The sequence below is a fragment of the Myxocyprinus asiaticus genome, chromosome 10 (assembly GCF_019703515.2).
Source record: "Myxocyprinus asiaticus isolate MX2 ecotype Aquarium Trade chromosome 10, UBuf_Myxa_2, whole genome shotgun sequence".
NCBI lineage: Eukaryota > Metazoa > Chordata > Actinopteri > Cypriniformes > Catostomidae > Myxocyprinus > Myxocyprinus asiaticus.
Window position 1 is genome coordinate 20,765,246 of NC_059353.1, and position 288,358 is coordinate 21,053,603.

The 288,358-nt window shown below is 38.3% G+C and overlaps 5 protein-coding genes across 18 annotated transcripts; 2 read left to right on the plus strand and 3 right to left on the minus strand.

Annotated features, from left to right (window-relative positions):
• Positions 1 to 2,728: 2,728 nt before the first annotated feature.
• On the minus strand, positions 2,729 to 35,687 carry LOC127447527 (zinc finger MYM-type protein 2-like). 6 transcript variants are annotated; one of them, XM_051709466.1, is made up of 24 exons: positions 34,859 to 35,519; positions 33,698 to 34,074; positions 31,233 to 32,064; positions 30,356 to 30,644; positions 30,013 to 30,178; positions 25,781 to 25,993; positions 24,742 to 24,889; positions 23,305 to 23,420; positions 22,617 to 22,739; positions 22,368 to 22,518; positions 21,945 to 22,117; positions 20,253 to 20,418; positions 20,112 to 20,143; positions 19,853 to 19,991; positions 19,632 to 19,759; positions 18,591 to 18,753; positions 18,310 to 18,447; positions 17,726 to 17,835; positions 17,361 to 17,544; positions 16,880 to 17,022; positions 15,848 to 15,962; positions 8,332 to 8,574; positions 7,499 to 7,634; positions 2,729 to 3,543 (listed from the first exon to the last, which is right to left on the minus strand). In XM_051709466.1, the coding sequence occupies exons 3-24, from the start codon at positions 32,047 to 32,049 to the stop codon at positions 3,357 to 3,359; spliced, it is 4,080 nt and encodes a 1,359-aa protein (XP_051565426.1). In that variant the 5' UTR covers positions 32,050 to 32,064; positions 33,698 to 34,074; positions 34,859 to 35,519; the 3' UTR covers positions 2,729 to 3,356. The 6 variants fall into 6 exon arrangements, 5 of the variants coding, with proteins under 5 accessions (XP_051565426.1, XP_051565425.1, XP_051565427.1 ...); XM_051709465.1 differs by lacking the exons at positions 33,698 to 34,074; positions 34,859 to 35,519 and adding exons at positions 33,272 to 33,385; positions 33,427 to 33,670; XM_051709467.1 differs by lacking the exons at positions 33,698 to 34,074; positions 34,859 to 35,519 and adding an exon at positions 35,664 to 35,687.
• Positions 35,688 to 38,550: 2,863 nt separating this feature from the next.
• On the minus strand, positions 38,551 to 60,174 carry LOC127447531 (M-phase phosphoprotein 8-like). 2 transcript variants are annotated; one of them, XM_051709475.1, is made up of 14 exons: positions 59,966 to 60,174; positions 53,838 to 53,987; positions 50,712 to 51,716; positions 49,443 to 49,524; positions 48,870 to 49,343; positions 48,301 to 48,423; positions 48,097 to 48,185; positions 47,735 to 47,875; positions 47,442 to 47,528; positions 47,197 to 47,351; positions 46,914 to 47,071; positions 46,675 to 46,799; positions 46,473 to 46,556; positions 38,551 to 40,357 (listed from the first exon to the last, which is right to left on the minus strand). In XM_051709475.1, the coding sequence occupies exons 1-14, from the start codon at positions 60,062 to 60,064 to the stop codon at positions 40,316 to 40,318; spliced, it is 2,814 nt and encodes a 937-aa protein (XP_051565435.1). In that variant the 5' UTR covers positions 60,065 to 60,174; the 3' UTR covers positions 38,551 to 40,315. The 2 variants fall into 2 exon arrangements, with proteins under 2 accessions (XP_051565435.1, XP_051565434.1); XM_051709474.1 differs by having other exon boundaries at positions 50,712 to 51,719.
• Positions 60,175 to 63,147: 2,973 nt separating this feature from the next.
• Positions 63,148 to 90,840, minus strand: LOC127447529 (AF4/FMR2 family member 3-like). 4 transcript variants are annotated; one of them, XM_051709470.1, is made up of 18 exons: positions 90,646 to 90,840; positions 85,048 to 85,125; positions 84,850 to 84,883; positions 83,337 to 83,394; positions 82,757 to 82,808; positions 79,434 to 79,471; positions 78,870 to 79,059; positions 74,532 to 76,571; positions 72,800 to 72,915; positions 72,206 to 72,365; positions 71,497 to 71,633; positions 71,326 to 71,389; positions 69,816 to 69,952; positions 69,652 to 69,723; positions 69,438 to 69,531; positions 66,889 to 66,938; positions 66,596 to 66,789; positions 63,148 to 64,258 (listed from the first exon to the last, which is right to left on the minus strand). In XM_051709470.1, exons 1-18 carry the CDS (start codon positions 90,712 to 90,714, stop codon positions 64,137 to 64,139), a joined length of 3,705 nt encoding a protein of 1,234 aa, XP_051565430.1. In that variant the 5' UTR covers positions 90,715 to 90,840; the 3' UTR covers positions 63,148 to 64,136. The 4 variants fall into 4 exon arrangements, with proteins under 4 accessions (XP_051565430.1, XP_051565431.1, XP_051565432.1 ...); XM_051709471.1 differs by lacking the exon at positions 90,646 to 90,840 and adding an exon at positions 89,903 to 90,223 and having other exon boundaries at positions 63,149 to 64,258; XM_051709472.1 differs by lacking the exons at positions 84,850 to 84,883; positions 90,646 to 90,840 and adding an exon at positions 89,903 to 90,222 and having other exon boundaries at positions 63,149 to 64,258.
• A 4,859-nt stretch (positions 90,841 to 95,699) lies between these two features.
• arhgef7a (Rho guanine nucleotide exchange factor (GEF) 7a) lies at positions 95,700 to 141,061 on the plus strand. 5 transcript variants are annotated; one of them, XM_051709481.1, is made up of 22 exons: positions 95,700 to 96,184; positions 100,358 to 100,441; positions 109,053 to 109,137; positions 110,866 to 110,999; positions 111,262 to 111,463; positions 111,561 to 111,649; positions 111,776 to 111,870; positions 112,130 to 112,225; positions 112,601 to 112,723; positions 112,810 to 112,948; positions 120,179 to 120,238; positions 120,397 to 120,543; positions 122,405 to 122,491; positions 122,665 to 122,743; positions 122,854 to 122,993; positions 125,258 to 125,479; positions 133,053 to 133,146; positions 133,230 to 133,319; positions 136,568 to 136,761; positions 138,474 to 138,547; positions 138,698 to 138,752; positions 139,932 to 141,061. In XM_051709481.1, exons 1-22 carry the CDS (start codon positions 96,020 to 96,022, stop codon positions 140,052 to 140,054), a joined length of 2,577 nt encoding a protein of 858 aa, XP_051565441.1. In that variant the 5' UTR covers positions 95,700 to 96,019; the 3' UTR covers positions 140,055 to 141,061. The 5 variants fall into 5 exon arrangements, with proteins under 5 accessions (XP_051565441.1, XP_051565438.1, XP_051565440.1 ...); XM_051709480.1 differs by having other exon boundaries at positions 95,761 to 96,184; positions 136,568 to 136,738; positions 138,448 to 138,547; XM_051709476.1 differs by lacking the exon at positions 136,568 to 136,761 and having other exon boundaries at positions 95,768 to 96,184; positions 138,448 to 138,547.
• A 106,686-nt stretch (positions 141,062 to 247,747) lies between these two features.
• On the plus strand, positions 247,748 to 250,101 carry LOC127447533 (transcription factor Sox-1a). The gene has a single exon (XM_051709482.1). The coding sequence runs from the start codon at positions 248,374 to 248,376 to the stop codon at positions 249,394 to 249,396; it is 1,023 nt and encodes a 340-aa protein (XP_051565442.1). The 5' UTR covers positions 247,748 to 248,373; the 3' UTR covers positions 249,397 to 250,101.
• Positions 250,102 to 288,358: the final 38,257 nt, after the last annotated feature.

A 288,358-nucleotide genomic window follows, 5' to 3' on the forward strand; every position in this document is an offset into this window, starting at 1 on the left:
AGGATGTCTTCCTTGTAACACACAGCATTGCAATTCCCTGCAATGACAACAAGCTTAGTTTGATGATGCTGTGACACACCGCCCCAGACCATGATGGACCCTCCACCTCCAAATCAATCCTGCTCCAGAGTACAGGCCTCAGTGTAACACTCATTCCTTCAACAATAAACACGAGTTCGACCATCACCCTTGGTGAGACAAAACTGTGACTCGTCAGTGAAGAGCACTTTTTGCCAGTCCTGTCTGGTCCAGCTAAGGTGAGTTTGTGCCCATAGGTGACGTTGTTGCTGGTGATGTCTGGTAAGGACCTGCCTTACAACAGGCTTACAAGCCCTCATTCCAGCCTCTCTCAGCCTATTGCGGACAGTCTGAGCACTGATGGAGGGATTGTGTGTTCCTGGTGGAACTCAAGCAGTTGTTGTTGCCATCCTGTACCTGTCCCGCAGGTGTGATATTCGGATGTACCGATCCTGTGCAGGTGTTGTTACACGTGGTCTGCCACTGCAAGGACGATCAGCTGTCCTTCCTGTCTCCCTGTAGTGCTGTCTTAGGCGTCTCTCACAGTACAGACATTGCAATTTATTGCCCTGGCCACATCTGCAGTCCTCATGCCTCCATGCAGCATGCCTAAGACACGTTCACACAGATGAGCAGGGACCCTGGGCATCTTTTTTTTTTAGGTGTTTTTCAGAGTCAGTAGAAAGGTCTCTTTAGTGTCCTAAGTTTTTATAATTGTAACCTTAATTGCCTACCGTCTGTAAGCTGTTAGTTTCTTAACGACCGTTCCACAGGTGCATGTTCATAATTGTGGTTCATTGAACAAGCATGGAAAACATTACTGTAAAGGGTTTAAACAAAGATCTGTGAAGTTATTTGGATTTATACAAAATTATCTTTAAAATACAGTGTCCTAAAAAAGAGAGGTTTCTTTATTTGCTGAGTTATATATATTTACGTTTAGCAGGGAAATAAATTTACAGCACAAATTATGGTTACTCCAGGAATGCTTGTGCATCAGACACTGTAAATGTCCCACCCCTTACTGAAACGGGAAAAATGATTGGTTAGCAAATATTCAATCACATCTGTAATGAACATTCTGATTGGTGGATCAGATTAGTCAGACTGTCTGTCTTGCCAGTGCCATCAGGTGCCCTCCCGCAGCTCTGTGCACGTTTGAAGAGAATCTCTGTACAGTTTTAAAAATAATTTAAAAAACTTAACGGTGCTGCAGCATCATGATAGTAGATTGAAAAGTTCTGGGTCAAAAAACTACTTGTTGCATTGGCGGCCATACGTATCATCTTTTATTTCAGATGGGCATATGCAAAATCCTAAGAAAGATAGGTGGGCATACAGCGTATGCCTGCATATGACCTAGGTTACACTACTGCTTACAGCCCCAGGTCAACAGAGCCCAGCCTCAAGTCTCTAAAATATTTTGCCTTTTATATATATCCTTCAATGCATGTCTGTTTTTTTGTTGTTGTTTTATTCTCTGCTGGGAGAAAAACATAAAGCCAATGAATCATACCACACCTCTCCTAAACAAGCTACATGAAACAAGATATAATTCAGCCTGTAGCACAAATGGTGAAGGACGAGTTATGCGCCTATATTTAATATATATATATATATATATATATATATATATATATAAAAATAAAAAACTCAACCCCAAATACGAGTAATACTATTAATGCTTGCCTTAGCAAGCCTCTCTAATGAGAAATAATATCAAGGGAAAACAGCTTCACTCTGTTACCGAAAGCTTTTCATTTATACCTCTTCCAAGCCAAGATGACATGGGCTAAAAACAGAATAACAACTGGAAATTGCAATATTTATGTTCACATTTAATTTGTCTGTTAGCCTGCCTACACAGAAAATGGGAAAAAACTGGATCTTAAAAAGGTCTCAAGGTAAACCATTATGAGACCAAGAAATGTGCTTATAATTTATTGGTAGAAAAAAGAAAATAATTTTAAGAACCATGAAAACAAACTCCACTGTTTTCCACCTCATAAATAAATAAATTTTAGTCTTGCATTAGCCAAGTGTTTTGAACGTAATGTTTAATGATCAAAACACAGAATTTCCTTTGTGCACATGCACATCCTTAAAATGTCTCTTGACTCTAGGAAGAGTACAGAGCAAATCCTATGAAATTAAGACACTGACAATATGTCTCTGGTTATTGGTGTACTCAGTACAACGCTGACAATAAAATTCAAAGTAATATTTCATATAATTGATTGTTCAGAGGAATAGAGCTGTCAATCTGTAGGCGAACCTGGAAGTCTAAATCGCAAGGGGTTCCCTCTGGATTTTCAAACATGAAATTTGAAGCTACCGTTTTTTTGTTTTTTTTTTAAGTATGTAATTCAATACGGCTTCAAAATTCACGTTTGAGGTATGACTGTAATTTATTTTGTAGAACAAAACATCCACGAATCTTCAAGTAATGTTTACCACACACACCTTATTTTACACATTATAAAACTCCATTGTAAAAAAAACAGGAAAATGTAGAGGGAACCTATGGCAAATTCTCTTCCGGGTTTTTGGACTACAAGCTGAACAGCTCAATAGTTTCACACTTGTTCAATACCAGTTACATACTGGCTGTATAAGACCAGCTCCTATCCAATCCACTCCAAATCAACAAAAATAGGGGAGAAAGACACATACACATAATACATAAACACACATTCACACAAAGAAGAGGTCCAGAACTGCAGCAGGTTTTAATGCTCTTATGGGAGGCCAGAGAAATTGCACACATGGCACAGCGTCAAACATATCCCCTGATCTGCTGTAAGAAAATCTCAGACTCACTCTTTAACAGACGTCAACCAACAGTAATAAATAAATTTCATCTTTAGAAGGCTTTGCTGGGTCCAAGTTGGGGAAGAAGAAAAAAATCATCCTGAATTCCATGACTTTCCTTACAGGACCAATGGTCCTGTGCCTTTGCACCTGTCTGCTAACAGACTACAAATATTTACAGACCACAGCGGCCACACAAGTAATGCTACTTGAATAAAATTTTCCAAAAAATTTCAATGAACAAAATAAAAGACCAAAAAAAAAAGAAAAAAAAAAAGAAAGCAGCATTCTTTAGGTCGCGTTTCTGGTGATCCACCACTCCATTCAGTGTCAGGATCCTTTGGAAAGACTGACCTGAATCAGCATAATCCGACCAGTGTTCAGCCTTACAAGATCTTGTAGCTCACAGCTGTACTAGGATCAGTGTGTTTAAAGGGAGAGTGGCAGGGTGTGACTTGGAAAGCAGCTGGTTTGCAATGCACTGGGTGTAATGATAGCATAGTAAGAAGTCCTCAGTGCATCGGCCTCTACACACCCTCCTCCTCGAGCTGATTCTCTTTATAGATATCTCTGACCAGCAGCACTCGAGTTAGGAGCCTAGCCAGTGTGCTCTTCTCTAGAGGAGTCGAGCTGAACCATAGCGGACTGTCCGAGGAAGCAGAAACCTCTGGCGTCACGTAAAATAGGTCTGTCCTCTGCCTCACAGATTCTGGGCTGTGGAGAGAGGAAGAGAGAAGGGATGCCAGAGAACCAGCATAAAGGTCACACAGGGTTCATTTATAAGAACTGATGAGTTTGAGAATATTTGAAAATCAGAATACAAAATTTAAATGTAATAGCACTGTTGAGTAAAGAAATAAACCATTTGAGATTGTGATAAAATTGTAACACACACCCTCGATTGGCTTATTGCTTCTGTAATCAGCGGCAACAAGACACAAATAATTTATAAAATACCTAAGTTATACTGAAATCACAAACAATTCTTCTACCAAGAAATGTAGTTTATAAGTATAACTGTACACCATTTATGGTTTTCAAGCAGGCCAGCAGCAATGATAAAAGACACCAACGTTAAATAAAAAAAAAAAAGTAAAAAAAATTGATAATCAAAATAAAAATCTATTACGTCATGTAATATAGTTATACAGGGTTCCCACCCTTTTTGACCAAACAATTTCCATGATATTTCCAGGCATTTGTGATTACGGGATACAGATTTTTAAGAATCATTTCTGATTTGATAATGAATCATTTAGAATGAATTTTAAGGCAATTTATTTAAAAGAAATGACTTTTACTGAAAAATGTAACATCTCTACAGCTTGTGTGTAAATTTTACTCTACACAAGAGCAATATATCTAGCTCAGAGGTATTTAAAGTTCCAAGATGTCCGGTCTCAACATTTCCTAACCAGCAAAGGTCCGAACAATAACTTGCACAGCACCAGTAGTCAGTATGGCTATTAAAATGATACAAGAAATAAATGTATTTTTGGAATAGTTATTATTAACTTCAAAGTTAGTTCTAAAAAAGCAATAGTACCATGTAGAAGCAGCAAAAAAAACCACAAAAAAAACAAAACCTAAACCTGGAAATGTATATATGCCAATTTTAGCCACAGAAAGTGGGGGAAAAACATTAGTGAAGTTTCAGAAAGTGAACAAAATGGATACTGCATTGCATTACTAACTGCATTCATTTTAAACAGTCCATTATTAATCTGAGAAATTAATGCATTAAATTCCCCAGCCCTAATATATATATACACACACACACACACACAGAGTATATACATAAGACCTGTCAGATATAACATGTTAACGCATGCGATTAATTAAAAAAAGTTTAATGTGTTAATTTACCGTTAATACAGCATTCACACTGGTGTAAAGGGCGGAACCTTTGTAATATGTTCGCCCAGAGTCAGTACACTGAGGCACACACCACAGCGCCAGATCCCTTCTACCAAGGGAAGATTAGCATAAAACAGCATAACGTGGCGGTCCCATAGACATTCTATGGGCGGAACACACTCTTTACAAGCTAGTTGATCGTTACACTCTCTCCTATGTTACAGCAGCAGAGGTTATCATCTCAGTTAATAAAAGAATCTCTGTCAGTGCTAAAATGATGGAGAAAGGACCTCTTAACACTAGTTGATGTACAAATAAACCCAGATGGGACTTGTGATAGAAATCAAGTATTTTTCAGCCTATGTAAGGTGCATTTTAATTACCACAGAAGTACAACAAATCTCAACTATCACCAAAACGCAGAATGAGACGTGTTTGTTTGCTTGCAAGTGCTTTACATGGTGAGTTCGAAGCAGCGTTCGACGCTGGCGTTGACGCTCTAATGCTGCATTTCCACTGGCACTATAGAAATCCGTTCATAACGCTAGGAAACATCTTGCTCCACGCCGCTGTCAATCCCACTATCCACTTCGCGAGCATGGTGCTAGGCTTCCATGGGAATGCACTGAAAACACTCGCACACCTTCGCTCACAACGCTCTGGTGGAAATGTATGATAATGCGAATTATGAACGCAGCTTCACGATTGCTGTAGCAAAGAGGATAGCCACAGTCTACCGGCAGATTAATATTGAGGAGAATGAAAGTTTCAGGGATTTAATGCTCATTGCAATAAATATGCAACCTATGTGGGGACATGTTCTTTCAATTAATCAAACCCCAACTTAGACTTTGGGAAACGTTTAATGTTACTTGAATTGGTGAAATTTTAGTGCATTTCTATCTTTATACTGTGGAAGGCTTTGTTTGGAAAATGTTAATAAAGCATTATATTGCTACATATTGTTTTGTTTTCTTTCCTAAGATGTAAATAAATTAATTTTGACAAGAAAAGCTAGTATATATAGTGTAAAGTTTCAGGACTTTTGTACAAATAATTATGCGATTAAAAATGTTAATTGACTGACAGCACTAATATATATATATATATATATATATATATATATATATATATATATATATATATATATATACACACACACACACATAGATATATATATACACACATACACATATATACACACATATTTTATATATATATATATATATATATATATATATATATATATATATATATATATATACATATATATATATATATATATATACATATATATATATATATATATATATATATATATATATATATATACACACACACACACACACACACACACACACACACACACTTTTAGATACCAATGTATGTGGGCATATGAGACCTTGTGACTAAGGAAAGATACGTTGTGGGGGTTCAGGTGTATACACAGAGAAAATTTAGGAAATGTACAAGTCTGAATGAACCATTTTTATATTTGCCTTTAAGTGAGAATCTACCAACAATAAACAAAAAATGTGCATCACAACAGTGCAGCTTAAAAATACTGTTTGCTGTAGTTAAATATAAATAGGTAGACTATCAAATAATGGAAACCTTTTCATCGCAAGCAGAGAACTTGTAGTCAAAGTTTTGGTGTTCTTTCCTTGCCGTCAATGCCAGAGATCAGGGCCGTAGCAAGGAAACTGTGGCCCCTTACCAATTAAAAAACAGTTTAGAATCTGCTGTGAGCCCCTAGAATTATAAACACCATCCACCCCACTAGCTACAGCTCTGCCAGAGACTGACATTTGGTTAATTTTCACACACACAAAAAAAATTTTGTTCACTATGTAACATGCTGTTTAAAAAAAGCTTATTTTAAATGAAAAAAGGAACAATCATGGTTTAGCTGAACCATCTGAAGATTGTTTCACTTTGCTCCATTATTTTTTCATGCAATGCGTTTAAAGATGCCAGTATCCATCTATATCGATGCTCACTTTGTCTCCGCTACGGTCTACTGTCGTTTAAATAACCACGTCTGCAGCTCTACTATATGGCGCCTCACGTCTACTCACATTAATGCGAGGGGGGGGGGGGAGCTAGAGAATTCTCTAGCATGTTTGGTGCTAGAGAAAAATAATCAAGGATACGGCGCTGAAAGATCAGCATTATCTACGCCGCTGAGCGCCTGCGGTGTACAGCTCCATTTTTTGGTTGTTTAAAATTTAGAAACGGTAAGATGGGGCAAATGTTGTCATGTCTTTCGGCCCGGATGGAACAAATCTGGGGTCCAGACGTGGAGCATGGTCCACTAATTGGTGACCGCTGATCTAGCTCATAAATAATACATCTCATCCAATCACAATTTAGAGTCGAATCCATTTGTATGATGGCTATTTTACAATGTCTTTGTTGTAAGCACATGCAATCAGATTTCAGAGCCAGAACTATCCATTTTATTAAAGGTTTTCTACAATGCGTCACCCTTCATCACTCAAATGGCTTCATGTTGTACATTTAACTTTTTTCTTAAAGACAAATAATGTACTTTTTCCCTTTGAATAGAAGTCAAGCTTTATGCACTCTGATGTGCCCTCATAGTAAGAGCATCAACACCATGTTTCAGGATGTGAACAGCAAATGTTATAATCCCCAGACCCTTTTCAGATCAGTGGTGCTCAAATGGGGAGTTGTGAGCTGAAAATAGTTCCCAGGTAGGTACTGAAAGGGTCATGGACAGCAGGTGAAAAAACATTTATCCTTATCCTGTGGAGTCAATGCCTGACAGAACCTGTTAAATGCGACTCACCACTTTGAAAGGTAAAGCTCATACAGTCGGCACTCATGTTTCTTAACGGGACAGTGAGCAGCTGCTCCTGAACCACCATCCACCTCAAAGTTTGAGTCACAGTTGTCTTTACGCCTCCTCTTACTTCCTGATTGCTCTATTTAAAATGAGAGATGCATCAGCACTAGACACAATAAGACATAAGTTCACTTTTCACCAAACAGCTAAACTTTCATTAAGCATCCAACAGACGTACAATTAAAAATCTATTGCCATGAGTAATATATATATATATATATATATATATATATATATATAAAAAAAAAACGGAAAATACAAAATGTTGTAGAATAACACCAATACTGACAATAATATGCTATTATATATATATATATATATATATATATATATATTTTTTTTGTCAGTATTGCTGTACACACACACATTAAAAAGGTATAGTTCACAAAAATAAAATAAAATAAAATCTGACATCATTTACTCACCCCTATGCCCTATGTTGTTCCAAACCCATTTTACTTTCTTCCGTGGAACATGCAAGGAGACGTTAGTTAGAATGTTATTGAATGACAGCCCCAGTCACCATTCACTTTAATTCTATCATTTTTTCCAAACAATAAAAGTGATAGCGAGGCTTAAAATCGTCATACTGCCCATTGTCTCCTTTTGTTTTTCACGCAAGTCATACAGGGTTGGAAAAATATAAGGGTGAGTAAATGATGAAAATATAAATTTTTGGGTGTACTATACCTTTTTTATTTAAAATGTATCAATTATGCTACAGCATAATAAGGCCTTCAGTTCAGTTTTAATGATTCAGATTCTTTTAAACACACCATGCTGCTCCTGTGAGATGGAGGGAATGCGTATGCAAACGGTGGTCTCGTGGCTGTGCGGTTTGGAACTGTTGGGGCCATAGATATTTCCAAAGGAGAGGCGTAAGTGCTGTTCGATGGTGCGGAGACCAAAGTATTTGGTGTTGAGATAGAGAAGAGATCTCAGCAGGATGGAGGGCGTCTGCTCCCCAAGCTGCCCACTGCTCCATAGATACTGCTCCTCAACACGCCCCCACCGAGAACCTCAACACAAAAACCACACTCTTAACATTGTATCAACACTGATAATTACAGATTATGCAAGCTATACTACCAATAAAACTAGGGATGCACCGATCAATCGGCCACCGATTGGTGATCGGCTGATATTCGTCTTAACATCCGCTCACCCAATCCCTCATCAGTAATTCATCCCTGTGCTATTTAAATCAGAGATTTATGTTTTTCGCAATACCACTAATAACAGCAATAACACTTAACTGCACTGTCTTTACGCAGTTGCTTATTAATATGTGATTTGAGCTACAACAAAACGGCAAAGACGGTAAACAAATCATAGATACTGATTTCTCACTAGAGCAGTTTTGGAGCTTGTAATGGATATATCTTTCTTATTTTTGAATGTACCTCTGCTGTGTGTGATGCTCTTATGGCTTTTACTGGTTGCCAGTATGTCACAATCAGGGCTGACACCATCGATTATTTTGGTAATCAAGTAATCTAATGATTATTCTTACAGTTAATCAAGTAATCTGAAAAAATATTTAATACAGGGTTTCTGCAGGTTTTATGAAGCTAAATTTAAGACTTTTTTAAAGACCTTTTTAAGACCAACTAAAGTAAATTTAAGGATTCAGTTTAAGGGAACCTGGGTAGCTTAGCGAGTATTGACGCTTACTACCACCCCTGGAGTCACGAGTTCGAATCCAGGGTGTGCTGAGTGACTCCAGCCAGGTCTCCTAAGCAACCAAATTGGCCCGGTTGCTAGGGAGGGAACAGTCACATGCGGTAACCTCCTCGTGGTCGCAATTAGTGGTTCTCGCTCTCAATGGGGCACGTGGTAAATTGTGCGTGGATCGCGGAGAGTAGCATGAGCCTCCACATGCTGGGAGTTTCCGCGGTGTCATGCACAACGAGCCACGTGATAAGATGCGCGGATTGACTGTCTCAGAGGCGGAGGCAACTGAGACATGTCCTCCGCCACCCGGACTGAGGTGAGTAACCGCACCACCATGAGGACCTACTAAGTAGTGGGAACCTGGGCATGCCAAATTGGGGAGACTTTTTTTTTATTTTTTTATAAAAAAGGATTAAAAGAAACACAATGTCATCACATCACTCTCTAAATTTAAATGCCTAAGGAGCACAAGAACAGTTATACAGTATATAATGTATACAGTAGTAACTTAACAGATCTCCATTACTCTTTAATTCATTTTACAAAAAGTAACGCGATAAGGCTTTTTTGTTTTTTTGCTATCCAAGTCTCTTGCCCTACATTAGCAAAAAATATATTAATTTACAGAAATGTACACACTGTGCCACAAATGGCAAAAAGACATGCTAAGGTTGGTGTCAGCACACAAGTGTGGATTATCTTTTGATCTATAGGTAGCGCTCTCTCCAAACTGCTAAGGTACGTTCAGGACATGATGTCAATGATGCATACCAAATTTCTTATAAATCTGACAATGCATTCAAAATATATTTAACTTTTTGATAAAAATAAATGTGCCAAAAAGGCAGAATGGATGGGATATACTGACATATGGTTCAGAAGTTATGGGCAAAAATAGAAATTTTTCACATTTCTTGACCCATACCAAACTTTGAGCAAACTTTGCATGCATCCACAGATCATGGTCCTGATGAAGCAAATAATTCTTTAAAAACTAAAAAAAAAAAAAAAAATCAAGTACTAAAAGAATTACTGGAATCATTACTGGAACCGTTATGGAACCGTAATCGTTAAGAGGAATTGGAATCGGAACCATAAAATTCCTTACGATACCCAACCCTACCCAGAAATTACGCTTCACTTTAAAACAACTAAAACACAACAAGAAACCAATCCCTCATGCAACATTTAATAACATGACCTTATGAATTTAAGACTTCTTGTTCTGATTTAAGCCCTTTTCAAGGCCTCAATTTGTGAAAGGGCAATTTAAGACTTAAGACTCAGATTGCATAAAGTTGTTGAGGTGAAGTCACGTTCGGCTAAAATGCGTTGATTAGCCTAACTTTTGATGCATTCTATGACTGAAAAACAACAAAACAATTGTGCAAACAACATCTAATGCCAACAGACACCTAAAGCAGATATATTTTATAAAAATGTATGTAATTCAGGCAGACAGAAATTAGCTACTCCAGGTGTGCCCACCTTTTTTTTTCAAATGCAAGATCTAGTTCAAGAAGAACTAGACATTTCAGTTTAAAATTCAAATTTTAAAAATAAAATATTTTATCATTTCAAAAACAATATCTGCTTACTAGTCTTGTTTATTGATGACAAGTTATATTCATGTTAACATTATATGGAGATAAAAAAGCCATTTTATTTGTTTGTTTTTTTTAAACTCTCAATTATTGTACATGCAACACGGAATACAATATTAACAGTAATTGCGTCATTGAAAGATGACACTCATTTCTCCTTCAGGTAAGCCAAAGTTATATGTTGTTTCTGCGGGGCATGAGATGCACAGCTGTGTGGCTTTAAAGAGCCCCTATTATGCTTTTGGGGATTTTACCTTACCTTTAGTGTGTAATATATCTTGTGTATGTAAAAGGTCTGCAAAGTTTCAAAGCACAAATTCCACACAAAAGGAGGTTATTCTCTACCACAGAAAACACTGCTCCTGAGCTACAAGAAACGGCTGGATTGTAGTCAACATCACTATGTAACACATTTGCATAATGCCCACCTAAGGGCTACTTTTAAAGGCTCTTTTTTGGACTTCCAAAAGCAGACGAATTGAAGTATCGGTGGTTAATTTATTTTTACCACTATTCCTCAGCAGTACAATCACAACCAATGCCGGATTTTCAAGACGGTTACTCCTGAAAGATGGTGCAGTTCCCACTTTGTTGGGACAATCTGGCGCTTCAGTATCACAACCTGTAAGTATGCTTGATTATTTGTGGATTTATCTGCTACCCAGAGTTCAAATGCGGAGTTTTGTGTTGTAGCTACGGTGTACAACCAGTGCACAGATGTAGGCCTCTGCTAACCTGCTAGCTAATGTTATTGTGTTGAAATAGTTTTGCTAATCAGCTGCGGGCACTACATTTATCTACAATTGTGCAGAATTATGCAGATTGTTTGTTGTTCTTACTATCATGAATAGTGATCAAGTGTGGAGATTTATTTTTAGGAACGGTCATTTTACGTCTGCAATCCACGGTTGTGCTCGGTTAACTTGCCATGTCAAATCAAATCAAATCCCTCTATTGTCACTCAACCATATACACAAGTGTAACAGTGGGTGAAAGTCTTGGGTGCGGTTCCAAGCAACAGAGCAGTATGACAATTACAATAAACATCTGATTTGCACAACAAAGTTTTAACATCTGTTACACAACACAATATACACCTAATAATATACAATATACACAAAATAAGAAGACTGTATACAATAAAAATACACTGTACCCCCCAATGTAATCAGTGGAAATAAATATGAAGTTTTGTGTTGACATTCAGTTGTCGGTTGATAGTCAGTTGCCAGTGTATTATTAAGAGAAGTATAAAATGTGAGTCCAGTCTGAGGCTAATAAAGTGCGGTGCTGATATATGTATCGTGATCGATCAAGAGTTCAAAAGTCTGATTGCTTGGGGGAAGAAGCTGTCATGAAGTCGGCTGATGCGGGTCCTGATGCTGCGATACCGCCTGCCTGATGGTAGCAGTGAGAACAGCCCATGGCCCGGGTGGCTGGAGTCTCTGATGATCCTCCAAGCTTTTCTCACACACTGCCTGGTATAGATGTCCTGGAGGGAGGGAAGCTCACCTCCGATGATGTGTCTGGCAGTTCGCACCACCCTTTGCAGGGCTTTGCGGTTGTGGGCGGTTCTATTGCCGTACCAGGCAGAGATGCAGCCAGTCAGGATGCTCTCTACAGTGCAGGTGTAGAACTGTGAGGATGTGGTGGTTCATTCCAAACTTCCTCAGCCATCTCAGGAAGAAGAGGCGCTGATGAGCCTTCTTCACAACAGCTTCAGTGTGGACGGACCATGTGAGTTCCTCAGTGACGTGGACACCGAGGAACTTGAAGCTGCTGACTCTCTCCACCGGTGCTCCATTGATGGTGATGGGTCTGTGTTCTGTCTTTTCTCCTGAAGTCCACCACAAGCTCCTTGGTCTTGCTGACATTGAGGGAGAGGTTGTGCACCTTACACCTCCTCTCTGCAGGCTGTTTCATCATTGTCAGTGATCACACTGTCGTATCATCAGCAAACTTAATGATGGCATTGGAGCTAACATGTAATGTTATTGTTTTGGTAAGGGTTTAATATTCAGTTGTGGGCTGGCTTTTACCTAAAACTGTGTAACAAAATGGTCAATCTCAAGAGTCTTATAGAATTACAAGCTATAATGTTACAGATGCTATTGGTAGTCCATGGCTAACTTGCTTACTAACTCTCTAATACACCCAGTAATGTCCAACCGGGAGTAAACCTCTGTTCTCCGTTAATATCTCGGGCGAATAAAGTTCTGCTAAACCTATACCAATCACAACAGACTAGGCCAGCTGACCAATCAGAGCAGACTGGGCTTTTAGGAAAGGGGGGCTTTAAAGAGACAGGAGTTAAATCAGAGCGTTTCGGCCAGAGTATGAAGAGTGGGGAAAAGAAATGTACAGTATGAGAAATATTCTGTGTTTTTTGAACATTAAAGTATGTAAACCTATTCTAGTAGACCCCCAAAATAAAATTATAAACCTGTAAATTAGTATAATATGGGCTCTTTAATGGCTCACGTTGAGCTTTGACTGACAGTATACAGACCTGCAGCTTTATTCAGTAAATGCAGTTCTCTGGGTTCCCACATTGAGTTTTATCTGTGATAATGGCCGTAAACTATCAAATATTTATCAAAAGGGGGGCATTGCGAACTATTACAAAATTAATCATAATAAAATCTAATTTATGTGATGAAGATCGCATTTACATTTAAATGTTAATTACTGTACAGTGCTTCCCCTAGGATTTATTTCAGCAGCAGTGCTGTGCACATGTCCACGAGCCCGCAACACCAGACCCGTATTAACATGTATCGGTGGACGAATAGCTTAAAAGAGGGGGGTAATTTTAGCCTGGGCCACATCAGGGATTATTTGTGCCCTTAAAGGGCCTTTTGAAAATGTTATGTGCATTGAAATGCACATTTGACAGTACAGCATTGATTTTGAGGTTGGGATGCAGATGTAAATTATAATATTAATAACAATAACATCTGTGGAAAAAATGAACACCTAATTTTTATATGGCTAAATTGAAATATTCTTACAGGTACCATAGTTCTTACATAGTGTCCATATTTTTTAACAGTGCTATTTGTAATAGTTCATGGTAACCATAGGTAAAAACATGCATGGCTCCTCAATACCATGGTTAGTAACTATGGTTTCTATATAAATAACTATGCTGTTTTTTCCATTACAAAAATGCCAGTCTAAATACATTTAGAAACTTTTTCCTGACACAGTGCCATAGTTAATACAGTTAGTGTTATTACAGTAAATCCATGGTACATTGTTGTGATCTGAGAATTGAAAAGCCTTCTAATTTGTGTTTTCTCCTGTTTTCTTTGTGTCGTTTAGAATGTGGGGGCTGTTTGTTTTAAACTTGTTTCATCACTGAGACATAAAATTTTTGCAAGAGACAATTCTGTACTTCATTCAAATGGGTTTTGCGATCCCCGCCACACATCTCACTGGTTCACAGGCACATTTAAAATAGTCAGTTCAGTTGAGACTAGTCCGCAAATTACCACACCTGCGCTGCCCTATCCATTCTGCTGTGTTGATAAATGATCCGGAAAGCGCTGTTGATTATGACCTGCACGTGCGCGAATTACCGCACTTGCTCTATCCATTGAGCCGTGTTGATAAATGGTTTGTGTAGCGCCGTTTCATTCCGCTTTTGAAGAGATTACAGGGGAAGGCTCATTAATATTCACGAGGAAAGTGTTAACTAATTGGTCAGTGAGACTTTCTGATCCCCTGCCATCCTACATTTCAGAAACGAACTCGCAGGCCACATGAAATTAAGCGAGTTTGACACGTTATTATGCAGTGACGTCACTGAGTTAGTGCGTGTATATGCGTATGTGTGTGGTGGGGTCTCTTTCACAGTGTAGAAAGTGCAAAGCTGACTGGGGCTGGCAAGCATTATGTTGCGTCAAGAATATTAAATGAACCATGTGAAATCTCAACAGCAGCGCTCATAACTCAGCAGTGCCGCTGCAAAATGCATATAGGGGAACACTGATGTATACAGAATGAAACGATCTGCAGAAAATAACCTTAGATCGTCTGGATTCAGTCAGATTTACTGAAGTGTTTGTGCATCTGTCACAGCGCGTGTAGCTTTTTGTTATTACATTATTTTATAATGCTTCATAAAAGCCTATATTGCCAACGACTGTGTTGATAAATAGGTTTAGAGTGCATTCCAAAATATTTTTGCTGAGTTCAGAGTGTCCCGCACAGAAACGAATGGCTAACCTTCTCTTGCGCACCAGGACACATAGTAAATCGCATGCAGATGAGCATACTGCATGTGGCCAGCGAGTCTGTGGAAACTGGATATCATCTTTGAGTTCTTTTTGCATTTCTGAAGTGATGTTATGGTTTTTCGGTTCCTGCATTGTTTTTCAGATCTAAAGTGAAGTGCTGTCTGTCACACAGCTAACACCTCTTATCGTTATGTGTTTGTATCTCATCTGTGAACTGCATGATTTCTGCCATATTTTTGATTTGTCGATTCTGCAATTTTATAAATGGAGAATTTTTTTTAATTGAGTAATTGAATTAAATCAAGTAATCGTGAAAGCCCTAGTCACAATGACCCTTGATACTGACAACAGAACTATTCATAACGGTTTTCAAATTATTTAAATGTTAGCATTTTACAATTAATTTAAATTGAATGCTATTTTAAAGTGTGAGGCATTAACATATAACTGCAGCATATAACTTGTAAAAGTGTGGCAAGGGGCACTTTAAAAATAAATAATGGTGATCGGATTGGTATCAGCACCGGCTGATTTATTTTCTGTGTTAAAATATCGGTGATCGGTATTGGCCAAAATTTCCTGATCGGTGCACCACTAAATAAAACCGACCTCTCAACAATAAAAATCACTGATAACTATATATCAATCAAGTTGTGAAATGTCCTCATAGTTGGATTGAGTCAACACCACTTTTCAGGATGTGAACAGCAAGTTATAATCACTGGACATTACAATCATGCATCTATTCTCTTCAAAATTACTAGTGCTTTTACCATCAGGAAGAACAGTGGGTTGCCAGTCTTTGAGGAGCTTGTTCAGCTCTTCTCCAAACATGTCATATTGTGGATCACCGAAAAGGTCATCTGTCCTCCCCTTGTCCTGCAAATGCTACAAAACACCCACAAAATCTTATAGCACAAGCACAACAAACACGCAAAAATGTCTGGACTCTTAAGTCACTCTTAAAAATGTTTAAATGTCTTTGCATTACATAACAAAATATCAAACCAAGTGTCATTTATTAATTTCAAACATATAAAAAGTTTGTTTAAAGGTTTGAAATTTTAAAACTAAAAGCATCATGAAATTTTGTGTTGACGAATATTGGTGGAGCATGTCCATAGATAATCTGATGAACTGCAGTACACTGCTAGGTAACTCTGCTAGGACACCTGTGTGAACAGACTTCATACATCCACAAAAAAAATAAATAAAAAAAAATACAAAAAAAAAAAAAAAAAAACAGCAGTTAGTTCCTAGGAAAGCTCTATTATCATCATTTATTTGCAAATGACACTTGCTTGATATTCTGTTATATAGTGTAATAACATTCGTATATTTTTAAGTGACTAAAATGTCCAATTATACTACCAGGTCCATCTCTATTCTCTAATGAGCACTCTGAGGTGTCCTCATAGTAAAAGCATCATCACTGTGTTTCAGGATGTGAACAGCAAATGTTTATAATCATTGGACACTCTGTTTAGATTACGGATGCTCATTTTTGCGCCTCAACATTTAGTCTAATTAATTTAACTCTAATTAAACATACCTGAACCAACTAATTGTGGTCTTACATGAAAATACCCCCACCCCCATTTATTTTAAACACACTTCAAGGGGGTATATTGAAGTGAGGATATTAGAAACCAATAATAAAGAAAAATATCTGGTATCTTCTCTGGTTTTACTCAAAGGAAATTATTATTTCGCAAGAGTTTCTATAGTCTAAGAATCTTTATTAACCGCTTTAATAGGCAAATGCAACAGGCATGCACAGTCTTGTGTTGTGAGGGCAGTCTCACCTTCTGGATGCTGAGGCAAAGGTAGAGAATACTGTCTGGGGCATAGCACTCCCCACTGGGTCGACGCATCTCTCTGACGAAGCGAGATAAAGACTTATTCAGCTCTTCTGGGCTCAGCGACTGGAGACTGCCTTTTAAACAAACTGTAAATATATATAATGAATAAATTAAATAATTATTAAAAAATAATATCAAAAAGTACAAAATAAAAATACAATTTTAAAAATTATAAAAACAATTATAAAATTTTTTTTTTTTTACGTAGGAACAAATGCTCTCATAACTCAGAATGGTCAACAAAATAATTTCAGAATGTGAACAGCAGTGAAGTTATAATCATTGAGCACCTTTAAACCAAGCAGAAGCCTGTATAAAGCTTGTTCTACCTGGATCCATCTGGCATTACAATCTAAAAATGAAACATCAGAACTGAAACCCAAGTTAAAACGTGTGTTTGTGAAAAATAATTTATGATAAATACCTTCTATCTGACTCTCCTTTTCTTTGGACTCGCTAGACTGTGAGGCTGCAGATGTGGCCCACCTCTTCCATGCATTTAAGCCATACCTGGAGCTCAATGAGAAGGAGCAGTCTGCTGTTGGAGACTCTACTGCTGGTGATGAGGAGGAGGAAGACTCTTCCTCTGCTGCCCGCCTCTTCTGGCCCTACAATAACAGTAAGTAAAAAACATTAGCATTTCATGATCATCCTTCATTACAGGTAAAGACCCAATTAGCCTCATATAGAATCTTGGCAATCACTGCATATCAGCATGTGAACAGCAAATGCTTTTCTAATCACAGGAGAATATTGTATGTGCCGTTATTGGGTGGATCTGTACAGTACCCTCCTCCTAGTTCTGGTTCGAGGTGTCTTCTCTTTCTCCTCAGACAGGACTGGAGGCAATGAGCAGAGCATGTCTGCATCCAGGCGCTCAACCAGGATGGGCTCTGATGCTGGAACAGACCAGAATGATGGGTTTTTACTAGGTACAATCATATTATTTTGACACGATGAATATAGGTTTAGAGAGATAACCAGAAAGAAATACTTTATTATTGTTTTGTTTTTTTAAAGGGAGACATGAAAAAGAATGAACTACACCCAATATATTTATTAAGAATCAATAAGATAAAAATAAAATAGCAGGCTATGAACAAGTGCCCTCATAACTTAGAAAAGTCAACAAACTGTTTCAGAATGTGAACAGCAGTAAAATGATCACCACGGATCACTTTTAAACCAAATAAACACTGATTTGATGTAAATATGATCAAGATTGGGGAAAAGTAATATCAGCAAGGGTCAATCCAATAAGATAAAAGGAGGCTGTGAACAAGTTCCCTTATAACGGAGAATGGTCACAGTTACTTGGCAGAATATTATAACAGGTCAATAAAGAGCTTTGTGTTTATTTGGTGGTACTGTACTTAGTGGAAGGTCCTTCTCCAGGTCCAAATCTGGCTCATACTTGTCTTCTTCCTCCTCTTCTTCTGAACTGCTACTGACATTTTCATGTTTTACACATTCAGTCTTCACTTCCTCACAGCTTTTTTCACATTTTATTTCTAGAAAAAAAAACAAAAAATTGGTTTTAGGTTTTCTGACAATGGTGCTATTGGCAAAATACTACAGGAGAAATCCATAATATAGGTTTGTCATAATCTAGTATTCATTTGAACAAGAACAAATCTCAAGCAAAGGTTCATACCGCAGTCTGGTTTCTCATCCTCATCCCCTGCAATCAATTCAGCCATGGCTGCCAAATCAGCTTCCAGAGGGTCAGAGGGGACTTTGGTCTTGAGCTCATTGATGGCCTTCACAATCTGATCAGCGTTCTGCAGTGTGGTGGGCAGAAACACTGGCACAGGCACCTAAAAGCACAAAGATGAAGCACAGAGCAGTGAGGGAAATCTGTATGTGTTAAGGCATGCAATCTTTACTGTCTGTCAGGGGTCAGCAACCTTTTTGACATGAAGTGCCATTTTTAAAAAAAAAATTGTTGATCACAGTTTCTTTTGTTAAGGTGGTTTTCATTTAGAAAGAGTTAAATAACAGGCTGCAAACAAGTACCCACATTATTTAGAATGGTCAACAAAATTGTTTCAGAATGTGAACAGCAGTGAAGTTATAATCATTGAGCATGTTTAAACCAAGCAGAAGCCTGTAAAACAAGCTTGAAATTTTCCACCTGGATGCATATGGCATTACACTTTATAAATGGAAGAAATGAGAACCTAAGTTAAAGTACGTGTTGGTGAGGCATGGAAAACTGCCACGGAATACAACGAGCAAAGTTACGTAAACTCACCTAAAAGTGAAGCCTGACAATCATCCAAAAACTTTCTATTTCAAATAAAAACATTGGCTACATTCACAGCTAGTGTTTGGGACTGGCAACCAAATTTCCAAACAGGTGTGACTCTCGAACTGTCCTTTTCATTGGAGCTCACTATGTGTATGCAGAAGAGATTGGCTATCTCATTCTATGGTGTGACAACTAGTTCCCGTCCACTGTGGTTCCATTCACACAGCACAAGTTAACAAAACTAAAAATTTGGTCGCTGGTCCTGAAAAATTGAGGTAGTCACTTCGGTTGTAGAATGCAGTTGTCACTCAAACTCACACCAAACTGTGTGTGAACAAATGTATTAAGCTAAAGACTGACAACTGTATTCTGCTGTTGTGTGAATACAGGCAATTGGACTACTTTTTCATACTGTGAGATTGTGGTCTGTGAGAGATCTCTTACCGGTAAAGGTATTGCAACAGGAGTGGGCGTGGCCTGAGTGTAGAGGTTCATGGGTACTGGGACGTAAACAGGAACAGGGATTGGAACAGGAATATACTCCTTTTCTGAGCCTTCCCGGTCCACCTCGTCTAAGGAGATGCAGAGAAAGCAGCACGTCAACCTGCTCCTTTTCCAGAAAGAGTGTGAAATTATAACTTTGTCACAGGGTGGAAAGTGCTCACCTGTTTGCAGTGGTTTGCTCTGCATGTGGGGTTTGCAGTAGGTGGCCTTGGTCATGGTGAGGGGCTTACAAAGCACAGCTTTATTCTTCACATCCTTCAGAATCCCTCCTCCAGCATATGATACAGGCCCCTGTGTAAACTGCAATAGTCACAACAAGAAAATAATTAAAATTTATTCTGTTATGGCTGTTCTGCAAATTTTAGCTCCTTATCTCTGACTATTTTTCATTCACATAGTCAAAACTGACTGCACCCTTACCATCTTAGATGCTTGGTTTGGTCCTCCAAGCCCTGTAAATAAAGCACAGGATTTCATTTTAAAAAGTGGTAGTATTATAAAGTATGTCGAGTTACCAGATACATACAGTATAAATACAAAAGTGAGGTTTAATGATTTTACCAAAAGCTGTGTTTTCAGGGCCTCGCTGTGTGGCCATGTTAGGCTCGTTCTGTTGGCAGTAGAAACGCAGGAGACACTGCTGGTCGCAGAAGTGCTTCATCTCTGTACGCCACTGCACAGACTCCATCAGGTTCCCCTGCACCTTACAGCAGTCACAGCGTGCCGCCTAGTGGACACAGCAGAGAAACACAGGTATCTGACATTAGTGCAACAGAGGCTTTGCAGGTAATTTACTAGCGTTGTCATGGTACCAAAATTAAAGTGATACCAATTTTGATACCACAGCAGAAATAAGCTAATATGACAATGTGCTACTGAACACACTAAACAGTTTAGATATTTTTAGATAGTTTAGATATAATTATTTTCCAGAACTCGATGTTTAATTTAATTTAATCATCAAAATGGTCTCTAATCAATTAATTCTTAAAGCTTAAAGTGAAAGTAGAACTTTTCAACATGTCATTACTTTTTTTTTTTTTTTTGCCAAACCTTTATTTAATAGCAGTCTTGCTTGTAATATATTGCTTCATTATTATTACTACTACTACTACAGTGAATATTACATTTTACTATACAGTTGTAATATATTTCTGTCACAATTTCTTCAATTTCAGGCATCTAGCTTTTATTATGAATCGTGCTTTTATTATGACACGTGTTTTTTGCCGGAAGCTTCACTTATCCAGATAAACAGTTCGCCACATGGCCCAGTGTAATCATTGAAGACTTATAAGACATGTCTGAAATCTCATCTCTTTACACTGGCCTTTGAGTCTGACAAATTAAATGTGACCGTTTTGGAGTGTTTGTATTTTACATTACTGGTGTTTGTGTATGTGGTAATTTTGAAAATGTTTAAAACTGTATTACTTTGGAGCACTTTGGTCAACTCCGTTGTTTTAAGTGCTATATAAATAAAGTTTAGTTGGAATTAAAGCGCAAATGCTGTGATTTAATTCTATAAATATATAGTCTACATGTAATACACACTTTACAGTGGATTGGTGCTCTGCTCTGTCATCTGATACAATGTGAATGATTCTCAATGTCTGTGGAGTTTCCAGAGTTTGAGCAGAAGATTTCTACAGGACACAGCTCTTCCACACTTTCAAGATTTCAGCTTTCAGCAGTTTAATAAAATCACAGTAGGACATGTCATGATTTTAATTTATTAATTGTCAATTTTAGTGTAAAAGGAGTAACAGAGCACGTGTTCAAAATAAGCCTGTGAGCATTTTAAAGCAGTAGTATGTCAGTCATACTGTGTGCTGGTAACGGATAGAGCTCGGTACTACCGGTACTGCAGAAACACTGGTATCGTTACATCTTTTTTATTTTTGTATCAACTTGGTACCGAAGTACCAGTATTTTTGACACCATTTACAACATTATTTTTGAAATAATTTAAACTGTGAAGGATCTTAGACATGGTGCTTTAAATAGAATAAAATTATTTCCAGATGTTCACAGACATCTGGATGACAAATATGCTCACAGGGGTTTTTTGCACTGACCAGTACATTACTACCATCCTCTAGCAGTCTCAATAATGCAGCTTACTTACACATCCCAGAATACTTTTGAAACTATTTTACTGCTAAATTTTGTGCAGAACAATTTCTGATTTGAAACTTTTGTTCTCATTTTATTCTGAGTGAGCCAACTGAACCAGGCAGGAAAATCACATACCTTGTAGTACCACTCATGAAACTTCTTGGCGCATGTTTCGCTGCAGAAGTCCCTGCTGACACCATCTATCTGTTTGGTGACAGATTTCCTACACATTTGAGTGCAGTGGTTGCAGGTGACACACTTCAGGCCCAGACGTCTGGCAAAATCCTGCTTGAACAGTAATTTGCAGCCTGCAGAGGAAATGTGAGGGTGACACACAAACAGCTTAAACACAAGTGCATAAAATCTACCATACCATTGTCATAAACAATGCATTTCATTTTTATCCATGAAAATAAAATGTCTATGATTCAATGTCAAAATCAATGTCCTCATACCATAAAGATATAATCACAACACATCATGATGTGAACAGCAGTAGATTTAATCACAGGACAATGTGCTGGTGAATACAGAGAGACTAAGAGACAGAATAATGACCTTCACTACAGAAGGGTCTCTTCACCCCAGAGAACTTCACAGTCTCATGAAGAGTCTTCTCCTCCTGACAGAACTCACAGAACGTCACTATGCAGTGGAGCTTTTTGTAGTCCTCACAACAGGCCTTACTGCAGAACTGATATACTTTATCCTGGAGACATCAGAGATCATAATTCAAGCTTACACCACTCAAGACCTTAAAGGTTTACATCTTGATAGAATAATGGGATTGCTGGAAAGGTGTCTCACCTCCCACTCCAGTATCTCTGGCTTCAGGCTGAAGGAGCCACGGCAGTAGTTGCATTTAAGCTGGATGTTTTCAGAAGCTGAAGCAGGAGGTTGCCCATTAGTTGATGTTTGGATGGTGGCATTCTGAATGAAAGCACAAAATGTAAAAAAAAAATTTTTTTTTTAAATAAAACATGCAGGAGGTAGTTGGATGACAAAACACACTAATAGAACATTACCATTCTGTCCTTAAGACTTGAAAATAACTTGCATTTAATGAGGCATGTAACAACTTAAGTTCTTTGCTGATATTGAGAAGAAAGTGTAATATCTGTACCACTAGCAGCACCAAACAGAACGGCCAAATGAAATAAAACATTTCACCTATTTTAACCATGGATTCTGAATTAACGGTGGCATTTTTAATCATGGTTAATAGTGAAACCGTATAAATCAGGACATCCCCAAGTCCCACACCTAAACTTATGAAACTGGTTGATTCAATATTGCCATGTCAGGATGCTCAAAAAAAAACAACAATCCGGAAAAAGCCACAATGTTTTACCACGAGAAAATCAACCTACAAATGGCTTAATTGTAATTATCTATGCATATTAAACTGGGATAGAAGAAAAATATTTTATGTTGAAAAAGTTACATCATCTTTACCATATGCATGCACATAAAAACAAGCTTTAGTCTATAGTACCTGGAACTTCGTGACACATTGTGAACTGCAGAAGCTCAAAACCTTCCCTTCAGGCAGATTTGCCTGATATTGAGGTAATGCATTTCTCTTACAGAAATGACATGCTGGCTCAGTATCTACAAAAACAAACAAGGACAAACATGAGCTGACATGTATACTTATTTTCTCTGACCTCAAATCTCTGACTCAGTGTTTGAAACCATAAATAACTCATTTTTGGGTACACATTAGGGCTGCACGATTTGGACAAAAAGTAATAATGTGATTATTTTGAGAAATATTACGATTGCGATTTAAATTGCGATTATGATAGACAAAATATAAAATAATGGTAATGTTTTTAACATGTTCAGCTGCCAAAAGGCTACTGGAGTTTTCACACTTGAGTCCTCTTAAAAATAACTAAACTGAGACCTTTTATTTTTTTCAATTCACCCACAAACAAATAAATATATAAACAAAATTGTACCCATTCACCATGTATCTGTTTTTGTCCATTTTGTTATAGGGTCTCAGCCCACTAAATCATCATCATTAGTTTTTGAAACCCAGTCAATTTGAATATTAGGGATGCTCCAATCAAGATTAACACGATACACATCTTCAATTTTCTTTATATCATAGTTCCTTCCTTTTATTTTGTTGGATGTTGGTAACATTATTTCCGCTTTCACTTGTTTCTGCTGGGAGTGTAATAAGGATGACATGCTCTCTCGTGAGGCAAACAGAAGACAGTAGAATGGAGGAAGAGCGCATGTTTCTGGACTCTACATGTGCTACTGTTAATGCTGTTTGCGCAGCAATTATTTAATAAAGATGCTTGAATTATACCTTAAATCTTGTATTCCACATTATTTTTATGATACCTGTGCCTGGCGGAGACTGAGAATACAATAAACGCGCCGGTTTAGTGTAAATAAAGCGCTTAATGCACGTAAGCAAATGGAACTGAACTCTGAGCACATCTGTTACTCTAAGCATAAGATGGAGTAGTGGAATACAGAACCGCTTTGAAAACACTGTAATAATGCTTAATATAGACTGGACAGAGTAGTGCAAATAAACTTTGAAGCAAGCAGACTATTTATTTAACTAAATCGCAACCCTTTGCGATTTAATAAATCGCACAAGGTCATATCGCAATTTTTATTTTATTTAGATTAATTGTGCAGCCCTAGTACGCATCTTAAAAGTGGCAATCAAATGGGCTATTGAGCATGTGAATAAAGTACATGAGTTAAATGTGGTAAAACTATATGGCATTTATTATACATTAGAGTTAAAAAAAAAAAAGAGACGAGACATTATCTACATAAACAAAAGAAGTTATGAAAACCACATCAAACTTTGGGCAATAAAACAACACAAATGTGGGCTGTTTTGCACCAATAGAATGAGTGTGACAGCATCAGCTCTAGGTTGTCTATATCTACTTACTCTGTGCAGAAGTTGCAAATTTGCTCTTGGTCATACAGGCAGTAGAGCAGTAAGACTCCATGGCTCCATTTGACCCTATACATTGAGTGGCATCAAAAGATCTGCACATCACCTTACAGCCAATACACTGCACCATCTTCCCATGTGTCTGTGGGAAGACAATAAATCAGAGTCACTATTCACTTACACCGATCAGCCACAACATTAAAAGCTAATATTGTATAGGTCCCCCTTGTGCCGCCAAAACAGCGCCAACCCACATCTCAGCACAGCATTCTGAGATATTATTCTTCTCACCACAACTGTACAGAGTGGTTATCTGAGTTCCCGTAGACTTCGTGACCAGTCTGGCCATTCTCCATTGACCTCTCTCATTAACAAGGCATTTCAGCCACAGACCTGCCACTCACTGGATGTTTTTTGTTTTTGGCACCATTCCGAGTTAATTCTAGAGACTGTTGTGTGTGAAAATCCCAGGAGATCAGCAGCTACAGAAATACTCAAACCAGCCCATCTGGCACTAACAATCATCCATGCGATTAGATAATCAGCCAATCATGTGGCAGCAGTGCAGTGCATAAAATCAACCAGACATGGGTCAGGAGCTTCAGTTAATGTTCACATCAACCATCAGAATGGGGAAAAAAATGTGATCTCAGTGATTTGGAGTGTGGCATGATTGTTGGTGCCAGGTGGGCTGGTTTGAGTATTTCTGTAACTGCTGATTTTCACGCACAACAGTCTCTAGAATTTACTCAGAATGGTGCCAAAAACAAAAAACATCCAGTGAGTGGCAGGTCTGTGGACTGAAATGCCTTGTTAATGAGAGATGTCAACAGAGAATGGCCAGACTGGTTCGAACTGACAAAGTCTACGGTAACTCAGATAACCACTCTGTACAGTTGTGGAGAGAAGAATAAAATCTCAGAATGCTATTAAATACTGAGTATTTTCAATTCATTTAAGGGCAGTGATTTTTTTCAGGGAGTATATCCTATAACTGAAAGCCTTTTTAAGCAATTTAAACAAAATAACTGACCTGTTTATAGTCCCTGATGCAGTTTTGACAGCAAAAGCGTTTTTGCTGACCGTCGATGAGTAAAAAGTAGTTTGCTGTGGCACGGCTGGGCAGGTAGTTCCCGCACTGTTCGCAGCAGTTCATCACGAGCCCATTAGCCATACGGTAACGGTTAAAGCATGCGTCACTGCAGATCTTGTGGGTTACGTTCTTAAAGCTCACCTCATGACGAATCTGGAAAGAAAGGGTAGTAAGAAAAAACACATTAAATGATGCATTGTATATAATGTTCATTGAACAGTTAAAGATTAACATATTATAGATTATCAAAAATTGATAAACAATAACTTTCTGCGGTGATTGCCATTGTTACACCATATGTACAGTCAAGGAAATTAGTAACCATGGCTACAAGGCTGAAGTCCTATAGATAAAACTACTGCAATGATTAAAGTGCATGACAATTCTATTCTATACTGGACGATGATGAAAATATGGGTGAAAATGGCTTGGTTTTACATCTAGCTGTAAATTGAAGAACTAATTTTACAGATTGTGATGACCACATCAGCTGATCTTGACCATCTTTCCTCATTGACAGTACAATCAAAAGGCAGGATTCCAGGGCTCTGCAGTGCAAGCGTTTGCGAGTGAAAATTACTAGGTGTGAATGTGGAAAATTATTTGGCTGCATCAATGCGAGCAACATCTGACACCCGATCAAAACTCACAAACTTAAACAAATATAGGCTAACCAACAGAATAAAAATGCCCTTGTGTCAACCATGCATTGTGTAACAGCCTTGCTGATTATAATGGGAATGATCCAGTTCTACTACATCATGTTGCTCGCTTCCAGTGTAGATTTGTATAGTTTTACAACTGCAATTGGCTACTTTAAGCTTTTAGATCAAGTCGAAAGAGAAAGCATACAGAAGTTTGCTACTGTGTAATGCGATGCAAAATTAAGGCATAATGCATAAATATTAACCGAGTTATGCAGACGTTGCTTGGTAACCTTTCGGGAGCATCCAGTCATCCAGCTTAATATATTAACAGTATTGCCGTTTTCAAAAGTAGGATTTTGTAATTCACCCGTTTATTACAACCTGATTCATAATGTCTGCCTTTAAGCGGTCATCAATTCTGCTTTTATTAGTTAAGTCTACTGGGCGAACGCCTCAGAAGACAATTAATTATTCATAAGGAAAGCCTTCACCTTAGTAGGATTTGAAATATAGAGCACACAGACATATCGAATAAAAATATGAGGTAGTGTATGTGCACCTAATTATTTAAAAACATTACTAAATAACATTATGAACCATTACACAATGGTTTATACACATTACATCGATCAGCCACAACATTAAAACCACCCACCTAATATTGTGTAGGTCCCCCTTGTGCCACCAAAATAGCGCCAACCCACATCTCAGAATAGCATTTTGAGAAGATATTCTTCTCACCACCATTATACAGAGAGGTTATCTGAGTTACTGTAGACTTTGTCAGTTCAAACCAGACTGGCCATTCTCTGTTGACCTCTCTCATCAACAAAGCATTTCCGTCAACAGAACTGCTGCTCACTGGATGCTTTTTGTTTTTTGGCACAATTCAGAGTAAATTCTAGAGACGTGACTGTTGTGCATGAAAATCCCAGGAGATCAGCAGTTACAGAAATATTTTTTTCTCCTATTTGGAATGCCCAATTCCCATTGCACTCTAAGTCCTCGTGGTGGCGTAGTGACTCAATCCGGGTGGTGGAGGACTAATCTCAGTTGCCTCCGCGTCTGAGACAGTCAACCCGCTCATCTTATCACATGGCTTGTTGAGTGTGTTACCGTGCAGACAGCGCGTGTGGAGGCTTCACACCATCCGCCGCGGCATCCATGCACAACTCACCACATGCCCCACCAAGAGTGAACCACATTATAACGACATGAGGAGGTTACCCCATGTGACTCTACCCTCCCTAGCAACCGGGCCAATTTGGTTGCTTAGGAGACCTGGCTGGAGTCACTCAGTCTGAATGCTATTCTGAGATGAGGGTTGCCGCTATTTTGGCAGCATGAGGGGGACCTACACAATATTAGGCAGGTGGTTTAAATGTTGTGGCTGATCGGTGTAAATAATGCTTGACAATTTACAAAATACATAGAAGCAAAGTTATATAATGATATTTTGATTCATATATATTTCATTTTTGAATGTTCATGAACAACAGATCTATGCTAAGCATTATATAATGTTAGTTAATGACCAATGAAAATTACAATGACGTCAGCACCACACATTATCAGATGTTCATAAGGTTTCAGCCAGGGCTACTCAACAGAAAATAATTGAAAAGATCAGGGAATGTGTCTAAATGTACTTTGTCATATGTTAAGTACATCTTCTGACATGCTTCTGAATTTTGTAAAAACATGTGTCAATGTCTGCTTGTGCATGTTGTTTTGTAACACATTCATTGTCTTAAAAGAACTGATCTTGGCTGTGCCCCTACATTTTTTACTTACCCCTATGGGCAATACATAGGGGCATGAGTGCTATAAAAAAATCTGCAAGCACAGAGCCCCAGATTCCAACATGGTAAAGTTAAATCTACTGATAATTCTTGCCAATTCACATTTTGACGAGGACAAATTCAATCCAAAGGTGCAGTAGAATGCATAGGCGTTGCTAGACCCCATTTAGGGGGCTTTAGCATAAATTTTATAACAGCCCCCCTAAACATTTGTGACTCTGCAATCAACATGTAAATTTGTGATCGTCCATTTTAAGCTCTCTTAAACAGTTTAAACACTGGCAGCACTGCGCAAGCTTGGAGCACGAGACTGCCTTGTTTGCTTTTCTTGCCTATAAAAACGTACTACAGTGCTAGCCAATAGCATTGGAGTGTGGGCTGTGAAGGAGCATATCATTGGTTTAACCCGCTAAACGAATACTCTCCTTCACTGTTCCAGTCGGTCACTTAACCTGGGACAGAACGTATTCTTCATCTCATTCGTGAACGAGTGAGGAACAGCAGGATCTGATAACCAGCTGAACAAGAGGATGCATGTTGTTCGTTTAGTTCAGTAATCTCATTCAAGGAAAGGGGCTGGATGAATTATGAGTAAGTGACTGATGACATTACAATGACAAGACATAATTGAAACTTAGAATTATTTTTATGCCAACAATGTTGTCTTTTTTAGGCCAATATTGTTGTCTTTTTTATATATATAGCTTGATAGTCATTCACAGCAATTCACAAAACGATAGATATGCTTTGCTGTCATTTGGGGTTAAAAGCTTATGATGCTCAAACCCTCTGCTGAAGGTTATATGTAGATCAATAAACACGCACATTTGAATGAAGTATAATTAGACTTGTTTTTAGCCATGAATGACTCAATGCTTCATCAGTGGTTTACACTATTCCTTTAAACCACTGATGAAGCATTGAGTCATTCATGGCTAAAAACAAGTCAAATTATACTTCATTCAAATGTGCGTGTTTACTAATCTACATATAACCTTCAGCAGAGGGTTTAAGGATCATAATCTTTTAAACCCCAAATGACAACAAAGAATATTTATCGTTTTGTGAACTGCTGTGCATGACTGCCAAGCAATAAAAAAATTAAAAAAAGACAACAATACTGGCTTAAAAATAATTAGTTTCAATTATGTCCTGTCATTGTAATGGCATCAGTCACTTTCCTTGAATGAGATTACTGAACTAAACGAACAACATGCCTCCTTTCGTTCAATCGGTTATCAGATCCTGCTGTTCCTCGCTCGTTCACGAATGAGATGGATACGTCCCGTCCAAGGTCAAGTGACCGACTGGTAAAAAAAAAGAACTTAAATATTTATTGTTTCTCATCCACATCCATTATAATGGTTCTGAAGATATAAATTAAACCGATGGGAGACTGGAGTTGTGGCCATTTTGTGATTTTTGGAGCTTCAAAGGTCTGGTCACCATTCACTTTCATTGTGTGGACCTACAGAGCTGAGATATTCTTCTAAAAATATTAATTTGTGTTCAGCAGAAGAAATAAAGTCATACACATCTGGGATGGCATGAAGGTGAATAAATGAGAGAATTTACATTTTTGGGTGAACTATCCCTTTAATGACTCACTAAAAACATATAGAAGATGTTCATTTGGCGTAAAGGTGTGATTTACAGATATTGCCACTGAACAAATTAATGAACACATCTTTTTGTTGAATAGATTTTGGTGAACGTATCTTACCTCAGTGAGCTTTCCACAGACCGTGCACTTAGTTTGGAGTTGGTTCTTCTGGGGTTTCTGTTTGTTTTCATAAGCTGCCAGGCAGCCAGTGCTACAAAACTCCTGAAATGATTCACTGGAGTCCACCTGGGCCACAATGGTGCCTCCTTTCATATTTGTAATGTCTCTGATTTGAAGAAAACAAAGCACATATGATATGGTCTTATACATTTAGAGTACCATTCATTGTACTTCTATAAAAACCTGAACATGAGCTTAATCAATAGAGGTTAAGTGTTCATGACTTCATTACTTTCAGATATAAGACCAGACCACTCTTTTATAACTAATTTAAGCATCATACTTCTTGCACATGGTACAGCTCTTCTTGGGAGTGGGCTTGTGGGAGAAGGCAGATAGGCAGGAAGTCGAGCAAAACAGGTGGGATGAGCCCTTGCGCTGGTAAGCAGTCTGGCCTTTCTTCAAAGGCTTCTTACAGTTGGCGCATGTGACTTTCATAGTGCGCTGGGGCTGCTGGGATCCTGAGGAGGACTGGCAGGGTTGTTTGGGGAGAGGAGCTGCAGGAGACGGAGAGTCCACTCCAGGCTGCTTCTGGTTACGTGGAAAAGAGGCTGACTGGGAGATCCATGAATCTGAGGGGGAAAATGATTCAATCTCATATATGTTATGATTCTCCTTATTTCAAGACCTCTCCAAAATCCTTATTTTTCTAGCAACTATTTTTTTTTTTTTTTTAGAGCTGTGCACTGCATGCTTTATGAATAATAGATATCTGCTTAAGAAAGCTACTAAAACAATGATTGATGGGTAAGTTATGGCAGAGTAAAATGTGTTATTGTTTGTCCCACATAGAATTGGCAGACTTTTTCCACATTTTCTGCACTGATTTTGAGGGAAAATCTGCCTAACAGATATAAATATGGTAAAATGTGTTCAACTGAGCTGAGAGAACTACACTCTTATTGGTGGCAGAAAGCATAATCAAATTAGCCAAGATATTTAATAAACACACAAGGGGATGTATAGCACTATGAATGACAGTCATTCCAATTCTGTGGAAATCTGCAGAGCATTATGCAGAGTTCAGTTGGCACAGATTCTGTGTGGACCTAGTTACTGTCTTATTAGTATAGTATTATTAAAAGAGGTAAAAGCAAGATGTGCCTTGTGTATATGCTTTGTGAACAGGATGACACAGCAACTGTGTGTGGATAAATTACCAGATCTCTGGTGCGTCCCCGTTTCTCCATTCTGCACAGGCTGGCTGCCAGAGTTAACACGTCCTGGGTTGAACGTGGGTGAAGGTCTGCTGGCTGCACCCTGGTTCTGCTGGGCCTCTGGATTCAGGCTGAATGCACTACTGATCTGCAGTCTGTTCTCAGCTTCCTCTGAATTCTCCAACCCAGCCACTGCCACCACACCCTCACCCTTCAGCGACGTCACATTTGTGATCATGAGGTTTATATCCTCTTGAGCGCACAGTGGTGTTCCTGTTGATGTTGTCATGGTAACCGCCGAAGAGTCCGCTCCCAATGTTGTAACGCTAGCGATCTTGATTTCAGAGTCAGGTTCTGTGCTGCTTAACATGCCCTCGGCCTGAGGGGGCAGCAAGGAGGAAGAGGCAGCACCTGAATCCTCCTCATCATCTATAACGATTGGCTCGCTCTGGCTTTTGGATGTTGTAGATACGGCTGAGACGGCAGCTGCAGAGGAGGGAGGACTGGGAGTCATAGAGGCAGCTGTTGCCGTGGTAGCCGGCTCTGTACAGTCTTTGGCAAGAGTGAGGGTCTCTGCAGGTGTGTGAGAATCGGAGGAGCTGGCAGTCTGTACTCTCCCCTGAGAGAGAGCAGGAGGCTCTTCAACTAATACTACATCATCATCGTTGTCTTCCGAGGCTTTGGGCACATCTGCTGCAGTCTGCTGCTCTTCTACAGATGGAGTCTGTTCAATTGTGGGTGTGGTTTCCATAAGACCCTCCTCCCCAGTGACTGTACCTGCCACCTCAACATCTGTCCTGGCCTCCAAATCTCCATCCATAGCTTAGGCAACCACCTGTGGACAAAAACATAATGAGGGGAACAGTTAGGCTACCTCAGGAGGCCAAAAGCCAAGTGAATGAGTATTACATAAAATTAACATGCTGGTAAATAATACTTTCTAAATCCTTGCTGACATTTTAGAAATGTGCTAATTGGTGAATTATACTATTTATATTTAATATAATAAAAATAAAAAAAATAAAAAAATAAAATACTATTCTGTCTCTGGATTAATTCACTCTGTCTCACAAGCTAATAATGATCCCATTAAGAAATCCTTGATATTGACTCTTCAGTGTGATTGAAGTGGTTAAGAAACTATCAAGGGATTACATCAAGATCAAATTACAAGGATATGAACATGACGTCATGAAATGCATGAACAAAGAAATAAAAATTATTAAACAAAATTGGAACATGCTAACCAGCTATGCATGAAGCTATCATTACTAAACAATCAACATCCCTCACTCAAGCAAAAGGACAAATAAATGAACAGCAGAGAGGAAACTGAACAAGGTCCTGACACATTTAGGCTCTTGGAGGTCCAGACTCAGACTCTAACTGTGTTGTAGACCCATCAAAATTAAATCAATGCACATAGTATAGTTTTCAAAAATGAAACTTCTCTCATCATCATTTCCTCACCCTAATGCCATCCCAGATGTATGACTTTCTTCTGCTGAACACAAAGATTTTTAGAAGAATATCTCAGCTCTGTAAATCCCTACAATGCAAGTGAATGGTGACTAGAATTTTTTATTTCCAAAAATCACATATATCAGCATGAAAGTAATCCATAAGACTCCAGTGGTTTAATCCATATTTTCAGAAGTGATTTGACAATTGTTGGTGAGAAACAGATCAATACTGAAGTCGTTTTTTTTTTTTTTTCAATAAATCTCCCCTTTCACAATGTGAAAGAATGTGAAAGTGGAGATTTATAGTAAAAAATTAATTATTTATCTGTTTCTCAGCAACACTTATCACTTCAGAAGACATTAATTAAACCACTGGAGTCTTATGGATTACTTTCATGCTGATATATGTGATTTTTGGAAATAAAAAATTCTAGTCACCATTCACTTGCATTGTAGGGATTTACAGAGCTGAGATATTCTTCTAAAAATCTTTGTGTTCAGCAGAAGAAAGTCATACATCTGGGATGGCATTAGAGTGAGGAAAATTTTCATTTTTGGGTGAACTATTGCTTTAAATACCTCTGGACTGCAACGCAGAGCTATGAGTGCTGTGAACATCAATCCATTCCAGGCTATGACACTAAATGCCCCATATAAACAGAGATCTTAATTTTGACGCACCACCAGAAAAGACTCCTAATGGAGGTGACACCAAGTAGTAAATACAAGAAAACCTGCTCAGATGAGATATTACATTAACAAGTAAAGAACTTGAATCTTTGGGCTTTCCTTTCAGGGTGATGTCATGATCAGAGAGCCACTGAGACGTGATATAAATCACATGCATATGCGCCACGTGCTTGACAAATCTGCATTCTGAGCTAATGCATGCGTTCAAAACAACGCACATGTTCATTTCAATGCACCATCGTTGCATGGCCCTACAAAGCTTTGATTCCTCTAGCATCAACTATGTCAAGTGAGACTTCTGGGGTTGATTCCTACCATTCTCCGCCCGGGTTGGGGACCCCTGACTCTGGACCCTCTCCTGGACACACACGCACGCGCGCGCGCGCGCGACCACGATCCGCGCGCTGTCAAGGCAACCGGATGACGACGTCAACTCGCTCAGCTTCATTATATTCGGGAAACTCCAGGGCCACCGGGTGCGCAAACTTGCTACACAAGACAACCAGGCGGGGGGGACTCTCACAATTTTGCCCAACTGCTCCTTTGCGTAAGAAATGCGCTGCGGTTTTCACGCAAAACCCCCAGCCCATGTGTCAATCCTGTTCCCACCCCTGGCCTCTCTGGCGCATGCAGCCATTGGATTAGCGGCGAACTGGAGGGAGGAGAGCCACCGAGACTGCGCCATTGTTATTCTAGTGAAAAAAATTAGTCAGAAGTAGTTATTAACGAGTAATCACTCGCATCAGACTTGGAGTGAAACTGAATTTGAACCCCAATGTACCCCGATACACGCAAAACAATACACGTTGGAATAATATACACCACATTGCTGACAATTTCGACTCTTCCTATCAGACAGTGAACACACTGTTAGTTTTAGAAACATCTCCGTTTTCAGCTCTGCTTATGGGCCCCTTTTTAGATAACCAAGAGAATGAAGTTTTCCTGCTGGTATTACACTTAAGTGAACATTTAATTGAAGTTACCCCAGCGCGTTTACCTTAGGCAATCAAAAGGCAATACAAGCTGTGGCCTGTGGGGGCGCTGCACAGTTAAGAAACATCAACTATAACGTCTTTATCAACAAAAATTTAAACAAACATTCCAAGCTTACCTGTTTTGCAAGGAACGCGAAAATTAACCCTACAGCTAATAATTAGCACCAAAACAAGTAATATTTCCTAACTGATAAATTATTTTGCCCCCTTCAGTCCGAGGGTAGCACTGCCTCATGTCCGCCATTAAAGAGCGAAACAATGCGCGAGAGTATAGGCAACAGCACCCTGCCACGGCGGAGAGAGGGAAAAATCTCAGGCGGGGTAAAATTGCATGCCTCTCCCTTCGTTAAATTACCCTCATGCACTAACACAGGTGACCATGGCGATTTCCTCGGGTCGAACTCTGCGGCGAACATAGTTGTAAAAACTTTGGCCAATTGAGCACAGTTCAGCATCAAAACGCCAGAGAAATTCTTACCGGAGTACAGCTGGAGACGATAGAGCGCCACTTTTGTGCCTTGACATAAATCCTGTTGCGCATGCGTGAAAACGTACGGACGTTCCAAGCGCGTGGGGGTAGGATTCTGCCCAGAGAGCTCTTCTCTACTCACGCGGTGCGTCGTGCGCGCGCATGACTGGCACGCGCACAATATTTAAGCAACAATTATAATATACTTTTTTTTTTTTTTAGGATGGTTGTTTTGTGGTCGGAAGGTTCATGTTCTTGATAAAGTTACAATTATATGACCGTCCGATTAGGTCATGCAAGGTCACTTACGTGATCCATTCAGCTTTTAGCTTAAAGCTGTTTTGATAAAAACAAAAGTATACTGAATTCAACTATACTACCTTAGTGAATGATATATTAACGCTTTGACAAATAACGGCTTTTCGTGTTCTGTGTTATTAGCAATATTAATTACAGAATCAAAGTCTTTCTAGCAAATCAGTCCACTGGCGGCCATCTTTAGAACGCTCTCGGGAGTCCATTTCCAGTTATGATAGTGCAGCTCCAATCTACTTGAATGGTGAAAGGCCAAAATCTCCAAAACGGTTGGTCAAGATTACGATCAACTAATACATTTCTAATTAGCACTAAACTCTGACAACACTGAATTGTACTTCTTTACCTCAGATTACGCAAAAAAAAAAAAAAAAAAAACCCGAAAAAAAAAAAAAAACGATTTCCCTCCCCCTAACCTTGCATAGCTAATGCGCATGCGCGTTTTCCGAGTTGATTGACAGGCGATGTCTGTATCTAAAAAGGTGATTGGCTCTTTTACCTGTAAGGCGGGACTTCCTTTCTACATCAGTTGGACGTTCCAGTTTCTCCCATTCATTTTAACATAAGTGGCCCGTCTCGGCTAAATGGTCTCTGACAGAATACAGCAATGTGGAAAAAAAGAGTTGTTGAATGCCACCGAATTTCATCAGTTTAGTGGAGAACTATAACTTTTCCCTTATTCTTCCTAGAAAAGTCAATAAATCTTGTACTTCCTGATTAAGCAGTACAAGTCAAAGCCAATAAATCTAGTTATATACGCCGAAGAGATTACGCAACCCTATTAACAGTCTGTATTTAAATAATAAAGTGAGAGGTAAACACGAGGAAGCACGTCCACAGTACGGTGGATAAAATATGGCGACACAACTGCATTACGTAAAGGTCAAAGTTACATTTTAGGAATGCTTTCTGTAACAATTTCATACACGAGCCAATTATAAATAACTTTAAATGCCTCAAGTTTCTTAATGGAAAGGCTGCGCTATCCACCCCTTTTAGTAGATAAACTTGCTTTAGTGTCTATATAGCTAGTATATATAGCTAGAAGTTTTGATTCCAAATATCCTGAAGAGCACACTTATGGTATCGATAAGAAAAGTACCGATCCGGTTTGTGGTCGTTAACCATAAAAAATACGCTGTGCCATAAGGCCACACTATCTGAAACTGATTTACCTGTGTGCTTACGTAGAATAAAAGCGATAAGACCATTCGGGACTAGATTGCAGACTTTTATTTTGACAAAACAAAGCGATTATTTCAGTTGCAATTTCATATCTACTTGTTATAGGGAGTTACACAAGTAATTACACTTTGTATGATGGATACAAACAAAGTGAACTGACATCATCTCTTTAAGTCCAGCACTTGCATTCTTGTTTTCATACAATAGATGATGAACCAAGGTATAGCCGTTACTTATTTGGTGGGAAATGTTTGGAATTTTATTTAAATGTTTAAATCTGCAAAGAATGCTTACTGATGATGACATCAACAGTTACAACACACTTCACATGGTCTCTTCACATTTTTACATTGCTGCTAAAGCCAACCAAGCCCATTTTGTCCGTCCATCCTTCTGACCTAGTTTTTAGATTTATAGGCGGACTGTGATTAAGACCCACTTTTAAGCAATTTATTTTCTTCTAGGCCATCAATATGGGAAAATATACCCATGTGGCCACAGCAAAAATGTAAATGTACATGTCCAGGCTGATCTAAATACTGCTGTTTATCAGTAAGTTTGAGCCAAAGCATGGTCTTAACCACTACAGATATGTATGGGACAGAAATGAACACTAATGTATATTTATGTATTTATTGATTTGAATTATACAGGAATACCGCTGATTCTCTTAGTGTTATCAGAAATATTCCCCAGAGGATCTGAGATTACAAAATAACCTGATTACAATCTATTTTTTATTTATTTTTTTTGTTCAATGACTAACAGAAAACATTTTCACATTGACTTTATGACTGCCATCTCAATCAGTTTACATGGCCGATAAGGTTGAAAATATTTGTAATGGCATAGTATTAATATAATAATTTCAATTATTATGGATAGACGTTCATTCAAGGGATGACTTCTTCAAACACAATTTAAAGCCAATGATAGTCATGATAATCGTCATACATGACTGTATTTTGTTTATGATTAAGGTTTTTTGCTGGTTATCCAATGGTTTCCAGCTTGACTTATGTGATGCACCTAGTGATATGGAGAAAGATACTCCACCAGTGGAGAATGTCTCTGCAGTTAGTGTAACATTCTTTTGATTTAAAAAAAAGTCTTCGAGGTATCCTACATACACTCACTTTATTAGGAACACCTGTACACCTACTTATTAATGCGATTATATAATCAGCCAATCGTGTGGCAGCAGTGCAATGCATAAAATCATTCTGATACGGGTCAGGAGCTTCAGTTAATGTTCACATCAACCATCAGAATGGGGAAAAATGTGATCTCAGTGATTTTCGACCGTGGCATGATTGTTGGTGCCAGATGGGCTGGTTTGAGTATTTCTGTAACTGCTTATCTCCTGGGATTTTCACTAACAACAGTCTCTAGAGTTTACTCAGAATGGTGCCAGAAATAAAAAACAGTAAGCGGTAGTTCTGTGGATGAAAACACCTCGTTGATGAGAGAAGTCAAAGGAGAATGGCCAGACTGGTTCGAACTGACAGAAAGGTTACGGTGACTCAGATAACCGCTCTGTACAATTGTAGTGAGCAGAACATCATCTCAGAATGCACAACACGTCGAACCTTGAGGCGGATGTGCTACAACAGCAGAAGACCATAGTGTTCCTAACAAAAGTGCTCAGTGAGTGTTTATTTCATAAAGAAGAGCACTTTCAGGCTATTTACAAAAGATAAAGTAACGTTTTATAGTTGATTGTATAGTCTTGTTGTTGCTGCCATTTTACAGAATTTTACCTGAAGACAGTTGTGTCACAAATTACCATCTCTAGAGTGTATTTCGTGAGGGGCATCTTTCTCAGAACACATTTTAAAGATGCGTTAATTCTGAAATACTACATTGTTGCACTGAATGTAGCCAGAGAGGAACAGGCTCCCCCAGTTGTACCTGGTTTCTCCAAAGGTTTTTGTCTCCAATAACTAAACATCTTATGGAGTTTTCCCTCCATTAACTAACATCTAGCATCTTAGCATCTTACTGAGTGTTTGTTCCTTACTACAGTCACCTTTGGCTTGTTTTCACACTGTGAAAAATGTCTGTAATTTTAACTGTAAAATGCTGTAAAATGCTACAGTAAAAAAAAAAAAAAAAAAAAACATTAATTGGTTCACAAGTAGTTACCTTAAAATATACAGTAAAAATATAAATACAAATAAATGTAACAAGACTACATGTAATTTCAAAGTAAAATGTACATTTTTTATTATTATTTTTTAGATGTAAAAAGTATAATTTTCCAGACAACTAATGGTAAAAATGTGTATTATGTCTAACAAGAGAATACATGCTCTTTTTATGTTACATTACTGTTAAAATTATGGTAAAACCAATAATCTGGGGTTCCCAGAATTCCCTGCATGACACATCACATTTCATTATATTTTATGGGAGCAGTTATGTTTCTTCTTATTTTCATCAGTCATGTACTTTGGGGGTTCCGTATTTTCTGTCGTTTAGTCAATGTTTATTGCATTATTTAAATTTCACGTGTTACCCTGATGGTGTTTTGTGTTTGTGTGAGTCTCTACATGTTTATTGGTCATTGCTCATGGAAGGGCCGCTATTGATACATTTTATGTCATCATGTGCCTTTCTGCAATTACTACAGAGATTAACTTTTTACAGTGCAGTTAACAGAAGAGCTGCTTATTCCTTATGAAATGTATAGGCTTTAGTCCTCATATTTACAATAAAAGAGAGAACACAAAATTATTGATTAAGGAAATATATGTACAGTTTATTTACTGTAGTCAAAAGAGGAAGTGAATAAATGAGCAGTCTTTCTCTCACTTATTAATAGCACAATGAAGGGACAAAGAAAGGTAGGCCATGAAAAACAGAATAAAATAACTCTTCGTCGTGGTTCAAACGCATTGTCTTTCCAGAGAGAACAGCTGCACAATTCAAATCTCACTCTTCGTTCAGTCATAAATGATTTTATATTGTTTATGAAATCTACACTCATGTGACCTGTGTGATCAATATGACCTGAGCTTATTTGCTGGATATTGTATGGTTTTGTCAAAACTGAACTCTGTAATGTGAAATCTGATGAAAGAAATTTTACTGTGTACAACCTGCAGATACAAATAGTACACAAATATGATAAAAAGTCAGGTTCTTTACTATTCCAAAATCAGCATTAAAGAAACATACATCAGCCCTACTTGGATGGTTTTTTAGCTGTGTGACTCCTCCCAATGCAGACACTGACACACACTAGCCCTTAAAACTGCTCACAACCCAAACATTCATACATTCCTTCCATGGTAATGGCTTCACTTTGTCAAATTTAGGATTCAAACCATTAGTTTCTGCCTTCTAAAAATCAGAACATTCTCAGAAAAAATGATTGCATGTTTAGAGCGAACCTACTCTGGTATTAAAAGTCACACATGGGTCCAGTCTTGTCATGGTCCCACAAGCAAGAACTGTTCACTCACTCACTCAGTCTCACACTTACTCTCTCACTCTGCACAAGCAATGCAAACCGATGCACACCAGACAAGTCAGGTTAAGCACACAAAACATAAAACAGAACAGTGTGTTAATCTTGAGTGATACATTATTCTATTAAAAAAAATAAAAAATAAAAGGAACACTTTACAAACAAGATTTACAAATGGCCCTTAGATACAAGCCCAATTTGTCACATTTCAAACTGACCTCACATGTAATGCAGTCGCAATCTAAAATCAGAGAACACTTGCAACCTTTAACCAAGCATGCCTTTAAAGTCAAATGGGCATTTGTTGTTATTGACTTGTTAGTACAATATTCTTTCAGTCTTTTCTTTTTTGTATAGTAAAACATAAATGTTTCTAAACTTAAATTGTCTTCTGCTCTGCATGTGTCATGTTGCTCGGTTTACAAGTGTAGGAGAAGTCTCAGTTCTTGGAGAGGCGGAGCTTCTGCAGTAACCTTCGATTTGGAAGGGAGGCATCACTGTAGCTGGACTCTGTATGCAGAAATGAGGAGTTTAACCTGTGGAAATAGAGAAAACATATTCCCTGATAAAAAAGTTTTTATTATGGTAAAGATTGCTTAGCTACAAAGTGCTATTGTTTTGCAGAAAAGTAAAGTATTTAGGGTCAATCCCAAATATTCACACTAGCATTAGTGCATCACTAAACAATAATGGTGGGAACTATCTATACCAGGAGTTTTCAAACCTTTTAATGCAAAGAACCCGCAAAAGTAATCATACTCTTGCAAGGGACCCCTTACTAAAATATAAAGGCAGTCAATATATTTACATTTATAAAGACCCATTTATACTTTGTGTGAGAATATTGATCGAGATAAAAACAATGGGATTAATCAAATTTTTAAGGAAAAAAACACATTGAATTAATCTTATAATAAAGACCCATTCACATCTAGTATCAAGATGGGTTCGGGTGATCCGATCACATGGTCATCACTAAATACAGGTCCAAACAGGGTCTAAATCATTTTGTGACCGGATCACAAAACCCACATCCGAATGTGGTCAAAAAACAATGCGACCGGGGGCCTGGGTAGCTCAGTGAGTAAAGACTACCGTGACTACCACCCCTAGAGTCGTGGGTTCAAATCCAGGGTGTGCTGAGTGACTCCAGCCAGGTCTCCTAAGAAACCAAATTGGCCCAGTTGCTAGGGAGTGTAGAATCACATGGGGTAACCTCCACATGTTCGCTATATTGTGGTTCACTCTATGCTTGGTGAGCTGTGTGTGGATGCCGCGGAGAATATCGTGAAGCCTCCACATGTGCTATGTCTCCGCAGTAACACGCTGAACAAGCCACGTGATAAGATGCATGGGCTGACGGTCTCAGACGTGGAGGCAACTGGGATTCATCCTCCGCCAACCGGATTGAGGCGAGTCACTATGCCACCATAAGGACTTAGAGCGCATTGGGAATTGTGCATTCCAAATTGGAGAGAAAAAGGGGAGGGAAAAAACTGCATGTGACCAGATCGCATTTGAGGTGTAAACGCTAATCTGTCCTGTATGCGTCCCGGCAGCAGTGAAGCGCCACCCCCTCACCTGTCAATCAACTGCTGCGCTAAAACAAGAGTGTAAACTTTGCGTTTACGAGCGACTTTTAAAGTAAATAACCATCCAATTGGAAAATTTAAAAAAGCGGATTCATACACAATCACAAGAACTTCACAGATCTTCTTTAGTGTGTTTGATATCAACACAGATGACAATCACGAACACCTGAACAACAGGCAATCCACTAATATAATGGATAATTCTGCTTGACATGTTGCGTTTGTGCTTCCATTAAATTTCAACCTCATCTAGGAGAAACAGCGAGCCATTTTTTTCATGCCTTTTTTGTATTTTTTTACTTTGTTGCACTTTAGTATCACGCAGTAACACATTGACATAGTGATTGATGTATGTCATCATGAAACAGAGACCATCCCTTCCAAATCCGAACACAAGCGGTCACATGAGATGCATTGGCCAGCAGCCATATCACCCTGCAGCTCTTGCCTGGTTACCCATTCCTTGCTTGCTCTTTAGCAGATGACAGCGTGAAAAGTGCGGATTCACTTTGTAGCGAGAGGCACATATAGACTACATATTTATTTTATTTAATAATGCCTTTTACAGTTTAATAATCAATCTGAGTCACGTAGCGACCTGCTTTTCCAGAGGTGAGAAACTTCCATTAAGCACACAGAAATGGAAAGGGCTTTAAAATAAAGCTTAGCCAAAATAAGCTTAATTTAAATGGAAAAAAGTATGACAGAAATATATCACTACTATATAGTTATGAAATATTCACTGTAATATTACTACTACTACTAACAATAAATCAATAGTAATTGTATTATACTTTAGCAATCCCTTCATTTGCTAAAAATAATACAATATCATGTTGAAAATGAATTTTTCTATATTAATTGGATTTAAGTTTTATTTAGACACCATTTGGATGATACAACTGAAATAAACTGTTATTGTGATATAGAATTCAGGGAAAATATAGCAAAATAAATAAATAAATAAATATAAAAAAAAAAAAAACAGGTATCGTATCGGCGAGAACCAAAAGGAAGTATTTTTTTTGTCTCCACAAATTTTCACAAGGGGACGATATGGGTCGGTGGATCCCCGTTTGAAAAGCCTTGTTCAATACCGCGGGGTTCTCCGTGCACCGAGCGGACAGAGCGAAAGACCTCTCAGGTAAAAGCAGAGATGGTGGTGTATGTTTTATGATCAACAAATCCTGGTGTGATCAGAGGAACGTACATTCCATCAAGTTTTCTGTTCTCCTGATCTGGAATTTCTTATGCTTCTGTGTCGACCATTCTGGCTACCGAGGGAATTCACAGCGGTCATTATCACAGCTGTGTACATTCCCGCCACAAGCCGACACAGACCGGGCACTCAAAGGAACTGTATGGGAGTTTAAGTGAGCAGGAAACCGCACACCCCGAGGCCGCGTTCATTGTGACCGTGGACTTTAATAAAGCCAGTTTAAAATCAGTCGCACCAAAATATCACCAGCACATTAGTTTCAACACACGAGGGGACCGGGTTTTGGACCATTGCTACTCTCCGTTCCGGGATGGCTACAAATCCCTCCCCCGCCCACCATTTGGCAAATCGGACCATTCTTCCATTCTGCTTCTGCCCGCTTACAGGCAGAAACTGAAACAGGAAGCACCCACCCTCACAACGATCCAGTGCTGGTCGGACCAATCAGACTCTACGCTACAAGACTGTTTTGATCACACGGATTGGGAGATGTTCCGGTCCGCCTCTGATGACGACATCGAGCTTTACGCTGATAGCGTAATGTGTTTCATCAGAACGTGCGTAGAGGAAGTGATTCCGACCAGAACTGTACAAATCTATCCGAATCAGAAGCCATGGATCAATAGCGATGTTCGCGCGGCACTTAATGTGCGGACCTCCGCTTTTAATTCCAGGAACGCGGAGGAGCATAAACAAGCCAGTTATGCCCTCCGAAAAACTATCAGAACCGCAAAACGCCAGTACAGGAGTAAGATTGAAGGACAGTTTAACACCACCAACTCTAGAAGCATGTGGCAGGGAATTAACATCATCACGGACTTTAAAGGGAATAAAAACTCCGCCGTGAACACCGCTGCCTCTCTACCGGATGAGCTAAATACTTTTTATGCTCGTTTCGAGGGAAATAACACCGCCCTCGCGGAGAGAGCTCTCGCGGCTGAAGCTACAGAGGTTAGTTCACTCTCCGTCTCTGTAGCGGATGTAACCCGATCCTTCCGACGGGTGAATATCCGGAAAGCCGCGGGTCCAGACGGCATTCCGGGCCGCGTCAGAGCGTGCGCGAACCAGCTGGCTGGTGTTTTTACGGACATTTTCAACCTTTCTCTCTCTTTGTCTGTAGTCCCCACATGCTTTAAAACATCCACCATTGTGCCTGTACCAAAACAATCAAAAATAACTTGTTTAAATGACTGGCGTCCTGTTGCTCTGACCCCCATCATCAGCAAATGTTTTGAGAGACTAATCAGAGATTACATCTGCTCTGTATTGCCACTCTCTCTTGACCCGTTGCAGTTTGCTTACCGCAACAACCGCTCCACTGATGATGCCATTGCATCTACAATACACACTGCTCTCTCCCACCTGGAAAAAAAGAACACTTATGTGAGAATGCTGTTTGTGGACTACAGCTCAGCATTCAACACCATAGTGCCCTCCAAGCTAGATGAGAAACTCCGGGCTCTGGGCTTAAACAGCTCGCTGTGCAGCTAGATCCTGGACTTCCTGTCAAGCAGACGCCAGGTGGTTAGAATAGGCAGCAACATCTCCTCATCACTAACCCTCAACACTGGAGCCCCGCAGGGCTGTGTTCTCAGCCCACTACTGTATTCCCTGTACACACATGACTGTGTGGCAACACATAGCTCCAATGCCATCAAGTTTGCTGATGATACGACGGTGGTAGGTCTGATCACTGACAATGATGAAACAGCCTACAGAGAGGAGGTGCACACTCTGACACACTGGTGTCAGGAGCACAACCTCTCCCTCAACGTCAGTAAGACAAAGGAGCTTGTGGTGGACTTCAGAAGAAAAGACAGAGAACACAGTCCCATCACCATCAATGGAGCACCAGTGGAGAGAGTCAGCAGCTTCAAGTTCCTGGGTGTCCACATCACTGAGGAACTCACATGGTCCGTCCACACTGAAGTCGTTGTGAAGAAGGCTCATCAGCGCCTCTTCTTCCTGAGACGGCTGAGGAAGTTTGGAATGAACCGCCACATCCTCACACGGTTCTACACCTGCACTGTAGAGAGCGTCCTGACTGGCTGTATCTCCGCTTGGTACGGCAATAGCACCGCCCACAACCGCAAAGCACTGCAAAGGGTGGTGCGAACTGCCAGACACATCATCGGAGGTGAGCTTCTCTCCCTCCAGGAAATATATACAAGGCGGTGTGTGAAAAAAGCTCGGAGGATCAACAGAGACTCCAGCCACCCGAGCCATGGGCTGTTCTCACTGCTACCATCAGGTAGGCGGTATCGCAGCATCAGGACACGCACCAGCTGACTCCATGATAGCTTCTTCCCCCAAGCAATCAGACTTCTGAACTCTTGATCTCCCACGATCAAATACATCAGCACTGCACTTTATTACTCTTACTCTTATATCTCACACCGGACTGTCATAAATTATATTATTATTATATTATGTTCTCTCTTAACAACTGACTATCAACTGACAGCCTGAATGTCAATACAGTACAATATTGTACATTCTATATATATATATATATATATATATATATATATATATATATATATATATATATACTTTTTTATATATATTTTTATTTTTAATTTTTATTGAATAATGTGTATCTATATAGTAAAAAAAAAAAAAAAAAAAAACAGCGTATTGTATACTGTACAGTGTATGTTATTATTTGTATATTGTTGTGTGTAATTATGTGTATAACAGATGTTTAAATTGTGTTGTGTTAATCTGATGTTATTGTAAATTGGTACTGTCTCATCACTGTCACGACTGCTATGTTGATCGGAACTGCACCCAAGAATTTCACACACCATTGCACTTGTGTATATGGCTGTGTGACAATAAAGTGATTTGATTTGATTTGATTTGATTTGATTGGGTATTCAACTAAAGTTCCAAGAGGTCCGGTCTCTATATTCCCAGCAAAGGTCCGGATAATAATATGTAGCTTATATGGTGTCAGTAGTTATATGGCTAGGAAATTATGTATCTTTTTTTTTAAATAGTTTTTTATAACTTGCCACATTGGCAGCAACAGTACTTTGTAAAAATATAAACATATATTCCTAAACAGTCAAAATAGTCTCTTCAAAACTGGGCAGGGATGAGGACATTGGGGGTCCAGAGAAAGCCAAAGTAGTGGGGTCTGAGAGATCTTTTCTACCAAAAGATTAAACTATTTCATGAAGTCTTCATCAGTCGAGGGCACTTGGATATGAATATTAAAAGATAAGAGCAACAGTTCATTTTTAGGCTGAATGACAGCAGTACAGTTTTTGAGTTTAAATATTTATATATACACGTATGGGACACAGATAAAAAAAAACACTGTATGGGGGTTCAAGGGGTTCCCTGAGAGAACATTTATAAAAATGTATAAGTCTGAATGGACCATTCTGATATTTTTCTTAAAGTGAGAATCTACTAACAACAAACAAACAACGTTATAGTCTAAAGGCGCCACGTTAAAGTTTTTGATGTTAAAATAACCACACCTGCAACTCATACATACAGTAAATTAAGCTTTATGCGGTGCCTCATGTCTATAGTGGGGAGCGAGGCAACGCACGTGAGCAGGAATAAAGTGCGTAGTGCTGAACACGCTTTATTTCCGCTCCAGAGAGAAAGATTTCTCTCCAGCGCTAAACACGCTTTATTCCCGCTCCGTGCGCGTATACACGTATGCTCACACAATCACTTAGCCAGGTGTCAGACAACTAGCACAAAGATTTAGAGCTCGGTCCGGACTGAAATGTCCTTCGGTCCGGATCTGGACCGAAGCCCACCTATTGAGTACCCCCGATCTATACTTTCAATTTAAGCATTGTGTGACAGTGTTCTTGCCTTAGCTGTGGGGGACTCTGCCAGACGGATGAACAGTTTATTGGCTCCTGGAACAGGACTGAAAGAGTAGATGAAATGGCTGTCCTGCAGAAGAAGCAGCACATTTTCAGTGTGAAAGGATGCAGATATTCTACATTCAAACAATCAACAGATCTACGAAATCAAACATTTGAAATAGTTTATTTCAAAATCAGTGTCTTACCAAGAAGATTGGCAGCTGAAACTTGTCATTCAGAACGACAGCATGAACACTACATGGTCCGCAGAGTCTAGCTGTGATCTCATTAAGGAAGTTTGCATGGAAGATAAACAGCAGAATGCCAGATCCTGAGGCAGAAAACACAAAAACGACACACTGATTCTGCAAATAAACTCTGAAAACAAGGAAAGCCATGAAGAAAATGTGCAGCTGGAATACATGTTTGCAAGCAAGTATCTCACCTTCTCCGGGTGTGTGTTGAGAGGGTTTGTAGCTGAACTCCAGTGAAAAGTCTGGCCCCTCACACAGTCTGTGGCAGGCCAGAGGAAATACAGGTTCCAGCAGGGCCAGTCGCGTTTCAAAGTAAGCTCTGATTGTCTCCTCTGCCACAGTTGATAACCTGAGAGAGATATTTGAAATATTTAAGAGTCTTTTTTTCATAGTGATATTTTTATTCTATCGGTTTTCTATATTTGTATTTATAACTAATGTTCTGGATGCTGGTTGATGCAATGGCGCACTCACGTTTGCATGTGGTCTTTGATGAGATCACGCACCATCAGGTTGTTGCTAAGTTTGGCATAGTAAAAGGCAGTGTTCTTGTGTTTAGACATGATGTTGCAGTCAGCCCCATTTTCCAGCAGGAGGCGCACTACATCTGCATTTCCCCTTTTACAAGCCTTAGAAAGAAAAATACAATGCTCAAAATAAATATCCATTACAATAACAAGGCAGATCCAAAAAAATCTTCAAATCGTTGCTCATCTCACCTTCATGAGAGCCGTCTCTCCAGCCAGAGTTTGGGCATTTAAGGAAGCTCCGGCCTCCAAAAGAATGGCTACTGTTGTCAAGAATTTCTGCATCAAACAGGACGAGTAATTAAAAAAAAACTTTTTCTGGGCTTGTGCACTCACCTACATAAATCACTTAGAAAATTAATGTATACAATACAAATATTGCAATATATGCTAATACTCTCTTATCTAAGTGGTTGAAATGAAAACTATGAATTAAAACAGCTATGATGGGAGTTCCTGGATAAGAGTGTTGTGTTGTTCAGTACCTTATCTGCAGCATGCATCAGGGCAGTGGTGCCGTTCTTCTGCCTGGCGTTGACCTTTACTCCTTTCTTAATGAGAAGCCTGAGGATATCATCCTGACCTCCTGCAGCAGCCAGCAGCGTTAAGGACATACCACTAGAATCCTGCAGGTGGCAGCACATACACAAAACATTCAAAGATGTTCACATGACATCCTGCCAAACACAGCTCAGTGAGTACATATGCCTAACTCAGGGATGAAACGAACTGCAACATGACCCGGTTTATCTGGGGTATTAATACAGAATTCACAGAGATGCACACACAGACATACTACGTGGAAAAGATAAGAGAGAGGATGAGAGAGAATAAATATGGATCATACCTCCTGGTCCAGATTGTAGTCCTCTTTGGAACTAAGTGCACGTTTCACCGCCAGATAATTCCCATTTTTCACTGCTTCTCGCAGTTCAGCTGAAAGCGAGAAGAGGAAAGTAGTAAAGAAAACTGAATGCTATAATAAATTATATAATAAGATGTAACTCAAATAAACCCTTCAGAAGAGAGTTGTGCTATTGTTTTTACTCACTGGGAGTTAAGGCTAGCGGAGAGAGATTCTCATCCTCTCCATTCAAGTGTTTCTGAAAGTCCTCCAGTGTCATCCAGTCAAGCTTCAGCTCCACCCCAAGATTAAGAGAAGGTGGTCCCCTGTCTGTTACACGGAGACACAGGGTTGTTACACAAAAGAGATGCAACAGCCAGTGTTTGACCAAGAGTCTACTGAGCTTGACACAATGTTGTAATAACCTCAAACTGATTATTTTAATAGAACATGCGCCTGATCTGTGCTTAACTAAAACATCCAAGCTTAAAGCTGAAGGGTGTAATTTTTTTCATGTTAAAATACTTTCTCCTATCCCAGCTTAAAATGATCATTCTCAGAATGTTAAAATTCGTATGACATTCTTTATTCTTCGGAACACAAACAAAGATATTTTGATGGAGGTATGATGTGAATTCTATTCTATTCTGTTTGGTGTTGCTTGTAGCGCAGAAATTACACACTTCAGCTTCAATAAATCTGGGAGTGACACAAGAAATGGTGAACTGTGAATAAAAATACAATCATAACCCCCTCCTGAACTTATAGATACAAACCAGTTTTGTCTGAGCGCTCCATGGGCTCCTGAGAGTCCTGATTGTCATCGCAGGCAGTGAAGAGCCGTGATTCACTGTCCTCCCTCCTTCTCCTCCTCTTATCCTTCCATCTAGACTCTTCTGTGGAGTCAGGAGAAGCCATTGGCTCAGTCATGTTCTTCCTTTCCAGGCGTTCTTGCCTGGCTTCCTCTGCAAGTCTCTGTGCCTCCTCCATCCGTGCTTTTCTCTCCCGTTGGGCTTCTTCTATTCTTTCTTTCTTCTTTCTCTCCTCTTCTTCAATCCTTTCTTTCCTCTTCCTCTCTTCTTCTTCCAACTTTTCCTTCCTCTTCCTTTGCTCTTCCTCTCTCTGCTCCCGTAGTAATTCCTCCTTTGACTTGGGAGGTGGCTCATCAGATTTGTAACTTTTCTCTGTCTCGTATGCCCCCTGTTTCTCATCTGTCTCCATGGAGACGGGACTCTGACCGGGTCGTGGCACTGGGAGTGGAAGACAAGAATGTAGTCATTAACATTAGGCTATCTAACAAATAGAGCTAAAATGTTATTTTGCTACCAAAATAAGCAAATACATCTTACACTCTTTTGTCTTCTCCGGCTCAGGTTTTCGTGCAGGAGACTGCTTTGATAATTTTGATTTCTTGTCAGTTTTCCCTGCAGCCTGTAGAACAAGTTTAAACAAAACAGTCATAATATTAGATTTGTACATTTTCTGAAGAAAAGTGCTTGTCCGTGTTAAACTTGCCACCATGAAGCTAGATGTTCTGGGTAGGTTGCCTGGGCATTATTATAAGGTTGCTAAGGTTTTCTGAGTGGATGTTAGCATGTTGCTATGTGGTTACTAGAATGTTCTGGGTGGTTGCCAGGGAGATGCTAGGTAGCTGCTCACTGGTAGGCATGTCATAAAATATCGATATATCGATTACTGATCGGCACATTATTTTAGTGATTCATTTCTGAGGCATCGATATATTAACATTAGCCGTCATTTAAATTAGAAGCCTAATTTGTATGCTTTCTAATTCACTCAGTTGGCCCTCGGTTTAATGTAATCTGGTGTAATAGCATTGGGAGACCACAAGAAGGTGATATAACATTTACTGAAGCTGGTCGCAGATAGGAGGAGGCACAGTCCAAACACAGGTTTTTGTCCTTCTTCAAGAATAAACAAAGTGATGTTGGGTTGAATTTAATGGGGAACTACGCGAGTTGAGCTCCGTGGTGCTGCAGAATTTTGAGCAGCTTCCAGAGATGTGAGCGGCAGTGTGTGCGAACATTCGTAGTCCAGTGTGCGACCCCTTTAATTAACACTTTGAGAAATATGTTTGAAGAGACAAAGACTATTGTGCAACGAGTAGCCCTATTTACATCTGAAAAAAAAATGCTACTATATATCGATAATCATCAGGAAAATGTTTATTAAATGTATCGATGCGTGAAAAAGGCATCGATCCCAAGACTACTTAATGGACCTGTCTCTGTGATATTTTGGTACCTACATATGGCTTAGGTTGCTCCTTGAAAGTAAATCTATGGGATTTTTTTCATCCGTTTTAAATCTGTTTTATCACCCGCAAGGCAAAAATCATCAGCCTGACAGTTTAGAAAAGTAATACAAGGTATCATTAACTTGATTTGAGGTATCATATCCGTAGCAACAATGTTGCAGGACGAGTTATCATAAAAATGTTAATACTTAGGGTCAGGGGTTTTGAAAAATCCTTAATCCCAAGAATAAGCAATAGTAATAATGATTGTCTTAGCATAATAATCAGCGACCAATGATATCAGTCTTTGTGCAGTGTACTATCTTAGAATTAAAGTGCCAAGCTTTAAAGATATTTTTACCTTTGGAGTTGCATTCTTGTTCTGTTCTGCTTGTCTCCTTGGTGCACGATCTTTCGCCTCACAGTTCAGCAGGAACTTTTCAAACAGGTTAGTGGAGGAACCCCCCTTCTCCCCACCCTCTTCCTTTGGCTCTTCCTCTTTGGGCTTGGTTAGGGCCATTGATGCTATAGAGGAAGAGGAGGAAGATGCAGATGAGAGCCTCTGAGAAGGTGGGGCTGTTTCCTGCCCTTTGCTCTTGACCTTTGTCTTTGGTGTGGATGTCGCTGCACCTGTGTCACTGGAGTCGGGCTCCTCCTCACTGCGAGAAGACTTGCTGGTACTCTTGCCACTCGTAAGGCTCTTGAGCTTGTTTAAACCACCCTCTTTGAGTGTGGCCATTGAGACCTCTTTTTTAGGCTTCTTCTCATGAGCCAGGTCTTTGAAACCTTGCAGCTTCATATCAGACTTCCCCTTTTTTGGCTTGGCCTGCTTGGGATCCACCCCACTCTCACTTCGTGCAGATTTGTCCATGGCTTTGTTTTTCGAGGAATAATTAGGGGGTTCCGTGTTTGTCGAATCATCCGTGAGGGTCTCATCACTCTTATCACCCTCTTCATCCGAGGATTCAATCTCTTTTCTGGACTTGACTTTCTTTTTCTTTCGGTCCTCCACAATCTCTTTCTTTTGCTTTATTCCATCTTTATCCTTTTCGCCCTTCTTTTGTTTCTTAGGAGTAACTGGGGCATCTTCTTCATCAGATTCAATAAGCCTCTTCTTTGTTTCTTTTTTTGGAGGTACAGAGAAAGGATCCCTGCTGTCCTCCTCTTCATCTGATTCAGGTGCTGGCAGAGGTTTGTCATCCTTCCATTTCTCCTTTTTCTTTTTCTTCTTTTCCTTCACAGCCATCTCATCTTCTGAATCCTCCACTATCTTCTTTTTCTTCTTCTTAATAGGCAAATCTTTGGGTTTATCCTTATCACTGTCACTCTCCGAGTCAGCATCAAACAAATCACTCTTCATGGGCAGCTTCTAGGTACAGAGGAGCACAAATCATCAAGTAAACCAGATATTGCATTCTTGACACTAATTCTGCTTACAGGGATAGTTCACCTAAAAATAACAATCCTGTTGTCAAATACTCAACTTCATGTTTTTTCAAACCTATTTAAATTACTTTCTTCCATGGAACATGAAAGGGAATGTTCAGCCACCATTTCCATACAATGAAAGTGAAAGGGGACTGGAGGCTTCTCAAAAAAGGAAGTAAAATGGATTTGGAACAACATGAGGGTGAGTAAATAATTACGGAATTTTAATTTTTTTGGATAACACAACCCTTTAAAGGTGCACTCAGTCATTTTTACCACATTAAGAAGTTTAACTCAACTCCACGGAGTGGGTCCCCTAATGGGGGTTGCCATGTTTGGATGCATGACCAGCCACACACTGCTTGCTAGGGATGTATCTACTTTCACGGTATACCACGGTTTTAAAAAGAGACGGTTATCAAACCGTTGACATTTGTAATTCAAGGTACTGCATTCATGGTATTACTTTGATTTTTATGTCTAAAATCCAAGTAAAGGAATAAAAGTTTCCATTGTAAATATCAGTTAGATTACGAGAGAATCGGCTTAGCATCATATAAACTTGATCAAATATATTTCTAACCTTCTACATCCTTCTGTTTCACTAAACCGTCACTTCATTTTAAAAGCCACACGCGTGAACTGCACGGCAGAGAGAAAAATGTCAAAGCCTGAACCTTTATTTTCCCCCGCCAAGCGACTAAATCCGAGGTGTGGGAATATTTAGGTTATTTAAGAGACCCACAAGGCACCATCAGTGATGGTTAGCCAATCAGTAAACTTTCAGAAAAAAAGTTGGCTCAGACAGGCAACACTTTAAACCTGAATAGCCACATCCGTGATCATCCCAAGGATTTTGCGGAGATGAATGCAAGTGAAAATACAGTCTCTAGTCTAATAAATTATAAACCCCTTTTCATAACACTCCCAGATATACAAGATTTCTATGACTACCAGTATTTTTCTGAATATAAGTCACGTTTTTTTCATCATCTGAAAGGTCCTGCGATTTATAGTCCAAAGCGACTTATATACATAATTTATACGCAATTAATGTCGGCCGTTCAAACGCACGCACACCAAAGCACATATGCTTACACTCAAACAGATGAAAACATCAGTCATAGAGATGGTAGAAGTTTTTTTAAAGTGGCCAATTCAGAATATTTTGCCTTTACAAAAGTACTTTATGCAACCAGTTTAAATATTCTGTCCATCATAACATTATTTTTCTAACAAACTTTACGTTTCATCACACTCGTAGGAAAAACATTCAGTCAGTGAACCGGATAAGTAATGTGCAGCATAGAGGGTTCAGTTATCAGAAATATCCACAGATAGACAGTCTCTAATGATAATGAATGAATAGAATACAACAGGCATACTGTTTTAGTCATAGGCTAAAAGCTGTTTATTTGTAGAGTTACAAAGCATAGAGATCTGTATTTCCAGTCTTCATAATGGAGCGCGTCTGACTTTTGAGCGGATGAAGGGAAGTTGGGAATGTTGTGGCTGCTCCCGGGTCCTTGTGCCTGCCGAATACATTCTCTGTCAGTGCGACTTATACAGAGACATGACTTATCTCTGTGTGTTTTTTTTCTCTCTTGGAGCAACGTGATTTTGACCAGGTGCGACTTTATTTCCGGAAAAACAGCATATCATAAATAAATATTAAACTGCTAAAAATATTAGCAATGCACTTCAATACCGTGATACCGTAATACTGCAGTATTTTTTGTGAAGGTTATCGTAACGTGAACATTTCATACCGATACACCCCTACTAATCGCTTAATCTCAGTTTAATTGCACTTTCCCTCGTGGATTACATTAATCTTGGCTGAATGTGAATATTTAATTTCTACAATGGCAAAACAACTGCATAAGAATGATGCTGCATCCACATTGTTAGGTGTCAGTATAAGTCCAAGAACACTTCCATACTGACCAGCACAACATACACCTTTAAGCCTTTAGTCTGAGAAAACTACAATCTAAAGGATTCTAAATGGTAATGTGCTAGTAATGCATGAGTTAAAAACACATCTTAAGAGTCTCACCATGACAGTGTCTTTTTTTGGCTTGATCTCAGCCAGGGCCTTCTTGTAAGCCAGCAACACCTCCCTGCAGTCGTCTAGGTGCGCCTCGGGCTCCCAGGTGTCATCATCTGATGAATAGTTCTTCCATCGCACCCGGTACAGCACCTCTCCCTAAAAACAAGAAGAGGTCATCAGTCATGACCTGCCATTGGTCCATCTACTGTACATTCTCCAAAAGCTGTGACAATAATGTATGTTAAAGGGATAGTTCAATCAAATATTTAAATGTTTGGCAGAATGTTTACTCAGGCACCACTCACCACCATTGTATGGAAAAAAGATGCAAAGAAAGTGAATGGTGACTAAGGCTAACATTCTGCCTAACATCTTTTGTGTTCCACGGAAGAAAGTCATATGGGGTTGGAATGACATGAGGGTGAGTACATGACAGATTTAGAATTTTTGGGTGAACTATTCTCAAACAAACTAAAACATACAAGTTTATTCATTCATTGAGGTTGCAATCTTCTACAGCTGCCTGTAATAAGATGGCAGGTAAGGCATCTACCTAGTAACCAATACTATTTTTTGTATTTTTGATCATGTCGTGCTACTTTAAAAACATGTTCTTTGATTTAGTGGAAGATACAAAATATAACAGTACATTTTCTTGGAAAACCCTTTCTGTTTGCAGCCTGTAGTGTCAGAAGTCTACCTCGCATTATCACAAGTGCTATGCTGTACACGTGAATATGAGGAAGGCGATGTCTATAGGAGGCATTAAGGCAGTTATTAATGCTTGGCCGACACATCCCAAGTGTCACAGGTTGGTTTCAAAGGGGAAGTTCATTATCCACTGCGTTGCTAAGTAACGAATACAGCTGATTCCATGCTCCTCTTATTTCCTGTGATTCTCACAGGAGGATTAATAATAGCTGAAGATCAAAGCCAAAACAATTTTTATTATAATCTGAAATGACAGAGTGGATGAGTTCTCTTTCCTCTTTCCATCTGCTGGTTTCACAAGACCGACAAACAAAACTCAAGCGACTTTAAAAGTTGTTGTATGTAAACCTTATTTGCCTCTAAGTAAGAGACATCACAAAAGAAGATTCCCATTGCTTAGATCAGAGAGCTAATTTCCTGTACAACTACCTTTGTGCAAGAAAAAGCAGCACTGAGAACCAGTTAATAACTGTATTTATGTAAACAAGGGAGTTAAAGACATGATTGTCTATGTGTGTGTGTGTATCTTCCAAAGCTCAGTTCACTAGTAGTTACCACAGCACAGAATGATAGTTGATCTCATGATGATTGTTTCTGGCTCAAAGCCATCACTAACTGTCACACGTTGTATTCAGTATGAATGGAAATCACTTGGACATTGTAAAAGACACACAGTTACAAATCTTTTTTTCATTCACAAGGCAAATTGTATTAATTTTTTTGTAGATTTTTCCCCTTTTTCACGCAATTTGGAATGCCCAATTCCCAATGCGCTTTTAAGTCCTCGTGGTCGCGTAGTGATTCGCCTCAATCCAGGTGGCGGAGGACGAATCCCAGCTGCCTCTGCGTCTGAGACCGTCAACCAACGCATCTTATCACGTCGCTTGTTGAGCGCGTCACCATGGAGACATAGTGCGTGTGGAGGCTTCACGCCATCCACCGCGGCATCCACACTCAACTCACCACGCGCCCCACCGAGAACGAACCACATTATAGCGACCACGAGGAGGTTACCCCATGTGACTCTACCCTCCCTAGCAACCAGGCCAATTTGGTTGCTTAGGAGACCTGGCTGGAGTCACTCAGCACACCCTGGGATTCGAAATAGCGAACTCCAGGGGTGGTAGCCAGCGTCTTTTACCACTGAGCTACCCAGGCCCCCCATTCACAAGGCATATTAAAGGGATAGTGGACCCAAAAAATTTAAATTGTGCCAACACCCTCATGTTTTTCCAACACTGTATGACTTTCTTCCATGGAACACAAAAGTAGATGTTAGGCAGAATGTTAGCCTCAGTCACCATTCACCTTTTTTTTTTTTTCTCCATACAATGAAAATGAATAGTGACTGAGGCTAACATTTTGCCTAACATCTCCTTTGTGTTCCACAGAAGACAGAAAGTCATACAGGTTTGGAACAATATAAGGGTGAGAACATGATGACAGAATTTAAATTTTTGAGTGAACTGTCCCTTTAATACAATGTTTCTTCTGGTGGGTCGCGACGTGTTCGGACTGGGTCTTGGTCAGCGTTCTTCCTCCATTGAAATTTTTTTGCAGCCCAAGCCAAATTTCAGGCCGCCAAGGCAAATTTTATGAAATACATATCGGTGCTTCATACGCACTAAATATGCTTCTCCTCTGAAAGTGTGTGGCATGAGCCACAGAACCAACTCGTGGCAATTATCTGCTCTAACCTACTGTATCTCTGGAATGCGTACATGTCAGTAGGACTTCCCTCGATTTTGCGGCACGGCCCACAAAACTGACGCAACCCATTTGAATACTAGAGAGAATTTTCTAGTTTAAAAAGCTATGGAGGTAGTCAAACCTCTCAAACAGCTAGACAGTCCTGACATTATAAACAACACGGATGAGGAAAAGAGACAACTCTGCATCTTTATAAAGAAAGTTTTTCAACGTACACATCATCACCCTTAGTAAATGTATTCAGGATTTTACAATAGTAACAGTAACTGTGGTATTTTAACAAAAATAATGTTGTAGTAAATAATATATTAGGTGGAATCTATTGGACCTCATTTTTATTACAACTTTGGTTGTATGTAGATAAAGTTCCTAAATGTGTAAATATCAAGTTATGTACATGAAGTCCGGACCTGGAATACTTATAGACAAATTATGGACAAAGTTTTCCTCCTGTGTAATATATGTTCTGTTTGAATAATATTTTATATAAGGAAATAAACTGGATAATAACTATAATAGGCTCATTATCATACAGAAAACTTCCTGTATCTTTTGTTGTCTGCATCAACAACAAACAATAATGTCACTTGATACATGCCGTTTTATTTGAAAACCATGAACAAAGCTTTGCAAGATAAAAGAAACAGTGCAACCCAGTCTACGTGAAATCTAGGTTATGTTTTTAATTGTGTTTAGGTCGCCATTTGATTTCCAATGTAAAATCTGGTCCTGAGGCAAAATCAGTCGAGAACCACTGCTTTAATGCACTAGTTTCTAACATTACTGTTTTTAACAGACAATAAAGAAAAAATAAAAGAAAGAAGATGCAGCTAAGAAAAAGCATTAATATCGGGCAATAATCTGACAGAGGTTGATGCAGGGCTCCAGACTGCAACTAAAATGGTCGCAAATGTGACCAAATATAATTGTGACAATAATTTAAAATCTAGTCGCCATTGGCGACAGTCAGGTTGTGTGCGTTCATATGTGGTTTCATCAGATAACATCTTTTGAGTTACTGAACACATCTACAGTGCACGCAATATCAGTGTGTCTCGCGCAGCTTTTCACCCAGTCTGTTGTGGTGATGAGCTCGCTGCACCTCTTGCAGCAACAACAAAAAACCCAGCGCGAGAGAGTCGTGAACAAATGACTCTTTTGAACCGGATCTTTTTCATAAATCACTTGAAAAGAACTGAGGGTTTGAACTCAGGAGTTCAGGTTAGCAGTTTGAATCAACCGTCAAGTGAGCTCAAAACTGGGAATGCAGACATTTCAAAATAAAGTCCCATGAGTATTTCGGGCTTCTTTACAATTAAAAGACCCTTATTGCGTACCACGTTTTTTCATCTGTTAATTATTGATTGGGATCCGAGTAGCACAATAAACTGCATCTGGGATTTCATTCAATTTGCACTCTTTTAGTCTCTGTGTCTGGGCCATCCGGTAACAGTAAAGAAAGACTAAGGCGATATTTAAAACAATCAAAATTATATATATAAAAATCAAGCTTTTTACACTTAGGACAATAGACCTTTTTCACAGACTGTGATGACACATTTGCGCCTTATTTAGCAGCATAAATCCAGCAAACTTTTTTATACGATACATTTTTAAAAATTGAGTTTAAGTTTATAACATTATGCTTTGTGTTATATTACCCTGGAATTAGTTTTAAAAAATGAATTACCACAGCTGTGAGAAGGTTTCGATAACAGCTGCTGAGAGAGTGACATTAAATTTGGCATCTTCTCCCATTTTACTGTCTTAATCCACCACTCTCTAGTTTTTTATCTTCTGGAAAGTCATTCAAATGTAATAGTGGATTTTTTCTTTTGGTCTTGGAGCAAATGGGTAAGTGAAAATAATATTTGTTGTGATCTCCCATTCACCGCTGTTGAAGTTTACCCTGCAAACTTTTACTAACGCGTTCCAAAAATCGGAGTGTTTAATGGGTTATCAGCTGTCTTCCTTTTCTTCAGCTTTCGAACAGCAATCTAAATCAAGCAATTCTGTGATTTGGCGACTAAAAACAGTCATTTTGCTCCTTAATGTTTCAGATTAGGGGCCAATGTCTCCCAAGTCATTTTTTTTTAGTCTGGAGCCCTGTTGATGGGAAGGTTCCTATTACTCTAAAATGTGAAAAATCGGATTTGTTACTCAAACTGACACAATTGCTGCATTCAGCTCAATGCACTGTTTCTATTTAAATGGCTCTTAGAGCAGCTCATTTTCACTTTGTTTTAGTATGTCAACAAATTGACAAGCTTGTTTTTTCAGCTGCCATGAATCCTCTTGCATTTTAAAACCAGAGTGAGGAAGATCCTTTCACACGCACACACAAACAACATCCTCAGTGACCTTGTGCATTACAGACACTGCATTGTCTGCCAGTCAAAGGGCACTGACTAGTATAAGATTGGATTTTACATGTGTGTTATCTGTCCTCTGATCTCAACCAACAGGGAGGGCTTTAGCTGCAAGAGTAGAGCTGTTATTTACAAAAATTACAAAATTCACATATATTCTTCCGTCACCATCGACAATCTCACTTTGCTCACTCCACACCTTTACCTGTCTAAGTACTTCAAGTTCTTTAATACCTCTCCTTGCCCGTCCAGTACTAATGACACACAGTTTTCACAAACACACTTGCGCCCTTGAGATATTTCTAGATTAGGCACTGCTGAATGTATTCTCACTAAAATAAACACAAGGATCCTGGCACTGACAGGGATCTGTCATTCTCCCACATAGCTGGAATACTGAATGCAGGAAAACAGCCCAGCTTTTTAAAGTAGGAAACAGACTCCTAGAATTAATTCAGTCAGCATTTCACAACTGCTCAGGCAACCCAGGATCCCAGGACATGATGGTGATGTGAGTGGACTGACTGTAATGTGATAGCTTTCTCTCTGTGTTAATGAAAGCCCAAGAGGCTTTTTGCATAATGCACCCAGACAGGAAGAGGGAAACACGGGCTCCCAAATAACCCTGTCATGGTTTTATGCTGATACGGACAAAAGATTTTTAACACCTTATCACTAAAACGCTGAATCACTGTTATGTGTTCCTGTCAGCACGATCATACATGAAGGACTAACAGCACATAAGCGATTATTCTGCCCCACAGTGAAAGTCTGTAATAGATGTATTTGTTTAAACAGCCTGTGCATATATTAAAAAAGCCCACAACTGAATGACTGTCACTACTGTGTTTCCCCCAATACAAAACACCACTTATCTAGACATTCGCTTGGGCGTGGGTGCATTTAGGCCGATGTTTAAAGAAATAGTTTAGCTGGATTGTATTTTGGTGTGATGTAAACAACAAGAGCACAACGCCTTTGAAAATCAATTTGTCTCCCGGACCAGCGGTGAGCTAACCGTCAGAAAGTTACAATGAGTGTTTTCAACCTCTCTGTGATGTTTTCGGGTTAAACAAGCCATGAAATATAATCGTCAATGATTTCTTAGGCTTTACTCTATTCTTTTAACACGCATTTACTAAGAAAGACGCTATCTAAATGCTACGTCGCTAACAAAATGGCATCCAAAGCGCGAGCCGCCCCCCCCCACACACACACACACACACACACACACACACACACACACACACACACACACACACACACACACACACACACTCACACACTCTCTCTCTCTCTCTCTCACTCTCTCACTCTCTCTCTCTCTCTCTCTCTCCCTCTCACCTCCAACACCCTCACGTCAATGATCCTCTCCACTTCATATACATCTTCTTCATCCTGTTCGCTGTCTCCAGGCTCCGCTCGCTCGGCTCCGGAGGCCATTTACGTTTTAAAATGGTAGATCTTTACGCTATAGACTGATATATGTGTGCAAACAGCGTGAAGGCCGCGCGGTTGCTGAACTACTCCACACACACGCAGCTACAGCACCAGCGCAATGTGGCCGATTGTAGTACTACAACAGGAGGAGGAGCCGTGTGTGTGTGTGTGTGTGTGTGTGTGTGTGTGTGTGTGTGTGTGTGTGTGTGTGTGTGTGTGTGTGTGTGTGTTTGAGTGTTTGTGTGTGATAATACTGAGGTTATCGTCTCCCACAGCTAAATATACAGTAGGTTTTTTTTAGGCAGAAGACAACTAGACAAATTCCTCTTAAGTTGAAGGGACATTTGTAAATCTGTTGTCGTGTCTGTGGTAAAAGGGACACCCAAAGGTGTTGTCATATTTGACCATTTATGTTGTACCAAACGCGAATTACTTTCGTTAGGCTGAACGTTAGAGACTGACAGCCTCAGTCACCATTTACTTTCATTGTCTGGACAAAAAGATACAATGAAAATGAATGGTGACTGAGGCTAACAATGGGTCATTATCAGAATATTGTGACAATGTCCCTTGACTGTTCCGTCATGAAAAACTAGTCAAGAAATCCAATTTAAAAGGCATCATTCTATAATCTAAATAATATGAAAGGATATGACTCTATAATGTTTTAATTTGTTTAGAAAATACACTACCAGTCAAAAGTTTTGAAACACTTACTCATTCTTTATTATATATATATATATATATATATATATATTTCTTTTCTTTTCTTTTTTCACATTTTAGAATAATAGTAAAGTCATCAAAACTATGGAATAACATAAATGGAACTATGGGAATTATGTTGTGACTAAACAAAATCCAAAATAAATCAAAACTGTGTTATATTTTAGCATCTTCAAAGTAGTCACCCTTTGCCTAGAATCTGCAGACATGTACTCTTGACATTTTCTCAACCAACTTCTTGAGGTATCACCCTGGGATGCTTTTTAAACAGTATTGAAGGAGTTCCCATCTATGTTGGGCACTTATTGGCTATTTTTCTTTATTATTTGGTCCAAGTCATCAATTTCAAAAACGTTTTTTTATTTTTATTACATTTTTAGTTTTATAATTAAATAAATTAATATGGTGGCACAAATATATTTTTGTCTACAAAACTAATTTCAAACATTTAAGCATACGGCTTCAGATCAAAAGATTTTTAAGATCATGAGAAACATTTCAGTCAAGTGTTTCAAAACTTTTGACCCGTAGTGTGTATTTGAATTTGTCAGTTGCCTAAAAAAAGAGATTGGTCTTCATCTGATACACCACTAATACACCACTTCTATAACATTAATAGCTATTTATGTGTTTATTTTTTACTCAGTTTGTTTTCTCAGGTCAAGGAGTAGTGTAAGGCCTAACAAGTGTGCAAAAAAGCAAAACAAAATAAGTAATTAATAATTTGAATAGGGATGCACTGATGAATCAGTTGGTGATATTTATATATCGGTCATTTATCAGCCAAATTAAAACCATCGGCATACCGGTTATTAGCATGAAAACGCTGATATTAAAAAAACACAATTTATTTATTTATAATTAATTAGTAACACGCTTTGTAAAAACTCTGTGAATTCAAATGCACAATTTAGAAATAATAATAGCCACACTATTGGCACTTGGCACTTCTAAGAACGTAATATTCCATTTTTATTCTTTCTCGTTCTCACGTTAATGTGGAAAAACCGCCATAAACAGCTCTTTTTAAAATTTTGTCCTGTCATGTGTTCAACAGATCCAGTATTCAATGAATATTATTTATTGTTAGAACAATAAATAAATCTTTTGTAAATTTTTAAAGCATAATTGTTCAATAAATCAGTGATCTGATGACAAAATAAGGTAAGCGGCAACATATCGGTATCAATATCGGTTTATGATTTTTTGTTAAAATCGGAATAGGTATCAGCCAAATATGTTCATATCAGTGCATCCCTAGTCACTGGTGTTATCGATGTTATAAACTTTTATTTTGAAAAAAAAAAAAAGGAAAAAAAGAAAAGAAGGTCAAAGTTCAGAGGAAGAAGAGGCTGCTCAAATGTGCATATGGTGATTTTCCCACCAAGTTGAAAAAGTTAATTTACATTTTAACTGTAATTATTTAACATGTTTCATTTAATAATGTCATTGTTTAATTTTTATGTGGAAGATTTTTATTGAAAAAAAATAAAATAATGGTATGAGTTATTAATTTTAGTGTGATCAGTGGTGTGTGTTTAGTGATGCTATTGACCCCATCTTAGAAAATTCATCTTTTAAGATTATTTGTCACTGGCGTTACAACCCTTCATTCAATAAAGAACCACAGTCAAGTTGTCCTTTATGAATTAAAATAATGTCAAGATGTCCAAAAATGTTTACCCTCAGTTTTATGGGCAAAAACTGAACTGGACTGAATTGAAAATTTAAATATTTTGTAAGTCAGAAAGTCAAAGTTTTTTGAGAATGACCCTTCCTTTTTGTTCCATGGAAGAAAGTCATACAGGTTTGGAGCAACATGAGGCTGAGTAAATGATGACAGGATTTTCCTTTTAGAGGGGATCTACCCCCTAGGATACATTTGTTTAGGAACCCAGATACGTTTCATTTCATCAATATGTTTAGGGATCCACATATATATTACTGTAAATAGCCACACTTAAGTACACACATTTTCTCCTCTAATTGGCATTCTTCAATATGTAACATTCCCTTACAAAAATGTACCATGGTAACCACAGTTTATAACAAAATTCCATAGTTATTGACATGATATTGATATCAATTATTTGTACTACTGTAAAATAATAATATCAATATGGGTAAGAAGCTTAATTATCAGTTCATGGTTTCCCCCCCTCAATAACAGTGGTGGCAAATAAGCTGCCACAGGTTTATTGTAATAACAGTAACTGTATGGTATTTTGGCAGAAATTATGGAATTACTATGGACATTTTCTGTAAGGGAGTTTTTAGAGATTCACACACCATTTAGGCAGTAAATAGTCACACTTAAATAAGTATTCTTTAAAAAATACTTTTTTAAAAGTTACTGTGTAAGGACAGTCCTGCTCTTGTCCTTCATTGTGAGAACTTGGTGTCCATAAAATCTAAGAGAATAGAAAGTGTGAGTTCTCAGTTCATTTGCAGGCTATAGTTGGGTTGCTTGCATGTTGTTTTAAAATATAATGGACACTAATGATAGACCATGCAATTCATGATCATCAACAACATCATTAACATCCCAACCACCACCACAATATTCTGTAAAAACACTTTAATTAAAAAAAGGCCCCATTTTTGTTATTTTCTTTCGTAAGGTTCAAACTTTACAACAACTTCAAAATGTCATAAATAGCCTTGCATAGTCTGAGTACATGACTTTATGATGGCTATTAAAAAACAGCACCAAACATCTACATGACACTCATGTGTAAAACAAATCTGACTTATTGCACAAAGAGCTTCATAAAAAAAAGTCAGTATAAACATTAATAACATCCACAGTGCTATAAAGAGACTTCATGCATGTACTGATTTTCAGGTAAGAAATTATGAAAGGCTCTTAAAAAAAAAAAAAGCTAATTTGATGCAACACCTTGTCATAGAAAATCATATAAATCCAGTAAAGAGGGCTTTAACGGCATTATAACTGTATACACTACTTCAAAAATGAATTCTTATTATTTCAAATATAAAATTGTGGCACATTTTGGAAAAGCAGCTTTTAAAAATTCCAGCAAGATACTGATTTTAAAAGAAGTGCTAAGAACTGCATGACCAAGAAAATTGTCCTTGAATATTACCACACTTAATGCTTTGTAGGGTAAATCATGGATGTCCACTCCTCAATACCAAGTCCTGGCATGATGCATGTCATGAATTTGAGGGGGACACTTTGCTTTAGCACTGTCTGGCCTTAACAATAGTCTTGACCCTAGATCAAACATCTGGGTCACAGAGTGCAGGAAACTGATTGTAGAATGTTTTGGTAATTTGGCTTTAGAATTTTGCTTCCACAAGTGATTTGTGAAGTTTGGATATGGTATTATGACAGATTAGCGCTGATCCGGATCCACTGGAGCCCTTGTCTGGTATACTGGATGATGTGGGCCATGCTGCTATGCAGAGTCAAGGGTCCCATCAGTGTGTTCAGATAGTTAAAAAATTCTGGTGAAAGAAAGAGAGAGAAATAATGCATTTGCCTGATGTACACAGAACTTGTCAGTTGTATACAGAAATAACCAATGACATAAAGTACAATATTCATTTTAAAACAAATTTGATAAATTGCTTATTGGTGGGGGGGGGGGGGGGTGAACCAACAACTGAGTGGAACTTCGGCTGACTGGTGCACTTCTGGTGCATGCATTAATGGTAGTATAGCATGGGAACTGACTGAAAAGGAGTGACTACTAACTACTTTGAGTCATTGCTTTCCTATTCTTGATAGAAAATAATGATCAAACTGATGTCTCCCTCAAACAATCAAAAGCTCAGGCATCAGCAAACTTCAAAAAGTGATGGGTACTTAAAAAATACGCTTCATAAAGCTTTGAAATCTTAACAAACAATTTGTTTTGATCCAATACTTCTAAACATACATCACACTAGTCAAGTAATTTCACCACTAAACATCACCAGTGTGTAGCAGTACAAACACTTTGCAATACAGTATCAATTGCATTGCTTGATTCACTCAATCATCATAAATGCAAACAGTATTACTCCTAACTCAAAGCAACCTTAATCTCACCCACAGTAAAAAAAAAAAAAAAAAATGTCATAACATAAAGCGACATAATAAACATTAAATGGAACTTAAAACATAACTATAACCCAAATAACTTTTAAATGTTAATAAATAACACTCCTAAACAGTCCCTAAAACCTGCACAGACGTACTTCATTAATTATGCAATGACAACAGCCAATAGCAAGTCCTCAAGCATAAACAACAACAGATGTTAAAGTATATTCCTGGTAAGGACTATAATTCAATGTAGTTTTAGCATCTGAAATTCATTTAAAAAGGAAAACATGCCATTTTGCCCTTTGCATTAAGAAAAGTGAAAATATGCAGATGTCTGATCGGTCCTTAGCCACTGTTCTACAAACGCCCCAGAACATGAATAAAACAAGCAAGAAATGAATGAGGGCATGCTGTCTAGTTGTCACTGAACTTTTGTGTTGTTTGAAGATGCATGTTGAACCATAAGGAGATGTACTGTTATACACAAGTCCAGATGTTTATGTAAGTAGTTATAACTTGTATGATATTACTTATATGATAGTCATAGAATGACCATTTACTGTTTGCACAATGTTATCAAGCTAAACTGTTTGTTTGCATAATGTTATCAAGCTTTTAAAGTAAAATAACTGTGCTTTAAAACCTGTGTCGGTTTTGTGTTATTCGTCTTTCAAGAGGGAAATTTGTCTTAATCCACACAGTAGGACAAGATTGATATCCAAGATGAGTCATAAAGTCAGCAGCATTAGACAAAGTAGGATAATTAACAAATATTGCTTTGTATCCTATTATTAGGGATGAGGAAATAATTTTAACCCTTACCTCTTCAAGTCACACAATGTCGAATGTAATATGCTGCTTTAAAAATGGTATAAAACACAGGGCATGTTGTGCTTATGTAACATTGTTGAACGTAGACACAAACAATAAAACGACTGTCAAACGATTTAATAGACACATAAAAAGAGGGACTGATACAAAAGAACATGCAGTTGAACCAATACAGTTTTCCAGTAGTATCCGAAACTGAAGACATCTGCCTCATCATAGGTATGTGTGAACTGTGAATATAATGACAAGTGTATGCCAGTCTCTCTCTGTGCCAGTGGTGCGAAAGCAGATTTGAATCTCTTTAGTTAAATTACATCAACATTTGAACTATGTATGTAGATTAAAAAACTAGTCAGTCACTGTGATTTTGACAATCCTGGAAGCCCCCACACACTTCAAAACTCGTTCCGGCACTGGTGGGTGACCAGGGCTCAAACTCCAATTACAAAAAATATGTTTTTTTTCTAGCAGTGCTTTCAAACACCTAGTTTTTCCTGGGCAATAATAATGGAAATGATCAATAAAGCTTTAACAAAGACTTCAAGGCCTGCACATAAATTGACTTTCAAAAATAAACCTACCCTGAGAAATATTCACTGGAGTAAAAAATTGTGACTACCATCCCCGGTCTCCCCTACAAATTTGAAAAAGAATGAAACCCTCCTGTGGTGGAACAGTGTCCAAATACTTTCTTAGGTTAAATGAGACATTAAAATTACATAATATCTGTCATACCAAAAGAAAGATGACTTTTCAGAACTATTAAGCGCTTTGAGAAGCAACTTTTAAAGGTGCTGTATAAAACTAAAATGTATATTATTATTATTATTATTATTATTATGGGGCCCTGAGGAGATGAAGGAGAGGCACACAGTTTCCCCACACAGCATTGCATCTCTTCCTCTGAAATCCTAAGCACTCACCCTTATTTTCTTTGGCCAGGGTATCAGCCACCTCCCAGTACTCATAACTGTACAGTACACTGTTGGTGATATTGAGGTGGTTTGCTGCCATCAGGTGGATACGATGGGGAATGCTGATGACATTGCTCGGTGAGCTGGCTGTGTGAGATCCCATTATATTGACTGAGCAAATAGAGGCTGGAGGAACAGCTCCCCTGTAGAAGCACAAATACAGATGTATTGACACTCAAACGCAACATAAAGGTCACTCACAGTGCCTGTGTGTTAAAGGTATACACATAATTAAACCTTACTTTCCAGCATCGTTCCAGGGAGGGGGTTTGTGGGGTGCTTTTGGAGAACTCTGTAAAAATAGAAGGTATATATAAATCTTTAACCAGGACAGATTTGTTCTTTTAACAAACTGTTTTGTCTTGGTATCAGTTGTCTTTTGTGCAGGGGTCATCAACGTGTCCATACATGGAGAAATGTGTCTCTGGCAAAACTTATTAGGACTGAGAGAAAAAGATTTTTCTGATTAAATGCTTTCTATCTTAATAGTCACTTTTAAGGTTATCTGCGAAACAATTTTAAGGTATTGCATGCAATCTCATGGTTCAGAGGGCAAGCTCCAATCAGATAAAATCAACTGAGATATACATTTCCAGCAAGTTGATCAACTGGCATGCAATGGAATTGTTGGCCAAAATGGCAAATAAACACACTTATAATCTATCCTGGGAAAAGGAGTTTATCGTTTTTGTGAGAGTTTACGGGTCAGTAGAGTGCATAAGCTGTGGTCAGACAATAAAGCAACTTAAAGGAATATTCTGTGTTCAATACAAGTTAAGCTCAATCGACAGCATTTGTGGTATAATATTGATTACCACAAACATTTATTTTGACTCTGCCCTCCTTTTCTTTAAAAAAAAAAGAAAAAAAGAAGCACAAATCTGGGTTCCAATGAGGCACTTACAATGGAAGTGAATGGGGCCAATCTGTAAACGTTAAAATACTCACTGTTTCAAAAGTATAGCCACAAGACATAAAAACAATATGCATGTTAACATTATTTTAGTCTGATAAAATTGCTTTTCCGTGTAAAGTTATAACCAATTTTGTAATGTCAACAAAGCCTAAATCCTTAAATAGACTGTTAAAATGATGATTTAAACAACTTTACAAATAATACACAAGTTTTTACAGAATTATTGTAAGTGTTTTTATAAAATTATAAGATTCACATTTGTGCATTTAAACCCTCCAAAAATTGGCCTCATTCACTTCCATTGTAAGTGCCTCACTGTAACCTCCATTTGTGCTTTTTTTAAAGAAAAGGAGGGACGAGTCGAAATAAATTTTTGTGTTAATCAACATTATACCACAAATGCTGTTGATTGAGCTTAACTTGTATTAAACTTGGAATATTCCTTTAAAGCAACAACAGTGGGGATCCATAGTGAGAAGTGGTTCAAGAGGAGAGCAAAAATAGTTGGAATGTCTGCTGAAAAATTTGCTAGCAAAGCAAAGGAGGCAGGAATGGAGCAAGTTAAGCTCATGTCTAGTTTTATCAGTTAAGACCTCACTGACCTCATATTAGCATTTAAACTTGCCAAAGCAAAACTACAATTTACCGCAGGCAATTCTTTAAAAGTTGCAAGTAAAATTTACCCAAAATCTTCTGCTTTCAAGAGACTGATTAAATAACACACTTTCAGTTCACACTTCCATTATGGTATCATTGTTGAAAACGTAAATTTGCATGTGTCTGTGATAAAAATTGCATTTGAACCAAACTGTCTGTTACATGCTGACATAGTGATAACCTATGCTTTTGTGTGTTGAAACTTGTTGATAATGTTAAAGGGATAGTTCACCCAGTAATTAAAATTCTCTCATTATTTACTCACCCACATGCCATCCTCATGTGTATAAATTTCTTTCTTCTGCTGAAAACAAAAGAAGATTTTTAGAAGAATATCTCAGCTCTGTAGGTCCATACAAAGCAAGTGAATGGTGGCCAGACCTGTGAAGCTCCAAAAATCACATAAAGGCCACATAAAAATAATCCATAAAAAACCAGTGGTTAAATCTGACTTCAGAAGTGATAAAAAGATCAATATTTAAGTCCCTTTTTACTATAGATCTCCACTTTCACATTCACATTCTGAAAGTAGAGATTTATAGTAAAAAAGGATTGAAATGTTCATCTATTTCTCACCCAAGGTGATTGCATCGCTTCTGAAGACATAGATTAAACCACTGGAGTTTTGTGGATTACATTTATGTTGCCTTTATGTGGTTTTTGGACCTTCAAAGTTCTGGCCACCATTCACTTACATTGTACAGAGCTGAGATATTCTTCTAAAAATCTTCATTTGTGTTCTGCAGAAGATAGAAAATCATACACATCTGGGATGGCATGAAAGTGAGTAAATGATGAGAAAAGTTTTATTTTTGGGTGAACTATCCCTTTTAAAACTAATACACATGCACAAACAAACACACACACACACACACACACACACACACACACACACACACACACACACACACACACACATATATGTTGGTGCAGCTATCATTATGAGGTCTCTCTATAGACATAATGATTATTATACTGAATGAACTACAGATTCTATCCCCTAACCCTACCCCTAAACCTAACCCTCACAAAAAACTTTCTGCATTTTTACATTTTCAATAAAACATCATTTAGTATGTTTTTTAAGCAATCTGAATTATGGGGACACTAGAAATGTCCTCATAAACCACATTTACAGCATAATACCCTTATAATTACCAGTTTGTAACCTAAAAGAATGTCCTCATAAACCACTTAAATCTGCCCACACACACACACCTTGAAGTAGTCTAGCAGGACTTTAGAGTATTTCAGAGCGTGGTCCTTTTTAAGTCGGAACATTTGCCAATAGAGGAGAGCAAGACAACGGAAACTGAAATCCAGAAACAAAATGTATTTGTCTTTTGTAAACAGACTTCAACTTCATCAAAATGTAACAAATATTCAAAATCACTGTACAGAGATTTACAGATTTTTGCAGAGTTGTATTTACCACAGTACAGCCAGCTGTTTGTCCATCTGACTGGCTCCAGGATCTGCATGACTCTTCAGTCTCATAGCATATCTAACCAACACAGAGAACGTTCAAATCAATACAGGGGGTCTCAGACAGACAGAGATTGAAAGGAGGAAAAAAGGGACAAAACTCTTACACACCTTATGAGCTCCACAGTTTCAGCATACATAGTGTAGGGGGACTTGGACTCCAGTGGTCCCTCTTCCATGGCTTTTCCACACTCCATAAAGGACAAAGCAGCATCCACATAATTCACAGCTTTCCCTAACTTATCCACCTGAGAACAGGCAGGGACAGAAAGGTAAAAGAGCATTGGATGCAACAGATAGAAGAAATATTCAGTATACATACAGTGCCCTCAAAAAGAATACTTTGGGACACTTAAGTCACTGTTAAAAATTTCTGAATGTCAATGCATTAGTTAGAAAATATATCAAACCAAGCTGCAACAAATCTGCAAACAAATGATGCTAGATGCTTTTCTCAGAACTAATTTTTCAAATTGTTTTTAACCAACTGATCTTAAAGGAATAGTTCACCCAAAAATGAAAATTCTCTCATAATTTACTCACCCTCATGCCATCCCAGATGTGAACGACTTTCTTTCTTCTGTAGACCACAAACAAAGATTTTTAGAAGAATATTTCAGTTCTGTAGGTCTATGCAATGCAAGTGAATAGACACCAAAACTTTGAAGCTCCAAAAAGCACATAAAGGCAGCATAAAAGTAATCCATAAGACTCCAGTGGTTAAATCCTTCAGAAGTGATATGATAGGTGTGGGAGAGAAACAGATCAATATTTAAGTCCATTTTTACCATATATTCTCCTCTCTGCCCAGTAGGTGGTGATATGCACGAAGAATGCATATCACTAAAAATAAAAGAAGAACGTGAAAGTGAAAGTGTAGATTGATGGCAAAAAAGACTTAAATATTGATCTGTTTCTCACTCACACCTATCATATCTCTTCTAAAGATATAGATTTAACAACTGGAGTCTTATGGATTACTTTTATGTTGCCTTTATGTCCTTTTGGAGCTTTTGGAGTTTTGGTACCCATTCACTTGCATTGTGTGGACCAACAGAGCTCAAATATTCTTCTAAAAATCTTTGTTTTTTTTTTCTGGGTGGCATGAGGGTGAGTAAATGATGAGAGAATTTTCATTTTTGGGTGAACTATCCCTTTAAGGTAATTGTGGTGGATGTATGAAATCAGTTCCCTTAAGGTTCATACATGTGGTATCCTAGCACAGAAACCACATGTGTAGTTCATCACAGTAAATATGGACATGTTCCAAAAGTTTGACAACCAGAAAGTGTCCAAATGTTATTGGTCTAAATTTTGAATAACATACTGTATCTATTGTTTTATAATTATAAAAATATATATTTTTGCCAAATGTTTTGCTAGGAAGGTGTGCTTGTACTATATTTCTTAAAATAAAATGCCACTAGGTTTGATATTTTGTTATATAATGCAAAGACTTTAAGTATGGCTTAAATATCAAATTTTGTGGGGCCACTGACCACTTGTTTGGCTATGAAAAGTAGTTGGATCTTGAAATCTAAAAACAAAACCGTCTCTCTGAAAGTCTTTGTCTAGTGGCACTATGAAGTGTGTAAAGTGTGTGTTCACAATGCTGTAATACCATAGCATCTGCTCGATGTTTTAACCTCTTGGCCTCATGTATGTAGTACTCAGCATGATGAGAGCTAATGTGAGGGGAAGAACAGAGAGATGTGAGTGAGTGAGACTACTGGAGAGGTATTGAATATTAAGATCTGAAGCATCATTAAATGAAACGGAGGCATTAACTCACACATCACTGATAGGTACAGTTCCTTTAGTGAAGTGAAGAGGAAGGTTTAGGGGAGGAACTCGGGATCCAGAAAGAGTTTGTGGGTGTCGTGATACCCCCACACCCTCCACCTCTATCTTGGGCTGTGTCTTTTGGACCTGTGATGGCAATGATAAATGAAAGCATTTAACAATAAAAGGATTTGGGTAAATATAAGTGTTAAAAAAGGCATTTGTAAAATGAAATCCCTTATGAACAAGCCCAAGACTTTCAAAGAGTGGAGTTATATATGAAAAAGCCAAGCACAATGGAACAGTGTAATGAATAAACAAGAGCCTTAGTAATAAACTAATACAAATAAATATATAAATAAAATTAAAGGTGCTGTAAGAGATGTTAGCCATTCTGGAACTTCTACCAGACTTACAGTAGTTAATGAATTAGACACACCCCTCTTTCTTAAACCCTGCCCTACAAAAAGACCATTATGCTGTCGAAACATCATTATCAGAGATGGAACAAGAGAGCAGTAGCGTGTCATCTTATTGTTATCAAAGTTGTCAAAAGCAATGGATGCAAAATAGCATTTCTGCATGACAAACTAACAACTGACAACTGCTTATGAAGCTTATGAACATGGCTTCCTGCTTCCTAGAAAAGAAAGAATGAATGGAAGAAAGAAAGAAAAACATTGCATATTTGTTTTTGTGTGCTGTGTTATTTTACATACCTGTGTTTTCTGTGCTGAAGAATCTCTGCCTTTTTCTGGAGGTGTGTGGTACTTCTCTGCATGCTGAGATTTCACTGAGGGCTTTGAGAGCTCAGGTATGTCAGATGGGGGAGACAATGGAGACACTGGCCTCTTGGTGTAAAAGCAATCTTCCTGATATCTGAATACATGGCAATAAAAAGAGCATCACCCACAGGGCTAAACAGTAAACATCAGTTTACGGCCCAGTGGACAAGAATAACAGCACTGAATTGACCTTTGCCATGTTGATATTTCGTCATTGTAACCAAAGGATTAACCCATGGTTCTCATCAATGTGTCAATGCAGCATTGTAGAATAGCAAGATTTAAATAGTGGTAATTGCTTGTGGATAACTCTTCTTAATAGGTTATTATATATTGATAGTACATGTTCTGAATTTCTGAATCAACAAAATCTTTCACACTGAAAAAATACTTTTCACACTAAAGATATTTTCAGAGCTAGATATAAGAAATAGCCATTTTTAATAAACTGTGTGCACAAAGAGAAAGCAATGAAGCACCAAAAAGTTCCTTGTGGCAAACAAATAACATGTTCATGTGTAAATATACCCATTTTGTTTGTTGTCAGAGCTGGTTTCCTCAGTCACTCTACTCACTGCCACAGGGAGCTTGTCTGTATGAGAGTGAGTTCTCTTATTCTCTCTTTGAGCCTCTCCATTCTCAGCCTGATACAGCAAACACACAAAAAACTTACATGCAACACACATATATACAGTATATACACTCACAAAGTACTTTATTAGGTACACCTGAACACCTATATTCATGCAATTACCTAATCCTCCAATCGTGTGGCAGCAGTGCAATGCATAAAATCATGCAAACACGGGTCAAGAGCTCGCATTCGCATCCATGTTCAAAAATGGTGTGTTGTGTTTGGTTACTACACACGTGAGAACCAATCAATTTGAGAAACCTGGCCATTATGAACTGTCGATGTAGGGCTGGGCGATATGACGATATATATCGTGGCGACGATATAAAATGTCAATCAACAGAGATTTTGCTATATCATTTATATCGCGATATGTAAATATCCATGTGCGCAGCGTGACCGTATCTATCAGTGGGCACGCTTGACGTGAAACTGAAACCAGGCTTGAGAGGGGAATTAATTTGCTGGTTATTTGCGCATGCTGGTTTAACGCCAGATTCACTAAAGGAATTATACAGTGGCTGATTCTTTGCAATTCTGATTTTGCAGGCCGGTTCTGAGCACTCTACAGTGGAGGATGCAGAAGTCCACCATGATCTGACTGACACACTCTGCCAGGACAGCGTCACTGTGATCCAGACACCTTTTAACACGCCTAGGTGCGCTTGACTACACCAAACATCTGTATGTCTCCATCATTTGATGAATTTTTGCTGATGTGATCAAAAGAAAAGTTTGGGGAAGGGGAGCTTGTTATTAAACAGGTGCTACATCTGGTACATAAAAGCTGACACAGATTAGAAATATTTAATCTGCAAATCACTTGTGGTAATACAAACAATCTGTTTTACCTCCTTAAAATGAAGCATGCTAAAGAATATTATGAAAGCCAAAAGATGCGCTCCGCAATAATTCAGTCTTTTTTTTCTTCTTTTTTTTGCAAGTGTTTATAAATAGATTTTACATTTATTTTCTGCAAGACATGTTATTTTCGTAGTGTATGTTTTACAAAAATAATACTAAAGTAATATTTTCTTTGTTACTTTGCTTTGAAACGATCTTCAGTTTCTTGAGGAAACTTTATAATAAAACTGGTCAACAATATATCAGACTGAAATGTGGCATAATGTGAAATTGAGTATTATGGTAAGTTTGATTTAAAACTGAGTGTTTATTTTATTTTTAAATTTGTTTGTCAAGATCTAAATAAAGAGAAAATTATATAAGAGGAAGTAGTTTTCATTTAAAAAGTATTTATTTCTCTGACTAGATTTTTCAAAAATAGGCATTACAATATGGTTATTTATTATGTTAACTGATTTTTATTGGTTTTCCAGAAAAAAAATTACTCTATTGCAATATACATAATTATCGTGATATAAAATTACTCATATTATGATATAATCAGTCATATCGCCCACCCCTATGTCGATGTATGGACAAGAGCATCATTATTCAAAAATTTCTACTTTTGTCTTCCTCTGAAAAAATTTAAGCATACAGGTTTTACATGATCTGAGGGTGAGTAAATAATGAAAGAATTTTCATTTTTAGGTGAACTATTCCTTTAAATATGATTTTAAAATTGTTGATTTGAATGTAAAGATGTTTCCTGTTTCTGCTCACTTTTCTTTTACTTCTACCATCCCCTGGTAGTTGCTCAGAGTGGTGCAGATGCCTCATCAACGTCTTTTCTTTCAACTTTCCTGATGACGAAGATGAAGACGAGGACCGTCTCTCTATAATCTCATTTGTAGTAGGAACTCTGGTAAGGAGCGAGAGGTCAATCCTCACTACTAGATTTCTCAGGCCTCGATGCGAGACTGTGGGGGAATTTTCAGAACGGCCGAAAGGAACAAGCGTGTAGAGTTTGTGCTTCTGCCGACCTTGTTCATCTGCCTCTGTGGAGTCTGAACTCGGCCTGTCTGGGTGAGCACCAGTACTTGTGCCCTGTTTGTTGTGCCCCCTCTTTTTTTGGTTTGATGTTGAATCTGCAGGGACTTTGGCAATGTTCCGGGGTGGACTGGACTCAGAGTCTGATTCAGAGGAAGATGAGGAGGAGGATGATGATGAAGAAGAGGATGGTTGTGTGGGCTGGATGACCGGAGTAGGAGAGGGTGGAGAAAGTGGAGGAGAAGGGCTACAGTCTATCACATGAGGACGGGAAGAGATGTCCTCGCTGCTTCGCCTTCTCTTCTTCCTCTTTTGCTCTTCAAGGTAGAGTTGGTTGCATTCCGCTTGAGGGTGATGCTCGCTGTTGGTATGAGGTCTTTGCTTGGGCTGCACTGCCTGCCATTGAGCTTCCTGCTCCCTCCTCCTTTTCCTTTTCCTCTCCCTTTCCCCTTCCTTGGTTCTTCTATCTTCCTTGTCTTCCTCTTCCTCAGAACCCTGAACCCAGTGGCGCCTTATGAGCTGCTCCTCCGCCAGTCTCCTTTGCCTCTGCTCCTTGCCGGTCGGCACCAGGGTAACTCCCTGGGCCTTACCTCGGCTGTCAACCCCCCGTTCTCTCTCACTGGGCTTTGGCTCTTTTTGTGAATACCCAGTTCTGGGCTCTGGGACTTCTCCTGGGAGTTTGACCTTGGGCTTTGGGCTAGCACTCGGTCGGGAGCTCGGTTTAGAGCTGGATTGCTTGGGATCAGGGAAAGATTTATACTTTGAGCTGGAGTTGTTACTGTGATTGGATCGACCGTTCACGTCACTTCGGAAAGAGTCCCTGGATTTTAATGTGGGACCATGTTCAGAGCTCTTTGAGGTACTGAAATGAGATGAATGCCCCGATTTGGAGGTTGAACTGTGGATTGATACTCCTGTAGGTTTACTGGTTCTGCAGTTATGTTCAATACTATGGTCAGTTGTAGATGAATGTCTGACTTGTGGTTTTGGGCTCAAACTTGGTCTAGAGTTCAGCTTAGACTGATGCTTTGGAATTGGGTTAGAAGCTGGTTTATACCTTTGCTTGCATGTGGACTCAGAGCTTTTGGCTTCAGGCTTGTGTGTGACATCTTTGTGTGACTTTTCTGTTGTGTTGTGTTTGGAATGATGCTGTTGGGGAGGACCAGGTCTAGAGTCTCTGGATCTTGAATCTCTGGATCTAGAGTCTTCGGGTCTAGACTCTTTTCTCTGGTCAGTGTTATGGTTTGGAGGCACCCATGGCCTGACTTTGGGACGATGTGCTGGATCAGAGACAACTGTTGGCCATGCAATATGCCTTGGACTTTCCTGTTGAGGAGGCTGAACCTGAGGATATGTACTGCTGGATTGGCTCTGTATTGCGGTGCATGAGAGATTTGGACTGGGGCTTCTGGGAGGATGCAGAGGTAAAGGACTGGGGCTTCGACTCCCTCTGAGGCTATCTCCTGGACTTGAGCACACACTTGGCACTGGGCTTGGCACAAAGCTAATTCCTGGACTGGGGCATAGACTATATTCAGGGCTGGGGTGAGGACTGTTCCTAGAGCTATAGTCAAATCTTGGACTAGGGATTGGACTTTCATACGGACTGTAATCCTGTCTTGACTCCCAGCATCTTCCCGGTGATGGTCCTCTGCCAGATTTTGCACCCAGGTGCTGTCCTCCTCCAGGATCGTGGTCAGTTGAAGGATGCTGTTTAGGGACTTTCTCAAGCCACTTGTCCAGCTGCCACTGTGTGGACTGTGGACTCTGGGCCTGGAAACAGACACAGAAATGACATTAGTATTTGACAGAGTAATTAACATTGAAATGAAAATGTCAAAATTGGCGGAAGAATTATCTGACATTACAATGACCCTGTTAAATAACATTGTAAATATCAGTGTAATTTGATAAAATAATGTGACAAAATAAATCCAGAGAGATCTAAATTATAAAACATTTTAGACTAGATTGTGATGATCAGTGAAGTTGTTCTTGACCTTTGAGTATGACAGTATTTAGTATAACAGTATAACAACTGTTACAAGTGTAATACCTATGTTATTACAAAACAGTAATTGGATTTCTTATAAACCTATTCCATAACACCTTTAGAAAAGAAAATGTATGTTTGTGGTTGACAATTTTAACAGTAATCGTCACTTTAAAAACAAAATTGTAGTTACAGCAAGGCAATTATAGATAATATTAAGCGTAAAATATAATATTAAGCAAATTGCAGAACTGCAAACCATCTCAATTCTTGGTCATCCTGGCGTAAACTAAACACGGTATGTGTGCAGATGAGTGGACAAACCCATATCTGCTTCTATTTACTCAAAACTGTAGTCATGAGAAAGCAATACATTTGGGAAAATCTGAAAAGATGAAATGATAGAATAAATTAATAAGAAACAAATGTAGTTATGTAATCAGGCCAGTGTGTCAGTGAGAGAGAAAGGAAAAAGAATAGAGGGGGTGAAGTAGAGAGCAAGATAGAGAGAGATTCCTTAAACCTTAACAAAGTTTAAGATATTTAACAACATAAATAATGTACATGATACAAAACATTTGAGGTTGTACTCACTTGATAGCACACTTAAGCTCCAGGGCAGACTGTGCTTTCACTGCTCGCCTCCGGTAGCTAACCAGAGCTTAATTTAATCTTTTACTCCTCCACTCAAACATTCCCCCTTCCCCTCTCTCTCTCTTTCTAGCAAAGACACTACATCTCTTGTGCCCTTTTCCCACAGTCCCCCCCCCCCCATCTTCTACCTGGAACCATGTGGCATTTCCAAGTCTTCCTCTTCAGAGACACTGCATGACTACATATAGATGAAAAACACACAGTGTTCCCTCCACCCTTCTCCACAGGTTCCAAATAGATGGTATGTTCAGTAACAGAGCCAGCAATGTCACACAGACACCTTCACTCATCCTGTATAGTGCTGGAGCTCTTTGCTACTGGAGCTTTAAATCCCTCCATCCGATTTGTACAAATTCCCTACACCCAAAAAATAAAGGCCTGTTTTACACTCCAAAAAAAAATAAAAAAATGTCTATTTTTAACATTTACAAATTTTTTAATTGCATGACAAATGTCCAACAAATCTGATTGAGTAGGCTAATCTTTAAATAGTGTACCGGTACATAGTATGAATTCAAAATTATTAAAAGTATTTTAATAATATAAACTTTATACGTTTGAAAAGTTTTGCTAAATGGCAAAGCTATTAAATTAACTAATTTTGTACTTAGTTTATGCTTAAATATATATTTTAAAAAATTAACCATTTGTTGAAATCTTACTTTTGCCACACTAAAAAAGAGGGTAACCTGCAATCAGGGGCAGAGCTAGGGGGTGGTCAGGGGTGGCCAGGCTTCGTCCATGGTGGCCACGGCCACCCCTGGCCACCCCCTAGCTCTGCCCCTGATTGCAGGTTACCCTCTTTTTTTAGTGTGGCAAAAGTAAGATTTCAACAAATGGTTAATTTTTTAAAATATATATTTAATTTGGCCACCCCACTCGCAATTGCCGTTTTGGTCATTTATTGTCTTGGGCACAATTTAGTTAGTCTTTCTACACCAAGAACCGATTAAATAAACAGGTGAATAACATGTTTGACTTGAATAAAACCTGTTTATTTAGATGTTACCAAATTAAGCGAATGTTTTAGTTTAACAATTTTTTTCAGTGAAAACACCAAAACAACACCACAGCATGAAATCCTTTAAGTATAGATATTTTCCTGTACAGTTACCAGATCATTAAGATTTTTTTCAGTGCTGTTTTATGTTCTGCTTTCTGCACCAAAATGAATGTGGACATGTAGTACTTCCTATCCAGTTATTCATCTGGGATGCCAAATGTTGACATGACACCCAGATTCTAAAGTCTCAATGGCCTACAGCCCTGTGGCCCCCCTCTACATTCCTCTCTCTCTACCCCCACCATCTCTCTTTACCTCATCCACTTAAAACAACTACTGAGAAAGAAAGAGAGAGAGGCAATAAAAAATAGTAGATTAGCAAGGCAAAATGAGATGTGAAAGCAAAAATGGTACAGTTTACCTCTGTACTGCAGTTTAGGGTCTGCTGTTGGGTCGGTGTCCCGCACTGGGCATGCGCTCCTGGGCTTGGGCTGCGTGATCGCTGGCTGTTGCTTTCCCACTCACTGGAGGAGTCTGATACTGAAGACCCTGAGCTAGAATGTCTCACCCTTCCGCCATGTGTGTGTGTGTGCCGCTGCGGACCTGACAAGCTGTCAGTCAATACACACGCACAAAAGATAGGAGTTATCTTCCGAACAAGTACACAGACAGCAAAACAAGCTCACCTATCATATTTAGAAAATTCCAAAAGACAAATAAGCAGGCAGACTAAACACTGATAAAATGCTTGGCCTATGAGTGGTGTAAGTACTGTATGTTTGTGTGTGTGTTTGGAGGTTGAACATGTTGAAAGGCCAAAAGAAACAGAGGCTGTTCTATCATCCAGCAGTTACATTCCACATATTCTGACCTCTTCGATATGTATTACGCACACTCACATGCATGGGGACAATACTGAGAGCTGGTATAGTTACAAACATACAGTACAAAGAAGACAATACAATACACATAAGCACACACCTACCGGTCATTGTCCACCCAGGAAGTTGTTTGCTCACTTCCCTGTGAGAGAGAATGAATAAATAAAAGAGCTTTTTAAATGTGAATCTTAAACTTCATGGTCATTTTTAGCATCTTCAGCAAAGTAAAAGAACTATTGATCCCAGGCCCTTTTCTGCAGTAAGCAAGAAATGTCACGAGTCTGGTGTCTTTTATGACTAAGCCTGTTATGACTCATAAATCTGGAGTTCTGGGTTGAGTGGGATATATGCATGAGCAGGGAGCTGGTGCTCTCGATTTAACAGTCTGAATATGTCAAAGTTCTCCATCTTAGCAAACCTCTCAGTGTCAAATTCAGAAGTACACACATAGTTATAAACACAGATATGGATTAACCACTGCACAGAGAAGAATGGCATGTATTACTAACTTTACTGTAAAACTAACAAGCTAAGTCAGATCTGAGAGGAGTCTTAATCAAAAACTAGACTTGCATATTCTAAAGAAAATGCCAGTGCTTTAAAGGCAGCAAAAGAATGGTGTTAAAATATTAAGTAAGCTTAGGTTTTGACTTTGGTTCTGTGTAAATGAAATGGCGCATCAAACTTTGTAATGGCACTCAGAACGCATCTTCTGTCGACTGTACATGTGAATCAACACATCATTTTTTAATTGTAAAGATGGCTACAGATAATGGTTAGATAGACGTAAAAACAATCCACAACCAATAACAACAAAAGCAAATGCAAGAAAAAAGGTAAAACTACAATTCAGTATGCAAAAAATACAAGAAAGAAGACCATTCATGATTCAATATTTATACTTTTTGGGATTTTACCTTTCCTTTAGTGTGTAATATAGCCCTTTGTGCATGTAAAAGGTCTTCAAAGTTACAAAGCACAAAGTCCACGCCAAAGGGAGTTATTCTCTCCCACAGAAAACACTGCTCCTGAACTACAAGAAACGGCTGGATTGTAGTCCAGCCATTACTTCCGTGACTTAGCTATGTCACTATGTAACACATTTGCATAATGCCTGCCTCAGGAATGCGCTGCTCAGGAAGTCTCGGGAGCTGAAACTGTTATGGTAAGGGGTGTTACATTTACTACAAGCTCTAAGCGGTTGACCAATCACAACAGACTGGGCCAGCTGACCAATCAGAGCAGACTGGGCTTTTCGGAAAGGGGGGCTTTAAAGAGACAGGAATTTTTGATTCCTTTGAATATTAAAGCATGTAAACCTATTCTAGTAAACCCCCAAAATAAAACTATGAACCTGTAAATAAGCATAATATGGGCTTTTTAAATATTACAATGCTTATTGTCATTCCTGATGGTTAGATTTTGGCAAACTGTTGACAAACTTTTAACAATGTTAGTCAATGGGAGATTTTCAAACTTAATCCTTAAATTTCATTGAAAAAACTTAAAGCTAATGATAACCAAGAGCTAAGGCTGATATTATCTACAAAGCAAAGTTTCAGTTGAGTCTCTACTTGCAGTAGTTGCACCTTTTTCCCATTTTCAAGTTTGGAATGCAGAAGTAAACTAAAGCAGTGTAAATGTCTATAGAGGTACATGATGGGAGACCACAGCAAATATTATTTTTTGCATTCCCATTTGCTCTAAAAAAAATTAGAGAGATGGATAATGGCAGTCAAAATAGAGAAAGATGCCAATTTCACAGGGTAATATAACAACAAGAAAAATGTTATTTAATTTACACTTAATCATTACAAAAAAATGTAAATATAAAAATTTTTCCCTAGATTTACACTGCTAAATTATGTCGGAAATTCAATGGCGGCAAAAAGTTTGGTAATAATGTACAAATTTTGCTCTTATGGAAAGAAATTGGTACTTTTATTCACCAAAGTGGCATCTAACTGATTGCCTAAAATGTAAAAAAAAAAAAAAAAACTACTTCAAAGAGTTCTCATAAAAAAAAATCCTCCACGTGCAGCAATGACAGCTTTGCAGATCCTTGGCATTCTAGCTGTCAGTTTGTCCAGATACTCAGGTGACATTTCACTCCACACTTCCTGTAGCACTTGCCATAGATGTGGCTGACTTGTTGGGCACTTCTCACGCACCTTACAGTCTAGCTGATCCCACAAAAGCTCAATGGGGTTAAGATCTATAACACTCTTTTCCAATTATCTGTTGTCCAATGCCTGTGATTCTTTGCCCACTCTAACCTTTTCTTTTTGATTTTCTGTTTCAAAAGTGGCTTTTTCTTTGCAATTCTTCCCATAAGGCCTGCACCCCTGAGTCTTCTCTTTACTGTTGTACATGAAACTGGTGTTGAGCGGGTAGAATTCAATGAGGACATTTAAAGTGTCTATTTCTCAAACTAGAGACTCTGATGTACTTATCCTCTTGTTTAGTTGTACATCTGGGCCTTCCACATCTCTTTCTGTCCTTGTTAGAGCCAGTTGTCCTTTGTCTTTGGAGACTGTAGTGTACACCTTTGTATGAAATCTTCAGTTTTTTGGCAATTTCAAGCATTGTATAGCCTTCATTCCTCAAAACAATGATTGACTGATGAGTTTCTAGAGAAAACTGTTTCTTTTTTTGCCATTTTTGACCTAATATTGACCTTAAGACATGCCAGTCTATTGCATACTGTGGCAAATCAAAAACAAACACAAAGACAATGTTAAGCTTCATTTAACGAACCAAATAGCTTTCAACTGTGTTTGATATAATGGCAAGTGATTTTCTAGTACCAGATTAGCAATTTAGCATGATTACTCAAGGATAAGGTGTTGGTGTGATGGCTTCTGGAAATGGGCCTGTCTAGATTTGATCAAAAATTACTTTTTTTCAAATAGCGATGGTGCTGTTTTTTTACATCAGTAATGTCCTGACTATACTTTGTGATCAGTTGAATGCCACTTTGGTGAATTAAAGTACCAATTTCCTTCTGAAACAGCAAAACTACATTATTCCAAACTTTTGGCCGCCTGTGTACATCATCACAGTTTTTGAAAAGGGTCCATTGCAGAAAGTTGTGGAGAAGAAGAAGAAAAGCAACAACAACAAAGATAGAGTGATTAAGAATTACATGTCAATATGTTTGAGAAATATCAATAAAGTACTGCCTTACAAGCACTGTAATGAGTTATGCAAACAGAACAGTCACACAGTGTGTGAGCGCATGTTGTCATGAAAGCAAATACAAGACAGATTGTCTTTGTGTGTTCGGGTGTGTGAGTGAGCAGAGAACAAAGTTAAAAGCTAAAATCGGATAAAAAAATATCCAGATGAGCCAGAACTACAACCAGATACAATAGATGATATTTGCTTTTTCTACCCATTCCTGGAATAATGTTAAGAGGAGTCCTACCTCGTCCCTGTCATCTTCATCACTGCTGAGCTTCAGGTCATCAGCGACCATGCTGGGAGGGCAAAGAGAGAGCGGTCAGCATGGACCCCTTGAACATGAGAGCATGTCACACTCACTTGACAGAATGATTTATTCAGTCTGTCAGTCTGCAGCACATCTGTGTGTGCGTTAAATGTGTGAGCTAGCCATATGAGATTGTATCACATTACAAGCTTCAAAGAAAAAACACCAATAAACACAAAGCTCTAATGTTAAACAGTGCTGTTATTTGTTGGTAGAGTGCTCCAGGGCTCTCCCTGACTGTGCTAACCTGCTCTGTAATTAGATACTAACTCAGTAAAGTTTATGAGGTCAGCAAGGTTTGTGTGGTGGTTGAAGAAAGCAGAGATATAACATCGGTCTAACCCTCCGTATGAAGCCGGTCTTAAACAGCAGTTGGCCCAAAAGCAGTAAAATTCCAGGAACCCCTTTCTAATTATACACACTTTTTATGGTGTAATAAAGCTCACAGAAGCAGCTGAGGCACAACCTGGTGCTTGGTTACAGTGGACAGATCAGGTGTGATGTGCGTTCCACTTACGATTTGTGAGGGGCCACGTATGGGCGTGAGGGCATTCTCACAGAGGCACCATTCCGCACTGAGAGAGACAAATAAATAAATATAAACAACATTAGGGAAACGATTGTACAAAACACTGCTATATAAAAGTACAACTTTATAAGTATATACATATATATATATATATATCGTTATGTTTGGAGGAAAAAGGGTGAGACTTGCAAGACGAAGAACAACTTCCCAACCGTGAAGCATGAGGATGGTAATGCAACCAAATACTAACAAAGTGTATGTAAACTTCTGATCCACTGGGAATGTGATGAAAGAAATAAAAGCTGAAATAAATAATTCTCTCTACTATTATTCTGACATTTCGCATTTTTAAAATAAAGTAGTGATCCTAACTGACCTAAGACAGGGAATGTTTTCTACAATTAAGTGTCAGGAATTGTGAAGAACTGAGTTTAAATGTATTTGGCTAAGGCACCATCTAGTGGTCTGATATTTCTGAGTAACAACTGCGCATCCGTGGATTGTGTGTCATATTTTCAACTTCTCGGATCATTTAATTATTTATTTGGTTAGTAGCCATTCACTTGCATTGTATGGACCTACAGAGCTGAGATAATCTTTTTAAAATCTTCTTTGGGTTCTGCAGAAGAAAGAAAGTCATACATATCTGGGATGGCATAAGGGTGAGTAAATGAAAAGAGAATTTTAATTTTTGGGTGAACTATCCATTTAAACAGAACACCTAAGAAGTTATCTGTTCATAATGTTAAACCAAATTTGTTAATTTTAATTTTTTTTATATGCTATTCAAATTTAATTAGAAGCCTCTCTTTAACAGTCTCACGTAATAGCGTTGGGAGACCACAAGAGGGCGATATAACATGTATCTCTCTCTCTCTCACACACACACACACACACACACACACACAGCATGAGCTGAAGCAGGGCAAGGGACGGCAGTTCAGAGATACAAAGTTTTTATACTTCTTTAAGAATGAACAAAGTGAAGTAACTTACAGGTTAGCTTATGAAACTGGTGAAACTGCACAAACTGAACGATTAGAAATGGCGACGTTTATTATGAAATTTCCCTGTATGTAGCACTGAATAGGTCTTTCATTCAAGGTGTAAAACCACAAAACGACATATTTGTAACTGAAAATACATTGTGTAGGCTCTATGAAAGATATATGTTCACAATATATCATCCAGTAATGGCTAGAGTAAATAATATTTGTCCTTTGATTTGGGTCGAATTTATTGAAAAACTTTGCGAGTTGTGCTCCATGGCGCTGCAGAATGTTGATGCTGAGTGTTGGTGGAGTGTGCGTAAATCTCGATAATCATCTGGAAAATCTTCCCATTGTGTGAAAAAGGCCTCAATCCCAAGCCTAGTGACCAATTCAATTCAAAATCCAACTGTGAAATTTAGGCTGAATTTGACCCAATCCTGATACAAACACACACACACTAGAACTCCAAACACAAGGTCCTGCTCTGTACAAGAGTGTTACATGATTACCATGTCTGTGTTGCAAGTTGACCTGTTTTCCCTCCTGTGACAGACACAGAATAAATCAAATCAGTCTCCATCGAAACACACAAACTGCATCTTGACACAAGACAGAGAGAGACGGGGCAGAGAGACAGAACAGAAGTTGTGATCTATTTGGGCAAATTTATCGTGCTTGCCTCAGTTTGTAATAAACCCTTTGGGTACCTTGGAGTGTGAGTACAGGAAGTGTTGAGTGCCGCCTTCCCCTGGGGGCTGCTGGTAAGGCCAGGACTGGGTCATGTCCTGAGGAGAGATGAGAAGACAAAGCCTTAAAGTCAAAGTGCTTTAAGAGTGAGTGACAGGAGGAGGATAATGCAACTGACAGAGATATCGGCTGACATTAGCTAGTGTGACCTACAATGTGTCTCTGCATCTAGTGACTCATATTATTATTCTGAGTTTTGGCATTTGCCAAGTTTTTTTTTTAAGGGATCTAGACATGAATATATATTCCTCAAAATGTAACTCTGTATAACAATGTCATAACAATTCAAACAAATGGAGTAACAGCTTGTAAAAAAATGTGGTACATATAATGTGGTAAAAATGTATACTGTTAAAATGCATACACTGAATATACTTGGATAAAAGCAAAATGCAAAAATTTAATATAAATGTTAAAAGCAGATGATAAGATATTTAGAGAGCTGCAATTATTAATCACAGGAAATGTACTGGTGCTGCCACAGATAAAATTCTCAGAGATTTCTGTGATAGGTCATCACCACAAATCAGCTCATATATGCTGTTTTTCATTTAGGCGATGAAGGCTTACATAACACTGAACATGTGTGTAATATTTATTTAAATACTTCAGCTTTGCGGGGGCCTGGGTAGCTCAACGAGTAAAGATGCTGACTACCACCCCTGGAGTCACAAGTTCGAATCCAGGGTGTGCTGAGTGACTCCAGCCAGGTCTCCCAAGCAACCAAATTTGCCCGGTTGCTAGGAAGGGTAGAATCACATGGGGTAACCTCCTCGTGGTCGCTATAATGTGGTTCTCGCTCTCGGTGGGGCGCATGGTGAGTTGTGCGTGGATGCTGCGGAGAATAGCGTGAAGCCTCCTCACACTATGTCTCCACGGTAACACACTCAACAAGCCACGTGATAAGATGTGCGGATTGACGGTCTCAGACGCAGAGGCAACTGAGATTTGTCCTCCGAGTCACTATGCCACCACAAGGACTTAGAGTGCATTGGGAATTGGGCATTCCAAATTGGGGAGAAAAGAAAAAAAAAAAAAAAACAATACTTCAGTTTTACTATCTATGTTCCCATAATGGAAGTAGAAGTTTTGCAGAAGTCTAGCAAGGTTTCATTTTGATTCTGTGTTACTAAAGAGGCATTGCTAATGCACTGAATGAGGTAACATTATGCAGAAGAGTTCATGACCTCCATGAAGAAGAACTTACAGTATCTGTGGGTTTTTGAGGTTCTGGTGTTTCTCATAATGTGTGTGATTAAGTTAATTACTCAGTAAAACAACTTTTGTATGATCTACCCCTTTGGCTGTTTGTGTGTGTGTGTGTGTGTGTGTGTGTGTGTGTGTGTGTGTGTGTGTGGGCAGGTTTAAGTGGTTTATGAGGACTTTTGTTTAGGTTACAGACTGGTAATTACAAGGGTATTATGCTATAAATGTGGTTTATGAGGACATTTCTAGTGTCCCCATAATTCAAACAGCTTAAAAAACATACTAAACGATGTTTTATTGAAAATGTAAAAATGCAGAGAGTTTTTTGTGAGGTTAGGTTTAGGGGTAGGGTTAGGGGATAGAATCTGTAGTTCATTCAGTATAATAATCATTATGTCTATGGAGAGACCTCATAATGATAGCTGCACCAACATGTGTGTGTGTGTGTGTGTGTGTGTGTGTGTGTGTGTGTGTTATGTGTGTGGCATTGAACAGGAAGCAACTAACACAGTTATAGAGATAATTACAGGCAAAATAAATAAATCAGAGGTTTCCTTGTTCACCTTTACAAACAGTACAAAATTAAATATGCACTGTACATACTAGGGATGTGCATTTTGAGTAATTTTGAAGCTGAGTACTCTAACACGTAACAAACGAGTAATCGATTACTTGAAATGTAGAACCGTTCAACCTTCAACTTTTGAAAATATTTTTCTTCTGAAAAAAAAAAAAAAGAGCATTATGCTTAAACAAAACAGAACACAAAGAAATAAAAAGTCTGCACTCACACAAAGAAACATACATTCCAAGTCTTCTGAAGCCATTCAATTACTTTAAGAATGGGAAAAATTGGCAGAATTTAGCTTTTGGGTGAACTAGCGCCATGATTTAGGTGAGAGAAGCAGTTTTAATGTTGCCCACAGCAGGCAAAGGCACAAAGGGAAATCAAATTGCAATATTCGAGTAGTGTTTTCCTAATCAAATATTCAAATCTGAATGAGTACTTGAATAATTGATTACTTGTGCATATCCCTAGTACATGCATGAACCAGATTTCTCAGAGATATGAGGGCAATGCATATTATATTGTACGTGTGCTTTGCAGACATTACCTCTATTACCAGACTTTGAAATCTTTGAAGCATAGCATAAAAAGTTAATTACATTTATACAAAAGGGTCAAGTACAACACATGTCAAGTCTCAATAAAAAACAGTGTTCTTGCACTTCAAAACTAGAACATATTCCACAATGAGCACCTACTATAGAACAATTTCATACTTTCAATCTTATACAAGCTGATGTTTATAGAAAATAAACATGTAGTATATTGGACAGAGACATTAGCTCAAAAATGGTAAAGAACTAATTTTCTCTGGCTATAATTCTCTTGCTTGTTCTTCCGACCCTGTAGCAATATCACTCTCAAACACACACTCCTCCCTCCAGAGCATAGATCTTCCTCATTTCCATTCATCCACCTGCTTCATTATCTCTCTCACCTCTTCAGTCACTAAGGACTCATCTCTCTCTTCCAACAACAAGGCTTCCCAGGTGAACCTGCTACTGCCTCTGCTGTCTCTATCATTCTCACTCTCCCTTTCTCTCTCTTCTCTGTCTGCAGACTCTTTAAATGGTTTGAGAAGACAAGAGCACAGTCTGCAACACATTATAACGCAATAACAACAACCATATTTACTCTTATATTAAATCTAAAAGGTGCCACAAACAGGACCAGTAATCTTTTCTGTGATGAGCTGATGCATCCAGCACAATGCCATTAATTGTTTAAATTTAAACGATCAGCCTCTCTTCCCATCAAAATATCTTGGAGTGCACACCCTGGTGAAAAGACAAGCACATGTTGTATTTTTTAAGGGAAATCCATGCTGGTCTAAGCTGGTCTTTTCAGCAGGGTTGAATGAAGATGCTAAATAACAGTTTTGAAAAAGCTCTCAGACATAGGGCCTACACATACATTCATGGTTGCAGAGACACTTGTGCTCTTTCTAAATATAACTAAGACCACAACACCAGCCATGGGAAGACTTGCACATCTATGCAAGTACTGGTAGACCTACACAGAGTTCAGACTCATAGATATGAAAAACGCAAGACCATACTGTACTGTGATGAGCCCACACATCATACAGCACAATGCACACGCACAAGGCTTCTTAAAACTTTGGCTTTCTCAAATACTGAAGACTTCAACTGGCAAAATGACTAAAACATTCAGCCCATGCGAACTGCTGACTAAACTGCAGATCATTGTGACTAATTGTTTTCCCTCCAAAAATACTACTGCTGCTGCATTTCACATAAGTTGTGTCTCAGTAACTGGGTCTGTTCTTAATGGACCTCAAACATGAATTGTTTTTCATTTGAATAGAAACTAAAATATTTGTCAGGGCTATATTTTTTCCACCTTATTCAGTAACTGATCAAGCAGTGTCTTTAATATACAAACCATAAGAGGTAAATTGCAAAATACCATTTGTAAACATTCCATATGTTCTAATCTATTCAGCTGAATTCCACAAATCCAACACATACCAAGAGAAATGCTAATACAGATGATCAGATTACCTTACAATATTAATGTGCAGTTTAAGTGTCAGGGTGTCTATTGTAGTATGAGGAGAGTCACTGGTGTTTTTAAAAAAAAAAACACTTAAGTGTAGTTAGGCATAAACATAGTGACTCCAAAAAAGAAAATTTGTCCACAGACTGATTAAGAGCTCCTTATTTTATTTATATATCCCATTAGCATACAAACTAAGTACTGATGTGAACTGATGTACAATCACCCTGATGTGGTTTATCTTGCAATAATTACTGGCTGACTGAACAGTATCCTGATTATTACACAGCTACCTACCATATAAAATAAATAAATGTACATGAAATATTGATTTTTTTTATTTTTTATTATTATGTTAAAAGAAAGAGAACACAGAGTAATATGGGAGACATGAAACTGGCACTGCTATGTAGGAAACTGATTACCTGGGACAACTGTCAGTTATACATTCTAGTGGTCAAATATGACCGGTAGACTCATCATCAGAATGATAAGAATCCGGATTCAGAGAGCTGTATAATAATTAAGAATTGTTTAGTATGCTGTATACTAAATAATTTATTTGATTTTATATGATTTCTTTGAAAGAATTATAAGAACAGTTTCATGTCATGTAAGGTTTTTAAAAAGTAATTAGTAATAAGTAATGCAATTACTTTTCAGACAGAGTAATTAGTACAGTAATCTAAATACACTGTAGAATATGTAATTAGTAGTTAGTAATTAATTACTTTTTTTAGAGTAACTTACCCAACACTGACTACAACACATAAAAAGCTCTTAAAACTCTCAGTGTAGGATCTGACTAACACGCAGGTGTGGAAAATGATCATGCATTCATTAATGAGTCCCTTGTTGTTTTACATCAAAACACTCTCCACACCTGTTCCACTATCCTCTGAATGACAGAGAATGCATCATCTGTCAAGCCAGTGTTTGCACGAGTGAAAGTGAGTGAGTGAATGTGTGTGTGTGAGAGAGAGAAATTCCCAAACTTAACTGAGCGAATTTAACCTACTTACTTAAAAATGGGCCCTTGTGCCCTCGACTGCTCCAGTCAATACTTTAGCGTGATCATATGATGATCTTCAGTTCGAGATCAGTCTTCACCCAGGTAGTTTGTTCCCCCCCTTTAATTATTACTATTCTCACATGTGAGTCCTCAATATTATAACAAGCAAGCCTTAAAGTCAGTCAAAGCGCAAAATCCCCATGATGCTATCGGGTCTCTGTGGAGAAGTCCAAACCAAGATACTAAGGCGCAGCGCTAAACACGATGTAACAACAGAAGAGGTACGTGATAATCGCCTTGATGTAGTGAGGAAGCTCTTCATTGTGACAGAAGAGGAAGTCTTATTTTGAAATTTTGAATTTGAATGTTTTGAACCACCTAATCAACGATGCGCGCGCGCCTGCAAAACCGAAAACACCAAAGTTGAGCTCAAAGGTACTCACACCGGAAACTGACAAAACCAGAAAGCGTTACACCTAGGAAAGTGCTAACAATGTGTACACACAGATAAATGACAGAGCATGATTTTTATAAATAAAGCTTTTCCCTCTAGTTGGATGTTTATATATATATATATATATATATATATATATATATATATATATATATATATATATATATATTACACTGGCACAATCACATTTTTCTTATTGATGTTATTAATAAACACTATCTATCTATCTGTCTGTCTGTCTGTCTGTCTATCTTTTTGCCTCTGCCTGTAAAACAAACAGACTTTCATATTTCACTAACCTGGGATGCGTGCTGAAGCATGAAACAAACACTTGCAAGTATTCCCTTAGTTCCATAAATGGTAGGCATGTTAAAGTCGATTGTTTAGTTGTCCATTTCAGCAGGTACAAAAACGCAGCGCCGCGAACCGCACGAGAAAGAGAGTCAACAGGTTACACATCAGAGGCACGGTCAGTGTTTCTGTGGATGCACGCGATGGGCGGAGGCTGAGGTACCGACGGGTCGGCGTTGTCACCTTAACGTGTCAGAGCACTATGACGTCGATAAACGATCATGCTAGTGGAAACAGTCGTGCGTAAGCAAGAAAGGAGGAGGGAAAAGAGTCATCGATAAGCTGAAGCATCTCATGGTGATCGAGCCAGTCCAGTTGAATTGTATTTATACATGGGCTATCTATCTATCTGTTTATCTGTCATCTTTTATATCACAATATACTCTGTACCATGTACCAATATTGTGTTGTTTTTTGTTATATCAACATTTTGTCTATTTCCCACTATATGCACAACACGTTTTGTATCTTGTTGACCTCACTAAACATAAATGATGATACTGTATATTCACAATGCCAACACTAAGCTAAGCTCAAATCTCTGAAGACAGAGGAGGGTGAAATATATCTAACACACCAACACAAGGGAGAGGCAAGAACTGATTTCCACTGAAATCGTAGGAGTTTCCAGACATGACTGAATGTGAGCAGAGTGAAATAACCTTGTGTTACTCAGCATATACTGTATGCTGCACGCTCCCTGGGCTGTATTTGAAAATCTCCCTGACTCAGTGCTTGAAACATTGCAGTGAAATGCAATAATGAAAAACACATGGACAAACAGAATACCTATGCTTTAAGCATTTAAACACATCATGAGAGCCAAAACACGATTTATGGTAATGCATAGGGAGACACACTTTCCCTGTCTGTGAATTGTTTTTTCATAAACTTATAGCCATGCCAAAGAGAGGACCATCAGTTCAATGTGGCATTTGTGTGTGCCTGGGATGTGTGGTGAGACTTGCTGTGACTCTTCCATAGCACCTGACTCCCCCGTCCAAAACTATGTTATTATGAAACTTTGAAATCTTGCTCCCTAAATCTCCCATTTTGTTTTGCTGTTACAAAAAAATGGTGTATCAGGTTTGCAGTGGATGTGTGGATCATAAGATGACTCATTGGTGTCCAGGCCTGTTTTTTTTATTTTTTTTATTTATCCCCTTTTCTCCCAATTTGTAATGCCCAATTCCCACTACTTAGTCGGTCCTCATGGTGGCACGGTTACTCACATCAATCCAGGTGGTGGAGGACAAGTCTCAATTGCCTCCGCTTCTGAGACAATCAATCCACACATCTTAACACGTGGCTCATTGTGCAGAGACTCCCAGCATGTGGAGGCTCATGCTACTCGCCGCGATCCACGCACAACTTACCACGTGCCCCATTGAGAGCGAGAACCACTAATCACGACCACGAGGAGGTTACCCCATGTGACTCTACCCTCCCTAGCAACCAGGCCAATTTGGTTGCTTAGGAGACCTGGCTGGAGTCACTCAGCACACTCTGGATTCGAACTCGCGACTCCAGGGGTTGTCGTCAGCATCAGTACTCACTGAGCTACCCAGGCCCCTCAGGCCTGTTTAAGTGCAGTGGAATTGAAGCAATCGCCATCATATTAAAACATATACATACAAAGATTATCTGTTAAAGCTTTATAGTGAGGTTCCATTTGTTAACAACATTAGTTAACATGAACTAACAATGAACAATACTTAAGCATTTATTAATCTTAGTTAATGTTAATTACAACATAGTAATACATTTTTTAAGTCCAAAGTTGTATTTGTTAACATTAGTTAAAGCACTATGAACTAACATCAATTAACAACGAACAATACTATTTTTATTAACTCACATTAAGATTAATAAATGATGTAAAAAATATTGGTAATTGTTTGTTCATTATACCTAATGCATTAACTAATGTTAATCAATGGATCCTTATTGTAAAGTGTAACCGATTATCTGTGCCCCCTTAAAGGCGCAAGCACAAAATAATTCAACAAAACAAAACCATAACCTACAAATATTAAATATAAAAGCTCCAGTCCTTAGCTTAAATGATAATGACAGCAATATGAGTGTGGATCTGCTGTGTTGTGTGGTTATGAAAACAGATGTTGTCTATATCTGCATCTTGGAATGAAAGGACTGTCCCAGATGTGCTACTGATCCATCTCTCTTACTGTCGTGGTTTCATTACTCAAAGTGAGCATGTGCTGCTTATGACCTCTCAGTCATTACTCACCCTCATAAAGGGACAGCCACACCTGGAGAAAGAAAATAATCAAAAATAGATTGAAACTGAGAAAGCAAGCAGCAAGTGAAGAAAAAAACCTCATAAAAAGGAGTATTAGAGCATGCAGTAGTGTACCAGAGAAAAGATAAAACCATACTAAAATGAATCAGTAAAGCTGATTTGAATCCAAAACTAGTTGTACAAATGACACTTGCAAGTAAGCAATTAGAAGACATGGCAAAAGGACATGTTTGTGTTTGAGGGTTTAATCAAGCATGAATGTCTGAGGTGGTTTTGTGCAATCAAAATATTATCTTGTGTTACATAGTTATTTCTCCTGCACAAAAGGGAGCAGACGAGTAACACATACTGCAGTGTCATAAATTAAGAGAAATCAGTCATAAAAGTCATTTGTAGCAATAAACATGTGCAGCCTTCTTTTTTCACCCTTGACACACACATACACACTTAATGTGGTGATGCATGTACCTTCAGTGCAGTATCGAGATGAGCAACAACATATACTCTCATTACAATTCTTATTAAGCCATGCTCAGTCCACAGATGGTGTTCCACCATAAAACACCATTTTACTCCACCATAAAGGTAAAGTATTTTAAAAGGCAGGCGTTTATGGTAATTTGTACAGAGGAAAAGACGAGCAGAAAGAACCTATAGATTTACATTAAAATGTATGCATTTAGCAAGTGCTTTTATCCAAAGTAACTTACAGTGCATTCATTGCATAGCCTAAATGTTATTAGTTTGTGTGTTCCCTGGGAATCGAACCCATGACTCGTTCATACATGCAACCAGGTAAATTACTGGAAAATCATTGGGTTGCCTTTACTAGTAAATGTACCAAATGTGCTGTTCACACATACCATCAATAAGGAAATGTATAGGTAATGATACAGCGTCACATTAAGGAAAGTTGCCAGAGCAAAATTTACCAGTATTTTCAAAAGGGTCGTGTTCACACATGACCTCTAAACTGGAAATTGTAGGTAATTTTCTGGAAAAGGCTGTATGTGTGAATGTGACTATTGTTAGCATCATGCTCAGTAGAGCTACAGGAACCCATAGATGACCAATGTCCATATTAGTCAATTAATCCAGAGACAGAAATACTGCAATAAGAAACTGAAACAAAAAGTATGGGTTTTAAGAAATTTTAAAAAGGGAAAAAGGAAATCATAGCAGGGGCATCCTTGGTTACAGCAAATAGGGATGATGGGTCTGGGGGATTGTGGGTGGTCCCATGGCAGGCCTGTTAAGACATGACATTCTGCCCTCCCAGCCACACTGGGGTTGGTTCTCGCCTCCATTCACTCTGGAGACAGGCCCTGAACCTCTACCGGTATCCATGGTGACCCACTGGGAACTCAGATTCCTCTAGGTAGCTTGGTAGATGATCCAGGAGGGAGAAGAAGTGAGAGGTAAACTGAAGGGAGGACAAGTGATGGTTTAGTCTTTTCATAATGATTACCCTGGAGATAGTACTGCTTCAATTCTATCACACTCTCTTATGTTGATCTCGATTATATTTTGTTACACTGACTGGGCCAGTTTACTGTTATGCATTACTCAGAGCTTGCTCATTTAACCCTTGTGCACTATTTGTTTGTGAGGCACACTTGTGATTTTTAAGCGGGTCAAAAATGAACATACATGTGTAATAACCCCCCCTTTATTTTTTTAAAGATATGTAATAAAACTCATTTTACTGAAGTAAAAACACAAAAGTTGTAAATTTTGTGGTATTTAGACCTTATGTAGCTCTAAATTATACCATTTTCATATAAAACAAGCACATTTTATGCTATCTTCACTTCAATAAAAAAACATTCATTTCTGTAAATTGAAAGAGTGTCAAAGCATCAAAATTTGTCATGGATTGGGGGTCTCTGGTGACATCTGCTGGAATAAAATAATAATAATAATAATTACATGAAATAACAACTGTGGCCAGTAAGATGACTTCAGTGATCTATGAATTGGCTGCTCTCTGTAAGCTCATGTTCTAACAAACTTAATTTCTAACTATTATCTCAAGTTATGCATTGGATATATATTTAGACATATATGTATATAGGTTTATAGTGCTTTAGGAGCTCCAAAATTTTGGTCACCATTCACTTGCATTGTATGGACCAACAGAGCTGAAATATTCTTTTAAAATCTTTGTTAGTTTTCAGCAGAAGAAAGAAAGTCACACATCTGGGTGGCATGAGGGTGAGTAAATGATGAGAGAATTTTCATTTTTGGGTGAACTAACCCTTTAAGAATCATAATATTCACACATCCAGTAGTTTACACATACATAGAAGTTATCTTTAGGCACAATGAAGAACAAACTACACATGCAATTTAAGTGATAAGAAATCAAAAGATAATAGACTACAGGAAACACTGAATAACTGTCTTGCACATTCCTATGACTAAGACTTACAGTTTCAAATCTAATGTCAAAGGATGCCACCATGCGTATCGCTAGAGAACTGCACCAATCTGAAACAAAACAAAAACAATATTGCCTATTTAAAAACGACAGGGACGAAATGATATTTCTTATCATTGTCCATTTTTTTTCGCAATCTCGCTTTGTGTGTACAACTACAGTATTTCACAATGTGTTTTCGTGATTTTAACCAAACGCTTTTTTCCATCCCCATTCCATTATTAACGTCTCGGAAATAAACCACATTTCTCTGTTATAACAAATGTGTCATGCAAAGATCAGGTGAATCTACTATTAAGTCCAAATGCAAAGCGGGATGCAAAGGCGACTGGTCACATAAGGCTCTCTGTGCTGTGATGTCATCTGCCGGAAGATGTGAAGTGGCAGACGATGCAGGTTTGACTTTCTTCCACTGAAAGGCGTTTGACAGCTTGTCGTAATAAAGGGAATGGGAGCGAAGCGATCGCATTATACTCATCTCCAAAATACCATATAATGCGCCATCCCTCAAATAACCGGTTATAGAGAAAATGGTGCTCAGTTCAACGACTGGTTCATAACATCCTAATTTTTTCCTTCCAAACATAACACTGGGAGCATCGACCGCGCTGGGTTGGCCATGAATCCGGCGGAACAAACAGTTACTTGGCTCATTACCCTCGGGGTTTTGGAATCGCCCAAAAAGACTATTTCGGATCCCGATGGATTTCTGCAATCCTCATTAAAGGATGGGGTCGTCTTGTGCAGGTTACTGGAACGGCTGCGTCCAGGCACTGCTGATAAAGTAAGCGCGCATCCTCCCTTTGGCGCACCGTACTTATTTTCCCTGCAATCCTCACACTACACAGAATTATGCGTTGATATCCCACTTTTCTTATACAAGTGGTCTATGCAGTGTATATATTTGTAGGTCACAACAGCGGTTTAATCCCTACATAGGCTGTATGCATTCAGTTCATACAGCAGCAGGTCAGTAGAGGGGTTCAGTGTGCGCTATTGCTGCTGTTGCTCAAGGTAAAAACAGTCAGTCTTCGACGAGATTTTATTGTGAGATTTGTTTTAATATGAATGTTTGTGTTTGGCTGTCATATACTTCGCGAGAGAAATAAGTATGTTATAACAAGCATGCATTCACCGACAAGTAGGTAAATGTAAATGATAATCTAGTTAATTTACGTTATGGAAGCATGAGGATAAGCGCATGCAAATCGCATTACAAGGCTGTGTATGTATGAACAGATAACATCTGTTAGGTATTATCAAGGTTAGTCAAGCATCCTTACTTATATTGCTTGCAATTGGGCATGGGCCGCCATTGACCGTAAATAGACAAAAAGAAGAGGGGCTCTCAGTTTCCCTGCCTCTCTTCTGTGCAATGCAATTGGCATACCAAATGCCTTAAAATTGCAGTTCTTTTTTGAGGAACTAAGAAACCTCAACTAACTAATTTAACAGATATGATAAAAATGTAAAAAAAAAAAAAAAAAAAAGGACCACACACTATCAAACCACACATGAAGTAAGAGTAAAAACAATTAAAGCTATAGTTAGTTCACCCTATAATGACAATTCTCTGATAATTTACTCACCCTCATGCCATCCCAGATGTGTACGACATTCTTTCTTCTGCTGAACTGAGACAAAGATTAGAATAACTCAGCTCTGTAGGTCAATATAATCCAAGTGAGTGGTGACCAGACCTTTCAAACACAAAAAAGCACATAAACACAGTATAAAAGTAATCCATAAGACTCCAGTGGTTGAATTTATATCTTCAGAAGCGATATGATAGGTGTGGGTGAGAAACAGATAAATATTTAGGTCCTTTTTTCTTCTATAAATCTCCACTTTCACGTTCTGAAATTGAAAGTGGAGATTTATTGTAAAAATGATTTACATTTTGTTCTGTTTCTCACCCTAAGTGATTGCATTGCTTCAGAAGACATATATTAAACCATTGGAGTTGTACAGATAACTTTTATGCTGCATTTATGTAATTTTTGGAGCTTGAAAGGTCTGGTCACCATTCACTTGCATTGTATGGACCTATAGAGCCGAAATATTCTTCTAAAAATCTTTGTTTGTGTTCAGCAGAAGAAAAAATGGCATGAGGGTAGGTAAATTATTAGAGAATTTAAATTTTGAGTGATCTATCCCTTTAATGATAATAAAGTAAAAACAAAAAATGTATATATACATTTTATATTCCTCAAATCCACGAAATGCATATTGATTTTAATATACCTGTAGGGCCTAACGAAAGAAAGAATAGTGCACTTGGCCTTTTTTTAGACAGTGTGGGCAGCAGCATCATGTTTCTGTCAGGACTGTCCATGTGACCAGTCAGAGTGCAACAGAACCAGCCTTTACAGCCTTTCCACATTAAAAAATGTTAGTCCTTAAGAAATAAACTGTAATTTTGAAACATGTGTATAAAATCATGAGCACTCACATGAGATGAAGACTCCAGGCAATAGTAACCTTATAAAAGCTGTTTTATTCTACATGGAGAGGGTCCATAATGGGGGCGGCCATATTAGGATCACATGAGCCGAATACTAATCGCTTAATCTCAGTAACCTCCCTGTTATTGGACAATTTCATTAATTGATTACATTTATCATGGCTGACTTTGAATAGTGAATTTCTTCAAAGGCATCATTAACTGAAAACTATTGTGTTCTAATGATGCTACATCCATGCTCCTAGGTGTCAGTGTAAAGCCCAAACTTCGGTTTTTACGGCTACATAAGCGTATGCGTACTTGGCGAGTAATGCAAATTTCTTCATCAGTAGGGTACGTGAGCACTGTACACGTGCAACCCTGATTTTTTAACTGTGTGTAAGCTGTACGCAAAGACTGCGCATGCGCTGGGAAATATTTGCACTAATTAGTGGCTGACAACACATAGTTGGGCTGTTGCTTTCTTTAAGACGAAGTTAATGTCGGTGCACAACAGGAGACAAAGGCTGAAATAACAACAGTATATTTGCACGTCAAGATGGCATGTGTGAGGTCAGGAGATATCTGAATTTGTATAACTCGAGCCTGAATGACAATAAAGACACCTTTAAAGGTCTAAACTCCTGAAGAGGTATTGTCCTGCTGTATCGCATTGCAGTCATAGAGCGCATGCGTCGACCGCCTGTTTATCTCACATGGTCAAATGGAGTATACATTGAAAGGCTAGAGTATTCAAATGTACGTACACGTAAAAACTGAAGTATACTTTGGGCTTAAGTCAAAGACAACAAAAAAAAATTACTCCTTAAAATGCAATAATTAAATTACAGTTACAATCATTTTTATGCCACATGAAATAAAATAGACTAATAGACAAAATTTGAAAAAGATCAAAATCACTCGTGTGGCATTCTGGGTCCCTTGACTGTATATTGGTCTGGGCCCATTACATTGACCCGTTTCATGTGATGCCACTGTATGACCGCGCCATCATGTTTGTGACCAAAATTCCATTTACCTTCATTGTGCTGCGCTGTAGGATTGGCAACATTTTTGTTTCTATTTATAAATCTTGAAAAGGTGATTTAATTACCAGAGCCAAATGTAATTTTTCGTTCAGTAAAGTTTTATCTTTTAAGTGACACGGCTTAATTTCGCCAAAGACAACCAGCGATGATGTGTGTTCACAGAAAACAGAAATCTCAGAGATGTTGCAGTGATGTACAGGTAGATGTGTGCACTCGCTGGGTCACACATTGGACTCGCAGCCATTCTGAGGTAAATTGTGGATAAAATATATATAAATGTCCATGAAAGTCTAATTTGGCAAAACATGTGCTGACCTCAGACTTGTATACACCTTTCCTGCAACTTTGCATGGATCAAAAGCAATTTTTGAGGTTTTGCTTGATATAGTTTTACAGGTGTTTTTCCATTCACCGCCATTGTTTACTCCCGCTGTTGGTCACAAATTTGGTGGCTGCGGGGAAACATTGACATCACTGAAACAGGTCAACATTAAAAAATACATTTTAAAATTTGTTGTGGGCCCATATGGACCTGTGGGCCCCTAGAATCGTTACCACCTTTCACCCCATTAGCTAAGGCCCTACTCATAATGCTGCCCTTATTAATTTAAGGTATATCATTGATTGATACATTGATTGTTTTGAGCCAAGTACCTGGATTAATTATCAATATCTTTACTATCAAAATCTGAAAATGAACAATAATTGAACAGAATTATCTTTTGGCCAGCAGTGACTGATGTTCCTAGATTAGTTACCAACATTTGTATCTCTAAAAGCAGAGAGAAGCCATATCTTTAAAGGAAATAATTTATTTCTAAAGTAGGCCTGCCAATGCGTTATCTCTAGTCATGTGTATGTTCAACTCACAACACAAACATGTGCCTTCATGCTGCAGCAATGTGGAACAAATTCAAAGGCAGATTTTTTTTATTTTATTTATGACACTGATTAAGGAAACTATTTTTTTTTCTTCACACAAGCGTTTCAAAGAACTTATTCATTTTGGCCAAATAATAATAGGCTAATAATACTAATAATGATAATCACTCCGAACCCAAAATGTGATATATTATAAGCTACTGCATCTAAAAATATTTGAACGGGTTGGGATTGTCTTAGTCTTCTCTTTTACCTCTCAAAATACCTGGTCTGATTCAAGAATCGCTTGATGACCCGTTTTATTTTTCCCGCCGCCAGCGCGTGGGTGTGTTGATCTTGTCCCTTTCGCCCCATTGTGTTCGGCGCTCGTCAGTGCAAACGTCATTTCCTCCTCCTGACGTCCACTTCCACAGAGCTGCTGTTTAGGTCCCAATGTGTGTGTGGGTGGATGTGGTTATAGTCAGTCTCAGCCAGGATTCTCATGCTAGATATTCAAGCTATTTCTCTTCTCGAAAAATTAAAAAGCTTTCAGCAAAGAGAAGGACAATCTTAGAGCTTTTCCAACTGCCCTTTTCCCCATCAGATCTTCCAAGACCCCAAGAACGACAGCGAGTGTTTGAGCAACATCACACAGTTTCTCAAGGGTTGCGCTGTGTTCCGCGTCGAGGTAAGTGAATACATTTGTTATCATTTGACTTTACAGTATGTTGCAGTGTTGTTGCACTGGCGCCACAATGAAAACAATAAAAAAAAAAAAAAAATTAAAAAAAAAAAAGAGGCGTGCAATATACGTAGGAGACAACTTTGAACCGATTTGAGTGAGATCACGCTCGGCAGATCGAAAATTCATTGTTGTACTATGGACAAAAGAATTGTGATGCTCTGAAAAATATGACTGGATTTTATTTAGGTAGTAGTTCATGCTCCTCTACATTTTGGTGACGAGTTTGTGACTGCATCCTCTTCAGCATGAATGGCGCGGCTTTGTTTACTCATGTACAGTTTGCCTTCTGTGTTTCATTTGGTTCTCCATAATTTGAAAGCTCGAATGTCAAGCCCTCTTTGGCCTCAGGTATTGGTATCTGCTTAAATTCGATTAAAATAAAAAACCGCGACTCCCCTCAAAATGTTAGTGTATTTAACTGTTAAATAATAGTCATTTCCTTATAGAGAGCCATCCCATCAGCCATCCGTCTATTCCTAACAAACAAATGTGAACTAATTTCACCTTTTATATGTGTTTAGCTGTCTTTACGTTTGGAAATCTGTTTAACTGAACCATTGTGAAAGTCATACCCATCAAAAATTGTTATGATGATGAAGCTAATTTCTTCATTTAATTTACACCTGTACTGCTGTGAGGATATGAAATAGATATACTGGAAATAATGATTTGTCCATTGCAAATTAAGAGAGGTTCTTAAAGGGATAGTTCACCCAAAAATGAAAATTCTCATCATTTACTCACTTTCATGCCATCCCAGATGTGTATGACTTTCTTTCTTCTGCTGAACACAAATTAAGATTTTTAGAAGAATATTTCAGCTCTGTAGGTCCATACAATGCAAGTGAATGGTGATCAGACCTCTGAAGGTCCAAAAAGGAGATAAAGTCAGCATAAAAGTAATCCATATGATTCCAGTTTTTTTAATCCATGTCTTATGAAGCGATCCAGTTGGTTTTGGGTGAGATCAGACCAAAGTATAACTCCTTTCACTGTACATATTGACAGCAGTCTCTAGGCTCGATTACACTTTCTAGTGCTTGACGCATGTGCAGAGCACTAGATGGCGCTATAGGAAGTGTAATCGATCTTGAAATCATGATCGCAAAGGAGACTGCTGTCAAGCTGTATAGTGAAAAAGGAGTTATATTTTGGTCTATTCTCAACCAAAACCAACTGGGTCACTTCAGGACACATTGATTAAACGACTGGACAAATGCAACAAATGGTCAACTTAATATTCATACACATGAAATTCTTACATGTTTTTAAACAAACCTGCATTTTCATCTGAATTACAGCATGTCTGAAAGTTTAAATTCGTGAATGCTTAGAATTGCCAACAACACCCCCCAGAGGCCACACTGTCAAGCTTCAGGGGCTGAGCAAGCGCTCATTTATTAGAGTAGCAGTGTGTATGTGATCCCCTGCATGCTGCAAAAAAAAAAAAAAAGATCGGCGTACCCCTAAATATAATATAAAAGCTATTCAGGTTGGCTGGATGTTTCAAATATAATTTTTAATATAATAGTTTTTAAAGCCTTAAAAGGAAATCATGTAAATGTTAAATATGAATAAATGACTTCTTTGTGTTTATAAAGTACACATACACCTATGACAAAAGCATGACAATTTGTATTTCGATTAATCGTCATAATCTTGAAAGCCCTAAAACTGACAATTACTCGTCATAATCGCTATTATTTATTTGACAATTATTCGTCAGCCAAATTTCATAAACGTGACAGTTCTAACGCACAGAATGGCATACAAAGGACTAGCAGGTCTATGAACTATGCGCATTTATTATGTAACAGATGGTTCAGGGTAATGCTCATGTATTGTCAAGTTTATCCAGAAGTGGTGGGGTTGAGACCCACGTCACAGATGGAGTTCTTAATAGATGAATAATGTCAACAAAAGAGTTATCTAAAAATTTACTATTTTGGTTAAAAGGCATCACACATTTTTTTTAATTTTTTATGTTTATCGTAGCACAGTTCAAATTGCAATCGCAATTTTTTCCAAAATAAACAATTCGATTTTTAATCCAAATCATTCAGCCCTATGACAATTTCTGTTTCGGTCTATCATTTGTGTGCTTTTTTTCTTTTTGATTTTGCCCCTGTAGATTTGCCTCAAGCCCTTCAAAAGGCGAACCATGACTGACAGCAAATGATCAAGGGTCAACCGCCCCCCCCCCCAAAAAAAAACATACAAGTGCCCCACCAAAGATCACATCCTAGTACATGCCCTGGCTTAACTTGTATTGAACCGAAACATTCCTTTTAATGTCCTTTATAAAATGAAAATCGGCACAATGATGACAGAATTAAAATCCCCGTAAAAGCCTAGGTTTTCTAGTTGCAAAAATAAGAAAGAAAAAAAAATTTTTTTAGGGAGATGGTGTAGTATCTTAACATCCTTTAGTTAGGATCACTACTTTATTTTAAGAAAGTGAAATGTCAGAATAATAGTAGAGAGAATTATTTATTTCAGCTTTTATTTCTTTCATCATATTCCCAGTGGGTCAGAAATTTACATACACTTTGTTAATATTTGGTAGCATTGCCTATAAATTGTTTGACTTGGGTCAAATGTTTTGGGTAGCCTTCCACAAGCTTCTCACAATAAGTTGCTGGAATTTTGGCCCATTCCTCCAGACAGAACTGGTGTAACTGAGTCAGGTTTGTCGGCCTCCTTGCTCGCACATGCTTTTTCAGTTCTGCCCACAAATTTTCTATCAGATTGAGATCAGGGCTTTGTGATGGCCACTCCAATACCTTGACTTTGTTGACCTTAAGCCATTTTGCCACAACTTTGGAGGTATGCTTGGGCTCATTTTCCATTTGGAAGACCCATTTGCAATCGAGCTTTAACTTCCTGGCTGATGTCTTGAGATGTTGCTTCAATATATCCACATAATTTACCTTCCTCATGATGCCATCTATTTTATGAAGTGCACCAGTCACTCCTGCAGCAAAGCACCCACACAACATGATGCTGCCACCCCCATGCTTCACGGTTGGTCATAGTGTTCTTCGGCTTGCAAGCCTCACCCTTTTTCCTCCAAACATAACGATGGTCATTATGGCCAAACAGTAAAATTTTTGTTTCATTAGACCAGAGGACATTTCTCCAGAAAGTAAGATCTTTGTCCCCATGTGCACTTGCAAACTGTTGTCAAGCTTTTAAATGGCAGTTTTGGAGCAGTGGCTTCTTCCTTGCTGAGCAGCCTTTTAGGTTACGTCGATATAGGACACGTTTTACTGTGGATATAGATACTTGTCTGCCTGTTTCCTCCAGCATCTTCACAAGGTCCTTTGCTGTTGTTCTGGGATTGATTTGCACTTTTCGCACCAAACTACACTATATTGCCAAAAGTATTCGCTCATCTGCCTTTAGACGCATATGAACTTAAGTGACATCCCATTCTTAATCCATAGGGTTTAATATGACGTCAGCCCACCCTTTGCAGCTATAACAGCTTCAACTCTTCTGGGAAGGCTTTCCACAAGGTTTAGGAGTGTGTTTATGGGAATTTTTGACCATTCTTCCAGAAGCGCATTTGTGAGGTCAGACACTGATGTTGGACGAGAAGGCCTGGCTCGCAGTCTTCGCTCTAATTCATCCCAAAGGTGCTCTATCGGGTTGAGGTCAGGACTCTGTGCAGGCCAGTCAAGTTCTTCCACACCAAACTCGCTCATCCATGTCTTTATGGACCTTGCTTTGTGCACTGGTGCGCAGTCATGTTGGAACAGGAAGGGGCCATCCCCAAACTGTTCCCACAAAGTTGGGAGCATGGAATTGTCCAAAATCTCTTGGTATGCTGAAACATTCAGAGTTCCTTTCACTGGAACTAAGGGGCCAAGCCCAGCTCCTGAAAAACAACCCCACACCATAATCCCCCTCCACCAAACTTCACAGTTGGCACAATGCAGTCAGACAAGTACCGTTCTCCTGGCAACCGCCAAACCCAGACTCGTCCATCAGATTGCCAGATGGAGAAGCGTGATTCGTCACTCCAGAGAACGCGTCTCCACTGCTCTAGAGTCCAGTGGCGGCATGCTTTACACCACTGCATCCGACGCTTTGCATTGCACTTGGTGATGTATGGCTTGGATGCAGCTGCTCGGCCATGGAAACCCATTCCATGAAGCTCTCTACGCACTGTTCTTGAGCTAATCTGAAGGCCACATGAACTTTGGAGGTCTGTAGCGATTGACTCTGCAGAAAGTTGGCGACCTCTGCGCACTATGCGCCTTAGCATCCGCTGACCCCGCTCTGTCATTTTACGTGGCCTACCACTTCGTGGCTGAGTTGCTGTCATTCCCAATTGCTTCCACTTTGTTATAATACCACTGACAGTTGACTGTGGAATATTTAGTAGCAAGGAAATTTCATGACTGGACTTGTTGCACAGGTGGCATCCTATCACAGTACCACGCTGGAATTCACTGAGCTCCTGAGAGCGGCCCATTCTTTCACAAATGTTTGTAGAAGCAGTCTGCATGCCTAGGTGCTTCATTTTATACACCTGTGGCCATGGAAGTGATTGGAACACCTGAATTCAATTATTTGGATGGGTGAGCGAATACTTTTGGCAATATAGTGTATGTTCATCTCTAGGAGACAGAATGTGTCTCCTCCCTGAGCGGTATGATGGCTGCGTGCTCCCATGGTGTTTATACTTGCGTACTATTGTTGTATGAACGTGGTACCTTCAGGCGTTTGGAAATTGCTCCCAAGGATGAACCAGACTTGTTGAGGTCCACAATTTGTTTTTTCTGAGGTCTTGGCTGATTTATTTTTATTTTCCCATGATGTCAAGCAAAGAGGCACTGAGTTTGAAGGTAGGCCTTAAAATACATCCACAGGTACACCTCCAATTCAGTACACCTCTTATCAGAAGCTAATTGTCTAAAGGCTTGACATAATTTTCTGGAATTTTCCAGCTGCTTAAAGGCACAGTTAACTTAGTGTAACTTCTGACCCACTGAAATTGTGATAGTTTCACTTTAAAGTGAAACTATCTGTCTGTAAACAATTGTTGGAAAAATTACTTATGTCATGCACAAAGTAGATGTCCTAAATGTCTTGCCAAAACTATAGTTTGCTAATATTAAATCTGTGGAGTGGTTAAAAAATGAGTTTTAAAGACTTCCACCTAACTGCATGTAAACTTCTGACTTCAACTGTACATCTGAGGGAGAGTCTTTTTGTTGGTGCAAGAAACAATAAAGAGGCAATGTGTACCTTATTAGCTGTAGAACTAGGGCATCATTTGCAAACAGACTTTATACAGTGCTGTGGTTATTGAAATGGAAGCGGTTTTTAACTCAAGGTAAATGCTAATAAGGACACATTGTCCACATACACGTTCAGAGTTTTCTTTTCTTCTAAAGGGCATAATCTGTAATCAGAACAAAGTAAAGCAGAAGCTGATATTTTACTCCCACTGAAGTTCACATGCACATGGCCATAGCAGCCACTATCCATTCACAGATCTACATAACTGTCAATCCAGTGGCCATAATACTGCCAAAAAGGGTAACACAGGACAGAAAATCTAGAGAGCTGAACTAATCAGATTTCTCACTTTATGACATCACTAACCTCTAGCTAACCACTTCACCTGCTCAGTGCTTTTTAGACACCAGAGCGTACAATTAATAGCTCAAGATATCATAGTATGCTTATACAACAAATGACCGACGATAAACCTCGCAGCACAATCCAGAATACAACATTGGAGTTATTTTTGTCAAATAAAGTGCTGCATAACAGAACATCACAGATATGAGATATTGCTTTAGTATAATACAATCACTATTGATTTATTATTAGTTGTAGTATGTAACAGTGAATATTACATAACTATACAGTAGTCATCTATTTCTGTCATACTTTTTTCACTTTAAATTGAGCTTTCATTTTGAAGTGTTTGTGTTGTTATGACCAAGGAGCTCTGACGCTGTGGTTGTAGCTTCCCACTCCGGAAAAGCTGGTTGCTACGTGACTTAAAGTCATTATTAAACTGCAAAAGGCTGCTATTCAATAAATAAATATGTAGTCTGTATGTGCATTGTGCTACAAAGTGAATTAGCACTCTGCCTGCTGTGATCTGCTACAAACAGCATGCAATGCTCATAATGGTGTTTTCCGTGTATGAGTCAAGGATCACTAAAAGGTAGCACTTTTGTGTGTTTATGTCAGCACAACACCGGCTCCACACATTCACAAGCACTCACATTTTAAACGCTGCACATGCAAACTATATATTTATCACATTTAATCACAGCTTTTACTGTTAAAATATCTTACTAGGATATGACGTGATTTTAATTTATGCGCTGGATGTTTATGTAATGAGTTTTTGGTATCTGAGCATTTTTACAAGCACAAATACATTAGTGCGGTATCTGACATGATTCTGAGACAAGTATCGGTATCAGGACATCCATAGTGTTAAGGATAATAATGTATAATTAGGCTTCATTATATTAACGTGACCCCGATCAGAGACCATATAGAGGGATGGATATATGGACGCTAAGTGCAGAACTTCAACATGGTGGCTAACGGATGTTCAACAAATAAATAGGCTAAATAACTATAACATCATATTGCAAAAAAACTATCAAAGTAAAAAAAAGAAAGAAATAAGAGAGGCTCAAATACAAAGCGGCATAAAACCGCTTATGCATATCCTGAACGGAGAATGACACGCTTCAGTGTAACCGGAGTGCTTCAGGGCGATCCTCGCTGCGCATTCAAAAGCACAGAACTGCAAGATAATTTTGCTGGAACACATCTAGTTCACAACATCAAGCAGTTTAAACATTTTTACTGAAACTATTTATTTAAGCAGTGTCAGACAAAATTAGTAAAAGACTTTAATCTCTCCAAAGCACCTCACAAATACATGAATATTACTCAGAGCAGAGGATTTCTTGTCTGACAGTTATCGTCTTGTAATGTATTGTTGATGCAGCACATTTCTGTAACAATGGTGCATAAAAAGACTAAACCTAAAGCAAAAAGACGATGGTCCTTGCAGAGTGTTTTACCATGCTAATATTAGTAGTCGACCCCACTAATCGATTAGTCAATTGTTGGGCGACTAGTCGATTTGTCGACCACCCTAGCAATATATATTTTTTTTTAAGAAGCGCCTTTATTTTGACACTAATGCCATCAATATCCGTACGCATTTTTGTCAGGCGATGCAGCAACTTTATTATATTCATCTAGCATTATAAGCACTAATTATGCTTCTCGTGAGACACGGATGTGCGCGGAGAAATTGAAGCCTGAAGTTGCGCTGTGCTCTCTCCATGTGCCCACGTCAACCGGGCTTTCCTTGAAATGCAAGCTCTGGTCACAGGATAGTGCAGAGCAGCTCACATGTGTGATTAAATTGCTTCCCTTGATATCATGGCCCATGCAACCCATTTGAATTCTACTTGAGAATTTTCTATTTTAAAGCACTATGGATCAATTCAACCATGTCAAACATCTAAACGGGCGTGATATTCTGAACAGCACTGATGAGTGAAAGAGAAAACACCTGCCCTGACCCAACATCAATTACAAGACTTTTCAAATCTACACATAAACATCCTTCCTTACTAACATTTATCACAGTAAACTGTAACAGAATTTTACAATACAACTGTGAAAGCCAAGAAATAAACACTGATAGCACATACTCTCCTGTCGTGGGTATGTAAATAATTTGGATTGAAAGACTTGCTTGATTGTTGTAGAGATGACAAATAGTCACTGTAGTGTTTACCTCATTCCACAAGGCAGTAAGCTGTCATCAAACAACTGATGATCACATGTATATGACTTTATTGTTTGTATTATCTAAAGTACCTTATTTTGTTTTGGAGGTCCCCATGTGGATACTGGATGCACTTTTCAGAGAGCTCAATAAAATATTAAAATTATATTTTGGTTGCATTTGTGAGATAATAAATGTAATTGATTGTGTAAAATAGGCATGTAATATTGTTATATTTATCGCAGGCCCCTGAATCACTGGCTAAGATAATCGATATAAAATATTGTATCGTAATGAAAATTGTGATTTACACCCCACAATTAACAGTGTTCCCATAGTCATGAAAAACCTAGAAATATCAAGGAATTTTAAAATCTTGATTTCTCAGGCCTGGAAAAGTTATGGAAACGAGTTAAATCTTAAAACATCATGGTGATTTCTGAAGTGAATATAAGTTGTTATACTGAACTGCTGAAATATTTCATTGGCTAGTAATTGCTCTTTGACAGTGCAATCTCTATAAAATTCTTATCCAGAAAATTCTTATTTAGGACAAAAGTTGTGGAAATTGTGTATTTAGTATTGCATAGGTTTTGTTACATATCTGTCATATCAAGTTTGTATGGTTTATGAAGCACTAACTAGAGTAATTTCTCTTTTAGAAATAGCCTAGGCATATATTGCTTTATGGTTCTGTGACTTGTCTTCAACTGACATGCTATTGGTCTATAAATGGTATTATATAATGTTTTTCTCTCTCTCTAGCCATTTGAGGCTGGTGACCTGCTTCAAGCCCACAACTTCAGCAGGGTCCTCAGTACACTGGTTGCCCTCAATAAAGTGACTGCAGGTAAGTGTCTTTCATTTATAATCAGAATTTAATGTTCATATGTTGTAACTAGGGCCGGGTATTGCCAGCCACCTCACGATACGATACGATACATATTGCGATATGCATGTCGTGCAATGCATCACGAGATCACAATATCATGATTCGATTCAAGTCAATAACGATTCACAAGCTTTCAATTCCAATTCATTTGGGTATATTTCAGTTATAATGTTGAATACAGTATGAAAGAAATTCTCTTTCAGCTAATGCTGTTATTAATTATACAGGGGACTTTCTAACTTGTTAAATTATGGAAATTTTAATTTAGAATTAGTTTTTCATCATTTTGTTCACATTTTAGCTTTTGAAAAACAAATCCTTAAAAATAAATATCTGTCTATAAATATCTGATGTCTTGAAATTGCATATATTATATTGCCTAATATAAAATATATATATATATATATATATATATATATATATATATATATATATATATATATTACTTTGTTATATGTTTGTTTTTTACATGCTTAATTTGTACTATTTACAAGTATTTACATTGATATGTAGAACAAGTGCTAAAATTTTACTGTCTCTTTAAGACCAGTAACGGGGATTTCAACAGTAGTGTTTTGGTCGAATGGCTTCTACACAGTATCTTTGCTATGTGTGTTTAGAATAAAATTTTTCTTTTGCTGTTTTTGATCAACAACTGACTGTAAAGAACAGAAAGGTTATTAAGAGATATTATTCATTGAAAAATGGATGCGTGGATCTCGTCTTTGGACACACATTACACGGAAGTAGTGAAACCAAACTGTTACTCGGCATGCAGTGAAAGGATTTCAGTGCTGAAGTTCTTCATCACTATACTACTCAGTCACTGGTGAGTGAAATCTGAAAAATTACCAGCCAGTGGTTAACCACAGACATTTTAAGTTGTGTATGCGAGTGATTTACTCGCATTGTGTAGGGTTGCCTATATAATAAAAGAGCTATCTTAGGAATTTAAGAATTGACATTGAAATCATTCAAATGAAGATCGCGATTAAGCAAAAAAATAAAATATTCCCCGGCCCTTGTGCCATACACATGAGAGATGCCATGCGTGTCCACTAGAGAAACAGGCTCTGAGTCAGTCTCACTCTCGCATCATAGAAGTGTCTCTGACAGCACTGAGTTTGCACTTATTTAGATGACCTGCTTCTTTTATTGAAATGCTCACGTGATTTGAAAGTACAAATAGTAGAATATGAATATCGATACATGGATCTAAAGTGTCGATACAATATTCTGGGAAAAAGTATCACAATATTTTGATATATGATTGTGTAGATGTATCCATTAAGAAAAACTATTATTTAATATGTTAAAACAAACAGTATAATGTGTTAAATTAATTGTTGGGAGTACTGGAATTTCTTACCAAAACACTTATTTATGAATTCGAAAGAATAATCAAAAAATACTTTTTACCAGAGAATGGCAAAAAAGTCTATGTATCAAGAAGCAACACTTCCCATAGAAAAGTCCTCAAATTGGGTAGCATCTACAACTATTTCATTGTGAAATCCACATTTTGTTATTCATCACATTATCTTTTCACTAAAATGTAAAATTCCAATAGCACAATCTTATCAAAGGATTCAAGTGTGTATGTTCATAATGTACTGTTCTTGTAATGCGGGACATTGTTACACCATTTGTTACAATCCTCTGTGTGTTCTGTTTGTGTTGATGTAGATATTGGCATTGGCAGTGACTCTGTATGTACGCGTCACTCCTCCGCCCACCGGATCAAGTCCTTTGAATCTTTGGCCTCCCAGTCCTCACTGGGCAGATCTTCTAAATTACTCCATAACCAGTTCCGCAGCCTGGTAAGATGCATTGGAGTGAGACCTCAATCTCAATAGGTTTAGATTCATGAAAATCTATATATCTATAATACAAAAATTGGAATACCTGTAATACAAGTCAGCCTGAGCACTTGTTTCTCTTTTGTAGGAACAGGTCTAATAAGCTTTTTATGATACAATTTAGTGTCTTCAACAAAAATTTATATAATTCATTACAGCACAAGTCTTAAACCTCACATACACTGGGCAATTTGTCACTTTCTTATGAACTCTTTTGTTGTAGGACATGACGGAGAACAGTAACACTCAGTTAGTGGTAAAAGCTCGCTTCAACTTCCAGCAGACCAATGAGGATGAGCTTTCTTTCAACAAGGGTGACATCATCAATGTCACTCGCACAGAAGAAGGAGGTTGGTGGGAAGGAACTCTCAGTGGCAGGACAGGCTGGTTTCCAAGCAATTATGTCAAAGAGATCAAAGGGTTTGGTACGTGTATGGGCATAGTTAGAATAAAAACATAAACACTGTCTCTTGATCCACAGTGCAACTTAATGCTATTAAAGCATACATTGTGTCCTTACAGATAAACCAGTGTCACCTAAATCTGGAACTCTTAAAAGCCCACCCAAAGGCTTTGACACCACTGCTATCAGTAAAACCTACTACAATTTGGTAAGCAACTTTTGGACATAAATGTTGATCAATTGATATGTGAATTAATGTGAACATGTTTAAATAATAAGATTGAGTAAAATCGAAAGTCTTTCCTGAAAATAACACCTGTTAGTTTATTTTCAGGTGCTACAAAACATTTTAGAAACTGAAACAGATTATTCAAAGGACCTCCAGAACCTATTGTTCAACTACCTGAGACCACTACAGATGGCAGAGAAGTAAAAAAGCCTTCCTTTTTCTAGCCAAAAACACACAACCAACAAATATTGATGGGAAATATGGACTTTAATTATTTTAAAATTTAAAATCATTTTCTTCCACATTATTGCATTGTATGTTCTATAACATAGCAAAGGGCAAATAGAGAACTCTTAGAGCAGTGAACAATTCTTTGTCAAATGTAATCCTGATTGTTGAACGTTGATTTACAGTTCCCAATGTGTCCTTCTTATAACTTCTTATCATTGTTCCTCATAGACTGAGCTCAACAGACGTCAATGTCATCCTCGGGAACCTGGAGGAAATCAGCACTTTCCAGCAGACTCTGGTCCAATCACTGGAGGACTGCACCAAGTGAGTTTCATTCTAGCTATGAACAGCCATGTGTTTCCTGGGCCCTCTCTTAATGGCCCCTGAGTAATTTATGAAGAGTGCCGAACCACTTAGCGAAACTGAGATGCTATCAAATGTATCGAATTTCGACTCCTAAACAATGAAAATAGACCAGGGCAGCAAAGTCAACATGAGGCCCATTACAAGGATTTGAGGATCACTAAAGGTTTCTAATGTCTGACCTCTAGTGGTAAATATTTTATCCCTATAAAGTTTGGAAAATAAAGCTTTGTTATAATGCTAGAATATGTTAGATGTAAGAAAGAAGATCGACTGAATCTCTGTATGTATATATTACTATGATTTCATTCTGATTGTTCCCGTTCTGTGATTAAGACTTCCAGAGCTGCAGCAGAAGATAGGAGGGTTTTTCATGAATCTCATGCCCCAGATGAGGTCTCTATATGTGTCGTACTGCTCCAACCACCCCTCAGCAGTCAGTATTCTCACTGAGCACAGGTATGCTACCTTACTGTGTCCTGATTTCGCAGTCAGCCCCTCCATTGGCTTGGTAGATGATAATTGGTCTTTTTCTGTACCGGCAGTGAGGAACTTGGGGAGTTTATGGAGGGGAGAGGTGCCACCGTTCCAGGTATTCTGACTCTGACCTCTGGCCTCAGCAAGCCCTTCATGAGACTGGACAAGTATCCCACATTGCTGAAAGAACTGGAGAGACACATGGAGGTTAGGGGTGTTCACACTGACTAGGCATACCACGGTATGAGTTTTTGACATTAAAGGGATAGCTCACCCAAAAATAAAAATTCTCTCATCATTTACTCACCCTAATGCCATCCCAGATGTGTATGACTTTCTTTGTTTTGCAGAACTCAAAGTTTTTGGAAGAATATTTCAACTCTGTAGGTCCATACAATCAAGTGGATAGTGATCAGCACTTTAAAGCAACAAAAAGCACAGCCAATCGGAATAAAGTAATCCATAAGACTCCAGTGGTTAAAATAATGTCTTCTAAAGCAAAACGATTGCTTTAGGTGAGGAACAGATCAATATTTAAGTCCTTTTCACTATAATTGTTTACTACCGGTTGCTCTTCAAAGCACGTCCATGAGGGGACTCGGTACACGCTGCCTCTCGCATGACGTAAGAGCAAAGGCATGAGATATTCTTCTAAAAATCTTTGTTTCTGCTGAAGAAAGTCATTCACATCTGGGATGGCATAAGGATGAGTAAAAGATGAGAGATTTTTTTTTATTTTTGGGTGAACTAACCCTTTAAAATTACCACCTGAGAAAAAAAGTATGGTTAACCAGTTTTACGATTATCTGCAAATTTTCTTATTATGCAACAGCACATAGACAAAAAAAAATAACCGGAGTGCTTGAAGTTGCAGCCGCATTCAGAAGTGTGTAACTAAAATTATTGTGGGTGTGCAGCTTGTAGTTCATGGCAACCAATGTTTTTTTTCTTCAGATAAAATGTATTAAAGCAATCCATTAATCTGTCCACAACACCTCAAAAATAAACCTGTGGACTGTGCGTATTGAAGTGAACATTGCTTATAGAAGATGATTTAAAGTCCAATAGTGACTGAAATTTAAATTTATTGTTGAATGCAGTACATCTTTACACAAGCAGTGCCTTTTATTTTAAAGAGAAAATATTGAGATACAACTTCTCAGTTTACTGCGCTGATAGTAACTACATGCAAAAGCACAGAACGCTGTCAGCTGTCAGGGGGTCATGACATGAGGAATCACATTTTCCTTGATCTTTAACATATAAGAGACATCCTACTATAAAAACATACATTAACTTTCAGAATTCAAAATTTCCTTGTCACTGCAAAAAGAGCAGTTGTTGAAACCAAGCTGCTGAAACAACTCATTTTCTACTTCCTCCAGAGAGCAGGTCAGTCAAGAGCAGAGAGCCAATCATAACAGTGGGCATTTACAGTCAATTCTTAAAGGACAAGCAGCACCAAAACTAAGTGTTTCTTACAGAGGGTCAGAATGAGAGTGGAAAATTATCATGTTTTACAAATATATGAATGTTTTTTATGCAAAATACTTTACAAATATTATAAGTGAACCTCAATGACCCCTTTAAGCGACTAGTGGAACATCCTGTCCTGTCATTTTTAGTAGAGTCTGACCAATATGGGATTTTTGATACCAATTTTGGAGGGGGAAATTCACAGATTACCGATATGGTGGCTGATATAGTTAATTTTTGAGCTGGAATGAATACAGACCTTTTCTATGTGGATTGTGCACCGATATGACTATGCAAGGTGCTCAGAATGCTGCTTTCTTAAATATTTTTATCAAAGAATATTTGACATTATTTTTATACATTGTCAACCAATTCTAGAAATGAACACTGAGAAAATAAAGAATAAATTAAAATACAATAAATAGCTAAATAAACATCAGTAGTGCTGTTTAGTATCAGTCAAATGCTGATTCTTTTAATACTGCCAGTCAATTAGGGTCAGGTTGTAAAACAAGAAGCATTTACACCTGTCGAGTCAAGAGATAAACAGCAGCAGCGGTGTTACTCCGTATTCTACTATACAAGTTCAGGGGAAACTTTCAACGGTGGAAAACCAGACTTTTGAATATTACATTTTGTAAATGCAATGACTAGAATTGTTCGGTTGAAGGGAGTACCAAACTGCGAATCCTGAATAAAACAGTTTGGTGAATACATGTTTACACATTGCTTGTCAGCTGAGTGGAAGCTAATGAAAGTAGCTACATGATAAGCTAGTTAGCTATAAGCTCGTTGCACGGAGAGTATAAGATGGACTCTATTTACTTTCCAGTAGTGCCCGACTGATATATCGCTCGGCCGATATTATCGGCCTATATACAGTGCTGTTGTTTATTTAGCTATTTGTTTTATTTTTATTTATTCTTTATTTAAACGGTCAGCATTTGACTGATACTAAACAGTACTGATGCTTATTTAGCCATTTATTATTATTTTTTTTATTCTTTATTTAAATGGTCAGCAATTGACTTATACTAAACATACAGTACTGATGTTTATTAAGCTATTTATTGTATTTTTATTCTTTATTTTCTCAGTGTTCATTTCTAGAATTTGGTGACAATGTACAGTTGTGCTCAAAAGTTTGCATACCCAGGCAGAAATTGTGAAATTTTGGCATTGATTTTGGAAATATGACTGATCATGCAAAAAAACTGTCTTTTATTTAAGGATAGTGATCATATTAAGCCATTTATTATCACATAGTTGTTTGGCTCCTTTTTAAATCATAATGATAGCAGAAATCACCCAAATGGCCCTGATCAAACGTTTACATACCCTTGAATGTTTGGACTTGTTACAGACACACAAGGTGACACACACAGGTTTAAATGGCAATTAAAGGTTAATTTCCCACACCTGTGGCTTTTTAAATTGCAATTAGTGTCTGTGTATAAATAGTCGATGAGTTTGTTAGCTCTCACGTGGATGCACTGAGCAGGCTAGATACTGAGCCATGGGGAGCAGAAAAGAACTGTCAAAAGACCTGCGTAACAAGGTAATGGAACTTTATAAAGATGGAAAAGGATATAAAAAGATATCCAAATCCTTGAAAATGCCAGTCAGTACTGTTCAATCACTTATTAAGAAGTGGAAAATTCAGGGATCTCTTGATACCAAGCCAAGGTCAGGTAGACCAAGAAAGATTTCAGCCACAACTGCCAGAAGAATTGTTCGGGATACAAAGGAAAAACCCACAGGTAACCTCAGGAGAAATACAGGCTGCTCTGGAAAAATACGGTGTGGTTGTTTCAAGGAGCACAATACGACGATACTTGAACAAAAATGAGCTGCATGGTCGAGTAGCCAGAAAGAAGCCTTTACTGCGCCAATGCCACAAAAAAGCCCGGTTACAATATGCCCGACAACACCTTGACACCCCTCACAGCTTCTGGCACATTGTAATTTGGAGTGACGAGACCAAAATAGAGCTTTATTGTCACAACCATAAGCGCTATGTTTGGAGAGGGGTCAACAAGGCCTATAGTGAAAAGAATACCATCCCCACTGTGAAGCATGGTGGTGGCTCACTGCTGTTTTGGGGGTGTGTGAGCTCTAAAGGCACGAGGAATCTTGTGAAAATTGATGGCAAGATGAATGCAGCATGTTATCAGAAAATACTGGCAGACAATTTGCATTCTTCTGCACGAAAGCTGCGCATGGGACGCTCTTGGACATTCCAGCATGACAATGACCCTAAGCACAAGGCCAAGTTGACCGTCCAGTGGTTACAGCAGAAAAAGGTGAAGGTTCTGGAGTGGCCATCACAGTCTCCTGACCTTAATATCATCGAGCTACTCTGGAGAGATCTCAAAAGTGCGGTTCATGCAAGACGACCGAAGACTTTGCATGACCTGGAGGCATTTTGCCAAGACGAATGGGCAGCTATACTGCCTACAAGAATTTGGGGCCTCATAGACAACTATTACAAACTGACTGCACACCGTCATTGATGCTAAAGGGGGCAATACACAGTATTAAAGACTAAGGGTATGCAGACTTTTGAACAGGGATCATTTCATTTTTTTCTTTATTGCCATGTTTTGTTTTATGATCGTGTCATTCTGTTATAATCTACAGTTGATTATGAATCCCATAAGAAATAAAAGGAATGTGTTTTGCCTGCTCACTCATGTTTTCTTTAAAAATGGTACATATATTACCAATTCTCCAAGGGTATGCAAACGTTTGAGCACAACTGTATTATAATAATAATAATGTCAAATATTCTTTGATAAAAATATTTGTTTAAGAAAGCAGTCTTCTGAGTAACTCTGCATAGTCATATCGGTGATAAATCCACATAGAAAAGGTCTGTTTTCATTCCAGCTCAAAAAGTAAATATATCGGCCACCATATCGGTAATCTGTGAATTTTCCCTCTCTAAAATCGGTATCGGTCTCAAAAATCCCATATCAGTCGGGCTCTATTTTCCAGCATTGTGTCTCACCAAATAGGTAACAATATGGTGTGAAATCAACACTCAACAGACACAATCCACCACTGCACCGTTGTCTGCTGAGCCGCAAAAAGATGCTCTGATGCTTACCTTTCAATCTGCTACGTTACTGACTGCACTGACGAACTACAGCTGGCTAACAGCAAACAGATGTGATAAACATGAGTGACATGGTTGTCAGGGACAGGGTTAACGTTATATTAGTTATATTGAAAAGGGAAAATGATGGGGTCATTGTTTAATAACTTTTCAGTATGTATTTCACATTAGTTAGCAACTTACTGAGAAGACACCGCTTAACTCCGCACCATCTGCAGAACCACCCTCAGCTCTGTAAACAATGGAGTCTGAGCGTGCTCTGCTGGACAAACTGTTATGACACCAACTCTAAATCTTAGTCATCTAAAATGTTTTCTGTATTATATGTTCTGAGTTTTTTTTTTTTTTTTTTTTTTTCATATCTGTGCATATCGGAAAACATACGGCGATACCGATATATTTCTGAAAGGCTAATATTGGCAGATAATATCTAATAAAAAAAACTAATTTGTAGTACTGTATGTGTTGTACCTTGATATGATTTATGTCTGCATGTTTTACATAGTGGATATTCATTACCTTCAACTACCTTCAGTTATTCAAATGCTCCTAAACAGCCAATTTAAGTTGCTTTTTTGGTGGATATGAGTCTGTTAGATTGATTTCCCCTGTCATATTTTCATGTTTGTGTAGCCTGTTTCACATGGAATGATAGCTGCACTAACCAGCCAGGCACAAGTACAAGAGATTTTCACATTTAGGCTTACACCGAAAACCTCTTCTATATCTAATAGGGATGTGCGCTACGACTAATTTGACTGTCGTTTAAATGGAAATTTTGTAACCGTCTAGTCGACTAGTCTAAAGAGAAACCAACCTTCAGAAAACAGTAAAAAAAAATATATTTTTTTTTATGGGACCCATTTAAAATACTTAATCTATTCCAAATCCGACACTAAATTCCACTGAAAAGGGGCATTTATCTGCGACGTGCTCACCTTGAATTATGATCATTGCACTTTAAATATAGAACATGATGCACATTCACTGAATCAACATTAGCGAATATTTAATAGACATATTTATTGAAAACAATTGAATGAATAGTGCAGGATCAGTGGAACAACCATAAAAGCCTTTCTAAACAGAAATCACCAAGTAAAAGTTACTTAACATTAAAACAGTCAGGACATTGTTGAAAATAATTAACAGGTAGACTAAGCCAAATCTATGCTACGCTGAAAAGTTGTGCGTATTTCACAACGTGCAGTCTTGCATTAACCATTGATCTAATATGACAGCTGTTCGGTAAAGAACGCTAACCAATAACAGTTACGATGTGTAAAAAAAAAAAAAAAAGCTATAGGATAGAAAAAATAGGGCTGTAATGTAGCCTAAAATAAACCTAATGTATTCTAAACATGACGTGCACACAGAATAAAAGATAGTTTAACACGTTAAGCAGTCGGCACCTTGCTGAAAATAGCCTTCTTAATCAGCAGATTAAAAAAATGTCATACCTAGCCTAAAACAGTTATTTTCTAGGCTACTTACTCAAAAGCATACATTTTTTTGATGAGCAAAATTAACCCATCGACATGGTCTGGTGAAAGACGGGACTTGACTCACCTGAAGCGTCTATCCTGCGCTTGAAAAAGCCCGCTCAGCGGGAAAATAATGTACAAGCATGCACAGATGTAAAGAAGACTCAAATGTGAAAACATCCTTAGGGACTTTCAAACATTTGGAAAGCCGATTCCCACAGCACCACCGAAGTGTTTTCATTACTACTTTGCTGAGTTTTCTTGTCTAGCGAGAGGAAGAAAAATGCGCTGCCTGAGGTGAAATTAAACTCTGTATCTGCTCCAGGTATCCTCTTTTTTTTTTAAATAATATTTGTATTATTAAATCTATTTAAAATATGTAACAGTAATATGACAGTAATTTAAGTGCAGCCTCTGTAAAAATATAAAGCCAAACGTAAATGTGTAAAAATTATTATCAGTTTAATGGGGGGAAATATGAACCGACTAGTAATTCCAGTGTCGACTAGCAGCATCAGAACCGTTTAGTCAACTAGTCTCGCACACCCCTTATATATATATATATATATATATATATATATATATATATATATATATAATATTTTTGCCACATGAAAAGACAACATTTCAAGTTTTTTTAGATTATAAATTCTTACTGTTAAATAAATCACAACATCCATACAGTGATTTGTAGCAACAAAATTAGTTGAAGTTATTAATTTTCAATGAGTTAGTGATTTCTGGTGACATGAGTATCAGTGACTGTTGGTGATGTGACCATGTGACAAAGTTGAGAAAAGTGTAACTTTATGCAAATGAGCAGCCACTCAATCTGGAGACTATCAGTAACAGCGAAGATTGTTGTGGATTGTAACTGTGCTGATACTGTGAGCAGTTTTACTATTTAATATGATTTGTTTCGCCCCACATTCAGGGGGTTATAATTCAAAAATTATGCGTGGAAAGCTGTGTCTGAAATTGACGGCACTCTAATCGAGTTAGATTCATGCGTTGAAAATTGGTCATCATCTTCATGATATGAAGCATTATGCACTACTGCAATTCATATGCAAACACTTTTCCCTCCTTAATGTTCACTTTTAGTAGCAAGAAATCTGATTGCTTGTCAAAATAGAAAGACATCTTATTTTTACCAGCAATAAATCTAATTTTTGGTCAGGTTTTCAAAAGCTATGGCCAGTAACACAGCCCATCAATAACGTTAGGGCATCCAACAGGAACGGCAACAATATGACCATTTGGCGACCTCCAGCGATCGCTGTCAGTGTGAACGAGGCATTCGAAAAGACTGGTATTTTAATGTGACATTCATTTTATTCTGCCTTCTTTTCGCTTCAGGAGGGTCATCCAGACAGAACAGAAATCCAGAAGTGTATGACAACATTCAAGAATCTCTCTGTGAGTCTTTGTCCTTTATTTTGAAGTGAGTGCTGTACTCTGCCTAGTTAACATGCTTAATTTGATGGACTGGTGTCCCGTGGCTTTGCTGCTGCAGTTAGGTGTGGATCATTCCCATGGCAACCAGCCTTGTTAACGTTTTGTTTCCATGGTTACAGGCACAATGTCAAGAGGTGCGGAAACGCAAGGAGCTCGAGCTCCAGGTCCTGACTGAGACAATTCGGCTCTGGGAGGGGGAGGACATCAAGACCCTGGGTTCTGTGTTGTATATGAGCCAGGCCATGGTCCAGAACCTCGGCTGTGAGGTGAGACAGCACCAGATCTCACCTGATGGAGCTTTAGAAGAGCCATATTTGGTGATAACACATAAAGCCTAGTGTGTACTACATGACTTGCAGTCGGCGCCTTGCGACTCACAGTTCTGTTTTCCATCGTGCTGGAACGCACACTACAGGACTGATCGCAGACTGGTTGTATCAACTACACGACCATTCTTCCCTGACTGAGTCCCTGTGTACACTGGTATTAAGATGCATTTTGGGTGATCTGATCAAAAGTCTACAAGTGAGACACATTACTGTTACACCTGGTCATCTCTTTTGACCACTTGTGTTTGAATTTCGAGGGGAGAGTCTCTGATTTTGTAAGGACATCAGTCATTATGTCTGTGTATTACTGAATAATAATAAAGCGCAAAAAAGTAAAAGAAGAGAAAGAAAGCGCTAAAAACCGGTGCACAGTTTGTCTTAATTATTAGCAAACATGATATTTCATGATAAATTCTGAGTTGTTTTAGTGCAGTACCGGTAACTGAGCTTCTAATGTTCGTACTTCTCATATCTGTGTCCCTGCATGTTGATATTGGACACACTAAAAGTTCTTGTATATGTACATGCATTAGCTTTTTAAAAATTTCAGATCGTGTGGTTATTTCGCTTTAAATCTGCACGTAACCGGCAAATTTTAAACTCTGGTTTTATAGGTGCCGCTCTGTTGCTGTGGCACTATGACCCCAATGTCTGAATGTGTTTGGAGTGGGCAAATCTTAAAACCGTTTGGACCCAGTTACAGCTGTCTTTATCGTAGTCCTGTTTTAAACGGATCACCCAAAACGCGTCTTTTACGATAACAAAATTAATTAACAAACTCAGTTTATTCGTGATAACATGTCAACAAACATGAAAGAACGGATCTCACTCGTTTTTGCGCTTATTGGCACCATTTGCAAAGAAAAAAAATACATAAAAACAGCGAGTAGGATGACGTTTTATTTTATTTTCTAATTATTTTTTGTCTCCTTTTGTCTCTGCATGTCGCAGGTATGCGTACACTACAAGACCTTTCGTCGTGAAATCTGAGACTTCCCGTCACAAACCAGATGTCGACTCTAAACATCAAAAGAGACGAGCTTGAGTCATGTAGTGTACACTAGGCTTAATTAAGCAATTAGGTACAAGAGGCTGTGCTGTATTGTGAATATAAGGGCATGCCTGCAACTCCTTTAGCCGTAACTATATTCACTGTATAGCATGGTCTCGGGTGCTTTATTGCTTTTATAAAACAATCACTACATAATAAAACTGTAAAGGACACACATTTTCAAGCACACAAAATTTTATTTTACTAAGCCAGTTCATTAAATGCCATCCTTCTGTTAGAAGATATGGTCCCTAACATAACTGTGTTATAAAAGCAAAAGCAATAATCTGCTGTGGGTGTTGTGCAGTGATATGGTGAACAGGTGTTTTGCTCCATGGCATACAGTATATTGTGCATTTTGGCACAGCTTGATTGCTGTATTGACCAATCAGCTTCCAGGACCAGAACTTTCCATTTTGTAATTGTTGATAAAATGTACTTAGAAAAACATGTTTGAGTATACAGTGAAGTTAGAGTACATCCAGATTTGCTTCATAGGGATTTTATTGCTCATAATAAAAAATAAAAAAAAAAATCTATTTTTACATTTCATGTTTATCAGTAGTTATTAAAAAGCTATGGACCTGTCTTCAGTTGTAGACACCAGCTACATCAACAGTATGAAAGAAAAATAAACAGTGTATTAATAAAAGAACTGTTATTAATATTAAGATAAATGGTCATAGTTTTATCTATGAGATTTCAGTGCTGGACTTATAATGGCTGTGGTGCATTTATTTTTTTCAGGAGAGGCACGAACGTTACCTTTTGCTGTTTCCTCATGTGCTGCTCATCCTGTCTGCCAGTCCAAGGATGAGTGGCTTTATCTACCAGGTCAGAAACCAACTGCAGTCAGAACCAATTACAACACGCCCAAATAAATCTTAATGTCGCACTCCACCACCCCCTAAAATCCACTCAAGCTTTGCTTTTCAACACACACATTAAAATGGCCCTTGTGGCTATAGCGCAAAGAGAAAATGTTTGGTTTGTTTCGTTTCTACCAGGGCAAACTACCTTTGAGTGGGATGACAGTGACCCCATTAGAAGACTGTGAAAGCCATGAAAATGCTTTTGAGCTCTCGGGTAAGGACAAACTGGCACACTTTTTTGGGACTGATAGACAAAAGTGCAGTTGATTGTTCAGTGACTTTGGCGAAGTCGTTCATTCACTGTGTGTTTGTTCATCCGTGCAGGCAACATGTTTGAGAGGCATCGGGTGATCTGCTATAACAAACAGGATCTACAGGACTGGATCGAGCACCTCAACCGACAGACCAAGCACACCACCATGGCGGCTCCCAGCATAAAACCACTAACTGTCCCCTGCCACACAGTGAGTGTCCTGGTTAACAATAACCTGGTTAGAAAACCACCTATCATACAGTATTTAATGGTGTCTTTTAAAAACCAAGAGATAATGTGTCCAGGTGAATCTCACAAAGCTTGTCAAAACAAGTCCAGGTCATATTTAACCTAAAATCATAAGAAAAAAGTTCTAAGAGATTATATGAAGTTGTTGGGCCTCATGTATTCAGATAGAAGACAAAGGCAGGCCTAACACAGTCGTAAAAACATAACTTAAGCCCCCACCTTTTAAGTCGTAAATCTTACTGATAAAAATCGCGCCAAAATCAAACAAAGGGAGTCCAAAACAGACTATGGATCCATGAAGCCTTGCCCTCTAAAGGATCGAGCTCTCAACTCCTATTGGATGAGGCACACAACAGAACGTCCCTCAAACATGACATCATCAGGACTTCAAATAATTCTGAAATGCTTCCAAAGTGGCTTCCGGCGACTTCGTTCACCGAATACGGACGTAGCTTTTTGCTGCTCTCCGGTGTAACCTCGTGGCATAAGGAAGTAATGTCCGACTTGAAACTGTAGCCATACAATCTCCATCTCGCTGGACGAGTTGAGATTACTCTGTGTTCAACCGAACACTCTAACGGATCCGAAGGAGACCGCCGAGCAATTCGCATCTTCATCCGTTGGCCTACAGAAGTGAAGAGATTAAAGATTTCTCTTCCATCTTCAATCAAGTCGACATTTCTGAGTTCTCCGCCAGCCCGCCGAGAATCAACAGCCGTACCGCCCTCTGAGAATCAACAGCCGTACCGGCCGCCGACAGCGCGAGGAAACGGCTCTCGTCATCACACGAGCCTCAAGAAACCGGGTCAGAGTTAAAGGACGGAGGAAAACACATTCTGCCTGTGTCCTCATGTGATTCAAGTAAGAGGTTACGTCTGGGCAGAGATAGAATATTATAGCGTGTTATTCTTGTGTTTCAAGGTTTTTGCTTGTACAGTTTACGGACCGCCATGTCCGCTAATTATTAATACTCAGGGTATTAATTATCACGAATTTGTTTTGCTGTATTGTAGTCCAACCAAATTGGACTGTTGTGCATTTTCGCCATCGCGGGTGAGACAGCAACTGAGTTCATCCATTAAAGAGTCAAATAACAAGGGACTTTTACGATCCCCGCTCGTAAAACCGCGTCTCTGAGTGATGAACACGGCTGCTTTATCTCCAGCTATCGCGAAATCAGCTTTCGGGCTGTCACTTAATCATCTCTCTCTCTCTCTCTCACTAACCACACTGACACACACACACACTGTCACACACACACCTTATGTGTTATAGGATTATTTTTATTTCCATATCTAATCATATCACTGTTTAGTTTGTAGTTGTAAGTCGGAAGTTTATTGACTGCATTGTATTAATTATTAATTGATCTTACTGCATAAATAAACTTTGTTTATATTACAAAGAGAAGTGTTCTGGTTTGTTTTGCATACACCTGTGTCATGCTGACGGGATGTCAGTGCTCGGATTCAAACCTTCATTCATTGTTTTTTTATTCGAAAATCGATATTCTTCGGATGTGGATTTTTCCTAAGAAAACAATCTAATATTGAGACTGTTTTAATATTCGGTTATTAGTCCCTGATTTCAGGGTGGTGCCCCGTCAATGTTAATCCTTATTAATATTCTATTGATTTTTGATAATTGACAATTATCTTTGATTGAATTAGAATGATCAATAAGCTAGTGTTAATTTTAATGTTTCATCGATGTTAACAATTGATAAGTGTTGATTTTAAAGGATTAAAAAAAAAGCTAACATTGATTCTCATCAATGTTCTATTGATTTTAATAATTAATAATTATCTTTGATAATTATTAATTATTGCTAATAACCAAACTTGCTCCTAAACGTAGCACACTACATATGAGGTTTTAATGAGTTAGATCCAATTAATTAATTTAAATATTGATTAATAACTACAGAAATAATTACCAATTATTTCTGATAGTAACACTGATCTAAACAACCAGTAAAGCCCTACATAGTATTTATAAATCATGTTAGTATTTGTTGTGCTGCCTTTATGATGATATTAATAATTTTCTTAATTGTCATGAAAATAATGTCATAATGCAAAAAAAATTTAATGGTACTAAAATATGCTTCATTTTCTTTTTACCAAATTTATTTTTTATTTTTTCCTTTGATATTGGGGTAAAATATGTCCTGGACGTATTTTCGTGAGATTCGTTTAAGATTCACATTTCTGTCTCTCTCTCTAGCTCCCGTCTCACCCTCTGACACCATCCAGACATGCAGAAAGCCGGGGCCTAACAGTCGCTCCTGCCTACCATACCCTCCCACACCCCACTTCTCATGGGGCCCCTCACAGCACCATGATGTGGGGCCCCCTGGAGCCCCCTAAAACCCATAAACCCTGGAGCCTGAGCTGCCTGCGTCCAGCCCCCCCACTCAGACCCTCAGCTGCTCTCTGCTATAAAGAGGTACACTGGGTTCAAATTACAAAAATAATTATGCTGCATATTGGACTTCCAATGACAAATGTAATGAAAGTGTAATATAATTAGAGCTGTCAGAATAAACGCGTTAACGCATGCGATTAATTACAAAAGTTTCATGTGTTAATTTTTCTTAATCGTGATTAAGACTGACGCACACGCCTCAAACAGACATGCGCACAACAGCGTCAGAGCCCTTCTACCAAGATGAGCCTACAAGTGTAGCATAAAATTGCATAATGCAGCCAGCCCATAGACATTCTAACACGCTAGTTGACCGTTATGCTGTCTCCTATGGTAGAGCCGTGGAGGTTGTAATCTCATTCAATAAAAAAACTCTGACAGTGCATCCCTGTCAGTGATAAAATGGAGAAAGGAGCTCTTAGCGCTATTTGATGTACAAAATAAGCCCAGATGGGACTTGTGATAGAAATGGAGTATTTTTCAGCCAATGTAAGGCACATTTTAATTACCACAGAAGCACACCAAATCTTAACTATCACCAAAACTGAGAATGAGACGTTTTTTTCAGCAAGTGCTTTTCATGGTGAGCTCAAAGCGGTACTCGACCCTGGCATTGATGCTCTGATGCAAATCATGAATGCAGTTTCACGATTGCTGTAGGAAAGCGGATAGTCACAGTCTACCAGCAGATTAATATTGTGGAGGAGGAGAGTTTAAGAGATTTGATGGCCATTGCAATTAGGGCTGCGAGCATCACCATGACAACTGCCCCACAGCGGTGGCAGAGTGCCACCTGCAGTAATGCACGTGACGTAAACATTAACTTGCATAAAAGACCTTATGAAAACTTGAAATCAATGCCTGAAATAATGTCATTTAATGAGTATAATGAAGTGTTAGATCTTTAGTATCTGTGTTGTGGATTCTTTATCACAGGGGCGTATTTATTTTCCGTTTTTTAGAGACTTCTTGATTTTGCGCTACAGAGCGCTGTAATGGCATATTCACAAGATACGCATTTAGCGCACAACTCAAGTCAAACACACACCACGACTGGCCCTGCATTCCAAATGGGATAAATCAGCCTCCCAAGGTCACTTCAGTGAGAACAATCATGAGTCATGCTGTAACATCATTTTGAAAATAATTTCCAATAAAAATGTCTTCAAAGGTGAGTTCCGAATTAAAGTAATTTTTGAGACCCACACCTTTCAGCCTTCCAAAGCTCTCACAGTGGTTGTTAAAGTCTTTGAAGAGATGATCATTTAGGGATGAGGGATAGGGATGATCACTTCAGAATGGAACGCACCCTGGGTGTAACAACTACACCTCCATTCATCCCCAGCTGAAGTTACAATCTCGAAATGCTTTCACAAACTTACTCAAAGGAGAGTTTATTCGTGATATCATGTCAACAAACAGCATGAAAAAAAGGGCTTGCGTCCATTTATGCGCTCTATCTAGAACTCAAGCTCTGTTGTGTATTCGCTGACTTCATTGATTCACAGATTTAAGTTATTATATTAATGTTGTTGATATAGCTGATTAGGCTCATATATATATATATATATATTAGACATGTAACGTTACAAATTTCACAATACGATACGATTAAAAAATATAAAACAGTGCCCACAAATTCTTTTAAATCATAAATGACACAACAGTGTCTGACATTGGCAACAAAAAGCAGAGCTCCATAATAAAGTAACTTAAACAATATTACTGCATTTATTCTGTTTGATTGTAATGAGAGAAAGTAATATGATCTCACAATTTTCATGTTTTTCTTGAGAAAAAATTGTCTACACTGAAGTCATTTATTTGTATACACATAGTTTCAAAGCAGCTTGATAGAAAATCATGCCTGAAAGCCCCCGGTGATCAAGCTGAAGTGAGTGTAGCAAGGAAAAACTCCTTTCAATGTTATATAGTGGTAAAAAAAAAAAAAAAGATCCAGGAACCTGACCTCTGGTTTTACGATATATGTTCATAATCCAATATTATTTAGCGGCTTGAGAAAAACCGATTGGCAAATGTAATTTTTTTTTGGCCTCTTCCCCGTTTCACTTAGCATGTAAACTTTACCCCCATTATTACCGGCTTATAACATGTGCGCAAGTGTTGTGCTCATACCCATTTATATTCCGACGTCAAAACCAGAGAATAATAAGTGTCATGTAATCGCAGGTTTCTGACGTTGTCAGATTCTTTTAATAAACATGTTTTTGTTACTTAAAGCGTCTTAATCAGTGTCATGCCTGTGGCCTCTGGAGAGGCTGGCTGTTAAATACAACTTTGCTGCTGCTGTTTCTGCACCGCAAATCCACCAATTTGTTCGTTGATGTCGGCATAAATAAAACGACATGTTTGATGTAATGTAGCGCTGGGACATGACACCATTGTTTGGCAAATTCGACAAGCTGTAACACAACAATCTACTGTAAGAGTGTTTTGCAGCTCTCAGTGTTGCGCTGCTTGGTTTTGATTACACTATAATGTGTTTATGTATCATACGATACATATGGTATTGTACAGTGAGCCTCGTATCGTATGATACAATATTTTTTTACACCCCTAATATATATATATATATATATATATATATATATATATATATATATATACACTATATTGCCAAAATTATTCGCTCACCCATCCAAATAATTGAATTCAGGTGTTCCAATCACTTCCATGGTCACAGGTGTATAAAATGAAGCACCTAGGCATGCAGACTGCTTCTACAAACATTTGTGAAAGAATGGGCCGCTCTCAGAAGCTCAGTGAATTGCAGCATGGTACTGTGATAGGATGCCACCTGTGCAACAAGTCCAGTCGTGAAATTTCCTCGCTACTAAATATTCCACAGTCAACTGTCAGTGGTATTATAACAAAGTGGAAGCGATTGGGAATGACAGCAACTCAGCCACGAAGTGGTAGGCCATGTAAAATGGTCAGCGGATGCTGAGGCACATAGTGCGCAGAGGTCGCCAACTTTCTGCAGAGTCAATCGCTACAGACCTCCAAAGTTCATGTGGCCTTCAGATTAGCTCAAGAACAGTGCGTAGAGAGCTTCATGGAATGAGTTTCCATGGCCGAGCAGCTGCATCCAAGCCATACATCACCAAGTGCAATGCAAAGCGTCGGATGCAGTGGTGTAAAGCATGCCGCCACTGGACTCTAGAGCAGTGGAGACGCGTTCTCTGGAGTGACGAATCACGCTTCTCCATCTGGCAATCTGATGGACGAGTCTGGGTTTGGCGGTTGCCAGGAGAACAATACTTGTCTGACTGCATTGTGCCAACTGTGAAGTTTGGTGGAGGGGGAATTATGGTGTGGGGTTGTTTTTCAGGAGCTGGGCTTGGTCCCTTAGTTCCAGTGAAAGGAACTCTGAATGCTTCAGCATAGCAAGAGATTTTGGACAATTCCATGCTCCCAACTTTGTGGGAACAGTTTGGGGATGGCCCCTTCCTGTTCCAACATGACTGCGTACCAGTGCACAAAGCAAGGTCCATAAAGACATGGATGAGCAAGTTTGGTGTGGAAGAACTTGACTGGCCTGCACAGAGTCCTGACGTTCAACCCGATAGAGCACCTTTGGGATGAATTAGAGCGAAGACTGTGAGCCAGGCCTTCTCGTCCAACATCAGTGTCTGACCTCACAAATGCGCTTCTGGAAGAATGGTCAAAAATTCCCATAAACACACTTCTAAACCTTGTGGAAAGCCTTCCCAGAAGAGTTGAAGCTGTTATAGCTGCAAAGGGTGGGCCGACATCATATTAAACCCTATGGATTAAGAATGGGATGTCACTTAAGTTCATATGCGTCTAAAGGCAGATGAGTGAATACTTTTGGCAATATAGTGTGTGTATATATATACATACAGGTGCATCTCAATAAATTAGAATGTCGTGGAAAAGTTCATTTATTTCAGTAATTCAACTCAAATTGTGAAACTCGTGTATTAAATAAATTCAGTGCACACAGACTGAAGTAGTTTAAGTCTTTGGTTCTTTTAATTGTGATGATTTTGGCTCACATTTAATAAAAACCCACCAATTCACTATCTCAACAAATTAGAATTAAAACACCTGCAAAGGTTTCCTGAGCCTTCAAAATGGTCTCTCAGTTTGGTTCACTAGGCTACACAATCATGGGGAAGACTGCTGATCTGACAGTTGTCCAGAAGACAATCATTGACACCCTTCACAAGGAGGGTAAGCCACAAACATTCATTGCCAAAGAAGCTGGCTGTTCACAGAGTGCTGTATCCAAGCATGTTAACAAAGTAGAGTGGAAGGAAAAAGTGTGGAAGAAAAAGATGCACAACCAACCGAGAGAACCGCAGCCTTATGAGGATTGTCGAGCAAAATCAATTCAAGAATTTGGGTGAACTTCACAAGGAATGGACTGAGGCTGGGTCAAGGCATCAAGAGCCACCACACACAGACGTGTCAAGGAATTTGGCTACAGTTGTCGTATTCCTCTTGTTAAGCCACTCCTGAACCACAGACAACGTCAGAGGCGTCTTACCTGTGCTAAGGAGAAGAAGAACTGGACTGTTGCCCAGTGGTCCAAAGTCCTCTTTTCAGATGAGAGCAAGTTTTGTATTTCATTTGGAAACCAAGGTCCTAGAGTCTGGAGGAAGGGTGGAGAAGCTCATAGCCCAAGTTGCTTGAAGTCCAGTGTTAAGTTTCCACAGTCTGTGATGATTTGGGGTGCAATGTCATCTGCTGGTGTTGATCCATTGTGTTTTTTGAAAACCAAAGTCACTGCACCCATTTACCAAGAAATTTTGGAGCACTTCATGCTTCCTTCTGCTGAACAGCTTTTTAAAGATGCTGATTTCATTTTCCAGCAGGATTTGGCACCTGCCCACACTGCCAAAAGCACCAAAATTTGGTTAAATGACCATGGTGTTGGTGTGCTTGACTGGCCAGCAAACTCACCAGACCTGTACCCCATAGAGAATCTATGGGGTATTGTCAAGAGGAAAATGAGAAACAAGAGACCAAAAAATGCAGATGAGCTGAAGGCCACTGTCAAAGAAACCTGGGCTTCCATACCACCTCAGCAGTGCCACAAACTGATCACCTCCATGCCACGCCGAATTGAGGCAGTAATTAAAGCAAAAGGAGCCCCTACCAAGTATTGAGTACATATACAGTAAATGAACATACTTTCCAGAAGGCCAACAATTCACTAAAAATGTTTTTTTTTTATTGGTCTTATGATGTATTCTAATTTTTTGAGATAGTGAATTGGTGGGTTTTTGTTAAATGTGAGCCAAAATCATCACAATTAAAAGAACCAAAGACTTAAACCACTTCAGTCTGTGTGCATTGAATTTATTTAATACACGAGTTTCACAATTTGAGTTGAATTACTGAAATAAATTAACTTTTCCACGACATTCTAATTTATTGAGATGCACCTGTATATATAAGATGCATTTGAAAATAAGTAATTAAAAGCACTTCAGTTTACCGGGGATCATGCACGGGGCAATCCTCACAATATTCTCTCTACAAGTTCAGCTGTATAAGCTCCATTTTGCATTTGCTGCTTTGCAGATGTAAGTTGTAATATTATATTTATGCTATTGATGGCTTGTTTATCTCATATATTTATATGATGTGTTTGAAAATAGGTGATTAAAAAAGTGTTTAAAGGTGCATATAAACCATGAATTATTATTATTATTATTAATATTTAATTTTTTTCTCATGGAATGGTATGCAAAAAAATATCTTAGTCCCTGAAAGACATCATATAAGTGTCATGAGATATCTCACCAGTCAGTGTCACAGCTCTAGACTTTGTAAACAGCAAACAAAAATGTGTCCACGGACCGCGTTCTCAGTGTTGACATTGCAGCGAATTACTGAGGCTTAATGCCATATTCTGATTTATAATTTGTCAGTTGAGGGCGCTATTTAGCTACTGTTGTGTTTGACAGCCGTGGGAACATGCTTTGTGTTTGTTTCAACGGTATCGGTGCAGTGTTTTGGAAAGAGGGGCTGTGGCTAAATCAACGGCTCAGTCTCGTGGAAGTTAGAACGGCTAAAATCGGGGGCCTGGGTAGCTCAGCGAGTATTGACGCTGACTCCCACCCCTGGAGTCGTGAGTTCGAATCCAGGGTGTGCTGAGTGATTCCAGTCAGGTCTCCTAAGCAACCAAATTGGCCCGGTTGCTAGGGAGGGTAGAGTCACATGGGGTAACCTCCTCGTGATCGCTATTAGTGGTTCTCGCTCTCAATGGGGCACGTGGTAAGTTGTGCGTGGATCACGGAGAGTAGCACGAGCCTCCAGTACTGTGAGTTTCCGCGGTGTCATGCACAACGAGCCACGTGATAAGATGCGCGGATTGACTGTCTCAGAAGCGGAGGCAACTAACCGTGCCACCACGAGGACGTACTAAGTAGTGGGAATTTGGCATTCCAAATTTGGAGAAAAGGGGATAAAATTATAAAAAACAAAAATAAATAAATTGCTTACAGCACCTTTAAGTTTACTAGGGATCGCGCTTTCATTTCTCAACACGCATCTTAGATGAAAAAAAAAATCCTTACAATACTAAGAGTGGATCATTTGAATAAACACTATTTTTCTTCTAAATCATGGTCATTGCATTGGTAATATCTTGCAGTTTTGTTTATTTCTCATCATATTTTCACCAACAATGTTTGAATTAAAATTGTTAGAATTATCCTCATAATCCACAGAATTAAATAACACCTCAAACATTTGTGTGTAATTTCATTGACGAGATCAACACCACGTTCTGGACGTGTATTTAGCGCAGCTGGAAACATAATAACTCGCAAAAAATTTAAAACATCTGACAATTGAAAAGCGTCCATCAAAGGTAGGACTGAACTATTTAATTATTGTCCAGCTGTTTAGTGACATTTAGTTGTGTCGAATATTGGAGTTTCACAGTATTAACAGTATCTGACATTTGGAATATAATCCTTAATTCTGACATATAAAATCAGTGGTATAGTCCAATAACAGACAGAAATGTTAAATCAATGCAAAAAGTTTTGTATATTTTATTTATTTATTTATTTTTATCTGGCGGTGATTGGCCCTTAACCACCGCAGTGGTAAAATATTGCCACTGCAACAGCCCTATGAATATGCAACCTATGGGGGACTAGTTTTTTTAATTAGACAAACTCCCACTTAGATTTTGGGAAATGTTTAATGTTACTTGAATTGGTGATATTTAGTGCATTTCTATCTTTATACTGTGAAAGGCTTTGTTTGGAAAATGTTACTAAAGCATTATATTGCTACATATTGTTTTGCTTTCTTTCCTAAGATGGAAATTAATTCATTTTGAGAAGTATGTATGGTATGTATGGTATGTATGTGTATATATATATATATATATATATATATATATATATATATATATATATATATATATATATATATATATATATATGTCAAATCACAAATGACTACAAATAAATTATGCAATTAATCGTGATTCAAAATTTTCATTGACCGACAGCACTAAATATAACACAACTCTGTCCACAACTTCGTCCCTATCGCATACTCTCTATACCTCCTCCTCTTTCAGGACCTCAGTAAAAGTCCCAAGACTATGAAAAAGCTGCTGCCTAAAAGAAAGCCAGAGAGGAAGCCGTCCGATGAGGAGTTTGCACTGAGGAAGAGTAAGTCAGCGTGTTTGATGTTGTTATTCATATTAGGAATTTTTGGAAGCTCATGTTTCTGATGTAACTTATAACCTGTGCAGGTACCGTAGCTCTGGAGGAGGATGCTCAGATACTGAAAGTGATCGAGGCCTACTGCACAAGTGCCAAAACCAGACAGACTCTGAACTCAAGTAAGCCTATGCAGAGCACAGTCCCTCCTCTTTTCCTCTAAGACAGTACCCATTCATATCTGCTTTTCTATGTATAACATAGTTCAGCAATTCTGAGGGTTGGGATTCTCAAAGAATTTGACTATTCTGGTTCTGATTCCACTTAAAGAGTTCTGTTCAGATAGGGTTTTTTTTTTTTTTTTTTTTTTAAGTACCAGTTATTAAAACAGATTTTATCTACATGCTGAAGAGTTATCTAGTGTGACAAGACAAAAGTAATGACTTACAGCTATTAGATTGATTCAAAGGTTTGAAACTCATTTGTGACCCTCTTTAAGGCCCCGATATACATCTGGAGAAGTTCTTCTTCATGCTTTGTTCAGGGGTAAAAAAGAAGTTCAAAACAGCCGAGCAACGATATACTGTTTGTGAACATTCAGACACCCGCCACACCGTTGCGGGAGGCGTTTAGAAGTACATTTAAATATGGGGACACGCAGTAAAACCTTAAAAATGTGTTATCAGTGACTTTGCCTCATTCTTTGAGTAGAATTGACATAAGGTCAGTAAAAGATGCTGTTTTAACCACTCTGATGATTTAAAGTAATATATATATGCAGTAGAATTTTTATTTTATTTTCTTGTTTATATTGTTAATTCATGATGCTAATGCGCTAGCATGCTATTCAGTGTCATAATATGCACCAATTACACTCTTTTATCGTAATTTATGATGACACTGATACTGCTGCAAAAATGTATGTATAAAAGAGTGTTAATGGTCATATTACAGACAAAAGAATGGTGAAAGAGGCATATTACTTTGGGCAGATGTGTTAATGGCTTTCGCTGCAGATGGCACATGATCGAATGGGCAATTGAGTATTTGAGTAGATTTGATTCCTTTTGTAGACTAATTAAACAAAAACAAAAAAATCGCATGCCATGGTCTTGCATGCCGGTGTGTTCATGTTGAATACTGACTGAAAAACAAAAACAAAGTAGTACAACCCCAATTCCGAAAAAGTTGGGACAGTATGAAAATTGCTAATAAAAACAAAAAAGAGTGATTTGTAAATTATATTCACCCTTTGCTATATTGAAAGCGCTACAACTACACATTATATGATGTTTTTCCTTGTGAATTTCATAACTTTTTGAAAATGTACAGTAATTTCAAATCCGATGATTGCAACGCGCTCCAAAAAAGTTGGGACAGTCGAGTGTTACCACTGTGAAACATCACCATTTCTTCTAATAACACTTATTAAGCATTTAGGCACTGAAGACACAAGTTTGTTAAGTTTAGAAAGTAGAATTTTCCCCCAATCATCCATTATGTAGGTCTTTAGCTGCACAATTGTACAGGATCTTTGTTGCTGGTTGGTGTGCTTAATAATGCGCCACACATTCTCAATTGGAGACAGATCAGGACTGCAGGCAGGCCAATCTAGCACCCACACTCTCTGCTTACACAGCCATGCACTTGTAATCTGGGCGGTATGTGGTTTGAAATTGTCCTGCTGGAAAATGCAGGGATGTCCCTGGAAAAGACAGTGCTGGGTGGCAGTATATGTTGCTCCAAAATTTGTACATATCTGTCTGCATTCATGATGCTCTCACAGATGTGCGAGTTACCCATGCCATGGGCACTGACACACCCCTGGCCCATACAGACACTGGCTTTTGGACCTGACGCTAATAACAGCTTGGATGTCCTTTTCTTCTTTGGCCCGAATAACACAACGGCTTTGTTTTTCAAAAACATTTTGAAATGTGGACTCATCGGACCAAAAAACACAGTTCCACTGTTCTACTTTCCATCTAAGATGAGACCGAGCCCAGAGAAGTCAGTAGCGCTTCTAGATAGTGTTGATGTTGGGCTTCTGCTTTTCATAGTAAAGTCTTAACTTGCATCTGTGGATGCTGCAGCGAATGGTGTTGACTAACAAAGGTGTACTAAAGTTATCCCAAGCCCATGTTCATGATATCCATTACAGATGAATGCAGTTTTTTAAGACAGTGATGACTGAGGGATCAGAGATCACATGCATTCAGGAATTGTTTTCGTCTTGCCTTTACGCACTGAGATTTTACCAGATTCCTTGAATCTTTTAAATATACTGCACTGTAGAGGGTGAAATGCCCAAAATCCTTCCAATTTGTCTTTGGGGAACATTTTTGGGAAGCATCTGTTGGCAAATTGACAAGTCTCGAATGATCCTTGCTCTTGAAGGACTAGGCTGTTTTTGGAGGCTTTCTATAAACAGGCCTCACCTGTTTCACATCGCCTTGTTATTTCAACAAATTGTTATTAGTCTTAAATTGCTCGTCTCAACTTTTTTGGAGCGTGTTGCAATTATCTGATTTTATATTACTGTACATTTAAAAAAAACAAAACAATGAAATTCACAAGGAAAAACATCATATAATGTGTAGCTGTAAAGCTTTCAATACAGCAAAGGGTGAGTATAATTTACAAATCACTCCTTTTTGTTTTTATTAGCATTTTTCATACTGTCCCAATTTTTTCAGAATTGGGGGGTGTAGTTGGAGCTCCAAGTCACACCTACCAATGACATGGTCCAATGGTAGTAAGGTGTTTAGCAGCCGGTTAGAAGTTTTCGTAAAAGGTGAACTGTTACAAACCAGCACCAATGCAAAAACACCTTCTTTTTGGCCAGATTTTGTTCTAAATGACGTCATACTTGTTAGTTTTCCGATTTCATATGAAGTATAACTGGGCCTTTACAATTCATATAAAAGCATCACATAGTCATTCATTCATGATATATGTTCTTTGTTGCATGCAACCAGTGAGAATAACGCAATAGAAAGACGTTTTGTGTATTTATTATCATATTGTAATATTACAGGTTCTTGATTCCCAACCCGAGCATTTCTATATAAACTCTATACTCTGTTTAACTTAACAACGTTATTCTTGGATCTCTTATAACAATATCCTCTTTCTTCCTCATCATACTTATTTATCTATCATGACCCCACCCCCCATTTTTGGTATTTCCATTTTTTACATCTTTTTACATTTGTTATTCACTCATTTTCTGTTGTTTAAACTCATTTTCACTGTCTTTGTTATTATTGGTATTTTTGCACTCCCATCTGTGTGGTTGAACCACCCATGCACATGTTTTGGTTGGCCCCATTGTTTTATTCCCTTCCCCATCCGCATGCCAAACCTCCCCCTCCATTAATTTAAATGATTTGACCTCCTCTCATCATCTGTGACTGGACACCCTCTTCAGCATGGCAAGGCACTGACCTCATGCATAACCACGTTTTGGATCAATCCAACATGGATTCTCTGGGCCACCGTAGCAGTATCTCAAGGCCAGAGGGCAACTCGGATCTCTCAGAGGACTCTGACTATGACAGTATATGGACGGCCCACAGTTACAGGATGGGCTCTGTATCCCGTAAGAGCTCCTACATCTCCCACCAAAACTAAGCCATCCCCTCACTCCTTTTATTTTAAATGACTATTTATTTATTTGAAACCTATTTATTTAATAATCTGTCACTCTAATGCATATTTAGTCTAGTCATTCATATTTTATATGTCAGTGTTTACACATGGCCTTGTATTAATCTGCACGTCATCATTTTTTGCAGATATATGCACTTTTCCAAAGCAGTTCCCTGTTGCCTTGACATCTTAAATCCCACTTGACACCCCCAACCTCCCTTTATCCTCTATTCTTTTTTTCTTGACTTGCATTTAGTATTTATTTAAATGTTCTTTAAAAATGGTGATCTCTATTTCTGCCCTCATTCCCAGATGTATTTAATTATTAATGCTTATGAAGGTACAATGCACTCTGAATGCAACAAGGACAGGCTGTAAATGAAAAAAAAAATGCTAAAATTTCTTAATGTGTCTGTAAATATTAGAATATTGTCGTTCATCTGAAATGTGTAGCATTTAAACTTGGACTGTGTTTACTGAATGTGAACATTAGATTGCCACTCTGTTGATATAAGGAGTTTGGTATTTTTATCAAAGAAGCTTTCATGAAATCTATGCTTATGGTACTCTGATGGCACTGCAGACAGTATCTTGTTCAACCTTGTGATATAAATGTATTTATTTTCAATTTGTATATGTATTTTAAATAATTTTTGACTTTGTATGATTGTATGTAACATGTAAGTTTATAGTGGTTTTGGCATTTATGGTGAAAAGTATGGAAAAAAAAAAAGAAGTAATTTAATGATGGTTCAAATTCTATTAGAATACATTTAAATCAGTTGTGTGGATGGCAACAGTTCTTCACCACTCATTTGAGACTCTGTAAAAGCCTCAGTGTTTGATGCTTTTTTCTTCTACTCTGTATGAAGTGTTTATGAGACAAATAAGAAAACCAACTTGCCAATTATTTCAGTGATGACAAAGAGTATGTGATTTCTTGTGACCAAGTTCTATTCTGTGGTTTAAAAAAAGGAAACATGAATATTTACTGCCTTTTTGTTGGTTGTATCATGCAGATATTCTTAACACCTGTTAAACTGAGATATGTCAGTGATACTTATGTGGTTTGAAATTAAGACATTATGTTTGATGTGTGTGTGTGTGTGTGTATATATATATATATATATATATATATATATGCGCAGTCAAATATTTGAAAAAATGCCACAAACGTTGTAATATACATTTTGAATAAATCTTGGGTTGTTTTGTACAGTATGTTTACTGTCCTTTTAAGGAATGTATCTCTCATTACACAATAAGTGTGAAGTTTTGCAAGTTTGTTTGTTTTTTATTTTCATGTATTAAATATGACTTTAATTTTTATTATTGAGTATTACTTTGTATAAACAAATCCATTTCTGCATTTAGAGTTTTCTTTTCTTTTTTGTGGTTGAGGACATTTTCAGCCTGCACACTTAAGAAAACCTTTGTTGGTCCTCATTTTAAAATGCTTTTATTTTATTTACTTTTATTATTTTTGTGGATGATCCCTCTCTGCATGAGTAACTCCCGTCTTACGCACAGTCTTGTGTAAGTTTGATCCAGTATAAAATCATCTTTTGAGGCACTATGGTGTATCTTGTATCTAACATAATGAGTCCAACTGATGTAAACATCCTGAAACCAATCTGTGTTGCTTTTCTCTTGAAACAGGGCAGTGGAAAGATGCCGGTCCAGCACTGATAGTTCCTGGAGAGGAGAAGTTCAGTGTCGACGAGTTGAAGAGTAATGGTCAGACTCTTCTGGAAGAGAAGTAAGACTGCATATTTGTCCATTCTCAGAAAAGGGTTAATTATAAGTGTAATAGGATGGTTTTTTGTCAAGAGATGGAGCACATAACAGAGCTTTAAGTTTCAACATGCATTTTTACACTATTTGGTGACATATTAAATGTGTTTCGAAGGAGCCTTGTGGATGTTGTTTATGCTCTGAGAGATGAGGTACAAGAACTTAAACAGGTGAGTTTGATCATGGGTCTGAGAAGGTTCTGAATGATGCTTACTGTCTTAAACAGAGGCAAGAAAAAGTATGTGAACTCTTTGGAATTAGCTGGTTTTCTGCATTAATTGGTCATAAAATGTGATCTCATCTTCATCAGTCACAAATATGTGCTTAAGCTAGCAACACACAAACATGTATAACCTTTTATTGTCTTTATTGAACACATCACATTAAACATTCACAGTTCTGTGGAAAAAGTAAGTGAACCCTTGGATTTAATAACTGGTCGGTCCTCCTTTGGCTGCAATAACCTCATACGTAGTGCTGCTTGTTCTTCCCAAACAATTAAATCTTAGTTTCATCAGTCCACAAAACATTTTCCCAGTAGCATTGTGTAGTGTCAAGGTGGTCTTTGGCAAACTTCAGACATGCAACAATGTTTTAGTTGGAAAGCAGCGTCTTCCAGGACACTAAGCCTGTTTTAAGTTTTTCTGTATAGAAGACTCATGAACTGAAATGTTAACCAGTTCCAATGATTCCTTCAAGTCTTTAGCTGTCACTCTAGGCTTCTTTTTTTTTTTTTTTTTAAACCACATTGAGTGTTCTGTGGCGTGCCCTTTGAGTCTCTTGGCTGAATGGCCACTTCTAGGGAGAGTAGCTACAGTACTAAATCGTCTCCATTTATAGACAGTTTGTCTAACTGTGAACAGATGAATATCTAAGCTCATCGTAGGTCTTCTGAGATCTCTTTTTTGCGAGGCATGGTCCATGTCAGCAGGTTCTTGTGAATATTAAACTCAACATGTTTGAGTGCTTTTTATTATTCAAAGTAGTTCTAACCCACACCTCCAATTTCGTTTAATTAATTGGATGCCAGGTTTGCCTACTCCTGACTCAAATTAGCTTTTGTTGATGTCATTAGTCTAGGGGTTCACATTTTTTCCGAACTACACTGTGAATGTTTGAATGATCATGTATTCAATATGTACAAGAACAATACAATAATTTGTGTGCTGTTAGTTTAAACAGATTGTGTTTTGTTCATTTTTGTAACTTAGTTGAAGAGCAAACCATATTTTAAGACAAATTTATACATAAATGCAGGTAAGTCAGAAGGGTTCACATACTTTTTCTTAATACTGTAGCTTCAGTTTAGTTTATTTTCAAGTGGTTTCTTGACTTTATCGTTCCAACAGGACAATAAAAAAATGAAGAGATCCCTGGAAGAAGAACAGAGAGCCCGGAAAGATCTGGAGAGGATAGTTCGAAGAATGCTAAAGAATATGAACGACCCATCTTGGGATGAGACAAACTTATGATATCAGTGTGGCCAGTTTACAAGTTTTTATTACACTAGTGGTTCAAAATGATTTCAACCAGTTTAACATTTCACAAATGTTTTTCTTTCCACATATGTTGTGGATTCAGTTGTAAATATGTGTCTGTAGTTACCTTAACTGGCTCATTTTAATGTTCATGTCCTAAAACATGCTCTTTCAATGCATTTACACCAAGCATGTGCTTTTAAGTTTACAAGTTTGAAATCTGACAAGCACTAATTTCGTCCATGACAGACTTTGCCATGAGTGTTACCTGTGTCTGTCTTGGAGGAATGGCATCACTTTTATGCTAGTTTGTCTTTTACGTGGTGTTATACAAGACAGGCAGTACGTCATTTTTCACATGCAACTGATGTAGAAATTGTGACCATCTAACTGCTTAACCTGTATTTCTACAAATTACCTTTGTAAAAAGGTTCAGTAGGTAATCTTAAATACTCTATTTTACCGTTACATTTTTTTTTGTTGTTTTTTGAGATTTTATTTAGATATACTCTGAATCAAGATGCTGAATCTGTGAATATTTCAATGATGTGAAGTTTTCATTCCATTTAATTGTTTACAAATGACTAAAATTGATACTTAATATTAAACTATAGGTACGTTCGGTAATAGCAAAGGTCATACTGTATGTTAAATTAGGAACACAACAATAAGATCATAGTATGTTGGTATGCTGGGTATATAACTTGTTTTAGGTGCCATTGTAACTCAAGCTGTGACAGGACTTCATTACTGTGATACCTTCTTCATCACTAACTGCCCTTTATACCTGTAAATTAACACTTTGTAACTGTGACCAAAGTAAATGCCAAACCCTTATTTATGTCAATTCTTACTGTAATGGAATGTTATTCTTATAGCTCTTACAAAACACTAGTAGAATAACATCGTCTGAACTCACAGGATATTTATTATGGAGTGTTCTTTACCTCAGATCCATGTTACTGTAAATTTATTCTGTAAATAAAGAGCTCTCTTTGTTAGTTTTGTCTCTACTGAGTGGCATCAGTTGGGCAATGCCAGTTATTCAAAATGTGTACAAGGAAGATATTATAATTACTATAAAATTATACATGATTATATTGTATATACTAAACCTTATATGCATAATTTTACTACAAAATGAAAGTGTAATGTTATTACTCAAAATACAGTTTTTACCACACTGTAAAATCAAATTAGTTGACCATACTTAGATTTTGAAGGCAATCAGTTTGCATGTTTTTTTTTTTTTTTTTAAGTAAACATGTTCAGCTCAAATAAAGTTAACTTAATTATTTATGTACTGTTAACTAGTTACAACAAAACTTCTATGTGATTAATGTATCATTTTTATTTATTTAAATGAGTTATAGCATGTCTTTATAAGGGAAATTATGACTGGACTCTAGCTTAGTCATTTGGCACATTGGATTAGGGTTAGGGTTGGGCTAATCCTAACCTAAACCTAATCCTAAAATCAGTACTGGTTAGTGCACTTAGGGTTAGGTGACTTCACACAAATCACAACTGTCAACCAGCTACAACAAAACAACACAAATAGCTTTAAGAATTAAAACTAAATACATTTTTAATAACAATTATTATATTTCAACATAAGTTCTCATCTTGACCAAATTTATGGGTATTGCACACAGCCAAAATTTGTACTTAATAATTTTAAGTTAGTAGTACTCAGCCAAAGTTTAAAGAACATATATATTTTAGTTGTGATTCCAAAATGTGACATTTCAAGACTTCTTTAATTTGGACCACTTACTGTAAGTGTTTTATTAATCACAACTTTAGGTTTTAGAGAGTAATGGTCACTTAATTAAAACTAGTAGGAATAGTAAAACATTAAGCTTGAGTAAACTATTTTATTATTTTTTTTTTACAATTTGAGATAACTTTTAGTATTTACAGTGCATGAACAATGTGATAACGTATATCGCATATATAAGCTTTAAGTTTCCATAATCTGTCAAGGGGAAGGGCACGATGACAAGGGTGACTTTATGCCCTTGTCTCCATTCAGCAGCTTTGGGTGAAGGTTGTGCATGCGCCAGGCCCTATTACAGTGACAAGGCAATCTAGTCCCTTTGTGGGCGATGATTCTACTTCATTGATTTACAATGGAAAGGATATAATTTTGCTGGTGTTGGCAAAAAGCTCAAATGTCAGGCTTTTCAGAATGCCAGCATTGCCTTGTTCGCAGATGAATAAGGAGAAAGTCACCTTTTGTCTCCTGTTAAATATTCCTGCATAAATACAAAGGCGCACAATGCTCTCCTGATAAAAGGAAGCCCTGATTTATCCTTTAGTGTATAGATAAAACCCATAGATAAATGCCAGGTTGGCCTTTTCATATTTGTTCCCTTCTGTTCTCCTCCCTTTTCACAGCTTATTGAGTTGAGATGATTGTCACTTTCAGTTGTGTTTTGGTATTATGGATGGGACACAACTCGCTCTACCTTACTATCATCACCAGTAGACTAAAATACTTCAAAATGGCATTTGTAACTGAAAGATACTTCCAATTATATATATATATATATAAATGCATTCATGGATATTTGTACTTACACATCCCTTTGGGATGCCCACCATATCCAAGTTTAACCTTGTTTGGACTAAACGGAAGTGCAGCAAACCAGGTGTTAATACCCTCTCTAACTAACAGTTGAAGCACACTGCTGTCTTTGAAATCCTATGCAAAAGGGACAGCAGGACTCAGTAGACATCGAATCAATTAGCTTCTGACCAGTCTATACACACACATGCACACTGGCTTGTCTAAGACCCTGTCCTTTCCTTTCTTTCTCTCCCTTGGTCTATTCATGAGCCTGTGATCATTTAGATTTGACATGCATTGTGGCTGAGCTGGTCTCTCTCATTTGCTACTGTCTGTCATTTATTTCCAGGCTTTACAATTTGCCAAAAAAGAAAAAGAAAAGAGTGAGTGAGTGAGTGGTGGAAGGATAAGAGCTCAGTGTCCTTTTGAAGGGGTTTGTTATTACACAAAAACAGCCGCCCAATAATTTTTCGTCAATGTTTAACTCTAAAAGCTTTCCCCCGTCAGCTTTTGAAAAGAAGAGCAATAAAGCCCTATTCATACGGACTGAATAAAAACAGTCCTCTGGGGGCTATGACCGAAGGGCTTCTTTTCTTCTGCCTCTAATCAAATAGGAACTGAAATGAATTAAAGTTTTCTTATGAAAATAACCTTTGTTGTCAGGCAGGCCAGTAATTCATAAACAATAAGCAATGTCATTGTGTGGATGGTAATATATTCATGCAGTGGAAAGGCTAGAAGGCAGTACAGGACTATATCTCTGTGAATGAGGGGGAGGGAAGAATTGGTCCTGGACTCATCATTTGCAGTCTGAACAGTGGGTTTCTGGTAACCACCAATTTCTCTCTCTCTCTCTCATGCTACTGACATAGTCGTCTAAGATCTTCTCATTTTCTTCATACCCTTCTTCAATAATTCTTCCATTCCCCTCTTACTTTTGCTTACAATTCCTGTGTCATTTTCAACCATTCTCAAAGGCCTCTCAGTTTTCTCCTATGTTTTGACCCGGCTGGATTTTTTTATTTGTTCGCTCTTTTTCACAAACCTCTTCATCTATTTTCTTCTCTCTGAGCGAAGCTTGTATTCTGTGCTTCTTGCAAACTTCTGGACAGTGTTGGATTCTACTCTAAAACTTTTCAACCAGCTCTCTTGGGTAAAGTATCAGATTACTCAAAAGTAGGAGGGTATTAAGAGTTGTGGTCAGAGGGCAGCTGCACTCCAGAGGATTACACTTGCGATCTGAGGAGCTTGAACCTCAGCACCAGATCGTGAACCATGACAGGATTTGTCATCTGCTTATGAAGGATTGGTATTGCTGTTTAGGGGTAAAAACATCTAGAGGAACCACCACTTCAGTGGACCTGAACGTCCGTCATGCCACTTGGATGTTCCATTTTTCACCAGCTACCTGAAAATTAATACATCAAAAAAGATTGTCATCACTGTAAAGAGTTCATCACTTGTTTCTTACTCTTCTACTTAGGAATTAATCGAAGAGATTGTACGTTTATGACCAATTTTGTCTATGCAGGCTTGCTGTTAAAATGACATTACCTGCAGATATTTGTTCCCTAGAAAAACTAAGGACTCAATACAATAAAAGCATTATCAAGCTCAGTTCTCAACTGTCATGCAACTGGTGCTATGAAGACTTACTGTAAATCTCAAAAGCTGGAATGTCAAATTTTTTTGTGTTCCTGGAGAACTAATGTGGGAATACAAGAAGTTTTGGTGATACTGCAACATGATGACACTCAAATAAATCACCAGCTATCAACAGTATACGTGAGTGTTCCTGCCTGTTTGAGTTTAGTACTTTGTGGTGTTGTCAAGTATTGTGCGTTTTGTTTCAAAAGCATTTCTGCCTTCAAAAAGCTAATAACTTGAGTTTTCAAAAGAGTCTGACAACTTTTTGAGAGCTACGGATTAACATTAAGAACATCTGTTAAATTATCTAATTAGGTTAATCAAGGTATCTTCATAATCAAAAGAACCAATGTTACACTGTCAATGTTTTTTTTTTTTTTTTTTTTTTTTTTTTTTAAAACAACCCTTCAAGCAGAAGATCAGTTTTTCAGCATCTAGTTTCGATTGAAACATATTTAACCGTTCAGAAACTGAGGCTAGTTATTTCAATTTTCAAAAAGATTTCTGACTGCATATAACCGATGGATACGAGCGAAACATCTGAACACTCAAAACAGTGGGAGGAAAGGCAGGAAACTCGTTTTTGTAGGTTATCGTCAAGTGTGTATGCTCATTGCACGGTTCCTCACTTGTAGTTTACACAGGTACACGTTATCATGTATAACAGACAGTGAAAGACGTACAATTAAAACGGTAGATGGCAGCGTTGCTTCATTAAATATTAAATGCTTAAAGAAATAGCCCGTAAAATTTACAAACACTTAACTTGCAGGGTTGGGAGGGTTACTTTTGAAATGTATTCCACTACAGATTACAGAATACATGCTGTAAAATGTAATTTGTAATGTATTCCATTAGATTACTCAAGATCAGTAACGTATTCTAAATACTTTGGATTACTTCTTCAGCACTGGTAGATTTTTTCACTTGTTTTGACTATAAAAACTCTCCAGTACAGTAAGACAAAATACACATGTTAAAAATACATTCTCTGAAAAACCTAAATATCTTATGCAGTGTTGTTTCTAAAACAAGATAAATCTAATTGATCTTGTTTTAAGGATTTTTAGATATTTTTACAGGAAAACAATATACAAATTATTACCAAGAATACGATTTTTGCCCTAATATCAAAGGTCTTACTAGAAAAAAAGAAATTATGATCTAACGTGAATTTTCTTGATAAAAAAATATGATCGTGCCTGGTAACATGTGCATGTAAAATGGCTAGAAATAGCATTTTAGCTTAGCGTAAAGCTGACAATTTACACAAGGTTTATTTCTATTTCTTCTGCTCCAAACTTACTTCAAACTTACTTCTCTGTCTGTTCGTATGAATGTAACATCATAAGAAAGTGTTTCACTGCTGTTCAAATCGCATCATTTATATGTATAAATGTTTCCCATCTGAAAGTACTAAATATTAAATGAAACAAATGACAATAAAATGCAAAGTAATCTCTTCAGTAATCAAAATACTTTTTGAATGTAACTGTATTCTAATTACCAATGATTTAAATTGTAATTGTAGTGGAATACAGTTACTTATATTTTGTATTTTAAATATGTATTCCCGTTACATGTATTCAGTTACTCCCCAACCCTGTTAACTTGGGACTTTAACTTTAACAACATTAAAGGCGCTGTAAGCGATTTTTTAAATGGAATTTTATGCAGAAAATGTTCCTACTCTCTAAAAGATATCACTGAAATAAGTGTCCTGAGATATATCTCACTGGTCTCTGTGACAGCACTAGACTAATAAACCGTAGTAAACTAGTAAACAGCAAACAAAAATTCTCTGATCAGCCAATCAGAAGACTTTGATGTGCTTTCTGCCTGTCAATCATTTTGCACCTTCTCATAGTGTAGTAGTTGAAGCGAATCATTCAAGGTTAATATCGTATTCAGATTTATAACAGTTGTCAGCTGAGGGCGCTATTTTGCTACTGTTGTGTGAGAAGACTTTGGAGGGCGGTGTTTTGGAAAGAGGGGGCGTGTCTAATTTAAAGAAATAGTTCACCAAAAAAATGAAAAGTCTCTCATTTACTCACCCTCTTGCCATCCTAGATTTGTATGACTTTCTTTCTTCAGCAGAACACAAATTAAAAAGATCTTTAATTAAAGATCTCTGCTCTATAGGTCCATGCAATGCAAGTGGATGGTCATCAGTACTTTAAAGCTCAAAAAAGCACAGACAGTTGTAATAAAAGTAATCCATACAACTCCAGTTGTTAAATTAGTGTCTTCTAAAGTGAAACGATCACTTTGGGTGAGAAAAATTTCAATATTTAAGTCCTTTTCACTATACTTCCGGTCGCTCTCCAATGCGTGTCCACAAGGGAACTCAATTCACCCTGCCTCTCGCGTGACATAAGCACGCTGGCATGTTAAAATGAAATCAAAACAAATTAAGCTTGTGAACAACGTTCTCTTGTAAACAAATCGAGCTGCACTTCCAGTTGTATCCTGTCATTTCTTGTGTGAACATGCCAACGCGCTTATGTCACGTGAGAGGCTGCTTCAACCGAGTCCCCTCGTGGACACGCATCAACCGTAAGTAAACAATTATAGTGAAAAGGACTTAAATATTGATCTGTTTCTCACCCAAAGCAATCGTTTCGCTTTAGAAGACCACTGGAGTTGTATGGATACTTTTACTACAATTGACTGTGCTTTTTGGAGCTTTAAAGTGCTGATCACCATCCACTTGCATTTATGAACCTACAGAGTGGAGATATTTTTCCAAAAATCTTCGTTTGTGTTCATCTGAAGAAAGAAAGTCATACACATCTGGAATGGAATGAGGGTGAGTAAATGATGAATTTTTGGGTGAACTAACGCTTTAACGGCACTTTCTTGTGGAAGTTCCAGAACAGCTAAAATCACTTACAGCACCTTTAAATATGCCAATATAATAGGAGGAATCTGAATATGACATTAAACCTGAATGATTCGCTTCAACTACTACACTATGAGAACGTGCAAAATGATTGACAGGCAGAAAGCACATCAAAGTCTTCTGATTGGCTGATCAGAGAATGGTGAGATTTCTCAGGACACTTATTTCAGTGATATCTTTCAGGGAGAAGGAACATTTTCTGCATACCATTCCATAAAATAAAAAAACAAACACTTACAGCACCTTTAAAAGTATTTTTTAAACTCACTGTTGTGTGATAAAAGTAGCCAAGCTCTTAAAGGAATCTTCCAAGTTTAATAAAAGTTAAGCTTAATCAACAGAATTTGTTGCTTAATGTTGATTACCACAAAAGTAATTTCTAATCGTTCCCACTGATATATCCACTCACTGAGCACTTTATTAGGCACACTTTGGTCCTACTATACAGTAGTGCTTCTAGTCTTCTGCTATTGTAGCCCATCCGCCTCAAGGTTCAATGTGTTGTACATTCTGCTCACTACAATTGTACAGAGTGGATATCTGAGTTACTGAAGCCTTTCTGTCAGCTTGAACCAGTCTAGCCATTCTCTGTTGACCTCTCTTATCAACAAGGCATTTCTGTCCACAGAACTGCAGCTCACTGGATGTTTTTTGTTTTTAGCACCATTCTGAGTAAACTCTAGAGATTGTTGTGTGTGAATCCCAGGAGATCAGCAGTTATAGAAATACTCAAACCAGCCTGTCTGGCTCCAACAATCATGCCACGGTAGAAATAACTGAGATCACATTTTTTCCCCTTTCTGATGGTTGATGTGAAAATTAACAGAAGCTCCTGACCTGTATCTGCATGATTGTATGCATTGCACTGCTGCCACATGATTGGTGGATTAGATAGCTGCATGAATAAATACAGTGCATTCAGAAAATATTCAGACCCTTTCATTTTTTTTCACATTTTGTTATGTTGCAGCCTTATGCTAAAATGCTTTAAATTCAGATTTCCTTAAACCCTGAACAGTCCCCCAGTCCCTGCCGCTAAAAAACACCCCCACAGCATGATGCTACCACCACCATGCTTAACTGTTGGGATGAAATTGCGCAGGTGATGAGCGGTGCCTGGTTTCCTCCAGACATGATGCTTGGAATTGAAAAAAATCTTTGTTTCATCACAGTCTGAGAGTTCTTTAGGTGCTTTTTTGCTAATTCTAAGCTGGCTTTCATGTGTATTGCATTGAGGAGAGGCTTATGTCTGGCCACTCTGCCATGAAGCCCAGATTGGTGGAGTGTTGCAGTGGTGGTTGTCCTTCTGCAAGTTTCTCCCATCTCCACACAAGAGTGACCATTGGGTTCTTGGTCACCTTTCTTACCAAGGCCCTTCTCCTGCAATTGCTCAGTTTCTCTGGATGGCCAGCTCTAGGAAGAGTCATGGTTGTTCCAAACTTCTTCCATTTAAGAATTATGGAGGCCATTGTGCTTTTGTAGCCTTCCCCAGATCTGTACCTCAACACAATCCTGTCTCTGAGCTCTGCAGGCAGTTCCTTTGACCTCATGGCTTGGTTTTTGCTCTGATATGCATTTTCAGCTGTTGGACCTTATATAGACAGACGTGTGCCTTTCCAAATCATGCCCAATTTGCCATGGGTGGACTCCAGTCAAAGTTTAGAAACATTTCAAAGATGATCCAGAGAAATAGGATGCACCAGTGCTAAATTTCAAGTGTCATAGCAAAGGGTCTGAATACTTATGTCAATGTGATATTTCAGTTTTTTCTTTTTAATAAATTTGTAAAGTTATCACAAATCTGTTTTTTGGAGTCCACGGATGCCATGCGAGAAGCAGACGTGTGAGACACGAGCTCTGCAAACTTTGCTAGTTTTTTAATTATTTTAATGTGTAATCCGGTGAGATTCGATACACCCAGTTACATACTTGCTCTTTGAGGTAAACATGGCAAAGAAGTCAAAATCTTCAGACTCTGGAGACATTAAAAGACACTTATGTGTTCAAGCTGAGGCCTCTGACAGGCCTGTGGACCAGGGACTCGATTTGGACGGCATGTCGGTAGATGAAATTCAGCGTCAACTGTCCAGCATCTCGGTAATGCTGACGAAGGTTGTTGCTGACTTGGAGGATCTCGCTGTAATACGTCATTTGATTACGGCGATGGAAACAAAATTATCTGAGTTGGTTAAAAGAGTGACAGAAGTTGAAAGACGTATCGATTATCTTGAGTCATCAGAAAGGGAATTATCTGCTAATCCGCCCGCGTCCAAAACAGATTTGGAATTAATTTTGGAAAAACTGGAATATTTCGAAAATATGAGCCGAAGAAATAACAAACGAATTGTTGGAATTCCTGAGCATGAAGAGGGCAGAGATATGGTGAAATTCCTGGATGAGCTCTTCCCGAGTATGCTCGACATAACAGGTCATAAACTGGAAATCGAGCGAGCTCACAGAGTCCCGGCTTGCAGAGCTGCTTAGGGAGACAGGCCCCGATCGGTTCTGGCCAAATTTCTGAAATCATCAGATAAAGATCTCATGTTGCACCAGGCGAGGAGCAAAGGGAAGCTTTCTTGGAGGAATCACAATGTTTTCTTGTTCCCGGACTTTGCGAAATCGACAAGAGAGAAATGCGATCGGTTCAAGGAATGTAAGAAACTCTTACACCAACAGAAGATCACTTTTGCACTAATGTTCCCGTCCAAACTGAGAATAGAAATGAAGAATGGTCACAAAGTAATTACATGTCCAAAACAGGCACTCTCCTTCATAAATACATTGGAGTAAGCCATTTGATGTTTCTTATATTAGAGAACTGACTCATGGTTCAGGGACTCTATTATCTGAGGAAGCTGGGTGCCATTTTTGTTTCTTTTTGCGCTGGCTCCGCCTAGCGGCTGGAGTTTGTTTTGTGGCATGACTCCAAGAAACTTTTGCATTGACGTTTTTTACACTGACGTTCCCAGCCAGATCGAGAATGGACACTATGGATGACCGCAAAATATCTACATGCTCACATAAAGGACGTCTTTTATAACGTTGACGGGCTGAGTAAGTTATGGTTTTTTCTTTTCTTCTCTCTTTTTTTTTTTTTTTTTTTGTGCGGTCTCCGAGTTAGTTTGGCTCTTGATCATCCGAGGAACCGGGATGCCGGTTTTGTTTTTCATGCTGGCTTCGCCTAGCGGCTGGAGCTTGTTCTGTTGAATAACACTCCTTTGGAACAGCTGTGGATAAATCCGTTCGTTCTTTGTGCTTATGCCTCCTGTTGGCTGGAGTTTGTTTTTGTGGAGTATTTTTAAGGGACAGTAAAATGATTACGTCATCTGCTGAACTCATAACAGCCGGCTCAGTGAACAATTGTTTATCTGTCCGAGGAAACTGAACGGCTTTATATCAGCTGGAGTTTGTTTTGCGGAGGATCACACCTTCGAGAGGGTTCTGTGAATGAGTCTACATGTTTTTTCTGTTATTCTGCCTGCTGGCTGGGGTCTGTTTTACAAAGTATTTTCTGTTTTGTAATTTTGCCTCACAAAATTTGTATAGAAGCACTGAACTTGAGCAATCCAATGGCAAAGTTGTCGCGGGGGCTCTCGTAGGCGTACATGGACTCTTTGAGTTTAGAGGGATTGACGCCGTTTGGCGCTGTCGTGCGTGGGGTTAATGCGCACGTTTTTCTTTTTTCTGTTTGTTTTGTTCGGGGGGAAGTTCAGGGTTTGATTATTGCATTAATGTTGAAATGTGGTCTTCATCATTTTGTTTTTGGCACACAATTTATTTTTTCTATTATATCAAAATGTCAAATGTTAATATGAATAAGTTGTCTCTCTCCACATGGAATGTGAATGGGTTGGGGCACCCTATAAAAAGAAGGAAGGTTATTTATTTTCTTAAACGTAAGAAATATGATATAGTGTTTCTTCAAGAAAATTTGGTAAGATATGGGGTGGACATGTTTTCTTCAGTGCTGGCTCAAGTAAGAGTAGGGGAGTCATTTCATTAATAAGTAAACATCTACAATTCAAATGTCTCAAACAGATTAAAGATAAATTAGGAAGAGTAATTATTGTTTTAGCAGAAATTTAGGGGCAAAGGTTAATTTTGGCTAATATTTATGCGCCTAAAATTGATGATCAGGGCTTTTTTATAGATCTTGAAGGGATGCTGCAAGCCGCTGGCACCCCTCATGATATAATACTGGGAGGAGACTTTAATCTTTTGATGGACTCAGTTCTTGATCATAGTGAAGCAAAAGTGTGTAAGCCCCTTATAGCAACACTGACACGTCACAGGATGTATAAAAATCTTGGTCTTACAGATATTTGGAGACTTTTGAACCCATCTGGTAGAGACTATAAATTGTTTTCATCAGTCCATAAAATTTATTCTAGAATAGATTTTTTTTTTTTAAAAATTTCTTTTCTTTTTTATCTAAGTCCCTCATTTCATCTGTTGTTGATTGCTCAATTGGAAGCATCTTAGTCTCAGATCATGCCCTGGTGAGTTTAGAGATGTTGCCACATACGGAGAAAAATAAATCATATAGCTGGCGCTTTAATGTATCCCTTTTGCAAAATCCTGATTTCCAACAAATGTTAAAGACCGAAATCAATGTTTATATGGAGACCAACTGGTCCTCAGTATCCTCTGTGGGCGTGGCTTGGGAGACACTTAAGGCGGTTCTTAGGGGCCAGATCATACAGTATGCCTCATTCACCAAAAAATCCAAAGCACAAGAACTTGTGGAGTTGGAAGGAATATTAAAAGTGCAGAGGCAGAGCTGAAGCGCCGAATGTCGTCTGATGGCCTCAGAGAATTGACTTGATTGAAATACAGATATAATGTTATTTTGTCACGGAAAGTGGAGTTTTGGTTATTCAGGGCATGACAGTCATATTTTGAGTCGGGGGACAAAGCAGGGAAGCTTTTGGCTAGATATATAAAGCAGAGAGAGTCTTTTTCTACCATTCTCTCAGTGAAATCTGCTGGTGGTGAAATATTTACCTCAGCCATTGATATTAATAATGCTTTTAAAGAATTCTATCTTGATCTCTATAGTTTCACATCTTTGTCTACTGATGAAGATATTAGAAACTTTGTGGAACCATTAGAACTCCCTAAACTGACGACTGAGCAAAAAAATGATCTTGATTCTGAGATAACCTTGGAGGAACTTGACGAGGTAATTAAGGCCTTACCTACAGGCAAAGCTCCGGGCCAGATGGTTTTGCTGCTATATTTTTTAGATCTTATGCTACAGAACTGGCTCCACATTTGTTAGAAGTTTATACGGAATCATTAAAGAATGGAAAGCTTCCTCCAACTATGCACAAGCCCAGATCAGTCTGATTCTTAAAAAGGACAAAGATCCAAGTGTGTGTAAAAGTTACTGTCCAATTTCCCTGATCCAGCTAGATGTAAAAATGTTGTCCAAAATTTTGGCTAATCGTTTAAGTAAGGTTATGACATCTCTTATACATATAGATCAGGTGGGGTTTATTCGGGGCCGCAGCTCTTCTGATAACATCAGGCATCTCATCAATATCATGTGGTCAGTGGTGAATGATCAGACACCGGTCGCTGCCATCTCACTTGATGCCGAAAAGGCGTTTGATATGGTAGAATGGGATTATCTTTTCGGGAGTACATTCATTGGTTGTATTAAGTTACTTTATAGACACCCTGTAGCAGCGGTACAAACAAATGGATTAATTTCAGATTATTTTACTCTGGATAGGGGCACTTGGTAGGGTTGCCCTCTTTCCCCATTATTGTTCTGTCTTGCCCTGGAACCGTTAGCAGCTGTGATAAGAAAGGAGGATGATTTTCCAGGGGTGGTGGAAACTGAGGTGTGGTGCATAAGCTTCTGCTTTATGCAGATGATATTTTATTATTTGTCTCTGAACCTACTAGATCTATGCCTTGCCTCCACAGAATTATTGATTCCTTTTCCAAGTTCTCTGGATACAAAGTCAACTGGTCTAAATCCGAAGCTTTAGCTCTGACTGCGTACTGCCCAGTAACGTCTTTTCAACTGGGTGCCTTTCAGTGGCCCAAACAGGGCATTAAGTATTTGGGTATTTTATTCCCAGCAAATTTGTCTGATTTTGTTAGAGTTAATTTTGACCCTTTAATTAAAAAGTTTTCGAGCGATGTGGGCAAGTGGGCTTCATTACATTTATCAATGATTGGGAAGATTAATGTTATTAAAATGAACTGTATTCCAAAATTCAACTACCTGCTACAGTCACTCCATATAGATGTCCCCATCTCTTATTTTAAGCAATTTGATAGAATTGCGAAGTCCTTCATTTGGAATGGTAAACGTCCCAGACTACATTCCAACAAATTACATAGGCCAATTGACAAAGGTGGGTCAGGCTTACCCAAGATTTTGTTTATTATTATGCGTTTGGTCTCAGGCATTTGGCTCATTGGTCGCTTCCACCTGAGAGAGCCCCTCCCTGGTTTTGTATTGAACAGGAAGTCCTTGCTCCTATTTCACCATTGCAAAGTCTTTCTATTAAACTAACCGGAGAAGTTAAGTCACACCCCATTATTTCACATTTGCACATGATTTGGACAAGAGTGGCCAGAGTATTTAATTCGGACATTTATTTAAATGTTGCCTCAAGCATATGGCTGAACACAAAATTATTTATCAATAAGTCCCCTTTCTGTTGGTCAGAGTGGATTGTGAGAGGGGTTGTTACACTTGGCGACCTGTATGAGAGTGGAGTGTTGAGATCTTTTGAGAATTTGGGTCATCATTTTGTGATTCCCAGATCTCAGTTTTATAGGTATTTACAGCTGCGCCACATGCTCTGTACTATTTTTGGGAGTAGCACACACCCCCCTAAAGCGGCAGATGCTTTGGGAGAGGTGATTACTGCTTTTGGAAAAGGTCATGAGGCATCAGTGTATTACTCCCTGCTGGTTCGGAGTCTGGGGGATGGAGCTTCAACTTCTCTCAAGAGATTATGGGAAAAAGATTTGAATTTGGTATTGGAGGAGGGAGTGTGAGCTAGGATTCTAAAAAATGTCAAGTCTGCATCTAGAGATGCAAGGGTTCGCCTTATGCAATTTAAGATTTTACATATTTTACTGGACCCCCTCTAGATTATATAGGCTTGGTCTTAAAGACACACCCACATGCTGGCGTTGTCAATCAGAAGTTGGAGACACAACTCATGCCTTTTGGGGGTGTGTTAAGATTCAAGATTTTTGGATGAAGGTGCAGAGCTATTTGTTTGACGTTTTGGGCACTCAAGTTTTGCTTTGCCCCAACTTTGCATTTTGGGCGACGGAGCGGTCATAAATTTGAGGGACAAATTTATAAAAAATTTGGTTTTAACAAGTATTATGATTGGCAGACAGTCATTTTAAGGGGTTGGAAGTCCGACGGAGCGCCATCATTTCCAGAGTGGTGTACAGAGATGGGGAGGGTGGCAGCATTTGAAGAAGGGGTATCTAGAGGATTGGGTAATTTGGACTTGTTTATGGGAAAGTGGGGCAAATATTTGGCATTTTTGGAGGGCTCTCGGGGAGGGACAGTGGAGAGAGAGATGTAGAGTTTATGTGTGTGATTTATTATATTTAATTCATTATTTTTTTATATTTGTTTTTGTGTGTCTATAATTATGTGGGACCACTGGGATGTTCTTATGGGTAGGGTTGGGGGTTTGTATATGGGGGGGGGGGGGGGGGGGGGGGGGCGGGGATTCTGTTTGTATATGGTCTTGCTTTTATGTAATCAATAAAAAAAAATTAATGTAAAAAAAAAAAAAAACATCTGTTCCAGTAAGGCACTTAAAATGGAAGTAAACTGTGTCAGAGTTTGAAGGGTTTAAAGGCTGAAGTATTTTACTCGTATGTTTGTTATTAAAACACTTACATAAATAATTTAGTTAAAACGGGAATTATTTTACATGTAAAGTTGTCTTCTTACTATTGAACTACTGTTCTAGGTGGATGAACTTCTAGTAGTTATTCGTCACCAACGTAATTCCTGAGAGTGGCGCTAGTACATCAACGAAGCGTGTTGTCACGCACCTGGCGTCGTGTATTTGGACTGTTTTTCTTTGTTGGACATTATGAACGCATGAAGACAACAGGAAGGAGACACATTTAAATGTTCAACAGTCTCCCAAACTATCTAATCAGCTCAGTGTAAACAATAATATGTCACCTCCCTTCTTGGTATCCTTTTGCAGACATCATGCGAAAGTTACCAGGATTGTGGAGTGTAACAGGAAGTTGAAAAACAAGGTTAGTAAGAAATTTTGTCACAGACTGTTTACTGTTTTTTTTTTAAGAAAATTTTTATTTAAGTAGCCTAATACTACACGTTGTAACTATGTTATATTAGGGAATCTACCTTATCTTTATTAGCACCATGGCAGTTGTAGTTTCTAAATGTGTTGAGACCATGGTTACACTAATGATAAACCATGCATGCCTGTCGTTAGGCCTAATATGGTCCTACTACATATACCGCAGTGAAACTATGGTAACTATGAAAGAACAATGAGAAATGTTCATTAAGGAATGATAATTGCCATTATAGACGCGCATATAATTAAAAGCCACTTATCAGCAAACTACCATTCATAATATCAAATTGACGCTGACAATCACAAGATTTGTGAGGTTGCGTTCCTTGGTCATGGAGTAGCTGACTGGAGCCTCTAGAGGGCGCGCAAGACCGTTATAACAGGGATCTCCACATCCCTTCTGAACCACGCTGTGTGCGCTGGCGAAACTCGCTTGAAGACAGTTGCATTTTTTAAAAATTTTTATTTGGTCTTAAAATGGGGATGCACTTTGAAGACTAATATTTTTTTTATTATTATTACTTTATATATATATTGTAAAAAAAAAAAAAAAAAAGTAACATTCTTTTGATAACCTTAGCTCAATCACTGGATAGCCTTTTTTTCTCCACATGGTTTGTCCACCAAAAATAACAACTCATGACATCACTAAAATCGCAAATATCTTTATTGTGGTTAATTTTTATTAGATTTATTTCACATTTTGAATTAATGAGATTAAATTACACAGAAAACAATAATTACTTATTAAATAGACACAAATTAAACTGAGAGGGGATCGTTCTGTTGTCAAAATAAATGGGCAAACTATCAGAGAAATATTTTTTGTTTTTTTTGTTAATGAGCTGAATAATAATCTTAATACATGTTTAAATATGAAGCACTGATATTTATTGAAAGATAGCACAGAAAATTATCTCACCATTATTTATACGATTGTTCCCTGCCCACTTTCCTTTTCATCTCTGTCTGAGACTTGTCTTTCTCATCACACACTCGTAGATAAATTTAAAGGAGAACCCAGAGCACAGGAAGTGACATACAGACTCGGGTGAAAGGACAGAATCCTCTATTTCTTGCTACCTGGTTTTACATTTCACAAATAGATGGGCGTTGGCATGGGAACATGCCCCTGGCTGCTACCTGAATGAGGGCGCAGGGCCTCTGCAAACGCCACGGTCAAAGGAATGACCCAGCAGGCTGCACAGTTTTAACAACAGCCGTATCCATGACAACACACTTGTGGCATGCCCACTACTGAGATCTGCTATTGAATATTTGATTGACAGATGTCCAAATGTCAACCACTCCCTCTCAGGTAAACCGCACTGGCATTTTGAATTTTAATATTTTGAAGGTATCTTCTCCTTTGCTTCTGTCTTCAACAAAATACACAAGCATACACACACACACTGTGTTTGCAGCATTGCGGGGTCACAGGTCATCCACACTTTTTGGTTTGAGTGTTTGTATATAATTTTACTTCTTTTTAAATTGACATCAGCTCTGAATGCCGGCTCGCTTCTTTACTTAGCGAGTGTATTTTTATATGTGATGCACATTAGCAGAGACAGATCCACTATATAGAGCTGGAGCGTCTTTCTTAGCAAAGAGACTGTATTAATCCATCTCCTCTGCCTAAAAGAGGCAGTGTACTTAAAGTATAAGAGTCTCTTCCATATTAGAGCGTCAAAGTGGAGATTCAATCACAGTAATGGTCAGCGTCTCACGGCGCATCTCCATCGATCCAGGGGACAGTGTATTGGCTGCATTAGTGAAAAGGAAATTGAGTGCTATTTTCTAGTCGTCACAATCTATTTGTCATTCAGAATTGAGACATGCGGGTCTGTGGTATGAATGTGAATGTCAAAAATGGTCTGATTTGTTTGTGTGTGTTGTGTGCTTGCCTGTATTTATGCTGTGAAATTGATTCAAGAATATTTAGGCCAAATATATATATTTCTCTCTCTATACTGTATATATATATATATATATATATATATATATATATATATATATAATATATAGCCTACATATGTTCGTACTGCAAGTATGAGTTAATTCACTTTAAGAAATCTTGCATATTATAGGCCTATATTTAATAACAATTTACAATTAAGTTGTAATCATTCACATGAATGCACTAACAGTGAATACTTATTAAGAAATTATTCATTTTGGTTAATGTTAATTTAAACACATACTGATACATTAGAAATTGATGGACTAATATGAACTAACAATGAACAATTGCATTTTAATAAATTTACATTAACCAAGATTAATAATTGCCATAAAAATATATTGTTCATTGTTATTTCGTGACACCTAATGCACTTACTAATGTTAAAGGAATATTCCTGGTTCAGTACAAGTTGAGCTCAGTTGAAAGTGTTTGTGGCGTAATGTTGATTACCACCAAAAATTAATCTCGACTTGTCCCTCCTTTTCTTTAAAAAAAAAAAAAAAAGTAGAAATTGGAGGTTACAGTGAGGCACATACAATAGAAGTGAATGAGGCCAATTTTTGGAGGGTTTAAAGAGAGACATGTGAATCTTATAATTTTATAAAAGCACTTTCAATAATTCTGTAAAAACTTGTGTATTATTTAAGCTGTAAAGTTGTTTAAATGATCATTTTTACAGTCATTTTATGGTTTGTTGACACTACAGCATCATTACATTTACAACAAAGTTGTAAAATTGGCAATAACTTTACACAGAAAAGGTTAGTAAGTGATTTTATCACACTAAAATAATGTTTACATGCATATTGTTTATGTCTTATGGCTTTACTTTTGAAACAGTGATTATTTTAATGTTTATGGATTGGCCCCATTCACTTCCACTGTAAGTGCCTCATTGGAACCTAGATATTTCAAATTCAAAATGCATTTTTGTGGTAATCAATATTATACCACAAATGCTGTTGATTGAGCTCAACTTGTACTGAACCCGGAATATTCATTTAACAAATAGAACCTTGTTGTAAAATGTAACCACATATTCTAATATGCTTTTCAAAATGTATAAGGTCAAATTTGTATTTTGTTTTGCAATTTTTATGTCACAACGTAACATGCAGACTGCTTTGTTCTAAAGCATATTATGCACAATTTTATTTGGAAAAGTTTTAATTTTAATTTTATAAAGGCCTGTGAAGAATTGGGAGCAAAGGCAGCAACACAGCATTTACAAACCCTTTTGTTGTGAATCATGAGCACTGTAAATTCTCTTATCTCCAGCTCTGATAACCCATTCACAATCTGACCATAAAAAAATTGATAGGCTAATTGAATAGGGCTTTAATGCACACTTTTGTAATAGAGCGTTATAAATCTGGAAAGAAGGTGACGGGGGTACAAAAGGGCGAGACTCACTTCCTTTCAACCACTGACTTTACAATAAGTTTTGCAGCTTTAAATGTTGGGCTATAAAAGAGTGTTCTCTGCTTGAATCGACTGCCCCTACCTAACAAGTCCTCTGTCCTCCAACACTGAGAGAGCAAGCAATAGATTTGTTGAGGGCAGTGATACAGAGGCCTGACTGCTATCTTGATCCTTCATGTGCTGCAGGGCCATATGGACCATTAACCCTCACAGTTTTATCTATCATTGGTGATTAGCGTCAAGACCTTGCAGGTTCTATCGACAGTGTGTGTACGTAAAGGACATGATGTATGACCATTACCTCTTTAACATTTATCTCCTTTTGTCTGTCTTTTTGTATTTAGGGAGAGCATTAGTGAAGGTCTGCTGACTTTCCGATGTGATGTGATAGCATTATTGGCCAGTTTGTGGGAATTGCTTCCCTAATTTGTCTCTTCTGCTGTGGCTCAGTCAGTGTTGGATGAGGTGTAGTAGCACTTTTTCTTCTGACTTAAAGCACAATTGGTTAAAGATTTACCTATTTTAACCACACATTCCCACTTTTTCTTCTAGTGACTTCAGATTTTTGCGAAGCCTATAGCTTTTCTATTAATAAGATCATAATGCAATCAGTGATCAATCTACAATTGTATACAATGGCATAATTGTTGACACAATGTAAACTCTTTCAGATTAAATCATTTGTTCATTCAAATCAAGTAATATGGTCATATGCAAATGTGTTTTATGTAGATATACTGTGTTTGTGTTTATATATATATATATATATGTGTGTGTGTGTGTGTGTATATGTGTGGATATATGATTATGAGTGTATATATATATATATATATATATATATATATACATACACACGTGCATATGCGTGTGGAGATATATATATATATATATATGTACATATACACACACACATATATACACACACAAAGTATATATACTGTCTATATATATATATATATATATATATATATATATATATATATATATATATACACACATTTATAATATTTATATAATTACAAACATAAATCAATTATAGAGAGAGATAAATCATAGTGTTTTTTGACATGAAAGTGGAACAAGAGTGGCAAGAGTGTTTTTTTTTTAATGGCACTTGCCTTTTTTGGTGTTCTCAGAATTTTTTTAATAACTAATTTATTTTTCAAGGACAGTAATTTAAATAAGAGCTCACACAAAGGTGTTTCTACTGTATTAATCATGTTTTTCCCCACTGTCATTCATGCTGTTTCTGTCTAAAACCTGCTCTGCTTTGTTATTCAAGTTAGAAAACAGTACAGCAGTCTGACATCAGTGTAAGATTTTTTCTTACTAAAGTCTGTCTTCTGTGCATTCACATCATCCCTTACCCCCTATTCAAAGTACAATCAATCAATAATTTAGAAATCAATTCTTTTAATTGTTGTTTGTGACATATCCTTTATTATTCTGAATGTGCTTTTCCCTCTAATGCATAAGATGCATAAAATAATACCTTAAAAGATACCTTAACCAATGTTGTTTCATAATTATTATTATTTGATAATTAAATGCTCTTTGTAGGTGAGGTTAAAGGTTGCCCCTGAACTGCTTATGAAATTTAGTATCACAGTGTTCTGGGGATGTACTTGTGTGGGTCTTACAGTCTATATGTGTTTTGTTTTAGTTCAGTGCACTGGACACGCTACATATACTCACACACTTTGCACTAATATGTACGTATGTTTTATCTCTAATGGTGTTTAGTGTGCTCTTGAACGGCAAGGGCTGTTGACAGTGAGCGGGGAGGTGTGTACCGCCATCACTACCTGTCAGAGGGAATACACACATCCACGCACACAAATGCACACACACAAACCTGTCAGAGAGGACACTTTGAGTCAATGGTGCTACATGGAGAGGCCTGTAATGGCGTCTATTTCGACATAAGAGCTGTTCTCTTAAATTGAGTGACAGTTACGTATGTGCCATTTCTGTTAGCGGAGCACAGACAGTGCAATTTACAGGATTTGGTGACTTGCACTTCATTTATTTGTTTATCTCAACTGGTTAAGCACAGAGTTTAATTAATGTTTTGGACATTTTGCTCACTTGCAGCTAAAAGGCTTTATTAAAAGTAGAACTTTTGACTTTTGAATGAATCTTAAACCAAATACAGTGTCTCTTGCTAGGTGACTCAATGATCAGCTAGAAAAAATGTTCACATCTAGTTGGAGCATGAGCATTTTTATAAGTTGGAAGACAAAGATGTGAACATGAAAAACAGAGTGCAGTTCTCTTTTCTGTTTGTAGATGGTGCATTTGTGCTGGAACAGTATTTACAGTTCACTACATTATAGAATATAATAAAGGCAGAGGCTATTTGCACTAAGTGCAAATACTTGCAGCTAAAAGTGCAAATAGCTAATGGCGATAGATGCTATTTCAACCCCATCGCAAATAGTGTCAGATACTATTTAAACTCCTAATTAAATACTAACATACAGTATAGTGGCATCACTGCAGCATGTTTATTAAGAGTCTTACAGACATCCTACACCAACCCCTAACCCTAACCTTCCCTTATAAAAATTAACCATGGTTTTACTACAGTAACCATAGTATCACTGTGGTATTTTGTGGTAAAATCATAGTAACCACAAAATTAAAAATAGTTGCTATATTAACACCATATTACTGTAGTAATATCATGGTTAATTGCATTAAAACTATGGCTTCCACAAAAAAAACATGGTTACTACAATATTACTATAGTAAAAGCATGGTTACTACAATATTACTATAGTAAAAGCATGGTTAATTTTACTTGGATCAAACCTTTCAACTCTCCGAACTTCACCGTGACCAAATCACTGCGAGGAAATCAACATTTATATTTATTTTTATTTATTATAATAAGTAGTATTAAAGGAAATATTAATAGTGGAGACAGGAAACGGGATGGGGAAAAGTGGGAGAAAAGGCGGATTAGAACCCGGGATGTCCGCATGAAAATTACACATCTACACCGTCTTTACACACTAAACCATTGCAGCGACTATAGTGGACACAGTTTGTCTTCAATTTGTGTTTTTTCTACTAGAATATTGGAGCGCAATTCTTTTTTCACCTTACCTCAGATCATCTTTTCTTCTTATTGTTTGTACAAATGTTGCTATATCCACTTTTGTTTTTACATTAGTCAGTCATTACATTAAAGGAGCACTTAGTACATTTTTTTTTTTTTATATATGTTGTTGGACTTAAGGGTGTGGATGCAGCATCATTCATTCGCAATACTTTTGACATTGTAGAAATTCAGTATTAACAGTCAACCATGATTAATTTAATCAATGAGTGCAGGTGTCCAGTAACAGAATGGTTACTGAGATTAAGTGAGTAGCATTCGGCTGGTCATGTGATCCTAACATGGCAGCCCCCATTATGGACCCTCTCCATGTAGAATAAAACTGCTTTAATAAAGTTACTGATATGACTGGAGACTTCATTCTTATGATTTATATATATATATATATATATATATATATATATATATATATATAATGTTTTTATAAATTACAATTAATTTCTTTAGAAGTACAGCTTTTTAAATTAGGAAAAACTTACTCAGTGCACTCTGATCCCAGAAGTGCTCTCTCTGTCGGGCTCTCTTTAAGGTTGCACTATATATATCCTCTTGGTGCATGTAGATCCAGTCGATGTGTAAACGCATGTTTGTATTTTTACTGTTTAGTTGTGTGTGTGGGGTGTTGTCTGTATGTGAGCAAGAGATTGGAGTGATTTTGGCAATTTGCTGAAGTGGGATGCAAACTCATCTTATTTACCAGAGAATAGGCCAATTAAGGACGAGCCAGGAATTAGCAGTGGTTCAGGAAACCAAGTGAATGTTCCATTGATTAGCAGTGTTTTCTTATTCACAGTCTCTCATAAGCTCATGTGTTGCTGTCAGCTGGGGCTTGCTCTCCACTCCCTTTTCAAGGAGCAAAGGTTTGGGTGTCAGCGTGGAGGTGACACAGGCCAGTGATTACGTTTCCGTCTCCTCAAAGACATCAGGATGTCATCCAGAAAAATGAGCCATGATTAGCTCCAGCTACTTATCCTGCTGCATGAAAAAAAAAAAAAAAGAATTCCAAATTTACAGGAAATTGGAAGTTTTCATTGAAGGAAGGCTCTGAATGAGCACTAATGCTGGTGCGTTTCAGTTTAATTTGTCATATGTGTGTTTGCAGAGAGTAATGGATGGTGTAAAACATCATCTCATATTGATGCTCTTTTTCCTAAACCCCTGCTTCCCCTTTTTTTAAGCCTTGCCTAAATTTTTTGCAAATTGAAAAGCGATAAAGAAGCAGACTTGTCTTATAAGCATTACTTATCATATTAATTAAAAGAGGATGACACAATATGGCTGACATCTGTGGGTTTTGATTTGTTGTGTTGCTAATGTGACACTCATTATACAGGTCATGGTGAGACAAAGCCGCAGGGGTAGCCGTGGTAACATGCAGATGCGGAGACTGAGGCCTGCTACACAAACACAGGGGTCTTGCCTAAACAGCCCATAATTACCTCAACACACAGACAAACAGTAACCATGGAGAGGTGAATGGCAGTTATGACCTCAGAGCGGGACATGGATTAAATTCTGTAATTGTTTTTTTAATGGAATTAGTTTTCACCAGATTTTTCAAGAGGATCCGTCTTTCTGAGCGAAAGCTTGCATTCAAAGGCGGTAGCAGTAATGATGGGATGAATACTCAACTGGCAGTGCTCGGCCCTTTATCTTCCATCTCTCTTTCATTTTAGGAGGTTTGTTGAATATGTAGAACAGCACAGAAAACATATTAGCGTTCTGACCCCCGAGGTTACTGTATCTCCCCATATTGCACCTATCCCATTTTATTACCAGCCCACCATTCATTCAAATTATTAAAGGAAGGCATGTAAGTACAGAGGGAGCTTCTGGTTGGTTGAGTTTGTGTTGAGTTGTCCAGCTCTGCTGCTTGAAGGGGTCTACGATGCAACTGAGTGACAGGTACTTTTTTCAGTTTTGCAAATGGACCTCTTGATTTTGTTTACTACTGTAGAAATCGTTTGAAGCAGAGTGATTTTTTTAATATATATATATATATATATATATATATATATATATATATATATATATAAACCTGTATATATACTTACTAGGTTACAATCTTAAACTGTTTCCTTGCCCATGCAAATGTCGAAAATAAACCGCATTATGCAGAGCAAACTATCTTTTAAAGGCTTTTAAATATTCATAGCTCCATATGTGTGTGGTCTGATATGTTTGTAACTGAAATGTCTGACAAAACATTTCTGCTTGATACAACGAAGGACGACAGGTCTTCATGAAATATTAGGCAGCATGCTGATCGTAAAGTCTTCTCATGCACATTGATTGTTGCTCTGGCATGCAGATGAATTTGATGTTGTTGATTTCATGCTTACAGAAGGTGTGTGTGTTTGGATTAAAAACACACACACCTGACTTTTCTGTGTGTTTTAACCTATGTGGCCTTCCACACAAAGGACATTTTCTGCTTATTTGAGCATTTAGGAAGCTAGAGATGGTTCTTCAGCACTGCATGTATTTGTGTGTATTTGATAAACTCTGATGGGATCTTATGGAGATTTGTGCAAGAGAGGGAGTGAGTTGACATCAAGGGGTCAGGATTGGATGCCCTGAAAGCTCACCGTAACGGCAGAGGGCACAGAGAGCTGGGGGTCACTGTGGTTTGGGTCAGCTCAGAGGTGATTCAATTCCCCTCTAGTTTCAGCATTTCTAGATTGTGCTAGATTGTGTGCGGGTCCTTTTGAACTCACTCCAAACTGAGGTCAGCAGAAAGAGATGAAGAACCATAACGTATCATAACAACACTATGTGTTTGTATAGCTGTGGCAAATTTTAAATTGATTTCCCAGCAGTTGAGTGACTCTAACTTTAGAGTGTACATATAGAGTATACGTATATGTATGTGTGTTTGTATAAATGTATGGAACATTAGTGTTGGTGCCCGTGAATCTAAGTGACATTGACTGGGCCAGACTGTAATTAGGGGTTGGGTTGGATGGTCTGTGAAAGCAATGCATAATGGGATGTTTCCTCTGACACTGAGCATTTCTCAACAGCAGCCTGTCAGTCTGATCTCGGTCCCTTTAAGAGAGGACACTTTAATTAGTCACAATCCCTAGAGGAGCCTCTCATTTACAGTCATGCCTATTTTGATGAAAATCAGCTTTCACACTCTCCTCCTTTCACTCTCTCTTTTTTTTATCCAGTGTTTCCATCCATCAGTCCATGGCTCCATCATTATGTAATTTTATTCTCCCAAGCACACCTGTCTCTCTTTCTCTCCATGTCTGAAGTTCATTTTCTCTGCCCTCTTCGTCCCACCTATTCATCTCCACCCTTTCTCATGTCCCTCATCTCTGTTGCGACCTCCGAATGTTGCAATTTGCCACCTAGCAGCAGTTGAACTTTCAATTTTTTCATGATGTCACCTACAGATCTGTGATGTTTCTGTTGTTCTGCTAACAGCGTTCCAAGTGTGCTGATATTCAATACAACAGCACTGGGATGCTTCACTGTTTGTATCACTCTGCTTTTGATCACTGCGTTCCTCACTGCATCCTCGTTTAGAGATTACGCGCCCATTTGGAGATATCTGGCCTGCAGCTATACTTGGATACATTTGCTGATTCATTCACTGATTTGTTCATTGACCATTTCTGCATATATCTTTACACCTGCAGGTGGTGACATGATAATCTTTTATGTATTATCAGTGAGTTATCGAATCACTGACTCAAGCTGATTCATTAAAAAGCATTTGATTTCACGACCGAAACAGTGGAAGTTAACGAGAATGATTCACTCATTTACAAGATTTGTTCAAAAACAGTGATTCGTTCACAAACAAAACACCACTACAGAGAGCTTTATTTATAACCATCAATTCAACAAAAGTAGCAGGAATACATCACATCCAGATGGACAATCGCTTTCTGTCTAGTTGCACAAGTTGAAATACTTCAATGCATCTGAAGCTCAAATCAAATCCCAGAACTCCACGTAGCCCCTGTCTGACTCTCCATTGGACATGTGACAAATGACTTGCGATTTATAGACTGTTGTTTGTTTGTCAGCTCTGTCAACTGCTTCCTCATCCTCCACAAGATCCTTTTCTCAATTCTATATGCCTACTGTACATTTCCGTTTTCTCCTGTGTTCAACTTTCACTCCGTTTCTCCCATCCAACTCTCGTATTTTCAGTCAGACAACATGTTGGGCAGGCTGGTATATTTTTTGCTGACCCCAAGAGTGTTTTTGTGTGGGAGGTGACATTGTTTGCTGACCCTGGGGAGATCCTGTCACGGCGCACACTCACCTTGTCTCTGATTGCTTTCTCTTTCTCCTTGTTTTTCAGTAGCACACTATATCTCTCCCACCATCTCAACATGCTTTGCCTCATGAGAAAGGGTGTCACCTTGACTGGCTCAGAGTTTGAACCGAGCACCTTGTTGCTCCATTTTCAGAAATACAGGTCATTCGAGGGTCAGTGAACTACTAATGACTGTTATTTAAGGTTCTGCTTTTCCGCACATCTGCAACTGAACATATCTTGTCTAAAAACAGTATAATAAATATCAGCAGTAAGTAACCTCGTCGCAATGGGCAGTAACTCTCTTGTCTTTGATCTTGGTTTCTACCATGAACATTAAAGTTGTTCTCTTACAATTTTGTTCTTTTTCTTTCTTTCTTTGCTGTTTTTCTCTGTTGGTTTCATTCCATTGTTCACGTTCTATTGTGAGCTCAGTGAATAGAACAACATAGCTGCATGCTTCCTGTCAGTCACATTGGTTTTAAAGAAGAGGGTGAACTCATCGACTGTTAACTGTTGTTGTGCCGTCAGAGCTGTCCATCTCTCTGTGTCAGCCAGTGAAGTTGTCATTTCCAGTGTCATTCTGACATGGGAATAATCAAGCAGAGTCAAATACATTTCACCCTCCTCCTCCAGCAGCCTCTTTGGTAAATGTTTCTGTTCATATTCACTAACCTCATGTGGCTTTTAACTTGTTGATCCTCTTAATGAGGTTTTGCAACTTTGGCACTTGATCTTTTGAAAGGTTCATCTAATATGTTGGAGTCTGCCACTCTGTTCTGGCATATAATTAAATGTTTTAGTGTGTCTGGTTCTGTAAGCAAAAGAGTACATCAGCTTGTCCAGTGGCTTTTGACTGCAGGATGCTGAAGTCACAATCAAAATAAATATTTTCTGCACTTATAGAATTACAAGACTTTTAGAATTCAAAGAGCCATTGATGAGATTGTAAATTGAGTTAATTTTTGCTATATTTTAACATCATGTAATAAACCACCAATTATGACAAGAGTTAAGTGATAAAGAATGGAAAGCTGTTGTAATGTAATGATAATGTAGAGGATTTGAACTTCTGATCCAGAGTTTGCAGTCTCTGGTGTGACAGTCTGTGTCAGTTTCATTTAGAGAAGGCTGAGACAGATGCTTTGAGGCTTCGGAGTCAGAGGTTGTAGGTAATGTGTAGAGGCTTCTTGGATCTAATCCCTCTGAGGTAACGTAGACTCCTCATCTTCAAACAGATTAGGGCTGATCAAATATAGCTGCCAGAGGGATTACTGGCGGCCCTGTTTTTGTCATGCCCCTTTGATCCCTTTTTTGTTGGGAAGTGTCCCCCTGAGTCTCACGTCAGATGTCTGGGCTCACTGAGGCTATATTCACATTACAGGCCTTAATGCTGTGTTCCAGTTTTGTGCTGCCACTGCTCACACATTCACATGTGTAAGAGAACCATGTCTGTGGCCTGCGGTTCCCAGCCTTCTGCCCATCATTTCCTGTCCTCTTCAGTGTAGTATAAACAAATTGTGGGCAAAGATAAAACAAGCACTGCTGTCACCAAATGATGACATAAGACATAAGATATACAGTATATTTAAGCTTTTGCTTCTTTTTTAAATGGTATTAGATATATACTGGAGCAATGCAGGTAATTAAGGCAGAGAGAGAAAGAGGGGGAAGGGCATCAGGACATGTCACAGGCTGGATTCAAACCTGCATCACCCACATTAGCACCACAGCCTGATGTGTCAGGAGCACATGTATTAACCACTATAAGATGGCTCTGACATGAAAACGGAGATCTTCAGCTGAACAAAAGTGTGTGATGATGTTAAGGATGCATGAATCCTAATCTGATTGCTCAAACTTTGGTCACATAGATGTGGACTGGATATGTATTGGATCTAAAACTCAAATTGCCTAAAATGTAAAAATATCAGATTCTTCCTATTCAAACTGCTACGAAAAAATTGATTTTACATGTCACATGTAGAAGAAAAATATGGTATTCCACTTCCACCAGGTATGGACATAGCCTGAGTAAGCAAAACACAACCTTAGTGAATTCTAGATTGTAAAAAAATAATATCAATAGACATACACAGTTTATTAAATTTTTACACAAAAGGGATTTTTAAAAGTAAGTTTAAAGGAATATTCTGGGTTCAAGAGTGCAACAGTCTGGTCCCGGAAGTAAAAATCCCATTCATTTATCCCATAGACTAATTGGTTTTCAATAATAACTTATAAACCTTTAAAGACAGACCTACCGTGAGCTACGAGGTTGTTCACCGATGGTATATGCTTCTGTCGAAGCCATCCGTCTGTGTTATTTCAACTTCATTGTTTAAAAATCTTGTTTGATAGCAGAATTCATGGTACACAACTACATTACCCATGGTACAGCAGAGAAAGATCCACCAATCAGAGAACCGCGGTCAACAAAACCCGCAAAACGTGCCTCGGAGCGACCGCGCGCTCCTATGACACCCCTTCACCCTTAAAAGTGCATTCAGTAATTTGGGGCTAATTTAAAGTTTTACACATTAACAAATGAATTGTGTTTTTGTGAAGAGTGGTCTGAATGGTGTACACTCACATGAGATGAAGACTGTACTCATAGTTTTCTATAAAAAGTGTTTTTATTATACATGGTGCAGGTCACCCCCTTCAATGTGTTTCGCCATGTTGAAATGACATAGTCCACGGTGTTTCACTAAATGTCGAAGAAGAGAATCCTCATGCTCATTGGATGCCGCCTATGTAGATACGCTTGTCTATGCTTAGCGCAGTGTTGTTTGGTGATACGAAGAGCAAAAAGAATACAATGGAACATACTTATTATCAAGCTTTAGAAGCGGAGACAACAGGAGATTCAGTAGCTATACTGCCGAAGAAGTGAAAAAGGTCAGAAGCAAGAAGACCGAAAGACAAAAAACTAGAGTAAACATCGGTACGGCATACACATGGTGGAAAGATTTGATGATGGAGAAAAACATGAGTAGTGATGGCGATGTTGCTTCTTTTTTGTTGGACAGGAAAGAAATTATTAAATATTTAGACCACTCTCTAAAATAGTATCAGTGGAATTTACAGAAAACTCATACAAGTTTCCCTCGAACTTTTTAAAATTACATGTGTAGTCAACATATGTTAGTAATGGACAGTTTTAACGGTGTTTACAAACGCAACTGGAAAGCAACCTGTAATTTTCTTTTCTTTGCGGGGTTGGGGGGGGTGCATCTATCTCCGCCTCTATGAAATGGCATACGCATTCATTTAGTATCTTGGCACAGCAGTTTTTGTGGATTTTGTGTAAACCTTGACTCTGGTTGCTTGGAAAAAAAACAAGTTCACCAAATACAGTATTCACTGACATGCTAAATTTGATCATCAAAAAAAATTATAATCTTTCCTTTACCATGACATTCTGTATCACTAGATAATTTAGGTTTATTTTACGCAAAGCATTTATTTAATAAAGGTAATAACTGTCTTTAGAAATAATGTGAAACAGACAGTCTCCAACGATTATTGATATGAAGAACAATAATAATCTGTCCAACTGTAGAAGACTGTTCGTTTGATTTAGGCAAAGCAATTATATTATAGTAGTAATAATTAACTTTAGAAATGACCTCAAACTCAGACATTTTCCAGATTCAAATGATATTCCAAAGCAGGTGCAGCAGAGACGATCATGCTGATCCACATTGATAGATGGCAGTACAGCGTCTAACACCACTGTCATATTGGCACTTAAAGTACACAAAGAAGTACGCTAGCTAGAGAACTACTGAATGGCCCTTTAAACTACTTATATATTTGTACATATCGGAATATTTAGCAGTAAATGTAAAATATATTGTTTCTATACTTATAATCAATAACCTAAAATCAATAGTTTTATATATTCCCAACGTTTTTTATTCAATGACATAATTCGCAGTGCTCCATGGGATTGTAGCTTGTGCCCTCATAAAAGACGGTAAGTACACAGCCTTGTACCTTTGTCTTTATGTCCGATTTTCAAATACTTTTTTGCATCAAAACAAAGTTTGTGATGTTGTGATGTACCTCAGAGCTGGTTTGTTTGGTTCATGGCTTACAACTCTTTTATGAAGGATTTTATTCTATGGAAGTCTATGGAAGAAATTAATAGGGAAAATACTTCTGGAACCCAGACGGCTGAAAAAGTGGGTGGTCACTGTTGCGCTTTATACAAGTTAAGCTCAATCGACAGCATTTTTTGCAAATTATTGATTACCACAAAAATTTCATTTTGACTTGCCCCTCCTTTTCTTTAAAACAAACACAAATCTGGGTTACAGTGAACGTTAAACTCACTATTTCAAAAGTATAGCCACAAGACATAAATAATATGCGTGTTAACATGATTTCAGTGTGATAAAATCACTTGCTAACCTTTTCTGTGTAAAGTTACAGCTAATTTTACAACTTCATTGCCATGACGATGTAATGTTAACAAACCCTAAAAATCTCTCTCTAAATGACTAAAAATTACGATTTAAACAACTTTCCAGCTCAAATAATACACAAGTTTTAACAGAAGAATGAATGTAAGTGCTTTTATAAAATAAGCTTCATATTTTTGCCTTTAATCCCTCCAAACTAGCCCCATTCACTTCCATTGTAAATGTCTCTGTAAATTAGATAATTTTTTTTTTTTTTTTGTGGGAATCAATATTATGCCACAAATGCTGACTTAACTTGTATTGAACCTGGAATATTCCTCAAAATTCTAAAGCATCTGATTTTAAAGGGGTGTCTGTCTTGCTCTGAAGAAGGTTGTTGTTGAATGTTTGGGGGGTTCCATCATCTGTTAGTGATGGACTGAAGGATGTTTCTCCTGTCATCCCCTGCTGCATGGCTCCACCTCCACCTGTTTACGCCATCGCAGGCTGACACACTTGTCACAAAGCCAGAACACATCCGTTACCCGTCCTTGATGTAAATTAAAAAAAAAAAAGTAAGCTATTCAGTGCCTGTCAGTTAGTGCCTTTTTCATCTATTTTCACCTGTGATTGTTGAGTAAGAATAAGTGTAACCACATATCATTTTACTTTCATCGGATGTTATTTGTTTTAATATTGTAAAGTACCTCAGCACATCAGTGTACTGGTATTCTGTTTTAGCTCCTGTCCTTTTCTGCATATCGCTGCGCCGTTTTTAGGCTCTCTTCAGCCAGTAGCGTCCCTTTAGGCATAACGCACCGGCCCGTTTCAGCTTATCGCCGTCCGTTCAGTCCCGTTTCGCAGCTCCTATGGCCAGTCCGCCCCTGGCTATATCCAAATATAACAGAGTTCACTTCCCTGATTATCCTAATGTCAGGCAGTGAAATTTTGCTTCACTTGATGTTACTCATAAAAAAGCTAAAACAAGAAGGGGCTTCGATGATCGCGATACTAAAGACAAAAGCTGTTCCAGTACGGGCTGAATTTTTACTGTCATCTTTGGGCTTTGAATTGTCCGCATTCTTATGTAGTTTTGTTTTATGAGTAAAGTTTACATACAGTATGTGGCAACCAAATATATTTACACTTGGTTGTGTTGCGTCTTTTATGTATCTCAAACCACCTTCTGTGCCTCCAGTGATCGGATTGCTATCCATCTCGAATGCATCTTGAAGGGCATTTACACTTTGTCTTTTCATGATCTGATATAAATCCGATCAGTAAAAATGCATGAAGTGACCAAGTGTAAATACCTTTTAGAGAAAATAACAGAACGTTTAACTCTGAGTGCTGAAATCAACGTGACCGTCTGATAATTTCTTGAGGCATATGGCTGGGTAAAAATATTGATTTTCTGATGCATCGCGATCTTCGTTTGAATGTTTTCTATATCGATTCTTAAATCCCAAGATCTATTTTTTTACTCTATGCACAACCCTCTTCAATGTGAGTAAATCACTAGTATATGCGACCAAATTTCACGCTATGGGACGAAACGTCTGTGATTCGCCACTGGCTGGTAAATGTTCATATTTCACTCACCAGTGATTGAGTAGTATAGTGGCGAAAAAGTTCAACACCAAGAACCTTTCACAGCATGTTGAGATAAAAAGTTTTGTTTTGACACGTTGTTCAAAGACGAGATCCATGCAATCCATTTGCCATTGAATAATGTCTCTTTTAATATCCTTTCTGTTCATAACAGTCAATTGTTGATAAAATAAAAATAAAAAAAAGCATTTCATTCTAATCACGCATTGCATGGATGCACTAAAAAAAAAAAAACAAAAAAAAACAGTGCACGTCCTCTCTCATTAATATGCAATCACTGGCTGATGCTGGTAGTATTAAAGAGACAGTACCGATTTAGCACATGTTCTACATATCAATATAAATACTTGTAAATAGATCAAATTATGCATGTAAACAATAAACGTAACAAAAAATATAAATGCAGTATACTGTAATATATGCAATTTCAAGACATTTATTGATGGAATACACTGAATTTGAAAATTTTTCAAAAGCTAAAATGTAACTAATATAATGAAAATAATATAATTTGTACAATTTATATTTTTGAATTGTACCCAGAAGGTTAGAAGTTCCCTGTATAATTAACATCACTATCTGAGAGAGAATTTCTTTCATATGTAAGCAAAACAGACATTCTAACAGAAATATGCCCATATGAATCGATATTGAATTGAATCAAAATCGGAACTGATTCGAATCGAGAGCTTGCATATCGGAATCTAATAGAATTGGGAAATCTTCATCAATACCCAGCCCTATAGCACTGTGTTATTTGGGGCTGATCTCCCTTGAGTCTCCACGGAGCCGTCAAGCTGATGAGACGGCTTTCTTTTTCTGTTCTATTAAGTGGTTTTTAATCAACCCAAAGTTTGCAAGGGGATGGCCCAGGAGACTGAGCCAGAGGGGATGTGCTTTGGAACGGTGGGCCCAAGGGAGATGGGATTTAACTGTAGCATGTCTTGAGATGCGTTTGATGAGAGGTCCTATTGCAGTCGCAGTAATTAAATGGTTAAATCTCTAACATTAAATAACATTGGTAATAATCACATAGTTTTAAAAGGATTCTGATCATACTTGTGTGATATGTGTACTGAAGGTTTGTTGGATGGATGCTGTTATCACACACTGAGATGGACCATACATGGACATTGGCTCTGTTTCAGAGAGAACAACACACTCTCACGGCAAAATTGTCAGGATTCGTACAACTTTTCTAAATTTGGCTAATTCGTATGATATCGTGCGACTGCACTCGTTAGAATTCCTACGGCTTTCACTACAGCCAGTGATGTCGCTGGACATCGTTTCCATCTAATACACGACAGTTACTTGCTTCTGTCACACACAACAGCTTCTTATGTTTACACACTCTACTGATTGGTTAAGTTAAGATAAAGGATTTGGGTAAGGGCATAATATTAATAAGTATGTCCTTAACACTAAATGCGCGGAACTCGCGTTTCCGCATTAGACATCCGGGAATTTGCACGTGATGAAGTCGTACGAGTTTATGCGAACAACATCATGCGAGACCATACGAAATAGCCAACTTGTAAATTATGTACGACTTTTCATGAGATTGGGTTGGAGAGAAGGTTGCTGTATTTGCCAGAAGTTTATTTAATCTCTGTTTTGTAGCGAACACATACACACACGTACACAGGCCCTTTGAAAGTCTGTTTGTGTGTGAGAGAGACAGAAACTGAAAGAGATATGGGGGCCAGTGCTCTCCATCTTGCTTTGTGTTACAGCCTCAATACACTCAGCCAATTCCTCGTGTCCCTGTTAAGAGAAAAATGCATACAGGCTGCCATGGCCTCTGTGGAAGGTTGTACACAGAAGTGATGCTGTACTGAAGCTTTCTTTCGGACATTTATTGAGTGTAAGGACACTTCTGATTCTCTGTATACTGTAAACCAATTATTGTGTGTCAGCCTCAGCATCCAACAGTGGCTAGCATTTCAAGGTGGATATCAATAGACACACATAAGTACATAAAGTTTTGTGATGCATGCCTGAATATCTCCATTTATCCCCATTGCTCAAAGTTGCAAGCATGCGTCGTTTCACACAGCACGCCAGTGGCTGGTCTTCCCTGCATGCACGTGTGCGGGCGTGCACAAGCAGTCCAACAGACAGCAGTGAGAAGATAACTCCTAACTTTGTTTTGACACTTTTGATTAAGGACCATTGAAGGGACACCTGTACTGCGGAGATGAACAATAGTCGGGCCCCAGGAGAGATTGATTTTCTGCATGAGAAGAGGAGTCTTTGTCTAAAGCCACACGCTCCTTTCTTATGCTAACGAGCCGTGGAAGATTTCCAATTCAATTTCACCTGAGCGCTGGTCAGCTCTCCGCTCTTTTGTGTGCCGTCCCTCGAGCCCCCCGACACACTCGCACACACATTTGCACGCACGCCCAGCTGCAATTTGGCTTTGGTGGGTGGGGAGTCCACAGAGAGCTAGATGGAAGATTGACAGGTGGCTTGGAGCTGTGATATCGCTTAGTCCTGCTGCATCACAGGAGAGTGGTGTCAATCTTTCAGGCCTTCACCTTAAAAGGTGCATCATGGGAGTACTAGGTTTGATCTAAAATACTCTGATGCTTACAGTCTATACATGTTTTTACAAAGCAATTTGTGTCGATTCCAATTTATCCACTCTGGCTTGATATATGCTGCCGCTCTTGACCGTCTCATCCTGGACTGAACAGAGACATTTAGAGGAAATAATGACAGTCAATGGGTTTCACTTATTTTCATTGAATTCATGCTATTTATGTAATTTGCAATCAATTATTGGTGATGCAACAGTTCCCCTCAATCAATAACAATGTTGTAATCCTCTATGATGACTGTGCCTTCATCTTTACAAACCCACAACACTTCTCTAGAGCTCAAGTCACTCTTTTTTTTATTTTCTTATTTTTTGGCAATTATATGTAGTTCTTTTAATTCTTTAAAGGTATGTCCCAGGTTAAGTACAAATTTAGCTCATTAACAGCATTTGTGGCAAAATTTATATTACCTCTGAATAGTTTTGTCTTTACTTGTCATTAAAATACACAGTTTCAAAAGTATAGCTACAAGATGTAAACATTATATGTGTTAACATGATTTTAGTGTAACAGAATCTTTTACAGGGTTTAGATTTTGTTGTCATGGCAACAAAGTTATAAGTTTGGATATAACTTTACACAGATACACAGGTTTGTAAGTGATTTTACATTTTGTGGCTATACTTTTGAAAGATTGTTTATTTCAATGTTTATGGACTAGCCCAATTCACTACTATTGTAAGTGCCCTACTGTAACTGTGATTTAAAAAAAAAAAATTTTTTTTTTTAATCAATATTATGCCACAAATGCTGTCGAGTGAGCTCAACTGGTATTGAACAAGGAACATTCCTTTAACATTCACTTTACACTCTAATATGAAAGGTTTGTTTTTTACTGCATATAGCTCCAAGGTTTTTTTTTTTTTTTTTTTTTTTGTAGAAAGTTCATACACAAAATTTGAGATACTATTTCCATTACTGAATTTATCAGTGTAGATAAGAAATGAATTATCTGCTAACTTAATTGAAAGATTTCTCTCATAAAGATGACCTTAATTGAAGTGTCTGGAACAGTATACGCATTATGGGGGTAAATGGCACAATGAATGATTAAGATTTTGTAGCGACTGAATGCAGGAAAAATAATGGAAAGAAACGCTCATATTAACACAATGCTCTCCCTAAACCAGAAAATTGAGTAAATGTGAAATCTAACACTTGAATAGGTTTTTTTTTTAAATTCAATTTACTGTTTTATTGCTGCTATAGAAATTCACCAGACATTCATGCTGACTTGGTCAGAAAAGCAAGTGGTATTTAAATCATTTCATTTATAATGTTAATAGAAACACAAATATGGATGTAAATGATCCAAACAGTGCTTTGTTTTGGGTTAATGTGCTTTAAGTCGATTGATAAACTGAACCATTCTGTAGGACCTAACCACCAAGTCACTCAGTTAACCCGTGCGTTCTGCAAATAATTAATCACATTCCTTCAGATGTTGGTTTGTGGATGTGTTTTATTAAGGGTATACATATTGTAAGGTCTGATTTTGTTTTATCACAATTTATTTATTTTTTTAAAGTGTTGCCAAAACCTCAAATGGCTTATATGTGGTGTGCCAACAAAACAAGAAATGTATGATGCAATAATCCGCAATTATGTAGCGGTATCATGCAAGAGTGACTCAGCCATTAACGATTTTCTCCCCATCACACAGAAAACTCTTAATTAATTTGTTGCTTATTTGAGCGAATAAATAGCTGTTTTCGTTCTGTATCATACGTCTTTATTAGGTAATTCGATACTTCAGCTAAAGCAACATGTAATCTTTGCCTGAGGAAATGATATATTTAGTGACAGGGGTATTGTTGGGGCTGTTACTGTGAATATGAAAAATAATTAAGGGTGTTTGATCCTGAATAGATGCATGACTGTTCTTTGAGATGTGCTTTATTTGGACTTAGACTGTAAAATCGTTTGAGTGCTGTTTCTTGTGATTCTTTGCACCATCCTCTGAACAGAATCTGACACATGCTCACCTTCATAGCATGCATGAGGCCCTACAGGCCCTCTTACTGGAAAAGGGAAATGACTTAAAAGAATAAAGGGGAGAAAAAAAACTTTCCTCCTGGGTTTAGTATTTTGGTAAAATCCCAAATCCGCTTTTTTTTTTAGACTCAAATGCCGATTCTACGGTTGCCAATCTTAAGAACAGGATTTCCTTGGTCAGCTTCCCATATTCCTCTCTGTCAGTCTCCCTCCTCCTCTTAACAGTGCTGGAGGCATGATTTGGGGTGTATAGCTCCTGCCCCCGTATACTGGTTGCAAGATGCCCCCTTCTCCTCTTCAGCTCCCTCTAGTCTAACACATGCTCACAACCTACCTTTCTTACCTTTTAAAGTGCAGTGCTCACATGAGCACTCTCTTTATTTATTCAGATCTAATCAATTCTCGCCAAATGCAGATCTCAGCCTTATTTAGCATTTTAAGGTTGAGAGTCCTGGCTGCCCATCCAACATGATCACATGGGAAGTCTGCATGTTGTTTCCAAAAGTTCCAGTACCCTAAGATCAGCCACATTATGCATACTCTCAAGTGCCATCTCTTATAAGACATTTTTGCATCCGCTCCAGCGTGTTTACTTTTCATTGTGGTGCAGCTGGAAGTGCGCTGTGTCAGCAGCGTGGGAGAACCAGTTTTGTATCTTGTGTTGAAACTAGGAAGTAGTCGCGTTTGCATAATCAGTGATGAGTGCAATTCAGAAGTTGAATTTTTCCCTCTAACATTACATTTTTACTCCACTGATGGTAAGGTTTAGGTTTGGGGGTACAGTTTCTAAAATATGCATTCATATATCATACACATTTTTATGTAATTACATAAAAAAAATGTTTTTAACATTAAGGTCTGGCTGTAAATGAAGAACAAACATGATCCCACACCCTCAACTTACAAATAGGTTTTGATTAACTTTGAATATAAAAACATACAATGTCGGGTTATTGTTTATGAAAACTGAGGAAGTATATTTAGATCTGCTGAAGTCGGTATCTTTGAAAATATCAACCCACATAAGAGAACAATGGCAATCTAATGTAGAACTGTTTTTTTACACTAAATTAATGTAGCCTAAAACTGAAAAAAGAGCATTATGTCTGTTTTTCCTTTTTACATTTTTTATTATCCTCCCATTTAATGAGGGGACAATTAGCCTTTCCTTGTCTTGCACAGATGAATTTGCACACAGTAGCGGTTTTAACCACCACGCAAACCATGCAATTGCGTGGGGCCCCGTACATCAGTAGGAAAGCTCCGCAGGGGTGACACGATGTTCTGGGTACAAGCACGAATACGCTGTTGTCAGCGCTCTAACTGTTGTCACTTTAGAAGCCGCCGGGTTCGGGACAGCTGAGTTTTTTTAAGTAGGGTTCGGGTTTGAAATTTATGAAAAAATATATTGGCCATCCGGAATTGTTTCGCGCACGCTCTCTCACACACAGATACGCGCAAACGGATGAGTTAGGGGCTGTTCACACTGAACGTGTTTTTGCGTGCATCTGCTCTGTTTTTCCATTGTTTTCCTGTGTAAACACACACTGGACGAACGTTCATACATGCTGCACTGCCTCTCGCTGTTTCTTCTGTGTCTCACGGAGGACCGGCACATTTTTAGACACCGTGTCAAGTTAATAAGAGCTTCAGGTTTCAAAAATGCATGACGAGACACTTGTGTTCTGTATCAGTGGTTGAACTGTTTCTAGATTGTTTGTTTGTTTTTTTAGCACAGGTGTAACAAAGATTTAACATTCTGAACAAGTTCAGGTTGCAAAGAGGGGACTGTTACAATTATTCCAGATTGTTTTGCAACAAGCAAATTTCAGTGCTTGATAAACGGCAATGTTTTTTTCCCTTTTGCTCTAGTGTGCTGAGGGGCTGCCGTGCCTTGTATGTTTATTGTTAGTTACGAATGTTGCCTACAATGCTTACATAAAATACAGCCTCAGCATCAGAATATAAGCTCCAGGTGAAAGTAAAGAAAATAAGACAGGAATATATTACTATTGTATACAACAAATCCTCAAAGTAATAATGATACTCATATTATATTGACAAACTGGACAACAATAAATAATTATTGGGTTATAATAAATTAATAACAACTGAATTCCAAAATGTTACTGGGTGAAGTAATAGGTTTTGCACGCCCTGTTCAAAAAAATTGTTTTGTATAAATGTATGTAGGTAAATATTGCTTTTTTTTATTACTGTATTGTGGAAAAACTGGAAAACATTTCATTATTTCATTAAACTTTTTGAATGTACTTGGCTACAATGGTTGATAGGATGAATTTAAAATTATGATTTAAAATAAATGTTATGTAATTTTACGTAAACCTGCACCGGTTTGCACACAGGAGCCAGATACTTGTGCAGATAATAATCATGAAATGGTGAACAAACTGATTTGATGATGTTCAGGATTGTGAATGCTGACACACATCTGTATGTAGAACTAAACACTGACAGGATTTTTTGTGGAACACAATAGGAGAAGTTCTGCACGATGTTGACAGTCCTTTTTTTGAAAATGAATGGTGATCACTGGCTTTCAAGTTCCACAAATGACAAAAAGAACCATAAAAGTAGTCGATACAACTTCTACTCCAAGTCTTCTGACGCCATATGATAGCTTAGTGTGAGGAAAAGTCTGCAGTTTAAGTTATTCACTGATCCTTTCCAATCTCGAATCTCATTCACGTTGTTGCAGCAAGTTAAAAAAATTATTTATGAAATCACTTATGAAATCATATAATCATTTAAACTATTATTTTATCAGTGAGAAACTGTTAATCAGTTATTAGCATTTTGACTTGACTTTTGTCCAGTATATGCTGGAAATGAAGCACATGACCTGTCCCTTTCTCTTCCCGAGTCCAAGTCCCCTAATGACCATGAGCTGTCATTCACAGTCACTCTGGCCCCTTATGTTCATACATCAAAGTCATACACTTTCACCAGTCACTTTCCTTTCATCTATAGCAGATGAATGTAAAGCTATTATGTGATGCCTCTCAAGTTCATGTGTAAGGTCAACAGTTACCTAAGGCTCCATCTGAGAGAATTTAGCATGGAGCCAGGTAAAGTTACACCTGTTAGAAGTGACAGGTGCTGTGGTAGTGAAGGTTTAATGACTCCTCCTCCTATCCACCCACATTTCAGTCATCTATGTCTGCTTCTAGCCCATCTTTTAGAAAGCCTGCAACCTTTTTTTCACTTTTTAATCATCAATGCTATAAATGACTAGATTTTTGGTTTTAATGGCAAGTGCATGAACTTTATTTTTGTGATGGTATATTTAGTTGTAAGTAATTCAAAAGGGGACATGTATGATTATGTGATGGTTTATAGATGTCAAACATTATTAAAACTCTGTCACAATTTACTCACCTTGTTGTTCCAAACTCATATGACTGTCTCTCTGATGTGGAACACAAAAAGACATGTGATAGCCAGAATGTTAGCCTCAGTCACCATTAATTGCATTTGTTCCCCTATATAATGAAAATGAATGGTGACTGAGGCTAACATTCTGCCTAACATCTCCTTTGATGAGAGACGAGAGAAATAGAAAGTCATTAAGTAAACAAAGAGCAAGTAAATGATGACAATTTTCATTTTTGGGTTATCTTTCCCTTTTATTGGCTCTGTTTTAGGGGCAACTATTATTAGGGTTGTGAGAATGAAAAATATTTAAGGCTGTTTGATCCTGGATAGGATCACTGTTCAATCACAGTTTGCTTTCTTTGGACTCAACTGGACAATTTGTAATGGTTTAAGCACTGCTATGTGAACTCATTTGTATACCTAAAGTGTTATGTGTTATACTGTCAGGGTATTACCTGACCTTTTGTGTATACTTTATAAGCGTGCTGTAATTGTTGACTGGAGGGGTTGTTTATTGGAGAATAGGGTTAGTCCTAGAGTATTTATTGGCAGAAATGGCGGAGTATTGGCATGTAGAATGCTGTAATTGTGTAATGTGGTTGCTGTGGTTGTGTATTGGTCTGGCTGTTCATTGGCATGTAATGGGATCATCCTTCTGTGCTGCTGGATATCATAAAACACCATCAGTGGAGGGAGTGGATGATGCACTGGGAGATGAGAGGCCTAATCCTCTCCCTCTGCTTTCTGCTTGAGGGAGAACTCTCTCTCTCTCTCTCTCTCTCTCTCTCCCTGTATTATTATCCCATGCTTGGCATCCTTCCCCTGCTTCTCCCAGTGCCAGCCAGTGGGTAGAAGAGGCAGCAGGGGAATTTAGAGTCTAAATATACTCACCATGGGTAAATATGTCCGCTCACACTGAGAGAGAGAGAGAGAGAGTGAGCAGAATAATCCTACAGGCCTGAGACAGATTAGATATTTCCATGTTTAATCCACTCTACCCCTCCCCCAGGTTGGCTGTTAGCAAGTGGGTTCTTTCGGCTTGCCGTGTTTTTCATTTTTCTGGCAGATAATCGTTTTTTTTTTTTTTTTTTACGTTTGTCTCAACATTACATTTCTCTTTTTTTTTTTTTTTTTTATTAAATTTAAATTAAATTAAAATTTTTAAAAAAGAGAAAGGACAGGGGTTAAACTACATTTGATTTAGACACTGATATATATATATATATATATATATATATATATATGTGTGTGGCTGATGAATTGTCCTTTTTCTGTTCTATACCTCAAATGAGAAGACTTTAGTGGTAAACAAAGGTAAAGGAACTGTGAATGTAAAATGTTAAATCAGTGTTGATTTATCAAATGCACAACAGTACAGTTTGTAGCAATAATTACAGGCAATGCAATGTTGTTTCTGCAAGCTCCAGAGAAAGAAAATAGAGATTTTGAATATCAAGAGAACTGTAAATATTAAGCAGTTCAAAGTTAAATTAAGCTGTAAAAGAAAAATCTAGATCTAAGTTAAAATAATGAAACATATACTGTATATACACACAAATATGTTTATAGAACATAATCATAAAAACTTTTAAACAGTCAAAAAAAAAAAAAAAATTAAAAGACAGTATTTTTTTGTTCAGAGTTAAAACATAGACTGCATTAGGTCTATTTTAATTCCTGATTTAGCTAATTTCAGATTGTTACTAAACTGCATATTTTGCATTTTTTTTTTTTTTTTGGCAGATTTAATCATTAATCTGGAATTTTAAATCAAAATCTCAATCCTGGAGTGAAATCTGTGTCTTCTGTATGATACGGCTGTAGTGTTCAGTATGCAGTCAGAGTCGAGACTCTGTGGTGCCTCCTCAGTCAAAAACAGCCGCCCCTGTTTTTATGCAGACCTTGATTAGTTTACTGTCGCCTGATTAGAAATTAATTAAAATGATGAAACAGACTCCAGAGAGGAGGTGGAGGGACGCTTTTAGGCGGGAGGGGGCTGATGACTTTCACAGAGCCATTGTGCCTCAGTCCGAAGGGATGCAGTGTGTGCTGTGTGTGTGTGTGTGTGTGTGTGTGTGTGTGTGTGTGTGGGTTTGTTTGTTTGTTTGTGAGCACAATAATCAGAATACCACTTATGCTTGTCAGAGAAAAGAAGGCTGGTAATGCCTTGTGCTGTCCCTTCCCCCATCCCTTTTTATTCTCTCTTCCTTTTTCCCACTCACATTGAACATTTCCTTAAAGATACTCTGCTTTCATCTTCAACAAATTTTTTTGCACAATCCCCCACTTTTGTTTTCCTTACATTTGTCGTATCTCAGGCCTTAAGTCTTTTCCATAGCAGCTTCTCAACTTGTCCTAAGCAGATCAGTTAATTTATAAGTTACATTTTTAATATATCCTACATACAGTGAGATTGCTAGTGAAAAGTCTTCTATTCTAATTTAAAAAAGGAATTTCATTACCAATTTTATGATCAGTATAACAGTTTGAGTGAAAAGTTAATTGAAAAATTAACATATTTCAGAAATTCGTAGTATTTAGAATGTCTCCCTTTTGCTTTAATTACAGCATGCATTCAAGCTGGCATGGACTCCACAAGAAAATCAAGAAACTCACAAGAAATTCTGACCTTTTATAAACATGGTCAGGGAATAATCAGTGTTGTAATCAACAGATTAATATTCAAGTCAGTTTTTACTAAAAATCTCCACTTTCACATCTGAAAGTGAAAGTGAAAATGAAGATTTATATTAAAAAAGGACTTAAATATTGATCTGTTTCTCATCCACACTCATCATATTGCTTTTGAAGATATGGATTTAACCACTGGAGTCGTATGGATTACTTTTATACTGCTTTTATGTGCTTTTTGAAACTTCAGATTTCTGGTCACCATTCACTTGCATTGTATGGATCTACAGAGCTGAAATATTCTTCTAAAAATCTTTGTTTGTGTTCTGCAGAAGAAAGAATGTCATACACATCTGTGATGGCATGAGGGTGAATAAATAATGAGAAAATGTAGATTTTGGGGTGAACTATCCCTTTAAGTCCTAACTATTTAAAGAAATTAACTTTCTTTTAATTTCCAGGTGTGAGTTACTTTTTAAATCCCACAAGATTTTTAATGTAGTTTTAGACTTTTGAATCCCACTGTACTGTATGTATATCAGCTACTGTATGTGTGCTTATGTGTGTGTGGTCTATTTCTGTGCGTGAGTCTGATGAGTGGCTGCACCTACAGGTACATCTGTGGCCTGAAACCTTAAGCCCTCGAATCACAGGTAGACCTATGGCTAGATCTGGAGTTAATTATCAGATTTGCTGTAGACAACCCATAACATCATGTAATGATAAATACAGTGCCATATTAGGGCCTGATAACATTGTGGATAGCAAGCAAATTGCCGCTCCATAAGCGGTTGCATTTCTGCATTTCACAGATGAATGAACATGTAATTGGAGACTAATGAAGCCCGGAGGGGCTGTGTGGCGCAGTGCGCTCACTTTGCTTTTTATTTAACTGTGGACTCTTCAGATCAAAAGGATCCTGTGTTTACCCCATGGCTCTGTGGATCATCTTTTCAATTTAGCCTGACAAGCGCTGAACAGCAATTCCTCAGAGACAGACTCGATCTCAAATAGGTGAAGAGATAGAGAGAGAGAGAAAGAGAGAGTGGTAATAAGTGAGCGTGTGGAGAGTGAGAGAGAGAGGGAAAGGTGGAGGAGACAGCCTTAGTGGCTGGAGGGAGACGAACAGAATATTGTTTTATGACAGGAATTTATTTGATAGAATAACACAGGATTTGTCTTGAATTGTCGTGTATACTGACATGCCTGTCATAGTGTAAGATTCTGTAGTGGTATTGACAATTCTGTCATCTCTCGCATGGACTGCTACTGATGCGGAAACACTCAACCACTGGTTGCAAACCTAACTCTCATAGAAGGACTTATTGTTTATGACAACTGTTTAAAACCCGCTGAAAAGACCAGTTTAACCAGCATGCAATTCTCATGCTGGTCTAGGCTGGTTTATGCTGCTTAATGAGTCGCTGATAAATAAGATTGTTCAAGATAATAAAAATGAAATATATTTTAAAAAGTCATTTAAAAGGTTGTAGAAATGTAATCTTTGAGTCCATGTTGGTTTCACAAATCTTTGAAGAACATTTATGTAATTTTTTTTAAATGAATATGTCAAGTGGTATAACCATCAAGTAAATGGTATTAAAATATTTTCCTTGTACCTCGAAAACATGTGAGTGCACACAACCTAATCAGTAATTTCATGTTTTCAAACATATTTTTCAAAGAAAAAATGCATAAAAAAAAAATATATATATTATTATTATTATTATTTTTTTTTTTTAAACAAATATTATGATTTTTAGAATCACAAATATCAAGAGGTTTTCTTATGGTTACTTAATTTGATCTGAACAAAATGTATGTGCCTCTTCATAAATATCAAAATATCCGATTTTTTTTTTTTAACATCTCTGTTTTATGGGTTTTTTGTCACATAACATAATGGCTACCTGCACATTTTTTAAAACAATGTTGGTGGTTCTCTGGTGCTGTAGAGATGCAGGTGTGTCACGCAAACATGTTGGCACTGAGGGAGATTTAAAGTAGTGGTGCCCCAATCAGGAAATTTGAGGCCCATACCGATCTCCGATTTTTTGATCGGCCGATACTAATTTTTTCTTAAAGTGCCCTTTGCCACACTTTTGCAAGTTATATGCTGCAGTTATGTTTATGCCCCACACAGTAACACAGTAATTACAGTAACAATTTACAAAAAGGTTCCATTTGTTAACATTAACAACATTACTGTAGTTAACATGAACTAATGAACTTAATGTTAGTTACAACATATACTAATACATTTTTAAAATCAAAAGTTGTATTAGTAACATTAATGCACTATGAACTAACATGAACTAACAATTGTTAGAACGATTGTATTTTTATTAACTAACATTGATAAATAAATGCTGTAAAAATATATTGTTCATTGTTCATGATACCTAATGCATTAACTAACGTTAAAGAAATGAAACCTTTTTATTAAGTTACCAAAATTACATTATAATTACATTATTTGTGAATTGCTAACATTTATTTGTATTGGAAACAGTTATTAATAGCTTTGTCAATATCAAAAGGTCATTGTGACATACTGGCAACCAGTAAAAACCATGAGAGCATCACACACAGCAGAGATACTTCTAAAAATAAGAAAAATATATCCATTACAAGCTCTAAAACTGCTCCAGTGAGAAATCATTAATATCTATGATTTGTTTACTGTCTTTGGCGTCTTGTAACACAAATCACTAATTATTAAGCAAATGCGTGAAGACGTGGTGCCGTTATTGAAGGTTAAACAGTTACATCTGTTATTAGTGGTATTGTGACTAATATTAATCTGATTTAAATTGGGATCCTCACAGAACAGCGCTGAGATGAGAGACTGATGAGATATTGAGAGCAGCTGGAGAGCCGCATGTTTGATTGACACCAAGAGCACTCATGTTAAAGAGAGTTAAGCTAAAAGTGCTCATGATCGCTCAAACATTCTCTGTCGCTCCACACAGCGTCTGATTGTCGCGACTCACGTCATGTATTTGTATGTTTACTTGTTTTATTCGTTTTTATACCCGTTAGCAGCCTCTTTATCCTCTTCCTGCTCACTGTGCAGTGAGTCAGAATTACTACCGTAACGACTCTAGAAAATGGGCAAGTTAATATTCATTCACGTGTAATTCTTACACATTTTTAAAAAACAAAGTGGCATACTCATGTGAATTACATCATGTCTGAAAGTTTAAATTCGGGAATGCTTAGAATTGCCAACAACTCACCCTCCAAAGGCCACTCTTTCATGCTTCAAGGGCTGAGCAAGCGTCATTCATTAGAGTAGCAGTGTATGTGTGATTCCCTGCATTCTGCAAAAAAGATTGGCCCTGATTCTAGGCACGATCGTCCGATCACGGATTTAAGATGAATATCGGCTGATTTCGATCAGTGGCCGATCGATCGGTGCACCCCTAATTTAAAGTCACTGATAAACCTTCACTTTTATTAAATAATATTTTATTAAAATTAATGAGTCAAAGTTTCTACATGATATGACAATAAAACCTGTTTAGCAAATTTGTGCAGAGACAGATGTTCAAAACACTGTGGATTAAACTTTCTTTTGATCATGGTAAACCTGTAGAACAAACGTTAGCATTGCAGCATCGTTTATCAGTTTGGTTGCTGTGAGATATCTCTGTTGACAATCAAGGTACCACTGAAAATGAGAACGTAATCAATTTCAAAATTAAAAATAAGGAACCTCTTTGATACATAGTGTATAGTGTCAGGTAGTTGTCACTTGTCACTGAAAAGTCACGTCAAGCATTTTCATTTTCGATCATCGTTTTCATGATCGATCATTGCTGTCACTTCCAAGTACTCAGGTACTCGAGTACTCGTGCCCATCCCTAATACATTCATGGCTACACGCACTTGTGTGCACTTCTGTCTTTCTCTAGTTGCTGTTGCTGATGCATGGTGGTCTTTTTTTAAATGAGTGTGTAAAGCCTAATTGGAAAATGCTTTAAATAATTAGATGGAGTGTGGTTGTAATTGGTTTGGTAATCTCTGGAGTAATTAACGGTGCTGTGTAATGTTTGTGTATGTGTGCATGCATTTGTGTGAATGTGTGTGTGTGTGTGTGTGTGTGTGTGAATGGTTGAATGAATGGGCCTTGCTGGTTTCTTGTGTACGTCCAGCCACTCAAGGGGCTCAATGGGAGCAGGAGGCCCCAACAGAGGCATCTTTGTTTGGGTTGTAGTTCTGTGGGTGGCCCTACTGCACAGAGAAAGACACATTTATTTCCCAGCAGATAGGGGCATTAAACTGAGTGTATCAGAATGCTCTCCCCTGACACAATCACCCTCCAAAATCATCTTGTCTCCACTTCCTCCAAACCACACCTTTACTTCTCATAAGTCCATATAAACTCTGCTTCAATCTGAAATGGGAATGGAGCATTTTTAAACTGATCCTCTCATTCTCTTCTGTTTCTATCTCACTACTCGTCTAGTCTTCATTTCCACCACTTTCCTGCTCTTACTGTCATCTCTCTGATTCTCTCTGCCTCTCTTTCTTTTTCTCCTTTCCTTCTCCCCCTCCAAACTTGGTGCCCTTGTACACAGTGCTAAGTGGCCACTCATGCAATGGATGGAGGAAATGAGGTGAATCTTTAGAACTCCTACCCTCTCATTATTCTATTCTTGCCTCACTAAGAAATGCAAGAGGAGAAGAAAAGAACCGAGAGGCCTCTGAACACTTGTTGCCTCAAGGTTCTTATTTGAAATATTGCTTTGCGTATTGATTTACGTAGATAGAAGCAGAACATTCCAAAAATGTGGAATTTTAAGAATTACTATGTTTAATCTTATTTTCATTTAAATTCACTCAGGCTTAATTTGTAAGCCTCTCACCATGTTAGCGCACTAGTTTGTATTATTTCTTAAAGGTGAAGTATATAATTTATCTGCCGCTTTCTGCATCAGAGAGAATTGCTAAAATACTTACTGTTTTCAAAAAGGTTTTCCTGTTTGAAAGACTTCATTGGCAGACCTATTAGTTGGACAAACAGATAGTCCCAACCAAAATCAATCAATGTATAATGTTTTTGACTTTTTATTTAATTGCTTAGAGTAATATGAATAATATCAAAGGTGTTGCAATACTGCTACAACAATTGTCATGGCCCTAACCTCTATTTTTTTGCCATAAATAAAGTATATCCAAAGCCATGTTTTGTCCTTTCCCTTGGCCCACCTTGAGCCTGACCTGTGTTCTTTGTTCTAGATTTTAATGTATATAGTGTATGGCTGCTCCCCTGGCCTTTCCCTGACATTTATTGGGCCTGTGCAAGGACATGCCCTTTTCTCCATCTCCCCATTTCTGCCTGTTAATCTGGAGGGTTGATGGGGGGTATTGTGGTGGGGGCTTGAGGTGGTGGCGAAAAGCAGGCAGATAAGCCCATTGTTTGGCCTGACAATGTCCTGGTGATATGGCCAGAGAGGATCGCTAGCCTGCGCCTCCCCTTTCAGAGCTCGCCTGCCACCAGAGAGAACTCATTACTACAGAGCAACCAGGTTAATTAGCTCACAGAGGAAAAAGATACACAGAGAAAGAGAGAGTGAGTGAGAGAGGACAGACAGAAAGAAGAAGAGAGAGAGACCTTGGGTGTCTTAAAGGAAAATAGATTGACATCTGTATTTCCTGCTGGCTGAAGTGTAGGGACATTAATGTTTGCCTACTTTTAGGAAAGCATAAAGTGAAAGTTGGGTAATATTTAAGTTTTACTGTCTGTCTATCATGGACTGTTAGCTCTCTAAATGTAGAGCCCATGTTCACATAAAATGCCTTTTGCTTTCAAAGTAATGTACAATTTGTCAGCAAATTTCATGAAGCTGGTGTATTATAAGAGCGGATCAACAGGGGGAGCTCTGTAACCCCACAACTCTGTGCTCTAAGCAATAAATAACCATTGGACCCAAAAACCAAGGACTAAAGAAGCACTTTATTTCATACAGGCCTACTCTGTCTCTTTGTGTTTGTATGTTTGTGTGGCATGGTCTTATGTTTTGTGTCTACTGCATTATATGGTATGTGTTCATCACCTGAGGTAGAGTTCCTGTAGCTCAACTTGTAAAGAATGGCATTAGCAGTGCCGAGGTCATTGGTTTGATACCCAGGAAACATGCAAACTATCCTGCCAGCTGCACTGTATACAGCCAGTAAAAGACCTTGAGTGCACTGTAAGTCACTTTGGATAATATGTCATTTGGTCTGTCTGCCAAATGAATAAATGTGTAGGAGTGTCTGTGTTGAGGCTTATTTATTCTTACTGGGTAAACATGCTGCTTCTAGTTCACCTAAAAATTATGATGAAATGCACTGATATTTTTGTTCTGTAAAGGAGTTCGTTCAACACGATCACATGGGAAGTCGACATGTTGCTATCGAATGTTCCAGTACCCTGACATGAACTCCATTCTGCCGAGTTACTGACAAACGATATCTCCCATCAGACATAAATTCCAATGCGTTTACCTTTTTTTCTGTGGTGCTTCTGGTGTGTCGCCAGCCTCGGAAACACGGGATCTGGTCTCACATGGAAACCAGTAATTTGAAGGTTGCATTTTCCCTCTAAGATTAAATTTTTACTTGACTGACAGTTAGTTTTAGGGTTTGGGTTAGTGAAATGGCATATATGCAGGGTTTGGAGGGTTACTTTTAAAATGTATTCCACTACAGATTACAGAATACATGCTGTAAAATGTAATTTGTAACGTATTCCATTAGATTACTCAAGGTCAGTAACGTATTCTAAATACTTTGGATTACTTCTTCAGCACTGGCGGATTTTTTTCACTTGTTTTGACTCTAAACAAGTTAATAACAACTGAAAAAAACATCTACTAGTACAGTAAGACAAAATACACTTATATTTAAAATACATTTTCTGAAAAAGCCTAAATATCTTTTGAAAAATAAATGTACCTTGTTTTAAGGATTTATTTATTTTGTAGATATTGTTTTTACTGGAAAATAATTAAAAAATTCTCATCAAGAATAAGATTTTTGCAGTACATCTTTGCCCTAACATCAAAGGTCTTACTAGAGAAAAATATATAAATGTATGATCGAAAGTGGATTTTCTTGATAAAAAATAATTTAACTGTGCCTGGTAACGTGCATTTTTACATACCAGGCACCTGGTACATACCAGTTACCAGGCACGTTTAAAAACTTTTATTGGGCTAGAAATAGCATTTTAGCTTGGCATAAAGCTAAATGTTCACGTCAATTTACACAAGGTTAACTATTCCTTCTGCTCTAAACTTACTTCAAAACCCCCACAGAGTGTACACAACCATATCTTTTTCCTAAATGACGTCAAATCCACTTTTTCACTCATAACAGTGTGAAAGAGCCCTCTGTCTGCTCATATGAATGTAACACATTATGAGAAAGTCTTTCACCACTGTTTATACGGATAAATGTTTTCCAACTGAATAGACTAAATATTAAATTAAACAAATGACAATGCGACCAACGATTTGAATTGTAACTATAGTGGAATACAATTACTTATATTTTGTATTTTAAATATGTAATCCCGTTACATGTATTATGTTACTCCCCTAGCCTGCGTATACAGTATGGTTAATAAAGTATGCATTCCTCTTCACTCTATTGCATCTAAACAACTCTCTTTACAACTTGCCTCTGGTGCCCCTCTGTGGACATTTCAACTGGAAACTGGAGCTCACATGTGCCCGTTCAACAAAACTTCCTGCTTCAACCACTGGGGCAGTGTTTTGAATTTCGGTAATCACAGACCAATTTTTAGCTTAAGAACTTTTGACCTGAATTCACAGTGAGATCACTCTGGTTCGTTAGGTGATATTTCTCTTTTTCGCGCACGTTGCTAAAATTCTTAACCTAAGAGAACTTCGCTAGTCAATGAATGTTGATAATTGGTTAAAACTGATCTTGGGTGTGCTTTGGATGTGACGTTCTTAATTTTTATTTGCCTTAACAATTTTAAAATGATGCCGTGCATAGTAAAATGCCGGCTTTGTTTGCCTAAGGTGCTTTAGGTAATTCAAGGGCAAAAAGTTTAGCTTTTTCAATTAAATAAATTAGGCTTTTGTCGCATTGTATGCACTTCTGCCCACAACAGACATTATTTGAGAATAGGAAGGTTGTTCTCTCCAATTGTTAAAGAAACCTATTGATCAGGGCGGCCTGTCTTCAGCCCTGTGTTCAGATGGACAGGAGGACAAGAACCTGGGGTTGAATGTGAATTTGTGCTGTTTGCCAGTAAAACTTTACAGTATAGGCTAATTGAAGCAACAATATATCCAGAACTACATCAGTTTAAAAACTAGACAAAAGGTGAAGTAATTTGTCTCACTGGCCAAGTGTTTCTTCTAAGCCCTGTCAGAAAATGTGTGTGTGCATGTGTGTCCATGTAAGCACAGACTTTTTGATATTTATGTTAGTCAGCTTGATATCAGCTAGACTAAATATCTGTGTTTCTGCAGCACAGTGGGCTTTGTTAGACTCTTGCCTTTATCAGTGCTCTCAGTAATTTGGATCACAGAGGATGAGACACCTTTCAACCTAGTCACTTTGGAACCCACATTAGAATACATTACTGAAATAGGGCACGGCAACAGGAACCTGTCCAAGTCCTCTATAATCTTCATCAGATTGACTCTTACCTCGCTCTCTTCTATACAATACAATGAAGATGAGAGAGATCTAGAGGCGTTTTTTTCCCTTTCTATATCATTATCCAATCATTTTCCATGTTGTCTGTGATCCTCCTGATACAAACACATGCACTCTACAGATGGAGAAATTATAGAGTTGGAGACACTGCTAAACAGCTCTCAGATGTGAGGTGTCCTGTCCAATTGCTGAAAGTGTTTGGTCAAAATGCATTTAATACGGTTTAAAACAGTCATATTTCAGATGCTGTGAGAAAATAAGACCTGACAGGCAGAGGCTGACTGAGTGTCTGCCTGGAACATGCAAACAAAATTTAGAAGCCAATATATCTTTTTGCATATTGTGTAATATGGTGAAGCGGATGACATAAAATATTGGGATTGAGGTCATTTTCATGATCAGAGTATTGTTGGTATGCTACTCAATTCAACAATGTAAAGTTTGATTTCAGACAGACTAAAACAATAATATGTCTATTATAATACATCTAATAAAACATTTAAATGCTTTAATCTGTCTGAAATTGGAACAGTCTGATTTTTGCATAGCCGAACTAACAGATCTAAATGATGCGACTGAAGCTCGGCTTTGTACAGCTTGTATACACCACAATAGAGCGCAACAGTGCCTGCCCACTTTTTTCAGTCATCTTGGTTCTAGAAGTATTTTTCATTTCCTCTATAGGAATTTCATAAAATACTTCATAAAAGAGTTCTAAGCCTTGAACCAAATCAACCAGCTCCATGGCGAATCATAAGCTTACAAATTTTGATTTTAAGCTAGAAGTATTGGAAAATCTTACAAAAAGACAAAGGTACAAGACCGTGTACTTATGTCTTTCATGAAGTCATGAACTACAATCCCATGAAGCATTGCGAACAATGTAATCAAATTAAAAATGATGGAAAAATCTAAAACTGTTGATTTAAAGTAGATGATTATAATTATACAGACTATACACTCACTGAGCACTATATCAAGAACACCTGTACACTTATTCATGCGATTATCTAATCAGCCAATCGTGTGACAGCAGTACAATGCATAAAATCATGCAGATATGGGTCAGAAGCTTCAGTTAATTATTCACATTAACCACCAGAATGGGGGGAAAATGTGATCTCGGTGGTTTCGACCGTGGCATGATTGTTGATGCAGGACGGGCTGGTTTGAGTATTTCTGTAACTGCTGATCTTCTGGAATTTACTCTGAATGGTGCCAAAAACAAAAAACATCCAGTGAGCGGAAGTTCTGCGGACGGAAACGCATTTTTGATGAGAGGTCAATGGAGAATGGCCAGACTGATTCGAGCTGACAGAAAGGCTAAGGTATCTCAGAAAACCACTTTGTACAATTGTAGTTAGCAGAATAGCATCTCAGAATGCACAACACAATGAACATTGAGGCGGATGGGCTACAGCAGCAGAAGACCACGTCAGGCACTTTATTAGGACCATAGTGTTCCTAATACTCAGTTAGTGTGTATTTAAATTTTATTGCATAGCATTCAGATATTTTTAAATATATAAGTAGTTTGAGAATGTAGGAAGTCAGACACGATTGCGTCATTCACAGGATGTCATTCGAGTGGGCAGATGCTGCAGCGCTGGTTTGGCACGCTTTGTTGGTCGTTATTCTCTGATTGGTGTAGCGTTTCTCTTCAGGGTCATGGGTGGTGTAGTTCTTGACCAGCAATTCTGCTATTAAACAAGATTTTATTAAAATGAAGTTGAAATAACATAGACTGATTGCTTAACAGAAGCATACACCATAGATTGACAACCTCAATATATAATTGCACATGTAAATGTATTGATGGATAGCGGCAGTTTGTTTTGGTCCTGCTTTTGTAGTGCTACTGTGTCAGAGACAGCATGTGCGTCAGTCTGAGAACATTATCTGCCTACCACAGTATAAGAGCAGAATCCCATCAATAGGCTTGTATAAGGGCCTGTTTAAACAGCTGATGGGAAATAATCCTCTCAAATCCTGGCCTTTGCAGTGCTTATGACCGTGTGTGTATGTGTGTGCACGTGCCCGTAAATGAGTCTGTGTTTACCTACACTGGCTACATTGGTTCATTACCCCGTTTAAGTTACAGGTTTGATGGACTGATGTCACCTCTCCCTCTCGGCATCTTTCCCCTCCCTTCGGCCTTCTATTCTTCCCCCTCCTCCCCTCTCCTGTTTCTTCTCTCTTTTCTTTAGAAAGAGCGAGAGGAGATGAGTGGAGCAGAGCGAGAGAATCCATGGCCATTGTGTGTCAATCACAGTGTGTGTCATGGTCTCTCCCCTTTCTGGTGATTAGCTCTCTCAGAGCAGCTCCTCTGTATCTTCCCCTACAAATGCATCCAGTCTGCAGCCAGCCAGCAAGGCCTTGAGCATGAACAGTACACACACACTCACACACACATACACAATCCAATTACTCACCCTTTTTGTCACACCCAGCTAACACCACACAACACACTAACCATACTATAAATTACAATGTTACTGTGAACCCATGGTAGCTGTGCTCCCACCACGACCACAGAATAGGCGAGATGTTACTGCAAGGAATACCATGCAGTGTTACTGGCAATAATGTACTCTTTAACTCACTCTGCGTGATCACAGGGTTATTCGCTCAGAATTTGGTTCACCAGACAACTTTTTAAGGGGCGAACCTCAATATTCTTAAATAATTGTTACAATTAGCATTCTGTAGTATGCACATGTATGTTTCCAGTTTTGCCGATGTTTGAATAATTAGACAAGTGTTATAATAACAGGTAAATCCACTCATTAAGCTGCTGATCAAGTCAGCTTGTCTTCAGTGGATACTCTGTAGAACAGCAGGATAAAATGCTGAGGAGGTGATGGAGGCAGTGACGTGGGTGTCTGTGGCTTCTGCCTTTGTGTGGTCTGTCAGAGAAACTTTAGCGTACACTCTGGTCGTGAGTAGCTGGAACCAATCGTGGTCCACAACAGGAAGTGCTCAAAAGTGCTCCGTTGTTTTGGTGTCATGTGGAGGTTTCTCGTACAGCGTGGATGCTGTGAGGATATGGTGAAGGAAGCCTTTGCAGTTTTCATCTCGTCTCTTATTGTTTTAGAGTTGTGGCACATCGAGATTCTGAGAGGAGTGTGAAAAATGGGTGATTCTTTCAAAGGAACAACAGGATCGAAAGTGATTACGTTCTTTAATCAGATCCATGATCTGGAAAATCACCTTCTCAAATTATAACGCTTTTATTTGCTCACACTGAAAATTTTATATGATTACATTCATTCATTTTTTGTCTGTGCAAATAGCAATGAAAATGAAGAAAGTCAGTATTTTTTAGTGCTAAGGGCTAAACAGGGTTCAGCTCTAGAAAAAGGCCAAGAACTGTTTTCTGACTGTTCACGATTTTTGTTCCAGGAACCTTCTTCTGCAGTACATTAAACATAGAGGAAGCTACAATTATACATAAAGTGATTATCTCACAAAATGTAATTACTATTTTTGGAACAACGTTTTTATTTATTTTTTTAGTCGGAAATAATAGAAAGGGTTATTTTTTTTTCGCACAGACTTTCACATGAGTAGTAGAAAGTTTTGTTTCCAGAATCTTACCTTCAAGTCGACAGACAGACTGACAGTTGTTTAAGAGTTTTAGGGAATAAACATGTAGAGCACAAAAAGAGGAAAATGCTGGATTCAATAACAAAATGTTTCAGGCTTTTCTAGAACTTTTAACTGTTAAAAGCAATTATGCTGTCTTCATGTGCTATTGGAATTATCCTACTTCCCACTTCTGAAGTGGTAATTACGAGTACGTTGTGTTCACGTGCATTGTTGTTGGAAAGAACAGGAAACATGCATGACACCAGGCTCATTCATACATCATTTTTGAGGAACTTTTATTTTGACAGCATAATACATTACTCAGCTTGCTGACGATAATGGAATTTTTGGTCAGATACATGCTATTTTCTTGGTGTAAAAATGTACAATAAGCATCAAATGGTTGCTGATATAAATAAATGTATATTACCGAAATGGCAAGCACTAACAATTAACTGTATTTACAAAAATGAATAAAACCTGTCATTCACTACAGAAACTGTACTTTCCTCCGCCATGTTGAAAGTTTACGACTCCTCCCATCTCGGAAACTCTGGTATCATCTAGAATTCTGAGTTTCCCGCTTGAACTTCCGACTTCGCTGGGTCATTCATGTGCTCGGAACTCGTAATTACGATATTTCTGAGTCCACTTGAAGGGCACATTAAACACTGATGTATCAGGATTCCCTCATGTTTCCAGCTTCAGTGTGCACTTGTGAGTTTGACTGATGTTTTTAGGTTAGAGCTGAAATATATACAGTAATCATGATCTTGGGCTATGCCAGCTGTTGTGCCATCTTACCAATAAGAGAATGGCAGAAAATCTCCCTTTCCCCCCAGATGATTTATACCTTAGATGTAGCAACGGCAGAAGATTATGGGGAGAAGAACAAAACATGGCAAATGAAAAAAAGTATTCCAGTGGATATTACAATTTCTATGGCAGTTTAAAAAAGAAAAGGAAAACAAATGCCTTTGATTAGGAGTTGTCAGATAAACATTTATTACTTATAAAGATTTGGCTCTTTCTAGCTAAATAGACATATAATAATTAAATACATAATAAAACAATATAAAAGATAATATAACAAATGACATGTGTATAGATAATACAAGATGATATAACAAGTGATTTTTATGGGATATTCTTGTCTCTGGATAGACCATCAATTTAAAGATATAATAAGGCAATAATGATAGGCTATGTTTAAATAGTAAACAAATATCTCTCTTTCCTACTAAGTCACTAGACTGCCGATTTTGACATTTGTTTTAGTCAACGCATGTAAAGAAAAAAAAAGTCATGAAAAAACCTACATTTTAATCTCTTTGTGTATTTATTTTTTCTTTCTAAATTGTTTTCATTTCCCTTAATTAAATCAGATCAACAGGAGGAAGTGTTCTGTATTAAATATTGAGTTTGAGTTCTGCATATTGTTTCATGCCCAATTTATTCCTCTCCTTTTGATCTAATAATTTGTAGCTACCCAATAATTTCTTTCAATTATTGAAATAAGTTAAATGTGGATCGGTAGTCACTTACTCTCGAGAGCACCTGGCTCAAGTCAGGCATGGGGTGAAAAATCACGCACTTTTGGTAATGACAGGCGCGCGGATATAAGCAGGATCAGGGCTTGCGCTTGCCGTGGGACCCTCGTGATGGAGGGGCTGCTGCTGCTGACAATAGAAGATTAGTCGTGAGCAGCACTTTCAGCATACGCCGGTAATTTGGGTAATTTTATTGCAGTGTTTGTCTATCCTGAAATTACGGCGCCAGTGTCTTTGTGTGCGCTGTAATTTCCCTGTTTCCCTTGCCGTGATTGAAGTGAAATGGAGGCTACTGGCGCCCGTGTTTTCTTTTCTAGCAGCCTCTCAGAGTTACCCCCTTTCCTCTTCTCCCTCTCCACCTCAATTCATTCTCTCATCTCTTTTCAAGTGAGAAATAGAGAGTGAGTGCATATGTGTGTTACTTCGGAGCAGTGCTTGAAGCGGAAGAAAAAAGTGCAAGTACTCTCCTTGTTAGTATAAAACTTGATTGTTTTGAAAAATATAATTTGCTCGCAGTCACAGTTTTTGTTCGCAACATATGTTTATTTAAAAATAAGTAAATAAACTTGGGGTTTTATAAACTGAACTTGGGCCAAACTTTTTCCGTATTTATCTTACCTAACACTTTTATTGTATGTAACATGTTAACATGAAAAACAAAACTGTTAATAATGTTTATTTACATTAAAATAGTATTTAATTACATTAAAAGAGGTATTTAATTAAAATTTTATATTCCTGGAATTGATCTGATCTGGCTGTAAATGAAGAACAAACATGATCCCACACCCTCAACTTACAAATAGGTTTTGATTAACTTTACTTTGAAAATAAAAACATACAATGTCGGGTTATTGTTTATGAAAACTGAGGAAGTATATTTAGATCTGCTAAAGTCGGTATCTTTGAAAATATCAACCCACATAAGAGAACAATGGCAATCTAATGTAGAACTGTCTTTTTACACTAAATTAATGTAGCCTAAAACTGAAAAAAGAGCATTATGTCTGTTTTTCCTTTTTACATTTTTTATTATCCTCCCATTTAATGAGGGGACAATTAGCCTTTCCTTGTCTTGCACAGATGAATTTGCACACAGGAGCCAGATACTTGTGCAGGTAATAATCATGAAATGGTGAACAAACTGATTTGATGATGTTCAGGATTGTGAATGCTGACACACATCTGTATGTAGAACTAAACACTGTCAAGATTTATGCATATGCAAGTTCAGAGACACTTCACAATCTTTTTACGAGCACTACAGAAAAGAATTGAGATTAAAAGCAAATTTTCCTTTGTATTTTATTTCAAGGTTCGGTTTTTATATCGCCGAGGACGATAAATCGGCCGATATTCTGACTATTTTAATTATCGGCATCGGCCGATACATTTTCCTGTTTGGCCGATTTGTTTCTTGAGGGTGAATGAGACATGTAAACGACCAGTCACGGTTAGTTTTGTTGTTACATGCCATCATGTTACTACAATAATAGACCGGTGTGCAACACAGTGTCCTTTAAACGGTCCGTATATCAAAGATGTGGCAGATGTGTTTGAGCTCATAATGTTGAAGTGCTCACCTGTTTCATTCTCCCTCTTTCTCCTCAACAGTTCCCTGTAACTTTTTTGTCTTGTCTAATGATGAAAGGCAAATATCAATAAAACTAATCGTATACCATCTGCAAATATGGGTTATATCTCGTACATATCTCGTTTAAAAAGATGTAATAAACCAACCTCACACAACTTCAGGAGATCCAGCATCCTGTGGAACACTCATTTATCTTCCTCTGAAGCACATATTCTAACGGTCTCTCCTCAACAGTTCCCTGTCACTTTAAACTTTCGTTTCTAATGATAAAAGGCAAATATCAATAAAACTTCTATTATATACTGTCTGCAAATATGCAGATATCTTGTTTAAACGGATGTAATTCACGAACCTCATGAAAATCTAGCCTTTTCTTCCCGTCGAGCACTCATCTAACATCTTCCTCTGAAGTGCGTATTCTATCAGTCAGAATCAAAACTTTAGGATCAAAAGTTCCTCTGATTCACAAATCATGATGGTCAGTGGTCACAATCCAAGCAGGCGATCCAGGCTGTTTAAACTGTCAGGAGATTGCTGCTACTCGCTGGATCTGCACAAGTGCGTGAATGCAACTAAAGTCTTTCTAGCAAGTCAGTCCACTGTCAGCCATGTTTGGAATGCTCTCGGGAGGCTATTTTCAGTCATGACAGTGCAGCTTCTATCTACTTGAATGGGGAAAGACCAAAATCTCCAAACGGTGGGTCAAGATTACAATCAAAGAACATATTTCAAATCAACAATAAAGTCTGACAACATTGGAATCATAAATTGTGCTTCTTTACCTCAGATTATGCTAAAAAACCACAAATTTTCCAGCTTTTATAGCATGCGCATTAGCTTTCTACAGTATATTCTCCATATCTCTGGATATCGGCATCAGCCGTTAAAAAACCCATATCGGTCGACCACTGGTTTTCATCATCGATTTGCCTTTTGTGAAAAAAGGTTGTGCATATGAGCTAACATCACTTCTGTAACAGCTTTGACATTTTTCTATAGTTTCGACTGCACCCAGCAGCTAAACAATTTGCATAATACATTTGAGTGAATAAGATGCGATAAAATGTGCTCACCCAAACGTTGCTGGAGAAGAGTGTAATTGAACTATGCCCAGACAAGCTTAAACATGCGCGCTCCTCCGGAACTGGACCACCAATGCTGTTGCACGTGTTGAGTGTTGTTAAACTCACCGCTGAGTTTTGCACAGAGAGCACTCAGATGTTTACCGCGGTTTTATCAAAATCATTTGGAAGGTCAGATAAAAGTGATTGGCAGGTCTCATCGAATCACTGACTTGCATTTAATAAAGACATTACATAGTACCGGGAGACTCTGAGAAGTGGTGGTACACAAGAAAAACTGCTTCGGAGGAAACGGAGACAGAAATCTGAAAACAAAGCTGGAAAGGTTTGATAAATAGCCTTAATGTTAGATCTGAGCTTCCTACTAAATTAAATTTAAATATATTTGCTGTCTGTTAATTTATAATTGACTACCTTTTGAATAATTTAATTACATCTAAAATAGTGCCATGTCACTGTTTTTATGTTAAGCTAAATTAGTTAAGCATGTTTTTAATTTGTGTATTTATTAAGAATTAAAGGTAGAGTGTGTTTGTTCTTTTTGTTAAAAAACATTTTGATAATTGATTTAGTGTCATTCTCTAATCTAGTTAAATATCACATGCCTTGAGGATATACTGATTTGGCTGGGGTGTAAAGTCTGCTGTTGCTCTGGAACCATAAATGGGAAATCCATGGCAGGTTACCCTATAACAAATAATGGTATAGGCCTACATTTTGTCCTGATTGTGGCCAAACTGTTAAAGCCTGTTCAGGGTTTGTAAAGAGGTCTGTGACAAAATGCTCTATTCTTTACCATGGAGACCAGGGTAGCACACTCTCCGTTTCTCTGGTAACCGAGGCCTTTCTTCATGGCGACGGCAGTTGAGCTCCCAGGGAGAGACAAAGGAGTGACCCGCACTGGTAATTTCTTATCTGGAAAAAAACCCCATTAGTGCCTGAGTTTAACTGGAGCCCACTCAAATGTAAGGAGAAATGATTGGCATACAGCCCTGCTGATGGGTGGGTGGAGGGATGGAGGGGCATGTTAGGCCTGTGTGTGAGGGGGGGTGTTCACCAATCCCTTGTCCCCTCCTTAACCATATCAAAAATAGTTGCTATAACAATGGGCTGTGTACACACAGCATTTTTTTTTAAATTGTGTGCAGTTTAGATTAATTCTCTTGCGTGTTACATGAGAGGGATAATTTGTTCCCATCCATCCAATTTCAACTATAACAAGTCAGACAAACAAAAACAGAATGTGAAACACAATAAAAATTCAAAAGTTCAAAATTCATATTCATTTAATCCAGAGCCTCAATGTTGAAGATCCTTGAATTATTGCTTTAAATTCATGGACAGAGATTATTAGTGTCATGGAACGAGCTTTCATTAATTGGTACCGTACATTGCCATCTAACTTCCTATAAAGCCATGATTAAGTTAGTAAAAAACAAGAAAGAAGGAGGTAAGTCAAGTGAACACACACACAAAAAATAGCTCTTTGGCTGAACTTGATTCAATCGTGGACAGTGGTTCCATTTGATTTAAAGGAGTTTTCTTACCTTAAAATGACAATGTAATCTCAACACAAACACTTTGTGTAGAAAGAACCTACATTATTTGATTTAGGTAAGCCCAACAAAATGAGATGTGTCAATATACATCAAATACATCTCTTTTATATTTTATGTACTAAGTAGTGAAAGTGAAGGTTAGCATGCTAAATACATGCTGGTTGGAAGCACTTCAGAGTGTAGTTTAGTAACTATGGTTAGAACAGCAATTACTCAACGAAGTGAGCAATCAACCTGTTCCCATTGTTAGCTCAAGCTTCACTCTTCACCATAATGGTAGCCCCAAAAACTCCAACATAGCAGAAACTATTCTAAATCTCAGCATAACAAAACATTATAACAAGGATACCCATTTATATTAATCTTGCACAAAAACACATAAAATAACACTTAATTTGAACATTTACTCTCCCTGTCGAATCCCATGCATAGCATGCTGGGAAATAGAAATCCCCTGCCCAGTTTCATCAATGCTACATTAACACCACAAAAGTATTCATGAAGTAAACTTCCATTTTACAAATTTAAAGAGGCACTATTATGCTTTTTGGGATTTTACATTTCCTTTAGTGTGTAATATATTTTCAGACTGAGGTTGAAAATAGGTGCTGCAGCAATGTACAGTATAAGAAAAATGTGTGATTTTATTTATTTATTTATTTTTTTTAGCATTAAAGCATGTAAACCTACTCTAGTAGACCCCCAAAATAAAATTATGAACCTGAAAATGAGCATAATATGGGTTCTTTAAATGGATAAAGCACAATGAAATCAAGTTGTGACAAAATGTTCTAGAATTGTGTTGCATTAGTAAATTGAACAAACAGCAAAAATCCCTTTTTTGAGTGCATATAAAATGGCACAACCCGCCCATCTCCCTTAGCTGTGCTAATCGTTTGGAGAATATCTCTTTCTCATCCTGGCTGCCATTCTCTCCTTTTTTTTTCTCTCCATCCAACTTGAACAGCACACATATTCAGAGGCAGCATTATACAAGCAGAGTATTTAGGATCAAGTAGGCCATTAGTTGCTTTGAAAGGATAGAAGGGAGGCAGGCATGGATGGCCAGAAACATCCTCACTCTCTGTTATTGTTATTTACTCTCATACTTGTTAGAGAAAGCAAGATGCGTCCTGTATGTCAAGAATGTGCACTTGAATGCTTTACTGTTTTGAAACGTAACACAGCGTATAAAGTATTTGGTCATAGTGGGGTACAAAAGTAATATGCATTGTTCTGAAAGTGAAAAATAGACTTGGCATCACTCCATGAGACTCCATGAAACCATTCTTGCTTGATATTTCCATTTGTATTTTCAGGTGTGTGATGAATTGATGTATACTCACTGAGCTCTTTATTAGGGACACTATGGTCCTAATAAAGTGCCCAACATGGTCTTCTGCTGTTGTAGCCCATCCATCTCAAGGTTTGATGTGTTGTGCATTCTGAGATGCTAATCTGCTCACTACAGTTGTACAGAGGGGTTATCTGAGTTACTGTAGCCTTTCTGTCAGCTCGAGCCAGTCTGGCCATTCTCCATTGACCTCTCTCATCAACAAGGTGTTTCCGTCAACAGAACTGCCGCTCACTGTGTTGATGTTTTTTGCACCATTCGGAGTAAATTCTAGAGACTGTTGTTTGTGAAAATTCCAAGAGATCAGCAGTTACAGAAATACTCAGACCAGCCCGTCTGGCACCAACAATCATGCCACGGTTGAAATCACTGAGATCGAAATTTTTCCCCATTCTGATGGTTAATGTGAAAATTAACTGAAGCTCCTGACCCGTATCTGCTGATTTTATGCATTTAACTGCTGCCACATGGTTGGCTGATTAGATATAAGTAGGTGTACATGTGTAAAGGGCTATTAAAGGGCTCGGTGAGTGTATTTGTTCTGTTTTTTCACAGTATTTATCAGCAGAGCCATAGCCACTATAGACATCGAGAGGGATGTAACCCCCACAACACTGAAATGAGCATTCGACTGAAATGGGTTTTACAATGCCAAATTAAACTTTTACATCCCCCCACCCCTCAACTAATTATTAAATGCTGCTGAAAACATCATACCCGTACCCCTTTTCTCCCTCCCTGCAACCCGCCCCCCCCCACCCCATACCCCCAAATTTCACAAAGTGTATCATTGCCCAGTCTTATCAAAGTCCCACCACCCCTCTCATTAATATGTAGTCCAGACTGCTGACTCCAATGCATCATTGTCTAGCTGTAGAAGGCGGGCTAATCACTCAGCTCCTATCAGCAGGCGGACAGAAGGCAAGCAATCATGTCTGTCAGCCAGCAGGGAATCATGGGAGATCAGGAGAGGTTAAACAAGGCTGACAGACGTGATAATGATGACTCGGTTATAAATTAAGACGTGACTATGATAAAGAAAGAAATGGCCGAAAAACAAAAAGAACAACCTTGCACCATCTCAAAACCGAAGAGCTCTGTTTAGGTGTGTGTGTGTATGCGTTTGTTGCACCATCATCATTTTCCTGACTGCTCTAGGCACATGGTGTCTCACTCTATACTAGGAAACTGAATGAGACTGTCCTGAATCAGGACAGACATCTGATGATATGTCCAGCAAGTTTGTGCTATCTTACATGAGTCTTTTCTCTGACAAGAGACAGAATTGGAATTAGCCAAGGAGGCAGAGAAAGAGAGAGCGAGAGGGTTTAGGGAAAGAAAGGGTGCTATAATATGCTGTAATGAGTCGGGGACCATTTTGATTGCCAGTTGTCCAGTCGAGGTGCTATCTTCCTCTTAGATATAGAGGCAGGCAGCTGTGACTTCATCCCTATGGAGGAGATGGACTCTTATCTGATGGGAAGTTTTTCCAGTATATCTGTGTAATTCCAGATAAAGAGGATACAGAAGTGACATTTTCCTTCTGTAGCTCAAGAGATTAGCATTGCAGGACCTTTAGAAAAAGCTGACAGGGAATTAGGAAAAGCTGGGGAAAAGTAATCCATCCTTTATTTTCTTTTGTTGTTTGATGGTCTGTTTGATCATAGCTGTAAGTACATGTGAGCTATATGAGATGCTCCTCTGTAATTGATAAGCTTCCTGAGGTCCGGAGGATTTTGCTCTGAGGATGATGACATCACTCAAACTAATTCAAAGCACTGTAGCTCTCTATTCTGTCGTTTTAGATTTATTGTTACAATTTAATTTTAGAAATCTGTTTTGTGTGTGTCTCTGTGTGTGTATGTGCGTGTGTCTTAGTGAATCCATTTGTTTGTGTGTTTGTGCGTGTCAGAGGTTATTTCTATTTCCTGTACTTCAAACCTTGTCTAAACTGGGGTCAGAAGTTAAAGGGACAGCACAGTGTTTCACGCCCCTCTCATCCTCCATTTGACAGTAAGTACTCTCAGCTCACTCTTCCGCACCACCACACCTCTCTCTCACACATACTGCAACTGACACGAGGGCTCCGGCACTCAAATGCAGACACAAACAAATACACATTGTTTGATCTATTGGAGGGGCTTCCTTAGGCTGAAATCAAAATAATTTGGTACTTCTCAGTTGCTCCCCCTCTTTGCATGAGATCTGTTTCGCTTTATTATTTTTTTAATTGGTATTGCTTGAAGTTTTTTTCCCCAGTGAAACTACTGTTTGAGCATATTAAAAGAAAAAAATAATTTGTATTTTCACCAGAGAGCTACAAGTGGGGGAGGTAATCACATCTCAAAATACAACTTAATGTCCTCCTCCCAGTTATGGGATTAATGATTTTTTATTCTATTATGTCGACTGACAGTAAGAGAGAAAGAGGTATGGATAAAGAGAGAGAGAGCTTATAGAGGCTGGACATCAGCACAGGAGATATGCAGCTGTCGTTCATTTCTAAATTTCTGTTTAAGGCAGCAAATAAGGTCAAAATACTTCAGTTACATTGTTATGCAGGGCAAAACATCTAGATGGTTTCTTTAGGAAATTGCAAATGAAAGAGAAGACTCCCACAATACCATATGTCCTTAAATATCCTTAAAAGGACACAGTGAAAGTGCTCGATTAAAAAAACAAAAAAACAAATTCATGTATATGTGAATTCTTATTCCTTCTGGAGTATGAATGTTGAAATAACATTAGCTGTTTTTTCTCCATATGTGGCATGTAGGAGGGTAAGAGATGTGAAATGCTTTAGGCTTGTAATGGGTGACAAAAGTCTCCCATCTATTCATAATGACTATACTAATGGGTAAGGACAGTACAAGGTTCTACCAACTTTCATTAAACAAATTCCATGAATTCTCCATCTACTTCACTCTGAAATGTCAAAGATTTTAGAAATGTTACTTAAAGCTATTTACATTTTTTTTGTTTAAACAGGAATGCAAATGTCCTTAACCTTAAAACTTGTGCTAACTCTAACTCATTTCATCCCACTTTTTATATGGTGGCTCTGTAAATCATTAATTTACATGATAACAATGCAACACCATATCACTGACCTTTACATTATGCTTAAATGTCATATGTAAATGGCATGGGTTCACATGTAATTAAAATTTATTTGAATGCAGTTTTTAAAACAATGTTTATCTTAATGCAAGTAATTTGGAAATGGGAAACTGAACATTAAGTAGATTCATTATTTAAAATCATATAAAGTCAATCGAGTAATGGTATTCTCATAGCAGTTGCGACCTTTTTGTTCAGACAGTGAAATTAATTAGCACTTTTTGAAACTCCATATGCCTTTTCTGGTTCACTGAGCTGATCAGGCTAGGCCTAGCTTAATGGAAGAGCTATCTATGAATCAGAATGTCAACTTAAAGCTTAATAAGTAGGCTATTAACTAAAAAGTATATTTTAGTCTAAAGCAGTATATTTCTAGACAATGTGACAAAGTAGATTTTTCCTGCAATGCAAATCTTCCCCAGTTTTGGTAATGAATGTTGATAAGTTCTGTTCAAATTAAACTTGTTTTTTTTTTTTTTTGGAAACAAAAAATTATAATAAAATAAACATAAAATAAAAATAGCATTAGCTAATAGCCCGTACACATCTAAAATCAACAAATACACAGATCAATTTGTGCTGTCAGGGTTCCACAGCTACTGTAGATTTAGACCTAAACTGAACTGAAAGAAAAATAAATAGAAATATTTAAGAGACAACAAGTGTCCTTTTCTTATTAGGCAACAAATGACTGTTTAGTTAACAGCTTTATTTACAACAGCTATTCAAAGTGTTTTAGCAATTTCTGACCCCACTTTGCTAAAAGCAAAACCGGGAAGATTAATGTGGGGCTTTGATTAAGGTTAAACCAATGTTTCTGGCTAAACTTTGGTCCATCATTTGTATTCTGTGTGGAATTTGTATACTAATTGAGCACAATCCATTTTGTTGTAATACATCCTAGAAATATCTTCAGAAAATGCTTATAATTTCACAAATGGCTTGGCCAGGAAATGTCAGGATTCATAACGTAGCCTCACATCTTGTATGGTTTGAAAACTAAATTGTTTTGGAGAGATAAATGATCTCCTTAGAATATAGAGGAGTTTTCTACTATGCAGCAACCTCAGCAATGGCATGCTTTCAATGGTGGAGAATGAGAAGGGTCATTGAAAGGAGTGTATTGTCAGTGTCAGCAATTGTTTAAGGCCTTGTTGTTAACTGAGTGTAACTGAGATTCACATTGGCAGATTTGCTTACTTTCAACCACTTTCTGTATTTTGAAAGCATTTTCCACATGTACAGTATGTGGACAATACAATACAGTCAGCAGTTCAGGTTAGCCTTTAACCAGTCAATTTGTAATCATTGACCATTTCAGCCTAACTTTCCACATGCAGAAATGATCATAATGACTTTAAAGAAATATGAATACACCTTGAACCTGTTAGCTGCTTGGGTTCATTATTAATATAATCATAGTGGACACTGCAATACTTAATTGTTTCCCCCCACTACTCGTGCTGAAATTTCGACTCCACTCAGTCACAATTTTATCCCACTTATTAATAAATGTCCACTCGCAACAAACAACATTAATCCAATATTTCTCTAATGCTTAGGCAGTTCAATCTGATATGTCTTTAAAGGTTAAAAGGAATGAGAGTACAGATGAATCAGGTTAATGAAGTCTCATGCTATCTCTGAGCACAGTACAGTTAACCCTTGTGGCAATATTGATGAATGAGGTTTGTTATTGACTATTGACTGGATGTTATTCCAATCAGGGGGTAATTATGACTCTAAATCCTGTGTGAGAGGGATCAATGATCTGTGCTTCAATGCATCAAACATCACTGTCTGTACTGGTTTAAGTCACAGCAGTAGGGGTGACAGATGTCCCATCTGATCCTTGTTTCGACTGAGATGCCCTTAATCAAATTGATTGTTTCAGTTACATACAGAGAAACAAGAGGCAAAGGTGAATGTATCCAGGCTCAGTGAGCAAACAGAATAAGCAGTCAGTCTTAATCCTATAAACCTGGACTCAGGACACAGTATCAGAGCCAGCACCTGGGGAACAGGGTAATAGACAGCCAGTCAATAAGCACGCTTGAGGTTAATCACAATTTGGCTACATGAAAATCTCTAGATAAACTAAGCAGGGGAAAGAGTAGCAACACATAGAAACATGTTATTTTAAAGGATAAGATCTAAAAGCCTTTTCCTATGATCCTACAGTTATGTGTTTGTGTTTGACCGCTGAACAATGTTGTGTGGTTTATGCAGAAAGAGGAAGATGTTTAGCAGCTGTTAGAAAGAGATGAATCAAATGTAGGAAAGGAAAGAAAGATAAAGATAGAGGGCTGAAAATGGTGTAATGGATTGAAACATACAGTATGTTCATGTTAGAGAGGGAGGGTGAAAGAGGGAATGAGGAGGGGTACAAATTTGAAAGAGGTCTGACAGAGGCGCCCCATCAGCAGCCCCAGGTGTCAGTTGGTGAAAAGGCGAAGATTCAAATTAGAAAAATTAATAACAGTGTGCTGGATGGGGAAGGAAAAAAACACATATTTTGGAATACAGCTGTGACAAGACCAGAGGAATTAGTCCAATTTAAAGTGGTAATTGCTCCGCTAATTCCTCTGCTAATTTCTTCTTCAATTTAACTAAGGATGATAGCATAAAAGCTTGAGACTCAAGTTTAACCCTTTCAGAGGACCTCTCTTTCTCTATCACTCTCACTCTTTAACAAGAGTCTGTCTAAATAGACTGTCTTTATACTTCTTCCTTATCCTCCTTTAACCCTCCATTTTGATTTTTTAATCTGAAACAAATGTAATATTTATTTTAAAAAGCAGTGTGCAATAATAAAACCAGCGAGAACACAGCAAAAAATATTTCTGTCAGTAAGGTACAACTAAACTTGAAACAGTTGGAATCCTTACAACAGTTATTTTCTAAATATCTGAATATCCCAGTAATTCATTGTTTAAACACTACAGTTATCTCATCTCTAATTTGTGTTAAATAGATAAGTGTGTAGGTTTTAAATGTAAGTTTTAGGGTTGTATGTGCTCTAATTCTTGGTGGTAATTGTTTTTTTTTTATTAAATTTTTTTTTTTATCCCTTGCTTGAATTTGATAAATATGAATATGGTTGAATATGGTTATTTTTAATTAAAAATATTTGTATCTGTTTGCTTAGTTGAAAAACATTTTGCTTTATGGCACAAGTTTATATATATATATCACACAACTTAAAGAAATCTAAACCCAGATATACAATGAGCACTTTATTAGGAACACAATGCTCTTAATAAAGTGCCCGACATGGCCTTCTGCTGTTGTAGCACATCCGCCTCAAGTTTCAACATGTTGTGCATTCTGGGATGCTATTCTGCTCACTACAATTGTACAGAGGAGTTATCTGAGTTACTGTAGCCTTTCTGTCAGCTCAAACTAGTCTAGCCATTCTCCATTGACCTCTCTCATCAACAAGGTGTTTCCATCAGCAGAACTGCTGCTCACTGTGTTGATGTTTTTTGTTTTTTGCACCATCCTGAGTAAATTCTAGAGACTGTTGTTTGTGAAAATCCCAGGAGATCAGCAGTTACAGAAATACTCAAACCAGCCCGTCTGGCACTAACAATCATGCCACATTATTTCCCCATTCTGATGGTTGATGTGAACATTAACTGAAGCTCCTGACCTGTATCTGCATGATTTTATGCATTGCACTGCTGCCACACGATTGGCTGATTAGATAATCGCATGAATACCTAGTTGTACAGGTGTTCATAATAAAGTGCTCAGTGAGTGTAATTTGTGATTTGTTTGAGCTTGTGAAGATTTCATGCTGTGACTGATGGCTTTCTGATCTTACAAAACTAGACTAATTGGTTTGAAAAGCTGAAGTATTGAATTTGTTGCTCATCAAGTGCTTATGGTGCCCGGATTTGACAAGAAAACAGTCAGTAAGACTACAATGGAATACAATGGCTGTTTTTCAGGAGTCACAGATGGCTTGAACTCTAAATTTGATTAAGAGAAAAAATAGTCAGTTTGATTTCACATTTATCTCCTTATTTTCTAACAACATCAAATCTATAGTTGTTGAAATTTAATCTTTGAAATTATTCTGCATAATTAAAGCATACAAAATACAAAAGTACCATTTTAACTATTTCATAAAGCTCAAATTAAATGACTAAATATTTTTTTTTTAAGAATGAGTCAGGTTTTATCCTTTTGCTGTCAGAGATTGTGATAAGTGTTTGCAAGACCAGAGGAAATGACTACTGACATGAGTTCTGTGTGACTTAAGGCAGTCACTTTAATTCCCATCTGTCATGGTTAGTTTCACAGTTGTCATCTGATTTGCTGCTGCTTAGTGGTCTAACTGTAACCTTTAACCTGCATGCATTCCAGCTAAATCACATTAGCAGCCCCAGTGTTCTTTAGCTTCCCTTTGAACCAGCTGAGTAAGACATCTGTCCTGTTGTGTTCCAGCTCAACACCCTCACTTGTTTCCTCATGCTCCCTGTCTTATCTGATTTTATGCTTATTAGGTGTCACTGCGAGGGCTCGGATTGAATGGCCAAAGTTCAGCTACGTCTGCAAAACAGTGAGCAAATTAAGATTTCGGTTGTCGCATTTCGAATGAAACAGATTTGTTCATTCCCATCAGCGTGTCACAGCCTTTCTCTTTGACTTTATCAGTTACAAATGTCAGCGAGGAAACAATGGTCCTGATTCCTGCATGGCTAATTGTTGGGCCTTAATTAGCCTTGCAGAAAAAGGTGTGCAGCTCAGTGAAGAGGCTCCATTTATGGAGCTTTCAGAGCCTGTGATGCAGTGAGTGCTTAACAGCAGATGCAAATCTAAAGAACATACTATTCCTATTCAGGTGCATCTTTGAAAAGAGCGAGGAGGGGTTGTGGGTAATGGGATAGTGAAATGGGGGGTTGGGGGGTGGATAAGTGTGTTGGAGGGGAAAAAATAAAAACATGTCCTCTAACACACATTTTTGTCACATTATGTTCCTGTCTTAAATCAAGGTTGTCGAGGACCCATTCAAATCCCTTGTGCTCATAGTTCTGTTAATGGTATGGTTTATTTTTTTGGGTGTGTGTGAGTACCATTTGCTGCATAGGATCAAGTGCTCACCTCAGTCAGCCAGGGTGATTTACAAGCTCCATCTTCAATCCAATAGAATTAAGGTCTCTATTTTATCTGCCAAATATCTGGGGCAAAAATGATCGTTTTTATTCGTTTAACTCTGTTCTGTATTACGTTCGATCTCCTTTCTGTGGCTGTAGTAAAATCCCTTAATGCAGACAGTTGTGTTTATAAAGAGCAGAATATGATTGGGCTTTCTCTCTTGAAAGTCAGTTATGAATAACACTTCTTTTGAGAGAGCAACTTGCATGCATTGAAGCTTCATCTGGTTTACATCCATAAGTATAAATAGAAATAAAAATGTAGCTACCTTTTCAAGTGTTGCTGGAGAGCTGTTGTTGGACGATAAAATAACAGGCGGCAGTTGACGCACACAAAATCATGTACAAACACACACACACACACACTGCTCTTCTGTATAGCTGGATGGCAGCTATATTTGGTGTGGCCTGTGGTGCATGGCAATTTTGTACTGTTACATTCAATACTGATGTCTCCATCTGAAATAAACATTGTCATTATTGGTATTCACAATAGATTAAATTGCCTCAAGCTTCTCTATGGCAGAGCTCAGCACAGCGTCTTATTGTATAGGTAACAATGGCTGAGAGATGTGTGCACCCAGCATTTATCACTCCACCACTGACCTGTAGAATAACACTGTCTCCATTCTTATGTATAGCAGCGATTGTACTGCTAAGCGGCATGTGTTTGCAATTGTATGTTTAGCTTAAACGAGTTTGCTCCTCGGGACTCAAGATAAAGGAGTTGCTCGTATCTATGTATTCTCATCTAGATTGATAATTCGCTGGGGTCTTCGATATGTTGGCATGAGCGTACTCATGAAGGCAGCACCTCTGCTCCACATCCTCCCCTGTCCAAACATGTGTTTTATTAGGAACATGTTAGTAATGGACAAACTAATTCCTCACTTTGGACTCCGGAAGGACCTAAGGTACAGTGGAATGGGGGGGCGGCACATTCTTAGCCCATCAGTGACTATATTCCGGTGCACAATAGTGCAGTGGTGCATATTCCACTCAAGGCCAGGGCACCGAACTCATTATGGGGTCACGGCAGCATATAATGGAAGTTTAGTCAAGGCCGTATGACAGAGAGTGTGTGGGTTGAAACCGTCAACCTGAGAACCTGCCCACAGACGCAGCCTTCCACAGCCCTTCGCTTACTCCTCATGAGCCTGAATCCAAGGACAGACAGCATTCAAACATTGCTCTCAGAATTCACATTCAAACCGTCAGAGCTTTCAATTAGTGTTTAGCTCATGAGAGCCACCTTGAGCTAGCATGAGAGGAGAGGTGGGTTTCAATACGGCCAAGTCTCACAATAGATGGGAGAAAGTGGGGGGTGATGGAGAGCAGAGCAGAGAGCTTTCTTTTTCTTTTGTTTCCATCTTTTATTCTCTCTTTGTTTCTCGGTCATAATTATAATGGTGGTAATAATGGTACGAGATGCATAAAGCCTAAGAAATTGTACAAGTTGTGATAAAAATAAATGAACCAATGAATGAATCGTTTTCTTAATTTTTAATCCCTAACCCAAACCTAAACCTGATCTACCACAAAAGAAAGAAAACATCAGGGTTTGGAACAAAACGAGGGAAGCATATTACATACAAATAATTGTGGAATGAGTAACCAAATGTGTTCACTAATGTTTTCGTTCTTGAAATAAAGTGTTGGATAGGAGGCTAAAATGTTAAGCTTGTATTATATCAGTTTTAAATTCTGTTTGTTGATTGGGTGGTTTCTATGGAAATAAAAGTCGTACCTTTTTGCATGAACCAAGTTGTACAATATCATACAATTTCTCCATCTCATACTAGTTATTACCAGTTGTCATGAGACTATGTTGACCAAGTACCAAGCAAGCTGACAGTGAATGTTGCTTCTGATTTAATTCTCATTAAAGTATTTTATCATCCAGTTATGAAGCATTATAGTCAGTAGTTTTGTGTAATTTTAAAATGGTACACAAATGCTTGAAGTTCTGATATTTTCTCATTACCGTAGTGTAGTCGACACTGGCAATCCAAGCAGGGATCTTTCCAGCTACTCGATTATTGCCATGTCTCAATAGGGTTGGTTATAAAGATCAGGAGAGGAACAGGAAAAAATTTTAATTCTGATTATATTGTCCTTACAGAGTAATGCAGTTATACATACGTGTCAAGAGTGCCTTTATCTGGTTTCCTCTATATTTATACAGTATATCTGATTCAAAAGCACCCTACACCCTCCCTTTTTAACCCTAAATTAAAGGTATAGAGAATCTTTTTTTGTATGTGTATCAGTGAGTATGTTTGTGTGATTGTATAATAGTGTGCGTACACTTCTTTGTGTGTCTGTGTGTGCGCGCGTCAAGGAACCAATAAAAGTGGACTAATAAGCAGGCCTCTTGCTCCTTCCACCTCAAGCACCAGGACCTTAGACCGCTCTTCCCTTGCTGTCTCTCTCACTCTGTCTCTCACTCACTCTCTCTAACACCTGGCAAAATTATTCATGGCTACAAGGGCAGCATTTTTGAAAGGAGCGGTTCAAAGGCTTTGCCGCTGAGAGCAAAGCGAAGGTGTTTTTGAAAGACTGGAGTGCACTTTTACGCATGCTGCAGAGCACAGTGCCATTTCCGCAGATGAAATGGTGGGGGAAGGGTGTGTGTGTGTGTGTGTGTGTGTGTGTATGGTATGCGTGCATTTAAGTGTCACAGTATGGACAGTGGCCATGCAATAATAAGATGGAGCGAAGGAGACAAAGCAAATTATAGTTTGCTCTTGTTGAGATGCTTTGAGCGTTTAGCTGTAACTGAATGGATCTACTGCAGCCTATAGCAAGAAAAAATAAAAAGTGTATTGTTCCCCTCTCTGTTCAGGACTGTGACCAGGCCAGCTTGGGAGTGAAACCAATCCTGCACAGGGTTAATGAGCCGGCAGCCCGCTGCTCATCAGGCCAGCTAATGAGTTCTCTCACGCAGCCCTATCACATGACCTTTATGGTCACATGACCCATCAAGCCCTGTCTGCCTTTCCCTGAATCAACTGAATATTTCATTTAGCTGCAGATTAACACCAATCAATTAGTCATCAGAGCACGGGCCAGAATCAGTGGCCTGGAATGGCACACTCATAAAAAAGTTCAGAGGTGAACCAGAGTGAGACCGGTCTGACCTACAGTGTTACTTTCAGAAAATATATCAGTTCCATCAGTCTTCTGTGAGATCTTAGACTCTGTGTTGGTACACTGATAAATAATGATAAACTGGTGCATACAGCTGAATTAGTGAAAGGGTTGGACATGTTGATATTTGTGGTATCAGAGGTTAAAACACCCTAGGAAAGTGTTAAGAGTTGAACCTTTGCAAAACTGTCATATACTGTACATTACATAACAATGTGAAGGGGTTTGTTAAGACATGGAAACCAGTCATAAATGCGGTTCACCCCTCTGGGTTGAATAGCTAGATCTATTTCCCTAAGAGGTGTCATCCACCCCCCACCCCCCACAAGTCACCATCTGATGCATCTTCTATATTCAACCTGATCGAGTATACATCAGGGTAATGTTATGCATTCTTGGTACTTGCGTTCTTGAGGATTGGGTTTGAACTTTGGCAGTGGATGATGATGTCGAACGAGTCCATGAGAACGTGAGAACACAAAAGATTGCACATTGAGAAACTGCCTTATATCTTTAGATGAAACTTGGAGTCGAAAGTCCAATTGCGTAAATGTGTTTTCTCTAGCAGAGGTTTTGCATGTTTATTTCAAACCTCTACTTCAAAGCCATCTTAAATAATAATAATTTTTGTGAATTGTAAATTTTCACTCTCATCATATTTTTGTTATACTGTAGCTCTTAGGTAAACAAGTGAACATAATCAAACCACACTGGCACACATTAAAGAAAGGGTCAGCTATATTATGAAGGCAGGTTTTTACTGAAAGGTTTAAATGTGTTCTTAGGACAAAGGTATTTTTGTTAATGTCAGATCAGGGCATGTTGTCACATTTTTATTGGGGCAGGTTGGTCACATACGTTTCAACTTTCTTAAAATTATACAATTTATTCATTACAATATTTGTTGGACAAAACAATGTTTTGATATTTTTACAATTACCTTTTCCATTTTTGTTGTTTAATGAATTGTTTTTTGCTTCATAATTGTTTTACTTTTTTTCAAATGTTCTGAAATGAAAATAAGCTGTGTAATGCAGGTGTAAATTGAGGGTACGTTTACACGACAACACTACGCGCCTGCACACATGAGCATTCTTCCACAAAGCGGTGAATACAAAAGATGGCAAAAGCATTGAGCAGTTTTGTCTGGATGGACGATGAGGTTGCTTTATTACTACAATTACTTTGCTGGAGAAGCGTCAATAAACTCAAAATCTTGAGCAGCACAAACACAGTCCTGTAGTCCGCCATTGTAGTTTTGAATGTCTTGCGCGTTGTTTTGAAGTACTCGCGCGCATGCCTATAGAGTGAACACGTAATACACGTGCGCATGACATCGTCGTTTTTGTATGTTTACGCGGAGACGATAACGGCATCGTTTTCAAAAACGTGCAGTTTGAAATCCGTTTTCAAAAGTTTGCGTTTTCAGGCCCCACAACGCCATTGTCATGTAAATGAACAGTAAAAACACATAAAAAGTTTTCAGTTTTTTATTGAAAAAGTTGTTGTGTAAACAGCCCCTTAAAGAGAGGTGTAGATTTTGTTTTGGTGGTTGTAATGGTGGGGAGACCACAATATGAGGAGAGATGATAAAAGACAAACTGAAAAATGACAGACAAAACTTCCAATGAAAAGACTATTAAAAACACTCCAAGAGTGAAGCTCTGGGAGAAATTTACTGATAATTTTTAATCCTTCCGAGAGAATGTTGGACAGTGGTGACTTGTGCAGGTGTTGGAAAAAATGCCCCCGATTTCAACTAGTTTTCTCTTGAGTGCTTCTCCCAACTTATTCGTTAAGTATGGTTACATAAGATGTGTGTATGCAGGCGTTCATTAAATATTTATGTTGAATTAGTGGGGTGACTGCTAAGGGTCAACAGCCTGACGTCAGGATTAAGTGTCACCTTTTTGCTGCTGGGCTGATCAGGTATCAACACTGTTTTCTCTGTTGCCCACGCATTCACAAATCTGCTGTGTCTACTGTGTGGAGAAAAGAAAGAATTAAATGATAAAGACAGAATTAGAAGGAAAACAAATGTTTCCTCACCTCTCAGAATATAGTGGGGGTGTGAATATGTGATTTGATGGGATTATGTGGATTTTTAAGCTGAGAGGGGGTGGACTCGAGCCTCCCCAGAATCTTTGTATGTGTGTGTGCATGTTGTTTTTAACCTTGCCTTGTGGCACATATATCCTGTGATTGAACAATGGATAAGACATGTCTTAAACCAAAACATAAGAATGTCAGCATTACAGAAATCCCCCAGAGATGGATTCTCCTCAGTAAGATCCAGAGAAATGCCTATTCAAATTAAATTCTCTGCCAGCTAGATTGATTTCCGAGTCTGTTTTTTTTTCCCCAAAGGCACTTTTGTGAGATTTCTTTACACCACAGAAAATAAATGTTGTCACAGAAATACGTATAACACATGGTCAGTTGATCTTCAAAGAGTTTTAGGTGCTTATTTCCATATAAATGAATGCAGATCCATGGAGTTTTAATTGATCGGGATTAACTTGAGTATTACTGCTGTGACACCTGTAATAAAACAAGAAACACTGAGAATACTTAATGGCTTCTGATTTGTAGAATATTCTCTGGGGAAAAGAGAACAAATTGGAATACATTTATATAGTCTGTACAGCACATACATACAGTACCATAATGGCCATTGGTATTGATACAGTCATGGTGAGACAATGATCTCCTGCATTTGATTTCTCTGTGAAAGGCTGTTTGTATGTCTGAATCTAGCTGATTTATTGTCCTCAGTTTCTCAACGTTTTCTCATGGATGATAGAGGTGGTGTTGAGTATCCCATTCCCAGGCTTTTGCAGGGTGGTTACTGTCTATCTGAACAATAACGTGGGAACTGACTCTGAAATCTATCAGATAATGACCCATCTCTGTCAGAGGAGGAATTGCCAAGGATTTTGCCTCTCCTCCTTTCTCATTTCTCCTCTCCTCTCCTCTCCTCTTACTTAAATGAAAATAAATTATGAAACTAATAACCTGTGTCATCATCAACGAGAATTCTACCTGTCCAGGTGTGCCACAACGTACCCCCAAATAGTCTCTCTTCTCCACTGAGCTGGAAGCTCCCAGGGGAGGTGATCAGGTTATTAAATATGAATGGGAGAAGGGAAGGGGTGGTATATATTCCCTTTAATTTTTTTGTATTATTAAGCAGGTGGCTGAATATGATAGTGCTGGCTGTCATGTCTTTAATTAGGGGCTATTTTCCGTCAGCTCAGCTTACAATGGAGCTCTGCTGTTCATCTGGAGTTCACACGGCCGCTGGCCACCACTCACTCATTTCATCGTCATTCCCACCACAGCTCCACCACAAGCATCTCCTAGATGATTTCCGTCTACTTGATTTTACAAGCTGGAGCTCCAAAAATCTGAGAAACTTGAAAATATTTAAATGTATACTATGCTTTACTGTTCAACACTTTCTCACAGGTTGTCACAACAGTTGAGAATGATGGTGTTATTTTGTGGCTCTTGCTATTGTTTATTGCTCAGTTTGGGATATTTCTAATTATTGTTGTTATTTAAGCTAAATGAGGCAGCAATAAGTAGTCTGAGGCTGATAATTAGGCTCCACAGGGTTGTAAAAGAGAAGAAGATGTTCAAGGATAGTGAAATACAGGTGGACTGAGCTGACTAGGATATTTGATCAAACCAATATTATGTGAAAATAATAATAATGTATCAGTCAAGTCATCTATATTTGATGTGGATGTTATATGTAGATCGGGCAGCCATTTCAAGTTTCTTGTGGCTACAGGTGAGTTTACAGTAAAGAGCTAGCTAGAAACAGCATGTTAACAAATAAATTGTTTTAATGTTCAGTGATGACATAGATGAAATGCTTGTAACACCAGCATGTTATATTTAGGTCGGCAGCCATCCATTATGAGTTTCTTGTGGCTTCAGATGAGTTAACAGTAAACAGCAGCTAGTTAAGCAGCATATTAATAAAAACATTTTTTAATAAGACCTTGACCAATAATGGATTTTGCCAATACCGATAACTAAGGTAGTGGAAAAGGCAGACAACCGATTAAAGGCTCCGATATACTTCCGGAGAAGTTCTTTTTCATTCTTCATTCATGTGTAAAAAGAAATGTGAAACAGCCGAGCAACGGTATACTGTTATATACATATAACGTAATATATATGCAGAAAAAATGTTTAATTTGTCGTTTACATTCTGAATTCATGGAGCTATTGAGCTAACACGCTATATGTGGCAAATAATATGTGCCGATTACACTCTTTTATTGTAATTTATGATGACACTGATATTACTGCAAAGATGGATGTATAAAACAGTGTTATTGGGCAGAATACAGATAAAAGAATGATGATAAGAGAGGGATATCTTACTTTGGGCAGATGTGTGAATGACTTTTGCTGCAGATGGCACATGAGTGAATGGGAAATTGAGAGTAATTTGGTAAATTTGATTCCTTTTGTAGACCAATTAAACAAAAATAAAATCACATGGCATGGTCTTGGAAAATGTCTCTATGCGAACGATCGTACAGATGTAGGTAAATTTGCACCAGCTCGCAAATAAATCTGCATGCCGGTGTGTTCATTTTGACTGATCTTAAATGACCGAACACCAGGAATTAGCTGTCGGCCTCAAGGTAGGTGGAGCTCCAGATCACACCTACTGATGACATGTCATGTTTAAATGTGTTTTTGTTCATGTTTTGATTTCATGTCTTTTATGTTAATAGTTCAGTTCCTGTTTTATAGGCATGTGTTCATGTCATGTGATTTCCTGTTCTCTCATGTGATCTTGTCATGTGTTTCCCCTGTTCATGTGTCTTGTTTTCATTGGTTCATTGTTTGAGATCTTGTTTATTAGTCTTGTCTTTTCATTGGTTCATGTTTTAGTAATCTAGTTAACTTGTTAATAGTTTAGTCTTGTTATTGGTTGTCATTGTCATGTGTTTGCCCATGTCCATGTATTTATACCCTCATGTTTGCCATTGTCTTCTGTCAAGTATTGTTTTTTTGTAACGTTATCTAGTCAAGTCAAGTTGTTTATGTTTGTTTTGTTTTGGAGTTATTTCATGTTTTGGATTTACGGTTTTTGGATTTCACGTTTGTAAATAAACTGCACTTGGGTTCTTCACAGCATCTCGTCTTCGTCAGCCTGTCATTGCCAGCATCGTTACAGAATACTCGACCTACTATGAACCCAGCAGTTCAGCTCCTGCGCCTATGTCAGGGGAATTGTCCCCTTGAGGATTATGTTTCTGATTTTTGTGGACTTTGCTACCAGGTTTTTTGAATGAGATTGCCCTCAAAGACTGTTTCCGTTTTTGGCTAAATGAGCCGGTCTCCTCCATGATGCCTGGCGGTCGGATTACCCTCAGTCAGGTTCAATACATGGATTTAGCCCTGCAGCTGAGTGGATCCAACTTCACTGTAGGAATGGAGTATGCCAGCACTCCTACATTTACCACCATGCCAGAGTTCACCATCATGACCAGCACGTCAGAGTCCACCGTCAAGGTTGCCACGCCACAATTCTCCGTCATGGTCGCCGAGCCAGGGTCCCACTTCATGGTCGTAGAGCTTGCGCCATCTTCTGTCCTGGATCCCGAGTCTGCTCAATGCCGTGTCACAGCCACGCCCGAGTCTGCTCCATGCCGTGTCACAGCCACGCCTGAGTCTGCTCCATGCCATATCACAGGCACACCTCTGGTCAACGAGCCAACGCCCACGCCTGCCACGGCCAACGAACCAGCGTTGCAAGCCTCATCCATCCCAGGGCCAGTTCTCGCTGGGCTGTTAGATCTGGAGTTGGTTCCCACCCTTGTGCCCACCTTGAGTTCTCCTGATCAGCCGGTTTTCCCCCAAGTCACCGGCTTCACCATCGCCCCCTGTGACATCTCAGACAAGGAGAACTTCCGACCCTCCGCCTAGACCCTCTGAGCCCTGGACTCGGCCTTGGCCTTTCGATCCCTCGGCTCTATGTTCTATCGGCTCCACCACAGTCCTCCGGCCTATCGGCTTCACCGGGGTTCCTCCAGCTCCTCCTTGGTGTGTAGGTCACCTGGCTCCACCTTGGCTCTCCGATCCTTCGGCTCAACTGGGAACCTCCATCCCTACGGCTCCGCATTGGTCCTCAGCCCCTCCGGCTCCACCTTGCCCCTTTGAGCCTTCGGCTACTCTCCGGGCTCTAAAGTCCCCAGTTTCGCCCCTCGAGCCTCTCACGGCTCCACCTTCCATGGCTCCGCCCCTCGAGCCTCTCACAGCTCCACCTTCCATGGCTCCGCCCCTCGAGCCTCTCACGGCTCCACCTTCCATGGCTCCGCCCCTCGAGCCTCTCATGGCTCCACCTTCCACTAGCTCCGCCATGGTCTCCTGCTCCACGCCCCGTCTCGCCAGGCCATGTTTCAAGACCCCCCCAGCTCCCTATTGAACACTATTGTTTGTTTGTGTTTGGGCGTCGGGAGCCTTGTGGGGGGGATATGTCATGTTTAAATGTGTTTTTGTTCATGTTTTGATTTCATGAATTTTATGTTAATAGTTTAGTTCCTGTTTTATAGTTATGTGTTCATGTCATGTGATTTCCTGTTCCCTCATGTGATCTTGTCATGTGTTTCCCCTGTTCATGTGTCTTGTTTTCACTGGTTCATTGTTTGATTATCTTGTTTATTAGTCTTGTCTTTTCATTGGTTCATGTTTTAGTAATCTAGTTAACTTGTTATTAGTTTAGTCGTGTTATTGGTTGTCATTGTCATGTGTTTGCCCATGTCCATGTATTTAAACCCTCATGTTTGCCATTGTCTTTTGTCAAGTATTGTTTTGGTGTAATGTTATCTGTTCAAGTCGTTTATGTTTGTTTTGGAGTTATTTCATGTTTTGGATTTACGGTTTTTGGATTGCACATTTGTAAATAAACTGCACTTGGGTTCTTCATATCATCTTGTCTTCGGCTGCCTGTCATTGCCAGCATCGTTACAACATGGACCAATGGCAGTAAGAAGGTGTTTAGCAGCCGGTTATAAGTTTTACAAAAAATTCGCTCCAGTGAGCTGATACGAACCACAGAAACAAACTCAAAAGCCTTCTTTTTTTGCCAGATTTTGTTCTAAATTACGTAACACCCGTTCGTTCTTCAATTTCGTATGAAGTATATCAGGGCCTTAATCAGCCAATAGTTGATTTATAAAATGAAAAAAAAAATTTTTATAGAGTGATAAATGTCACACTCTTCCCTTACTTTGATGGGCTACAAATGTCCAAAATGAATGAAATCCCAAAAGCAGTTTATTACTCTTATTTGGAATTGACAGAGACTTGGCTCCATTACAATGCTTAAAGTATTCACCAAATTAAGCTTTTTATAGCGTATATATTCACGGGATGAAGAGTTTTGCATATATACAGTATTTACGCTTAACGGCCTCTTTATTAGGTACACCTGTACATCTACTTTTTCATGCGATTAACTAATCAGCCAATCGTGTGGCAGCAGTGTAATGTATAAAATCATGCAGATACAGGTCAGGAGCTTGTTTACATCAATCATCAGAATGGGGGATAATGTGATCTCAGTGATTTTTACCATGTCATGATTGTTGGTGCCAGACGGACTGGTTTGAGTATTTCAGTAACTGATGATCTTCTGGGATTTTCACACACAACAATATCTAGAGTGTAAAGAAAATGGTGCAAAAAACAAAAAACATCCAGCGTGCAGTTCTGTGGGCGAAAAATGGCTTGTTATTAACAGAGGTCAGAGGAGAATGGCCAGACTGGTCCAAGCTGACAGGAAGGTGACAGTAATCCAAATAAACACGCGTTACAACAGTGCTATGCAGAAAAGCATTTCTGATCGTACAACACGTCGAACATTGAGGCAGATGGGCTACAGCAGTAGACCCATCCACAAACCACTACTGTCAGCTTAGAACAAGAAACTGAGTCACCAAAACTGGACAGTAGATGATTGGAAACACACCGCCTGGTCTGACAAATCTGGATTTCTGCTGAGGTACACAAATGGTAGGCCCACTGCAGCCTCAGTTTTCTGTTCTTGGCTGACAGATGTGGAACCCAACGTGGTCTTCTGCTGTTGTAGCCCATCTGCTTCAAGGTTCGACATGTTGTACATTCTGAGATGCTATTCTGCTCACTATTGTACAGAGTGGTTAACTGAGTTACTGTAGCCTTTTGTCAGCTCAAACCAGTCTGGCCATTCTCCGTTGACCTCTCTCACCAACAAGGCATTTCAGTCCACAGAACTGCCACTCACTGGATGTTTTTTTTTTTTTTTTTGCACCATTCTGACTAAATTCTAGAGACTATTGTGTGAAAATCCCAGGAGATCAGCAGTTACAGAAATACTCAAACCAGCCCAGCTAGCACCAACAATCATGCCATGGTCGAAATCACTTTTTTTCCCCATTCTGGTGGTTGATGTAAACATTAACTGAAGCTCCTGATCCATATCTGAATGATTTTATACATTACACTGCTGCCACACAATTGGCTGATTAGATAATCACATTAATAAGTAGGTACAGGTGTACCTAATAAAGTGGTCGGTGAGTGTATATATACAGTATATATATTTCACCAGATGAGGTTTATTGATGAGTAAAAAAAAAAAAAAAAGAGGAATAATAAAAAAAAAAAAAAAATATCTGCAACTATCAGCATAGATTTTTGCAGATAACCAATTGTTCCGATTGTACCTCTAGTTTTAATGTTACTGCAGTGATGACATGGACAAAATGCTTGTCACGCCTGAGAAAGTTCAGTCCTAAAGGTCCAAACCACATATGTAACATTCTCTGACAGTTAAAAAGCTCCAGGTAAGTCCCCTGGTTTACATATATAACATAACTGCACTCTCAGCCCTACTGTATAAAAGAGTACGTAGTGTTGTTTATAATGACTTCAACGTTGCATTAGATGGGTTCAAATCTTTAACTGACAGTGAAATGCATTGGCTCACTTTTAAAAAGATGTTTTGAATGACTTCTCCTCCTCCTCTTCCTCCTTCTCCTTCTTCTCCTTCTCCTTCTCATCTCTTGTCTTCTCTTCTCCTGCTCTCCTTTCCTCTCCTCCTGCTCTCAACATTGTTTTGGTCTATCTGATCCTGGGCTCTTTTGTTGCTCTTTGAAAGGCCCGACCCGACACTCATTATTTTCTCCTTTATCTTCCTCTCTGACGCTTTGATTAGGGTGGTCAGGTTTGACAGTCGCCTCAACAGAGATCCTATCCATTACGCTGTCACCAGGGGCAGGGTGTGTGTGTGTGTGTGTGTGTGTGTGTGTGTGTGTGTGTGTGTGTGTGTGTGTGTGTGTGTGTGTATATGCATGGGTTTGTGAGTGATAATATCTGTTTTGTGTGTGTGTGTGTGTGTGTGTGTGTGTGGAGTGTGAAGTCAATGAGAGAAAGCACCTTACACAGAATTAAAGAAGAGAGACTATATATATTTATGTATATCTACAAGTGTATGGGCATGCATCTATTAGGGCAAAGATGGAGAGAGCCTAGGAGAAAGGGAATAACGGCTTGAGAGAATGCCATACAAGCATATAAAAGTACTAACACACACTTGTATTGTGTGTATGCATACGTTTGTGTGTGTGTTTGGGATGGAGTGTTTTCAACAAAAAGTGTTGTGTGAGCATCAGAAGCCCATCTCCAGCTAATTAGGCCAACCTCCTTGTTAATTAAATCCTTGTTAGAGGTGAGGGCAGAGAAACTAATTAAACTGCTCTCTCCTTTCATAATTGCAGGATGACATAGAATCTGTGGGCAGAATTGAAGGAAGAACACAGATTCTCTATGTAATGGCTTCAATGTTATTGTGGAGTGGACGTGTTTGCTCTGCAAGTATTCTGGACTGAAGGAGAGCAGACAATGTTTTTGTTCCCTCTTCTCTTTCTATCTCTCACTCACTCTGCATCTCTCTATTGCTCTGTCTCTCTTCAGAGGGTTCTGCATGCTCCATTGTGTCGGTAGGTGGAAGGGGATTAGGCAATATGAGCCCACGGTGGTGTGCTGATGCAGGTAAACTATTTTGGGCTATCCTCCTGACTGTCATTTGTTGCCAAATGAACCAGTTCTGGATCCTTTGTGCTGCTGTAATAGTTGTTTGTGTGGGGTTGGGATTTTGGGGTGGGGTGGGGTGGGGTGGGGTTGGGGGAGAGAGGAGAGAGATTATTTTCATCACTGATTAGTTTTGTATAACAGGGGCATTTTTTAATCATATACAGCATAATTTTGTTAATATTAAATAGGTTATTCTCACAAAGCCTGTCAATAAAATGTCAAAAGAAACAAATAAGAAATTATATTTTGCATATAGAAATCGAAGCCTACTTCTAGAGCCACTACACATTTTAAAATGGGAATAGTAAACGTAAAACGATCGGATGCGTTATGGTAATAACTGTCCTGAAAATAATGTCACAATGCAAAAAATCTTAATGGTCATTGATTTAAGGTTAAATATGACCAGGACATTTTGTTGACAGGTTTTGTAAGAGTCTTCCAATTTTGGTTGTTTTCTCTATAGCTAATTGTTTCTGGGGGACTGATGGTAACTGCCAAGTGTCATGTTCCATGTAATCATTATTGTGAGAGAAAACAGATTCAGCTACCCAGTTAGTGTTTTGGAGTGCATCTGTTTGTTTGCTAACTGTCTGTATGTGTACAAGGTCAGGATTGGGAGGGTTACTTTTGTATTCCATTACAGATTACAGAATACATGCTGTAAAATGTAATTTGTAACGTTTTCCGTTAGACTACTCATCATCAGTAATGTAATCTAAATACTTTGGATTACTTCTTCAGCACTGGCAGATTTTTTCACTTGTTTTTGACTATAAAGAAGTGAATAACGTGCAAAATATCTGCAAGTACAATTAGAAAAAATACACTTATATTAAAAATACATTCTCTGAAAAAACCTAAATATGCAGTGTAGCTTCTCAAGTAAATTTATTTTAAGGATTTATTTCTGTCAAGCTCCTGAAGTTTGCAGATGACACTACTGTCATCGGCCTCATCCAAGATGATAATGAGTCTGTTTATAGAAGGGAGGTTGAACGGCTGGCCCACTGGTGCAGTCATAACAACCTGGAGCTCAACATGCTCAAAACAGTGGAGATGATGGTGGACTTTTGGAGGAACACCCCAACATTGACCCTGATCACCATTCTAAACAGCACTGTGGCAGCAGTGGAGTCATTCAGGTTCCTGGGCACTACCATCTCACAGAAACTGAAGTGGGAGACCCACATTGACAAAAAGGCCCAGTAGAGGTTGTACTTCCTTCTTCAATTGAGGAAGTTCAACCTGCCACAGGCGCTGCTAATCCAGTTTTACTCAGTCATTGAGTCTGTCCTCTGCACTTCAATAACTGTCTGGTTTGGTTCAGCTACGAAATCAGACATCAGAAGACTATAAAGGACAGTTTGGACTGCTGAGCAGATTATTGGTTGCCCCTTGCCCTTCCTTCAAGAACTGTACACTTTCAGAGTGAGGAAAAGGGCTGGTAAAATCACTCTGGACCCCACTCACCCAGCCCACTACCTTTTTGAACTCTTGCCTTCCGGCCGACGCTACAGAGCTCTGAGCACCAGAACCATCAGGCACAAGAACCGTTTTTTTCCCTCAGGCTATCCATCTCATGAACAGATAAAAACTATACTATAATTATGTGCTATACACAGCCTAGTCAATTATATTATTTAACATATCCTACCTCTCCTGCATATCGGTTGACCACTAGTCATATGATAATTCTTTTATGTTACATATGGTAGTCAAATAAAGAAAAGCCTCCATTGCCACCATTAACAGCAGGGATGCTCATAGTTCTATGGAATGAGATCTGCTTTTTCATCATGTTATTGCAGCAAGATTTACCATGTACAATGTAGGCTATACGTTATCACAATACCAAAATTTCAGTAGTCGGTAGTGAAATTTGACGATTCTCAATACCAGCTTCAATACCACAACAAATAATAACATTAACTAATTTGTTAATTATGGAAGAATGGTTCAAGTTCTTAAGTAATTATTCAAGACTAGTAAACAGTCAGCAGGGGTGGATTATGACTAGCAAAGACCCCAGGGCCAATTTTCTTTTACTGTCCATTGTGTGAGCTTCGAAGGGCTGAAAGGTGTGGGGCTCAAAAATAGTGATCATTTGGTCATTTTATTGTAAATTCTTTTTGCAGTGACCCTACAGCTTGACTACCATTATTATTCTCCCATTGAAAAGCCCTGTGAAGGCATCATGTAAGCCAAAATCCCATAGAGCAGATTATATTATCAGAATTTTAAAATTATCTAAGAGTCTGTTTTTGACTGTTTGTGATTTCAAAACTTACGCACAAGCCCTTTAGTCTGCTTTTAGACGCTGTCTTTATTTATTTATTTATTTATTTTACTGTAAGTCCTGTCAAAAAAAATTCTAACTTCAAGCATTTAAAACTATTTTAAACTTTCAGACAAGGTTTTGTCAAACCAACATTATAGTTTATGTATAGTATATACAGTGCATCCGCAAAGTATTCACAGCGCTTCACTTTTTCCACATTTTGTTATGTTACAGCCTTATTCCAAAATGGATTAAATTCATTATTTTCCTCAAAATTCTACAAACAATATCCCATAATGACAACATGAAAGAAGTTTGTTTGAAATCTTTGCAAATTTATTAAAAATTAAAAAACGAAAAAAAATCACATGTACATAAGTATTCACAGCCTTTGCCATGACACTCAAAATTGAGCTCAGGTGCATCCTGTTTCCACTGATCATCCTTGAGATGTTTCTACAACTTGATTGGAGTCCACCTATGGTAAATTCAGTTGATTGGACATGATTTGGAAAGGCACACACGTGTCTATATAAGGTCCCACAGTTAACAGTGCATGTCAGAGCACAAACCAAGCCATGAAGTCCAAGGAATTGTCTGTAGACCTCCGAGACAGGATTGTATCGAGGCACAGATCTGGGGAAGGGTACAGAAAAATGTCTGCAGCATCGAAGGTCCCAATGAGCAGAGTGGCCTCCATCATCCATAAATGGAAGAAGTTTGGAACCACCAGGACTCTTCCTAGAGCTGGCCTCTTCCTAGAGCTGGCCGCCCTGCCAAACTGAGCGATCGGGGGAGAAGGGCCTTAGTCAGGGAGGTGACCAAGAACCCGATGGTCACTCTGACAGAACTCCAGCGTTTCTCTGTGGAGAGAGGAGAAACTTCCAGAAGAACAACCATCTCTCCACCAATCAGGCCTGTATGGCAGAGTGGCCAGACGGAAGCCACTCCTCAGTAAAAGGCACATGACAGCCCGCCTGCAGTTTGCCAAAAGGCACCTGAAGGACTCTCAGACCATGAGAAACAAAATTCTCTGGTCTGATGAAACAAAGATTGAACTCTTTGGCCTGAATGGCAAGTGTCATGTCTGGAGGAAACCAGGCACCGCTCATCACCTGGCTAATACCATCCCTACAGTGAAGCATGGTGGTGGCAGCATCATGCTGTGGGGATGTTTTTCAGCGGCAAGAACTGGGAGACTAGTCAGGATCAAGGGAAAGATGAATGCAGCAATGTACAGAGACATCCTTGATGAAAACCTGCTCCAGAGCGCTCTGGACCTCAGACTGGGGCGGAGGTTCATCTTCCAACAGGACAATGACCCTAAGCACACAGCCAAGATAACAAAGGAGTGGCTACGGGACAACTCTGTGAATGTCCTTGAGTGGCCCAGCCAGAGCCCAGACTTGAACCCGATTGAACATCTCTGGAGAGATTTGAAAATGACTGTGCACCGACACTCCCCATCCAACCTGATGGAGCTTGAGAGGTCCTGCAAAGAAGAATGGGAGAAACTGCCCAAAAATAGGTGTGCCAAGCTTGTAGCATCATACTCAAAAAGACTTGAGGCTGTAATTGGTGCCAAAGGTGCTTCAACAAAGTATTAAGCAAAGGCTGTGAATACTTATGTACATGTGATTTTTTTTTTTTCGTTTCTTATTTTTAATAAATTTGCAAAGATTTCAAACAAACTTCTTTCACATTGTCATTATGGGGTATTGTTTGTAGAATTTGGAGGAAAATAATGACTTTAATCCATTTAGGAATAAGGCTGTAACATAACAAAAGGTGGAAAAAGTGAAGCGCTGTGAATACTTTCCGGATGCACTGTATATATATAGCTACAGTTGACAAACTTTGTTTCTAGGTCAGTACTTTTGTACCACACAGAATAAAATATCAATATCTTCTTTTTTCCAGCAACATAAGCCCCGTTATTTTTGTAATATTGGGGAGAAATGCAGTTATAGCAATCAATAGTATAATAAATGTTTTTGTTCAACAGCACTTTTCATACAAAGCATAAAGCTTAAACATATAAAGCCTAAAGTATGAAATAATAGTCAGGAAATTCAAATTTCACATTTTTAAAGAGTGGCTCAATTATTATTATTTTTTTTTTAGAAGCAAAGGCAAAAGGGTCTGATAAGTAGGCTGGGGGCCCTCATAGTCACAGGGCCCTATTGAGGGGGCCTTGTATAAGCTAACAGCTGTGGGGGCCACATATTCAAGCATATATAAACATTTGTTTTTAAAGTTGATAGTCTGCCAGACCTTGCAGACCAGGTCCCCCCAGGCCCCTGATAGTCAAGGGCCCCTGGGCATTGGCCCGGTCCGTAATATACCTATGACATTCAGTAATAAAATAACAATAAAAAACAGCAATGAATAGAAATACATTAAAAATAATAGAACAAAAAATAAAAATTAAGAAAATTCAGTGCTGTTTTTAACAGCAGTTTCAAGTATTCAAGTAAACATTCAGAATTAAATGCAACATAAAACTACTACTGGTCTTTACTGTATGATTATAATACATTAATACTTTTTAAAGCTACTAGAGTTACCCAGTAAAAAGCAGTGAGTGTTTTCTCATGTTCTTGATATGGTTGTTTGATTATTATAATGACACACAACACTAGACGGCAGCAGGTCTATTAGCTTACATTTATAATTAGAAGTCTGACATTTTAATACAACTCCGCTTTTTTCTCCACTGTTTAAATTCACTTAAGACATCACTCTCTGTGTTTACATGAATACCTCACCAAGACGGGTATTTTGGCAGAATTTGAAATGTATTTGACCGTTCATGCGAGCATTTTCAGCACACACACATACGTCGCCTGTCAATCAAACAGGGCACATCTGTTACTAGATTGCTTGCGAATTATAAAATTACGTGCTCTTGATTACTTTCAATAGCAGAATAAGAATATTAACTTTCTAATGTGTGACACAGGCTTAGGCTATCACAAATATAGCTGGTTATGTTTTTGTTATTGATGTTTTAATCAGTCTGCTTGTCCGGTCAGGCAAGTAAAATTCTCTTTCACTTGCCCCTTCAAAAATCCACTTGTCCTGTTAATGTCGAGCCCTGCATATACTGTATCATTGTAATCGTAATTTATTGGATTTATATTTAATCTGTTTAAAGCCTTTATAACTTTTTTTCTATTAAGATGTAGAAACATGCTGTATTTTCTCTATTAAGCTCCCGAGGGAAAGTTCTTTAATGATGTCATACCCATAGAGCACCCTGCTCATATAAATGTAACACATAACAAGAAATTGTTTCACCGCTGTTCAAACGCTCCTTGGATCACATCATTTATATGGATACATGTTTTCCAACTGAATAGACTAAATATTAAATGAAACAAATGACAATAAAATGCAAAGTAATCCCTTCAGTAAACAAAATAATTTTTGAAAGTAACTTTATTCTGATTACCTACAATTTAAGTTGTAACTGTAGTGGAATACAGTTACTAATATTTTGCATTTTAAATAGATAACGCCGTTACATGTACTCCGTTACTCCTCAACTCTGTACATGCTTTGCTGTATGTAGTTTGTTGTGGTCGACCGATATGGGTTTTTTTATGGCCGATGCTGATTCCGATATCCAGAGAGCAGGGTGGCCGATAGGCCGATACAATGCCGATATATCACACAATTTAATATAGTAAATAACAAACATAAAATTGTTAAAAAAATATATAAATTCTTAGCACTATATTTACTCAATTTCACAAAAAATCATAAAATAAAATTGTATTTTAAATGGTAGAAAAACATAAAATAAAATTTTAGTAATTTATTTGCACATGAAGAAATTGTTAATATATTAGGAAGAAGGAAATAACAGTACACACAGTAATCCAGCAACCATGGATGGCATGTCCACATTAGCAATTGCATTTACTCAAAAAAAAAAAAAAAAAAAAAAAAAAAGACAAATTTGTAATCAAATCAATTGTACATACAGTGCATAGTGAATAAGTCATTTATTATAGCACAAGTGAAATGCTTTTACCTCGGGCTGCATTTGAAAATGTAGGCAGCTGACTTGCTACCTTGCTGCCTAATCAGTTAATGGCTTAACTGACATCTGTTTTGAATGAATGAAACTCTTAAGGAAACTGGTCTTCCAACAGTTTGAAAAGAACCTTATTTTCATTGTATCTCCGTATACAGCCTCCAGAGGCAGCATTTTCCTGGTTTTGGCCACAGCCTTGAAGTTGCACTCACACGCTCCTGCAGATCTAGCGTGAGCCTCAATCTCCTGACAGTTTAAATGGCCTGGATTACCTGCTTGGATTGTCACGGACTGATGAAATATACATTTAAACGAGAAATTTGCATATTTGCAGACGGTATATGATATTAGTTTGATATATGCCTTTTTATCATTAGACAAGACAGTTAAAAGTTACAGGAGGACGCCATGCAAGGAGCAGATGTGTGAGCGACGAGCTCTGCGCACTTTGCTGAATTTTCGATTATTCTCATGTTATAATCTAGTGAAATTTGATACACCCAGTTACACATTTGCCCTTTGTTGCAAAACATGGCAAAGAAGTCAAAATCCTCGGGCTCTAGAGACATTAAGAGACACTACGTGTTCAGGATGAAAGCCCCGACAGGCCTACAGACCGGGGACTCGATTTGGATGGCACGGCGGGAGAAGGAATCCAGCGTCAGTTGTCCAATATGTCGTGATGTTGACGAAGATTATTGCTGACTTGAAGGATCTCGCTGTAATATGTTGATCGATTACGGCGATGGAAATAAAATTCTCTGAGTTAGATACAAGAGTGACTGATGTTGAAAAACGAATCGATTTTCTGGAATCTTCAGAGAGGGAATTATCCGCTAATCCATCCGCGACAAAAGTTGATTTGGAACATCTCCTTGAAAAGCTTGAAGATCTTGAAAATAGAAGCCACAGGAATAACGTTCGAATTGTTGGAATTCCTGAGCATGAGGAGGGCAGAGATATGGTGAAATTCCTAGATGAGTTTTTCCCGAGTCTGCTCGACATAACAGGCCTCGAGCTGGAAATCGAGCGAGCTCACAGATCTGCTGAGGGAGACAGGCCCCGACCGATTCTGGCCAGATTTCTGAGATCATCCGATAAAGATCTTGTGTTGTGCCAGGTGAGGAGCAAAGGGAAGCTTTCTTGGAAGAACCATAATATTTTCTTGTTCCCGGACTTTACGAGTTCGATGAGAGAAACGCGATCATTTCAAGGAATGTAAGAAACTCTTACATCAGAAAAAGATATCGTTCGCTCTGATGTTTCCGGCCAAACTGAGAATAGAAACGAAGGTCAGTCGCAAAATATTTACATGTCCAAATCAGGCAATATCTTTTATAGAATCAATGTCTGAGTAAACCATTGGATGTTTCTCATGTGAGTGGGTCTGAATCGCTGTACTTACTCTTGAGGAAGCTGGGCGACATTTTGGGTTTTTTGCGTTGGCTCCGCCGAGCGGCCAGAGCTTGTTTTGTGAATAACACTTTTCCTTAAAGAAACTTTTGCATTGATGAAATATTACTTTTGCATTGAAGTTCCCGGACAGATTGAGAGTGGACACTACGGATGACTGCAAAATATCTACATGCTAACACAAAGGATGTCTTTTATAAAGCTGACGGATTGTGTAAGTCATGGTATATACTTTTATGCAGCCTCCGAGTGAATTTGTTTTGTGGAAGATCAAACCTTTGAGACTGTTCTGTGAATGAATCTACACATTCTTTGTGTTCATTCTTCCTATTGACTGGGTTTATTTCACAAAGTATTTTCTGTTATGTAATTTTGCCTCGCAAAATTGAGCAATCCGATCGCAAAGTTGTCGTGGGCTCTCGTGGACCTTTTGAGTTTAATTAATTCATTAATTTTATTTATTTATCACACATTATATGTTTGCACATATACAGTGAAATTCTTCTAAGAGAAGAATTGGCAATTCTAAGCTGGGGTCAGAGTGCAGGGTCAGCCATGATACGGCGCCCCTGGAGCAGATAGGGTCAAGGGCCTTGCTCAAGGGCAGTGCTGGGGCATGAACCCCCAATCTTCTGATCAGTAACCCAGAGCCTTAACCGCTGAGCCACCACTGCCCCTTAGAGGGATTGTCGCCGGTTGGCGCTTTCGTGTGTGGGGTTAATGCGCACGTTTTTCTTTTTTCTGTTTCTTTTGTTTGGGGGGAAGTTCGGGGGTTGATTGTTTTCGCTAATGGGGAATGTGGTCTGTATAATTTTGTTTTTCACACACAATTTATTTTTTTTATTATATCAATATGTCAGTTGTTAATGAGTGTACTATCTCTCTCCACATGGAATGTGAATGGGTTGGGGCACCCCATAAAAAGAAGGAAGGTTATTTATTTTCTTAAACGTAAGAAATATGATATAGTGTTTCTTCAAGAAACAAATCTTTATCTGCAGGAAGCTGAAAAATTTGGGAAGATATGGTGTGGACATGTTTTCTTTAGTGCTGGCTCAAGTAAGAGCAGGGGAGTCATTATATTGGTAAATAAACATCTACAATTCAAATGTCTCAAACAGACTAAAGATAAATTAGGAAGAGTAATTATTGTTTTAGCTGAAATTCAAGGGCAAAGTCTGATTTTGGCTAATATTTACGCACCTAACGCTGATGATCAGGACTTTTTTATAGATCTTGAAGGGATGTTGCAAGCCGCTGGCACCCCTCATGATATAATATTGGGAGGAGACTTTAATCTTTTGATGGATTCAGTCCTTGATCATAGTGAAGCAAAAGTGTGTAAGCCCCTTATAGCAACACTGACACGTCACAGGATGTGTAAAAATCTTGGTCTTTTGGATATTTGGAGACTTTTGAACCCATCTGGTAGGGACTATACATTTTTTTCATCAGTCCATAAGATTTATTCTTGAATAGATTTTTTTTTTTTTATATCCCAATCCCTAATTTAATCTGTTGTTGATTGCTCAATTGGAAACATTTTAGTCTCAGATCATGCTCTGGTGAGTTTAGAGGTGATGCCACATATAGAGAAAAAGAAATCATATAGTTGGTGCCTTAATGTATCCCTTCTGCAAAATCCTGATTTCCAACAAATGTTAAAGACTGAAAACAATGTTTATATGTAGACGAACTGGTCCTCAGTATCCTCTGTGGGCGTGGCTTGGGAGAAACTTAAGGTGGTTCTTAGGGGCCGGATCATACAGTATGCCTCATTCATCAAAAAATCAAAAGCACAAGAACTTGTGGAGTTGGAAGGAAATATTAAAAGTGCAGAGGCAAAGCTGAAGTGCTGTATGTCAGCTGATGGCCTCAGAGAATTGACCCGATTGAAATATAATACTATTTTGTCGCGGAAAGTGGAGTTTTGATTATTCAGGGCAAGACAGTCATACTTTGAGTCGGGTGACAAAGCAGGGAAGCTTTTTGCTAGATATATAAAGCAGAGAGAGTCTTTTTCTACCATTCCCTCAGTGAAATCTGCTGGTGGTGAAATATTTACCTCAGCCATTGATATTAATAATGCCTTTAAAGAATTCTGTATTGATCTTTATAGTTCCACGCCTTCGTCTACAGATGAAGATATTAGAAACTTTGTGGAACCATTAGATCTTCCTAAACTGACGATTGAGCAAAAAAAATCTCTTGATTCTGAGATAATCTTTGAGGAGCTTGACGAGGTAATTAAGTCCCTACCTACTGGCAAGGCTCTGGGGCCAGATGGTTTTGCTGCAGAATTTTTTAGATCCTATGCTACAGAACTGGCTCCACTTTTGTTAGAAGTTTATACTGATTCATTAAAGAATGGAAAACTTCCTCCAACCATGACACAAGCCTGGATCAGTCTGATTCTTAAAAAGGACAAAGGTCTAAGCGAGTGTAAAAGTTACCATCCAATTTCCCTGATCCAACTAGATGTAAAAATATTGTCAAATATTTTGGCTAACCGATTAAGTAAAGTTATGACATCTCTTATACATATAGATCAGGTGGGGTTTATTCGGGGCCACAGCTCTTCTGATAACATGAGGCGTCTCATCAATATCATGTGGTCAGTGGCGAATGAACAATCTCCAGTCACTGCCATCTCACTTGACGCTGAAAAGGTGTTTGATATGGTAGAATGGGATTATCTTTTTAAGATTTTGGAAATGTATGGGTTCGGGAGTGCATTTATTGGTTGGATTAAGTTACTTTATAAACACCCTGTAGCAGCGATACAAACAAATGGATTAATTTCAGATTATTTTACTCTGAATAGGGGCACTCGACAGGGTTGCCCTCTTTCCCCATTATTGTTCTGTCTTGCCCTGGAACCATTAGCAGCCGCGATAAGAAGAGGCGGTAAGTAGAAGGCTGGGGTTTAGGGACTTATTTGTTAAAAATATTTAGTTTTTTTGGGGGACTCTCGGGGAGGGGATTTGCAGAGTGTTGTTTAGTTTAATCATGTATGTTTATTATTATTTTATTTATTTATTTATGTATATGTATATACAGTATATATATTTTATTTTATATATATATATATATATATATATATATATATATATATATATATATATATATATATATATATATAATTTTTTTTATTTTTTATTTATTTATGTTTTTTTTGGATTGTGTGTGTGTTATGTGGGACCATAGGGGTGTTCATTAGGGTCAGGGTGGGATTGTATTAGTGGGGTTTAAATGTAAAATGTTGATTCTTTATGTGTTGAGTTTTTTCCACTGTCATGTGCATATGAATCAATAAAAATGTTAATTACAACAACAACAAAAAAGTTACAGGGAACTGTTCAGAAAAGAGAGGGAGAATGAAACAGGTGAGCACTTTAACATAGAGGCAGACCGATATATAGGTTTTACCGATTAAACGGTGCCGATAGTTGCTTTTTGGAACTATAATTATCGGCAAAATTATATGGTGATAGTTGCAGATGGTTTTTTCATAATTTTATCATTTCAAAATAAGAATCCCCAGTGTGTTTCAGGCTTGTTTATACTTAAAAGTCCCACATTATGCACCAAATCAAAAACATTTTCTGGTTATTATTGGGATTTTGGTTGAACAATAAACTGCATCTGGGATTATTTTCATTTTGGACTATTTGTCTTTGTCCACAATAGTAAAGAAATATATATATATATTTTTACATTCTTTACTGTAAATCGATTTAGAAACTATCGGCCGATTAATCGGATATCACTCAAACGCGTTGGCCTCGCCGATATATCGGTCGACCAGTAGTAGTTTGTGCACTAAATATGAGAAAACCTCCCTTTGGGGACATTTGGGGACACTCTCAATTGGAAAATGTTTCCACAAATAAATACTGTTGTTTACAATTCTAAAAGGTTTTATTTTAGGTGTAGGTTTTTGGGTGTGTGTTCGGGTGTGTCTCTAGTAATTATAATAAGCTTTAATAAAACAGTTGAAATCTAAATAAGTACATACATAGACAAGTAAACGAGTCTGTACCCATTCAGAAGGGGATGTTAGTTTGATTGAATGTATTGAATGCAAGGTAAACAACAGTAATAACATGTGTTTCCCTAAGATATTTATGATTAAACTGGCTACACGATGCAATCTGATTTATCTTTGGTTGACAGTAGAAATATTCAGTTTGAAATATTCAGTCACTTTGATAAATGATTGCCCAGAAAGAGACATCACTTCACACAACTACCTCTTTTTAATAGCATATGATCTAGCATCTTTAAATAAAAGCCAACCCTCTTCGTCTGTTTTTTTATTTTATTTATTTTTTTTTTAAACAAACCGCAACAGATTAGAGCTATATTTTTCTGTGTGGGTTCTTTTCAACGGTTTATTAAATTAGAAGACTTCCTCATCTACCATTGTGCTTATAGACATATTGGTTGTGAATGCTGTCTAAAGTATTGGCTTTGTGCTAGCAGGCTGTACTATAATACAGGATTCTTATATGACACAGATGGATAGTGGAAACTGTAATGGGAGCATAATTTGATGTCTGGCTTTAAGTTAAAGAGAGGTTATAATGCTATGGTGTCGCAACTGTAGAAATAAGGGATTGTTAATAAGAAGTCTTGCGTTTTACAAAGCTATGCAATCATATTATGGCTAAACTTTTATTTACATTTATGCAGGATTTAATAAAGTTTTGTGTGTTTTTTTTTGTTGTTGTTGTTTTTTTTACATTTATTTTCTCATCATGAGTAATGGTCTAAATGTCATTCACTCTTAAATTGCATTATCGTAACCAAACAAAACTAAATGTAATAAACAATGTTCACCTGAGTTAATGGAATATGCATTTTGTGCCAAAGTAATTTTCTGGGTTTGCAGGAAATAAATGTGTTCTTTTCCTGGATAGGACTGAAATAAATTTAAACATTAATGGGTCCCTTGATTTGCATTAAAATAGTGTGTTATTGTCCCTCAGTGTGGGCTGATATTGGATGAGCATTTCTGTCGTTCCAAACCCTCACAATTTTAAAACGCACAGCAAAGTTATATATGCTGATTACAGGCCTTATCTGCAACACAGGCCATCCCATCTTTTCTGTCAATGCCTGCTTCATTTAAAAAAAAAGCATTTTAAAAACCCAGGGTGGGTAATCGAATATAAGTGAATTAGTGGGTGGCTTTTTCTCTCTCACAATTTTAACCTCAGCCAAGTGGCAGAAAATATAGCCGTAAGCAAAATTTTAGTGGGGGCTTTTCAGAGGACCAGGCATCTCAGGGCATCAGGGGGCTTCTTAGAAGCTACTAGTCAATAGGAAACTTCAAGTTAAAATGAAAAGCGAGAGAAAAGAGAGAAAGCGAGGAGGGAAGAAAAGGGCAGGTGTAGGTGGGGGCTTTGATCCACTCAGACCTCCTTTACAATGATGACCTCATTTTAAACGTCGGGAGAGGGAAGAGGAGGTGCTCAGTGCTTACCCACTGTGGTGGGGTACCACATTGACCCTTTCTCCCAAAAAAGGGGGAGAAGGGACCAAAGAGCTTTAATTTGGCTCTAGGGGGCCCCTGCTAAGGGACGGGCTGCTCCCTGCTATCCATGGGCTAAAATTGTGCCTCCTCCCCAGGGAGAGCAGAGGTTTGGGCAGAGCGAGGGGAAGTGTGCTGGGTCATTGGCTGGTGTTGACTTTTTTGCTGAGAGGCTTTTTGGTGTGTGTTGTTAGCGTGTCAGCTCTAATTAGTGTTGTGTAGTGAGGGTTAAATGAGATTACACAGTGTTCAGACCCCGCTGCTCAGCTCATGGGCATGTTAAATATCCATTTCACACACACACACACACACACACACACACACACACACACTCACACAGTCACAATTCCAGTGTATCCAGTCAATGACACCTTCACTAACAGTTTGGATCCTCAGAGTTTGATTGTTCCTGTTAATTAGATGCTCTCTAAAAGACCTCTGGTGTATCAGGGTGTGAAGTTTTCATTACTGTCATTAATGGATCAGACATTTAAGAAATTTTCTTCTTCTTTTTAATGCAAAATGTTTGAAAATGCGATTAATTTAATAAAACTTTATTCAAGACTCAACTGGGCTTTCTACTTTTTCTCCAGGCCAAAACATTGTGAAAGGCTGGCTGACTAGGAGATTCAATTGAAATAATTAAATCTTATAATTATTTAATGCCTAAATAGTTCTTTGAATTAATGAATATTTATTGATAAAAGTCAGAGTCTGTTATGAGTTCAGTAAGGGTATCTCACTGTTATATTTCATTTAGCTGGGCTCAGTAATGAATGTATTATAAGCCGCATTAGTCTCATGCTGAAAATCCTCATATATTGAAGGATAACTTTTTTCTGTGTGTGTAATAAGATTAAGGTTATTAAGAGAGGTGTGAGCCATGACCCCATGAGGAGATGAATTGGGGGGATTATGCCCCCTCCCTCTTTGAAAATGAACTTTATTCCAGTACTTGCACAGGACCACTCTGATCACACTTTCAAAGACTGCAAATGCACTTGACTGACTGGGCCCTGGTGAGGTGAATACTTCATATTCAAACTGTAAAGCTACAATGATCTCAATTCAAGTAGCAAATTTAGTAATGCTGTCTGTGTTCTGAAACTGTAACTTCATGACAGATTAAAATGACTTACAAAGAATGTTTAGATTTGTCTGATAATAATGGACTCAAATAACCCAATTTTTTTGTTGTTGAGCCTGAATGTTGTGGAATCTGGCTTTAACAGCAAATGCAATTAGCTAATACAAAATTATTTTACCAAATAGGATGAATAAAATTCAAATCACTCAAAGATTAATACAAATTCATAGTCAGGTCAAATCAAGTCATTTTTATTTGTATAGTGCTTTTTCCAACACTTCATTTCAAAGCAGCTTTACAGAATGTTTTAAATGTCTTAAAGTCCTCATTGAGCAGTTTAAATGAAAAACATGATTGAAAATCATGCTTTAAAATTATTTTTTTAGGCCCCCAGTTAGCAAGTCAAAGGCACCTGTGGTAAGGAACCCAAAATGTTAAAAAGTGACATATATGACAAAAAAAAAAAAAATTGTGTGGCCTTTGTGTAAACAAGACTCTGTACTATGTAATTTAATAGAGCATTAAAATTGTATATGCTGACAAGTTGACTCAGAGGACTCTGGGTTGTGTAGAGGATCTTTAATTTACCATCACATGACTCATATTCAGTAGGAGCTGTTCCTCCTGAGTCTGAGGCTGTCGTGGCTTTATCCACCTGAGCAGTGTGCGTCTGTGTTATTCTCAGAAAGTCAATCATAGCATCCGTCGCCAATAATAGGTACAGCTGAGAGCTCTGGTGCTAACAAATCCTAAATGGGAAAGTGGTTAACAAGGAAACCATCGCTCTGACTCTCTAATGCCAGCTCTGCCTTCCTCCACCAACACTCCCCCCTCCAACCCTTCATCCAGCACATAGCAACCATTGTGCCTTTACCTTGTACTTAAAATGACATGTTTACTCTTGACCAATAGGACTGGGCTACTACATTAAAAGGCATCAGCATAGAAATACATTAGCACTCTAAGATCTGTTCATCTTTCACTTTCCCATCACAGAAATTCTCATTTTTCTTAGCTTACATTTTCGTGTCTCTGTCTTCCTCTCTCTCACTCACACTCACACTCTCTCACCCCTTTTCCATGTTAACATCCCCCTCATCTTCTTTCCCTCCCTCTTGCCCTCCTCTCTCTGCCTTTCTCTGTTTGGGGGTCTTGCCTGATACCCATTAGCGTTAGGGCTTATTACCTGGGTAATGAGCGACACAGTGTCTAATTAGCTGGGGCTTGGAGAAACTGACATCACTCCAGCCCTGGAGCTGCCACTGCCATTAGCAGAGCTCCTCTAAGTGATCTGTCTGTGGTCTGTTAAAACCATTACATTCATTATGGATCAATCAAAGGAAAAGGTGTTGCGGCTAATTGAGGAGTGGAACAATGCTTAAAATCTTGCCATAATTGATGGTTAAAAAATGAAAATAAGAAAAACACCCCATCGATGTCTGGATAATGGGTATATACGCTGCATGTGTGATGGATAGATTTTCTTGCATAATGGCTGATAGGCTTCTGAGTGAAAATCTTGTGCCTTTAATGAAATTATATTTAGCAATACCTTAACATGTTCAGTGAGAAGCACTGTAGCATTATTTTAAGCTTAGCGAAGTTAACTTTTCTTTGTGAATATTCCTGTTTTCTGATAAATATATTAGGCGTAAAGAATAGTCTAGAGTCATGCTTTCCCTAGTTGTCCTGTAGTAAATTAATCTAATAAGTCAGTACATTCAATGCAGACAAAATGCTATTAGATTAATGTTTGAGAACAACTAGCAGAAATTTAGAAGGTTTAGGAAATTTTGCAAATTGCTGTGGTGCATGGTGTAGAAAATACAGCTTGACCCATTATTGAAAAATGCATGCTAGCATTCACTGTACTAGCTAGTTCTAGCTAGTCATGTTCCTTCTACTTAAAATATTTTAGTTGAGTTTACATGGTAATTTTAAGTTCAGCCAAAGAGTTCAATGTAAAGTTAAGTGCTATTAAAATGTATGAGGTAGCTTATTCAATATTTGAAGTTAAATGCATGTGTAGTACAGAATAAAAATCTGAAAGTTCTTTTAACTTAAACTTGGGAGTTTATTAACTTGTTTATTAACAGTTTATGTAACTGATTTCCTCAAAGAGTTCTGCTAACTTATTAGTTTACAGTACATGATTAGAAAGACTTTGAGGTAACACGTCACAATAAGGCTCCATTTGTTAACATTAGTTAACATGAACTAACAATGAACAATACTTATTAAGCATTTATAAATCTTAATGTTAATTTCAACATATACTAATACATTTTATATAAAAAAAGTTATATTAGTTAACATTAGTTAATGCACCATGAATTAATGTGAACTAACAATGAACAATTGCATTTTTATTAACATTAACAAAGATTAATAAATGCTGTAAGAAATGTATTGTTAATTGTTAGTTCACGGTACCTACATTAACTAATGTTAACGAATGGAATCTTATTGTAAAGTGTTACTGGCTTTGATTACCTTTTGATTATAACAATTGCAAGTGAATGTATGTAACTCACCAATAGGGCAAAGTGGAAGGGGTAAATCCACCCCTTATATTCAAACAGATGATGAGACATTCTTTATCAAGTGTTCAAACTGTATTAGTGAGAAAAGTTCATTTTTTCTTTTGGGACACTCAACTGATATACTGACATTTTATCTTTAATTTGATAGATTGGGTAAGTTAGCACAACCAAGACCTATGAAATTTATATTTTTGATGGTGGGCTTGGAGAGGAAAGGAAGGACCTTTTTGGACTTAAAAGCCCCCGCACGCTTTTAGATTTGACCCCACAATTTTTTCTTCCCTTTTGGTCCCATTGCCTCATTTCTCTTTTTGTGTCTTTAAACATACGAGGCAGCAGACAGCACTGGACAGAGATATGGGGAGCCTTCAAAGCGGTGTTGTGACTGCTGTTTCATCTCAGTACAAAGGGTTATGCCGAAATGCGGAACACCTTTCAGAATATTTTGCATTTATGCTAATGATGCATAAATCAACAGGGCGCAAGGGAGCTTTTCTCGGCACCACCATATGAATCAGTAAACAGACCAAGAAAGTTATACCATCAAATGTGATTTTCACCATCCACTGCGTCCCTAAATCTTTTTATACTCAGGCGTTTTGACAAAATTTGAAAAGAACGTTTTTCCGGTTTTGCATGATTTTTATTTTATTTTTTTATTTATTCACTTTTTTGGGGTTTGTTTCTTTTTATTTTTGGAAATCAATGACTTCAGCTTAACTTGTTTCTTGAAACTATGGCTTCAGCACAATTTAAAAAGGGGCACTGTAGAGAGTTTGCCTTTGGAGTGAATAAAACCCTGATAAAACTTGAATTGAATTGAGTTAACATTTGATTAAACTAAATGGTGTCCAAACATATGTGACTTCATTCAATATAATCCTTTTAATGAGACTCTTAATAGTGTAACTGCCTAAAAACAAGCAAATAATTCCATCCAGCAGAGCAATATCAACATGTACTAATGAGGCCTGCTAGTGAAGGGTTACTATGTTTGTTTACACAGGAGAGAGAAAGAGAAAGCCTGGGAAGAGCTGTGGCAGAGGGAAACAAGGCAGGATTATTTGTAATTATATCTGCCAAGTGTTTAATGCAACAGATTGGACACATTAGCTGTGGCAGAATCAGCTGCATATGAGTCCTCCATTATCCTGCAGTGGTGAAGTTGGGAGACAGATTGCCGCTGTAAGCAACACAGACAGGCTTGACATCTGCTCAGGGCTCTCCTGCTCATGCCACCACTGGGGAGAGGAAACCTGATTAACCACGCGGTGCTAATAGAGAGAGGAAATTAACACAGCGGTATCCTGGTGAAGGAGAGCTATACTCTGAGAGGGGTGTTTAACCACTGGCAGCCAGAAAAGCCATGGTGAGAGATTAATGAACTGTGCAGTGATGGAGCTCAGAGTCGTGCTGTTGAGGGGGCTCAACAAGTCTCTGTTTGGGGTTAATGATTCCGTGAAGACACCGCACACACCATGGCATTGGATTGTGCCTTCCTCTACCGCAATAGAGCTCTACCATGCATTTCGGCCGGAATTAAAAACAGAGAGCAATGGAGAAACCTAATCAGTGCCTGTTACCATGTAATTACTGTAATTACTGGCATTCAATATATAGTTGTCTTTCACTTTGGTTATTTAGTTAAATCTGTGTAAATATATATGCTTCCTCTGTATATGTTTAAGTCATTCCAATATTTCTCATGTAAGAGGGAAGAATAAAGTCATTTGTTTGCTAAGTCAATTTTTAAATGGAAACTGTTACTCTGTCTGAGCATGATGCATATGTATATGTTTCTTTGAGATATTTACAAGTGACGTTTTTCCCCCCATTGTGTATCATGATGCATTTGATAATGTCTAGACAAGAGCCCCCTCAATCAATAATCATCACATCCCTAAAAAGGTCAGACAAGCATCTACATGATTTTATCTGGAGTTGAGGGAGAACCTACTTGGAAAAGATGCTATTAAATATTTCCAAGTCCATCAAGACTTCAGGTTTTCTGAGTAGTGAGATGATGTCTGCAGTCAGTTTAAATGGGTTTGTGGAAGAGTAAATGTTATCTTGCACGTGCAGCATGCTCATGTAGTATATTAAGTGTTAGCCTTAGCTTTCCTCGTCTTTTTGGAGAGTGACTGTAAAGATGCAAAGCATTGAGAGTACAGGTCATCACAAAATCAAAGCAATGTAAATATGTGCGATCAGATGGCAATGTCTCTCCATGAGTTCTTATAAACTACGACACAACAGCTTTCCACTCTCTGAAAGCCTGTCACAAACATGTGGTGGCAAACTGTGCTGCTGAGTCTCAAAACCTCCAGTCCCGAAAGCCTTTAAGACATACAAGATGTGTTTTTGGCTCATATTATACACAGAAAAGCCCTAATAAGTTGGCTCTATTCATTTGACTGAGTAAACTCGTTCCCCCATTGAATGGAGTAATGGCGTCTCCAAAACGTATGTATTTAAGTTAAATTAACTTGGTGTTCATATAGAATAAACTTAACTATTTAGGTTACGGTTAAAGTAAACTCAGATTTGCTATTTAAATGTTGTTTCTACTGTTGTTAATACTTTTAACTGAATTGATTCCATTTTAGATCAAACAATAGCACAGCTCAAATAAAGATCATAACTGATTTTAGGTCAGTAATTAAGAAAACTTAATTCTCCAAAGAAATACATATATACCTGCAGTTTTACTGCACATACACAAAGAGAATTAGTCAACAGGGTCCAACATGACCAAATGGGACACTGATAACATGCACTATTGGTGACAGTAAACAACTGTTTACAACAAAACAACATAATACTACAAAGAGCTAAAACCTCTATAAATTCTTAATTACAACTATTTAAATGCCCCCAAGGAAACATAATTTCCCAATCCCCTATAACCTCAATTTCTTAAAAATTTGAGTTACTAACACTTAAAATCACAAGTCTATGGATTTTTAAGAAAAATAAGTTCAATGAACTTAAATATGTGAGGTTTGAGCCCAAAACCTGACATTTCAAGTAAAACTTAATTAAGACAACTTGATATTTCCAGTAATGACAACTGGTGAAAGTTGAAAGTGAAAGTTGTGCCTTTGGTCATATCGAATGTTTATCAGCAGCCCTGGATGTAACAAAAGTTTAAATAAACTCTGAAATCTGCCTGATGCCCATTAAGATTTTTGAGATGCATGCGGTGAGATCTTTTACGGACCCATGTCTTAGATCCTAACCACAAGAAATCGCCTGTGCCAATGACCGGGTTGATTTAAGTTATTTAGCGCAATGCTCTTTAGAGCCACGCAGGACAAGCGTTGGGGTAGACTTTTTGTGGTGATGTCGGGGTGAAGGCTGCAGACCGTTTTTCGGGGATGCTGTCGGGTCCGTTCTTCAAGTTCATTTCCAAGGAGGAGAGACGCCTCGCGCCAGGGCTCCGCCTCCTTCTCCTGAATGCGAGAGCAGCTGCTTTCAAACCCAACTGCTCAATTCCATTCATCCAAGAGAGGGAACAAAAAAGTGGCTATTTATTAGAATACTTGTTTTGTATTGTTCCACGTCACACAAAATGGGCTTTATTATGTAAGAAGGAACCCTTTCGCCGGGAGAAACAATAACTTGAAATTGTCTTTAGTCTATAATAAATGTCATTTTCTTGTCTCTCTCCTCAGTGTGTAGTGAGTGGTGGGACTGGGTGCTGGGTATGGCTGGCCTTGGCACACTTAGTGTAGATTTTAGCAAGGATGGCGATCTGGCGAGTGGCTTTGGCTGGGTTAGGACAGCGGTAGAACGGATCAGGACGATTTCACTGCAAATGAGGGACAGCGGAACGTAAGTTTATAGCTATAGCATAAAAAGATTTAGATTGTTATGTATTGTGTTTGGGGGAAAGCCTTACTTCTGTATATATTAAACGCCGCTGCACTAATGTTCTTATATCTCGAACCTTTACTAGTAATGATATTACAAATTCCTTTATTTATTAGTAGCCTAATATTTACTAGAGCTAATTTTGAGACAAATATAGCCTGACTGACTGATTAAAAAACGGTTCGATAATTTCAAGCACGAAAAGTGCAATAAAGCCTGTTAAAGGAAAGCTGTGACTGTCATCAGGTTTACTGAGCTGCATGATCGGAAAATATTGGTCTATATTCGGGAAAGAAATGAACATGAATATCTGGGGTTGCGATAGAAATACGAAGGTATTGCGATATCATTCGGGTCAGTGTCGGAAATGTCCGGTTTTATCGAATGGCTCAGAAAGAAATATCTAAACTCAGTAACACGCGTTCATGTTTACAGCACGAAGCGTTTTGGGGATGCCAGCCAGTTTAACCCGCTAAGCCTTTGATCCCCTTTACATATTCAACTTTGAGAGACAAACTGCAAGGACATACCTGCTCATCCGTCATTTAATAAAAAAAATAAATAATAAAAAAAATAAAAAAAAAAAAAAAAATAATATATATATATATATATATATATATATATATATATATATATATATATATATATATATATATATATTAAACAGTTTCAGTGTTAACGTTTATATTAAATATTTAATTAATCATATTTATGATAATTCTTATTAAAATATTTAAACCAGTTTGAATATGCTGCTTAAACTGCTTGATTATTTTTTCTGGATTCATTCAGCCTGGTCGTGTGACAGTTTTAGAAAAGTAAGAGTCGAAGTTGGATCAACAGATCAAAACATTGTTCATACAATTATTTAATATAATATTTCATTTGCAAGAGTCTAAGCCATCGTCTTACGACAGCCCTTGTTATATCAACTTGTTTCACCAGAAGATCCATATAAAGGACCAAATTGAGCTAAACAAGCCCACAACAACAGATTAAGAAGCTTTACATTTTCAGTAACAATCAGTTGAAAGCTCATAGTCAATTACAAAGTCTGCACTAAAAAACACTGAAAAGTTACAACTTTTCCCTTTTATGACATTGATTGATTTAATAATCAATTGCTAATTTCGCTTTTTGATTTTTTTAGATATCCTAATCAACATTTCCATCCCCTCATTCCCTCCCCCTATTCCCGACAGCAGCAAAATTGCTATATTTTGTGAATGATCGCAAACACCTCTCAGATAACAGATAAACTCTCCACTATCCACACACACACACACACACGCACCAGTTGAATCGACTCAAATTTTACTCGAGTTTAGCGCTGTGGGAGACTGAAAACGGCTTTTCAATATTTTGAATTTAATTTTTAATGTTGAGGAATGGTGGTAAGGAAAAATCATATTCTCATTTTTTTTTTTTAAATTTCGTCCACATTTGAACTGCAAAACACTTATCACAAAATTGTCACTTAACTTTTTTAAACAAAGCTTCATTTTGCTCAGTAGATGATGAAACCTGGATCTATTTTTTCTTTTTTTTTTCTGCCTTTTATTTCATTTTCGCTTTTCGTTCTTTTACAAATAACATCTCTGTAATATTTTTGACTACAGCAGTGTGTGTTTTGGATAACTGCATTAACCCCAACTCTCGCACGTGCGCTAACATTGCCCTATTGCCCCCAGCGCGCGCAAAACAAAGACCATCTGAAGAGCGCGACACTATTGCAAAATGAAATCTGACAAGCTGCGTTGTTCCAGGATGTGGTTTAGTACGCTGATACGAATGACAATTATATATATATATATATATATATATATATATATATTAAATAAAATTAAATCTGTAAAATCACAAAAATGAATCTATAAAAATAAAAGTTAAACGTAATGAAATCTACAGGTACAAGGGAATGGAATATGTATTTAACTGACAAAATGAACGAATTGAAATGAAAACAATGGTTCAGATTGACTTACATTTGCTGGACACATAGGTTAATTTTCTTCTATTAAATTAAAACAAACTAATTTTCAATTATTAGTATTATTGTAGCTATTTTGTATTTAATTATTTATTTTTGTTGCTGGTGATGCTCATGGTGGTTGGTCACACTTTCTTTAGTGTGCATGGGAAATTTTAAAACGGAAAATATTGCTTTCTGAAGCCTTTGATATTTTAGTGAGCTATTATGAACATAGAATTTAAAAAAAAACTTTAAGCCTTGTAACAAAGAAATAAAGAAACAATTGAAATATTTTATCAGCATTGTTGTAAATAAGTGGCTAGACATGACATCACTAAATAAAGGAAAGAGCAATTGCTATTGTTACTTAGCTCTTCTCATCTTTTGTTAAACTTGTTAGATGTAGGCCACAAAGCCCTTTTCAGTCACTTCAAATAGAACTGCATATAATGAGTCAATACACATAAAGCAGATTTTGTTAAATATTTTCAAATATTTAAATTTAAAATGTTGGTGCAGACGCCTTGTCCTTTATGAACAACTTATTCTGTTTTCTTCTGAGATGGACGGTCGTGCAATTATATCACAAATTTTGTAATTATTCTTAAATGTAATGTTTCTTAAATACATTATACACAAAATGATCCAGACTGGGCTGCACGTCTATTCAAGACATAGTCTTCTTTTCTTTTTCTTTTTCTTTTTTAATTTAGATAATGTGAGTTTCGTTGAAGTTGTTCAGCGTTGCCATGCGTATTTATGCGCAACCATATACTTATCAGTGCACCACCAGACGGCAGTAATCCTAGATTTAAGAAACAAGCTATAGTGTAGTGTTGTTTATTCTTAAAATGTGTTGTTGTTTTATATTTTTCAGTCAAATAGCAAATCGTTCTAAAGGTCTTTGTGGTAATTGTGTGTTTTTATCTTTAGCAAGAGAATGATTCATTTAGATTATGAACTGTCACACCACGAGAGGCTCTCATTTGGCCTTTATATAGGCCTATTTTACCAAACAAAATGTATTTGTGAAAAATTCATCTTGACCGTTTTTCCCCTTTCTGAGCAGTTTTCCATTCACATAAGCACAGCAGGATGCAGTAAACTTGACCAACAGAGACAAGTGGTTGGCTAGATTTGGCTAGACATCACGAGGGAGCGGTGAAGCTATTACAGTTATTATAAAGAACTACATCGTATCTTGTAATGCCATCTAAATGGATGAAATCTACCATTTGTCCTGTTGTTCATTTATTGCAAGCATTGAAGAGTCTCAAACTGCTACCTCCGTATTTACTCTACTTCAGAGGGGGTGGTGTTGACCCTTTGTGCACCCCGCCTACTAGTTCTGTCCTCGTTGTCTACGTCACCGGACCGAACTCCATGCAAATCTCTCCTCACTGGAACGCCATTGGCCGCTCGCTCATTTTAATCGCTGTCAAAACTCATCATATGGCCGCCGCTGTAACAAACTCTTCAACTCCACTAGGAAAAGTAACTCAAATGCACGTTCAATTAATGTGGATGGGAAACGGCATTCGCAGACGACACTCAGTAGGCTACGGGAGCAAAAAGTGACGCTGTAACTAACAGCAAACGGTTTGGATTAAACTGAATCCCACTTTTTTCCGGAGCTTTTTTTGGCTTGTGAAACACCTGCTTCAAGCAGACTACAGAGCGCCGAAAGCTCATGCTTTTTCTCTGTTAGCTGAGAAGTTTTAAGCCACTTGAATGTATAGCATGATGATGGAGACGGACCTTCATTCCCCGGAACCCCAAACCAACACAAATCCGGGACAAACTGGTCCGAATTCGGGGACCAAAGCCAACCAAGACCGCGTAAAAAGACCCATGAACGCTTTTATGGTGTGGTCCCGGGGCCAGCGCAGAAAAATGGCTCAGGAGAACCCCAAAATGCACAACTCTGAAATTAGCAAAAGACTCGGTGCAGAGTGGAAAGTGATGTCAGAGGCAGAAAAGCGGCCCTTTATTGATGAGGCAAAGCGCTTGAGAGCGATGCACATGAAAGAACACCCGGATTACAAATACAGACCGAGGCGCAAAACCAAGACCCTGCTTAAAAAGGACAAGTACTCGCTGGCCGGCGGCTTGCTCGGCAGTGCGGGTGGTGGGGCAGGAGTTGGTCTCGGGATGAGTCCTGCAGGGGTCGGCCAGAGGTTGGAGAGTCCTGGGGGTCACGGAGGATCGGCCAGCGCTGGTTACGCACACATTAACGGCTGGGCGAATGGAACATACTCCGGCCAGGTTGCCGCCGCAGCAGCAGCGGCTGCGATGATGCAGGAGGCACAGCTCGCATACAGCCAGCACCCAGGCACTGGGTCACATCATCACCATGCTCATCACCATCACCCGCACAACCCTCAGCCCATGCACCGCTATGACATGACTGCCCTTCAGTACAGCCCTATCTCAAACTCCCAGGGCTACATGAGCGCCTCTCCGTCTGGCTACGGTGGGATATCGTACACGCAGCATCAAAACTCCAGTGTCGCTTCTTCTGCCGCCATCGGTACGTTGAGCTCGCTCGTGAAGTCCGAACCGAACATAAGCCCTCCGGTTACTACACACTCCCGAGGCCCCTGCACCGGAGACTTGAGAGAAATGATTAGCATGTATTTACCGACCGGGGAGTCCGGTGATCCGTCTGTGCAGAGCAGACTGCATGCCTTACCGCAGCACTATCAGAGCACAACTGCTGGAGTAAACGGAACTGTCCCATTGACGCATATTTGAAACAGCCGAAGAGAAGTGATGGGTAAAGCGCAGTCAGAAACACTCCACCAAAAATATTAACCTCTTTTTTAGAATGTCATTTAACTACTTTTGTACAGAATGTTTATGGTGTTCTTGTAAATTAAATGTAAATATTGTTTCGATTGCAGTTCGGAGAAAACTCTGAAATCTTCTAAAAATATATATATCACTTTCAGTGAAACATTGTTTAATTATGACGTCTTTACGTTTCTGGCCATGCCAAGAAATATGCGACATACTGTTGTTCTTTAAATATTTAATTTTCTGTGCAAACTGACTTTTGAGTTGATAAAAACAAAGGTCTAGCGTGAATAACTTAATGAAATGTTTTTGAGAGCCCATAAAGAGTTTTCTGCTTATTACATTTACCAAAACCTTTGTATACGTGAATTAATGTACCAGATTTATGTTGTAACATTTCTTGTAAATTGTGAATAAGTTTTAATATTTCAAAAGACTGGCACGTCACTGCTGCTGTATATAATTTATGACATGCATTCCTGCCAGTTCTTAACATTGCGTTGATTCGTGGTCTAAATAAAATTGAAGAAAAAGTTACTCTGCAAATTGGTGTTAGTTTTGTTACCTAATTCATCAGATTTTGTCATTAATGTGTGTTTTGATTTCTCAAGCTATGTAGTGTACATTGTATCTTCTTTGAAGGCAAAACGGTAATAGTCAAACATACTAATAAAATTGTACATTTTTTAATGCCTCGCAGTGGCATTTTTAATAGGTATCAAAACATGGAAAACACTTCACTTGATCTTATCCGTATATGAACTTAAAAAAATTATAATTATGCATTAGATCCTTTTGTGAAAAAAATATTTGACATAGGCCTATTGGACTTTAATGTTGATTTTAAGTGTGCTGAATAGGTGACAAAGTTTGCGCGTCATACATTTATCATTATTTTATAATTAGAGTATGCATTTTTTATTTTAGCACAGTTGTCTTTATAATCAGTCGTCTGGGTAGGTCAATTAATCATGAAAATGTAGCTATTAATAATTATAGTAAACATTTATTACACCAATGCCATTATAAAGGTAAACCGAATGTTCTTTAAGTCAAAATCTTTTCGTTTACTATATAGGCTACTAGACTTGCGATTGATGTTCGTGTTCAGGCCTAGGCGTTTTGCATTGTTGTTTGTTTACATTCAGTTCATAATTAGGTTGTTGCAAAGTAGTGAGTTCATCGTTTCTTTTTCCATTGTAGATTTTGATTGCTACCCAAATTTCTTAATTTTTAAAAGTACTTATTTGAGTGTATCATATAGGCGAGTGTGGGTTTCACTATGTTTTGTACCCTAAAATCAAATGAACTTGACAGTACATTTTCTAGCTGCCACTTTAACCTCTTTGAGTTTATATGGGTAATGCTTCAGTGCTTGTATAAAGCTTGTATAAAATCGATTTTGTTGTGTGAGAACAAATCGAGAAAATTAATTCACCTACAAGAGCAAAGCTGCTTGTAACTAATTTAAGAGTTTTTCAGGACACACAGGACAAGATGTTTTCAAGACCATTCACTGTATCTAAATACATAAGTGTTTCAATTTCATGCGAAAAAACAATTTAAAAACAGCGATTAATGAAAACAAGTTCTGGGCTTAATTTACAAATGAACTTAGACTCAATGTTTAGCCTACTGTTGGTACCGCAGTAACCATGTAGTCTCTGATAATATGCAAATTACGTGAAAGTTTTTTTTTTTTTTTTTTTATCTAGTTTATAGTGTAGGCAATTTATTTTTGAATCCCCAGGATTTGGTCGCAATTACAAGGCATTTGAGCATAATGTAATCTGAATCAGAGGCAGAAGTGGAGGAAATGTTTAACTGTAACGGGAATCAGCCAGCAGAGACACTGACCTCTGAGTCCACAGAGAGTTAAAGGCTATTATAATTACCTGCTGTCTCCCTGGTCTAGTTTAGCAACAAGTGTCAGAAGTGCAAAGCCGCCAAGCTCTATATGACACCAGACTTTCTTTTTTTCTTATGGGGATGCACGTGTGAGGCCTTCAAGTGCCACTTCATACACTTGGAATAAATATTAAGCAGAACAGGAGTTATAAATGTGATATATATATATATATATATATATATATAATAATCCATTGATTAATTAATGACTGAATTTGTATTCAGTTCATTGTTCTGTTCTTTTTCAGTTGTTTATGTTTCTTAAAAAAAAACATTAAATCATCTTGCATTACACTGTCCATAATTCTGATCCCACACTTTGCCTTTACCTCCACTGTTGGTATGCTGCATGAGGATGTCCACTCAGAAGCACTTTGTATTGATCTGCTGATGGAAAAACTACACGGATTAGCGCCGAAAATAGAGAGGCGGAGAACCAAGTCATGGCACTTGCCAGGTTAAAGAGAAGCGTTCTGGTAAATTTAACCAAAATAATTGACTATCCAAAAGAGGGGAGAGCACGCGGGGTGGGATTGGTGAAACGGATGGAATGGAACTATAGAGGTGGGAGGGGTGGTGGACTCGAACCAATAAATCGTCTCAACGTGCGGTACCCTTATCTTGTAGCCACCGATATATTCTGTGCTGGGAAGCCATCAACACTGCTGGCTCGTACGAAAACTCCCGATCTCTTGCACTCGCTGTCCTAAATGGGGATAATTAGCATCACTTTATCACGCCTCTGCATATTTTCTTCCCTCTCCAAAAACCCCGGTACGCTGCTATTGGTCGCTGCTCTGTCACAGAAGATTACGGAGACAGATTGCACGGAACGAATGTGCTGAACGAGATTAGGGAGGAATAGAAATAGCAACTGGGCCAATAAATTCCTCGCGAGGGCCTTATCGTGCAATTACACGTTGACATGTTTAACAATCTTGCTGCCTCTTAATCCTGCGCCCTTCCAAGAGGCGAGATGCTGCGCCGTAATTTCTGCAGCCTGCGATTCCAGAGCAGTAATTTAAGCGTGTATGCAGAACGCAACGAAAAAAGCAACTTTGTTCAAACTTTTATTTACTAAAATGTTGCTGTCTTTCAGCTAATTAGGAATTATTTGTTACGCATCGTGACCAACAGTCGCATCTAACAACAAACACAGACCTAACTAACTCCAGGGCCTCGTTTTTTCCCATCGTCGCATGTAAATCAGTCATATTTCAGTACGATGTGTCTCAGTTGCGTCATTACTACTCGGAAGACTCAGTTGTAGCAAACGGTAGACTAATTCAGTGGACTAATTTAGGGATGCACCCAGGGGACCGCTTTTCACAGATTTTCTCTCATGTTATTGTGCATCACTGAGAATCAAATTACTTATAAAACGACTGCTGTTCAAAACAAGTTGAGACCAGTGTCAGAAATTCACTTTTTTCTTTCTTTATTTTTTAATCAGAAATAATATATATATATTTTTAACCATTTACAACAAACTGTGTTTCATCCGTTGACTTCAGTTTAATCAATTCATTAATATTCATTCTTAACATTTAGAACTTTTTATTTGCATTTAATAATATTAATACACATCATTTGAACACAGTGGAAGACAGGCACGAGGTAGGAGAACGTGAAGTAAATATATACAGCTTGAGTAATTGCATGACATTTTCAGGGTAAAGAAACCCAAACATCAAATAGTAAATACAGGGAAAATAATATTACAGATATAGAATTGTATAAAACAATGTGTGGGTGTGTTTTGAATGTAGATGAAATGATTTTGGTCTGTGTGGAATATGTAGAAGCTTATCTTTTGGTATATATGGAATGCAGTATTGGTATTGTGAGAAATAAAAACAAAGTATATGAGATAAGTAGGGAAAGGACTTGTGTGCAGTAGTGTAGTCTAGGTCATACGCAGGCATACGCTGTATGCCCACCTGAAATAAATGATGATACGTATGGCCGCCAAAACAACAAGTAGTTTTTTTTTTTGACCCGGAACTTTTCAATCTATCGCGATATTGCAGCACCGTTGAGTGAATTGTATATATATATATATATATATATATATATATATATATATATATATATATATATATATATATACATATATATATACAGCTCCTGAAAAAATTAAGAGACCACTGCAAAATTATCAGTTCCTCTGGATTTATATATATTTTTTGAGTAAAATGAACATTTTTGTTTTATTCTATAAAGTACTGACAACATTTCTCCCAAATTCCAAATAAAAACATTGTAATTTAGAGTATTTATTTGCAGAAAATGACAACTGGTCAAAATAACAAAAAAGATGCTGTTTTCAGACCTCGAATAATGCAAAGAAAACAAGTTCATATTCATTTTTAAATAACACAATACTAATGTTTTAACTTGGGAAGACTTCAGAAATCAATATTTGGTGTAATAACCCTGATTTTCAATCACAGCATTCATGCGTCTTGGCACGCTCTCTACCAGTCTTTCACATTGCTGTTGGGTGACTTTATGCCACTCCTGGCACAAAAATTCTAGCAGCTCGACTTTGTTTGATGACTTGTGGCCATCCATCTTCCTCTTGATCACATTCCAGAAGTTTTCAGTGAGGTTCAGGTCTGGAGATTGGGCTGGCCATGACAGGGTCTTGATCTGGTGGTCCTCCATCCACACCTTGATTGACCTGCCTGTGTGGCATGAAGCATTGTCCTGCTGAAAAAAAAGAACAATCCTTAGAGTTGGGTAACATTGTCAGAGCAGAAGGAAGCAAGTTTTCTTCCAGCATAACTTCGTTTGTGGCTTGATTCAGGCATCTTTCACAAAGATTAATCTTCCCGATTCTGGCCTTGCTGAAGCACCCCCAGATCATCACCGATCCTGGAATCGGGCATAATCGAATCACTGACTTATATTTAATAAAGACATTACATCGTACTGGGAGACTCTGAGAAATAGTGGTACGCAAGAAAAACTGCCGATACTCTGTAGACAAAACGAGAGAAATGCAGATACTGCGTACGGCCCCAGTTTTATATATATATATATATATATATATATATATATGTGTGTGTGTGTGTGTGTGTGTGTGACTGGGCCTGTGTGTAAGGAATCACTCTGAGAGCAGTTGGATGGTCACTCAAGGCTTTCTCTTTTATTGGACCTGGGACAAACAACCAAAGGCTGGTAAAATACAGTGGCTCAGTGTTGCTCAGTCATCAACAGTGAGAGATATGAGGCTCTGCTGCTCATCACACAACTTTACACTTTGATAGTGATCATATAGTGGTCAGAAATACACAAATAAAAAAGCATTTAAAAATAAAATACAAAAATGTGCATCTTTCATTTCCTCATTACTATTATAGCAATATAGAAACACATTCTAATACAAGGCATCAAAACACAGTGAATGACCATCATTTTATATGTAATATTTGTATAAAAGGAATATAGAAAAGGAGGAAAATACAACCCTGTGACTGTGATGACGCAGTCATGCAGCACAGCACGTGTGAGCAAACTGCATGTGCTCGTTAGCGCTATCGCGATTAATTTGGAATTTCTAACACAACATGTATACAACTAAATAAAAACACATACCTGGGACAAACAACCAAAGGCTGGTAAAATTCAGTGGCTCAGTGTTGCTCAGTCATCTTTAAAATTTCTTTCAAAAAAGTTCTTTTAAAAAAGACTTTCAGTGAACAAGAACGTTAATTACACACATTCAGTCTTGGTTTTATCTCTGCAAATATTACACATTCGACCCCACTGACAGGATCAGAATGATAACAGATGAATCAGATACATTCTTGTGTGACTTATACATCGAACTTGTGTCTGCAGACGAACATAATTCATTTTTATATCAGAGCAACTTACCAACAGCGAGAGATATGAGGCTCTGCTGTGGATCATGTAGCGCCACCCCGCTATGAAAACTATACAAATACACAGGGTTGGGGAGTAACGGAATACATGTAACGGGATTACGTATTTAAAATACAAAATATAAGTAACTGTATTCCACTTCAGTTACAATTTAAATCATTGGTAATTAGAATACAGTTACATTCAAAAAGCATTTTGATTATTGAAGAGATTACTTTGCATTTTATTGTCATTTGTTTCATTTTAATATTTAGTACTTTCAGATGGAGAAACATTTATACATATAAATGATGCGATTTGAACAGCGGTGAAACACTTTCTTATGATGTTACATTCATACGAGCAGACAGAGAAGTAAGTTTGAAGTAAGTTTGGAGCAGAAGAAATAGAAATAAACCTTGTGTAAATTGTCAGCTTTACGCTAAGCTAAAATGCTGTTTCTAGCCATTTTACATGCACGTTACCAGGCACGATCATATTTTTTTAATCAAGAAAATTCACATTAGATCATAATTTCTTTTTTTCTAGTAAGACCTTTGATATTAGGGCAAAAATCGTATTCTTGGTAATAATTTTTATATTGTTTTCCTGTAAAAATATCTAAAAATCATTAAAACAAGATCAATTAGATTAATCTTGTTTTAGAAACAACACTGCATAAGATATTTAGGTTTTTCAGAGAATGTATTTTTAACATGTGTATTTTGTCTTACTGTACTGGAGAGTTTTTATAGTCAAAACAAGTGAAAAAATCGACCAGTGCTGAAGAAGTAATCCAAAGTATTTAGAATACGTTACTGACCTTGAGTAATCTAACGGAATACGTTACAAATTACATTTTACAGCATGTATTCTGTAATCTGTAGTGGAATACATTTCAGAAGTAACCCTCCCAACCCTGCAAATACATGCAAATATGCTGGCGCAACAACCAATGGTGAGATGTCCCAATCTTAGTATGAATTTAACAGTAATTTTGAACACTGTTACACACACACACACACACACACACACACACACACACACACACACACACACATATATATATATATATATATATATATATATATATATATATATATATATATATATACAAACACACACACACACACACACACACACACACACACACACAGTGCTTGAAGTAGGGCAGTACTTCTCTAAAGTTATCTACAAAATTATTATTATTATTATTATTTTCAGTGTACAAAGATTCTCTATAAACGCGCACAGAGCAGGGAGGGCAACTGATGACACTGGCAAGACAGACAGTACGACTAATCTGATCCACCAATCAGAACGTTTATTTGCAGATGCGATTATATATTTGCTAACCAATAATATTTTCCGTTTCAGTAAGGGGCGGGACATTGACAGCGTTTGACGCACAAGCTGGAGTAACCATAATTTGCACTGTAAATTTATTTCCCTGCTAATATATATATATATATATATATATATATATATATATATATATATATATATATATATATATATATATATATATATATATATATATATATATATATATATATATATATAAATGTAACTTTTGCAATTAAACTTTGTGAAAATACTGCATGTTATTGCACCCCTGCTAATTTTTGATGCTTTTTTTTTTTTTTTTTTTGCCTTTTACTGCTGTCGGTGGTGCCTTTTTCTCGTGATATCAAATCATTTCAATTTATTTCTAAGTAGGAAAACAAATTCATTATACAGAAAATGTAACATAATATTATTTTGTAACAAAATATGCACATAATAGTACACAAATAAAACAAATAACCATTAATTTTTATGTATGCTATATTGTATATGTTAATACAAGATAACGTGTTAACGTGAACATTACTACACTCATATTAGCTACAATGCTTAACAGTTTATTGCATATTATGTATTATGTATTTAAATTGCTGTGTGTGTCCAGTTCAGTTCAGAGAAGTGGTTTGTTATCCTTGGATGCAATGGTGGTCCATGGATGCTCTCTGTACAGTGCAGAGTGTCTCCTTTACCATGGGTCACTGTGTGGCCAGTACCGCTGCACATTGAAAATTGATTACCACTTACCCTAAAAAATCAATTAACTTCAACTCATATTTAATGACATTATAGGCTTATATAGGGCTATAATAGAATATTAAGAACTATATCAAATGTTACAAAAAAAAAAAAAAAAAAAAGAGAGAAGAATTCATTACGAGGCCACATTTTTAATTTCTGGGGCAAATATTTTTTTTTTTTTCATTTTTTTGGAGGCATTTCTGCCCTAATCCCCCTTAATTTCTGCCTCTGGTTGAGACTGCTTTATTTATGCTAAATTAACTTTCAAGGCGCTTAAACGCGATGCAGCAAAGTGGATGTTTAATAAAGTTTTTGATTATATCCCTTTCGTCCCTTAACTGTCTCTGTTTTTGTCTGTCTCCCTGTCTCTTGCCCTCGTGTTCGGCAGAGAGGTCTGTGTAAGGATGATTGTGAGAGACTGCTGGAATTTGGCAGGCCCGGTGCTTGGAGAGGCGCCCCACGCTGTGACTCCCATTCAGCGGTCCAGCGCGCTGTGAGGTTGGGAAGTTTCACTGAGCCGTGCACTCAATGGCTCCACAAAGCTGATTACAAGCCCCAGTGAATTCCTGAAGGGACCGGGCAGCCACGCAGGTGTGCGGAAAACTGGGGCAACCCTTCAGAGTATAGTGACAGAGCATGACAAGCCCAAAGACCACACAAAAAGCAAAAGCGTCCCGGGAAGCGGCCAGGGATTTGGTGGGAAAAGAACACATTTGAGGCCTTAAATGTCCTCTCTGTTGAAAACCAAAGAGAAGGGAGGAGAAACTTTCCAATGGTCGATTAACGATGCCCAGTCTCTTCAGGACAGTAAACTAAAATGTCAAAAAGACTGTACAGCTCGTATGGAAATACAAATTCTATTGTTCATTTTTGCCATTTGCATTCTGAATAGTCCAGTCGTCTAGTAGTGTCTTATGATTGGCGACATAAGATTGGGGTTCAGGGTTAACAATGATTCATAAAATGTAAAGGCCTACTCACCTTAACTGTGCCCAATTAATTTTACTTGCCTGGTGCTAAAATCTACATCAATGAACCAGACAGCGTATTTAATTAGAGCGGAGTATAACTATCAATTACTCAGGAAAAACACAGGATCCCTAAGGGCCGGTAATCAGCGCGCCAACAGTCGGCCGCATGAGCGTTCATTACAGCAAAGCGACAGGCGCGAATAATAATCATGGCGCTGCAATGCATCTGCCCATTTCCACTGCTTCCTCTGCCTCTCAGAAGTTCAAGTTTTGTCTACTGAGGCAGAACGCTGTGTCCTGCCAGACATGGGTGGAACGTTGATATGGACCAGGTGCAACACGGGTTAAGCCATTGCGCACCGTCTCCAGAACACGACCAGGGTCCAAGTTAGGTTGGCAAATGGGGTGGCAGTGTTCATTTTAAGGTTTAGGTTTTTTAGGTCATTTTTAGCTGCCACTCCATGCCACCCTTCTGGGCTCGCCCCTGACTTCAACATATTTTATTTACTGGGCATCAAAAAATAAAGTTTGCTAATGGAAAGGCTGTGTTCTGCCAACATTTCGATGCAGTTTTAGTGAGGGCTCAGTGCTACGGCTAATTTAATCCTACGCAGAGTCAGCAGGGTCTAATTGAGATCAGCGGGGCGCAAACATGGGTGGAACGTTGATATGGACCACAAAATTTCTCATTGAGTTGTGTCTTTTTGGAATTCAGAAGTAACCATATTGTTGTAGAGCACTATTTGCACCACCTCGTAGTAGCTATTGTGACGAATTCTTGAGAAACTATGTTGCAAAGAACTCTGAGTTCTGTTCTCACGCTTTGCCTTATAAATATGCTATAAATCTATCCCAGTTTTGGCTTCACCTATGTCCTGTCACCCCTGCTGTTCTCATGTGATTAGGGGACAAAAGCCCGGCTATGGTAGTCAATCAACCACAACAGACTATGCTAATTGAGGGGAAAGGCGAGAGGAAGATGAACAGTGATCCCAATTGTTCGACGGATTTCACAGATCAGCGCAGCTGCAATGCTACTATTTCCTCCAATACACTCTCCCTTCACTTTTAACACAGCGGTACTGTAAGCATAAAGCCCAAAGTATACTTCGGTTAGAAGGAGAAGGATATATCTGCAGGCATTGCTCCAAAAAGGGGCAGGAGCTCCAAACCACCATTAAAGATATAGGGAGCCCCTTACCTTACCCTTTCCTTAACCTTAACCATAAGTGGAAGTGACAACTCCTTTTGGAGTTGGCACAACCCCTTTTTGGAGTAACCCCGGCCTCTTCTGGAGATTCCACCCCCATTTGGAGGTCTCCGGCCTGCAGCGATACCTTCTTGGAGCACTAGGAGATGTAATCACCACTAAACAACAGAAGACGATGGTAGAAACAACAACAGTGGATGTGCAGTCAATAACGCATGTGTTAGGAGGTCTGGAGATACCTGCATTTGTATATCTCGAGTCTGAAGGAATATAAAGACATCTTTAAGAGTATGAACTCCTGAAGAGAAAGTCTAGTGTCTTATAGCAGTCATAGCGCGCATGCACCAACCCGCCTTTGTATGCCCTTTTGACTGTACACAGACGATAAGCGTTCACGTCAATACCGAAGTCTACTTTGGGCTTAAGTCTATGTAAACAGGAAGAGTGTTTGAAATACTTACACTTTTCCCACAGAAGTATATATTTAACAAACTATAGCCTGATCTGTAACAGTCTATCATTTAAAAGTTAAATGAGACTTCGCTGAGTTCTAATTTTTGTTGAGGAGCTTTCCAGGTCCTGAAATGAACGTGCACTGTGCCAGGAACAAACACATTGTCCGCCTTTCCTCTGTGTTTGGCTTTTTCATGAGCAACAAATCTTTTAAAATGTTTTCTCATTCTTTCTGTCTCTATAAAACTTAGATTTTAACCTTCTCTTACAGTTGACCTCTCTTGAAAACTTATTTGAATTTGTGCTTCAGGTTGTTGGACAAAACATGTATTTTATAGACTAATTTATATTAGGCTTGCTTTAATGTCTTTAAACAAAACAAATTCAAACTAAAATAGCAGAATAGACATAAGGTGCATCCCTAACTGCACAGTTCTGCACAATTCTATTGCATTTTTTAGTGTAAGTAGTGCAAGTAGTATGTTAACTGAAAATGCATCAAAAAGAAGTGTACTACCATTACCTGAATGATGTACTTTTTCAACCGTCAAAACTGAGTGTGGAATGTTGGACACTTCATGCACTCAGCGCTCGTGACTTGCCATACGTAGCAGAAGGAATGAGTTACCTGGCTGCAGTGCTGGTCTGACAAAACAATTTTAAATAATGGAGAATGTGGCAACTAGTGAAACTTCCACACTGTGTGAATAAGCTCATTATTTTAGAAATGAGTGTTGAACATCACATCATGTATATTTGAAACATCACTTCCATCACCTGTAAAATGGTGAATGCTTACAAATGTAAGCACTTTACAAATGTAAGTTAAATGCTTTACCATCACACCACGCTGTGTGAATATGTACGTTGTTCAAGAAACAAGTGTTAAACTGAGGTTGGCTAGTGCCCTAAAGCTAGCGACAACACATTGCATGTGTTTGAAACGTCACTGTTAAATGGCTATTTTAGTACAATGAAATACATAAATTAATAGTAGTTACATTTTTGTTTTAATATTTGTCCTTTTACAAGCCTAGCCATTCATAAATGATCAGCATTTTGGTTTTGTTGTTTTGGTTTTCTTACTTTTTTGTCTCAAAACAAAATAACCTATAGCACATAAAAGAATGACAACTTTAACTGTAAATTACTTTTTCTTCGCATCTAGTTTGGCCCATCTCACAAGGTGCTCTTCCTCGCAGCAGGGGTCAGTAAATAGGTCTTTGAATTGTTTGTGTTTTATCGCTGCTGGAGTCCCACTGTGCCTCTGCATTTTTTGATGGGATGAACTTTGACTGTGTCTGATTGTGTTGCTTTTACATCTGAAAGAGGGAGCGAGAGACAGAAAGAAACAACAATAAAAGAAGTTGATGTTTATGGATTGGTCATTGATTTTGTTGGTCTTGGCTGTATGGGCCCTTTTTTAAAATAAAGACAGGCAAAGATATGGAAGCGTGCACAGCAGCGCAGGCAAAAGCTGTAGAAGTGGATGCAGTCCGCGTGGACAGTCAGTGACAGTTGGAGTACCTGCCCTGAGGACTGCGTGACGGATTGGGGACAGCAGGGTTAGGAGTGATAATGACACACCCCACTGAGTGTTATTACTTAAAGACTGTGCTGGGCTGAAATGACATTGTAATGGGATGGGGCTTTTTGCCACGTTTTCATGGCACTGGGTGCTCTCAGCAACTTACTTCCTGCTTATGTGTACTCTTTTGTCTGGTGTATAACTGCTTCTTCGCCTCCCTCTCTCTATTTTGCTGTCCCCCTGTCTCTCACTCTTTCCTATTGTTACTAGTGTCTGATTACATGCATTACAGACACTCACTTTCATGCATGCATATGTTTTTGGCAGAATACACTGAAATGTGATGCATCATTTTTTTTTTTTTTGTTCTTTTCCAACACCGCAAAAGCTTATGTGTGTCTGTAGCTTCAGTGCACCTTCCTCGCTTACAACTGAACACATGGCCTGTCTGGCATAGATCAAGGCTAGGGCTTAACACCAAGCTTTAATGAAGTCCCTGTCAGTACGACTCAGACACATGTACTCATGTTCTCTTTCAAACATTTGTTCGGTATCTCACTATGGGTAACGCCCTCGTGCATTTAAACAATGGAAGCAATTTTATAGCACCATGTCTGTCCAATGACAGACAAGTCACAACAGTGACCACGAAGCCCCGCCTTCCTGATATAAGCCACTGCCTGTAGGTCATTCTTGTTCTCTTCTCCATGAAGATCGAGTTGGAAGCTGTCCTTCAGCTTTTTGCGAGTTTTTGGGATTATTACCATTTAAGGCACGTCACTTAAAACGGTTATATTTTTCAAAAACTGTAATTGTCAGAGAATGTACCAGCACAGTGGGTAATTTCTCTATCATCTCTCTCCACGTTACTGACTGTCATAGTTGGTAGTATTACTGCACGTCAAGGTGTTTTCACATTTAGTTATGATAAATAAGAGAGAGGAAGTGATTTTCTGCCTCAAACTAACACATCGCGTTGAGTCGGGAGAATAATCAATGGACCATGGCCAATGCAAAACCAAGCGGATCAAAAGAGAAGGAAACTTCCCATATGTGTGCTTGCGGGGCTATGATTTCGGCCAAGGACTCGCACACCCTGTGCATCGCTTGCCCAGTGGTAAAACATGTGCATGCAGCCTTGGCTAATCCTGAGTGCCCGCACTGTGTTAGATTTCCGTTAATGGTTTGTGAAAGGGGAGTGCGAGTCTCGGCTGTGGGAAAAGGAGACCCGTATCTTTCTCTGCTCCTGGTGGAAAATGGACATTATGGAGGGGGCCTTGCCAAACCTCCCTCCTCTTTTTGATGTCTCCGTCGAGGAGAGACAAGAAGAGGAGGATGACGATGATGATATGAGCGATCGCCTTCTCGAGGATAATGAGGTGGATGAAGAAGATGCAATCCTTCCACCTCAACCGTCCAGGCCACTGAGCGGGCAGAGCAGAGGCTCCCCTTCCCTGACACCCGTGGATCTTGATCTGATCGAGATGTGCCGTCGGGCAGCGGCCAAGCTGTCTATTGACTGGCCATCTCAACAGATGGAACAGTGCACGGAAAGGGACTTTTATGATGGGAAGAGGCTGCCTTTGCATCTTGCTCCTGCAAAACAGTAAATTCCTGACGTTCCGGCATGCATGGCAGAGATGAAAAAGTTTTGAGATAAACTCTAGCTGCCTAGCTAGCTGCAACCTAGCTGCATCTCAGGTGGGAAAGAGGGGACAGTAAACAGCACCCAGGTTTTTCTGTACACCTCCCCTACTCACTAAATGAGCGAACTGTTCTCAACCCCCCCCCCACCCCAAACAAGAAGAGAAGGAGGATGGAGTGGTCACGAAAAACTTTCTTCTGTTCATTGTCCCCTGGCAAGTTCGATTCATCCACTTCTCAGTTTGAATGGTTTGGAGGCATGAGTTCAAGGAGTGCCCCCTTTGTTAAACCTCCCCATCCAACCACAGAGTTCAGTATGAGGGGCAGAGAGTTCACAAGCACAAGTGTGTTGAATGTGAAAATAAACATGTTCCCTGTGCATCCAGGCAGTACGTCAAGGGCACAGAACAGTATCAAAATAATAACAAAACAATTCCCTAGATCCGCCCCTAGATAGTGCCACCACGCCAACATTGAGTGAGAGCTCAAGGCAGCCAGCTCGCTGTTCAGGTCGGAGAGCCGGTGCACATGTGCATTCCACCCTTGGGTCCACGATAATAATGGTTTATCGGTTGCAATTCACTGTGAAACCACCAAATTTCAACAATGTGTTAATGTCAACAGCGGAAGGGGAATCAGCTCTGATTTAGAGGGAGAAATTGCTTCTTTAATGAGCAAAAGAGCAATATGAATGGTACCGGCAGAAGAGAGCCATCAGGGATTTTACTCTCTGTATTTCATCATCCCGAAAAAAGGGGGAGGTCTCTGCCCCATTCTGGATTTGCGGAAACCCAAATAATTTGGGTTTCGAGATAAACCTCACAAAGAGCTGTCTGGTGCCATCTCAGGAAACAAATTACCTGGGTCTCAGATTGAACTCAGATCTGTTTCGAGCGTTTCTTTCAGAGGAACAACCAGAATCTCTTTTTCAGAGGGGGAGAATGGTCCCTTTCAGGACGTGCCTGCATCTGTTGGGGTTAATGGCCTCAACAGTTTCGGTCATTCCTTTGACACTATTGCGAATGAAAGAGAGTTTCAGTACTGGATAGCAGTGCAGCACTTGTGTCCCCAGTGTCACCTAAACCAAAGAGTGAAAGTGACGTCACAGGGGATACATGCTCTCTGTCACTGGAGAATTCCCGCTTTCCTTCATGAGGAAATCTCTTTGGGGGCGGTCTCTTTGAGGAAAGTGGTGACGACAGACACATCACTCACAGGTTGGGGCGCAGTGTGCAAAGGCAGAACAGTGAATGGGATTTGACCCGCATCACTATGAAATGCACACATAAACTTTCTGTAGTTTATAACAGTGGTTCAAGCATTGAAGCTCTTTGTACATTTCCTTCAAGGCAATCATGTCTTAGTCAGATCGGACAACACAACAACAGACAAGGGGGCACCCGATCACAGCGGCTGCCCAGAATTGCACAAAAACTGATCATGTGGAGCGGTGTGCACTTCCTCTCATTACGGGCAACTCATGTCCCGGGTGTAATGAACATGGGGGCGGATTTGTTGTCCAGAGGGAATCCCCTTTATGGGGAGTGGAGACTCCAATCACAGGTGTTGAGTCAGCTGTGGGAGAGATTCCTGCAGGCTTCTGTAGATTTCTTCGCATTGCTCAAAAACAATCATTGTCCTCTGTTCTTCTCTCTGATGAGTGAAGATGCACCTATGGGTGTGGATGCACTGGCGCACCCATGGCCAAACAATCTGTTATATGCGTTCCCCCCTCTGAGTCTGATCGGCCCAACTTTGAAAAGAGTAAGGGAGCACGGTCAACCAGTAATACTGACTGCCCCGTACTGGCGAGGGAAACTTTGGTTGGCGGAGATAATTCAGCTCCTTTATGACCAGCCTTGGCATCTTCCGCTGCGCAGGGATCTCCTATCTCAAGTGCACAGGGAGGATTTTCACCCGCACCTGGACCAATTAGCTCTTTGGGCCTGGCCCGTGAGAGGATGAATTTAAATGCCACTGGGTTGCCTCAGATAATTGAAACAATTCAGAGCATGAGAGCGGCCTCAACGCGACCGCTTTATGATTTGAAGTGAGGCGTGTTTGAACTCTGGTGTGCACACAGACATATCATTCCTTTTTATGTTCTATAGAGGACGTACTGAGCATTCTGCAAGACCTTTTGGATAAAGGTAGATCATTTTCTACTATTAAGGAATAACTTGCAGTGATATCAGCATGCCATGTTGGAGTGGACTCTGGAACAATGGGTCAAAACCCGCTGGTGTGTAACTTTATGAAGGGTGCGCGGAGGCTACATCCACATCTGTCTGAGATCTGTCCGTGGTCTGAGCGCACTCTCTCAGCCTCCATTTAAATCCATAGAGAGTATTAGAATCAAGCATCTTTCGCTAAAGACTGTTTTATTGTTAGCTCTCGCTACTACAAAACATGTAAGTGAACTTCATGATTTGTCAGTTCATGAATCTTGTATGTGGTTTGCTCCGGGGTTTTTGAGAGTAATTCTTAAGACAACCCCACATTTGTACCAAAAGTGAGCGAATGGTCAATCAGTGGACTTGCTGACTTTTCACCTGCTGCCATTTTCCTCATCAGAGGATGAAAAGCTTCATTGTTTGTGCCCAGTTCATGCCCTCCGTGTGTACGTGGAAAGGACATGGATGCTGAGAAAGAGTAATCAGCTCTTTATATCTTGGGCTGACTCTCATAAGGGTAAACCTATATCACACCAGCGTTTGTCTCATTGGGCGGTGGAGGCTATTATATCAAGTTATAAAAGCATCGATATGCAGCCTCCAAAGGGCTTGAGAGCTCATTCCACAAGAGGCATGGCCACATCGTGGGCGCTGTTTAAGGGCATTACAGTCCAGGACATTTGTGCTGCAGCGAGCTGGGCGTCGCCTCACACATTTTAAAGTTGGTTTAATGTATCTCATTCCATAACTATTCCCTGGTGGCAATATAGTTTGGATATGTTTCATACAATATTCTGAGTCAGTCTGCTTTGGACAGCATATCTGCAATATGTGAGGTATCTCACTTTCCTGCTTACAGCAGCATGGGGAAGCGATATGCTGAGAATTACATAAAGGCAGGTGACAGTGGCTTATATCAGGAAGGCGGGGCTTCCTGGTCACTGCTGTGACTTGTCTGTCACTGGACAGACATGGTGCTATAAAACTGCTTCCATCGTTTACACACACGAGGGCATTTCCCATAGTGAGATACCTCACTTCTGTTATCATAGAACCGGGGTTACATATATAACCTTACATTATCGCAAATTAGTTTGTGCCATACATCTGTGTACACAAGCATATGCACCAAAAGATTTATTCCTTTTGAAATCCATTGTATTAAATGTTAGGATAAAAAGAGGATCAATAAATGCTGTCCTTCTATATGATTGGACAAACCTACTGTACACAGAGCATATTGATTTTTATTTGCTATTTGTTGGTCAGTTTGTGATCTGCAGGGACAAGCCCCTGGTGTGAGCAAGGTTGCACTCATATTGTGAATAATAAGCTGCTTTCCCTTTATAATTGTTTCAGATCTTATATATAGATGGGCTCCCTGATTTTATATACAAATGTTCGATAACCCTAGTTGTTGCTTTCCTCTTGTACTTAAAATGCATTTAGAGATTTGGTCAGACATCAAGCAAATCGGTAATCATTAAATATCAAATAGCAATTAATTTAATTATTACTTTATTTATTTGTAACTTTTATTAACTTTAATTTGTATAGTTATGTGTAGGAAAATGTCTAGCTTATGTAGAAAATGTGTTTGGATGAAAGTGTAAAACATAAAATCATTCCCGCCTCTTGAGTTATTTACGATTTACGATCAAACTCGGCACACGATTTAAAAACATGTGGTTGTCTATATATTAGTATATGTTGGTAGTTATATTTGAAGTAACAGAGGACAATTTGGATTTGAATCAGCTGTCTCTAATAATGAATCAGAATCAGTCTGTATATAAATACTATATTATAATACTTATTAGACCTAAGAGTATCTAATGAATATAATGGCATCATGAATAAACATAATTAATAAACTAATGACATCAAGCCATATCTTTAAGATTTTTAGTTTTGGGAGGATGTGGGGCTGATGTTTTGTTTCCTTTATTTGTATTTTCAATATATTTGAATTTTCAGTGTAGTTTGAAATAAGGTGAGGATGCTGAAACTTGGCATTACAGAGTGATGGTTGTTTATATTTTATGGGTGTGGATTAGAATGTATATGTGTATAAATTAGGTCCATGTGTATATTATCATGCTTATACTGTTTCTGATGTATTGTCCGCAGTATGTACCCACCATAGTATATCAAATGGGGTGGAGCCATTAAAGGAATATTCCGGGTTCAATACAAGTTAAGCTCAATCGACAGCAGTCATGGCATAATATTAATTACCAAAAAAATTATTTTGACTCATCCCTCCTTTTCTTTAAAAAACAAAAGTTACAGTGAGGCACTTACAATGGAAGTGATTGGGGCCAATTTTTGGAGGGTTTAAAGGCAGAAATGTGAAGCTTATAATTTTAGTAAAGCACTTACATTATTTCTTCTGTTAAAACTCCTGTATTATAAGTTGTTTAAATCATATTTTTTACTGTAATTTTTGTGTTTTAGGGTTTGTTGACTTCATAGTCATGGCAACAAAGTTGTAAAATTGGTTATAACTTTACACAGAAAGGTTTGTAAGCGATTTTATTATTTACATTATTTTAACGTTTACAGATTGGCCCCATTCACTTCCATTGTAAGTGCCTCACTGTAACACAGATAATTTTTTTAAAGAAGAGGCAGGTCAAAAATAATTTGTATGGTAATCAGTATTAATCAAATGCTGTTGATTGAGCTTAACATGTATTGAACTCGGACAGGGGCATAGCAGTCATTTTAGTGAGGGTGACACAGCTGTAAGTAGGTGGCTCGTACAGACCTAACACAAACAGTGTAGTATTAATCTATTACAGTATATATTAATAAGAATGGTATAAATAATATATTAATATATCCATATTTACTTTTGATATTTATAGTATTTCAAAGATTTAAGTATTACAAAATAATTGCAAAATTTAGCAAAATTAGCTGCAAAAATAAAGGGCATCTTGTGGAGAACTTGCTTCTGTTTCACACATTACAATAAAAGACTGAGCACAAGCTGGTTCTGAATAAATTAATCAATTACAATAATGACAATTGTGCTTGAGAATAATTTTATTTTTACTCTTGTGCATTGTGGGATTTAAATATATGCAAGTGGTTCGATTGTTTTGACTGCATTCACCAAAATTCATTCAGATCCATTTAATGATTCAGTGACCATTTCTGGTGATGCCAGGAGGTGGTGACAAATGAGTGTCGTGTGTGAAATGAGTTAGTCACTGAATCAGCAATCAAAAGAAAATGTTAGTCCTTTAAAATGTTTATGTATACAGACCTACAAACAGATTTTAGTAGAGGTTTTAAGCATTATAAGAACAAAGCAAATCTATAATTTCCCTACAGTTTGTAAGTTGTTGAGCATGACTTTTATCAAAAGACAACAATAATAGTCTTATAATAATTATAAAAAGTTTCAATAACGTCCGTATGTTTTCATGTATAAAAAAGCGGGTCTGCATATCTATTGACTTCAGTAAAATGCCTAAGTGTTCTAAGAACACAGCAGATCTATCTTTTTTCCTACAGTTTGTCGACTGCACACCAACATAGAGGTAAAAAACAGGAGCTAATGTTAAAATAGCTTTATTTATTTAACACAGATCTTGTAATCTGCTTAAATTGGCAAAAACAACCGATCAAACTATTACCTTACAGACATTATGTAAAAAGCATAACTTAATGAAGACTCATGCACTGATATAAACTCCACTTACAATGTGTGCTTAAAAGAAGGATTGTCCTTTGTTTTGTTTTTTCTGCAGTGCATTTCACATAATGCTGCCAATCAAGAACGATATGCTGATAAATAACTCTCGTTTGAGTTTTCCTCATATCTAGATTATTAATTTAGATCAACATCAAATGCTGATAAAAAACATGGATAAATGAGCATTGTTGAAAGCAACTTTTAGAAATGAATGGAAGGGTTGTTTCGGCTCATGAAACTCACCTGTGATTGGCTGGATGGATGCTCAGTCAGCCCAAAGTAACAAAACGCAAAGAATACTGTACACAAATCCACCATTTGAACTCGGTATGGATTTAGCTTGGAAAAGTGTGGGGGACAAAATCACCTTTTTAAAGAGTGCGGGGAACGTGTCTCCCACATCCCCCGTGGCTGCTACACCATTGAACCCGGAATATTCCTTTAACAGCAATTTGCAAGCACCTGTGACCATAGGAGGCTATATTGAAATAGACATTGCATTATTGTTCTGTATTGTTCTGAAAAAGACGTGTGTGGGTCGAAACATTAACCACGTGTTTATTTATTACAAATTTTTGGGAGCGGAAAGTGAGTGTACAAGCCTTTTTCTTATAACTGATAAAAATAAAAACAGCCAAAATGTTGTACAAATAATTGAATAAACATTTTAGTCACTTAGAGTACTTTTTTCTTACTCAAGTAGTTTTTCAGTGGTCTACTTTTATGCCTACTCATGCATTACTTCAGAAATAATAAACAGTACTTAATCTTTAGAATAATTGACCAGTACTCCCTACACACTAGTACTACACACACACACACATGCTCACACTGTGGAAAAACTCAGTGAGACCTGAATATTATGGGCCATTATGGCGATGATTCATGCACATGCTGGTCTCTATTTCAGTGAGCACCTTGTGAGTATGCTTGTTACTATGACCCTGCACCACTAATGTGGCTTGAACATAAATTAATGTAATGCAGTTTCTGTAAAGAGTAACCTTAGATAAACACAATGAATACTTTATGGCTGAAGGACTTAATACGCTGAAGAGTGGGGCTGTTTTAAATTGGTATGACTGCTGTGGTTCCTCTGTTGCTAATGTGGCAGTATTTCTCTGCAGGGCTGAGGGAAAAGCTGTTATTTCTCTCTCAGGCAAAGAGCCAATACCTGCGACAGCTGAGAAAGCCAATCCTTTTAGACTGTTAGGCGAGAAATCTTTTAGTGCACGCAATACATGAATGTAAACAAAAATGCAATAAAAATCCAAAGGCATTTTCTCTTTCTCAATCAAAAAGACAAGCAAGCACATACACACTCATATGAGGTTTGGTTTTATGCATGCAGGTGATTGTTTTAAGTAGAGGAGATATGGTTAATGAGGGGTCAGGGGGTGACCATAAGAAACAGCGACACATTTTCCTCTGGATGTCATTGATAGCTTTTACTAATGCTGACCTTTGACACCTCTTACAGTGAGTGATCAACAGACACAGCCATTGAGATTGACTAGATTACAACATTGATGTCATGGACACAAGATTCTTTTTACGAGGGTAACTAAAATATATATCTCTCAATGAGGACCAAAATCGTAGCTAAAGAGGGCCCATTTGTAACAATGACCTTAAATACTGACATATTGATGCCCTTTGGTACAAATAACTGAAACTGTGGTCAATTTGTATCATAAAATCATTGCTCTGCTTTTGAGAACTGCCACCATTTGATCTAAAATAAGCAGTTTATGATAATATGTACAGGTAGGTAAAATACACATACAATCAGCAATCCTATTCCATCAATGAGATTCAGTATTGAAAAAAGTTTGAAAAAGGAATACTTGGTAGAGAGATGTTTTTATCTATATGTACATATTTATGTGAAACGCTCTACCAAGAAAAAAAAAAGGAGTCAGGAGCTTCAGTTAATTTTCACATCAACCATCGGAATGGGGAAATTTTTTTATCTCAGTGATTTTGACCGTGGCATGATTGTTGGTGCCAGAAGGGCTGGTCTGAGTATTTCTGTAACTGCTGATCTCCTGGAATTTTCACGCACAACAGTCTCTAGAGTTTACTAGAGAATGGCGCCAAAAACAAAAAACATCCAGTGAGCTGCAGTTCTGCTGACAGAAAGGTCTTGTTAATGAGAGAGGTCAATGGAGAATGGCCAGACTGGTTCGAGCTGACAGAAAGGCTATGGTAACTCAGATAACCACTCTGTACAACTGTAGTGAGCCGAATAGCATCTCAGAATGCACAACACGTCGAACCTTGAGGCGGATGGGCTACAACAGCAGAAGACCACGTCCATAATGTTCCTAATAAAGTGCTCAGTGAGTGTAGATTGCTTTTAGCTGTAAACGTTTCATCCCCGTCTGAGCAGTTGGAGCTGGTTTTCTCTTTTCTTTTTTTTTTTTGTAGAGGCACAGATAAGTCTCATTGCCTTTTTTGTCTGACCCTTGCTCCCACACCACCATTTTTTCTTCCCAAAGAAAAGTTTTTCTTAGTGCACAGGTAAAACTTTGACTAGCATCAGACCACTTCATAAGATAACCTTGAGTATGCAGTTAGATTAACATTACTATAGAATATCCATCAATACGGTACGGCTCCAATAACGGAACATAAATGTTGTAGTGCACAAATATAAACCTCAATTACTTTGCCAGATAACCTGCTACAGCAGCAGAATCAATTGATTCATTAACATAATTAACTACACACATGTATATTCTTTATGTCTTTTCATATCTCAGTAATCTGACCTGTCGTTCTAAAGGTGACTCCTCAAAGAAAGCATGAATGCAACTGAGCTGTGATCGTGTCATGTCCGTACAAGTTTTTGAAGTCTTCTGGCTCCTGTGTGAGTTGAAAAGAGTAGATACATTTCTAATAAACTTCTTCAATAGGCCAATTTTGCCTTTCAGTGGCTGCTTTGAAAGGCTCCAGTTAGCATTTAGAGAAAGAGATGGAGAGTGAAGGATGATTACAGAGGAGTACAGTATGCCACTGAAGGTCATCACTCAAGGATAATGAGCGGTGTATTGAAACTACACCTTTTCGCACAGTTTCTTTCTCCAAACCAATCTACATGAGTGAACGTTCACTAAATCGTATTGATCTCAAAACAACATGACTGATTGATGGTTGCATTTCAGGTTACAAAAAAATGTCCTTTCAAAGCAAAGATAAAACTGATATAAGGGTGAGGCTGTTAACGTGCATTTGATCACATTAAAATCCCTCATCTTAGTATCTTACCTGTAAGACAGTTGCAGACATGTTCCTTTTTGAAAGCAATGGATTTTACTTGTTACCAGCAGTAGCAGTACCAATTAATTATATAAAATAAATACTAATAGTTGTCTCAAATTGTAAAAAAAAAAAAGTTTAATCAATTTAGGCTTAATTTTTTACTGTTCTTACTTGTTTAAATTAAGTTACCATTACTCTCTAAACCCTAAAGTGGTCATTAATAAAAACAGTGGTCCTAATTAAACAGTACATGAAATGTCAATTTTTGGAATCATAACTCAAATATATACGTTCTTTAAACTTTGGCTTCGAGTATAGCTAACTCAAAATTATCAAGAAAAATTGTGGCTGTGTGGAATACCCATAAGCCCTTGCGCTTGAATAATTTATGTATGTTGGGTCAAAACAAGGAAACCTTTTTAGAAAAAGAATAATTTTATTTAAAAGATGTATATAGTTTAAATTATTATTACTATGGCTGTTGGTTTGTTGTAGCTAGTTGATAGTGTGATTAGTATTACCTCTGGTAAAGTTGGAGCCTGTTAAATTGATGTCATTCTCCTTTACTCAATAGTACTTTAAAGTGCAGGTTTAAGTGCAATAAGAAGTACTGAGGAGAATCCAATGTGCCATATGGCTAACCTAGAGTGCCATCATAATTTCCCTTGTACTGTTTAAGACATGCTATAACTCAATTTAAATAATTAAATGAAAACAATGATACTGTAATCACAGATGAGTCAAGTTTACTTGTAACTAGTTAAGTTAACGTTACTTAAAACATTAAGTTCAGTTTACTTGAGCCAAATACGTACATTTACTTAAAAAAGCATGCATTAAAAAAGTACGGTCATTTTTTATTTTTTTATTTTACAGTGTAGAGAATTGTTTATTTTACAGAGGCAATGACACATTGTGTTTTTGTAGGTAAATAGACTCATAACAAACAAATATTTCATATTTTTAAAATAACTGTATTACTTGTGGGTAAATTACATGACAGTTATGACTGCAATAAAACAGAAACTGCAAGTAAAACACATATTTGTTAAGTGACGATCATCGGTGCTTGACACTTTTGGTCAGCTACTGCAGAGAAACATCTTATTTCCTCCTTCCATATTTCTTTATTTATTTTATGTAATCTCAGGTGAACGGCCATAATGGGATTAGAGGCAACACTGCTGAACCCAATGCGGCCCTGCTCCCAGCTCACTCAAGAGAAACACACAGTTATCACACAACAGCAGATTGTTTTGAACTACTTATGAAAAAACGGAGCATCTGAAGACAGAGGCACTCTTGCCAGCATGAGCTGGTGTTAAGTGCATGGTTGTTCCCGTTGTTTTATTTAGCATCTGCAGAATTCCCAGCATAGTTAAGGTGCTTTGGAAAAGGATTAACTGTTGCTGGCACCAGTGAGCAAGCCTTGCAGATTTTCCCCTAGCAAGAAAATACAAAGAGGAGGAAAGGGGAGAGGGAAAAGAGGGAGAAGAGGCAAAGAGAAGCCACAATAACAAGTTGTAGAAACACGACCTGAGAGTGAGACACGAGTAAAAGTATATCTAAACAACAATTATCCCCGAAGGAGGAAAGGAGGAGGCTTTCACTTGCCTACTTACAGTGTCCTATTACATCAGATACTTAATGTCCATAGCTCTCCTCTACCTTATTCTCTTATTCATTCTCTCCCTCTCCTCTCAGCACCTTTTTCTCTTATCATTTACTCCCCCTTTCAATCCCAAACCTGTCTTCTTTCTTTTGTCCAATAATATCCTTAAGTCCTGCTGTTTCCTTACTTGTCTAATTTTAGAGGGACACTCTTCCAAATCTCAGACAGATATATACTGATGCTACTAAAGTGTTTTTGGTGACATGTATTCTAAATTATTTCTCTCAGCAACTTCTTAGAAAACACTCAATGTTTCACAGAATATATGTGAATAAAAACTAATGACATCTGAGTAAGAATATGAAATTTGCATGAACTGCATGAATTTCACAACAATAAATGATCTTGCATGGTTTCATTTTATCTCTGTCCTTCAGGAATGACTGCGGAAGATTAAATATTTTAATTATTTAAAGTCTGTCTGAATTCAATATGGCCATGAGATGAAGCATGCCTACACTGGCCTGACATCATTGTGTCCATGACTGTGTGTTCAAAACTTGAGATTTTGATCTACCGTAAGCCGTAATATTTCAAAAACACTGCTAAGTCACAGATGCCCCTGTTCTTTACAGCGGTGCATCAAATTCCAGAACTATAATATCTGCAATATCTCCATCCATCATTATCATTACATTATTTTCAAAATTGTGTAATGGCCACATATAATTGAAGTCAGCCTTATCAGAAACTGGTGAGTGACAAGCAGTCAAACTGTCAAAAAATAAGATGACACTGACCTTGATACCGGCTAAATAAATAAATAAAACTTTTTTAACAAATTTATTCCAATTTGCTTTAAACATCGATTCTGTAGTGACATGTGGTTTAGTCTGGGAAATTTGTAGTCAGAGTTGACAGTATGAGAGTAGCTCAGCTCAGAGGTCCACTGCTGTTTCTCTGGTTAGGGTCCTTGTTCTGGAGCAGAGAAACCAGATCCGGCCTGTTCGTAGAACTGCATACAAAAGCACTTGACTGACGGCCAGATTTCTTCTCGTGGCTGCACTCGGGTTTCCACTATCCCAGTATGATGCTTGAGAGACGGCAGGTAACACAATCTCAGGTGTGCTTGGGGGCGTGGCCACCCCTATTTTCCTTCTTCACCTTGATCACCCGCAGCGTAGCGACAAACACGGCTCCGTTTCACCCACTTATCCTTCTCCGCTGAAATAATCATCTGATCAGCTTCCTTCTTGCTCTCTTTCCCACACTCCTTTCTCTGTTTCTCTCTGTCTCTCACTCATTTCCATTCTTTATTGTATAGTTTAAGTACAGCGAGTATTTAAATTTTCTGTCTGCAGTTGTTCTGAATCAAAATGAATAAATAAGTGCTTTAAATGATAGTGGAACCTAACAGTGTGAGAAATTGAGCTGTATACCTTCCTCTGGTTCACATCACAGTCCTTTTCCACCTAGACTTCTAACACTATATGGAAAGTGAGCATGAGAGTGAAAGGAGGCTATTTTTGGACTTGAACCTGAGAATTCAGTTTTAGAAAGTGTTCTCTCTTATTAGTATGCAACTTTTGCAAGTTCAAAGTAGTGCAATATAGCATTGTTAATATTAGGAAAATTCAGCATGACTTCCAGTGAATTTGAATAGAGAGTTGAAATGCTTCTTTGGCTGCCTGTTCTGTAATAATTTGTTAGCTCAAGTGTTCTCGGTAATGGCACAGTATGCATGCCTATATCCACACTGCTAGAATGCAACTGTTGACAAACAAGCACATATGATACGCAAGTGAAAATGAGGGCACAAGAAGCACAATTACGCATAATGTATAAATGTCATTTTTGTGATTAAATATGAAAGCTTTAAATCTAGCCTTTCCAATTGCTAGGTATACTGTATATTTTTGAGAGGGCCAACTCCCTGATGTGCAGTATTTTAGAGTGCCCATTTAGTCAGGCCCCCTGCTCTCCTGACAGCTGATGGAAAAGGCAGTGTAACAATGAGCCCCCACCGTGCCTCTCTGCCTGCCCCAACCACCAGGGGAAGAGGAAGCAGCGGCAGCCGTGTGACACATTATTCTGTCCCCCCGGAACCTGCAGCCAGGCCAAACCCCCCTCCGGGTTCCCTTGGACCTCTAAGTGCCAAGCCAGGGACTGAGTGACATTTCCAGAGTCCTGACCTTTGTTTTCCCATTGACTATGAAGACGTTTGAAGGAGGTACAGTGCGCACTGGTTGACTCTCAGCGACCGACCGAGACACACTTGCAATTACACACACAATTGTAAAGCTGCTCACACAATAGGAGAAATGAACACTATTGTATTTACATGGTTAGCTGTCATAGAGCTTATTTTCTCATAAACTACAAAAGAAACATGCTGTATGGTTCTAATGCTTACATTACTTTTTACTATGGTGTATCACTGTAAAAAGGCACACTGAACAGAAATATTTAAACTTCACTAATGAAAGGTTAACCTTGGTTCATTAGCTGTCAGTGTTTGGGAGTCACCAATTAAAAGCAGCGACGCTACTAATTTAACCACATTTTTCAGTAGCATGGCAGTAGTTAAGATATTTTCACAATAGTGTAGCTTTTTCAGTAACAAGCTACATTTTTCTATGAGTAGCACTTTAGCGTCACAAAATGATACATTTATCACATTGTATTGCAATAAAAACCAATGGTGCTGAGGGAGGAATCAAACACATTAATCAGTGGGGTGCATGGGGGGTGGGGGGTTGGGTTGAGCCCTTGCCCCTTTCGTACACAAGTCTATAAATAGAACAAAATTAAAATCTCTTAATAATCTCACAATACAAGAAATAATGTGTCAATGTGAGATTTCCTTGTAAATCGCAGAAGCATTAAAGATAATTAGGTGGAGGTGCCTTACACAGATAGCAGATCAGGGCGAATTCCAATTGAAAGTGTTATCCCTATGCTCTCACTTCTGAAGGGCAGAGCCTTTTAAGTAGTTACCAGGGTTGGGAGGGTTACTTGTAAAATGTATTCCACTACAGATTACAGAATACATGCTGTAAAATGTAATTTGTAATGTATTCCATTAGATTACTCAAGGTCAGTAACGTATTCTAAATACTTTGGATTACTTCTTCAGCACTGGTAGATTTTTTCACTTGTTTTGACTATAAAAACTCTGCCAGTACAGTAAGACAAAATACACATGTTAAAAATACATTCTCTGAAAAAAAACAAAGCCTCGATATCTACTGCAGTGTTGCTTCTAAAACAAGATAAAGCAAATTGATCTTGTTTTAAGGATTTTTAGATATTTGTACAGAAAAACAATACAACAATTCTCATCAAGGATAAGATTTTTGCCCTAATATACTTAATAGAGTCTTACTAGAAAAAAAAAAAAAGATCTAACATGGATCTAAATAAAAAATTATATGATCGTGCATAGTAAAATGTGCATGTAAAATGGCTAGAAATAGCACTTTAACGTAGAATAAAGCTAAATGTTCACATGACAATTTACTAAAGGTTTATTTTCTATTTCTGCTGCTCCAAACTTCTTATGTCTCTGTATGCTTGTACACTTGAATGTAACGCTTCTTAAGAAAGTGTTTCACCGCTGTTCAAACGCTCCTCGGATCGCATAATTTATGTGGATAAATGTTTTCCAACTGAATAGACTGAATATAAAATTAAACAAATGACTAGTAGTAGAATACAGTTACTAATATTTTGTATTTTAAATATGTAATCCTGTTACATGTATTCCGTTACTCTATAACCCTGCTAGTTACTCTGAAGGAAACATGGCTCCCTTTCTGTATGAATGTACCCTTCGCTAACAGTCTTGTGGAAGAGTCATTCGAGAAAGGAATAATTTTATCACTTTTGTTTGGAACAACCCTTCGAGTGGCATCCCCTTCCTGCAGTGCCCTTCAAGCAGGGTCGTAACGACCATAGACATTGAGGGGGACATGTCTATGGTCGTTACGACCAATATTCATAATAGTGGTCTACTGATTTGTTTTTTTTCCATTGTTGATAATTAAATTATTACATTTGGTCCCACCAAATCCTGAATACGTGGTTACATCCTTGCCTTCAAGGGTGCAAAAATGCAGTTGGAAATTTGCACTCAGGATCATTGAAGTGCCGTTGCCTTAGATAAGTAACAGGTCAGATAAAAAGTCCAATCTGTGTTCAGTATTGTAGTGTGCTCATCAAAATAAATTATACGTGATTGTTACCACATTTCCGACATCACACACTTGTGGACATCTTTATCACTTATAATGTGAGCAGTCGTGTCGCTTTCAGTGTAGACAGAAATTCAGAATGTCTTTCATAGAATACTGTCTTAAAGGAATGTTTTGGGTTCAATACAAGTTAAGCTAAATCAACAGCATTTGTGGCATAATGTTGAGACCCACAAAAATGTGTTTCGACTCCTGTCCCTCCTTTTCTTTAAAAAAAGCAAAAATCTGGGTTTCAGTGAGGCACTTACAATGGAAGTGAATGGGGACAATGAAAGTGAATGTGGCCAATTTTTGGAGGGTTTAAACACAGAAATGTGAAGCTTATAATCTGATAAAAGCACTTACATTAATTCTTCTGTTAAAACTTGTGTATTATTTGAGCTGTAAAATTGTTTAAATTGTAATTTTTTGTCATTTTAGGGTTTGCTGACTTTACATCGTCATGGTAACGAAGTTGTAAAATTGCTTATAACTTTATTCAGAAAAGATTAATAAGTGATTTTATCACACTAAAATAATTTTTAAATGCATATCCTGTATGTCTTGTGGCTTTACTTTTGAAATGGTGAGTATTTTAATGTTCAAAAATTGGCCCTCTTTCACTTCCATTATAAGTGCCTCACTGAAACCCTGATTTTTGTTTTATTTTTAAAGAAAAGTAAAAATAAATTTTTTGTGGTAATCAATATTATGCCACAAATGCCTTTTTAAACTGAAGGCGCTGTCTGCTTCAGCTTAGCCAGTTTACTTGTTGTTTAAACTAATAAGCCATAAGATTAATCACTTTCAAAAAAGTACCATGGTTTTACAATTTTCTGGACATTTAGTCTACCATGGTAACCATTCAGAACCATGGTATTACTGTCTATCTTGGTACCATAATTGTAGCATGGTTCTGCCACATTATTGCTGTAAGGTCCTAAATATTCCTGACAGAATTTAGTAAAATAACAGTACATTAATATGAAAGGAAATGAAGTGAAAGTACTATAGAAAGTGTCAGTTCCATGGTTGGGATGATGAGGTAAGAGAGGAAGCAGCAGAGATGAAGTGAGGTAGCAGAGATGAGAGAAAGTGAAGAGAAGAGTGATGAGACAAGAAAAAAAAATAGTGCTATGGTGTTACCAGGGTTATACCATGTTACTGTATGATTATTATATTCATATTGCATGATATTTTCATGGTACTTCAAGGTAATTCAAAAAATACCATGGTTTTACTATGGCACATGTCAAAAACATGGCATTGCCACAGACCATGTCTAAAATACATTGTAATACCATGGTAATTTTTTTTGAGAAAGATAACAGAATAGGCTATTACATTTGATAAAGAAAATAATGTAAAAAATGTGGATATGTGTATAATAAAAGAAGAATGCTTTAATATTTTTAAAGCAAATAAATTAATTTAGTATATATATGTAAGTACTACTCAATCAGTGTCATTTTTTTATCCTTCCGCCCCTGCCCCTGCTGAGGACTGAGTACAACACTGATGTTAAACCATCGTCTCTCATGTGTAGCGCTGGGAATTCCAGGTTAAAATTAACAATTCACTTATTGAATTGTTGAGTTAGGAACTATTAAATATAACTGTGAGTCGGTTTTGTTCAGATGGTTCATGTAGTGAACTAGTTCACATACAGTATAATTCACTAAATCACTTGAGCAGCTGCACAGCATCGAAGGGACTTTGCCATTAGTCACCATCTTCGTTTCTGAAGCGAAACATTTTGTTTATTGCTGCCATTTTTCACAATATTTTTTTTAACACTATATTTTGAGTTATATCAAATCAACATGATCACATGGCAAGTTGACATGTTGCTACAGAATGTTACAGTACCCTGACATCATCCCTATTCTGCAGAGTTACTCACAAGCGCCTTCTCCCATCAGACATTTATGCATCAGTTTAAATATGTTTACCATTTCCTGTGCCGCAACCTATAGTGATATATCATATCAGCAGTGTCTGAGTCTCTGGTTCTTGTCCCGCGTTGCATAATCAGTGTAATCGTGTTCGCATAATCAGTGACAAGTGCGATTCCGAGGTTCAGTACTCCCTTTAAGATTGCATTTTTACTACACTGACGGTTAGGTTTAGGGTTGGGGTTTGGGTGGGGGGTAAAGTCAATAAAATCTGCAATCCTCTTCACTATATTACATGATTTACAACAACAAAAAACTCTCTTTACAACTTGCCTTTGGCGCCACTCTGTGGACATCTCACCTGAAAACTGGACCTCACACATTCCCATACATTAAAAAACACTCCGTGCTTCAGCCACTGGGGGGCAGTAGTTCGAATTTCAGTAAGCAGAGACCGAGTTCTGCTCAAGAACTGTTGACATACTGTTGCCGAATTCACAGTGAGATCAGTCTGACAAAATAGGATGTTTTTTAGCTTTATTAGTTTATATTCAGTTTTAATATAAGTTTAATTTAATGTCACTCTAATTTAACTTCTGACTGCAGAATTAAATAATATAATCTGATTCTTATATTTAAAAATATATTTTATTATTTAAATAGTTTTAATGTAGTTAACTACTTTTTGTTAGTAAGTTTGTTAGTACTTTTTGCAGCTAACTACTTTTTAAAAAGAGCAGCTTGCCTGTAGTTTAAATAATTTAAGTTAAGAGTAGCCTGTGGCCTGGCAAGCTGCAGTTCCAAAGTAGCTTCCCCAACAATGCTGGCTTTGACTAAATTTTAGAGTTTAATCTTCTCAAAAATGACCACTGGATACCAAATCATAGCACATTTTTTAGTTTTTGAAAAGGTCCTCTGAAAATAAAGTGAGATTAATCTACCATTCATCATTACATAGAAATGTCTACTGCAAAATTAAATTCAGGAGGCATGTTGGTTTGAAGTATGGGTTCTCTTAGAACTACATTTAAAAGCAAAACAGGAGAAAGGAAAGCCTCATGTGGAGAAAATGGCATAAAATGGAGTGTACTGCAGTGCTGATAAGCCAAGTCTTGGGCTTTATTAATGATATAAGCTGCTGGCCAGTGCTTTGGTCAAATCAGACACCTGCTATGGCTGCCACACTCCAAGGACCATGACATCACAGGGAGCAGGACAAGTCAGATCCGCTGTTAATCGCTTGCCTTAATTGAGTGCTCTGCTGAGTTCCAAATTGCTCAGTACAATCAAGACTCATTCGAGTCACACCATGTGCTCTTAGGCCATGATGAGATATTGCCTTCATTGCCTTGTTTCTGAATATTAACCTTCCTTTCAATACACCCCCTACATATTCGCCTTTTTTACTTTTACCTTCAGGTTGCTGTTTTACTGGCTGCAGTTCTCTCTATTTTCCCTGAATTCCAGGTGGGAGAAGGGAGCATTATATTTGAACATCCTGGTCCTCCTCATCATTTGTTCCTCACTAATTCCAAATCCACAGTAAGTACAGGGGAACTGAGGTATATGGTCAGGGTGACTGGAGTTTGGTTTAATGACCGTAATAAAGCGATGTAGGTGTTCCAAGTGTTCGTTTTACAATGTTAATGCTAATGTCTGCTTGCTATACTACTTGTGCCGTCACACCCCCATGCTCGTCTCACACAATACCACCCACAGGTTTTCTGTCTATGTCAGGGCTGTTTTGTATTCTCTGGAATTCTCTCCACTCCACAGTCAAACACAAGGCAAGATTTTATATGCTAAAATATATGAACAAATTAGAAGCAATAGCATACAAGCTGAATATTTCATAAGCAGCAAGAATGGAAATACATGTAAAAAGTCTCTAACAGGTGTAATCTGATAAGCCAACCATGAAGTCATCATACTGAAGTTTAATTCTTGTTGCTGTGTGCTGTATGCATCTCGTAAAACAGTCTTCAGATGTACACACTTCATGTGTAGACATACAAAATATGGTTAGAAAGTTTTAAATGCATGTATTTGTATACTTGATAAACTAATTTCTGATTCCTTTTCAAAACAACTCTTTTTAGTAATGTGATGAGTAATGATGAGGAGGGATGAGTAGAGGAAGAAGACTCTTGGGACCCACTTTATATTAGGTGGCCTTAACTACTATGTACTTAACCATGTGATACAATGTACTTATTATGTACATACATGTTGTTGCATTGTAATTACATTTAAAGTACTTGCATTTAATTACATTTTTAGTTACAGTGTTAACTTTACCCCTAACCCTACCCTTACTCCTAAACCTACGTGTACCTCAACCTCAGTAGCAGCAAATGTGGGAATTTTGCAGAACAACATGCAGTTACACAGTAAATAGATAGTCTTGTATGTGTTTAATATTAGTACATAGCAGTTAAGACCATCTATTATAAAGTGTGACCGACTCTTGTTATGAAAAAGGACTCCAGTGCGTTTCATGATGCTGGGCTATCACAGTGTCACCCAGTTAATCTTGTGTTCAACACAGCATGACACAGACCACACAAAGCTTCAAACACACACACACACACACACACACACACGCTGTATTACTGTAAATGTGACCACTCCTAACGCAGTAAAACTGCTCAGGCAATCTACACCACCGAAGAGCGAATGACCTTGTTGCATTGTAATTTGTTACCTTCTGACCAAATAGTCGCATAGTAGTATCTCACTGTTCAGCCAAGAGTTCTTCAACAGCTACCTGAGACAAACTCAAGCCAAATGGAACAAATTCTTCAATTATTATGAAAGAAAACAAACACTGTGTCCTGTCACATTGTGTTTGACATTTTATTGAATCAAAGACGATAATAAATTGTATTGCCTTGTACCACCTCCGCACGACATCTAAATGCTTCAGGGACTTTGTGTGACCTGGCCAAGTGGCAATTAAGCTCAGGGATAATTTTACTATAGCAGAAGAATTTCATTGAGATAATTTAGATTGTAGTTTTAATTTTCCATTCTGATCTATCGGAGGCCAGTGTCATTTCTCACAAACATTAATAGCCCATTAGGACGGGTCGCTCAGGTTGAACAGTCATGTAGGTACAACATTGATCACAGCCATTGTGTGTTGTCATGGTGGGACGGCAGGAGTGGAAACCTAGCCCCAGAGCCCTCACCTGATCTGTGCTGGTCTGATCCGTTCCCGGCTTGCTAAGGCCGTGACTGTGCTATTGAAAGAGTGCTGAACGCTGACCTTAATTGCATGACGGACAGCTCAGATAAACTCATATCAAACATGCCTGCTGAAACCATAGACGCTGTGTAATTAGTGAACGCCAGGGAAACAGATAAGGCTACAAATCAAAAAAGGAAGGGGCCTGCGCATGCTATTTATTCATTTATAAGGGCACTGAAAAGAATTGCTCAAAAACAGGTAAACATCCTTCAATATGCTTGACTCCTGATTTTCTATTGCGTGACTTCACAGACCAATGTAAAAAAAAAAAATTATTTTTTCTTATGGCCTTGTCCGCACACATTTGTTTCACTACTACTGAGTGCATCTCAAACATGCAATGGTTTTTATACAGAGCTCAAAGAAACCTGTTAATAACAGTAAATGTAAAGCAAAACACGATTTAGCGGATTTATGAGCCCTAATCCTATCAGTTAAAAGAAATAAAAATAAAATAAAAAAAACCTTGTTTAATTTATGTATGGATAATTTTTCCAAACAAGGATGTCCCCAAATGGAGGTTTTGCCAAATATAGCTCCCTTCTAGGGACAAATTTGTCCAAACAACTATTTTGTTTGGGTTAAAAAAGACCCAGTAGCATACAGTAGGTATACAGCAACTTTGATTAAAAACATAAACCATGCCATAGGCTTGTTTTTCACCCTAAACACAAGCTTTTTAAAATAACATTTCATCTGAAAAGAGTGCCACCTATATATCAACGGTGGTACTATTCTCTTACAGTAAATATACAGTTAAAACCTGTTAAAAAAAGATGATAATTAGAATATTTACAAATTGTATGTGTTGAAACAAATACAGAATCTTAGTTTTTATTCAAAACATTTTTTACATTTTATTTCAGAATATAAATCCTGGCGGATGGAAAATTAGCGAAACATCCCATAGGTTTCCATTGAAAAGGTCCCCACACATACGATACAGTCTCTAGGGATCAGGATAAGCCGCTTTTCCACTATCGGGCCAGTGCGAGCCAGGGCTATCAACTGGCCAGCCGGGGCCAATAGCCTTGAACCTCGAGCTGCGAGACCAAAATTGATCTGCGTTCCCACCATTGGGCAAATAGCTCCCGCAGCGTTGCCCTAAAACCCACCCTTAATACGCCGCCCTGTTGCCAACATCACACACTCCACCCATTTCACAAGCAAGAGGGAAGCTCAAGCTGAGGTATCATGATATCTAGTTATCTAGAACATAGAGTTTATGTCATTTGTAAACATTAGCTATCTAGAAAGATAAGTTAGCGTTGACAACTCACCGACTGTAACTGCCATGGTGTCCCAAGTGGTCTCTCCATTAACAGCGGGACGATGTCCCAGCACACTGTCATTAAACCATGGAAAGTTCTTTCTTTGGGCACCGCTTTGTCCACTGTGCATTTTAACGCATTTGTACTGTACCCACAATGTTTATACTTTTCCTGAACCTGTTCTGTTGTGCGCTGGACAGGGGCGGACTGGCCATAGGGAGAACTGGGACTTTTCCCGGTGGGCCAACCATGAAATGGGGCCAAATGGTACAAGGGTAATTGGCGGGCCAGTGGCTAAAAAGCCCAGAGGAGGAACGATGAAGCCCCGGAAGTGACAGAGGGAACACAACTGGCCCTGGCACACACTAGCACGCCCTCATTTGGCCCGATAGTGGAAACGTGGCAATAGAGACTTTGGGATGGTCTCTTTTGACTTTGGCTTATAAGCAACCATTTTAGAACCATATAGTAATGCCCTGGCAACCATCTAGCAACATCTTAGAAATCCCCAAGTAATCACCCAAAACACACTGACATTGCATAAATATAATTTCATAAAACATAATACATTTTTTTGCTTATTCATTTATTAAATCAATCCAAAGGCATTTTCACAAAATAGAAGAATAAAATTAGTTTTTCACTATTTTTAACTCTTAATTGAAGGGTATTGTAAAAGAGGACGCAAGAAGCAGTTTTCCTTCTTCAGGTAACGCTTTATTTCCCCTCTTCCTCGACACCACATTACAGTTACCTTTATACACTCTCTAAACCCTAACACACACACTGTTTCTACAAATAAACTTTCACTACTCGGGAATCGTTGCTCTGGCTCGGCTCTGTCATATCCAGTCTCTCTCCACTGAGCGTTGTGTCGCTCTCTTTATGCCGCTCTCCCCGTGCTCACTGAAATTAGAGACAGGTGTTAGACAATTTATCTCAGGTGTAAGCGCCCTTACCGCTTTCTCTCTCCGGAGAGATGCTTGACCACGCCCCTGCTGCCACATATCCCCACCGCCCGACTCAGGCCAGGGCGACATCCGGCCTGCCTACCACTCCCCCCCCATTCCTGGAAAGGAAGTCGGCGACAGCCATCTGCGCCCCCGGTCTGTGGACCACCTTGAACTTAAACGGCTGAAAAGCCAGATACCAACGGGTGATCCGGGCGTTAGTATCTTTCATGCGGTGGAGCCACTGGAGTGGGGCGTGATCCGAGCAGAGGGTGAAGGCCCGCCCCAGCAGGTAGTATCGGAGAGTGAGGACCGCCCACTTGATGGTGAGACACTCCTTTTCCATGGTGCTGTACTTAGTTTCCCTTAACGAGAGCTTATGGCTAATGTACAGCACCGGGCTCTCCTCCCCCTCCACCACCTGCAAGAGCACAGCCCCCAGCCCCCTGTCTGAAGCATCTGTCTGTAAAACAAAAGGGAGAGAGAAGTCAGGTGAATGTAACAGCGGCCCCCCACAAAGTGCGGCTTTAACTTGCGTGAACACCCGTTGACACTGCTCCGTCCACTGGAACGGATCTGGAGCTCCCTTTTTAGTGAGATCAGTCAGCGGGCTGGTGACGTCCGAATAGTTAGGCACAAACCTTCTATAATAGCCAGCCAGCCCCAGGAACTATCTCACCCCCTTTTTGGTCTTGGGTCTCGGGCAGGTCGCAATCGCCGCTGTCTTGTCAATTTGGGGACGCACCTGCCCGTGGCCCAAGTGGAACCCCAGATACCGTACCTCCACCCGTCCAATCGCGCACTTCTTCGGGTTCGCTGTGAGTCCCACTCGGCGCAGCGATCTCAGAACCGCCCTCAGATGTTGCATATGCCGCTGCCAATCATTGCTATAAATGATGATGTCATCTAAATAGGCAGCGGCGTAAGCTGAATGCGGCCTGAGGATTCGGTCCATGAGATGCTGAAACGTAGCCGGGGCTCCAAACAAACCGAACGGAAGTGTCACAAATTGGTGTAATCCAAACGGTGTGGAGAAGGCGGTTTTCTCACGGGAAATTGGTGTCAAGGGGATCTGCCAATAACCCTTCGTCAAATCCAATGTCGAATAAAACCGAGCAGTGCCCAACCGATCGAGCAACTCATCAACGCGAGACATTGGATACGCATCAAATTTAGACACCGCGTTGACTTTTCTGTAATCCACACAGAATCGCACAGACCCGTCGCTCTTAGGCACTAGAACAACTGGGCTGGACCAATCACTGTGGGATTCTTCTATTACCCCCATATCAAGCATCGCATCCAATTCTTCCCGAACAATTTTCTTTTTGTGTTCGGGTAGTCGATAGGGGTGGCTACGTACCACGACCCCCGGCTCGGTCTTGATGTGGTGATGGATGAGGTTTGTACGTCCCGGTAGAGGGGAGAACACATCTGCAAACTCCTGTTGCAACCTGGCAACCTCCGCGAGTTGGCTCGGTGGGAGGTGGTCTCCGCAAGTGACCGGGGTGAACTGTTTATGTTTTGAACTCACCTCCGGTCCGAGCTCCGCCTTCTCAGGAACCACCGTAGCCAACGTCACGGGGACCGCCTCCCTCCACAATTTTAGGAGATTGAGGTGGTATATTTGACGTGCGTCCCCTCTATCGGTTCGTTTAACCTCATAATCGAGATCTCCCACTCGTCGTGTGACCTCAAAGGGTCCTTGCCACTTGGCGAGTAATTTAGAGCTCGATGTGGGAAGCAATACAAGCACTTTATCTCCCGGTGCAAATTCCCTTAGCTGAGTTCCCCTGTCATACAGTCGGCACTGTCGTTCTTGAGCTTGGAGCAAATTCTCCTGTGTTAGTTGCCCCAAGGTGTGGAGTTTTGCTCGAAGATCAAGAACATACTGAATTTCATTTTTACTGTTTGAAGGTCCTTCCTCCCAGGCCTCTCGCATTACATCAAGCACGCCGCGTGGGCGTCGCCCATATAGCAGCTTGAATGGGGAGAAGCCAGTGGAGGCTTGCGGGACCTCTCATACTGCAAATAACAGGGGGTTGAGCCATTTATCCCAATTTCTAGAATCATCGTGCACAAACTTACGAATCATGTTTTTGAGGGTTTTATTAAATCGTTCCACCAGGCCATCCGTTTGAGGATGGTATACACTGGTGCGAATCGATTTAATATTTAATAGTTCGTACAGCTCGCGTAGTGTCCGTGACATAAACGTTGTGCCTTGATCGGTGAGGATTTCTTTCGGAATCCCCACCCGGGAGATTATTTTGAAGAGTGCCTCCGCAACACTGCGTGCTGAGATGTTGCGAAGAGGCACTGCTTCCGGATATCGCGTTGCATAGTCCACTAGGACCAATACAAAGTGATGTCCGTGTGCTGACCGTTCTAATGGCCCGACGAGGTCCATTCCATTTCTCTCAAAGGGGACCTCGATCAGAGGGAGAGGGCGCAATGGCGCTTTTGGGGTGGCCGGTGGGTTAACCAGCTGGCATTCGCGGCATGCCGCACACCACCTGCGGACATCGCCGCCAATGCCCGGCCAATAGAAACGGGCTATTAGACGGTTCAGTGTTTTCCTTTCTCCTAGATGACCTGCCATGGGATTATAATGAGCCGCCTGGAATACCATTTCCCGACGGCTCCTTGGAATCAAAAGTTGGGTTGTATTCTCTTTGTTCCGAGTGTCCTGTGTCACTCAATACAACCGCTCATTTATAATTGCAAAATAGGGGTATGAAAGTGCGATGTCAGGCTGGAGTCGTTGACCATCGATGACTCTCACTTGGTCAAAGGCGTGTTTGAGGGTTTCGTCTCGCGACGGCTCCAAAGGGAAATCCCCCTCAGGGAATTCCCTGAGAAGGAGAGGGGCTGCAGCCACTCCCCCTCTCTCGTCA

Bases quoted from the DNA above. Each gene is read 5' to 3' on its own strand.
- LOC127447527 (XM_051709467.1), bottom strand. From the start codon at position 32,049: ATGGATGGAGATTTGGAGGCCAGGACAGATGTTGAGGTGGCAGGTACA. The intron at 23,421-24,741 runs GTAAGTAGATAT...TTGTTTTTGTAG, and splicing joins ATTTGCAACTTCTGCACAGA to ATACTGAGCCAGCATGTCAT. The intron at 18,754-19,631 runs GTAAGAGATCTC...TTGTGCTTTTAG, and splicing joins CTGTTGCAATACCTTTACCG to GTGCCTGTGCCAGTGTTTCT.
- LOC127447531 (XM_051709474.1), bottom strand. From the start codon at position 60,064: ATGGCCTCCGGAGCCGAGCGAGCGGAGCCTGGAGACAGCGAACAGGAT. The intron at 48,424-48,869 runs GTTTGTATCTAT...TCCGTGTAACAG, and splicing joins GGAGCGCTCAGACAAAACTG to ACAGGGGACCACCTTCTCTT. The intron at 47,352-47,441 runs GTGAGATGAGCA...TTTCTTTCTAAG, and splicing joins GAGAGACGGCTCTCATGAAG to GCTTGTAAAAGGGGAAATGC.
- LOC127447529 (XM_051709470.1), bottom strand. From the start codon at position 90,714: ATGCCTACCATTTATGGAACTAAGGGAATACTTGCAAGTGTTTGTTTC. The intron at 83,395-84,849 runs GTAATCATGTAA...TGTCTCTCTCAG, and splicing joins CAACTTGCAACACAGACATG to TGCGGAATGGTGCCTCTGTG. The intron at 69,532-69,651 runs GTAAATACAACT...TCTGGATTTCAG, and splicing joins AAACAGCTGGCTGTACTGTG to TTTCCGTTGTCTTGCTCTCC.
- arhgef7a (XM_051709480.1), top strand. From the start codon at position 96,020: ATGAATCCGGCGGAACAAACAGTTACTTGGCTCATTACCCTCGGGGTT. The intron at 112,724-112,809 runs GTATGCTACCTT...CTGTACCGGCAG, and splicing joins AGTATTCTCACTGAGCACAG to TGAGGAACTTGGGGAGTTTA. The intron at 125,480-133,052 runs GTACACTGGGTT...CTCCTCTTTCAG, and splicing joins CTGCTCTCTGCTATAAAGAG to GACCTCAGTAAAAGTCCCAA.
- LOC127447533 (XM_051709482.1), top strand. From the start codon at position 248,374: ATGTATAGCATGATGATGGAGACGGACCTTCATTCCCCGGAACCCCAA.